This window comes from Temnothorax nylanderi, unplaced genomic scaffold (genome assembly GCF_030848795.1).
Source record: "Temnothorax nylanderi isolate EJ_2023f unplaced genomic scaffold, tnyl_v1.0 TNYL_tig0218_pilon, whole genome shotgun sequence".
Classification (NCBI taxonomy): Eukaryota; Metazoa; Arthropoda; class Insecta; order Hymenoptera; family Formicidae; genus Temnothorax; species Temnothorax nylanderi.
Genome location: NW_027249280.1, coordinates 2,719 through 291,076, shown reverse-complemented (window position 1 = coordinate 291,076; position 288,358 = coordinate 2,719). Strand labels below are relative to the sequence as shown.

Genomic DNA, 288,358 nt, shown 5'->3' with positions numbered 1-288,358 from the left:
GCGTTTCACACAAATAGACGGGAGAGAACGTCATTATCTTCGCCGTCCTTCATGAAGCATTTTAATTGGGATAATTAAAACGAGTCGGTCAGAGCGAGTGTGCGAAATGACTTAAAATTGATTTCTCGCCGTCAGCGAAAAGATGAGGCGCTTTTAATCCGAGAACGGACGTTTGAGGTTATTTAAACACCCCAGCGGCGAAAAAATAAAGCTCACATCACACAGTAATTTTTATGTGCACTTTCGTTTTTAAAATTCTTTCAGTTTCTCCTTAATTTTCTCAGAAAATGTTAAGTAAATCTATATACACATATTGTCCTCAAATACTGATAAATTATAAAACAAACAAACAAAAATATGCAATATGTAATTAATACTCTGGGAAAAATAAAGACGGAAATAACCCACTTCGGGGCCCACGATTACGCGTAACTAAAAATCGTAATTAGCTATTCTATCTATTTCAAAGATTTTTAAGTTATACTAGTCAATTCTCTCAATTAGTTCTGTCGATATTCAGTTACGCAAAACTAATTTTCACTTAAGGGGCACTAACCAAAATGTTAATTAGGGTTACGATATCCAAATAATTTGATTATCTAAAATCGTGGGCCCCAAAGTGGGTTATATTTTTCCCAGAGTAACAATGATTTTTAATTGGGGTGCAATACTAGCCTCGGGTGACCGTTTATGCACAAAAAAATGAGGCGTCCGTTCTCAGATTATAAAAACAGAATGTTCCGAAGCGTCAGGAATAACGTGTGTCAGCGATCGATCTAAATTTCTTCTTATTCGCTTTTGTAAATCGAATCCGTATTTGCGGGGCGCGTCTAACATAAGTGCATACGAATCGACTCGACTCGACGAGACGCGCCGCGCCGCGCCGCGCCGGGAGGATCGCATCTCCGATAAAATCTCCGTTACTCCGTTTCGCGCATCTGAGAGCTTTCTCCGGTACGCATTTTTCCGCACACGAGCGCCCGCGGCACGGGGCCATTAGGCCATTTACATAAGCCGGCAGAAACGGCGCGCGGCGCGCTTGCGAATAGGTATCGGACGATAGAAAATTGAATTCTTGGAACCCTTTTTTCCAAGGAGCCTCGCGCCGAGGCGCGAGTGCGACTTGTCTCTTATGCAAATTCGTGCCCGCGCGCAACGACTTGCGCCGCAACGATGTGTCGCTTCGGTGTCGCACGGCCGGGCCATTTGTCGCGCGGTCGCTCCTCTCCTTGAACAAAAGCGCGCTCGCGCGCGCGTCTCCCCCGCGGGAAAGAGTCGACATAATTCAATTAAAAAGCTCGTCTTCACGCGCGCGGACGCTAATACCACCGTCGCCGTCGGTAGGTCCGACCATTTTCCACATCGGCGGTAAATAGGGTTTCCGACGCTTAAAACGCGATTTATGTCCCACCGGGAAATTCGTTAATTATTCCGCGACACTTCAACCCTCTCTTCAATTGCGCGTTCCACCTCGGCGCTCTCGTAATTTCATCAGGTGCTATATATGATACAGAAATCTTGCTGCGCTATATATTATCATTTTTTCGGTAAAGTTCCTTGGAGCTTTAAAGCCCTTCGTCGCTCGAACAATTAAGTCATTTACTTTCAAAGCATTCCACAAGTCCACATTTTTTAAATACGTATTATGTATACTGTGCAGTTTTTTTTAAGTGCATGATTTTTATTACTTCTCAGAAGTGATTTTGAAATTTTTGAATTAACTTCTTAATTCCAATATCTCGTTATATTATATTTTTACCATATTCAGTCTCTTTAACTAAAACAACTTTACTTATATTAACATAAGTTTGTCTGAAATTCTTTAAAACAAAAATTTATCATTTGCTCTTATAATTTTTATCTTCAGTTACTTATGACTTAAAAGTTATTGATTAAAAGTTCATATCGGAATATCCATCAGAATATTCAAAATCTCTTCATTTATTCTTGACACGTAAATAAAAAGAAATAATTATTTCTTTTTATTTACGTGTCAAGAATACTCTTTCAATATTAGTTTTCAACATCCTTCATCTCGGGTAAATATAGGGCGATCGAGATTAGACAAGTGATTAGAAAGCAGCTCAAGACCCCTCCTTCCCTCCTCTTATTCGCGTCCCATTACTGGTGCGGTTCAACGAGAAAAAGAACGGCTATTCCTCTGACAGAGATTAGACGCGTGGGCAACAGCGACAGAGGAGGAAAAGAGAGATCGATTAAAACGGGCCAAAAAGCGAGAATCGCGGTGATGAAGCTGGCAAGAAAAGCAAAGAAAAAGGAACGATGGCGGGAGGGCGGGACGGAGAAAGGATATTTTCTGAAACCGCGAAAAGAGCAGTGCGATGGCCATTGTTTCAATTTCCGCGTCTTTTAGCTGCGGCTTTATAATCTTCATCTTCGTTTTCATTGAACGAGATGTTGCCACATCACAAAAGATCTCCCGCGCTAGAGAGATAGGTTCTTTATTTTTGTGTTCCTCTCTCTCTCTCCAACTCTCCGATCTTTCGCACAACGTCAAAAGATTGATATGCGTTCCATCTGTTTTTGGCAGTAAGTATATCATTTCATCTCTGTACTCTCGCATTCGTGAAATACGATAAAAAGATAATCTTTAAAACAAATGTAATTAATTTTCCAAGTTGAAGCTTGCCATCGAAATCAAGATTTCGCAATTGTGAAACGTTTGATTTATTTTTGTCAATGGCTAGCAAAAGTTGACTGTGACTCTCTTGTTTCAAATCCAAATCGATTTTACTTTTAATACGTTTGGATAGAAATTCTAATGCGATATCTGGAACTTTTTGAGGAAGAGCCAAAATTCTGTCAATTATATCGAAATTTTGAAAATCGAATGCTATAACTTCACAAAAATCATTCTGATAGTTCTAAAAATGTTGAGTTGTAGGATAATTTTAATTTAGGAATTTTAGTTAAAAATTATTATATAACTTTTAACTAAGAAAATTTGCTTAAATACTTCGATAAGTTAAACGGGAGCGCGAAACGTTGCTAAAACGAAAATATGTAGCACAATTATTAAGATGAAGCTTATTAAACCTTACCTATAATTTAACAGTTTAAGTTAGTAATAACATGAAATTTTTAGAATATTTTAAATAAAATTTGATTCAAATAATAATATCAATAAAAGTGTCAAAATCATTTTAAAACTTCTCTTTATTACAATAATAGACACAAAACAATTAAGAAAAGAACACTATGTTTGCAAGAGAGGTTTGTCATACTTTTCCTTACAATTAGTAATTTAGTAACACCGGGTGAAACAATTTCTTTCCAAATAATTCCTTGCATTAATGTCTCGGTATTAACTCGAAGTATGCAACTGGAAGTTACAATAACATTAATACAAAGGCAAACACGTCTCAGATATCTTCGTCTGAAAACCGATAAAATGATAAGCGTGAACTTGAAAATTGTTGTTCTTTATTGCACGCGACTGTATAGCGAGCATCAATGAGATCGCCAGCACGAGGAAGATAAGAGAAATTGTCAGATTACAGACATTAATCGATCAACGGGGTGCAAGGAAGCCGAAACGGGCGACATAAGCTGGGCTCTAATAGAGCAGGAATTGCAGCCACCGTAATTATCAGGACACAGGGATTACGCTACGGCCATAGTGATTTCACTGCCGTTAAACGGGATAATGCCAGCATCTATCGGAGGACGACGACCCATCAGCGGATTAACATTACGTGGATTGTGAAAATGCATCATTGATGTTGCGCGTATAATCGTGGAAATAATTTGTTCCTAACTATCTTGGATCAATTCAAAGCTAACGAGCCATTTAGAAATTGATATTAAATCCTTTTTTCTAAATCTAGGAAAAACAGATTTAAACAATAAGATTGTAATGTATTTCTCATGTTAATAGTTTTTGTTTAAAATTATTATCTATTTTTAAATCTATTTTTGCATAGCAAAAGGATCTTACAACATTTTTATGTTATTTAACTATATTATTTAGCTATACACAGTAAAAAATTTTGTGTCAATGGAAGTCCACTCTCAATTTTGTGTTAAAATAACTCATTCATCGTGTTATTTTTTACATTTTTTACTAAAAAAATGTCGATATAGACATTTTTTTAGTAAAAAATGTAAAAAATAACACGATGAATGAGTTATTTTAACACAAAATTGAGAGTGGACTTCCATTAACACAAAATTTTTTACTGTGTACTATTTAGCTATACTACAGTTTTTTGCGTGTACTTAGCTTGCATTTCTCTTTTATTTTTTTTTAAAAGTTGTTTTAACAATTAACAATTAACAATTAGCATGAGAAAATGCATGATTAATATTGCACATATAACTATGGTAATCATGAATTCCTATAATTATCTTGAATCAATTCCTAAGAAGTCGTTTAATATTAAATCCTTTTTTTTATTTTACATTTTTTATTAATACGTGCAATATTATAATTCGTTTCATCAATATGACACAATTAATTGTGCTTAAAGAATTACGTGATATCGAATCAACAGAAAGTCAATTAAAGATAACGAATACATTCGTAGAATTGTGCTTATTTACTTGGTTATTTAGACGCTTTGTACAAAGTTTAGTTGAAATGCTAATAATAATTCTTTAACTCAATCCCGACATCTAAATAATTAATAAATATCTTTCGTCCAGAAAAGGACAATTTCGCTAAAACTTTTATTAAAGTTAACTTTTGAAAGAGAACATAATGAAATGCACCATGATGGCATCAAGTCTGGAACTCTCGCGGATTTCCGCTTTGCTCTATTTGCTCCGGAGGGAATCAGGAAATGCAGCTTGTGCAACAACTCTATTTCCTCGTCGGATAAATCTCGCGCGGTCTTCCGCTCCCTGGAGCGAGCCTTTCACAAGCATCGCATTAGGAACAAGTTAGGGTTAGAAGGAAGGAAGGAAGGAAGGAAGAGAGAGAGAGAGAGAGAGAGAGAGAGAGAGAGAGAGAGAGAGAGAGAAAGAGAGAGAGAGAAAGATGCCATTCTTCCTAGAGCGCTGCACGATTGAGAAATTTCTCTCGAGAGCGGTGCGCGAAATTGACGATCGCGATCGACTTTATGATAGTTATGGCGGATAACATAAAGTGCGATAACACGATCGTCGGTTATCGCGAACGAAAAAAGAAAAGACGAACGAAAGAAAATACAGAGATACGAAAGGAAACTACTAAACTTCTTCTCTGTATGAGTTACGTTTTATTTATGTATCATGAGATTTTATGTCGCATATATTTTTATTTTGATCTGTTATTAATCACCATAAATTTGGAGAAGTAAAGAACAAGATAATGAACAAGGCTGTTTGAAATAAAAGTTAAATGTCTTTTGAAATTTCTTCGCGCGAGGGATAACCAAAGAATTAAGCATCTCAATGCGAAACGAAAAGGTTCGCAGATCAGAATTCCGATTATTCGACGCGAGGTGTCCCGGCGGACCTGGACATGGTGGACGCGTGCCGGTCCCGAGACCGCGATCTTTGCATACGCGCTGCTCTAGAATCCTAGCGATGCGCGCACGAGTACCGTCCCGCGTCTCCGAAGTTCCGGGATCGAATGTCCGCGGTCTTTGCGAACTCGCGGCGTCCTTTCCCCGCGAACACGACCCACCGGGGAGAAACTATTTCGCTAACGAGAGTCCGCGAGAGCGCTGGGCTCACTCAACGAAGTAATTGGAATTCACGCTGAAGTGTCTCGCGCCGGGAGATACGCGCGCGCGCGCGCGCTGATAACCGCGGCTGATAACCGAAGCGCCAGTAATAACCGCGGTTAACCCTTATTCCGCCGTTACGATTCCTGTACCTCTGTAAATTCTTTCGAATTCTCAATTCTTTAATTCAATTCTTCGACGAACACTTTTTTACTTGGAATTATGCACGCGAGACCTGTTGATTTTATATTTAAGTCAGTTTAGTATGAAAAAGTGTGTTCTTCAGGCAGAATAACGTATGTAGATTTATCCTAACTTATTTTATTGTAAAAAAATGTAAAACTCTGAGGAAATCACATGATTACCTTCGTAGTCACATAACGGCTTGAAAAAGTACCGTACTAGAGAATTTTAGCTTATGTAACGGGGAAATCGCGCGTCCTTCTCAAAAATTTATCTTCTGCTACGCAACATTTCCTATTCCTCTATTCCACAATCTTCCCTCAAGCTCGATTCGTCTTAACCTCGTCGCAGATATTTAATCGCTTCTCTTTTATAAATCCTCATTTTATATTAATAAATCTTTGTAACCAAAATCTCAAAATCGTTCCAAATCCTCAAGTGTCTCTCTTTGAAGCGACAGCGAGAAGAAACAGTTATGTTACGCTACACGACCGGGAAGGATAACGGATATTTATGCATTCGAGCAAAGGTTACATTCGCTCTCCTTGGCACCTAATCGTCTTGTCCCGGCACTCGATTGCCCCATTGGACTACTCGTGCAAGTGCATCGCCGAGTATACCAGAGCTTAATATGCGCTCAATTAGGACGTTTACTATGCATACAGACGCACTTACCGTGTAGGCAATGGTGTTGATGGGCTGCGAGACACGGCCGTGCTTCTTCTCCTGTGTCGAGGAGCCATCTTTACTCTCGTTATCGGAATCTGTGCAGAAGAAAAAGAGAAACAGGTTTGCAGTCGCGTTACTTTCTTGAACACAGTGCGTTGATAAATAAAACATCTCTGATGTAACGTGCACATTTTATCTCGAGTTGTCTAAGATTACTGCGCAGACATCTCTGTATCGCATAAGTATCTTACGATTATATTTACTTTTATTTGTAAAAATGACTTGGCGAGAAGTCGGAATTCAGATTACTCGCGTCTACTTCCAAGTTCTGAAGAGATATTGCACTCACATTTATCCTATTTTTTCCCCCATTAATTCAGAATTTTTAGATAAATCGCTCGATAGAGATTATGTATTGTTAACATTTTATATACAACATTTATTTAAAAAAAAAAAAAAAAACCGTAGAATGTAGATAGCAACAGAATGTTGTAATATAGAAGCAAATTGGCTCCGGCAAGTTGCATACCATCTTGTAGAAAGAAATATATGCCGTTGTCCTAAATATTTGTTTCGATAAGGACAATGTCGAATCTTCGAGTCTCCGTGAGACAAAGTCGATTGTCGACATCGATCTACGTTCTTGAGGAGGGGAAAAAAGTATTCGCGATGAGGTGTTGAACATTCGCGGAGATAAGTAACGGTTAAATTTAATTTCTGCAGTCCGCCTACCCGACTGCATTACTCACTCGCCTCGCCAGTGTGCAGCCAGCTGCACCGTGGCGAGCGTGACTCGGTGATAAACGAAGCAGCAAACACGTGACGGCTCACGCAAAAGTCATTCCGGGGGTTGAACCTGCTTGCGCTGCGAGACAAACGCGGTTAATCACTGTCAATTTAAACATTCGTTCGGTCGCGAACGGAGGGAGCATCTCGCGAGAATCTCACTTCAGACGATATGGACGACCGAGAGGCGACCGAGAGGCGACGAGGCGCAACGTCGTCGTGACATTGCTTTTAGAATCTATCTCACAAAGAAACTGAAATATTTTCTCTTGATTAGGCAGAATAAAAAAAAGTATATTTATTGTATTAAATGTGTTTATTGTAACAACAACGCGATTTCTCTTAATTGAATTATAAATAATCAATACTTTCTAAATGTAATGCTAATACAACCATGTAAAATCAATACTATTAGCGATAAGTCTACGGTAACACATTTTATTTATTATTATAATGAGTAATTGTCTTTGTGAAAATAAAATACAGAAAGCCTTGAGCATTAGACTGACAATGAGTGATATTATTTCGAAAAGTAAATCCGGGTTGTTTTGGTTATTTTACGAATGCGTATATATACGTATGATTGATATAATTACCGGAGCTATTAAAAGCGCCAGTGTCAGATTACTCATACATATCATAATTGAACGACTGCGTTTCCTATTATTTTCCACAACGGCCAGCTCCCCCCCCCCCCCCCCCCCCCCGAGGGGCTAATAGATTTTCTCTATTGTACTCCATGAGCAAACGTGACAGGAATAACGAAGAATCGCGCGACGAGCAATCTGAAAGGTTTGTTTTTCTTCTCCGTGGCCTTCGATAAATGATTCAGACACTTTGCTCAATTTTAACTGGCATTCAATTCACGCCATTGCGCAATAAGCTCGGGATGACTGCGGAAACTGTTATTTTAGCCGGTATACGATGGCGCGCGACGCGTGGACTTGACACTTCTACCAAATTTGCATACTTCATCGCGTCTCGCACACGTCGCAGCTGGTGCACGTGTGAAATTAATTAATATTTATTGAAGCGATCGATCCCCGAAACGGCTTCTCTTGAATGAGTCTCTCCCAGTCTCTCCTAAAGTTTCCACTCCTCAGTCTACGACATACTCTTATTTTTTTAAATTGAAGAAAAAGCTGCCAATCTAAAAGCATTGTTTAACTTGACCCTATTTAAGTCCATCAAATCAATCTTCGACAAATACACGCTATTGTATCTTTTTTTTAGTAATTTTCAATTATGTCTTCATTTTCGACGTATTGAGATCAGTGAATGTAACGAAAATAATTTTCTATAAATATAGAAGTAAAAATATAATATATATCTATTTCTAATATGAATTTGACGATGAAAAAATTTGTAGTGTACGAATGATTCATCCAGTAGCAGCGAGTGATTCACCAAGTAAACAATTTCTCTCGGACTTGCTAACGAAGTGAAAATGAAACGATTCGCGCATTTCAAAAGTTGAAAGAGATTAAAGCAAACATTGTCGAAGGGCTGCTTTCAAAAACACATCAGGCGATGTTTGCCGAAATCGACGAAGCTCTTACTTCGCGCGGACAAGGCAGAGAAACGCGTAACGCACGGACGATATCTCGTACTGATTTAAACGCATTTTTCGCCACGTTTATCGCCACATTGTCCGAGTACTACCTGTACTTGAGGCGCGCTGCGAGCTGTCTGAGAAGAGCTGCGAGTCCCCTTGCGCCACGTAGTACACGACATAGTCGTGAAATTCCTTCTCGTAGATGTGAATGTTGCTCGCCTCGTAATCGGCGTATTCCCACTGCGAGTCCATCATGACCGGCACGTCAAATTCCATCGCCGCCGTCGACACTTCCAAGTCGGAGCATGGTCGCGTTTCCCGACGCTCTTTTCTTTTCGAAATCGCCAGAAAGCGGACACTCCTCGCTGTCTACGCGAGCGCGTTTAATATATTTCGCATCGACTGATCACAACGGTGGAATAATGTACACTGCTGCACTTTCCGTAATTGATAGGTGTCGAGCTGACGGAGTCAGCGCGAAGTATAATTAGATAAATGGAGAGCGCGCACGGGTGTGAATCGGTTTTTTTCTCCGCTATTGTAATCGGAGCTTTTTACGTAATGCATTAGCTAGATAAACTCGCCACTAACGTTATCACGGTATAAATATATCAACGATTATATATATTTATATCAATATTATATCAACATATTATCAACGAAAAAATCAATCTAACAATAAGCTTCAAGATTGGATATAAAGATAAAAAGTATTTGAGCTGTTCCGATAATAGATAAATAAAAAGCTACGTTAAAAATAAGATAAATAGTGGCGTTGTAAGATAAATAGTGGACACTAGTTACAAGTTCGGCGGAGTTTCAGCAAAGTTTTACATTAACGAATGATTCAGGGAGATACAATAGGTATTGACTTCTTCGGCTTCTCCGTTAATTTTATCTACACTCAAACGGGACGCTCGCTCAGCGCTAAGTAGATAGCTCAACTCACAAAAGAAAAGAAAATACAAAAATAAACCGATACAAAAGCTCTCTGAATTGAAATCTACATATGAATGAAGCAATAGTGCACAGCCGTAGCCTCCTCCGTCACTTTCCGCAAACCCTTTCACTGCCCAGCCGTTTTTTTTTATCGGTTAAACTCGGAGGTTCTCAAAACAAACTTTATGTTGAAATAAATATTGTAGTTTTGTAATGCTAATCTTTCTCGAAAAAACCCTGGAAATGTACGCTGGCCTAAATGCTGTTATATAAAAGTTTTATAAAAGAGATATACGAAATGTAAGTTCTCTCTCTCAGTGCGTCGTATGTACCTATATAATGCACCAGAGTCCCAGAAATAAAACTTTGTATCACATACGATACGGAACAGTGAAAGGGTTAATAAATGGCACGACATATACCTTTAACTTACACGTTTACTTACTTTTATCTTTCAAGACTAAGGATTTTAAATACCAGACCGCTCAAAACGCCCCAGAAATATCTCGTCAATTAGCATATATCACAGAAAATTATCGAAGATTAATCTTATTCCTTCCGAGACAAGGTTTCTTGCGGGTTCGAGCTATCAACGTTGCGCTGAGTGGCTCAATTTCTTCACGCGGACGGAAACGCACGCAGCTCTTCGCCGGGACACTTTCTCCCGTCGCGGCACCGGCGGCGCGGTCGACCTTGTCACTGGCAAGTGGCGATACGTAAAAAGTGCTCGCTCCGCGGGGCGAAACCGGCTTACGCCAAAACTTTCTCGCGTGACAGGCCAAACATGCGCGATAAAGCAATTGGCCCACTCGGAATCGCCGACGAAATCTTGACATTCAATTTACGGCTCGGATTTGTCGAGAAATTTTGATCCCTCACACTTTGAGTGTAGATAAAACGTTTTCCTCTTGCCTAATGATTACTTTCTTTCATGTATACATATATAATGATGTATGATTACATCATATATATTAAAAGACATATATTCTTTATATACATATATTTAAAAAATATGTGTGTGTATATATATATATATATATATATATAAAGATCATGCATATTTTTTAATATATATTTCTCACAAATATAATACATAAAAACATATACATGTATAATTACAGTGTAAAAGTGCGACAACTTCGTGATTTGTAACAATTCCGCTTTAAATACGAAGCACGTAAAATAACTTGGCGCGGAGGTCGAATCGTTATCGAGCCGTTCGCGGAAAAATCTGTGGTCGCGAAGTTACGCGAAACCGACAGCGTTCCGCGGCAGAGACGTACTGCGCGCGAGAATCGGCGCTCGGCCCGCGGCGACGACACTTTATCGCGTAAACGCGATAACGGAGACGGCAGACAAGTCCTGGCGTCGGCTCCGGTCGGCTCACCGTGACTCCCGGTACGATTTTCCGACGCGACGTCGCGGTCGCGAGGCAAACGTCATCCGCGCGCGGCTGAAACTGCGCGAGAAGGTGTTCACGATCACGTGAATGATTAGCGCGCGCCGCGCACCCGCGGACGACCTCCGCGGGTGTCACCGATCGGCGATGGAGAGGAACGATCGCGATTCGCGACGCGAATCCGAGTTCCAGCCCGACACCGACATCGCGCGCCGATCGACGCGGACGACGGACACCTCGGGATTTACGTACACAACGACGACCGACTCCGCGCTACTGACCGTCCACCGATCGCCATGATGGGATCCGATCGACGTCACTCTTGGCGGGACTATTTGACTGTCGTTTTCCTTATCCGCGCCCGATAAATCGCGCGGTAATTCATTGCGAGATTAATCTCCGGATTTTCATGGAACGTCGGATGGGATCGGATGAGATCGGTTTCGCGGAATTCTCGCGAGTCGCGATTCACAATTACGAGTAATTATTATTTTGCACCGTTTATTAACGTTGATAATAAATTGTGTAAATGATAAATAATTTTTGAAGATCAGATATGTAGTAGAAATGTGCGAACTATTCGAATACGAATCGATTCGAATCTGAACTATTCGAAAATTTCAAATCTAGGTGGTTCGAACACGAATCATATTATACAATTGTCAATTTTATAAAATCATATTTCTCGCTAATAAGCAAAGCAATACGGTCGTGTTAATAGGGGTATTCGGAGAGTGCATTCAGTATTACAACCGCTCACAGAGCGACTAACAATAAAGTAGTCAAAAAGTTTATTTCTAATTTTTGACATGCCCTGTGACCCTATCAAATTGTAAGTAAAAGTTTACATATATGTAGAAAAATAGTAGGCTATAAGTATTGATAATAAAATAAACTATATATTATTTTATCTTAATTTCTATGTGTGTAATTGGATGTTATTGGATACTACATTAGAGTATTTTAATAATTTATCTATGATTTTTCGTCTAATTGTTCAGTTACGACATTAAATAAAATATATTTTATTAGTTTTATATTTAATATTTAAATATGTTAGTGCTTTAAAAAGAATTTGCATTATATAATCAATATTATTTTTCCACAAAATATTCTTTTATTATCTACATGTTAAAATTCAATCTAAATCTGAACAATTATATTGCTAATTGAAAATTATATTTTAACGATTCGATTCGATTGCATTCGATTCGCTTCGATTCTAATGAATTTTTACCGATTTAATTCGACTGAAATTCGAAAAAGGAAATGAAATTAGATTCGACATCAAAAATCCTTAATTTGCACATCTCTAATATGTAAACTACTAGTATGAAGTGATATAAAGCCAACGATTCTAGTTTTGTTAGTCGATCAAATCATCGCAATATGCTTCTGGTATCATTACATAACGGCCGTAACGATTTTCGTGTCCCGAGGGATCCTTCAGATAACTGGTCTCAAGCGACAGAGATGTTCGATACGTTTGCCAGTCGCGGCATGCAGTATGAATAAATTATATATTAAGCTATGACAACACTATGAATATATGAATAAGAGACAAATGTAATTTCACACTACTCTCAAACGTGACTTCATATTCAAATTAATAATACCCACATTAATAGTAATTTTACGCGAGTTAAAATATCATAAAGGCTACTTTATATCACATATACATATACATATATAATTATTGTTATTATTACACAAACATTATTATATATATTATATATACATATATTATAATATATTAATAATAATTAATTATACATGTTATTTAAATAAATATATATTGTTTTAATATATATAATTATATAATTATAATGTATATATATAGATTTTTAATTTTATACGTATATTTATCTATATGTGTAATATAAATACATATAGTTTTAAAATATGTGGATATGTCAAGCTTGAACTACTTGTGCCATTTTTGCTGTTGATAAAAACGAAATTATATAGTATCACATTTTTTATTCTATTATTGTATCAAAATAGAAACGTGTCATTGGATGGTATCGATTATAGCCATCTCCGGCGGCATTGTTTTCGAAGCGTGCAGCGTCTCAAAACTACCAGAAGCAATCGGATCTTAGATAAGTATGTGCGCATTTTTCACCCAAAACAGGTTCTGCGTTGGAAGAGACGGAGAACGCAGTAACGAATATTTAAACGCGCCGGGGCTAAGTCTAAGGCTAAGGCTAAGGTTATATGTATGTACATAACGTTTAGGATTTATAAATCACGGCAGATGCTTGTGTTAATGCGAATAAGTTTCCGCCGGTTTATTTTCTTGGCCGTCACGCATGCGGCCCTGCCGCTTTCCGAGAAACTTTTAAACCCTCGCTTGATATTCGTGCATGCATGGCATAATCGGGAATGAACGTTTGCACAGCCTGTGCGCAACTAGTGTCGTTACAATGTAAACAGTCGCATGTATGCATAGATGCGACGACGAGGGAACCCCGATAAAAACGTCAATGCAATCGACGAATGCATCGCGCTTGGAATATATCGCTGCTCTCTCTCTCTCTCTCTCCCGATTTTTTTTACGATTTTTATCGCGAAAAATATAATTGTCCCAAAAAATAAAATAAAATAAATACAGCCAACTGTTCGTATTTAATAATAACATTAAAACGTTAACAAAAATTAAATGACCAATGTAACACGAAATTCTCGACAGATTTATTCGAATTGTTATGCAATTGGTTTAATTTAGTTCCAATAAATAAATAACATTTATTTTAATAGTAAAAAATTTATTTTATAAAAAAAATTACTCCCCAGAATTTGTTTGATTAATAGCACGTAGCGAGCAACGACTATAACTTGAAGCGCGCGGACGGCTAGATTGGCGACCGGATTATTTCTCAGACGTGCAATTCCACAGACGGCTGGCGCGGGCATAATGAGATAAATTTCTAACGATAGTTGGAAACAATTGTCCCTTGGTGAACCCTCCGCTCCCATTAGAGCCACACCCGCGTGCATATGCACCGCGGCAAATGAGTCAAATGCTCGGCGCTGCTATCTGGGTTGCTCGCGAAGCGGATTTAATAAACTGCGCGCGAAGCTGTCGAGACAGAATCTAAATTCTCGTGGCAATTTCGCATTCGCGAAATGGAGCGCGGTACGACGCGGTGCGCGGCGCAGCGACGCCAATAGCGATTTGAGTTTCTGCATTCAAGTTCATTTATTGCGCAATAGGCGTGTAAATATAACGTAAAAGCAGTGAAACTCGTAAATACGCGCGCGCTTATTTTGATAAGCGATGAAAGTAAATTAATAATTTCAATAAATAAATAATTTCAACAGTTAAAAATAAATTATAGGCAACACGATAATAATTATGTTCTAATCTGCATAATCCAATCATTTATCTAATGATAAATTATCGCTTTCTTATACGATAACTGTCTAAAGTCACTTGGCGAATACGATAGAGAGATATCTGCTACAACAAACAATCACTAGGCTCGCCTATAAGATTAAAGTAAGGTAAAAGTATCAATGCCGAGACACTTAAGACCTATGTTTGGACACCTTTATCATTTTAGTTTTTAAATAAGTATAACGCGAACTAAAATCAAAGATAAAAATATATTACAAGAAAAATATTTTTATCTTCGAGTCTTTGATTTTAATTCCCGTTATAATTTATTTAAGGGCTAAAATGATAAAAATTTTCAGACACGTCAGGTACGTGTCCAGGCATTTACCTTAAGTTTCGTTCAGTCACACAAAACGTGCATCTAAATTATATCTTCCGCCTGAACTGTCCATTCCTCATTAAGAATCAATGTCGATTAAGACAATGTATACGATTGCTTGTTCGCAATCCTATCGATCTCTCGCGGCCGGACCTGCGTTCCGTTTATCGAAACGCTGCTCCATTAATTATACCACACCACTTTATCCTTAATCCCGCGCGTCAATTAGTCTTCATTACGCTTCTGGCTACGCTGGTATTGGTTAACGCTGGTATCGCGTCGATTCGAAGTATGCGCGAGATAGGGCGATCGATCACACGTGGCACTTGTGCCACTTTGAGAAAGTAAGTCAATGTAACTCGGCCCGTGTAAGGCTGCGCGCGGCTGATTCGTCGAAACAACCCGGGTCCCCGAGACCTTCGTTCAGTATAGATCGCGCCGTCATCATGGTCAGCCAGCCTCTCCAATTCGCCCGCCCATCGTCCCGGCGACGTCATCATCCGGAACTTCCGCGAGTCGCGGATATTCCGCGGATGATCGAGTGCGCGGTGAATCCGCGCGCGACATCGACGGACATCGCATGTTAAATGATCTTCGATAGTGCGCGACGCAGCGGATCAGATCGATCACTATAGAGAAAGGGCATGTGTGTCGTACAATGACGTATCGGTTCGAAAGTAAAAAAGATAAATTGCCGCGGCCGCTTAATATTAAATCCTTAATATCGTCTGAATGTTTTCGGCTAATGTCAAGTTTAAAATGCGTATGAATTATATGCGTAAAGTGTCTAAAAGAAATAATTAATATTTGCGATTTAAAAAAACATGATTAATTTCGACGTTCTTTCTGAAAATGATTGATTAATGACGCTTGCGAATAAACGGGATCCACGACGTGTCGAATATTTACGCAAAATCCGATGCGATGCCGACCGTTTCAATTATTAATAATGCAATAACGTGTACTCACCTTTCGAGAGTTTATCCACAGATTCGAAGCGTCCTTCGACCTTGTTCCGCAGAGCGTCCAAATCGAAGGGTGCCGTAAATCCATGATCCACGCTACGGCTCTTGCTCCTGTAATAGAGTAAACGCAGTCGTTAATTAGCTTTAATCTCGTTTATATCCCGGGCTCGTTGCGCAACAAATTTGATTAAGCAGAGCGAAATCTGCAAAAATAGATCGGAAGAGATAGAATAAAACGAGAGAATGAGTCGCGATGCGGGCACTCCATTCCGTGCGCTCGTTTTCAAAAATTAATTTTAAATTCCCTGCAATTTTCATTCCAAACTACGAAATATCGATTCGATAAACTTGTTTTAAAAAATCGTTTGAAAAAAAGAAATTAGAATAGCTCGAAATGTAAAGTGAAAATGATACCGAGTAACGAAAACAAACGCGCGCGAGAATATCGGGTAATGAAAAGGTATTTCTATTTGCAGTTTACGTCCCTGGAATGGAATCAAGTCGCCAGCAAATTCGGAAATGGGCTCTCTCTCTCTCTCTCTCTCTCGACTCGAGACAGAGAGAGAGAAAGAGAGAGAGAGAGAGCCCATTTGTCCACTTACTCCCGCAGGAAACGTATTGTGGGACGTTACGCGGTTAGACACTAATAGTTTGGCGCGACACTATTTGTAAAACGCTCAGCTCAGAGGAGGCAATCTTGCTTAGCCATAACAAAACGCAATTTCACGATGCAACGAACCGTGCGCCGTGCAGGTTGCCTCCATAAGTCGTGTCGTCCACGGACGCGTGGCCGACAGAGATAAAGCCCAATGAGATTCCTACGAACTGAATAACGCGACATAGTGCAACGCGTCGTAGGGAGGGAAAAAAAAAGAAAGAAACGTGAATGAAAAAGTCGGTGAATGAACTTGCGTTATGTCATAGCAACACGGCTCATTGCTGTAAGCCGCACATTTCTGCCGATTTCCTATATAGGGTTGTTCCAGGTTTTACTTTTCAGAAACGTATAGAATTCTTTAAGAGATACGTATTCGGAAGAGAGACGTACGCGTTATTACGTAAGTTTCTTTTGCGGTCATCTTACGGCTAGACTTACGATAAAAAAAACGATATGTTTGTTCGAAAAACTTAGAATTCTATTTACAAATCTCTATTTGCATTCCTACATGCTTTTCATGTACAATCTTGCGTGCGTTTCTATAAAGGATGCACAATCATACTACATTCTAAACATCAACGACAATAATGAGATCATAACTATTTATAATACTTAATTCTCGCTGTTGAAGTCCGGAGAAAATAGAGAAGTGACGATGACGAGATATGACGATAGAGCGTAGGTGTTTTGCATACCTGAAATAAGACGCTGAGAGATTTTCCGTCGATTTCGAGGTCGTGACGTCCTGGGACATTCGCCTGGACCTGGGATGCAACAAACAATCCAAAACAAGGATGGTAAAAACACATGCAATCTACGTGCGCAGGAGCTTAAAAAAAAACTAAAATCATAATTAAAATGAAAGAATAAAGTCAACTGCAGTACGCTTGGAAAGTAATTTTTACTCGGAAAACTGTTTTCCACGCGCAGAGTACCTACTCAAAGTATTTTAACCTCTCGTGGAACTTTTAATGAGCGACCTTGCGTGCTTGACATTTTAATTCGTAATATATGAACATGCGATTTATCAAGTACAGCGTGTTTTTCACAGTTTTTTTGTTGAAATAGTACAATATTAATTCATCACGTCTGTTTGCAAAACAATTTTTCTTCTTTTAAATCTCACTGAAATACTCAAGATTCGAGAAATTCTCTCGTTATAATAAATAAAAATATAAAATTAAAGCAATAGTATTACTTCTTCCAAAATATTTATTCATAAAAACGTGTCTTCGATTTAAGTATGAAAATCTCATTCCAAGCGTACCGCAGAAACTGTCAATAAATCAAATTAAAAACAAGCGTAGGTGCAAAAAGCAATTCGGCAAGAGCCAGGATGCTCGCAATCAACAATAAAACGTTCAGAAAATCCAATCGAACTAATCATCAGATAACTATTGATCGTAATGCATCATAGCAGTCTATTGGATGCACATGCAGCTGTGTTATTTGTCGCGATCCGTGCTGCGACAAGTGCTATCTGCGCTATACGTGAGCGTGAATCGCGGAAATGCAGTCGCACGTTCGTGCGGCAGCGCCCGCACTCGATTCGGTCAATTTGAGAAGGTAAAACGTCTGCGTGCACTCGCGCGTACACGGGAGGCCGCATCTCTTCCCGCGCTAATTGCATCCGACGTTTTAATTCGATTACATTCGACGTGGCTCAGCAAGTTCGCGCTCGTTACTGCTTCGAAACGGTGTTCCTCGTTTGCCGAAACGTCGGGAAATTCGCTCTCTTCTCGAAACAACGCGTGCGTGTATTTGTTCGCGCAATAATCTAACTTACAGACATATTTTAATTTGTAAATTTTACACGTTATGTCTGGTGGATTTAACTATTTAACGAGAAGAATTCATTCCTCTTTTCGTTGCAGCTTAAGAGAATTATTTGTAAAGAATAATAGTAAGAAATGCAGTACCTATTATACCGGTCAAAAGTGTAGCATCGCTTATGGAAAGGGAAGTCGTTACTTTAATGAAGAAAGACGTACATAAATGTTACAAAATTTTATTTTAGTACTGTTATTTTATGCTTTGATAGAAATACTTTGAAAAAAAAAAACAAAGATTTTAATGATTTAATTGCGTTAAATCATTAAGATAAATAAATGTTATAAAATTTTATCTTAGTACTGTTATTTAATTACGTTGTTTCAAGTTATCATCAACGATAATTATAAGTCAATTAAATCACTAAGATCTTTGTTCTTTTTCTCAAAGTATTCGTATCACAGCATAAAGTAACAGTACTAAAATAAAATTTTATAACATTTATGTACGAATAAAAAGTAACGACTTCTCTCTCCATATTGTGATGCAATACTTTTAACCGGTACTATATATTCTAGCAGTTCTTAATAAAAAATAATTTTGATTATTCTATGTAATACAAATGTATCACAGGCAAGGAGTTGGAAGATAAATTTATTGGGTGAATATAATCAAATTATATACTGCCGATAAATTAAACTTATTAAACGATGAGATTGGATACTTTCAGGCAGTTTTGTTAACTATTCAAGAAAGTTTTCATAGAACTGTGGTCGTCTCTACGCTGTAACATTTAACAACTCGGTAATAACCAGAAGCAATATGAGCCAAAAGGTGCGCACGTATACACTAAACAAAACTAAGAGAAAACGTTTTATGTTTCGAAAGATATAAATTTGGAACTTTGCAGTCGTACACATCGTACATCTGAATATAGAGGCGGGCGGGAAGTAACAATGCACAAAATATATACAGCGCTCTTTCGGATGTGATTCGTTTTAATCGCGCGGCCGTACGGGCTTCGCAATTTGTGCAAAGCTGGATTTTACTGGTGATTAGGCAGCATAAATTACGTTATTGCGTTAAATCATATACAACGGTATGCCAATAATTAATCCGAAACAGTCTGAACGCCGGTGGAATTAATGTTACCGTGCGACATTCCGGATAGGAAATAAAGTGAATTGTCGAACAATATTTAATTAAGTGACCTAACGCGCGCGCTGTTTTCACCGCGCTCGGGCAAATATAAGCGGATATAGGTATAAATAGCTTTGGCACAATTTCGATGGCTCTTGTTTACGCGACCGTTGCTTTCACGCTCCGGCAATACTTCGCCAAAAAACAAATATTTACGTAACACCTCGCGGGGTCGCGAGTTATACGTCCGCGATTTTTCACTGCGCAGGGCTGAAGCTGAAAGACGGCGCTGAGGTATTTACTGAGAACGTATTTCACGATTGCACGTCGAAACATGCATAGCATTATGTTAACTGTGTATTACGTTAATTATGGAAATCGCGGTATGAGTCGAGAGAACCGCGGTAATTAATAAGTCACTGCGCTGCGAGTTCTCGGCCACCGGAGATATAAATAATAAATTCGTAGCCCGAGCCAATCGACCGGACCTTCAACGAAAACATACAACCGCATTCTGAAATATTTACCCGCTGATACACGCAATATCAAGAATTTATTAATCCCTCCGAGCCCGAACCACAAATTCATATATATATATATTCTTCCTAGAGCTGTTTACTTTGTAACCACCGATTTTACCAATCAATCCCTGAAATTCTCTTTAAGCACCGAGACCGCGTATTTGTTCGAATGTATAACATGCCGACGGAATGGTAATAAAGAAATGATGCGATTACCTACTTCAAAGAATTATACAATAAATAAATTGAAATTTCAGTAACGTAATATGTCAATCGAAAAATGTTTCGGTAATACTTCTTTACTTTTCTTATTTCAATTGTTGCAGTAGCGCCTGGAAGTAGGCAACTGCAAACAGCTGCGTGCAATGTGGACGAGAAGTAATTTTTTTTTCGCAGGCGTTTTCCTTATAGTTTCCCGGTTTCGCATGGTTTCATTCACATACTGGTAAACAGTGACGACTTAAGAAACTGATTGACGTAAGACGTGTTATATTTATCGTATGGAAATTAAAAGATATAAAAGAGAATAGCATGCGTATTCTTTGGCTATTAAAAGAGAATAACATTAGAGTGTTGATATTGCATGTTATATTTGCTGTGAGCTTGGTACTAGGTGTTCCCATGCAGTAGATTAAAAAAGTATTTGCACACCCAGTTTTCTTACAATAACTATACGAATTGTAATTATGTTTTATTCCTTCGAATTGTGTCTATAAGTAATTTATTACATACATCAGTAGGTATATGTAATAAGTTACTTATGAATTCGTAATTATGTATTATTCCTTCGAATAAAATTATTGTAAGAAAACTAACTGGGTGTGCAAGTACTTTTTTGATCCACTGTATTTGTCAAACAAAACTGAAAACGAAATTTCAGCAAAATCGAAGCAGATTTATTGCCACGGGATTCGGTATGCTCTTCTTTTCTTACTTAGGAAGAATTCTTTTCAACTTTTTTTTAAATTTTTGATTTTTCTTTTACTATTAAAAGCTTGAAGAATGATAAATATTTTGCAGCAATCTATCTAATTTAGTTATATTCAAGCTTAATACTTATCAGTTACATTTTCTTAACTACTTCATAATTTTAAATATTATATTTTTGTTTTTACATTTTGAATTTTTATAAATAGTTTTCATAGATAAATACTGTTACGTAAATCAAATCAATAATACCAATTATTAACAAAAAACTTAATCCGGGGACGGGTGTCTGCGATGAATTATACCCCAGTATCGAAAAAATGGAGCTCACGACAAAGCAATTTTATAATGTGCTTATTTATTTTTTTATATTTTTTCGGTTTCTTCTTATTTTTTTCCAGAAAACGTTGAATAAATCTATATACATATTGTCCTCAAATACTAATAAATTATAGAACAATCAAAAATATGCAATATGTAATTAATAACAATAACTTTTAATTGGGGTGCAGACACCCGTTCTCGGGTTAATAGTAATAATAAAGAGAATATTTCATAAAGAGAGTTTCGCGGTAAGATTTCCTAATGGAGTGCACATCAAAAACACGCAAATTGCAAAGATTTTGGAAACGATGAAAGTCAAGTCGCCAAGGAAAAAAGAGAACTGATCCATTTCGGCGCATTTCAATCTATCCGGAAAAAGTTTCACCGTGAAATCTTCTAGCGACGATGCAAAGTAAACAGTTGATTTGCGAGCAATTGACGCAGTTAACAGTTAATAATGGACAGTTTCGGATGACCTCCTTATGCTTGAACGCGACTCAAATGGCTCGAGTTACGTCGTTACGTGTCCGTGCGGTAATCCGCCACCACTGGGCGCAGTATAGTAAAACGGACGGTACGTGCACAGACGGCGCGCAATTTCCCCGGCTATCGGTCGCGCCGGTGAGCTGCGTGACCGAGATCACGCGCGTTGACCGGCGCGCACGAGGCGCTTCTTACACACACGATGGAATTGGGATAGCGCGGCACATCGACGAACCATCGAAAGAGAGAAAGGTAGCACGAGCACGCGCGCGTGCGAACGAGCGGCGCGGCGGCGAGCCATTTCGACATTTCCTGCGATAGGTAACCGGGGAATACGCGTGGCCGCCGTATTCCCCGGAGTTGTTACCTGGGCTGCCCTCCCGATTACTCTCGGTCTCTTCCGACAGCATGCGCGTCAACGGGAAACCTTCGCGGCCTTCTATCTTCTAGCCTCCGTGGCGAAATCGCGGGGACGATTCATTGGCAGCGGATGTTAATTGAGCGACGGTAACCGCGATTAAGATTAAACGAACTGCTTAAGCGGAATCGCCGGAATTGTTTCTCAACATCATGACACAACCAGCGATGGGATTAAGTATCTTGCAAGATTCGAATCTGTTGGCGTAGTTTCGAACTCTCTACGATTACTTCGAAAAATAAAAACAGTACTTTCAATTAGACTCGAACCTGGATCCAATATATTCGAATATTTTATGAGTATTTTATTAGAAATTTTACGTTCCTTCGAATCAAAACGTTTGTTATAAAATTAACATTATTTTACATTATTTTTTTATAATAATAAATGTTAGATTATCAACCGTTGAAGTTAAACATAATAAAAATATGATTAAAAATATGGAGTAAAAATTATTTAAAATCTTTACACATTTATAAATTCTTTAAACTAACAATTTCATTTTTAAAGTTCGAGTACTACCTGTAAAAGATTCGATTTATTAGGAAAGAAACTATTTATAAATGCATTTCAAATCCTGAAAATATTTATTCGAAAATTCGAAATTAACTCAGGATCGACTATTTCGCAAATACAATGTATGAACTATTATTTTTCATGAATATCACTCGATTACCTAGAAAATGAATCTTTATCTTTGGATTTGACTTGGATTTTTAAGTATATATTGAACTTTATCCCATCTTTATAAGTTGCAACGTAACCGCTCTTTTCGATGAGAGATGAACATGCTAAGAGAGAGGGAAAAAAACGAAGAAAGAGCGACTTGAAAAGTGATCAGGAATTCGCGTGCATATTGATTGAAAAATATTGTACATATTTTATTTTTCTTTCCAAAATATTTTATCATTCTTTCGAAAAAATACACGCATTTTAAATGCATATTTGTAACATTAGTAATAATTGTATTTAAAACCTAGAACATCGAAAATTGGACTCGCCAAAATTGCACGTTGCAATTTTGGAATCAGAATGCATGAAATAACGCAACTAGTGTGTCTACTCGCCCAGGAGCGCGTAATAAATACACCGCTCTATCGCGGAAGTTTTACGCGCGAATTGACTTTATTCTCCTATTATCATATATTTCACAAAGCTGCCACCCGCCAAATTGGCAAGATGGGGGCATCGTGCCAAAATGATTTCCTTTCGCGGTACGTCGGGCCGCTTAACGTTACGAATCCGGACTTTACGTTCGATCCGAATAAATTCAGTCGTTTTACGCCGACAAAACTTTATTATGCACGTCTGTTCCGCAAATACATTCGCAGGAAATCTTTTATTATTCTAGACGTGCATTATTATTATTATTATTTCCGGAAAACTTGGAAGATTTACGAGCAATAAACAATATTGCATCGTGGACAGTAACTGCCACTGTCCCGATAGACGCAAGCGATAATCACGCTATTATACGGTTATACTGGGTTTTTTTTTTTTATGATACGCAGCACGATATTGGCTTCGTAAAGTTCCTTTGTGACGCGCAAATCGATCGATATCGTTGTCCGTGTTTCATAGCTCATGAAGTAATCGTCGTATTATATTGCGCATCCGCTATCCGCCGTTTCTTCACTGTGTCTGGAATATATTATATTATCGTACCTTTAATTATTATGATTAGCATTAAAACGATCGTTCATGTTTCAATGATAGGATGGAAAATGCTCTCAGTCGCGCGTCCGTGAGGCTCTAAAACCGTCTCCGGCAGGTACGAAGGAAACTCGATAAAACGAGAGAAGAGGATTCCCCCGCGTTCTCCGTTAACGAGCCGGCAAAGCAAACACGGCCGAGCATCGGTGTTTTCATCGGGCAACAACGCCGGAAGAGGTTCTTCCCCCTCGTTGTCCGACTCGTTTAACGATCGTCCCGGAACCGCAAGGATGAAACTCGTTGTCCTCGACGATGGATCGATATCTACGCTAAACTCCGTCACCGGAAGACAAACTTTACGGAGGAAAGAGAGTACGCGGAATGTGTGTGTGTGTGGGTGTGTGTCCGTATCTGTGTCTGTATATCGGTGTGCGGCAATCAGGTTGTTCGGGAACAACGCTGGCCGCCGAGACGGAAACTCTGCTGGCTGTCGGCGTTGTTTTAACGAGGCGGGGCTCCGAGAATTCGCAAAGGATAAACTCGATTTGTGCCGCCTCGTGTGCCACAAACCGCGTTACTTTATGACGTAAACTTAGCCCGTATAATGTAATCGATGTAATGTACCGTATGGCATTGCCGCGGCAAGATCGAAACCCGTCGTGGAAATGCCGTTTGAAATGTCGATCGCTCTGGGAACGAATCTGATTGAGGTAGGTACTACATGGAATATAAATAGAGTATAATATGACTAATATCCAATCGAAGTCGGATAAAAATAAAATGCGATAAAAAATACCACTGAAGAAAATATTAAGTACAATCATTTGAAGATACTTTCTATGAGAACCGAATAGGGAAACACCTAAAAAGACTGAACTATTTTGTGAATATTTAAATTGAAGACAGCGAGATAATGATCAATTTCGTAACGATAATTGTTACGTTTTCAGGATATAATCTAAATACGAAATAAATAATAAAAAAGTTAATCAAAATTCAATGATTTTAAATCTCTTAAAATGAGATTGGTCAGAAAACGATTTAAAGTTATAGAACTTTGATTAATTTTATCCTAGAACACAATGTGTTCATATATTACTCATACACTTTAACAATTGCTTTTGTCTCTACAATTGACGTTCTAATCGTTTTTAATTCATATCTCGGCGCGGGATTTTTTTCTTTTCCCCGTTTGTTGACGAAAATTTTTTTTCCGCGTTTCGAGTCACCTGCAGCCGTGACTCAAAGCAACGTGGAAATTCCATTGTGCGCGGAGCATCAATCGTGCAATGTACTCTTCGCATTATCGTCCCGCAAATTAAGCGGAAATGTCGACGATCGTAAGCGGGAAAAGAGGAAAGACATAAAGAAGAGACGCGACATGGAATTTCGTTCTCACGGAGATTCTAAGAATTTCGTTACATCGAAAATTTAACTTGCTCTTTACATTTTGTTAAAATTACTTTTATGAAAAATGTTTTATAATGTAGACAAATATAAACAAATATATAAATATTTTGAGATACGTCTTGAAAAATATATACAGTGTGTAAAATAAATGTTTAATAAATTATCTTCTTTTTGTTTCTGGAACAAAATCTCGTACGTGCTAAATATAATGGGATATAAATAAATAAACAGAGGAGGCGAATTTTATTCGGATCGCGTATCCTCGGTGCGTTTCTTGATGGAAAGCTAGATGCTTCCGCTTCGAAAAAACAGCGTGAATCGAGGACATCTAGCTTCCGCCTAATTGATACCTGCGTTCAATTAATTCAAAAAGGAACTGGTAAACGAGGTCGAAACAACACTCCTCTGTTAGTATCAAAGGATTGCGAAGGTCGAAAGAAAATATCATTAACGAAGCTGTTTCGTCACTTTTTGGGCTAACAAAACATTTTTCTTGCTAATATGCTTTCATTTTCAGTTATAACACACAATCACGTTTATATATTTCGTAGAAAACGTATCATGATTGAACAATTAGTTAATTACATTATGGTATAAATAAATAAGGTTCACAATTAGGCAGCTAATTAAAATTCTAAAAGGTGATGTAAACTGCAATTACGCGATATCGGTTATCAACCTTACGGCATCAGATTAATTATTGAATAACAGGAATATTGATTAACAATGATATTGATTGTCGGTGAGTTGAGAAAATAATTAGATAATTTCTAATTTAGGCAACATCAAACTTAATTCTCTTATAAATGTCAAAGGCTTGTTAGATCATTGTCTGCCCTTTCGCAGCCATATCGCGGCCGTAATCGAAGGACAACGTAACTTGAAACAAGAGATATACGATATTCGTAACGCGTACGTCGGCCATCGTTGCAGGAATTTAAACGCATTTATCGTTATACAATCGATGCGCTTTATCGATCCATAGCACCATTTGTGGCGAACAATTCTTTGAGACGATTGCCAATCGAACGGCTTATTCGGCGCGCGTGATTTCCGGCGGACGGCCGTTTCATTTTGTCGTTAATTAAAGCCCACCCGCCGAAATTGTGGCCTTCGCCATGGAAGTCCAGCCGTTAATTCGGAATGGCAATTAGACGCAGGGATTAATTTTCTAGCTACGTTTCGTGGCGCGAGTCAAGCCATATACGGTGATATAATCATCACGGTAATTATGAATTCATAAATCGTAAAGCCGCAAACGATGTACTGCACTGCTGCACGTCGTGTGCGCGTTATAGCATTATGCAAAAAACTGCTACAGCTGTGCGAAAAGATAAAAAAATTTCATATTTTTTCTACGCATTATATATTTCGTATTTCAAAAGGTACAGCTCCTAACGAATCTAATTACGTTCACAAAAAGTTCTTTTATCTCCGATTGTTTTTGACTTGAAAACCATCGACGTCTCGTAAAAAGAAATATATTTTTAGCTATACAATTTACTATTAGGGGAGAGTTGGCAATTACCGCGCGGTTGACAATTCCGCGCCATTGTTTATCTCAATAACTATTTGTATTACGCGCCTACAATGATGTTAATATCATAGAGTAACACGAAATACTCCACCCGCATGCGCCGTCAATGCGTTCCGGCCGTCCATGTAAACACAGTGCGCTCTGGAAGCTTCTCTGCTTGTTCGTTGCAATTTTGCTGGTAGTTTCGATAAGAGGTGAGTAATATAATATTTACATTAGAGAAATAAATTTGACGGATTTGATAGGCTAAAACACTATAAAATTAGGTTGCAAAGTGATTTTAGAAACACGCGTTTCTTTCCTATATATTTTAAGGTTGTAAAGTGAAATGATTGAGTTTGATAATTTCGCGCCCAAGGTATAATACTCATAGGTATAACGATAACTGTGTGTTAAGAGTTACCAAGACTGTTTAGTTTACAATGTAAGGTGCTTACAGAAAAGATCGTTGCTTAAGTTTTGATTTGAATTTATAATGATCGTTATTTGTTAACGCATTCACTTATTTTTATATGTAGGTACCTACTAGACGATATTAATGCATAAATATAAAAAAAACATTTTGTTATTGTGTTCTACTTCATGTCACTGGCTGAAGCCAGAGTAATTTTTATAGGTACGGCTTTATTAAACTGGGCACGATTTTATCAGACCTGATCACGATATTATCAGACCAGTTTGATAATACCGCGTTTTCTCATTTTTTGGAAAATTATTAATATTTCAGTTTGTGTTTAACTTTCAAGATTATTGCTATGATATATGGATAGCCAAATAAATGACCTATCTAAAACTGCACAGTTTGTTTTTTTGAAGCATTTCTGAGCTTAGATATACGCTTCGGTTCTTAGGGGCTCGGTAATTGCCAACTCTCCCCTGATAAATAATTTAACATTAATACATCATTTAACAATTAATAGCTCTCTGTATAATTAATGGATATTATTAAAAAAGTATATCGATTTAAAAATCTATAGTAAAAAAAGACACTAATTTTAGAACATCACGTAGTTGCTTCATACATAAGCATATATCACACATATCTTTATATTCATGCTCTTCATTTATATTCACGCGCGAGTACTCATCGTAGATTAATAAAAATTATCATAAAAAAATCTAAGAGATGCATATAATATAAACTATAATTAAAAAGACATTTAATGTAATTAAATAACGTATAATTTTAACGTCGCGTCTTAAGTTATAATATCCTGTTACGATGATATTACATAATCGATACGAAAGTTCAAAGATCGTCGCTAAATTATCGATATAATAAAAAATTTAATAAGCTTATAAAGATCCTCCGCGTGATATTCGCCACTCCTGAATTATCACATCTCGTGTCGTGTATCGATCGTATTATTCGCGGGGCGACAATCTCTTAATCTTTCCTTTGACGAGCTCGTCCAACGTCATTATTGGACGAATAATCATTATTATTAATTGCTGACTCATTTTCTACACAATTTATCTTGTTAAACGACGGCATTTAACCGTGGCTTCCACGTGAAAAGTAAACGATTTGCCGCGAGTGAAAAGTGAATGTGGTGTATTATGAGATATAATCAAGTTACTATTCCGCTATTCGCTTTCGTTTTTCATATATCACTCCGGATATCCGGAAGAACAAGGTTTCGGTATCCGCGCGTTTGGCATTTGTAAAACTTAATTCTTAGATTTCACTCGATTACTTATTCAGTCGACTATTGGGAAATTTGATGTCACATTTTCATTAAACAAAAGTTGATTTCATATTAAAGTTCAAAAAATTATCAAAAAAAAACAACGCGATAAATTCTGTGACATATACATGTATGATTGATTCAATCATTGATTCAAAGATATTAAAGTTTCAGAGTTTTTAACACAATCACGATTTTACAAATAATGTCTCAAAATATAAATGTTGATGTTAAATGAGATATTTAATTATATTTCTTTATTTTATATCGCGAACTTGTAAAAAAAATTGTATGTAATGCGAGTTCACGAGTATAAAGATCTATTTTTCTCATTCGTCCGGAAAATAGCGGTGAGGCAAATGGAGAACATATTAAGTCCCGGGAATAATTGCATCACGACCCAAAAATGCATGTCGCAGCGGTGATAAACTCATTCGCATCGGAGGTAGCCATATAGCATCGAAAAATCTGGCTATTAAGCAACGGCAACAAGCCAGCTGTTGCGCGTGTTGGCGCCTGGCACTCGACGTGCCGTCTCTCCCGGTTGACATATCGGCTGCCAAGAATTCCCGAGATGCGGAGAAAAGATACAGAGTTGCAGTCGGAGTCGCGGCCAGGTTTAATGAACGCCTTACAAAACAAAGCTGGATGACGGAATGGATGACAAATGCGCATTGTATATAGAACGTAGTAATGTATGCCGTTGCAGTTTTGTCGCGACAATTGCGATTTATAACCTGCGGTAGGCGCGAATGGTCAGTGTTTATCAAATAGCTCTGCATCTTATTATTCAGCTTTGCGATCAAAACGTCGGTCTAAAAAAATTAATTGCGCCAGCATAGAAACATGTAAAACGGCACAATAAATTATCGTTTGCGAAAGCACGTTAATAGAATTTAAATTAATTATCAAAATCAATCATAATTCATTACCGTACGTCGTTTTCTGGTCTCTTTTCCCTCGAGAACAGCAATGCGGTTAAGAATAACTTCCCGTCGTTCTTAACCGCATACATTTACTGCATACGTTTACCGCATTGCGTTTGTTTCATTCGTAAATGGTCAGTGATGTTTATCAAATATCTCTGCATCTTATTATTCGGCTTTGCGATCAAAACGTCGGTCTAAAAAAATTAATTGCTCCGGCATAAAAACACGTAAAACAAAACCATAAATTTTTTAAATACGAGAATCTGAATGTTTATAATTTCAACGAGTTTTTGAAAGTCGCGGAATAAATTAAATAATCCAGGAATTCGTCGGGCGTGCAAAAGTTTGAAAATGTAAAAGATTACAAAAACATAAACCAGAAACACGGTTTTATTTGCGGTTGCATTTCTCATAATTGCCTATTTGTCCTCTTAAAGAAGATAAATTAAGTGCATAAAAATAAAGATAAATTAAGTGCATAAATAAAAGTGCATATTTCTCCCGACGATATATCAACGATTATTGTTATTCTTATTAACGGAACAACGGAGTATATTCGCTCTCGGATATATCCGGTCCAACTTTTATTTAACGTTTTACAAGAATTTACGTAACGACAGAGTATCATGCGAATCCCGTTAACCTCGGCCATTGTTCGAGCAAAGCAAGCGAGAGAGAACCCATTGTTTTCTTGCACGGCAAATATTCAGAAGTAAACTCGTTCTCGCACTTTCTTCCCAAATTCTTTCCGAGCGCGTTGCCGGGAGATAAAAATTTAGCGTCAGACGCGCGACGCGCGGAATTTTGCATTCACGACGAGACACTACGGCTGATATTATCAATTTCGCATTTCATAGAAAAATTCCATCGACGTTCCCATTTATATCCGCATCGATAAGCGCCGAAGTTCGCGAGCTGTCAAGCGATGCGTGCGCCGTTTGTCAATCAGTGACGTCACCCATCGTCATTGTACAATTACAATGCGCCATGTATGCACGCGGTCTCGTTGTTCTCTTTCGAACTCGCGGAACCAATTGTTACGAATGAAACAGTCACGACATTTTGCAAATATTATAGTAGCACCGGTTGTAGTAATAGCGGCACTAATAGGAAGCCTTTATTTCAGTCAAGAAAAGCTATTCGATCATTTAAACGCTAATGATTTCAATTTAACATCAATACAATATTTTCGATTCTAATTTAACGTATTTCTATTTGAAAATTCCTATTTAAAAATCTCACCGTTATATTCACTGAATGTTTATATATAAATATTTATATTAAATTTTAAAATTGATTTTGCAAAATTATTTCATTATCCGCGAGTAAATAACTGGAGAATTAATGTTTTATCTTCTACATCTCGCAGTTTTGTCATTCTCCCCGAAAAATCAATTACGTAACGCGGCAATTTTCAGAAGAACAACGACGACGCATTAAAAAATACACAAGTGGTAGCAAATGAGAAAATAGCGCGGGCATTTTCCGTCGCGTTTTTTTCCCCCTTCTTTTTCACGTAGAGGTGCTTCGTGGATTTCGCGGCAACGGACAGAGATCCCGCTGCTGCTCGTTATGAAATTCGCCGCTCAGCCGTGTTTCGTCGGGACTTGTAACTCGCACAGAGCTCGACTTTCTAATAGTCTCTATGCCGGTGCAGCGGTGCAACGCAGGGCCGAACTCCGACGCAACGCGACCGGCAATCGCTGACGATAATATCATTCGATTGCGTCGATACCGAGTCACGCCGGCAAAGCGTTTTCCCCGCCGCGTTTTAATCTCGAGCAAACCGTTTTCATTGCCATTTCGCGGATATCGGTACCCTATACACCTGAAGATACAATATACACGATAGGACAACAAGATTTAATTAATGATAAAAGCACCACGCAAATATTTCATCATTTCCCTCGAGAATAAAAGAATTAATGATAAGTACTAAAATCTTACATATACAATCGATTAATGAACCTCATTTAATCCGATACGTTTTAATTCCTTCATGACAAAGGCGTTTACAAAGTTGAAAATATGTAGCTCGATTACTAAGGCGGAGTTTGTAAAACTCCAACTAATCTAAGAGTTTAGGACATATTGTAACATGAAATTTTTTAGAATACTTTAAATAAGTTTGATTCTTGGATCAGAATTATATCAATAAAATTCGCATAATTTAAAATCACTTGAAAACTTGTAACATTATTTATTAATGAAAGATGTAGAACAGTTGTGAAAATACCATTACGTTGATGGTATTTGGAGTTTGTAATACTGCTTAGTAAAGCCAAGTTAAAAGAAACTTTTATCTTGTATTACACAAAGGCATTAACCCATAATGCCATGTCACAGATGTCGAGTCTGAAGAGTTCGTAATAAGATAGAAAAGGTAAATAGATGGGAAAAAATAGATGGAAAACCGATTTTGGTAAAGAATAAATAATATAAAAATGTTGCAGCCATCGCCACGCACTGTGACATAATATTTACTGCACCCGCTTTCTATTTGCATTTCCTACCCACGCTTCCTATTTCATTAAATCGGCTGGTCGTTATACAGCATAATCTGCGTTTGTCGTTCCCGTGAAATTGCACGTTGTTACACGTTATCGTGAAAGCACTCTCCGTCCCGACTGTATTTTTCAGATAATAAAGCGCGTGCCGAAACGAATTCGCGTTCCGCGTCTCGCGAGGATGCACCCGCGACGTACAGCACCGTCCCTGAAAGTCGGTGTACGCGCTCAACGTGAGTAAAAATAAGATATCGTAATCTTCGTGCCCGCTCGTTTCGCGTTGCCCCCCCCCCCCCTCGCAGTGCGCGTGAGAGAGCTCGTATATTTCGCTAGCTCGCGTCTTTGGCACCCTTTCAGCCGCGCTCGATGCAAATGCAGCCGTTTCGCGCACTCGCCGCGATTCAAAACTGGTTCCGGACCGTCTCACAACCGGTTGGCGCGCAAAAGGCCCATCGCAAAAAATTCAGGCGGATTATTTATGCGTACAGGAGACGCGATATTGATTTTGACAAATGAGCTAATGTGAACGCATCAAATTATAAACTAGAAATATCGTATATATAATAGATGAATAATGAATAAATAATAACTTATGTAATTAATTAAACAAGAGCTGTGTGTGTAAAACTATAATATATATATGTGTTAAATCACGTGATGTAAAATCATGCTTCAAAGCTGCAATTTGTCAGACTGAAGTATCGGGATTCTATTCTCGATGGCACGTAATATTCCTTTCGCCGACTGAATACGCTCGTTCTAAGATGCGTACGTCATTATGAAGTTTAAACGCGAGTGCGCGAGGAGCTCTTTCTCTCACTGAACGATTAAGCGGCGCGTGGTGCTTAGGAGCGACTTTACTTCCGCGCTCCTGCAACATTGCGGCGCTCTGACCTGAATTTCCAATTCCTCTGAGAAAGATAATTTGTAGTTTATTACGGGCACCGGTAACAATTTTGTCTCGCGTGGATCTATTCTTTCTCCGGTGCGCGCGCGCGCGCGCGTGTTCATCTCGGCACTAACTCGGGGAAAAACCTCCGGAAATTGTCGTCGAAATTGTAGAACTGTTTTACTGTATCGCTACCGACGCTACCTACGATGTATACACAGTGTTTATCTGCCGTTGAAATATTTTAGTTCTGCGAAATGTTTGCAAATGATTTTGCAAAACAAGAGTTATTGCCATAATCATCTGTATTCGAAAACTATTTTGTACCCTGGGAGAAATTTTGACCGGTTTTCTTGCAGTTAAGCAACTTAACATTTTGGTTAGTGCCCCTTAAGTGAAAATTATCTTTGCGTAACTGAATATCGACAGAACTAATTGAGAGAATTGACTAGTGTATAACTTAAAAATCTTTGAAATAGATAGAATAGCTATAATTACGATTTTTAGATACGCGGGGTTTATTAGGGTTACGATCCAAATAATTTGATTACTCTCTAAATCTGAATCAGTGAATAGTCACTGATTCAGATTTAGAGAGTATTAATCATGGGCCCCAAAGTGGGTTGCTTATCCGTCTTTTTTTTCCCCAGAATAGCGTTGTTCCGCGAAATATTATCAAAAATTAAACACTTGAAGATGTGATGAACATATATTAGATTTGATTATCGTAAGGTGATTACTGAAACGTATTGAGATAATACGTGATTCAGTTCATAAAACATCACGAAACGTTTACGGTCGAAATATAACTTCCGTGTGGAAAGTTTAATCTGCTCAGGATGTGTTACGCTTTATAAAGCGTAAATCGCGTATGTGCGATTCGCAACGCTATACGAATAAGAAGAAAAAAACAGAGGTAGATAGCCGGAATGAGAAGCCGCCGCGGTTTAAATCGCTATTGGATGCCTTGTACTTGCTCGGTGCGCCATAAAAGACGTCGGAATGATCAGAAATGGCGGAATCAGAGCGTAACGACGCTGTCCCGTCTCAACTTGTCAGTCGCACGCACTTTACGCAAGCGACCGGCGGATAAGGACACACCTTGCGTGCCTGAAGACGATGGAGTCCCACGGTAGATGGGATAACTGTTTAGATAGTATTGTCAAGTACTTGTCTGTTCGTCAACAGAGAATCATTCAAACTATAAGTTGTAAAGAAATATTAAAAGAAAAAGTTGAGAGAGAGACAGAGAGAGAGAGAGAGAGAGAGAGGGTTTTGTAGGCGTATTTTAATTTGAATTTTAGAATGTACAGTTGTAAATTAACTATTTGTAAAATTGTAATTAAAACCAGAATTCTTTCTCTCTATGATAAATTAAAGTACTAATAACACAAATTTTTCGCATATTTTTACCGGGCTAAATTAGACTAATATCCATCTCAACCAATAAAGATTAACTTGAATCTCTTTTTTTATGTTTTACTTTTTATCTTTTTCTAGTTCTAAGAATTAGAAAAGGATAAAAAGTAAGTTAAATCAAAATTAAAGTTGATCTGCATTGATAGAAATGGATATAAAAAAAAGACAAGTAGATAACAAAATGATCTCCTTCCGTTAATCTGAAATAAACTTTAGCAAGTTTAAGTTGACAAGATCTCATTTCAGTTACATTTTACGTTAAAATTTTCTTATGCAAAGTTGCGTAAAGATGCTTTCCAGTTGCGATTTGAAGAAATATCGTTTTGAAAATGTCATCAGAAAAATTTTCCGTCAAGATTTTACAAAAGTTCCACAAAGCATCACATATTCTTATTCAAGCGTATTCTCATTCTCGCTTCATCAGAAGTGAACAACGATACTTCCAGTGACAATAATCGTTGTCCTAGTTTGCATAATGCGTGGCTAAGGCGCAATAAGGTCGTCGAGTAAAATGCACAACTGTCGCAACACGTCTGAAGATGCTAAAGGAAAGTAATAGCCGTGCAAACACGATTATGCAAAATCTTTCCTATAAATACGGACGGAATATGTCACCCAGTAATTTCGTGTCGGTCGATAAAATGCGGTGGAGGAGGCTCGCGAATTATGTAAGGTCGCCGTGTACTTGAATCCAGATGTAACATCTGCCTTCAAGGTTCTACATATTATATGCGCTTTTGTATACAAATAATTGCTACACGAATAATTGCTATGCGATGCACTTGTAACGCTTTTAACTACACGTGCCGTAGATATTTCTCGAGAAATAATTTACAACCGCGTGTCACAAAATCACATTATTTAATTCTCAAAATAAAATGTCCGATTAAGTTGTTCTTATTACGATGGAATGTTTCGATAGGTTTAATTAAAATACTCTAGGATTGAAATCTAGATAAAATTATATTTTATAATATATATTCCAAAACAAACAGAATATATGTTTATATTACGTAGTCTTTAGCTTCTTCGTTGAAAATAACATAACATCCAAAATATTCTGAAACCAGTTCTGAGGCCATTGTCTCTTGGTATAGCAATCGCATTTTTATTCAAATATATATCAGAAACATGCATATTAGTGAAAAGTATTGATACTTGATAAAACTTGTACCTGAAAGAAGGAGAAAAGTGAAGAGGGGGGGGGGGACCGCGAAAGAAAAAAAACACCGAATGACAGACAGGGCTATTTTAAGATCTCGCGACCGGTTTGCGCGAGTCACAAAGAGGCTCGCCTGTATCTCCGTTCCGAGTAATCTGTCTTGACGAGCCAAAATTTTTCGGAACGCGAAACGCTCGAGTTCCATTCGCGCAAGAAATGACATGAAGAAAGAAAAACGCGTTGAACGATTGCGTCGAGATTAACGTTCCTTTGTTTCCAGGATAATATAGTGATATAAGTACTCAACCCTTCGAGCAATATGTAGGTATATTTTAAATATTCTAGATAATCTTTTAGCTAATTTTTTACATTTTAGTTATTAGTGTATTTGATAAAGAATAATTTTGAAAGATTAAAAAGTTATGTAGATTATTATACTATTAGAAATAAAAATAATTTTTCTATATATAGAGCGATTGTGATTACTTAGCATTAATTGTTTATAAATTACGATTACAAAACAAATTTAATAATATTGAAAAGGCCGATCAACTTTTCGAAGTTCAAGCCAATTTCTTTTGCCATTAATGTTAACAACGATAGCGTTGACAACGAGATTTGTAATGAATCGCACGAGATATATGACATATGACAAAAGTTATCAGCAAGTTACGTTGATTAAATAATGCAAACATCGGTATCAGACGAATGCTAACAACGTAGATGCGTAGTGTTGACAATCTAACAATAAGACACGAGGTGATGGAAGATTCAAACCTAAGTAATATTTCCGGTTTTGATGTACAGAAAGAAAACTATATGTATTAGGAATTGTATATATACATATATATAATTTTCGAAAAAAGTAAAACATTTTGCTTCTAGGCTTTAACGTTTCCTTACAGACGTAAATACACAATTCATAGCATGAGTGTAAATATGCCATGTGCAAAAGTAAAAATGCAAAATATCTATGCTATGAATGCACGATTTCATTAAATAGCAAATTTCCATAACGCCTCTGGACAATAAATTTGTTTTTTAATAATAATAAGTGAAATCAGACCGATATAAATACAATCAATTTAGAGAAAAGACCATTTACGGTCAGTTTGTTTTTTTTAATTAATACATAACTGTGTTATAATTAAAAAAAGATAGAGGATCTTAAGATAATAACAGTTAAATTCCTTTTCCTATAACAGCAGAAAGGTATCGCATGAAATTCAAATTGTAAGAAAAATCAACTCAGATTAATTCCCTGTTTAAAAATAGTGGTTTACACCGCTTGAAAGAAATTTTGTAATTTACTCAACGAACGATACGAAGTCTATTTTTCCAGATAGTATCTATTTTTCGTGATTTTGACAACTCGGGAAATCTCAGTCGTATGTGAATTATGTAACGCAATTAAAGTTGAAACTTTCTATTTTCGATTATTGACTAAGCATGTCCATCGGAATGATCGTCCGGTTCCGCCAGCTTGGGTAGATTTTATGGCAAATTGTGAAGGGGCAAACACGCTGATTTTTCGCGGTGACTTCCGCGAATATAAGTCTTTCGTAGAGAAATCGCGAGATTGCGAGGCAACGAGGAACTTTCATAAAACGTTCCCGGCGACATTGTTCGGGGAAATATTAAAGTATCGAAAATTCCATTTTCTTCGAAATAAAAATGTCACATTACTTCCAGCTGGAATACTGTGAAAACAGGATGACGCCCAGAATTTAATCTTCAACTAAATCGGGCCCTTGATAATTCTATTTATTTTTATTTCCGCATTTAATTTCCCCGTCGTGTCTTCCATTCGAAATACCCGCTGTTTTCACCGACAATATTTTTTCACCCTAAACATAGAACAAATAAGTTCTTTGTCTAGTCTCCTCTGTCAGTGTTTTACGTAAAAAACCGCTTTTAAATATTTGTACTTAAATATCTTAAATAAAGTCTCGGTAAGATTCAACCGTTTGAGCTAAAAAAAGACTTTATGACTCTTTGCCTTCCGGTTAACATTATTTTTATCGATACTTTTGGAATCTCCTTTATACGCGCTTTCTGCGCCGTATCGGTTGCAAATTATCGTTATTTTCGCAAAATGCTGCGACCGTTACAAAGAACTGTTATCTGAAATAATGTTCCCTCGTCTGGTGAACGACAAAAGATTTCCTGATCCCAGATTATGAGACTTCAACGCCGCGTTTATTCGCGATTTTTCACTGAAAATCGAGTTCACGAGTCGGGTGCTTATATATCAACGCACAACGATAAAAGATTGTTGATAACGATATAATTTAATTATATAAACAGCTGCCTTCGCGAGCTATTTATATGCATGCGATGGTAATTTAAAATCATTCATTAAGTGCGATATTATTAACTGCATATTATGGCATCTGAAATTTATACAAATTGATTATAATATCAAAAAGGTTTAAAATTACGCGACATGAAATCGTATTCGTCGAAATTCGTGGAAGGAGTAATTTTCATCGAATTATTGGAAATTATATAAAATTAATTGAACATCCGGACTGCATCGCTATCTTAATCGTCATTTTCGCCCGTGTACATTGGAGGCCAACCAGAAACACACATGTGAATATATCATTGTGAAAGTCACCGTGAATTGGGCATTAATATTTGGGATTATCGCACGTACCGGTCATTATGGCGTTTTAAAGTATCGCTAACTTGTATTTCATCGCGCGAGTTTTTTTCGAACAGTGCGAGACATGTTTTTTACGACTCCGGTCTTTATCGCCAAGCATCGGTCGCTTAATGATTATTAATTGCAATTGATGTGCGAATAAATCGCTCGAAAAGATTAACAGTGAAATTTATTTACCAAATAATTAAGCGACATAAATATAAAACGAATTATATGGAAATTTATGTTCTCCATCGCATCGCGAATTCCTTCTTTCTTTTATTCGACGCTCAATGTTATCGAGGGTACGTTGTATCGAAAGTACAATATATTCATAGCACTTAATTTATAAACGATTCATTCTGCAGTTAGTTGAATTTCGATAAGATTTTTCTAAAAATTTACACGTCTCATTTCTCGCTTACCTTAATTAGTCTTTTAAAATTAAAATTTCACTGGACTCACTCAGAGATTGCTGCAATGGGTACGTGATCATTCGCAAAACAACGGGTAACTCACGTTCGTGCGCGGCATGGCACTCGAATTTGTAAAAACAATCGCAATAAATACCTGACGACCGAGTCCGGTACGAAAATGTTCCACCAGGACGGTCTCTTCTGCCGAGTGTAACTCGGTTGCGAATCAAGTCCCTCCGTGCTGCCGGACTGCGCGGGAATGCCGGACACGCCCTTCCTCCTCTTGCGATCCAGCTTGGGCGGCTTCGCGAGCGGATGCCAGGACTTACGGCGGCCCTTCTTGGCCTCCTGGGCCAAGTAGTCGCGGTCCTCGTTCCCCAATACGTCCCGATTCTCCTCCAGCAGATCCTCGGACACGTAGAACACCGAGCCTCTCCTGCCATTGTTACTGTCGCTGCTGCTCCTCCTCTTGTCCTTCGGCTTCTCCTTCGCGCCGCTATCTTTCACGTCGTTCTTGACGCTATCCTTGGTACTGTCCTTGGTATTGTCCTTGGTATTGTCCTTGGTATTGTCCTTGGTATTGTCCTTGGTATTGTCCTTGGTATTGTCCTTGGTATTGTCCTTGGCGCTATTCTCCTTCTCCTCGAACACGCTGGCCCTACGGACCCTCTGGAAGAGGCTGTCCCGCCGTGCCTTCAGATCCTCCAGTACGCTGTGCCGGCGAGTCTTGTCGCGCAGAATCGCCGCGTTCTCGCGCTGCTTCCCGACGGCGCCGAGGATCCTCGCCAGCGACGACTCCTGATCCATCATCGCCGGGATGGAGTTGGTCGAGGCGTACTTGGTGGTCGTATGACCGTTCTGCGGCTCGCTGATGTACATCTTGGCTGTTTCCATGCTAATCGGAACGGCCACGTCGTCCGTATGACGAACGGTTCACAGTCGGGTATTGCGCATCGCGCCGGAGAGCGTCAGAAAAATGTCGAGTTAGTATCTTATATCGAGGTCACTGGGGGTCAGCTCGCGTCCAGATTAACTTCTCTCTATTTACTCGCTATACCGCCGAGGACACCGTCGTGAAAGATCGTTCGGTTCCCTGCTGGATACCGCTAACGTCGGGTTAACATAACGTCTCACAGCGGCAAGGCCGTTGAAGATCGGAGGATAATTGGATCGGACGGGTCGCTCTCTTCTGCGAAGTCGTTAATGTCTTGGCAGGAAGGATCGTCGAGGGTCGGGCTGGGATACAAAATGTATTCGCTGGTCCTACGAGATAACTGAACGTACACACGACGGAAGGTCGTCTCGAAGGCGTTGACCGAGTAATTTATAGCGGACAAAGCCGTTAGGAATTACGACGTTATTCACGATTAGATATCCACGGTAGATTGAGTATTTACCGAGATTCCAAGTATCCGCGAGCGAAGACGCGCGCCGCGAGAGTCGGCCACGATCTTTCGCCGCTGTCTGTTTAATATTATACACCGGCGCGGCCGTTGAAGGTTACGCTATAGGCTATAGTATTAGTCCGCGTACTCCAAAGCGCCGTAGAGGGAATAGGCTCTCGCGATGCTCGCGGATTTAGCTCGTCGTGTATATCGGACGCTCCAGTTCGTCTACCACGTAAGATCCGCGCGATTTCTCGCCGGTCGCGCCAACCTCGACGGGCTTTTCGCCTCTCGCAGAAGAATCTTGCTCCGGTGATAGTTATCGATGACGAGCGGCCGTCATTTTTCACGAAGATTAGACGGCACGGGCGACGCGACGGAGCGTTAAAGCGCGATCGGCGGCATTATTCCACCGGCGCGGCTCGCCGGTGAAAGCAGCCGAACGGTCGACCGCCTTTTCACTCCTGACGCCGACGACGCCGTCGACGCGGTCAGTCTCGTGAAACCAACGCGTGCTACCACGTAGGAGTAGTACGCCGCGGCGTGTGCGTGTATGTGCTCCGGTCGGCGGATACGCCCGTGGAGAGGAGAACACGTCGGGATCCGCGCGATCGTTGACCCAACTGGAGAGAGATCCGCGTTTATTTATATGTATATTTTTTTTTTATTTACTCCTCTATACGTATACCTGATGCGAAACGCTCCCGTTTTTAAACATTCAGCGATCCGATCGGCCGTCAACGAGTTTCGCTTGGTTTTTCGAAAACAAAGGGCCGCATCGAATTTTTCTATCGAGCGAATTTTCGTTTCTCGATCCGACGCTTCTCAAGATTGCTCCGTCTGTGCTCCGATCAACCCTTGCCTGCCGAGGGCGGCAGGGACGAGACTTGGTTGTTGTCTCGCATCACGCTCGGTGACAACAGCGCGAGGACGATCTTCCTGAGGGCAGGCATAAGATCCCTCGGAAGACCCTTCCCTATCGAACCCCCTTTTCCCTTCTTCTCACCCCGTTAGCTTCTTGATTATATAAATAAATCCCCCTTTCCTTTTACGCTCTTCTCTCCGAACACACGCGCGATTAAAACGCGCCTTCTTCGCGAAGAAGAGCCGCTCTTCTTCGCACGCGTTCTTTTTATCTTCTCCTTCGACTCGCTCTCGTTATCGGAACGGACACACGCACTTACGCTACGCACACGATAACGCGTCGAAAGCGTATACAGAATAACACGGGAGAGCGTCGGGAGACTTTGCGAGCGTGGATCGAGGCGCGCGCTCGATCAACAACAACCGGCACGTGAATCGGATATCGTAGCAACTAAGCGCGAGCGAACGCGACCGCTTGTATTTATACGCGTGCCGCATTGCCCGCCTCGCGCGCGGACTGTCTCTCTCTTTCGCGGCGCATCCCCCACCCCGAGTCGCGACGAACGCGTATACCGAAAGGATACGCACGAGAGATATCTGGCAGATCCTGATTCTCGTCTCGGGACTCGGGACCAGAGAGGAAACCTGTATTACGATCACGGCCGCTCGTTTATGGGATCCTTTGATCCCGAGTCAGACACATTTGCGGCTATTTTTTAAAAATTTCATAAAAACGTCAGAAAGCGCGGTCGTCCAAATTTTATAAACGTTCCTTGGACATCTTTCACGGGTATATGGGGTGAGCGTTTGAAGCGTTGGAGCATTAACACGTCACGTTTTAACGATAAACGTGCCTATTTTAGGATTTATCTCTTTTCTCGCGAAGGCCGCGAGCAACGTTAATTTAAGTTTAGATACATACGGTCATTTAATGCTAAATGTGCGATATAAACAAAGCTTTTAGCTATTGCGCTTTTAGAAAGACACTAGACGCTAAAAAATTCAATTGCTTTGCAAACTTGCTTGTTTTCCGCGCTTATAATGGAACGAGTATGTTATACAAAAATTAGTGGACTCGTCGAGTAATAATAACTTGAGTAAATTAAGTGTGAAATAAACTGCTTAATAAATTCTTTTAAGTTTAAAATAAACTACGACGGCCCAGACAATGCCGTCATGTGTGTAACTCATTATTTGAAAACACGTGGTTAACTTCTGCATAACATCATCTATAAATTAATATAAATTTTAAAACAAAGAAAAAAATATGAGAAATTTTTTTATAGAACAATGTAGGGAGGTATAATTATCGGTCAGAGTCTGTGCTTAATCAAAAATATTTTGAAATACTGTTTATTTTTATGATTAAACATAAAATGAACAAATGAATAGATTAACCAAGTAAATTAATTCCTGATAATATCTACAGATAGATCATCAATCTTTTTTAACGTTTCTAGTGTGGTTATATACGACTCTTACTATTGTGTTTTTTTTTTTTGTAATCTTTTTAAATGGTCTTAAACTTGTATTGAGAGTTTTAAAATCACGTCGCAAACTTTAACGAGGTAATCTATAATTGAGTTAATCAATTTGATAGTAATCCATCTGAGAACGATAAACCGAGATAAAAAGATAACAACGATGATCAACCACTAACAAGGTATATCGATAAGTTCGTTGAAATTATTGTTGCGCGAGAAATATCACTGATTTCTGAAAAAAAAGCGATATGTGATTGCATCATTTACGATATCTTTACAACATAACAACTTTGCAAGTTTAAAGAGACATGCTTTCTCTCGCTTCAGTTTTAAATTGAAGGTACGACGGTTAAATAGATATCACTGAAATAAACATATTTGCTATAATATTTTTACGATAACAACTTAAGATGCGCTGTCATCACATGTTAATATACAAATTTTTATTATCTCCAGGGGATGATAAGAATTGATAACAATGATGATAATTGCAAAACTCACGATGTATCTATATAAAAGTAAGACGAGCAGAGAGATAAACAATAATGTATAACTCATTCGAAAGATAAACAATTAAAGTGAAAAAGATTGTATTAAATGACACATCAGCTAATTGCGACATATACTGCCATTTGAAGGCATAGAAAATCGAGAAGAAAAATAGAAAAATATATTCCAAGAATCTCGATCGCATCCGGGTATCGACGTTCGAGTGCCCCGATATTTCTAGATATCGCGCGCTCAAGCAGCCACTTGAAATTGATTACGCAATTCGCGCGGTATCAGGCTGCCGTTTAATTCACGATCGGCCGCGAGATATTTTTTCCGGTGATCGCCATACATCTTGGCGCCTCGCGTGATCTTGACCCGATTCTGGACCAACAAGAGAATGACCACACCCGCTTGTTTGTCCAATATTTACTTACTTATTGTTAGATTTACTTGGGGCTGCTGCATCCTGCGATGCGACCCACGCCAATAGTTCTCATGAGTTGTAAATAAATGAACGTGCACCTAAGCACGCACACACAAACACACAAATATTATTTTCCATCTTTATTTACACCTCATCAAATGATTTTATTATTTTATTATTTTATGTTTTGATCTTTGTTTTGATATTTAGAGATATGCGATTTTCAAAATTGTGTATCGCTATTGCGATCTTCCTTAAGAATCGCATCAGTGAATGCGATATATATCGCATTTCAATTTTTATCTTATATTTTGAATTGTGCGTAATTTTGTATCATAAACGCAATTTTGAATCACGTGTCATTTTATATGACAAATACTATTTTAAATTTCCCCCGTTATATTATGTAATTTCAAATTTTACGACTTTTGAAAATTTCATTATACATTTTGATCGTTTCAAATCGTGAAATTTAAAATCATATATAACGGGGGGAATTTAAAATAGTGTTTGCAATATAAAATAACACGTGATTCAAAATTACGTTTATGATACAAAATTATGATAAAAACTTTTACGAATTAATAAAGAGGAACAAATTTTAAACAGATTGGTTAAATCATGTCTAGTGTTAAAATTAAGCGTACTTATATTAATCGGAACCAAACATACGTTTATAGTTTATAACATTAAAATTATTTTGTTTTACCATTTTCTTATATAAATATTTAATGAATAAATACTTCATTACAATGCGATTTTGACCTATATTTGCAATTTTAAATCGCAGGCATTTGCATCCCGTGCAATTTTGCGATTAAAAATCAAATTGCATATCCGATGCAAGAAAAAAACGCAGTGCTAGCGATATACCGCAAAATCGCACATCCCTAGTTATATTAAAATCATATTATTTTGTTGATATTGCGCTATATATATTTTTTATTAAATCAATATTTCATTATTAAAAATTTAATGTAAATAAATATCTTAGTGTGTAATGTAAGTAAATATCTTATAATTTCTCTTAAGAAATTACTAACTGTAATATATGTAGATATTAATGTTGGTAGGTTTGGTAGGTTGACTTTACACTCTATACTTTACGCTCGTATCGTCAAGACACAGCATCCCCTTTTGTTTGCTTTTTGTTTTATAACAATTAAATTAAATAGGGCAAGAAAGAGAAATTACGGTAAAAGTACGGTTCCGCAAATTAACTGTTTTCCACTGGACTAATTAAAAAAAACTTTGATGTAACTTCTGTCGGATATCATGAGAAATAAACTTTATATATATATATAAGCAAACAACTTTTATTTATTAGATTAAATTGTCAATTGTACAGTGAAGAAACAATTTGCAAAGATCCTCTCGTGAAACCAAGAGTTCGCTGTACCTCCATTACATCGTATATGCTGTATTTTTTACTCAAGTTTTATAATTACGACTCGAATCTGTTTTCGAGAAAGAATCTAAAAGAGAAACTTTATTAATCGACTTTCGGTAGCAGTTTGCACATGCAGCGCTTCGGAAATGCTTGCCGGGCGCAAGAGGGACATTATCTTGGACGGAACAAAGAGCGACGTTGTTTGCTGCAGAAATTTTCTCGACGAGCGAGAGGCAAGAAGCGTATTCCAGCCATCACAAGAGCGGGACGGCGGAAGGGCTCTAATTGGCTGAATCGAATTAAGAGCCCGGGCTCGGTATTTTCATCGTTGCCAATTTCGTAATTGGATACGCGGCCAAATAGACCAATTGTTTGCACCGATGCTGGACATCCATCCGCCTCCCTCGTTAATCGAAAAGTCTCTTCGTTAGGAAAATGCGCGGACATACGACGGAAACTTCGTCTCGACGAGCGAGCGACAGGGCCGGAAATGTCGTGGAAACGGGTGTAAGCGTCTCTCCTCGTGGCGGCCTTGCAGTTAGACAGCTGATCGCGCAGTGACATTCCCACGCCTGACGATCGATCGCCGCGCGCGCCGTGCGCGTGCGAAAGCGCGAGGTAAACTCGCGACGGCTTGAAAATTATTTTCAAACAAAATTTGCTTGAAAAGTATTTTCAAACAAATCCCTCATGGAGAAGCTCAGTTTATAAGTATAAACCTTATTTAATTTGGTCGAGTTTTCTCCACGTAAAATATTATAATTAGTGTACACAGTATATTAATTAATGTTTTGTACACAAGAAATGCGCAGCGAACGTTAGGTACATAAATATCTTGGACGGTTATAGATGTCTTATTTAAATCTAGGACAAAAATCCTTTCATAATTTATCGTGATTTTTAACGTTTATTATTAAATAGTTTGAAAATTCTTTCTAAGCCTGTAAAGTATCAGAAATTAAAATTCCGTTAAAATAAAATTTTCTTGAGATTAAGTAAATTATACAATTATGTAAAATATTTGATTTATGATAATTGCACAACCATTAAAAGATTATATCAGATTTTAGAAAAATTAGTGATGACTCAAGTTTAATCAGGTCTAGTAAAATCTAATAAAAAACTCAGATGTTATCTTTACTCAATGTACTCACTGAGACACTACTCGGAAAAGTGGTGGAATAATTTCGCACGTTAAAGAGCTGAACCTCATTAACCGAGTATACTTTATCAGACGTGTATTTGTCGTTGGATTTACATGTCGTGAAACAGGTTTACGGCATGGCTACCGAAATCATAAACGGGACTAACTCTCTTCTTTTGCGATATAATGAGAGCAAACCCGGTTCCTTTTCATTTAAACTAAGAACTTTTCATCGATATTATTGATATAAAATCGTTTAGAATCGAAACAATTATTTTGATCCACATTCTTGATAGTTGTACTCTGAAGGTTTTTTAAAAAGAGACAGTTATTGATCTAAATAATATATTTCGATTGTAACAAAGCGCTCTAGCATTTAGAAGAATTATAAGTATCATATTCTACACGAAATAAAATGTTGACAAATTACCCACATTTTCGCATTATAGACCATAAATTGAATAAAATTCCTCTTTCTTTATTCAAACTTTTCTTGTTTAATTACCATATCGGTGCAATCACCATATCGATCAAGAAGCACAAGCAACAGATGCGTCCTTGGTGAAGATTGATATCTGACCGAATTAAAAAGCAATATATAAATCAGGTATGTCAGATTTCCTGGAAGCAACGGCGTCACGTGCCAATTTCAGCCGATTAGTCATGAGAATAATTCGGGCGTCGCGATAAGTCTCTTGTTTTTCCATTCGTAATACATTACGTTCGCGTTCTCCGTTCTACAAATTGGAGCAGCGACTCGGAAAAGGCGAATTGTGCAGCTCTCCTACGTGATCATCTGCGCAACGAACGCTCGAATACAAAAGAAGACGCCGTCAAAATCGTACAAAACGACGAAGACAAATTGATCATTTTGTTAACCCTTCCAACCACGCGAAATACAAACTTGGAAAAGAAGATTTAATTCAATATCTCGGGTAACTCGAATTAAACTCGTTGCACAGTAAAAAATATCGTGTGTACATAGCGGTCCATATGTTAAAATTTTCTTGTGTTACCAAGATTTGATTATTATTTCAATGTAAAATTAACATGCAACAGCTATGTTATTATTTTCTTAACATTTTCATGTGTTACATTTATGTCAACGTGATAACTTAACACTTTATGTATGTCATTTAAAACTTAAATATTATTTTGAATTCTTTTAACACAATTATTTCAAACAATCAACACGTCTTAAAGTTATTTTAACACGTAAATAAAAGTTGAAGTAAATTTTCAAATAATCGTAAACGTTGACATACAAAATAATTAAATTTACTAAAATTAAATATTTCTATTACACATAATTCAAGTAAAATAAACCATTAGTTTGTCATGTTCGCATAATATAAAGTAAAATAATTAATATCATGTGTTAATATAACTTGAAAAATAAAGTCAAAAGAACAAATATAAATGTAAAGTATAGTGTTAATTAACTAACATTTCTAATTTGTCAACAAGTAACACACGATGAATGAATCATTTTAACTTAAAATTTAGAGTGTCGACTTTCTGGGACATGTAAAAAATGTTAAAATTACGTTTTATTTTTTACTGTGTGTACTTAAATTTGTTCAGACTAGACATAAAATTTAATATTTTCCAAAAAAATTGAATTTACGATGAAACTTCCAGCAATCATAGGAATTATCACAGATTTCAATAATAAAAAAAAACATAACTCCTAAGCAAGATCACTAATTTTATCACAAATTTTGGACATAGAATAGTATACAAATTCTTTTTTGGGTAATCATATAAGAAATAAATATTTTTGTGTTATCTGTCGAATTATATCAACAGATTAAAGAAATGCATTCCAGAGATAACGGAAAATGAGAGAAACGTAAAAATCGCGTCCTCCGTTATGATTATGCATATAAAATGTCAGCCTGACGATATTATTGGGAAGACCTTCGTGAACTCAGACAGAATAAAAAAAAGCTCGGCGAAACTCGTAGCGTATCTGTTTGGTGCATCTCGTCGTAAAACGGCGATTTACGACCCGGCGGAATTATAAACTTCCATCTCGAAAATCCGCGCGAGCGTATGGAATCGGATAAAGAGGATGCTTTTCCAACGGTTTTTGTGATTCTGCGAAATCTAGTGTTTGCGATCGGCGCGTTCGAATTTAATTATAATACTGATATAAACTTTATATTGCATTAGTCATCGGGTATCCTTTTTCACCGGTGCATATTCGGCGGAACGTTTTTGGAGATCACGTACCAGCGTTACCGATAATTTAATTCTTTAATTTAACTCTCGCATATCTGCAACATCAAAATGAAAATAAAATTGGAATTGTATATCAATTTTAATCGTTAATATCGATACAGCAGAAGAAAGAGAGAGAGAGAGAGAGAGAGAGAAAAGACGAGATGCGATAGATCAATATACATTCAACAAAGCAATTATATTGATTGCAATCAATTAGAGTCGCGCGATTAAAAAACAGTGTCTATATACACGTTGTACTCTATATACACTAGAAAATCGCCGACCGATAAAAAGCTATCTGAAATTGTTTCGCCGATCAATCACTAAATTATTCGTCGCGCGCGGTATCAATAACTGTGCTTCAGTAATTCGAATAATCGAATATCTAAAATCCACTTTCAAAGCAGTCATGCTCGTACGTATATATGGAGGGGTTAAAGCCATAGTGATGTAAGTCAATTTTTTTGACCACTTTTTTTTTCTTCTTTTTTCAACATATCTGCATGTGTAGACTGCATCTATGAACTTAACTCGATGGGTTTAAAAAAGTGACTTACACCACTATGGCTTTAACCCCTCCATATATATAGTTGTTCAAGAAAAATCATTTACTACCTATACCATCGACTAAGTGTATTAATTACTATTGTACTGGTTGTGTCTCATAGAATAAAGTTACAAAAAATAAGCAATATTATTTTACTCCCCGAGATCTCGTTCTCCCATATATTTAATAGATATCAGGTATATTTTTTGCCTGAAGATTATTGTATAAAAAGAATATTTCAAAGCTTATTACACGATAAAAATTAAAAATTAATAATTCGTAAGATAAAAAATATGGCAAAAACAACGTATTGTGGCCACGACTTCAACACGAACATTCATCTTTAATAGATCGAAACGTTTATTTAGATTCATCACGCAAAATGACGCGTCATTCTGCCATGATATCACTACACATAATGGAAAGCCACTTGTAAATATCGACCGACACTTATTCGAATGTTCCACTATAACAATAAGATGTTCCGCGAGTGACGCGCTCTTTGGAATGCACGAACGACAAAATCGTCGTCTTTACGGCGGCTATTTGTTCACCTTCGCGCGAACGTGATTTGTTGTCTACTTCCCTGAGATTTCGACTCTTCATTCGGATTATCAAGAGTCCTTGCGCAGTCGATAGCGAGATGAAGACAAAGAAGACGCGTCGCGAGCAGCAGCTTGAGAAAGCCTGCACCGAGCAGCGTCGTTTTCCGCCTGACATTCCACGCGACACCTGCTGAGGAATATTAATGGCGACCGGCGTCACAAAAGTATGAAAGGTGTACATTAATGTTGCATAATAAAAACATCCAACAAGACCTTGTAATCGTTCTCAACATGATATTCGTTAGTGAATCTGCGAGCCAAATGATGGACAAATTAGAAAAAAAAGTTCCTACTCGTGATCAATTTTCAGGGTTATTACTTGTTGCTACAATTATATTAGCTATCGCATCGCAGACATTAATAAGTTTAATCTTAATGAAATCGATGTCTTCAAGGGCGGTTTTTTACATATCGATTTATATTTTCAATCATCTTCTATCAGCGATATTTACAATTATATTTTTTAGTAATTTTATTATATATTTATTATATATATTTTAGCAAGATATAGTTGTACATAATCGCAAAGTTTCTTATCATGATAAGTTCTGATAAGTTCTAACATGTTCTTAAAATAGCAGGGACTCACTCAGTGCGTCTTAATATAATATAATTCTTAGTAAATCCCTTTCTTAGAATTTAAAAACTCAATATAGTTATAATCTCAATATAGAATCTAGATGTTATCTTTTAATGATGACTACCTCAGCAATTCTTTTATTGCGCGTATATTACTGATAATTAATCTAACAGGAACAATTGCAAGCTCTCCAGCACGTTTTGCCTGGAGCAATATTTGAAAAGCAATATTTTTTTATTGTGATTTATCACGCGCACTAATCGTAGAAAGTTACTAGACGCCAATAGACTATTTTTACTCGCGTACGCGATTTGTGTCTCCAATTTATCTTACTTGTGTAATGAACCGACAATCCATTGGGGTAATATATTCGGGATTATTGCTGATTTCTCTCATTATGCTTGTCATGCACCAAAGAAAATTGGTATTTTATTTTAAAGTTTAAATTTCACAAAATTGCATTTAAAATTATGAATTTTTTTTTCCAAATATTGAGTGGCGTATTGTACGACATAATGACCTCAAATTTTTATATAAGGAAAAATTTTTTTATTTTTCGCTTCGATGCCATCGCACTCGAGAAAAACATTATTTGACATGCATGTACCTGTCTAGGATTTCAATTTATGTCACCGCCTCTTCAAGCTCCCAATAGTAATATGTATGCTGATCACAGAATATTTCATAAAGTATTCTAACCACAGCCTATACCAGACGAATGCTTGGCGTTCGTACTTTGCGTATAACCACAATCGAATCCTACCACATTATTTATTATTACTTTGCGCAATTGATGAACCGACTGCGTCGATTGTTTCATACGATTTTAATGCCGACATGATTTACTTCCATTGTAAATGCCTCGCTGGTCATTTTGTCTTTCACGGATTTCGATTTCCAGCGCATAATTATACCGATCGGCAATGTGTCTCGTCACAAAATCGTAATTGCGATATCTTACTTTCTAAGCCACGGTGAAATTATCCTCGCGCAAACTTAAAGAACGTTAGAACAGAGATTAGTTAGTAAGGTCGCTCTATATAAAGACCGAGACAGGCAATAAATAAACCTTTCTTTTTAAGCTTTCTAAATACATAAAAGTTGAATGTTTTCAGTTTTCGAGGGATATAATATACAAAAAAGCAATATTATGCTTGTCAAAACTAAAGTAATTCCTCTTTCAAGAATGCCGAGTTATCAGAAGTTTTTCAGTAATCAATGAAAAGAGGTTAATACACAGCAAAAAATTTTGTGTATTTTTGTTAAAAATGGACCTTGTTAAAGTTTTTGTGTTAAAAATGTAACATACTTATGTGTTAATTTAACTAATTTTGATTATGTTATCTGATTTTTTTTGTGTTAAATTTATATTTAAGTAAATCCAAATGTTAAAATAACACATTTTATATTTAATCGTAAGATTAACATAAAAATAATGTAGTTTTGTTAAAAAAATAGCCTTTTTATTTATATTTAACATCATACAAATGTCTGTTGTACATAAAATTTTCGTTCACATATCATCAAACTTTTCTTTATTTTGTGTTAAATTATAAACATAATATTTGTGTCATAATTTGACATATTCACATTATGTTGAATTAACACAAAAATTTGAGTGGACCATTTGGGACATGTGATTTATGTTATATTTAACACAAATTTTTTTACTGTGTATAATTATTTTCCTTTAACTAATTAAATTCTTATATGTTTTAAAAACCAGCAGTTTTCAATTAATTTATCGTTTAAATTACAGATATTTGATCAAATGACAATAAATAACATAATAGGCAAATATTTTTCATTAGGAAAGTTGACACAGTATCCGGCACAAACACTATATCATCAGGAAAACGTAATAAGCGTACCGCATATTGCACATACCATCGCATGAGGTACAATCTAAACTCGAGTTAATTATTGTGCTACGAACTAATTAAAACATAATTCAAATTGACCGTTATAATTACTCGTACCGTACAGTAAACTTTCGCCAACGACTTTTCACGCATGCAGCAAGATAGCCCGACAAGAATACCCAATTTTGGTCCAATTAATGACACGCTGATGGGAATTTGATTAGTAATTAAATGTAATTTGCAACAATTATAAACGCTGGATTTCAAGGAGGAATCACATCTGTCGCAACGATCTTTTTCCCCAACCGCTCTGTTAATTAATTAAACACAAATCGAACGTCGTCGCGCGCTAATTGTTGATTAAAATTTACCTTTATTATATCTTTAACATCCGGATCGAATTAAATAAATATTTGAACTCAACGGCTGCGTAATAATAATCAACAATAGTATCTCGCTGTCGATATCGCTAAGCTATAATCATACAGGGATTATAAAATCCTCATGCACTATAAGCTTTCATAATTTCCTTTTACATACGATAAAATTAATCTGTAATAAATGTTAGAATTTACTGAAGTTTAGTATAAAGAGTGACCTATTTATAAAAATTTTCCTAACAAATGGATAGAAAGAAGTAGACCGATCTCTTGGTTATCGTACTCACCAGATTTGACGTCATTGGCTTTCTTTACTCCTGTAAAGTTGTCCCCCATTATTTAAAAAATTAACTTTTTTTAGAGTTCTGTGTAGATTTCCGATAATTCCAGAGTTCTCGACAGTTGTAAGAAATAGTTCTAGCATTATAAAGGCATGAAAATGCGATTCAAAGTTATAGGGCGGGAGGCTAACTTCACGCAGCCCCCTATTTTCGATAAACAATCATTTTTTATTAGCGTTCTGAATATATTGTATATAGTTCTAGAGTTCTTGATACATTTCAGAAATAGTTCCGCTCGAGAAAGTAAAAAAAACCGAGGTTGAATACCCAAAAGTACTGAAATATACATTTCTCGTTTTAAAATAGTCTATAACATACTTGAAGACGATTAAGGCATGAAATATTAAACTTCAGAGACTAATAGACTGTAACGAATAACGCGAATTGATTCCAATTGCGAGTCGATCGCGGATATCGTTCGATAGAATGGAACTTTACAACTAGCCGATGGCGATGCTCTTTTGCTTTCCTTTCAAGGTTGACGGCAGGTACTTGCCTGAATTGATTATCGCTCGATGCGCTTCGTTGAGTGTGAAGAAGATTGGCAGATAGAATTTGCATTAGTATGCAACGGGAATTCTCTCCTTTCCTCCGACGATAACGGGGAATAGAAGCGATAACGCAAAATTTCGAAATACTCGATTATACAGAGATTGTAGAATTTACGGTCCAAGAGACATGCTATAAGACATTTAAGAAATTCCAAAAAAGGAGCACATGGAAAATGTAATATCTTTGAATTAATTTTTTCCTAAGCAATATAAATCAATAATTAATTATTTATTTTATATATCAATTATTTAGCTATTTGCTAAAGAATATCATAATACTAAAGCAAATTGATCTATTTTATTAGTCGCGCAAAATAAACACATTAGTTCAAGTTTCATAAAATAAAATTTTGTATTTGCATTTTAGATTACGTCGTATGAAAATTAGATGCATTACTATATTATTTCCCAGAATCTCGCGACGTCGCTTGAAAAGTATCTACTTTTCCCGATTAAGACCCTGATTAAAACGCAAAATACAGTATAGTTCATCAGGTCCAATTAGTCGCTAATTGAGAAAATTCTCGAGTAGTCTTGCGCAAGATGTCATTCTGTCGATAACGTACAAAAAAAAGTATTCACAAAACCAGCGAGATGACGTCGAAAGGAAAGTTTGAGATGTCGGCGGATAAGATCCCTTTTAGTGAAATACAGGCGACACTTCACAGCCACTTCTCCGATAACGAGACGTCAAGAGGAGCGTGCATGAATTATGGAGTAATTAAGCATATAAACATCATTTTCGGGTCAAGGCCTTCCTTATCATTCGTTCGGCTCGCGATTTGCAGTGCGTTACTTTTCCACCGTTTGCAAAAAAAAATGCCGCGCGCGGTCTAAAAGCTCCTACGAGAGCCGGGAAATGCACGTACGCAGGAAAATGCATATTAACTATATGTCACATGTTCGTATTATGCATTACTATTCATTTTTTAAAACGACACGCTTAATTCTTTTACTGACTTCATCAGGCTTGCGATTATGACATAATTTGTAATTTAACAGAATAATATGCATGAGTTATACATACGTGACGTAATGTGTATAAACAATTTGTAAGTTAAAATAGATTAATGAATATTGATAAAATCGATTATTCAATGTGAATATAAAAAATTAATGCAGTGGCATAATCATGATCGATGTTGGGTGAAACTTGATGCACGTTAATGCGATATTAATTTCACTTTAGCTTTCATGAAAATAGAAATACGTAATAATATATAACTTCTAATTTTATCCCATTAGCTGAAATCATATTAATGTTTCGCTAGAAATAAACTCGCCAATAAGAAATATACAGAGGATTTGCCTCTCAAATGAATAATAAATTAGCGAACCCAAGGTCGGCGGAACAGAAAGCCGGCGACAAGCGGCGAATTAATCTTGATTCTTAGTCAACTTTACGTTGTCGGATCGAAAGTTTCAATTCCCGTCTGACCCATTTGCCGGGACTCAAGGTGGTCGTTCGGCTGCACCGACCGTTGCAACCGAAATGCCTTTAAAATATCAAGTGCACCTTTCCCGGATATGTTGATAAACATCGACGGTATTACCGCCCGGCTGCAATCGCCGGACCTCTAACCGCGCTCACCCCTACGATCCCCTGCAGTTTTCATAGCGCGCCAATGTCTGAAATCACTGGCGGAACGACGCCGAACCCCGTTCTTCGATTCGCGCGAACGCGTTCCTGCCATTGTGCCAAGGAAATGAGCTATCGGCGAGGAAAGATAAATGCGTGCTCCGCCTTCTTCGCCTTCGTTATTTCGAAGCTTTATGGTTAAGACGACCGTCAGACTTCTTCAACCGTATGCTATCGTTTTCAATGATTTCCTATCAGGATATCAGGTTTCTTTCTCGAGCATCTCGGATTCGGATATACGTTTCAAGTTCAAAGAGTGAACAAAGATATAAAAACAACAATAGACTAAGTCCGTAAATTGTAACAATAATTTGTAATCCTAGATACAACTTCACAATTTCGAACAAACCTGAATCGTCGAATTAGTAAAATTTACACGATAAAAATAAAAGATTCAAAGTAAAAGAGTGGATTAAGTCGAGGAATCGTAGAGATCTATCTTACAATTAGACGCGATTACTTAAAGTGGTTCTTATAAATCGTGAATTTAATTCACTCCAAAAGTTCTATGTTATGTAATACTTCTTCGGATTTTAACGTAATTGTTTAGTCGCTCGTGTGCTCGCAATACTTATGATATCTACAAGAATTGCATATTTATGTTATTTTTTATATCTACAAAAAAGTTCCAGAACTCAGAAGTTACCATCTCTCACAGGCCTTCGTTGAGTTAAAATAACATGATTGTTTTAAATAAATTGCTATTCTCGGCATTTTTCCGCCGGCAGACATGCACGGGGAGAAGAGACGGAAAATTTCAAGCCTCTGATCGTTACGTAGAATGATAAATAATCGATTAACATGCGGCATCCGCCGTTGAATGAAAAAACGTCGAAAAGCAGCGGTGGCGGGGCAAAGGAATATAGAGATCCATGCAGTCCGCGAGAACAGATTTATGAAAATTCGAGCAACTTGCAACTTACTCATGTGTGTGTGTGTGTGTGTGTGTGTGTGTGTGTGTGTATGGCATAACGAAAATACACGAGCGCGAGTTTACGGCCCGACCAGATTTCCTATCGCACCGAAAATATCACCGCGAACGATTTGCAGGAACCGATATCTGCAGTTGCGAAATCGGCAAACAGTTTATCGACGGGAACGTTTGTTCGCGTAAGTTCGCTCGTACGTCTTCTTCAGCTTCATCCGCGCGTGTAAGCGAACCCGCCTATCCGCCCAACGCATTTCGTCAAAAAGACGATCCTCGATCAACACCGTTCGCGTTGCGAACGCGATGGAAGAGAGAATCGGCGCAATATGAAAACGATCAATCTTCGTTCGCGTCCGTCGCTTCCAGCAAGAGTGCAGCGCGATCCTTAACTGGAGCACGGAGCGATTGAATTGAATTGATATTATGAAAACAATGTACATTTTATATAATGCTTCTCGGGAATCGAGATAGCTTACGGAATGCGTAGAAATGTGTTATAAATCTAGAGTACACAAGTGAAAACAAGCATACACAAGCAATCTATATGTAATATAAATTGTTATGCTATCGGAATTTATATCTGCTGCTGTGTGCAAATATTATCTTTCGTTTTCGAAAAGTGATATTTGTGTATCGTAGTTTCAATCGTTGAATAAACACAATCTTAGTTTCTACATCATTTAAAATTACAATCAGAAATACACAAGAATTAGGATTGAAACTCTTATAAATTACGGAGCTTGTTGTTTCTTCAATGCCGAGACCCGTTTTTCCATTCTCGCTGCAATATTTTTATAAATTGCATTTTTACGTTCAAACGTGCTTCGGGCGTAAAATCGAATCTCTAATCACGTGCACCGCGCGTGCTTTTTATCACATCGATTACCTCGGACTGAAGAGAAATCGGTTTTACTATACGTGAAGATACATATCTTTCAATCCAACGAGTACTCACATGCAAAAGGTCGTTCTGTCACGGGTAGATACGAAGTAACGGCATAAAGATTACTCACCTGTAAAAAGAGAGAAATGGATTAAATATTAATAACTATATCCATAAATGAATAATTTCAATTAATTTAAAATTATTAATTAATTTCCGAAGTACATCTATATATATACGTTACAGAAATGCATTATGTATCTAACTAATGTAAGAATGAATTGTAAATAGACGAATCTCGTGAATTTTTCTGTTACTTTTCAATCATCGAAACATCGCCAAAATAAACAGCTCAGATATTAACACCCCCCCTTTTCAATTCTCTTTCCTCTACACGTTTCTCATTCGCACAATTTAATTCCTTTACGTCTTTTCAATATCACCGTGATTTTAATTTTCGTATTTTTCAATCTTACAAGTACGCGGACAAACGCGCACATGTATAAAACGCGTAGCCTATAGATATTTACTATACAGCTTTTGCACATTGCAGAACGCGCGCATGCAAAATACCCAGCGGGAACGCTCGCGCAGCTATTGCAAAATCGATAAATCGCAAATGCAATTGTTTATTGTTCGCGCGATATCCGAGACTAGTACACGTTCCTCAATGCCCGGACGTCTGCCCGGTTTTTCGCGGACACGTGTCTGTCTGGAGTATGCACAACACGAGCGCGGAACGTGAGCCATTGTCTTCTTCGAGCTATCGCGCGTGTCCCGCAAAAGCGTGGCTATCTCGCGCAGCGCACGTTTCCTTTCGTCTCGTCGATGCTTTCGAGAGCTCGAGCTGTATCGCCCGAGAGATATGCAGGAAAGTTATTTGCGCCCGCCATTCAATCTCCCACGCTCGATATACGCGGCGACGTATAACAGGGGAAACCGAACGTGAGGGAAGCAGTTTCCGGAATTCTCCAGATTTTTTAAAAGAGGTACGGTAGTCGATCGTCCTTTCATCACGGGCTCGGCTCTGCGATAAACGCTTCCTATCGCTCGGATAAAAGAAGCAGTAGCCGGCCGTCATTTCGTCTACTTTGTATTCGCAGCACGCCTTCCGCCGTTTTTCGGTCGCTTCCGCTCGGAAACGCAACGGAAGCGCAATGAATTCCAGGCTTCACCGAAAGCATGATTTCACTGGCATAGTAACAGAGGTAGACTTTGTTAATTTAAAATAATAGGAATGTTAATATGATAATGCATTCGCCGAAGCATTCGCCACAGCGATGAGAAGAAATATTTCAAGATTCAAGTCACAATCTTTTTGATTTTCTGATTTTGTATTTCAGATGCTGCCACAAATCTTGAAATAAAATTTCAAGAGGTAAAATCAGATAAAAAAAATCACGTCTCTCTGTAACCGCCTCAACAAAAAAGTTACGTTTTATTCTTTTTTATTTAGAATATAAATAATTTCTTATGTATAACAATTTTTCACCTATATAAATTTTGTGATTTATAATGGAATCGAGTTTTCCGTCGCTGTTATTTGAACTTTGGATGTATTTAACGTATGGTCTATCTAACATATGGACGTTACCAGCTCTAATTAAGTTTTTCCCCATGATATGAATCCTAGTCGCAGTCTGATTTTCTTCCCTTCGGTAAATACAAAAACGCTTATTTTCCTGTCAGAAATTTTAATCTCTTTTACAAATAGCAAAGTGGAAGAAAAATACAGCGAGAAAAGAGAAAGAGAAAAAAAGAAAAGGATCGCAAATTTTAACAATGAAAAAATAGATGATTGCTCCAGTGCTTATAGCGGGAAAAGTTTCGCTGATATTTCCGTGCGGTATAACGACAAATCACAAAGATCCGCTTGGTAGGCTTGTTTGTCGCGAAGTATCCTTGAGCGCGCAAGTCTCACCCGCCGAGCGAAAGGGGCTGTTCGAATACCGGTAACTTGGAGTACTTCGTCAAGATTACGAAGGTCGCGGACTTTTCGCGACTTCTTGCGAGTTTTGCAGATTGTGCTCGACCTTTTACGACTCCGGCATACCTACTATCCGGGACAATTATCGGCTCCGCCGACGGGGAGCAGATGCCGAGCGAATTCCTTGCCGGAGCTGGAAGCCGGCGCAGAGAGCCAGCCGATGACCATGGGCAAAGAAATCCATCGGGGCGAAGCAATGACCGACCGACGAGGCGGAGCTTTCTTGCATGCATGATTAGGCCTACGCCCGTAAAACCTGATGGAACCTGTTTGAAACCCCGTAGACGTGTTCACGCGAATGAGAGAGAGAGAGAGAGAGAGAAAAAGACTCATTCATTCAGGTGTGTTCGACTATAAATAGAATTCCCGGAAGGCGGCCGCGACAGCCGATCTTCTCTTTAAAGCAAAGTGCTTTTCAGACGACATGATATAGTTCGCGTGTAATTCTTAATCGGGCATTGCAATCCTTTAGAAGCGATATAATTTGGATATTTCGATGTTTCAAATGTATATACGGGCCACTTCCGTATATCTTTTGGATATACGGAATTTATGACAATAGGTTGTGACAATAAGTATATCATATTTATGACAATATAGGTATGATGTGTGTATTTATAATATATCAAAATCACATCGAAATTACGCTGATTTCAATTACTTCGTTTAATACTAGGAAAGCTAAATAGATCTTACTAACAAAATTTAATAATTTTTTAATAATTCTCAATTATAATTATTTTCTTTGTGTTTTCTCATTAATATAGATTCTTATAGATATTTAGATCATAAAAAGAATATTTATTAATAGATATTTATTAAGTCGTTGCTAAAAACTACTTGATAAGCTAACCGTTTATCATGTAGTCTAGAACAGATAATAAAAAACCTAAATAGATTCTCACTCCTCTTATAACTTCCTCTAATATTAGACGACACAATAATTTCATTCCGCATTAACCACACATGCGATATAATGTGCGGTAAAACGCATCGTAATTTTGTTTAATTTAGATAGGATTCACGCGGAAACAAAATCAGCGCGCATGCAGCTCCGCACGCGATTATCGCATCAGTGAAAATCGCGTAATACGGCAAATCACCCGAAATGTTCGCACATACGTATCTACGATCTCAAAATGCAATAGGCAGCTTAGACTGCATTCTAATATTTATCGTCAGTGCTGAAAATCTATAGTATACGTGATGTAAAATATAGAAAAATATAGATTTTTAGTACTGGCAGTGAATATCGGAATGCAGCCTAAATAATCAGTTATTGCAGTCCGTTCGAAATTAGAATTCGACGAAAGGATCGGAATGTTCAGATGAAGCAGTGCATGCTTCAGATCAAACAGCTCATAAGCCACATTTATCGGAGCCATGCAGTCTGTGTGCACTCGGAATAAAATTCGCGATCATTAATCGCGGTCAGTTTATTGTACTTGGCCGACGAATCGAGAGAGTCGTCAATGAAAAATCAACTGAGAATCGGAACGAATAAAACGGCGGCGCAGAAAAGTGCCATTTTTCTCGGAAAAATCCATTTCGGAATCGAGATAAAAATGCATTTTCCTTTCAGAGAAACCGCGACGAAACGCGGACGGTGACTTTATTTTATTTTTCCTTGCAAAACGGAACAAAGAAGAGAGTATAAGAAAGAGGGAGGGAGGGAAGGGAAGGAGAAAGGAGGAGAGAAAGAAAAATATAGATTTATTAGAAACAATTCCTCTTAAATGCGAAATAAATACAAAATATATAGTACTACGATAATATAACAAAATTAAAATAATATATGAATAATACGTTCGAATTAAAAAGAGTAATAATAAAATAATACTGAAGGAATATAAACTGCGTAGAACGAAAATAATACAACAATAACGAGAAAAGGGTGTGCCTCAAGTGAACAGTTCATTGTTAGGAAAAGAGATTGATATCCGAGATTGCGCGTGCAAGACATGAAAAGAGAGAGATGACGCAGGTACTGAAGGAGGGAGAAATGTAAAAAAAAAAGCGGAAAATCAAAGGCGTAGGATAGGGAGTACGTCGAACCGGTCCAGCCGTTCAAGAACAACCGCATTCCAGAAGATTTCTACAAGATTGTCGGACAACATCCCCTTTGGAACATCCTGTTGAGATCGCGCGCGACCACGGCACGGCGCGGGCGATTCGTTCTCAAAATCGTCCAGATAACGAGCATCCTTCATGAGAACTATTTTCGGCGGGACTGGCAACGACACACTTGCGACGACGAGAAATTGGAGCACATGTCAGTTTCAAGGATACGTCGCGCTCGTTCAATGGGAGCGAGATCGAACGTCCGCATATGTGCAACACGCGTCCGCATACGTCTGCGTTATTGTTAGAATTGTATTATGACAGGCTGTTATCCACCGACTGATCATCTCTATATTTGACGCGGCCGCGAAAGAAGGAAATTAGATTGTCAGGCAATGTGATCGAATTAATTTATCGGATCATTGATTGGCAGCCTTCTACATTTTTCACGAGCCAATTGGTTCCTGCTGAATCCTCCATTTGTTCGTATATAACTATATAGAGTGTTCCCAAAATCAAATCGTGCGTTCCTAGCTTACTAAGATGCGAGGAGATCAAGATTGTGACACTTCGCTCCGTGATTGTGCGGAGAGAAACCGTCGCGCGTCAGCAATTTCGGCTTCGCGGACTAGACACGTTAGAATGATGTACGTTTTATGAATTTTAATTTTTGCCACACTAAATCTTTGCCGGCCTCTCAACGGGGTCAGCACCGCGACGCGACTCGCCGCGGTTTATATTTTATTTATAGCGCGATTCGGTCCACGTCCGTCGCCGTTTCGCATTTGTATTTTTTGAATGAATAAAGGAACAATCCTTCACCACACTGCTAACTTAACGCAAGACATACGCGATACCTGCACATAGATAAATCATAGTAACGAAGCGCTTAGCCTCGTGCGCGTAATTTCGCAAAAAGATGGCCTGTTTAGATAAGAATTCTAAGTCGTGATATATTTGGATTAGCATTTTTGTGTCTTTTGAAGAAAAACATCTTATATATAAAAAATATCTTATACAAATATCTTGTATTGTAGGGATATCTTTTATCCTTTGTATACTGTATACATTGTATGTATGTAAATTAACGAATGAAAAAAGAATATATATATATATATATATATATATATATATATATATATATATATATATAGGTATATACATACAGTCGCAGAGATTTCGTGTAATTCGTTTTCTCGCAAAATTCCTAGAAAATCCACAAAAACCGTGATATTGCAGAATAAATAAAATTTACTAATAAATATAAATATAAATATAAATATAAAGAATAATTATATTTATAAATATAATTTATAATATATTTTAATATAAAATAAAATATATTAATACAAATATAAATATTAATACAAATTTCAACTTACAATTTCACTGACAGAACCTTTTTGCAAAATCATTAGTGACATTGTAATTTTTATTTATTCCACAATAATCCGATTTTTGTGGATTCTCTAGGGATTTTGGAAAAAAAGAATTACATAAAATCCCTGCGACATATAGATATATCATAATCTATCAACTCTGTTATTAAAAGATAAAGCGCTTTTAAAACATTTCCTGATACTCTAATTTTGAATTAATTTTTTTATTACTCTTATTACGCACGTACATGACATATTTCCGGCTAAAAAGAAAACGATAAATGTGGTACAAGAATTTCAAGGTGCCAGCTGTGGTTTCTCAAATTGCAGTAAACTATCCGGCTATTACACAATCCTGCTTGTTATAATATATGTATTCGCTACGATATCTCTTTGTGCGTTGCATACTTTTCCATCATCCTATCTCTTTTGCTCGCAAGTTCACGGACGTGAACGGATCATGCACGAGGACGCGTTCAATTTGTTTGTGAGCTCGCGACATTTGCGAATTGGCGCGTTCAACAATACCAGCAAATTATGCAGCTGCACGTTCCGCATGTGTGTGTACGCGGGTGTGCGCGCGCGCGCGCGCCTGTGTGCGTGTTATTATATGCGGCATGCGTCGCAGCTCGCGCCGCATGCCATTTGCGCTCGCGTCGCGAACGACATGTGCGTGCCGCGTTAATTGCGTCGGATCGTTAAGTCACGAAGACAGAAGCGAGAGAGAAGTAACGCGAAAAGAATGTCGACTTATCAGTCAGAGGTAATAAATTCGTATCTCAAGAGGAATCATTTCAGTCAAATTCATTTTAATCCCAAGTTTACAGTCCTCTTAGCACTTGATTTTTTGCTACTTGCTTTTAACAGTCCTATCATTTTTTTCTTAATGCCGCGCAAACATGTTTTTGAACAACAATACTGTAAAATTTATATTAATAAAACATTTATTTTAGTCTTCTTGCCTCGCGAGAGAATATTTATTGCGCATCTGAATGTAAACATAAATTATATAAATCATTATAGAGGAAGGTAGGGTAATTCGAATCACCCTAAGCCTTTTTCAAGATATAACTTGAAAACTATTAAAGATAACTAAACTTTGTTTTCGCTGAGTTGTAATGCCAATGTTACAACGTATTCCCAACAAATTTCGTTTATTTATAGTAAGTTTAATGTTATAACAAATTTTTCGAAAGTCGATTTTTGTAGTGCAATTTGAACCATGTTGGGTAAGGTGATACACTTTATTAATCTTTGCAAAAAAATTTTTTTTGTTCGTATTTTAAGACATATTAATAATAAAATAGTCTATAATAATTATTATATTACTTATTTATTATATTCTAATTTATTACATTCTAATTGATTACTCTAATTTTTGTACTCTTTGTAACAATATTACACAAATATATGTAACATGTTTAAAACTTTTACTCACAATAATATATATACTTATAATTATAATGTACACTCATCATAATATTATTACTCCTGAAAGAAAGAAACAATATAGAATATAAAATGCAATATTTTTAAAAAGTATTATCGCTATTTTTACTTTTATATCATACACAATAGAAATGTATACCATATGACACTTGCTAAATAGACTACATTAAAGTTCCATCTTAGTTTTATATGCAACAAAAAGCGACTAAGAAGTTATGAAGATTGACTGCAAAATAAAAGTTTATATACCTACTACCTTTACGCTATAAGCGATACCGCACCAATACTTCAGTTTTAATTTTTAACTGTGTGACACATTGTGCCACACTGCCGCTTTGTACGTTAGATTAGGAGGCCAGCAGCTAGTAATTCCACTGCTGTCCGCTAGGTTGTAACACTTAATAATCTAGATATCGTGATGATTCTAGTTGCCCACGTGGTTATCCCAACTTCCTCTATATTCTTATATATTTTAAGAAGCGCATTTTAATATCCCAGGCATCTTTTCACGTCGATAAAATATCGCGGAAGAAATTCGTGCTCGCCTCTATAAAATCAATCGCACATCACGTGCGACAACAATTCGGACGCGTTTTAACAAGACTAATTACCCTTGTTAAGTGATTAGACCACCATAAAAGAGAGCTTGCATCGTTCGACTCGTAGATAGGATCTAAACGTTTCCGTCACATCAGCAGTGTCGGCCGCGTCCTTAACTCACTTATATAAGAGTTTATTGCGAGTTGCGAGACGTCAACCGAGCGCCGTAACTTGCCCTCGCGCATCCCGATACAACAAAATAGCGCTATTCATGATTGCTACCGAGGTTGAAAGCGATTATTCATCGTCCTTCCGATCATTCTAATAACTCGATAGCATGTAATTAAATGAAAGATTAGTTTTGAATTGCTTATTTCGTTATAATCAATAGGTTCTTATTATATAGATAAAAAAATGTATTATTTCCAAGAAAATAGATTTCTTTGAATTTAGTTTTCTTAATTCAAAGAAGTATTGGGTAGATTTAAGAAAACATTTTTCTGAGTTTAAAATATTTTCTCGAATCTATCTAATACTTCTTTGAATTAAGGACACTAAATTCAAAGAAATCTATTTTCTTGCAAATAATAATTTTTTTTTCAGTGTAACAACATTGATTACATTTTAATATAATATTTGTAAAGACGTAACTAAATATAGCGAAAAAAAAACAAGCAGCGCGATAAAAGACATCAATTTAAGGATTGAAATTAAAAGATGTTAATTATATAAAGAATAAGATAGCGATCCTGACCAACGCGTTCTCAAATCATACATATAATGATATCGATCGTTTTTGTCTAGTTCAATGTTAGGTCGAGTACTCGACCTCAATGAGGCTCAATCGCGACTTAAACGCCGGAGGATCTCATCTGACTTCCGGCCAATCAACGATGAAACAATGTCACTAGAATTCATGAAGGCCTTAAAAGCAGCCCGCGCGTCTATGCTACAAAGCGAGATAAGCGAGTCCATTTACGGCAAAGGTTCCTTTCTATTCGAAAACAGCCTGCCGCCGCGCCGCTCGAAAGCCGCAACCGAATCGGATATTCCGGTATACACGTATACATCTGCATATTTATCGGGCGCGGTAATGCACCAGTTGATAACGACAGATGCGCCCTTGCCGTCGAAGCGAGGCCGAACACATTGAATGAAATTCCTTCGCGCAATTCGAATTATGCAGGAATTCTCGTCAAGTAAACTGCGTGTTTACATTCACATAAATTTAAATTAAAAACGAAACTGTTTTACAGACGCGTATTTCACAGACTTGTTTATTTACCGTAGAGAATATTTACCTATATTCGTAGCGTTATTATATATTCATTATAAATTGTAATGCAACATTAATAAGATATATTCACCATTATACATTTGTGTTATTATGTTGCATTGTTAGTGAAAATTTTAATTGCGGTAGAATTATTCGCGCGAGAATGCCGTTATTATGGCCGACAAATTACGTACAGGTTTGTTAATAAGCCTACAGGAATGCTTTGTCCGCGACGAGAAACAACAATTTTATGCGAACGTATGCGTGATGTAATGTGTCACTGTCCCATATTTCTCACAGTCAGCTGTAGATTCTAGAGATCACGCGCGATCGTATACACACGTACCTATACACACTTTTCCGGCTTCTTCAATTTTCACGCTGTCCAATATAGAAAATTTGAAACATGATCGAACAACGGAAATGTCGACGATAACACGTGACGAAAATTTTATATTTGGACCATGTGGATGTAGGGACAAAATCTTCATACATATATATAAATATTTTACTTAGAAAAGGTATGTAATAAGCCAAACGTGAATTCCAGTCTCGTGTTATCAGTAGCAATTCTGATGTTCGGTCAGGTACCAAATTTTCTGTATTGGATAGCGGATATATATAATATTTATATAATTCGTTCTACTTTAATAAAAGAAAAAGATAACTTCACAATGCATATTTGTTTCTTTCTGATTTCATTTTAAGTAGTTCGCGTGAGATAGAATATAAGAATAAGGAAAAAGCTCGTACAAGATTGCAAATCGTGTACAAAATATAAATGTATATAAAAAGCATTCGCGTCGGTCGATATGTCAATAGGCCAGTAAAAGTGGTTTATCGTAAAAAACAAAGAGGCGCCATTTCCGTGCGTGTTTTCTTTTTAACGCGGGACCATAAAATAACCCACGACCGACGACTGCGGGATTATCCTTCGGGACACGCGCTCTGACATTCTATCGCTTTTTACGATCCCTAGCGAAATTCAGGAGCACGGAGCCGTACTCGATTGGGGCGGGGAAGAAAACTGATAGAAACACGTCCATTGAATGCGAACGTGAACGATCGTGTCTTGACCAGAAATTGAAACCGAGTATAATTAGACCGAGTTTAATTTCCCACGCTGCGAACAGATAAGGAAGAACGCTCTGTTGCTCAACAATGACAAACAGTCCACGTAAGTTTTGCGATAACAATCCATTGACGGTTGGACATAAATAAAAGCTTGTAGATCAGCATGTATTTTAGTACAGTGAAGTCATACGCTGTATTCCCGCGCGACGTCTTCATCTTCACTCCAGTGATTTATAACCTAAAGCCCATTTTAAACAACCTATAACTCACGTCGAATTTCGGAATAAAATTCTACTTATAATTTTATATGCCATGCCTTTTTTATATATTTTGAAACATGCTTATTTTACAATACATAAAGTTATAAGTAGAGTTCTATTCTGAATTCTGACGCGTATTTTAAATCGTCTAAAGTGGGAACAAATGTGATATCATAATATTAATGTCACTTATATGTATATCAATGTTAATTACTACGAGTGAATTATCGTAAGTTACTACAGAAGTAACGCTCGCGTAAACGTAGTAATTGTTTTACAGTAAAGTAATTTTCGCCATCCTTATTCACAATTTATTAAATTATAAGTAACCTTGGCACGCTTCACACACACACACACGCACGAGAGTTATACTTTCGCTCGCGTGAGCTCTCTTTTCCGCGCGCACCAGATTCGCGGCGTGGTCTCCCTGCCTCTCCCCTGACTCGGTACTTGATAAAATACGAGGACATTCGGCGGACATTGCTCTCTCAATAATCTTTTTGCCGAGAGATGAAGTATCACGCCGACGACGGGCGTCGCTCCCGTGTGACAAGAGGAAGGCCGCTGCGACGCGACGCTGCGACGAGGCGCGCTCCGCCGCGTGGAGGCCGAGATGTTTGGAAAGTTAATAATATAACAAAGCACAAGCGAGAGCAGAGCAAGTACGTCCACTCCAAGGGATCCTTGAGCAGAGTCCTCCACTGACCGGCCAAATCGACAGAAACGACCTTTCTTAAGGACCCAGTCGTTCGTCTTCGTTGCGAAATTTTTGATGGTCGCAAATAATGTAATGATTGATATATAATAAGATAATCACGACAAATAAATAATGACGAGTTGTCGACTATCTCTCCTTCTCCCTTAATTATAAACATTTTTGATAATTGCATAATTAATCCATCTATTGCCTGTATTTTTTGTATAAACAAGGTAGGGTGTTTACGCAACGCTAACGAGACCGTTTCGCGAGGACGACGCGCGGCGCAACGGTGAAGCTTACGCGCAGTGCAGCGCGTATACGCACATGTGTGACTTTTACGATTGCAGATTGTGCGCACTAACGGAGAGGCGCGCATGCTTCGCGGCTCTAAACTAGTTTAATACGTCCAATTAATCTAATCGTGCCCGATCGTTATTTGTCCCGTACCGTTTTACGTAATACTGCAGAGCAGGATTTTCAACGAAGCTATCTGTTTGCTTGTAAACACATTCTAAGGAGATTGATTGCCTATACGTATATCGCGAGATAAAAAAGAAATCTCGACAATTTCTTGATCACGTCTACAACAATCTTATTGAAGTGTACAATAATCACATTTTAATTTCAAACTTTCTGTTCTTAATGATCTCGTTATTATCACGCTCACGCTCTCAAGCGAAATAATACATTTCGCTTTCGGCGGAGTAAACACTTTCGAAGAAAAAGTATTCGGATTCGTTTTGTAAATCATTAAAATAATTTTCTTTTTAAATTAAAAATTTAAATTAAAGCAATAACCTCTTTTATATTAACAGGGGGGTGTCTAAAGAAATTAAAAAGTGTAAAATAAATGAAGAAATATTAAAGAGATGAAAATTTAACAGCTATTGGATACTTTTCACTCGCGCTCTGTATATTGATACGTTTCAATGCTCTTGATTGCTTTCAACATTCTGCTGATTTACATTGAATCACATTACATTATACACGTATCTCTTTGGCCCGTATGTTGCCTGCGATAACGTAGGTCGTAGGTCACCATTAGCGGAGTTAAGTAAAGCCAGGCGTAAATTCGTAAATGGACGTAATACAAGCGCGTGTACAGTGATGCTTCACAAACGCGATTGCCTCGTGCAATCTGCATACCTAAGTACACGCGGCGAGTGCTTGTAAACCTACTTGACCCATTTACCCGATGACCTCGTCGCAAGAGATTTCTGAAGAGAGTATCTACCTAATGGCGCGGGCGAACTTGTTCCTCGAGAGTCAAGAACACCGACCGATTATTTCGTGTTTTTTTTTCTCTCTTACGTTTTGAGAAACAATACAGCAACGTGGACTCACGGCGGACGCCTCGGAATTATTTCACGGACGATGCCAGTTGAATGTAAAACGAAAAATTAAACATCTGAGATAGTAACGAGAATTTAGAATCTCTAAAATCTGCAAGAGAGAATTTTTTATAAGAATGTTTAAAGGAAATGTAATATAATATGTACACAAGAAAGTTAGCTTGATAAATATATGGAGAATTACGAATTTTACGAATTACGAATTTTCGATACTAAAAATCACGGCGTGTAAACGTGTCTAAATAAGTTTTCGGCACAAAGTCGATCCAGAAGTTCGTCAGCACCGGGACTTACTAAGTGCAAGTTAGCAGTAACTTTTAAGTACCTACGTGACATCCCCGAAATTTCTTACGTTCGGCGCGCTTAATACCGTTGTAGGTAGGTAGATTCCCGGAGAATTTGTTCGAAATAGGTAAGTAGGGTACGCGACGACGTCATATCCTTCGCTCTGTCCCTCGGTAAATCGATTCCTCGTGCCGAGCACGGCGATTCCAGCTTGGAGAAACGTTCGGGGAAGTACGAAACGAACGCGCGCGCCCGATAATTTAATCAGGAAACTTCCGCCAGCTTACGCAGCTATGCATTTCTTGCCATCTGAGGCTCCCACGTGCGGGAGAAGCTTGCAGGGAATCTTCTAGCTCGCGGGGATCTTGGACACGTGTCCGCATCGTAATTCCGTGGACGTGCTCGGACGCGAATATCTTAGGCTTGATACAAGCGGGATTAATTCATGATGAAAATCCCTAAGCCGAAAATATATGCGATTGAATCAAATTTACGGATATTAAGAAATATACCTAGCTGCTTCTAATTTCTACGGGGAATTATCTAATTCTGTATTTTTTAATTTAAGTATTTTTTGTTAAAACAAAAAGAATCGATTGCTTCGAGGAATTTAATATAAAAGTAGTATTACAAATAATATTTCTAATAAAATTATTTACCTTTGAATAATAACGAGATGATAATGAAGCGAAATGAAAGACTAATTCTAACGAAATAACCACAAAATAGACAATCTATCGTATTGGAATGTGTTAATCGTGTTACCGTTAAAAACTAATGCCTAATTCATTCATACCTTTACCTTCGTTAGAAATAAAAATTGTGCAAAAACTTTATTTAAAAAAAATAAGTAAAGAAGAAACAGGAGAAGTGAGATAACTTTGCGATGAAATTCTGTTTTATAAGTTCCATCTCGTTCTTATCTTAATAATTTCGTAAGGAACAGTCTACGATGACGGAGGTATATCACGGGACGGGGATATTTCCAATTTTCCAGACAGCTCGTCCGAACGTTTTCGAAGGTGAAGACCTGGGGAATGCGATCTAAATTTGCGGTCATCTTGCATACATCTGTGTACAAGTACGTGAATACGTGTGTCGATATGTATGCGCGGTGAGTACATACGCGTGCACATATGTATCCGATAGCAGACGGCAACTCGATAGCATAGATGCGGTGACACAGCACATCCCCAGCCGCTGCTTCTATGCATACATGCGGATGCATCCCCCACATAAAGGGCGGCATATCGGGCTGCTCCTTTGTTTTCCCTCGATATAAGAGCGGCCTACCGGAACAATCGATGGTTCGTTACCGATCCGAACACGATATTGGCCGTGACCTTGGTGGCTACTGTAGTAAGCTTTTTCTACAGGTAGCGAAAAGGGACTTTTTGCCAAAAGCGCATGGCAATATCACGTGTCCATGCGAGAGGATACTTTCAATTCTTTTATATATGCATAAATAATTACACTGTACAACAAAAAATCACTTTTTTTCGAGCACAAGAACGAGCCTTGCAGCATTCGATAGTTTTTTGGACGCAGAAAACGATCCCGTTTGCCAAATTGCTCTATCACGTCACAGTTTTGAGATATTTGGGCTATTTTAGTGTATTTTGACATATTGTAACTACGATATGTGACGTATCGGAGAAGTTTAATCGCAATCAAAATTAAGTATGTTGTTAGGACTTTCAGCCCTTAAAAGGAATTTGTTGTGTCGCTTATGATTAAAAAGATATTGATGATTAACGTAGTCTATTGCGTCAAAGTTGCGACTTACATATTTATTGAGGATCTATGAAATATTTTTTAATCAAACCTAAAGGCTGATCTACAATGTGCTCTTTGCTTCCTGTTTTCTGCTCTTACCCTCTTTGCGACTATCTCGTATTTCGCAATTCCGTCGCGTAACGCGATGTTTTTTGTTCTCTGCCAAGATAAAAATTGACAAACTTCAGAAGAGACAAGAAACATCACGTTACGCGACGGAATTGCGAAATACGAGATAGATGCAAAGAGGTTAAGGGGATCCTATAGCGACGGCCGAACTTCCTCGACGTCGATAATGTCAACATTTCTAATCCTGTTTTCTATGTTATATATCTATATCTGTCCTTGTCTAACGAGAGGCATCTGTCCTTGTTCGATTGCTGCGCCATCTCTCGCTACACGCAATACTGCTTATCCTATCAACCTGAATGTGCTTTTCCACATATAAAAGTTAAAATAACTAATCTTTTTTTCTAGGCATTCAATCTTAGTTCTAATTGCACGATATTGTTCTGAAATGTTTTCCCTAGTTCGTACCGTATCTCATTTTGTATATATAAACTGCAGTATTTTTGTATAAGCAAATATTGTCGTCAGTGACAGCTCTATGTGCTCAAATTTTTAATTTTTTTTTGTTTTTGATATAAAGTCGACCAGCCCGAACTACATTTTTGTGCGTACTTCAATTCTGTAAAAGAATTTTACAATTCCGTAAAGCCAATTAAAAGTTTAACTCATTTAACTAAATGTCGGTAACGACTGCCACTATATGATCCCCTTAAGAGCAGAAAACAGAAAGCAAAGAGCACATTGTAGATCAGCCTTAAGAGTTTTTCAGGTCGCTGAAAACTAAACTTATGTCAAAGTTGATAAATTCAAAATGGCGGAGCCAATATGGCAAAATTAATATAATGGTTGAATTTTTACCTTTAATATCCACTATATTAACTCTGCCATTTTATCAACTTTGACATCAGATTAGTTTTCAGCGACCTAAAAAACCTTTAAATTTGAATAACATAATTAAAAAATACTTCATCTATCCTTTAATAGCTATGTAAGTCGCAATTTTGACGCAATAGACTCTACGTTAATCATCAATATCTTTTTAACCATAAGCGACACAACAAATTCCTTTTAAGGGCTGAAAGTCCTAACAACATACTTAATTTTGATTGCGATTAAACTTCTCTGATACATATCGCAGTTATAATATGGCAAAAGTAAATTAAAATAGCCCATTTTTGCAACTTTAACTGCAAATATCTCAAAATTGTGACGTGATAGAGCAATTTGGCAAACGGGATCGTTTTCTGCGTCCAAAAACCTATCAAATGCTGCAAGGTTTGTTCTTGTGCTTTTTTTTGTTGTACAGTGTTATAGCATAGCTAAGTTTCCTTAAAAGTTAAAATCTTCCATGGCAAAAAGAATGCGAGAAATTAATTCATTTTGCCATTAAGGATTATAACTTCTGAAAAATATATTATAATTATTTAACTATTTTAAAAAAATGAAACTATCAACAGTAAGGTGGTCGAAGTAAATAAATTGCAGCCAAAATTTTTCAAAAGCAATCAAATTTTTCCGCAAGATTCACGCATTTTATAACATATAGGTATGTGCGGTTTGTACATGAATCATTCTGAGCACGAATAATTTAAGTTCATAAATATGGTTCATTTTGAACATAAAATTATAGAACCAAACGAACTTTACATATGAAACCTATACCTACTATTCTTGTCCTGAATGGCTCACATGCGACGTGTGATGTGGCATACGTTGTCAATAAATCGGATTCAAATATTCAAAGATGTCTGATGCAAACATTAAAATCACAGAAGGTGTTGCACAAGTATATAGAAATTCTACTGGAAGTTTTAATATAAATATTGTTATTTTTAAAATTATTAATAAAGATTTATAAATAAAACGTTTAGAAACAAACTAAACTTTTGTATCTGGACACTCCAAGTGTACGATAATCCGCTTTCAGCGCGTGTACACGTCAAAAAGTGAAACTGGGCCATCGGATAATTATTCCGTACTAAACGACGCATCGAATTATTCCCACTCATACATCTATCGAATATCTCAATTTATACTACGACCTATGCGTCACGTCGGTAACGTCTATACAAAGTGGTTGTATCGTTGACCGAAATTATATATATACCGGACACGGAAGTGACGTCTTGGTCGTCTGTTCCCGATGTATCTGTCGCATCCATGACACAATTCGGAAATCCATAACATGTATGATAAATGACTAATGTCGCTATATCTGCAGTTTATTGCACCATATGCGGTGAAATCGATACAGTAACGACAGGGAAGAATGGTAATAAAACACTAGCATTTATAACTTTTAATATGAAAAAGAAATATTTATCATCATCTAATGCCTAATGGTTTTTTTCTAGGAGAATTTTAAACTATCTTTTCATTATGGAAAAATTAGCAATAAATAATACTGTAAAATTACGGTATAAGAATATAATATTGTAAAATTACAGAATAACAAAAGAAACATTTAGGGAGGAAGTTATCAATACTTTTAATACTGTTAGCATTAACCTTTTACAGTCTTTAATTAATTTAAGCTATATTTTTGGAACTTCTATAAATTCCTCCAAACAATTCCTTCAATAATTCTTTGATTCTTATTATTTAGAAGATCAAACTTGCCGATCTGATTCAATTAAGAACGGAAATACTTGCTCTTCGTGAAAAATTAGTAAAAAATAATTGGATCGAGAAGTTAATGCCCGCAACGTGCTATAATGTGAGTCTTAAAAAATGATATTTTAATTTGATGCAAGGTGAATACCCGTAACTTACGAACCGTATAAGCAACAGCCAATACAGAAATAAATGAAGAAAAATACGAGGAATTCCGATCCTTGTAATAATCAATTCACAAAAACGATAAAACGGACCACGCGAGAGCGAATCCTTCGATTCGGTCCACCCACCGTGCGGAATTTCGAAGTGGAAAAATAAATTCGGCGCACCATAAAGTGGAAACCACTGCGGAAGACAGCGGAGGACGAAAAAAAGCGCGCGATGAAGCAAACAAGCACGGAGTCCGGAGAACTTGATTGCTGGGATAATTTATGGTGTCGGACGCGAAGCTGGCCCAACGGCGAGCCGAGAGGTCAGGGTCGTGCGGAGGAACGGGTTAGCGAGTTCGTCGGCCACTATATAGGTGATGGCTATTTAATAACTTTCCCTCTCATTTGTATGGCGAAAAAAAGAGGAAAGAAATTGGATCGCGAGAGATTGAATAACGAGTTGCGCGCGGGTCAGATATATAATCGCAGTCCCAGCGGATAAATCATTGCTCCGAGGCCACGTCGCGTCGCCGCGCCGATACTTGCCCGACTCGAAAACGAGATTGGAGAAATTCCCATGGCACTCCGCCTGGCAATTTCAGGCGAATGTATAATTATTATTGTAATTATTATATAAATCTCCGCAGCTTCGAAATTAAAATTAAGACCAAAAAAATCACTTCATGGTCCTTGCCGACTTTCAATAAAGAATTTTCTGTTACCGTTTAAAACACTTTCACGCCGAACGTCCGCGTCCGTTAGATATCGGCATTTTTTTTTTAACGTTGATATGATAATGTATTATAAAAATGGATAATAATCGGAGTACCCAGGCCCGCCATCTGCTGGGTACACTTTCTACTATACAGTGTCCGGCTTATCCGGTCTTATGGTAATAGCGGTTGCACACCGCTCATTTATTAAAATGATCGATAATCCTTACTTTATAATGTAACACCCGCCATACAGCGAGTCAAACACGACGATATCCGTTTCGGAGAACGTATCGAAAATTTCTGTACAAAAATTAGGCGTTCACCAGTTCGTGAGGCTTTCTGAACAATCGCGCGACGTTAAATATAAATTACAATATATATTGTAATTTATGGTTTGCGTGATACAATACAACGCTGCACTGCGGGGATTGTAAATTAAATGTTGAATGTTTCGCAAAACGTTTTCGTTAAACACGAAATGTGACTTATTAGAACAAAAAAAGGCGCAGAAGTTTTAATCAAGAACGATATGGCACATAGCATATAACGTAGGGATGAGATCAAGTTCAATATGTACCTAAAAATCCGAGTCAAATGCAATAATCAAGTTTCATTTTCTTGGATTCGAGTAATATTCATAAGAAATAATATTTCATACATTGTACTTGCAAAGTAATTGAATTCTGATTAGTTACTATCAAATTTTAGAATAAGTGCCTACAGGATTCGAAATGTATTTATAAGTAGTTACTAACGTAAAGAGTCGAATCTTTTACAAGTAATATTCGAATATGTTATGTTATTATAATATCTAATAATAAGTTGGCATGTAAAATTGTGATAAAGAGATATTTGTGTGTATACACATATATATACACGCGCATTATGTTTCACACGTTAAAGGTTCAAACATATTTGATGCAGATTCGAGTCTATTTGAAAGTAACACTTTTGTTTTTCGAGGTACTCATGGAGTTCGAACCCATTTCGCCCAGGTTCGAGTATACTCCAAGTATTGCTTTTATTTTTCGAAGTAATCACAGAAAGTTTCGAAACTACTACAGCAGATTCTTGTTAGATACTTAATCTCATCACTAATATAGCGCGACCAAGAGTTCTTATTCTCCTTCAGAATAACTTCGTTGCTCTCTCATTGTCAGAAGCCCGTTTCGTAAATCTACAAGACTTACAATACTGAACGAAAACTTAAATTAGGCTAGAAAATAAATTTGTGGTCACGTAATTTCCGAAGGATATTTCTATACGTCTTGCGTCGATTCGTATATAAACGCTTTTGTCAAAATAACCCATTATTTTTAGCATCGCGATTACAAAATAAAGGAGATATATCACTAATATATACTGTTTTCATTGTCTAGCCTGCGTAAGTTTTGTACATGCACGTAGAAAAGCTCGTTTAACGGTGTAATATGCTATCAGTAGCGTTTATTAACATCCTAGGCCGTCCTAGGGCAAATCTTTTAAGAACGTGGGAGAAAATTATGACTGACGAGAGGAGGGTAAAGTAGAAAATAGAGTACAAAATATGCTAAGAGGGGTCGTGTGGATTAAAAATGAATCTTGCCAGCTTCCGTTTCGTAAATCACGCCGACGATACTCACTGCCAAGCGAATCCGCCGGTGATGCCTTCTCGCAGCCGATCCTTAAGGCTCCGTTGCCTGGAAGGGATGGGGTCTTCCGGTTTAATGGGCGGCCCACCGCCGCCACCGCCGGCACCGCTGCCGCCACCGGAGAACAACGCCATTCCTTCCGCGTCCCGATAACGTCGATCGTCGAATCGATAACGCCTGCGCGACACACCTCGCAATCTCCTCGATCTCCCGCAACGATTTCACATCGCGTATCGAACGGGCACGATCGGAGACGCTGTATCAGACGTGCCGATATTTCGGACGGCCGTTGGCAACTCGTTCTACTCCAGATTCAGATATTTAACCGACTCGCGCCGGAAGAATCGATCCGAATTTCGATCGGCCGCGACGATCGAAGTTTTCCTTCTCGAGCGGAAACGCGCGCGCGAGGAAACACTCGCCTGAGATGCTCTGGCGAACTTCGATAGCGGTTATCGCGCGTGCACTCGGGTCACATGCAAACACCGATTCGCCGATTCGCGATGATCAGGCTTCACACCGATCGGGCTTCACACTGACGCTACTCGTCGCGTCCGGCAACGAGCGTATCAGCTGCACAGGCAGACACGAACGAGCCGCGAACGAATAACGGCCGAGACGACAACTGATGATGACCGTTGGCAACGACGTCACTCACCTCTCTTATATTTCCCTCCGCGTCTCACCTCTGACATAGTGCCAATTGTCGCAAATCCCCGGCACACCACGAGTCTACAGGAGGGACCAAACTCGGTTAAACTCTTTGACAAGCGCGTGACAGCAAAATCTTCGATAGAGCAGCGTTCGTTTCGATTATTTTCGGGAATCAATAGAGAAAAGTGAAATTGACACGAATCTAAATTCGTCCGCGTAATAAATATTTAAATTTTTTAAAGCTTAAGCGTACTTAAACGGCAAGTAGTTTAAGATAATATATTATCCCAGAAGTGTTTACGAGACTCGAAATGTAATTGGCAAAGGTCTCAAAATATAAAGATACTAAACCATTGCTAGTTTTGTTAAATATTCAAATAACATCGCGCTAGCATTAACTTAAAACGTTTGATGGTAGGTATTTCATAAATTTAATTATGCTAATCCACCTTGGATAATATTAATAATTTTGGAGCATCGTTTCGTTAATTAAATATCTTAACCAACGAATTACAATCTAAAATATAAATAACGTGCACGCTCTATTTAAACTAGAGAAAAACCTCTTTTATTAAAGTCTCATAAAAGATTTAAGAATTTAATCGCTCCTTCTCCTCTCTCTCTCTCTCTCTCTCTCTCTCTCTCTCTCTCTCTCTCTCTCTCTCTCTCTCTCTCTCTCTCTCTCTCTCTCTCTCTCTTTCTCTTGTAAGATTTAAGGCTGGTTTATGCAGGCCGTGACTGTTGATTTAAGCCGTAAGCCCTAAGAAATTGACCAATCACAATCGATTTTATTCTTCTGTGATTGATCAATTTCTTAGGGCTCACGGCTTGAATCAACGACCTGCATAAACCAGCCTTTATTATCTTGTTCTTATAAAATAAAAAATAATTATGTTGAGAGAAAATCTTCAGTAGTTGAGAAAGAAATTACCGGATAGGATTTATCGAGCAATTTTTTATCTTTACGATTATTTATCCTGATATAATCTCCATGCAGTTGGTGTACCGACTTAATAATTTATAATTAATTACTGGAACAATATTTATAATTAAAAACTGAAAGTAATCGCGAGAGAAACGCATACGTATGATAAATGAATCGGTCTGTAGAAAATAACGTGAGACGATGATGATACCGAAAATACCGGTGTCGTATAATATTTTCACGTGTCTCCACGCGTTCTAATCTTTGCGTTACTTATCTCGCGTCGACGATGCCGCGCGAGAACTGCGCACTCATCAAAATAATAAAGAAACGCGATCGAGAAATGCATTAATCAGCAGCTGAAAACAAATAGGTGTGTGGCGATTACAAAACATGTTTTTCGACAGCCATTGTGTGTGTGTGGTGTTCCCTCGATACCTTTAATCGTCGAGTCATGAGACACTGTTTTATATCGAAAGGGTATTTCCAAATAATAATTGAATAATAATTCATTGCTCATTAGCGTATGAGTAATTTGTAAATTCCAAAGAAGTTGGCCAGGTTTGCAAATGCAATCCATCGTTCGTCGTTAAGACGCATACTTTTTGTCGATTCACCGTAGAAATACACGGGCGCTCGAGGATTGAGAGAAGAAACGGAGGGTAAAAGAGTAATCCGCGAAGAAACTGTCAGAAAAAAAGGAGAAGTACCGTTAGGAATGCCGGAGAGAAACTGATCGCTGAAGATGGATCGAACACTCTTGTAGACGAAACGACATCACGGACGCTCGCGATAATCAATCAATCGATCCTCTCGACAGACAGCTCTACTCGCAGGATAACATAACGATCTACGGATGTTCTTACACCTGCGATATGAGAGGCTTTCGAAGGGAGAATGGATTGAGTTTACGATATACAGTCGATAATATCTTCACGTTAAATATAAAATCGCTTTACACAGCAAGCCGTAATTTATATTACGACTTTATTTTACTCTAGCATTAAACCGAGCATTAAAAACGCTTCATAGGATTGATCATTCCTGTTCTGAACACGCCTCATATAAAAAACAAGAAGATTTTTAATGCATCGACGTGTACACGGCCATCTTGGTTCTACAGGCAGAGCGATCAAATCGAACATAACAACCTCAGTTAAACTTTATTACGTCGAGCTGCGCGCATAGTCAAGGCCGCGACGATGATAACAGCCGATCTTAATTATATGGAAATCGAGCGGAGTCTTATTGCTCAGTTGAGACATAATGATTTCCTTCGGAACAGCTGCGATCGTTCGAGTAGAACACAATGATCAAAGTTAAACGATAGAATAATATTTGGGTAAAACGTTTACCGAAATATAACATTAATTCTGCCATAAAGAACAAATGTTTATCGAAGCGATTGTTATAATAACGTCGCGGTTTCAATATCACGATAATTTGATTATCGTTCCGTTATATTTGTGTGATAACAAACTAAAAAAAAAAGTAGTCAGCCTTTTTAAATATGCAATACTAATGCTTTAAATCTTATTCGGTTGCACTTCGGATTACCTACAATTTATATATAACAGCATGTTGGAAAATTGGATAATTAAGAAAATAGATGATCCGATTCGGAGAATCAACGATCAAAGTGAATATACGGCGCTTTTTTAAAACGTTAATTTCCACCGTGTTACAACCGTTGATATATAAAGAAAGTTTATCAAGCACGCTCGATGAATCAGAACGAAAAGTTTCAAAGTGGCTATCTGCTTTCAGGATCATCGTACGTTTGTCTACCCTATACCCAGAGAGATACCTACGTCAGCGTTTCGAGAGCCGCTTCAATGGCCTTGTAACATATACAAAGGGCGACCTATAAAATCCGCAACACACAGTTCAGCCGACATTACAGCGAAAACTCGACTACAGGGAGTTAAATGTGGCGACGAATTTTCCGGTGCGGAAATTCCCGTCGTTGCCGATAGGACGACGACGACGACGGCGACGGGCTTTTGTACATCTCGTTCAAGGGCGTTATCAAGGTTAAGGTCACAATCAAGGTCGTGCCAGTAGCAGCCGTTAATCCCGGTCCTCGTTCCTCGTGGTGAACACACCGGCCTACGCCTCTCCATGTCGAAAGCCTCCCAGTATTGATCTCCCTTCGCCCACCAAACTCGACCAATCCCAGCTGGCATTGCATGGTAACCAACACGCTCCGCCACGTTTTCCGAAGAACCGACCTACCGCGGGGTGTCCCTACTACCTGGGCATTCGAAAAATTTCGTGATAACCGATACTAATGCCGTGATTTAATCCGTCGGCACGACACGCTTCTCCCTCATGCGTATCCTCGGACGTCGTCGACCTTCGTCAAAATCGCGTGACGATCGTCATCAGGAATAGATATTTTCAATCTGCGACCAGTGTTTAGGCACTGCCTGTTTAATTATTTATCACTTTGTACTAACGGTTGTTTAATCATTTATTTGATTTAGCAATTTAACACTGCGCGGACACCCTTTTAAGGCTCCTTAAGGCACAGTCGATTTTTCGTATTTTACAGTTTTCTCCTGACGTTTCAACACTTAAAAAAAATATTGCAACAGTTTCGGCCTATGTAAGTATAGAAATCACTTTTTGAAACCTTAAAAATGATACATGAATTTGTATAGATTTTTTATAACACAGAAACGCTTTCAAAACGCTTTGGACTTACAAGTCCCAAGGTGTCCGCGCAGTGTTAATGAGAGCTGTCGAATTAATGCAATTGTTATGCGTTAATATTCTACAATAATCGGTTACTCTCTTTTATTTAATTAATCTTTTTTTTTATGTGGAAAAGAAGATAGGAATTAATATACCAAATATTTTTAAGTAATAATTTCAACTAAAAATATAACTTTGACTTCTCTAAAAAGTGATAAACAGATCTTAAATACGCAATGGTTTGTAGAATTTGTATAAAGGTCCCTGGAATATACACATAAAGCTCGACATATAAACAGACGCACATATCATAATTTTAGCTTTTCAAATTATTGCTAAAACAGAATCGGAACTGGATATTCAAACCCCCGACATGTTATCGCAACATTATCTTTTCATACAATTAATAAAATATAAAATTTCTGGTAATATCAGGTGAAACGCGACCTTGACACGTCTAAAGCAACGAAAGCGGGTCATTCTCACGCATATTCCCTTGAAACTCCTACACTTACAATTGGCCCACCAAGATGTTCTAGGTATTGCGCGATTGTTTCGGAAAGTAGGCCATACTTGGCCTACTGCAATCGTACGGACACTGCACCTGCGCGTCGCAGCATCGCGTGGGTCGTTGAGTGTACTCGCGCCCTCACATTTTTTTTTAATCAAAACTTTATGACTTTTATTAATCAATATTTAAAGCATCAATATCACGATTTGCTTTTTTTTGTTAATACTTTCGCTATTATCTCTACTACTTAACTGAATAACAGTAAACGTCAAACTCAAATAAAATTATTAATATACAACAATTTGTGAATTGCGAGATTGTGCTGATTACAATTATTAATCGATAATAAAAATGTCTACCTCGTGTGACGCCCGCAAATTAAATGAGCGATCGAATGAGCGCCACTATACAAAAAAAGCTCGAATAAAAATTCCTAAATCTACACAAGCGGTTCAACTAATATTATCGGAGCGTGATAAATAGAGACTGTATAACTATAAATCAAAGGTCATCTGACAATAAATATTTCGCAATCCGTTGATTGTATTAAAATATAATAGTTATTTTATGAATTTAAATTAATGCGTGACCACTCCTACAGCATTTTGCGTACGCGGAGAGAATTTTTTGTTATATTTTACCCTTAAATTCACTACAAACTTGGGACAACTTGGCAACACCAAGGAATTTTTAAAATATACAAAAGACATTTTACAAACAACGTGATAAAAATTACCAAGCAGATTGGTAAATTTTGAAAAATTATTGAAATTTTCTAGATATATTTTAGTAAAATTAATCAAACATTATATTTTAATGTAATGGATATTAATATTTTTTATTATGGTAGATATTAATCAGAATAGCTCGCATAAAATTCTTGGTGGTACATGTTGTCCCACAACTACCATGAATTCAGGGTAAATTTTAAGAGAAAATTCTCTCCGTGTATGTATGCAATATAAATAATATTTGAATAAAATGTTTATTTTATAGGAAAGAGCGAATAAAAACTGTAGATTTCATAAATCTGCTAAATGCGTCGGAGCTTTTTGTACAGAAAAAAAACATGTAGCTCCATTTTAATTGTGCACAACTATATACATATATATTCATAAACTCGGAAGAATAAATTCAATATGAAATATGCAATATGTACGTTTGCGTCATATTAATACGTATTGCGTATTGAACATCACGAATAATGCTCGTGCATGTATAAAAGTGCAAAAACAGCTGTTAACAATTAAGAGAAGAGATGTCTGTCTTCATATTCATTTATGCAATATTTTTTTTTCTCCCTCGCGGACGTTATGTAATTTTATGCAATCTTCTCCCTGTTACGAACTCATCTATTCCGTTGTGTACGGCATGCCGAAACGCAGCGGAATTGAGCAGACTTTGCTATGACAGTGCAGATAAGAACTTTCCGTAGCCATCATGTAACTATTATATCCCGGTGCCCTATCTCCCGTGTCGCTTCGTATCAAGCTCATACACAAGTATTCCATTCTGCGAGTAAATCACACGCAAAGGCATTCCTAAGGGAAATACCTTACGCACATAAACCCGTCGCAAAATTCAGGGAATTTTGAAACCTTACGAATTAACATTTCAGATTAAAAATCCAAGAAATTCTACATGCGAGTATACATGTAATATCCGAAACTCTTAAATTCAAAATAAAAACAAGTAGAAATATTAATCGACTCTATTGGCCATTATAATCGTCAAGACAATACGACCATGATTTGGTTCGATTATCGTCAAGACGCGCTTTTAACCAAGGAATTGGTCCTTATAAATTGAATGAAATTAAATGAGATGCTTATATATATGTATCAAAGATTACATCAATTTATAAGGACCAATTCCTTGGTTAAAAGTGCGTCTTGACGATAATCAAATCAAATCATGGTCGTATTGTCTTGACGATTATAATGGCCAATAGAGTCGATTAATATTTTTACTTGTTATTATTTGATTGGCGAAGAAAATGTGATTTACTCGGTTTTCAAAATAAAAAGTTAAAACTCCCCCCAAAAAAGAGAAAGTTAAATGCTATTTCTTATTAACTAATAAAATGTTATATATAGAAATTTTTGTGGTAATAATTATTAAAAAGCGCCTGTTAAACCGAAATAATATTTCAACGATAATGTAATTGCCAAAATTACGAATACATATGTATAACAAAACGTTACAAATGACAGAGAAAATAACTTCCGCGATCTATTTTTAATCGCAACAAAAATCTGGAAAAGAAGAAAGACCGAATTTTTTCAAGCATCGAGCGATATTTAAATAAAGAGCCTCTACGATAATCTACTATTGATCAAATTAGAATACGACTGCGGAATAGAATATGCTTGAGAATATGTCGCCAATGTGGGAACGTATCCATATGGAGGAACGTGCTGGTGCCGAGAGCTTGTCCAAGCTTTCGTCAAAATCGAAATGGCAGTTGCCTCGCCCTGGAGGCCGATACGTGAGCCGAATCTCTCGCGCAAAATATCAGAGAGGGAAATAAACGTTTATCGAGGGCGCGAGGGAAACAATAAAAATAACTTGGGAGCTTCCCGAAAGGCCGAGGTGTTCAGCAAACATGTTAACGCAGAGGTTCTCAAACACTCCCCAACGCCCAATTTTGTATCTTTATTCAACCACGTCTAGTACACATGTGACGTATGTATTATGGTAGTGTATATAACGATGTCTATCGACGCGATGCTGTACATTATATTGGGACAAAAGGTTTGTCATGTTTGTCGAATAAAGATGAAAACAAAATTCTCCGACAAAATCGAGGCAGAATTGCCCGCCACGCGCTTTAGTATGATCTTTTTTAATCTAGATAGAAAGCTTTCAATCCCGTTTTCAAAGAACTTCGATTTTCTAACTTTATTTAACACAAAGCTGGATGGAAAAATAACAGACCTTTTACACCAGTCTAATAATATCATAACAATAAGCGTATGTGTAAAATGTAAAAATATGTACCTTTCGTTAAAATCAAATAGGTACGAAAATTGCTATTATATTTGTATGAAGCTACAAAAGAAACGGAAATCGGATGATCCTATTGCAACGAGATGAACTTTGCGAATCTGAATGCGAAAATATATACGAAAACAAAATGGGTCACGTACAGACACGGGTTAAATAATTCGGCCGCCGGCATTAACCTCCATAATACACCGACCTATCATTCTATCTCGCGCCTACATAGCGCGAGCATGTCGCGAACGTTATCCGGCACGGTGCAATGTTTCGTAGCACGTAGCGCATATTGGATTACAATGAATCCTCTTACGCGGCGCAAGGCTCTCAAGGTTGCAGTACGACCTTTGCCATTATTAACAACGAGTCGCGAAAAAGTAAGTCCTCTCTCTCTCTCTATGCAACTCGGTGCGAGAGGTCCTCGGAACTCCAAAAGGATCTCTCACCGTCTTATTCCGCCTCGGTGGATCGCGAACATTCCTGAATGTTGCACTACTGAATTTACCTGCGATCGCACCGATGCATCTTACGCGAGAACAAATATCGCGCGATGCGAGTGATAAATGTTGTACGTTGTATCGCGATTTATTATTGTTACATTATCATTATATCGCACATCTTATTCTATATTATTGTTAAATTTATTATTTATCACGCACTTCATGCCGAGTCCATTAGTATTGTTTGTAGCTCAATTATTAATTACATCTGAATATCGTCTGTGAATGAACAATACCGCCTTTTTTTTTTTACCATTATTACTTGATCAGTAGAACCTTAAAATTTGATTTTTTTTCTTCCTCTATATGTTGTACATCATAATACACTTTTTGGCTCCGATTGTATCATCAGGGTTTGCGCCAACAAGTTTCTTTTGCCACATATTATTTACAGGTGAAGTTTCAATGTTCATTCAAGAAGTTACATAGACAGTTGTTGTATATTTCACTTTTGGCACAGTTCTTTGTTTATTCATTAACGATATATGTATATACATACGCGAATAAGATTCCATAAGTAAAGTTTAATTCAGGGTATAATTTTATTTATTATTCACAATTAAAACTTTGTGCACAATTCGCCCTACATTCTCTGGGAAAAATTTAGGGCCCACGATTATAGTAATCAAATTATTTGGATATCGTAACCCTAATTTTACGTACTTGGACTAGAAATAACACCGCGTAACTAAAAATCGTAATTAGCTATTCTATCTGTTTTAAAGAAGTTATACTAGTCAATTCTCTCAATTAGTTCTTTCGATATTCAGTTACGCAAAGATAATTTTCACTTAAGGGGCACCAACCAAAATGTTAAAGTGCTTAACTGTGGGTCCAAATCGGTAAAAATTTTTCCTAGAGTTATTGGCGTAAATTTTTATTCTCCTTCGTTTCTTTATCCCCGGTGTTTTAGACTCGCCGCATTATTCGCGAGAGCGAAACAATCGGAAACGAGGCGTCTCTTCGTCGCGCAAGTCGGACTTCTAACGAAATATGCAACGAACGTTCCTGCAGCTGCACCTGCTTGCACGCGGACGACTCATATGTAAATGCTCCTCGTTATTATACAAGATGTCGCGACAATATAAAAATGACGCAGCTGCATCCGTAAAATCCTTCCCACCAACGGGAGATGCAATAACAAAGAGGGGAAAAAGAATAAAAAAGATATAAAGCATTTTTAAGGAAAAACACCGCGTCAAATCGGAGATTGTTTTATCACTGTTGCATTAACATCTATATAAAATGTATTTGCATATCGCGGAAAAAATACTGAGAAATCATGCGTTGTTTTTTATGTTTAATATCTTTCTGGTGCAGAAAATGCATTTCGAAAATGAGAACTTGATACCTCTTTTGTGCACAACAATTTGAATACGTAAAAGAATTAATCCTTTAAGCCGGAAAAAGCTCTGTAGTCAGAAGTATATTAGATCTTTTTTTTTAATTAAGGAATTTAATAAAAAATAAGTTTTTGCTACACTGCTATCAAACACATGTATGTATTTAGTTTTTAATCTTATTTTTATTCTTATTATTCTTAAATTAGATGTGATAGAATTAAATCTTGTTTCCACTTCTTCTCAAATGTGCGTTTATCAAATTTACCACTCACAAAAATCTGTGTATGTATGTGTGTACGGTGTATGTGATGTATGAATGAATACATAAGTATCCGCAGCATATTGAGTTTGGATCTATAGATTCGTTAACAATAAGCCTAAATGATTGTGCGGGAAACGACATTAGTATCTTTTTTAAATATTTTTACTATTATTGCTCGATCAGTGGAACCTTAAAACTTGATTTTTTTCCTCCATGTTGTACATCATAATAATATAGTGAATATCGGCTTAAAAGATTAATAACGGATAGATTGTGCGTGAATTGATTACCGTAAAATATAGACATGCATTTCCATTATCAAACTATACACGTATAAGCTGTGTATGTATAAAATATGATGTTCATAGAAGAAAAATGTCATTTTTACTCATTTACGTCACTATTACGTTTGACAATTCATTTTTCATCGACGAAAATCACAAACTTTAATCCAGATGCAACACCCGACAATATCGACGCGCTGTTTGCGGTCGATAAGAAAAAAAAAGAGACAGTGAATGTGAGCAAAGTGGGGCGCGTTAATGAATTTCCTTATCAAATCAGAGCAGCATCGTGCCACGAGTCGCTATTATTATCTCTCTCATCGATCAATACGACGTATAGCTGTAGTGCACGACGACTTGCAAATAACCAAAACAGCTATGCGCAGGGAACCTCACCCGCGGACATTCATTTTATACCGAGGCTCGCTTCGGCAGAAAAAAAATCCCGAGAGATGGAGAAGATACACGTTTCGTTCGGGGAACGCTCGCGTTTTTAATTGGTATCGAAAAGGGGAAAACAACGAGATAAAGCACCGTATACATTCGCACTGCGCATCTCGCGCTAAATGCGGCTGTCAGTTTTTCACTCTGACATTGAATATACATTTTTCACGATAGATAAATCTCGGAGTAACATACACTCCGTGAAAAAAACTCGCAAATTCGAAAGTCACAATTTGTCTCGAAAACAATCCTTTATGTTGCCACACACATGATTATTATTTGTGTGATAACAGATTTATCCTTTCTCCAGATTATATATTCATATGTATATATAAAATTATATTTTTATAGTATATAAATTAAATTAAATTTTCCAAAATATACTTATATTTTTCTATCTCAATTTCTAACATTTTCTAACAAATTCTAACATTTTCGATACAAAATTATATTCATAGAATTAAAAATAATACTGGCATTTTAAGCAATTTTGCCATTAGAACTTTTGACACAATCACAGAAATAAATTCATGTCTGCACACGTATGTTTCCGGCAGATTCTGGAGAGTGGTATGCCACTTAGAATCATCTGGACGTATTAATCACCCGAGCGAGTCGGCTTCATTAATCGCGATAATTTCACAAACGACCGCGCCTACGCCAATTTCCACAGCCGGTGTTTTTCTCATCCGGCGAGAGAATCCCATTAGGAGACACGCGATGTAGACTGCGGGACAAATAGAACGGCGTATCACAAAAATTATAATAGCATCGATTGAAAATTTATATAAATGTGCATCTATATAAATGTACTTTATTAAAGCTAATCAGAAAGATTATTTAATTTTCTGAATATTTCGAACACATTTATTTCACACCTAAATTTCTTCGTTTCTGATATCACAATTCTATCTTGTATTGAATTTTTTTTATAATGACGATCTTTTTCCGGCAAATTTCATTGATTGGACATTGAAACGAACGCGTTAATCTCTGACTTTCGGATATCGGCTAGTCAGGTTATCGTAGTCCAATTTAACAAATTTAATTTAGTTCGACTGGGACGACTCTCGTTACCGAGGAACAAAGGACATAAAGCGACGCGAACAAAAGATATCTACAACAAGAAAAACACTTTGCTGCTGGTAATGAAATATTTTGTAACTTAATATATGGCAGACATATTTTATTTCATCAGTGCAAGAATCGAGGTCAGTACGATGTACGGATTAAAATATACTTAATATACAATATTGTCTCTATGTGCGCTATATAATAATTCCCATCTACGAGAAAAATATTCGCAATTTTGCGGCTTTTTATAGATTCCATTCAGCCTTTTATAATTAAAAGCTATTAAAAGAATCACATATATAATCCATAGTGCGTAAAGATAGTTTGTTTGCATTCCAATTAATGTCGGATTTGTCATTTCGTTTCCTCGAAATTGCGCCGCTAACTCCGCGCAAAACAAATCTGTTTCTAGACAGATTCAAATTAGAAAATTTCAGTAAACGATTTTAATGACTAAACTAATTGAGCATAAGTTTTAAGTATATATTATGTAGAAATACAAATTAGAATTAGAATTAAAGAGAAAGAATTATACATATAAGTCTAAATTAAACATTGAGATACAATATTGTTATAATAAAAAATTAATTCACCCAATATCGATGTGAAATATAAGCCTGCCAAAAGATAAATTCAGAAATAATAAAGTAATTTTGATAGTTGTCATTTTTATCTTTTTATCATAGTATTAATTTCTTATATTAAAATATCGTTTAATGTTTAAAAGGAGAGAGAGAGAGAGAGAGAGAGAGAGAGAGAGAGAATTCAGAAAATATTGAATGTAATGTATTTATAGAATATAGTCTGTGTACGTGAAGGAAAAAAAAACGAAAGCACGCCTCGAATCAATGTCACGCAATACGACGCATCGTTTTAATTCGACGTTAATGCAAAACGTCCGGATGATCTCCGGCAAGGGTGAAGGTTATTATCCTTCGCTGGCAGAATTCCAACAGTCGAGTGCATTCGAGAAGAGTGCTTCCCCGGCGTACTTAACCCTCGGTAGATTGAAAAGCGATAAAGCTCATCTTCCCCCTTCGCCACTCGTCGCGACGATGCGCGCCTCAATGAATCCTGTTATTCGATCTCTTCGAGATCGACTTGTTCCTTTATCTCTCGTACCGTGGCTAGTCTCAATAAAATTTTCCCATAGTGTTACCGCGTGGCGTCTTATCGTTAAGACAAGAAAACAAAAGAGAGAGAGAGAGAGAGAGAGAGAGAGAGAGAGAATAGATCAAGAGAAATGAGAGATTGTCCGAATGCCATACACAAGCATTACTTTATGCCTCGATAAACCAGGCACGTGGCTGAAGCGCATGTTTTCAAGGAATTCACAAGTAGTAATAGAAATAGATAAAATTACTATTACATCTAATTAGTTTTAGACTTATTTTTACTACAATTTTGAATTAATTCCTTTCAATAATTTTATGTCATCCCTTTTCTTTTAGTCTCCATTACTTAATATAAAAAAAATTAAATTTATCTTTTTAGAAAATATATTTTGTCACTGCTATTATATTATTACTATTACATTACATTACTATTAACCCATTGATATTCAAAACTGTCAAAATATGCGACAACAGATGCTCACGAAGTAAGCGCAGTGAGAAAACCAATCAGCATCGCAGAAAAGCGTCAATAATAAAAACCTCTTACACGGCTTTTTTAAGAGTGGATTCTTAAGAAAAAGGAAAAATAGTTATAAATTTGTAGAATTTTTTAACAAGCATTATGTGCATTTTTAGAAAATATTACATAATACTAGTACAATAAATAAACAAACTCATTTAAACTCATTTAAACCATCAATAAATACAAATTATCCTTTAGAGCCGAGTTTAGAGCATAATTATGCGAGCTATATTTCAATGATCTGCATCTCTTTTCACGCGAAATGAGACAAACATACATTTTTTCCAAGTATTCTACCGACGAGGCGTAAAAGTTAACAAAAGTCTACGTGCATGTAATTATGCGTAGTGATCATTATCGCGGTAATTGCCCATGTTTCAGCGTGGAAATAAGTCAAATGACTACATCCCGAAAGGATTAGCCAGCTCCGGTTTCACGATCACGAACGCGGCCTCCGCAAGTCTAGTTCACTCGCCTTCCTTAGCTTCGTCAGCGGTGCATATTTTCTAGCGAGAAGAGACGTAAAAAGTTGACGAACAAAAGTCTGCGCGCGCGGGCGCGTCGCGTAAGTGATTATCACCACCGTAATTGCCCATCGTGTCGACATGGAAATCGTTTTTATCGGTCCAATCATCGCGCGCGCGCGCGCGCGCGCGTAACAGCGTGTTAAATGCTGCCTGTTTAATCAAGAAATATCCCGGTTCTCGACAAGGGCCAGGTTTAGAACGACCGTTTAAGATTTATTCGCATGCACGTCAATAATGCGTCAGTAGTACGTCAATAGCGCATCAACTCGCAGATGCCATTGTTTACCTACAAATAAGAATGCATCGGGACCTTCGCCTTTAACATTTATGTGAACAGTCCCGATATATGTAAATCTCATGCCTAAAAAGCTCGCGATTTCGACTGCAAATAACCAAAAAAGAAATGTCTTTTTATCACACGACAGCTGTTAAATGGCCAAAAATAAAACAAAACGAACAGACATTGTAATATTATGTCTACTATTATAAGCTCGTTCATTATATCCGACAGAAAATTCGCGACTATAAACGCGAGGGTGTTAATTTTAATGATAAATTCTCCGGCCAATTTAAATTTTCAATTAAACTGTCAAAGCCCCCAATATCCACAAAATATTCATTATTCACGAAAATGCAGACTTAATGTAGATAGATTTATCAAACTTAATGTAGACAGATTTTACTCTCGCTTCATAGAGTGAAACAAACAAATCTCGCGCCTCATTCAGAGAAAAACAATGTTAATAATTCATTATCCCCGCAAAAAGAGCAATAAAACGAATACGTCTCATACGTATCCACTGTAGCATTCTCATTTTCTCTACCTTATCTGAAAATCGGCGCTGAAAACGCATACGCATTTAGCAACTCACGCTTTCATTCATCTCTTTCACCTTCACTTCTACTTAACCGTTCGACAAAGTCATCCGAAAGATAATTTCCCGTTTTTTTTTTCTTCAAGATAGCAAAGATTAATGTACGGACAGATAACCGAGGCTGAAAAGAATCATACGCGTTCAGCGCAAGCCCTTCTTCACCTGGTGGTTAACCGTTGAATAAAGCCGGGGAGATAATCGTAAACCGACAACTGACTCTCCGGTCTCTTTCAAGACTTTGCAGCACTGCGAGCCGAGGTTAACTGATCTACGCATAAAGTTAACTGAGGAACTGGTTGCGGAACGAGCGCGACGCAATCTTGAGACAATCGAGAACCATCGAGCGCGATCGGACAAAGTCCTCGCGGAAGGATCGTCGCGAGGTAACTGACGTTTCACCGATGTTCAAACGGAAGCGCGCACCCTCCGCGCTTCGGGGCACCCTCCCGCTCTACCAGCGGGGTAACCTTTCCCACCCCTCGCGGGCCGAACGCGTCACGGCCTAACCCACCCTCGGCGACCCCAGGACCGTAGCCACCCCGCCGGGTGGAGACTCCACCTCCCTTCGCGCTCTACTCGTGTGTCTCGTCCGCCCGTCCCTCACGACGCAGATGGACGGGATCTGTTGTCGAGTTGCCAACGGAATGGACTCCTCCTCGTTTACCCGCCATTGTCTTACCCGTCAGTGTCGTCGCGACGGTGCATTGAGAAATTGCGTCTAATAAAAAAAAAAGATAAGAGACAGACCGTCCCGGTCCTTGTACGAGCATCTTTTTGCGGACCCCTCCGATCATTATTTCGCCGTAAAAACATCGCTACCGCACCGTCGATACATCGTTACGTCAAATCAACGACTGTAAAATGCTATATAAAAACACTCTGCCCCGAGAAGAAGTAAAATTATACGGAATGCTCTCTAGAAACTAGGATCACTGTAAAAGCAATACGTTTAATTCAGAACCGAGAAACGATAAGTGAAAATGTTCTTCACTTATATTTAAAAAAACAAAATTAAATCAAGACGCTTTTAACGTTGTAATAAAAGAATAATATTTTCTCGTATCACACTCTTGCAAAATCCTATACTAAATGCGTGAAATTTCTGTCATTAGCTGTGATAAATGTCCAGATATGATTTCCTGCATTAGCAGATGCATCGAATAATCGATGAAACTTCTCGCACTAATACAAAGATAAACATACGCCCATATGCATCGATGATAAAAATGATACGGCGCAAGTGATGCAATGTGCCTCAACAGAGTGAAGTTAAATCATCTGACGTGAACGGATATTTAATTTGTTCTCGATAACGCGCAAATCGAGTACACGGATCATCACACAACTTTTTCGAAGGCTGAAGGGAGTCAGACAGCCTGGGAGAACGGTAGGAAAAAGGGAAACGAGAGAAAGATAGAGGGCGAGAGAGAATAAAGGGTAAAAGAGACCAAAAGAGAGAGAGAGAGAGAAAGAGAGGGGATGGTAAGAGGGCGTAGTAAACGGAGAAGAACTGTATATAGACTCGAAAAGCCAAGAGAAGAGCGGAGGGTTGGTCGATGCCGCAAGGTCGTTCGGTATCGACGGTCTCCCCGATCCCCCCTTGCCCAGAATGTCCCGATCCAATTGACGTTTCGTTACTCCGCCACGATTCATTGAGGGCCAGCGTGTGACAGACGTTTCTAACCATCGGCATAAATCACACACGGTGCTACCAAAGGTGCGACTCTGCTCGATACTTTGTCACCCATGCCGAGGCCAAGGTATCAATATATTCAATGTTAGGTCAGAGATAATCGATACAACGATATTTTTCAATATACATTATAAACATGATAATCGTTACGGAAATATTAAGATATTATACTCATCTTTTCTTGTAAATATTAAATTAGAAGAAAATGTAATAATCAGATAATGTCGTTAAAAAAAATACCAAATTAACCATCGTCTGCGTAAGGTATCCTTGGAACTCTTACTGAAATATTGTATTCTTTCGATCTACTTTAATTAACGGGAGATTTATGTACTATCAAGATATTTAATTTAAAAAAAAAACAATAAATAGTACTAAGAGATTTATGTACTATCAAGATATTTAATTTAAAAAAACAATAAATAGTACAATAACTAAGCAAAGAAAGTTTAATTGAAATTAATAATTAAGTATGAAAGTTTAATCAAAATCTTCGAGATGCTTCGTTTTAATAAATTAATCCCCATGTCCCTATTACTCTAGTCGTCTAGTTGATCCTACCACAATATTCTGCCAGAATCAATCTGATGTTTCAAGGAATTAACGCTAGAAAGCTCATCAGCTGATCGGCCGATCGATGTCACGCGTGGTTAGATAATCGTGATTAAAAAAATCATATTATCACAACATCGCTCCGATATTATTCACCGTTCGCAACCGACTAACTAACAAAGTCCGTCGCTATCTATAAATAGCGAAATCTATCGCTGGAATTATTATTCGCGCATTATTACCGTACCAGCGTGCATACACCTCTGTCAATGTCAGTTTATCGGTAACCCCTCGCCACGAAGAACGTTATTGATGCTCAACCCAAAAGCATGGCAGCGAATGCAAAATTAGCGATAAATCACGATGATATAGACAAACGTAGTACACAGAGAGAATTTTCTCTTAGAATTTATCCTGAAAATCATGATAGTGCGACATGTACTACGAAGAATTTTATACGAGCTATCTGATAATATCTACCATAATAAAAAATATTAATATCTATTACGATAAAATATAAAATATGTTTGATTAATTTTACTAAAATATATAGTAAAATTTCAATAATTTTTCAAAAATTACCAATGTGCTTGGTAATTTTTATTACGTTGTTTGTAAAATGTCTTTTGTATATTTCAAAAATTCCTATTGTTATCGATAATATTTGATTAATTGCCAAGTTGTCCCACATGTGCAGTGATTTTAACGGTAAAATATAACGAAAAATTATCTCCGTGTAGGTATATATGTATAGAGGCATCTAACCGTACTATATTCATATTATAATATAAATACTATAAAGAGAGCACACTGTCGTGACATATATCAATTATTATATAAATAGCACAAAAAGAGATTTATTAAAAATAAAAATTTAAACAGTTAGAAATAATCTTATTTACCAAAAATTTAATTTTATTGAATCAGCAAATTATTTCGCTAGAATAACAAATTAATTTCTATATCGTTATTAAGGCTATAACGGTTGTGTTGCAATAACTAAATATATATGTATTTGCTAGAGGATTTTGCTTTAGTAGAAAATTTATATTTCTATATATAAATTTATTAAAATCAAATCATTAAATTAATTTCATTTATTTAATTTTAATTTTATTTTATTAACTTTGTCAATTTCATTAATTTAATTAATTAATTTTAATATTAGACAATTAGTTATATAGTATAGCGAAAAAGCTTCCACATTAAATACACAGTATTATAGCAGCAATTTGCTACGTCAGCAACATTCCTTTTTATCGTGTATGTTTTATGCAGTAAATAATCATGTCCAGATATATTTCTCCCTGAAGACCTATATCGGTAAATAAGATATTTATAAAACTAAGCACACATTTTAACATATGTATCCTTTGCGTTATTAGAGTAAAGTCAGTAAAGCAATCTACATATATTTCATCATTCGACATTTCGATTGAAAACAGCTGGGCACCATTATTGATCCTTTATCAGTCTACCATTAACCGTTGACTAATTATAATCATACCATTGAATATGCCTCATGAGTTTTATATAAAAGCGTACCCCGCGTTTTATAGAAGACCTTGGACGTCAGTGCAACGAGAGGATATAATGAAAACGTGAAGCTCGACAAATTGAAAATAGAAAAAAAAAGTGGAGAATATGTTCAAGCGACAAGGCCATCTTTAATGAGAATTCGGGCGATATTTTTCATTCGTTTCACAAAACACTGCGACTAAAATTCGAAAATAAAACTCAATCTGAAAAATCTAATTGACCATTTCCTTGAGCCGTATCCAAATGAGCGCGAACGAACACGAATGAACAACTTCCTTCGATGAGTTACCGCAGTATTCGCAACGCCATTCACAGTCATCGAAGCATATTCTTTATTCGTAGTTGTTCGCACTCGTTTGCTTGTCTGCACTCGGTTTTAAACGTGCTATATACTTGTAGAATCACCGTTATAACAATAGGTTTTAACAATAGATTCTACAACTATTGTACAATATTTTAATAGCGTATTCTGAGATTACAGTCGAAAAATTTTAAATATAAAAATGTTGAGATAATGCAGTTCTACAAGATGTAATTCTTGAATTATAAATCCGCTCACAAAGTTGGCCGTGACATCATATGAAATTCACGCGCTGAGGTCCGAATTGCGCTTACACGTGCACCTATGTTATCTGTTATTGATTTTCATGGTTCGGGTGATATCGGCTTTTATTGCACAGCTGATCTAGTCTATCGGTTTCTCTCGTGCAGTTACGAGAGATATACACGTATACTATCGTGAACAATTAATTCCGTCCAAGTGTCAAAAATAAATAATATTCACCTCCGCGTTACGTTGCCGTTGTCCAATAATTTCCGGATCATTTCCTCCTTCCCCTCTTGTACGCCCGTTATTATTCCATGGCATTCACATAGTACTCGCTCGCGCCAACATGTTTAATTACGATCACGCAAGCATTAATTACCGAAACGATTACGCGGTATTTTTGCACGGCACTCCCGGCGTTAATCGCGCGCGACGCACGTTTTATTGTATCATGATGAAAAAAATAATTATAGTGCACGATATAACTGGTACGTTCAATATTCGCGTTGACTCACAAATAATGCAACGAGCGAACCTTGGGCGGCAAAGGATATTTAAACGAATCATCGACATTACACCGAATTTATGCCGCGCAGTTGACGAATATTAGAATATGGAATTAGTTACGACTGTACGAACTCAAACACCATCTCTTTCGTACTTGTTGACGTTCGAAAAGATTAATAACTAAAAGATTGGAAGCGAATATAATAAAGGGTTAATGTCCAATTAAGCAACTAAGGTACAATCAACCGAAAGTACGCGCTCAAAATTCAGTATTGCACACATACGATACTGAATAATATAAAAAATTTCGTATGTATAAATTTCACGAAGTATACATGTAGGTATTGTTGACAAATGATAAATGATAAATACGTCATAGCTTTGCGTTATCTAAATCAATCAATATGACGATTTACGTGTTATTCCACATTCTCGATACAAAAAAATAATAAAGTGCATTATAATTGAAGCAGCAAAGAGTTCAGAGCGCGATATACATTTTAATCCAAGTATCATCAAAGAAATTATTATCGCACGTAATTACCATGAAATAATAATTTATAATATCCATATTCGCGTATCGATTGCTACTTCGAGTGGGTAAATTACGCAAAATAACTGCTTCGATAGGCAGTCGTCGTCTCAATACGTTTACGACTCGTTAATCGTGAGAATTAATTAAACGCCCGAGCTGATAATCGTTACGTGTTCACAAGGAATAATCGCGTTTCGAGAGATAATAACGATAACGAACCGACTCACGCCGCCTGTCTGCCTGTTCGAAGTTCGCCGTGCGAATGACAGTAGTAAGGTGATCGCGCGTACACAATAATACGCCGTACGTTAATATAAACTATAAACAATGAGTACCGAGCGCCGCGTGTTGTCAACCGAGATACTCGCCGCTTCAATCGCTACAAAATATTTAACGTATTATCATATAATTGAGCGTTGAATATTCCGTTCCTCGTATTTTTCGCATCAATTTTAGCGAATGGGCTATTACCGGCCATGCACTTTAAAATCTAACTTGTTTGAAGAATAAAATTTGCCCTCGTTTCAATCACAAAAGCATTTTATTAGAAGTAAATAAAAAAGTATGATTTATTAAAAACAAGTTGATTTATTATCATTACGCTTCTCTAAATCTATTCTGAACGAAGTGAAATCGTGTCAAAAACAAATTAAATTAAATCACTACAAAAAATGTAACGATTTATTTCTTCTTTATTTATATAAAATCACATAATTTCACTCTTCTCGAAACGTAAAAATTTGGAAAAGAAATAACGATAATAAATTATAAATTCTATGTTTTCTATGAACACAAAATCTTTAGTCTTCAAATTTATAGATTTAACATTAAATTTAATAATTTTTTTTAAATAAAATAATTACTTAATCAACTGAAACTTTTATTTAAAGAAGAAGTTTAAATTATGTGGATGTAATAGTTAAAATTTGCTATTAACAATCAATTTAGCGTTATCAGCTGATTGCTATATATATGTAATACCTACACATTACACGAAACATTACATAAAAGGTAAAATCAGCTGAGCGATAAGTCAATAGCGAATGACAAATCGATAGCGTGTTACAAGTCTGAACTTCATTATGTCAGTATTATAGTTTTTTTTATCACTTACAACTCGAAAATCATTGTAACCTCAACATTTTTACAACATTTTACAACAAATCTTTAATTAATCTCCAGAATACGTTATTAAAATATTGTAAGACATTCTGTATTGTAAGACATTCTATAATAAGATCTTTGATAAGATCTTTTAACAGTTGTTACTTCATACACGATGGCTGAAATCCCACAAACTTCTTATTTAATCAATAATGCACGTTTAAAGTTTCGCGTATATATCCTGAAGATGATGGAAAATTTAAAAACTACGATACTGAGAAAGTAATAATAATTATAGCGCCAGTCTCTGATAATTATATTATCTCTGAAACGAAGTAGACCTGTCGACAGTAATTTATTCCATTCATTCTATGTTCCCGCTTCGTTTATAATACGAAGTGTACAACGCTAGAACGAATGATATTCGTAATTTATGATACACAGTTCCATGTTTGAAGCAGACCTTACACACAAACTGTAAATTTGATCCGCTTTAATTTTAAATGCCTCATACAATGGCGATGAAGCAGTTTCTGCGAATAGTCAGTCGCGACAGAAAATAAACGATATAATGCGTCGCGGTTCGTCGTCATTCTCACGGTACGCTCGCAGCGCGAATTATCGCAGACGCAAATCGCCCGATAAAATCCGCAATAGGAAGAGCCAGTTTACAGAAAAGCGGATGCGGTAGCTTATCCGACTGTGAAAACAACCCCACACATCACACGTGGCTCTCTTACGGCTCTGCATATAATCAGCCATGGGCCGCGCGTGCACATGTACATATCTAAGCAAATGAACTGAGATACACCATCGCAAACATTCGTGCGAAATGGACGCCCGCGAAAGAAGACGCCGTGTCTTATCTCGGCCTTCGACTCCTCTTTTGTCACAGTCTTACAATTAGCGACCACCGCGTTTTCAATAACAAACTTCAAGAAATTTTCCAAAGCGATTGAAAACTTTAAATGAAAATGGGATTGTAAATACCATTAAAAAAGGCATTTAAAAAAAGTAAATAGTTAAGGAAACTTATGTAGGTATATCAATATAAAGATTATACGTATCAAAAGTGCAATTTTATATTATAAAAAATCATTTTACATTGAAATATTATTGTGATACTTAGGCTCATCTCATTACAAAGCTGATATTTTTTTTCTTCGTTGTATGTAATTTATGCAATTCTAATAAAATCCTCTTTTTTTTAGTTTACTTTGATTCCTGATGATTACTATGCACGTTAATGCACTATATGCAATGCATAAATCAAGCTGAATGACGCATAACGAAAAATCGCTTACGCTTTCTCCCATACGTCGATCCACCGTGTCGCTTGGACGCGATAAAAATGTATTTGTCCATCCGACACAACGTCGATAAATTGATGAAATCGGAGACAGCTTGTAGCATGACATAGGAACCAATGAATTTATAAATTGATTTTTTTCGATACCGCAGATGCGGAAAACTGGAGTTTGCGTTAATTGTTGCAATTGTCGCGAATAAAACGTAGATTTATTTCATGCGTTTGTACGAAATTAATTACAGTCTCAGGCTTTAATTATAATAGAATAATAACGTTAATTGTTCCTTGCATAATTGCCCCATGCATGCAACATGCCAACTAGTCAAAAAATTCCAGAAATAAAACGCGCAAACAAACCAATTTTCTCTTTTTCTTTTTTCTTTTGTTTTGTTATAATTACTAGACAAAATATAGGACAATGGAAATTTGTATTCTTAAGTGTAACTTATTTATTTAGAAAAAAATTAACGTAAAAATCCAATTATTTTTCCTTCGATTTACTTTACGAAGGACAGTCTATCTTTTAATATCTTTCGTCTACTTTTGAAATTAATTCGACATAAATCTTAATAACTTCTCCGCAACAACTTTTAGTGAGACTACGGGGAAGGTTATCAAATAGGATCATAATTAAACCATGTGACTTAGTGAAGGCAAAGGAACTATCTTTGCTCTTACCTCATCTTTCTCATTGACGTCAAACGCATAAATGTTACCATGCGCTGAACTTCAACGATGCTTCTAATTAAAAACTACATAATTCAAACAGCACTCCGGATGGTTACTGCGCCAAAACAATCATTTCAATAAGCACGCGGCTAAGCGACAAAATATTCATGAAAATTTTCATTTGTCGGGTGCGTACACTGCACAACACGATTGCATGCTACACGGAGAGAATTTTTTGTTATATTTTACCCTTAAATTCACTACAAACTTGAGACAACTTGGCAACCAAGGAATTTTTAAAATATACAAAAGACATTTTACAAACAACGTGATAAAAATTACCAAGCAGATTGTTAAATTTTGAAAAATTATTGAAATTTCCTAGATATATTTTAGTAAAATTAATCAAACATATTTTATATTTTAATGTAATAGATATTAATATTTTTTATTATGGTAGATATTAATCAGAATAGCTCGCATAAAATTCTTGGTGGAACATGTTGTCCCACAACTACCGTGATTTCAGGGTAAATTTTAAGAGAAAATTCTCTCCGTGTACGAATACATTTAAATGTCAAGTCTACGTCCCCATGTCTTTTACATCGTCGAACCGGAGGGGGAAACCGCTGCACAGTGGTTCAATTTACAAATCTAGCTGGACAAAATTATTTAAGGGAGGAAAGTAAGCCCTGGCGTGAAATTGGCCACTCTCGCCTCTCTCTAGGCATGGAAATCGAACTTTCCGTAAAGATATTGTGAAAAATATCGTGTTCACCTTGGGGCGAAAGCTTTTTCAGACTCGTGTGATTTGCCGCCCGAGCCGAAGGCTCGGGCGGCAAACTTCACACTCGTCTGAAAAACGCTACTTTCGCCCCTTGGTGCACAATATACTATTATTACGAGCACTTGCGTTGAATGGATATTTTGGTTAACCTTAACTTCGAAATAATTATTTTTATGATAAATACTCTTGAGACAGGTACATATTTCACATTTTTATCCTTTGTTTCATTTTGATTAGTTATTAAATTTAGTAAAAAAGATACAGGCAGTTTGTTAATTTTTCTTTACATATTTTCGAGAATATTGTAAGTTTGTGAGAACAGCAAAACTTTTGTATGCATTTGTATATCATGAGTTTGGTTTTATTTGATAAAATTATTCATGTAGATCTGATTGATAGTAGTTTAATGTGCGTATTTTTGCGAATTTAAGAAATATATCCTTTTTTCTTTGAAGGTAGACAATTCCACGTTAATAGGAGAGAGCTATTTGACTGGCTGAAGAGATGTGATTTCAATTTGAGTAATAATATGAATTGTGAAAGGACATTAATAGACTATTTAAAAGCTAAGTTTAATTTAAATGATTGTTCTGAACCCATGTTGAAAGAATTAAGGCGTTTAATGCACTCATATGTGATATCAGTTAGTCAGCGTTGGAAAAAATGTGCTCGCAACAAAACAGTATTTTTAAACAAAAATTCTACTTGGATCGACACCATTATTGTCATCCCGAACATTGACTTAGCCAATAGTAGGGTCATGGAAGTACGACTTATTTCCCCCTTAAATAATTTTGTCCAGCTAGATTTGTAAATTGAACCACTGTGCGCTGAGGGCATTTCGTCGAGGCATTGCTAGGAATTACTAGGAATCAGTGGACATTGGAGGGCATTGGTGAGCATTAGTGGGCATTAATAGGCCTTATGGAGCCCATAAGGCCTATTAATGACCACTAATGCCCACCAATGCCCTCCAATGTCCACTGATTCCTAATAATTCCTAGCCTCAACGAAATGCCCTCAGCGGTTTATCCCTCGGTCGAACCAATACAAACAACGTAATAATTTAGATAAGAAGCGCATCGTTGTTTAACATGTTGTTTAAATTAAAACTTCAAGATAATTCTCAATTTTAAATTCCTTCTACCTAGTATAAACTCGGCGAAAAATTAATATAATTTTCTTTCGTGCAAAATTTTTTTTCAAGACAGACAGAAATACAAAACAAAAACATTACTCCTCTCACCATTCCAATAATTTTATCTATGCTATCGTTTTATTACTTGTACTATACCAGTTTTTTTAAATGGGAATTACTGACTAGAGTAATTCACTGCTCCGACATTTTTTATAGCTTCCCAAATTAGGAACTATTAATCATCTCTGTAATCAGCACGTACGAAAATTTACTGATAAGCAATGACGGAAACAGAACGGTGGTCGTAATTAACGTACGTTAGCTGTACGAGATAAGTAACGAGAACAAAAGAGCAAAATTTACCGACATCTTGACATCTTTTCTCTTCGTGATAGAGCACACGTGTGCAGAGTTTTACAAGAGAGACAATCTCATCTTGTAGGCAGACATCTCTGATAAGACGACGTCTGTATAAATAAATATAGCGCAAATAAAATTTTAAGTAAAAAATTTATTGTAAAAACGAAACCAGTAAGAAGATTCTTATCTAAATTATTATATTGTTCACGCATATTTTATTAATCATTATTAAACAGATATATATAGCTACATATAGTCTAACGCGTTTGTACGAAATTAAATTGTGTTAATATTGATCAACTTTAAAGAAAAAGATTACAAATATGTTAATCTGTATCTAAATAAATAAATAAACTGATGTACAAAGTTAGCCAAACAAATGCATATTTATATTTATATGCATTTGTTTGGCTGGCTTTGCCTATTAATAAAGCAAAATAGATAAAAATATATCAGAAAATAGATATTAATATTGGTTATTAAAATATAAATATAAATATAAATAATAAATTAATTAAATTGCATTTAATTAAATTGCATTACAAAATATAAACATTACAAAAGACAAAAATATTCGGAAGATTTCTTATTAGATTGAATTTATGTTCTTAATTGTATGGTCAAACGCGATCGTATATTCACGACAACGGGCTTCTAGAGCTCGTTCGACCTCTACGACAACGGAATCCAACATGAAACATCCCTTGGTTCTCAATATTTAATCGTGAGACACCCGGTATATACCACATGTCTCGGTATCGTATACATCTGAAGAATCTAGCCCAAATATCGACCGCTGTATAAAGTCACACACTCATATAGCGCGATATGTAATGCAATTTGACATATATATATATATACATATTGTAAGACTTGACAATCACTTCGATTCTCCTCTTTCGAATTCACACGTGTAGAAGCTTGATTTACCTATTCGATATATAATCGTCCGATCTGCACGCTACAAACAGAATTCTACGGAAACGCTTATCGATTACCGTAGACTGGCGTAGACAAAGCATGTCGCTTTAATGTGGCTTTAATAATCTAGTAGCTTAATAATCAAGTCTTAAGTAATCAAAACATCGAGCGATCAATAGATCGAAATTAATCGAGCTGATGAATTATCCGAATTACCCGAACTACGTTGCCAGTTTAAACAACACTTTGAAATATAGTATAATACGTAATATATATGTATCTGAATATATCGAAATATCAGAATTAGGTGACCAATCAATAATAGGAAATACCAAGTTACTTGCATTTGCTCGTAGGAAACCGTCCATCAACGAACGCGATACCGGGTATCACTGTCGCGGGGTGCGATAGAAGTGTTGGAGAATACTCGCAAAATGGTATTCGCAACAAAACATCATTTTAGACGCTACACATTATCGCGCTCGCGTACGCTGTACGGAAAAATGCGCGGAAACGTGTGCACAAGCCGCCTACGGCTGTAGCAAAGGTTGGGTTCGGGGTGTGCCTTGCACACCTATGTACATTACGCCCTTCCAGCACCGAGTCTTGTCATAACTTACCACTATTATCAATAAGAGTAACGAATGGGAAACTTATATACGGAGGTCGAAGAGCAAGAGCTCGATAAGCGCCAAGTCCATATCTTAAATCTAATAAATAAATAAAAATACGAATTGCGTCATTGAAGTAACAAATATAGTACGAAAAGAATAAAAATCTCGAATATACGTGTCGATAATTCCATAATTAAGATATACCGTGCTACTAAAAAAAAACTCGAACATACTCCAATCTGCTTATTCAAAATTCGATTATCGCGCGTCATGGTATCAAATATTAAAATAATAGCACTTATACCCGGTATGATTGTATATTTTTTAACTCCCCTTCGATTTGAGCCTCTCAAAGGCTAAACTGATCAACTGTGTGAAATAAAAAGTATAGAAAAAAATTGATGAGATTCATGAAATTATAAATAATTACGTGCTCTACTAAAATTAAGAAATTTAGAAAAAGTAAGTTGAGTAAGTTGATAAAAATGGAGTTAATCAGTTTAGCTTCTGAGAGGCTCGTTTATTTCTATATATTATCGTACGCTGTTGCTTCGGACCCAGACTTTTTGCGCTAGATCCTGCACGCGCGAGCCACCACCCATAATTTCATGCTCATTACGTGGGCGTAGAAAGACCGTGATCCTTGCAGAGGACGTCTCCAAAAGCAGCTTTCAACAAGAGGCGCCCGTGCGATCTGAAGAGCTTTTCAATTTCGCGACCGCGTTACCCGCGCGGAATTTACACAAATGAAATTATTAGGGCGATTAAGTCACGCGATTGATAATTTTACATTATATATGCAAATTTTTATACGCTTACAAAGCAATTCCGAAAGCATCGATCGAAGTTAATGGACTTTACTCGTTAGATCTCGTTTTAATTTTGTTTCTGATAAGCGACAAAATTGGGACAATCCAAATAAATAAATTCCTGTAAAGTGAATGCGATTAAAATTACTCGTAAACTTTTATGCACATATCCGATATCACTTCTAGGTACTTCCCACGAATTTGATCGCGATATTTAACATTATAAACAAAATATCTCGTTGACTTTAATTTTCATCATTTACTTGTTGAAGAGAATAACAATAGATAATAATTATAATTTGTTTTGCAAATAAAGTGCCGCTTATACATACATCATGTATATTTAAAAATAGATTATAACATCAGTATTTAACGTAATGATAATATTGATTGAAACACATCCCGATTATGAAACCGGACATGACGATACTCCAAACCTCTTTACTGCATATTTTATACGCTATTGTTATTTATGTCCGTAAATATCGAAATACCGATCGGAGCAAGCCGTTTCGGGATCCAATGTGTTTTTCTCGAATCCGTGCGTCACCATTTCAGATACAACGGAATATCGGAGATACCTATTTCGTTAATATTGCGTATAATAGAACTTTACCTGTCTACATTTGCACATCTGCGGCACGCCGCGTAACCGCGTAGCCAATTCGCTGATCCAGTTGTCCTTAGAACAACTTGATGAGCAAAGTGTCAAGTTTCCGATAAAGCGGCGCGGCGCGGAGAGCGCGTGCTAAAGACGTTAAAAGTCGATACGTCTCGAGCTAGACGTCGCCCTCCGACCGCAAATAAATTGAATTTAAAAAGAAAAACTCGATAATGATAAAGCAATTGGATCTTTCGATGCTCAATTGACGAAATCAACTCTAATATCTTGCGCACTGTTTCCAATGTTTCCATTCCATGCATGGTAACGTCGTCGTAATGCTCTTTCAAGAACGATGACGCAGGTCCCGAAGGACACTGAGAGTGCTTGAAAGCTCATTTTCGGATCGGTTTCAACGTCGGTTAAACTTAGCTCTCGTCCCTTCCTACAGCTAAAGTTAAACGAAGACGAGGAACTAGTTAGCCCTTAAGATATTCCTATTTCTCTCCATTAACTGGCAGGGCCAATGATAAGGGCTTTAAATGCCCGTAAACATTCCGGTTTACGGGACCTTTTCAGCAAAGAGGAGCCGCAGCGCATCAATAATGCAAAAACACGTCCCGCAAAAGCCGTTTGATAAAAAAGTATCAAGCTTTTACTCCGTGGAACGTATTAAGAAAAAAAACAACGCGGAGAATCAGGTGGCCGGTTTCTGAAATGTTCAAACCGCGGATCCGCGGATTAATTGATAAACTCAACTATATTTAAATGTTAATATTGATCGACCCTGCTGATACCGATCAGCGTCGATCGAAGGGAGACTCAAATAAATCCGTCTATATCGGGAACAGTTCCCAAGTCGATTTAAATCGCGTCGCGCGCCACACTGGCGCGTTCTGCCTCGCGAAGGGTTCGCCCTTCGCGGCGCAAAAGGACGCAAAAGAGAAAGTAAAGAGAAAAGAACTCGCTCACATTTTGCCCTGGTCCGCCATCCCCGGTTAACCGTATCCGCTGTTGGTCGCCCTCTCAAGCCCTCTCGGTGGAGGTGTCGAGCTTCCTCCTCCTCCCCCTCCCCCTCCCCCTCCTCCTCTTCCTCTCCCTCGGACGGTGCTCCGGCGCCTTTCGACGGACAGCTCCGACGACGACGGGACTTTCCCGGACGGCGTCGGCGACGGTGGATGTCGAGGGGGCCGAGGATCCCGTCCCCGGGGACGCGACGAAGATCCACGACGATCGCACGGTTCACACGGGAGAATCGCGGCGCGGTCGCATAGAGCCGGCCGCGCATACACGCACGACGAGCGACGTAGCGCCGCGCGGACGAATACCGTGGGTGGGAAACGGGCGGGCGAGGGGCAGGGGGAGGGAAGGGAGAGGGACGGGGGGAAGGGAGGAACGACGGACGAAAGGTGACAGGAACGCGCCGCGTGCGGAATTTTTCGCGACTCCGGCGGCTTTCCCGGAGTCGATGATCCTCCCCCGGACGACGCGCGCGCGGCGGCACGCACCAACCCGAGAGGCGCCCGACGGCGCGGCGCCCGGAGTACCCGACGCGAACCTAACAACGGCACACCGCGTCGCGCGATTCCGCGGGAATTCGAGGGGACGCGTTTTACGCACCGGTGAAAACGCCTGATTACGGGACGCCTGTCGTCTCGCGACCGCTCGCGACTCGCGCGGCACCGAACCGTCATCGATTGTTGACGGGCGGCGCGCCTGCAACGCTGCCGCCATCTGCCGGCCGCGCCGCGAACGAGCGGCCCGGCCGGTGCGCCGGTAAAGACGGCGTCCCGCGGAGCGAAATATATTTCGATGCGATGCGTGTGTAAAAAAGCCGAAATAAAAAAGTGAAAAAGAGGCGAGAACTGCGAGAAGCAAGCGAATAACATTAGACATTGTGGTCATGAATAATAAATGATGACTGATATTAATTAATAATGTTATTAATTATTGAATATAAATCGTTCTAATTGTTACTGATATGGTAGCGGATTTTCTCTTAGAAAATATCCCAATCGCCGCTGATTATTACTCGCGCACTTTAATTAGTCGGAAAACATTCGTTATACCGCGTTAAGCTACGATCGCGCGGAATTCACTTGACGGAACTGTCGCGCGTTTGCGCCGTCGACACGATGTATGTACCGTGTCCAGCGATACCATTTGCGCCCTCGCGACGCCGTGCACCGTATTTATGCGGAATATAACGGTCGTTTGAGACTTTTCTCGATATTATACGCTTATTTGTGTATGAAACACATTTATACCCTCAATAACTTCGAATCATGACTCTAATACAGATATACAAAGAGATTCTTACGTTCGGAATGGATCGGTATAGGTATATAGGATCCAGAATATCGTATCGTGACATAGGGTAAACTCGGGTAAGATGGCCATAGAGGAAAGATGGCCAACAGGCCAACCTACGTTCTTTCAATCTAGCTCGCCATGAAACATCGAATGAACATGGGTTGGCCATCTTTCCTGTATGGCCATCTTATCCGAGTTTACCCTAATCACGACCGTAGCGATCACAGATATCGCGACCGACTCGATTTCTTCGATACTCACAATGGTCAATCAAAATCTGCACGATCATGACGCCGCAAATGACCGCGCGCGATGCACCGCAGACGAACACGGAAGTCACGGAACTACTATAAATATCTCAATCGCCGATTCCGTCAAGCCATTGGTCCAACTTCGAAGTTCGCACTACGCAAATCAAATATGATGGCCACCGCGTTATGGCTCCTGCACACAGGACGCGGCAATGCGGCAAAGCAACAAAGCGGTAACCAATCACCGTCTTGCTTTTTCGGAAGTAATAGATATATATAAATTGATTGATATAAAGCGGTGATTGGTCATCGCTTTGCCGTTTTGCCGCGTCCTGGGTGCAAGAGCCATTATACATGAACCGGATGCCCTGCTTTCAAACGCGCGACGCGAATGTATTACGCGACAATTAATTATCACCAATTGCGAACACTTTGCGATAGTCACTAGTCACTAGACAGTTGATTGATGATACCGATGACGCACTCGACACTCGATTATGATGAATTATGCGCTTGACACAGCACGAACGAGGAGCGCGGAGAATTCGGCCGACTCGCGCGACAGCCGAGATGATTCTAAGCGTAAAACTAATTCGAAGAACGCGCGGACGCTGTGTGCCGCGGGGAAAGTGGGGATTCTCGGAACAAGGACGAGCTCAGCGGCTTTGCTTATGTTATTAGAATATACTAACAGGAGCTTGAACGCTACTCCCGCGCTTCCCGCGCTATACCTTTTACATGAGCCATATATGAGTATACAATAATATTGTAAATAATCTCACCGATCTCTGCCCTGTTCCGAGAAGAGAATTCCTATCTTCTCAAGTGGCACTAGAGTGGCGTTCTTTTGAACTAGTTTTACGCTCAGAACAATATCACGACTGTCACCAGATTTTAGATCAAATTCTCCGCGCTTCTCTCTTGTATTATTACGAATATGTTTATATTCATAATCGAATCTCGAATAATCTTATACATAAAGAGGCATTCAAATTAAGTTGCATTTAGAAGCTTTAAGTAAATCGCAGTCATAAAATGTAAATTAATTTTGCTGTAACCCCGAGTATAAAGTATCGATAACATTGTGAAATGTAAAAGTATCTACAGTTGGTAACATTTTCAATGTGCAAATCTGTTTTAACTGAAATTCACTTATCGATGCATAGTAAATGAAACATTTTGCATGCCTCAACAATATTTTGTAAATTTAAAAAAAATTTCTTTTTATTGTTAATTCTATCTAATTTAATTTACATATTTTTCTTTTATTATTCTACATTGAAATTAACTTTTTAGATATTAAACTTTTTCACTTTACAGAGATAATCTGAAAAATTCATGAATGTGTATTAAAAAGTTATTCTGATTTCTATATAGAACTGATTAGCAAATACAAGATTTAGTTACAAATATCAAATGGACGATAAGATAATTAGATATGAGTAACTTTATTAAATGTTTCGAAACTGAACATACTAGAAATTAGTTATACGGATCTCTCGTAGGCGTAAATTCGTTCGAATCGAATTATCTTAATTGATCCAATATTCTATTCCTGAGTGTTATGACAATTGAGCCTCTCAGAAACCAAACCGATTATTTCTATAAAATAAAACATTGATAAAAAAAAGAAAATTTATAAGTTAATCGTGCTACACTACGTGCTAAAATTTTAAAATTTGCAAGAAGGAGGATTTATTAATTTGGCTTCTAATAGGCTTAATTAATTCTCACGCACAAGAATAATATATTCTATCTAGTTACTTATGTATCACGGATTTTGTTGTTATCACAAGACGCACTCGAATCGCGTTTAGAACGATATGCTTATCTGCCTATATCTGTCGATAGTTTAGCAAAACAAAAGAACGTGATGTAAAACGTAATAGACCGTGTCTTATCTTCCTAGCCATTAATACTGTTCCAACAAATCTTACTCATACTTGATAATTACGTGAGTAATTACGATTCTAATGTCTCCAATTTATTCATAGATCATTTGTTAACTTAAGGTAGTTCTCCGGTCCTTGTACTAGAGAAAATCGATTTTCCCTAGTACAAGGACCGGAGAACTACCTTAAACAAAAGAAAAAGATATTTAAAATTGCAAAAGTAATAATGAAGTATTCAGTGCAGCAAGACAAATGTTTGGACGCTTCGAAGCATTTGCATTCAGCGCCGAATAAATGTTTAAATCTTCAGCAGGTGAAATACATACATATATATAATACGTATGTGTGCGTGTGTGTGTGCGTGTGCGTGTGCGCGCGCGCGCGTATTTACATGTATATACCTATGTATCTGCAATTTAGTTAATCTAAACTATTAGAAAAAAATTAATTACTTAGGATTAACAAGGTAAAATTGTGTATTTTGAATCGCTACTCAGTAATTTTTAATTACTTTTTCGTTATACAGAAATGAAAAAATTAAAATTTATTTTTGCATAACATTGTTCATTTTTACATTGCTTGCATGGAAGCCATTAATGCTGTGTTCCAATATACATCATATATATGCATCTAAAATACAGCTGCGCCTTATTTCCATATATACCTCGTAACTATCTTTCAATGATCAAACTTTTTTGCCGCCATGCAAACCGTAGTAAATGGAAAACAAATCTCGATAATGTCCTGGTTTGTAACCGTTGCCAAGGCCGCAGACGGGAGACAATGGAGCTACCGAGTGGTCGACAGAAAAAGGGAACAAAGACATTGTTTTATGCCTGGGAAAATGCTTCCTTCGAAAGTAAAGAGAGGAATGCACAATTTTTCAAGGTTTACGCGATTAATATCAAAGTAATTTCAAAGTGGATATACTCATTTAACGTGGAAAAAATTCTTCTTTCTTGCTTGCAAACTTTAATCAATTTCATAAATATTTTTTTCTAATTGTCTTGATTGCATTATTAGATACTCCTATAAATTCTGCACGCGGAATACGACAACATCCGATAAATTACACACGCCCCCGCATGTGCGAGAAACATATTCCACGGAAGAATTAATAAATTTAAGATGACACGTCCAAAATTTCGTCGGTCCGTTTCATTATTCAGGAGAGGCGAAGCTGAGAAAACAATGAGGATGTGGGTCTTTGTGTGGCCCAGTGCCTAATACAACAACGGGTATGTAAAACCCATTGTATGTAAAATACTTCCCGACAATAATTTAATATTCCCGTCTACGACAAGCAGCGACTTTGTCGCGCGAGCCGTTAATAAAGCGTACACGATGAACGCATTAAACTACGTGTCGACTCATCAGCATCGCTGCGCGTGGGTGCGTAGATTTTGCAGAATTTGAAATGGAACGCTAGCTTTTCCCGTTAACTGCTTGCGGTCGTTAATATTGAGTTATCCGATGCTTTTTGTGTAATTTTCAGTTTATACTGCGCCATATATGTTTTTACTTTGTTTAAATTATTTAATATTGGCTTAGTAATTTATCGCGATCACTTTTTGATTTTTCCATGAAGTACAACATAACTTTATACATCTTCATAGAGCTGTAAAACATAATTCAACGATAATGAAAAAAAAGTTTTAGAATTTATCACATAGTTTCTGAAAATTCTATTTTAATATTACTGCCTTTAACCCTATTCACTCCAACGTTTTTTCCGCCCCTTTAATCCTCCAACCATGCACTTTCGTGTCCCACCGAGATTTTGATTGTTCGCCGTTTCGAGAGTAAATGAGCTAGGACTTTGAAATTTCTACCTGATGTTCCCTACTATAACAACATTTTTTAGGGGGGGGGGGGATTATCTGACGATCATTTGTTTTCCGGAACAAACGACTGTTAGAAACTCGTGGGAGACGAAAGGGCATGGTTGGAGTGAATAGGGTTAATATTACTGCCTTTAAAATTTTCTGTTATACGACTATATGGCGAAATTCGTCAAATTATCACGTCGTACATTTACAAGATTACATTCTTCTTGAAAAAAGAAAAAAGATTTCCAGAAACCATAAATGATAATTGTGTTGCTTAAATTCACTGTTGATTGGTAGACAAACTTTTTGAAAGTCAGACGCGATCAATCTTTTCGCTTGTCCGCAGACTGTTCGACGACTATATAGACGAATAAAAAAAATATAATAAACTTGTCGGGTCCAGCGCGTTCGCCGTACAACGAACCGAACACGCACGTGCGTGTTTTCGGATACCGAGGTAAGGAATGTTCGGTTGAGTCATTTCGCGCAAGTAATTTCCGCGTAAATCGGATACTCGCTCCCGCAGCTGCGAGTGCAGAGTCCGCTCGAGAGTTCGGCTTCGCCCCGATTCCTTCTTTGTCCCGCTTTGTCCGAGAAAATACTGCGAGATCAGCGAGCACGTGACTCGACGTAAACAGTGGGAAAAAATAACGAGTTTCGTTCGACACAGAACGACGCGAGGCACGATCGTGCGCAGCATGAGATGAGCTTGCGCGATGATTTTGCGAGACAAAGAAACAGCAATATTTTTATCGCGCAAGCGGTCGCGTCGACGCGACGCACGCAGCCCGCTAATTGTTTACGTTTCTCATCGAGAGAGAAGCAGAACTTCTCTATTTAATTAAATTGCATATGCTCTGAGAAAAATAAAGACGGAAATAATCCACTTTGGGGCCCATGATTACGCGTAACTAAAAATTGTAATTAGTGATTCTATCTATTTCAAAGATTTTTAAGTTATACTAGTCAATTCTCTCAATTAGTTCTGTCGATATTCAGTTACACAAAAATAATTTTTACTTAAAGGACACTAACCAAAATGTTAATTAGGGTTACGATATTTAAATAATTTGATTATCTAAATAGTAGTAGGCCCCAAAGTGGGTTATATTACTTATATTTTTTCCAGAGTGTGTTTCACTCGATTACGCACAGACATTTGCATTCCACAAATTTAGATCAAAATTAGATTATGTAATAATTAAATTAAAACATTAATATACATGTACAAATAATAAATTTAGAATTAGATAACAAATTAATAAAGCGTTCTTTTTTAGTCGTAAAAAAAATTCCATCGCGGACAAAGGATATAAATATTGTAATAAAAAAGAAAAAACGTTGATTTATATTTTGCTTCGTCGTACTACGCTGTTTCATTATTATTAGATGCAGCGCAGCAGAAACAGCAGAAATTCCTTTATCCAAATCAGGCTGATAAGATAACGTCGGGAGTTGTGTGCGTTACGCCACCGACATCGAGGTTGATGTCGCTAAAAAAAAAAAAAAACATTTCCATGCAGAGTTCTTTGTATCTGGATCGCAGCCGATCGGCGATTCGAGAACGTAGAGAAGATAAGCACACACTCTTGATTATTAGATCGAAACCTTTGTCTCCGAAGAGTGCGGTAAGCAATTACACGTCATTGATATTCACGACAAAGATATATGGAGGGAGTCTATATTGCATCAGAAATAATTCTGTGTTTATCAACGTAACGGAAAATTTTTTAATCGTCAAAACATGGTCAAGACAAATATTTACTTGATCGGCATTTAATTAATTTTTTTTAAATTAATTGCTTGTTTGCTTGTGTCATGTTTATTAATATCTACGACTTTACCAAACTGCGAGTAATAATTCGAATTATATTCACAGAATATTTTATCGCGTGTAAAGTTTCAATTAAAGAATACAAGGTTTGGAGGTAGAACGGGTGCTCTTGCTGGCTTGCGATCGCGATAACACGATTTTTCAGCGCGAGTGCCCAGGTGTGCGCAACTCGGTTGCACCGGGAATTTCCCGCTGAAATTCGTACGTTTCGCAAGTAACGCGTTCGCGCTCTCTATTTTTGCGGCTGACCAACGACACGGCGAAGGCGAGTTTCGCGCGTATTCGCGATTGCATTACGCGTTACTCCGACGTGTACTCCGATGTGTACGACGTGTGCATGCCGGACGACAATGACATTCCGTGGCGTCGCGATTTTTCTAATCGTTTCAGATGTACGGCAGGCGGCTAATACGACGTCGACACGGGGCCTTGGCTGCAAGCAGAGCTAGCACAAGGATGACCGCTGTCTGTCTATTCGAATTTCATCATGGTGCGAAGCTAAGCGGATGAATGTCAGAGCCCCGTGGAGCCTCGCACACATCGCATGTTCGTAATGAGACGTATCTTTGCCGCATAATGTTTCGCCGCCACTTGCTTAGGTAGTCTTTATTTTTAGCTATAGTCGCGCGAGTTCGTCTATCGAGCACGTGTTTGGCGTATTAAGAAGAAATAGAAAGAAGAGGTAGAATTGTTCCTTATGAGGCAATAACTCGAAACCCAGCGTATATTAATAAAACAAGCTATACTCTTTTTATCATAAAAGTAGAGCTATTTTAAAAGTCGTCACATGTGCTCTCCAGAATTACGCGAGACCTTTGGATAGGTTGGCAACCTGTGCCACGTTCTCCTTGACCTATCATTTCCTCTATCTTAATGTTCTCAGGTGATACCTGTGGCTGATTGTGAGAGCTCCGAGATGCGAACACTTTTGTAGGAAACTCGTAATTACGCTTGCGCGAATATTACACGGCTGTTTACATGCTTAAATTATCAAGCGAAATATATAATAAACATATAATAGTCGCTGAGTTGCGGCAGGGGGATGGATTATAAAGTCGCAATTCAAAAATCCAATATACTTATCGTAAAACGGCGCGATAAGCGATTATATTAAAATGTAGTAGGTATATTCTTTTCGAATACCGTCTTTTCCTATTTCGTAGACCTGGACAATATGAAAGAAAACAGTTATTTCATCGCTCTTATTTATGATTGTATAAAGATCGCATGCAGAGCAGAGCCTAAAATGTTCACTGTTAAATGCATAGTGTCAAATTATAGATACTCAATTTGAGTCTTTTTTAACCATTTTTATAGGTCGCTACTGCTCCTACTCAATTAATTTAACTAAAACAATGTTAATTTAACTAACCCAATGGAGTTAAAATAATATCTACTGTTTTGTGTTAAAATAATAAATTTCGACACACATGGTAGTTAATAATAACAAAATGTCATTTAACTCAAAGTATATTGGTTTAAATTTCATCCTTTAATATTTAACAGTGTTAAGTTAATTATAAAATAGCTATTTATATGTAAAAAAAAACTCTGTTTTCCCTCATTCTTTCCTACTCTTATGTTATTCCATATATTTTCTGACGACACATTTCCCTTATATTGGCATCTCCCATCGATGTCTTTTGTTTGTCGATTTATCTTTCGGAACAGGTTGAAGGTATCTAGAAATCGCTCGCAAACAGGTTGGTCACCCATGGTTTAGGCGGCAGGTTACGAGCGTGAATATTCAACATATCAGATCGATGAGTCACGCGTGAAGTCTTGTTCGATATGTTCCGGCTACCCCATTCGCGACGCCCGCGCCCACGCGACCAACATATGACTCATCCGCGCGATTCTCGGAAGCGCGCCGCCGCTCTCGGGGATCTCGCTCTCGGAATTTTCGTCACTCGCCGTGTAGCGGTACCGTTAGTAGGGAAATTCGCGTGTCACACGTACAATTTCACGTGTCACGCACTTCGGTCCACTCGCGGGAGACGCGGGACTCGAGGTCGAGGCGCCGTCCGTCACTTTCAGTCAAGCGTGACAAAACTATTTTTTTTTCTCGATCGCGCGAGAACCATATGTAACTCCGAGTGACACGCCGACGAATGATTACACAATAACTGTGTCGTGTCGTCGAAAATAAACGAGCCGTCATTCCTAATTGTTAATTTATTGAATACGATGGATCTAATCGCGACAATGCGAGATGTCACGTGTCGCGTTAGCCGGGCCTATCTTGGAACGTGTCCACGCGCGCCGTTCCTTCCGATTAAATAAACATCGAGCGAACACGTGGCGATATTATTTTGAACAAGTCGCTCGTGCGCGATGCTGACTTACGAAAAAAAACGGCGACGCAATTGCTGGCTCGTGAGAACGACAATTATTGCGATACTCACGTGTGTGCACTCTCGACGCGCGTCCTTCGCGAGAATGCCGAGATTATCTCACAATATGATACAGGTCTGATAAAGTTGTTGTAAATCCAAGCGTCTCTACACGTCGTTAAAATAAAGATATCGATCGAAAAAACTTCGTCCTTTTTCCATCTGTAGGACGAAGCCCTCCCAGGCAGCACAATGTCCAAAATCGGGACGTAATAAGACGTCTTAAAGATATTATTAAGATATCATTAATTATATTATCATTAAGATTAATTATAATTAATTATCAGATATCCTGCATCGTGACAAAAAGTATTTACTTTTTCTCGCTGTTCGCGGCAAAAAGGATCGGGAACGCGAGAAATCGTGGAGAATAAAATACACTTCAAATGATTTTCTATAATTCAGGTCAAATTTCATGAATCAGAGAATAGAATTCTTTTTATAATTTTGTACCGTGTATTTCGATGTGTATTTTAATTAATAGATATATATTCTACGTGTGTATTTATGGTTTTTTAAAATGCTTTTCGCGTTGCATGATGTGAAAAATTATAAATGGAATTCTATCCTAAATTCTGACGCAAGTTATCTCTCGGTAAGCTCTACAGAAGATCGCGAGATAATGTAATGACGTGAGGTATAAAAATTCCTCGGATTCCAACATTTTCAACTTGCCTCTCCGAGGGAATGTAAAACGCTTGGTCATTATACCGATATCAAATGACGCACTTTCGTCTCTAGATATGTTTACAACACTAAGCTATCGCATGCCAAGTCATAAATATAGTTTAGAAATCCATTTTCAACATTTTATTCGATACACGCGCGAAATCTTTTTTAATTAATCGAATATTTAATACATTTTACATAAATATCCTTCAAAGAAGATTAACGGTACGGCCGCGATTTTTTTATTATGATTAACTTTATCCGTGTATCTCGTTTAAATTGTATGACACTTAAAGACTTTCGACAACCGAATTAATTTACGCGCTATACATTAGCATATCTTCAAGCTTGCGCAGAATTGCAAACCTTGAAACAGTTGAAATACCGAGAAACGATTATGCAGACCAAAGATTAAAGAATAAAGATCGGAGAATAAAGATGAGAGGTAATTAAAACGTTACTAATTCTAATTATAGGCTGATTATGATGCACCCGGGCGCCGCGCCGCGTGGTAGATAAAACTCTCGGGGTTTCGTCCCGATAGCGCCGCGTTATCGAACGCCGTGGCACGGCACTGCCGCGCGTCGGCCGGCAGCTCGGCGGCGATTGGTCGGCCGGGAATAACCCATGACGTCACCCGCGCTCGGAGAGGCCTCGACTCTCTCCGCGGGCCTCGAACGGCTTGCCGAACGCGCGCGCGAGGTATTCCCCCACGGTATGAGTCATCGGGTGCAGTTTCACACAGTTTCGAGCAAAGGGACCTGCGATTCGTGCGTGCCGCCTTCGAGTTCCACGTACGTCCATTAAGATCCACGACGATCTTTCGGCTTCCGCCTCGCTCGCTCTCGCCGCATTATCTTTCGGAGGAGCGTCGGGCGGGCGAGAGAGAGAAAGAGAGGTTAGAACGCGACGTACTCCGGTGTCTCTCAACTCCGACGCGGGTTCGCGAAGGGTGAACGGCAGGATGAAGCTAGACGTCTCCGACGTGCTCTACGACAGCTCGAGCGTGTCCAGCGACAGCGGGGCCTCGCAGAGCTCCCGCGTCAGCCATGATTTTCTCTCCAGCATCGCGAACACGGCCGTGCTGCCGAATAACGTAAGTACCAGCAGGAATATGCCCTCGAGAAACACGGCCCCCTCGGCTCCCGGAAGGTTCTCGTCGCAGGACGCGTCGCCGATCACGTCCCGCTGAAAACGATCGACGGCTCGTCGCGGGTGCACGCGTTACGTAACGCACGCGCGACAATAATGCGTTTAAACGGTTAAAGCGGTTGTCCACGTTTAGGCGTCTCGTACGCCGCGCGAACGTGCCTCGTGATTTGCATCGCGTATAGCGGCGGGCAGATTCGTTCACTCACTTATCTTCCTTCACTCCGATAACTTGCAACAATCGAGCGTTTTTTTTGCCATTACTATGGCTGCGGTCCACTTGACGCTACAAATGCTTCGGAGCGTTCTTCTTCTTCTTCTTTCTTCATTGAAAGAAAAGAGAAGAGAAATGCTTCAAAGCATTTGTAGCGTCAAGTGGACCGCAGCCTATGTTTACGCGAGCGTTACTTCTGTGGTAACTTACGATAATTTCTTCCGCGTAAACGGGGTTTTGTAGTAATTTACGATAATTCACTCCGCGAGTGAATTATCGTAAGTTATTACAGAAGTAACGCTCGCGTAAACGTAGTACATGTAAAATTAAAAAAAAAACACAGAAAAGTTTATATCGGATAAGATAAGAGTTTTAAGTGAGACACGATTTGTATGGAGTACGAGTCGTATAAATATTTGCATTTGCGTTTTCGAAACGCATGAATAAAAGCTATACGATTTTATCTAATTTTACAGACAAAAAATACGAGATATTTTATGCTTTTATTTTTCTTTTGATAAATATATTAATAAATGAACTTGGAAGAATGTCTGAAATATATATAGAATTGCACGCAATTACAGGAACCTCTTATCTTATTTACAAACGGAAAAAAGCAATTCGATGTGTGGAGACACTCTACCAACACATGTTACAGATAGATAAAGCCTGCAATAATTACTCTTGCTTGTACATCGAGATTCGAGTCACCGCGGTAGAAAAATACTCGAGATATCATTAATTTCGCAGTGTAAGCTGAAATTAAATTAGCTCATCGTCGAAAATATATCTTTAAGCTTCCGTGAAGAACTTTCGGGCTTAAGATTCATCAGCTGATCAAAGCGGAGCGATAAAACGCGTTATCGATTCATCGCAATCACAATTATTGGATTTGAACGGGTCTCGTTGGTCTTAATTTATTCAAAAATATTTATTTTTTTAAATAAATTTACGAGAGCTGATGCGGAGCAGTTATGTAAACAGTTATGTAAACAGATTGTATATATACGCGCGTGATGTAACGCTTTTGTTGCTCTTTGTTAAACGTTTAGCGGAATTGTTTGGAATTACGTGGCCTACTGGCTTACAGCTACCGTATGACGCATATCAATCGCGCATCTGGAATTTGCATGCTATTTCACAGGAACATGAATTCTTGAGGCTAGATAATGGACAAGTGCTGCTTGTCTCGCAGTGTCGCTCGCGCGTGATGACTCATTAGTGATTTTACACTGTAAAATGTTCGCAGGATATCCTACTTCGATGATCGATTTCGAGCGCACGCATTGAACGAGTGTGTAAAGAATCGAATGGGTGATTAATATTTATTGTATGTATAATGAAAACATTTATGACAAATATAATCGAAGTATTAAGATTTTGTGCTAGTGACCTGGATTCCATCGATCCTTCTGATTCGATATACAATGTATGTATACATATAACGATTACAAAAGATGTTGTAGAATTAACTACATTGACCATTTTAAAAACCATTAAGCACTTGTAAAATTTAACAACTAGAGAATTTTACTAATTAACATCTAATCTAGTAGAGTAAGAATTTATATTTTCTTTTATTGGTTTTCCAAATAATTTGATTCAATAATTGATAATTTTTCATGAAATTTAACGTGACAACACCGCGTTTGTTAATGCCATTGTACTTCTCGGTGCAAAGAGTTAAATTATCCTTCGACACGATGCACTTGTCAAACCTGCCACTTCGTCGAAGAGCCTTTATCCGGGAATTAGAGACAGAGCGCTGCTAAATTTACAAAGCGCGTGCCGTCATCGCTATAAACCGAACTGCTCGAGTTCGAATGAAAAACATATTTTCGGTCGCGCGAAAATATCACCGGCGCGGCGTTATCAAGCGAACTGCATCTAATTATGCGTCACAATGTGCGATAATAATAACTACACATGTTTTATTATTTAGGCTCTCGCGAAGAACCTGTCATAAAGCGACGGATATTTGTCAAACTTCGATTTTCGAATAATATAACAATTAAAAAAAAAAAGAATCCTGAAAATGCAATAGATGTTAATTAAGTACATTTAGTTATTGAACAATTACTACCCGAACCCTGTATTCTAGTAGAACCTACTTTACTCCACGCGGCGTGGAGCTCACAAATAAATTAAACGCCCCTGCGCACATAGATAAAAGACAACTTTCATTCCGGTCCTCGCATAGGTGTCCTTTTAAGGTGCATACCACGTGCACCGTCAGTAAACCATCGAGTTACTACGGAATTATCCAATCGGACGTTATCTTTCGTATTACCGCGTCCATTCACCGATCGGGAGAGATCAATGATCTCTCGAGATCGCGCCGGGTGTTCGCGCTTGCTAATGAGTCTTCGCGCGAACTTTAAAACGCGAGAGACGCGGTTAATTCTCTCTTTCCCGTCCATTCCGCGGGTCAAACTGCGGCTTATTAAATAACAAGTCAACGACACGGTGCAGTTTGACAATCAATCTTGCCGCTACGAATGAGCGAGCGACTTTGATTTTCAACCGCGGGATAGAATGTTTGCTTTTCGTGATTTTTAGGCACACGAACAGTCGAATCCTTAAAATTTCATTGAGTCGTTTAAATAAGAACATAATAAAACATTTGAAACATATGAGATATTTTTGTTCATATAGAGATAGAGAGATAGGTTTTTAATCATGACAAACACATTTCTTCTCGTTAAATTTGAGAATCCAGTTTAATTACACACAAGAAAGAATTGTCAGTTTATTCTAGGCTGTAGATTGACAAGGATCTTAGTAAGGTCGAAACCGGTCTCTTGCCGAGCCGCCGATCGCTCACGTGACGCGTCATCTCAGGAGCGTCGCGCGTGCTATAAGCATGATGGAACTGTAATCTCCCCCGAATAATATTAAAAAGTTAGTTATATAGAATATATAATTATAATTAGGACAATAGTTTCCGCGCCACCCATAGGGTACTATTGCTGACGCCTTTTTTTTCAAGTGGTTTTCCCAGTAGGCCTATTCCACTAAAAAGAAAAATAATGTGAAATTTATTAATGAACGAAAGAGCTAGCTCGCATTAATAAAGTTAATGATTTATCGTTTAAGTTTAAGGAAGAACGTTTATCGGTTTTTATGATTTCCATTTTCGAAAACAAGCATTCATATAAGAATGTGGATCCAAACATGGAAAAAAAATTCGAAGACCAAAATTTTTAAGATTAGGGTAACTTGAATTATTTAAAATCTTAAAAAAGTCCGCCTCTTTTTCTGGACAAGTCTTGAGGGAAAGATCATTTTGCAAATCGCAAAGTTCCTCTTGAAAGTCTAATTTTGTTCTTTGATTCCCGCATTGAGAGGATATTCGAACAGAATCAAGTCCCTTCTAAGACTTTCGAAGTCAGTAAAATGCGTGTCGAACTGACTTATCAATGAGTCAATTAAGTGAATGTTTTTTAAAATTACAGCTTGTGCCGTATTCTTCGAAGAGAATTTGGCAAGAGAGATAGAAATGGAGAATACCTTTTTCCAAATGATTTTAAATAAAATTAATTTTCTACGAAATGAATCAATATGACTAATTAATTGACATATTGTTTGGTTGGGCTTTTGCAGCTTTAAAAATATTTAAATGATTGGTTACATCTGTGATAAGAGCGAGTTCACAAGAAACCGTATTTACGAAGAGAGATTTAAATTTCCTACGTTAACTATACCGCGTATCTATGCCGCGCATTCGATATGCAATTGTTTTGATTCCTTCTTGTTTTCCAACCGTTATTGTCGCTGGCGGATCACTTCGTGAAACGTGGATATAAAGTGCGTGGATATAAACTCTTATTATTCTTCGTTATTCTTATATTTCTTCGAAAAGTTATAAGGTTTGTTTTTTGTATAGTTTTTCCTTAAGTGTGCGTGCTAATGATTGTGTAATTTTTTTGTCAAACCAGTACGATGGCCAGTGAGCAAAGGTATGAACAACATTTGATAAGAAATGGGAGGATAGTTTTTTTGCACTTATTGGCAATCACACGGTGTGTATTTTATGCAAATATAAACCTGCTGTTGTGAAAAAATTTGTCATTGAGAGACATTATGAAAAAAAACATGCAAGTGAATATTCAAAATATGAAGGTCAAGAAAAATGTAATTTAATAGAGGGTTTAAAATTGATTTATCAGGAAAGTTCCAGTTCTAATGATAATTCTAATAATGCTAATTCTTCGGTAAAAGCTGTTACTGCATCATATGCTATTTCGCTTCTTATTGCCCAACATTCTAAGCCGTTTATGGAAGGTAATTTTATAAAGGAATGTCTCATCGAGGCAGTAAAATCATTCGGCAATTCATTGACGCTTGCTGAAGCTGCTAGCATTCCTTTAAGTAAAAAGACAGTGGCAGCAAGAATTACTGATATTGCTTGTTCGATAGAAGAAAAACTAAAATTTTTGTTAGCCAGTTGTGCTTATTTTTCATTATGTTTAGATGAAAGCACCGATATTGGACATGTGAGTCAATTGAGTATTTTTGCTCGAATTGTACAAAACGATTTTTCACATGTCGAGGAGCTCTTAGATTTTGTTCCATTACATGACACAACAACAGGTCTAGATATTTTTAAAGCCGTGGAAAAAACTCTTCAAAAATTGAATACCGATTTTTCGAAATGTTCAGCCATAGTAACAGATGGCGCAAAAGCGATGGTAGGTCACAAAATTGGTTTCTTCGGTCAAATAAAGCAGCGCAATTTAAAATTCCCCCTTATTCACTGTATTATTCATCAAGAAGCATTATGTGGGAAAGCTATAAAATTGTCTGCAGCCATGAAAACTGTTACAAAAATCATCAATTCAATAAAAGGCGGCCACAAGTTTCTTTCTCATCGAAAATTTCAACACTTTCCTCGAAGAACATAATGCACTTTATACAGATGTACCCCTACATTGTGAAGTCCGATGGCTCAGTGCTGCAAAATGTTTAGAAAAGTTTTTTGCGATAAGAAAAGAGATCTTCCTTTTCTTGCAAGAAATGTCTAGTGGCAAAGATAATGACATTAAATCTCTCTCCGAAGATACGGAGTTTCTTTGTGAACTCGCTCTTATCATCGATGTAACCAATCATTTAAATACTTTAAATTTAAAGCTGCAAAAGCCCGACCAAACAATATGTCAATTAGTTAGTCATATTGACTCATTTCGTAGAAAATTAATTTATTTAAAAATCATTTAGAAAAGATGCTCTTCATTTCTATCCCTCTTGCCAGATTCTCTTCGAAGAATACGGCACAAGCTGTAATTTTAAAAAACATATTCAGTTAATTGACTCATTAATAACTCAGTTCGACAAGCGTTTTACTGACTTCGAAAGTCTTAGAAAGGACTTAGTTTTGTTCGAAAATCCTCTCACTGCGGAAATCGAAAAAACAAAATGTAGAATTTCAAGAGGAACTTTGCGATTTGCAAAATGATCTTTCCCTTAAAACTCGTCCAGAAAAAGGAGCGGACTTTTTTAAGATTTTAAACAATTCAAATTACCCTAATCTTAAAAATTTTGGTCTTCGAATTTTTTCCATGTTTGGATCCACATACTTATGTGAATGCTCGTTTTCGAAAATGAAAATGATAAAAACCGATAAACGTTCTTCCTTAAGCGATAAATCATTAACTTCATTAATGCGAGCTAGTTCTTCTAACATTCCTATAGATATCCCATCTATTGTACAATCATGTAAACGGCCTAGAAAATCGACCAATTAGTAAATGAGAGTAAAATAAAGAGGAACAGAAATGCATTCTGCGATTGGCGCAGTAATTGCAAATAAAATGCATTCTGCGCAGTGCGCAGTGATGAGAGTAAAATAAAGAGGAACAGAAATGCATTCTGCGATTGGCGCAGTAATTGCAAATAAAATGCATTCTGCGCAGTGCGCAGTGATGAGAGTAAAATAAAGAGGAACAGAAATGCATTCTGCGATTGGCGCAGTAATTGCAAATAAAATGCATTCTGCGCAGTGCGCAGTGATGAAAGTAAAATAAAGAGGAACAGAAATGCATTCTGCGATTGGCGCAGTAATTGCAAATAAAATGCATTCTGCGCAGTGCGCAGTGATGAGAGTAAAATAAAGAGGAACAGAAATGCATTCTGCGATTGGCGCAGTAGTTGCAAATAAAATGCATTCTGCGCAGTGCGCAGTGATGAGAGTAAAATAAAGAGGAACAGAAATGCATTCTGCGATAGGTGCAGTAATTGCAAATCAAATGCATTCTGCGCAGTGCGCAGTGATTACTTTATCATTCAAAGGAAAAAAAGAAAAATACATATTATGTAGATTGACAAGGATCTTAGTAATGGTCGAAACCGGTCTCTATAGGAGAAGAGTCTGTCGTGTGCACGGTGAATCAAACTTTAAAAGAACTGTTTAAAGTTCAAAACACTCATTTTATCGCAGTTTATTCTCGTGTTGGCCTTTAAATTAGATTTTTAAAAGGTGTTTATCTATTCGATTGTAATCTTCTTAGTTATGGGGTCTGTTGAACTGGCTGCACTAGTTCAGCAATAGAAAACAGACACATTATATCTTATATTTTAGACAAGTGATTGTTTATTATGTTATGAAAACTCTGTAAATGTGATTTGTGATTTTTCGTGACTCTTTACAAATTATAGCGCATAATGGAACTCGATAAGAGATTAATACCTAGAACTATATTATTACTTACATATTATTCGTAATTATTAGCATGTTGAAATAATCGCTGTTCTTTTTTAATTTATTCCTCAATATCTACGGTGCAGAAAATGTTCGTTTAAACTTTAAAGCATTTTGTATAGAATGGTATTCATTAAATGGTCTGTCAATCGCGTCATTATCACTCCTTTAAACGTATACTTATTTAATAATAACAGTAGTCGAGCCTATTTGTGCTGTAATTTGTTACGTCGGCGTGGCATGTGCACATTTATAGATGCAGACAGGAAGTAGAAAATTCTCTTCGTCGCGACGGATAATATCTCTATGGCATCGACAAGGATTTAGTGCCGGTGCGTCTGTCTCAGCTTTATATAGGATGTCCCAAAATTGACGGGGAGTACACCAATACCGTTATTTCTAGAAATTTTAAAATTATAAGCAAAAGTATCAAAGTGTCGAACTAATCGTTTTCTGTATAACCATAAATCAGGACTGTTTAACTAGACGCTTAGGTTTCTCTTGACGATTTTTTGCTCGTTTATTCACTGGCCCGAGTAGCGTCACACATTTGACAGTTCTGTCATAAATCATCGAAAACGAGGAGCTTTCGTGAGTTAAGTATCAGAAGCAAGCACCGATGGATGCCGCAACATTATCCGCCGTCCAGTTTAAAAATGGACTATTTCAGCTTCAGCAAGAATTCGTTTGAGGCAATTATAGAGGCGGATGTAAGAAATTAGAATAACGATTTTACATTTTGAAAGTTAGGAAAAAGACTTGAAAGTTACGATAAAATCTTCCTCGACATCTTCGATGAGGTAAAACTTGAAATTTCGTAACGAATAATTCCATGCGGTTTCGTTGTATAATTCGAGGACACCCAATGTATTCCCCGAGTGTAAGTAGCATGGCGGTAGAGTATTGATCTAGCTAGCATTTCGTCCGGCGTGGCTTCGGCCGTCTACAACAGCTGTTTTATAAAGTGCCGCCGCCGTGGCCGTCTCGTGACGGCTCGACCATTTAAAAACACGCGTGCAACGAGCACGCACGAACAAATGCATGCACGCACACGCGCGTGGCGCGCGCGACACGAATTACATTCTACCGCTGCGCAGTATAACGCTTACGCTGTCAGATAGGAACTCCCGAGAGAGCCAGCTGTTGTCACCTAATTATCTTTCCCTCTAATAATGGAAGGGTTCGTACGAAGAAACCGACCGATAAAATGCAAATATTACTTATAATGATCAAGAGCGAAAGTACATCTGGCTGTTAGGCCCGCATTAAGTTTTTCTGTTTTTAGCTCTCGCGCTCAAAGTTACATAATTATTTCATAAAATTCGGCAAATCCGCGTAGATGATCTCGCTTCTTCCTGAGAGAAAGTTACAAAAAATTGATGAATCGAATGACGCTCAATAAACGATCGCACGCACGGTCATAAAGAGAACCAGCTGTATGTTTTTCTTCGCGCGGCTCGCGCTTAAAGTGCAGGCACGCTCGTCGTACAAAGAAACCGGATGATTCACGGCCTTTAATTTATTTTCCATTGTCCTCTTGGATATTGAAAATGCCTACAGAACTTTCCCGGGTGATGGCCGATTAAAAACTTCCGCTTTTATTTCTTCGTACGAAATTCGGCGCTTGTCATGCCGCGCACACAATGTCCTACAGCGCGCGTTACAGCTCGGCCGGATAAGCTGCAACCTCCCTCCTCATTAAAATATCTCTTTGTCGCGCGAACAAAGCTGGATCCTCTAGTGCTCGCCGATCTTCTCGTTATTCCGTTACGCTCGTTAGAGATGTCTCTAGACATGTCTCTTATAGTTATCAAGTCGCCTGAAAACAATAAACTCGGCAAAATGATCTAATGATTGAAAATTCGTGCTATGTACATTTTAATGATAAATATGTAATAATATATATGTATAATTAAAATATATATGAATGCTATTAATGCTTGAATGCTATTAAGAAAATTCCAACACATAATATTTCAATTGATTAGATACATGTTTTTGAACATATGATGGACTTGGCCGATACGAACTGTAAATAATTCTAAATTATCGAATAATCAAATAATTGACGAAGACCATTAGTTAACTTAGGCAAACAATGCTTTTTATTTTTTTATACTGATAATTTTTTATACTGTAATAAATCTTCTTTTTCCACTTGTAAAAAATTTCTAACATTTTTGCTTTTAAATGTTGGGTTAAAATACGCCAATGATAGCGTTATAGCAGGCTAGAGAGAACCTTAGATTTCACCCATTGTCAGAGTCATTAAAATACAATCAGAAAAAATTACGCGTATAACTAAGATAATTACTGTAATTGGAAATTTTTCGAGACGCAATTATTTGTTAAAACAATTTATTAAATTAATTAATCACATATTTTTAAATAAAAAACATTTAAATTACTTGACCCAAATAATTAAAAAAAAATAATAGATACTTTAATGTCTTAAAGTATTAAAATGAAAATATTTCAGAATATACGACGTGATTACTTTTCCTTGAGGAAACGTTAGCAAACATAAAGTTTATATTGTTTACCGATTATAAATCTTTCCATCGACGGACATAACGCTTTCTAAACAAATCAAAGGCTTCTTATCGAGTATCTTATCTAGAATCCATTTGAAAAGCATATAAAACAATTCTTTTTCTTTGAAAATTTTTTCTATGAAGATATTTTAAAGATAAGAATTTTCATCTCGATTTGAATGTACTTTTTCAATTTACAAATAAAAAATTTAATTATATTTATATAACTTCCAGTTATAGCAATGTTTTGTGGGAACAGTAATTTTATATACAATTAATTATTGTATAACTTTATAAAATTTAGGGTTTTATCATATATATTTTCAGATAGGCAAGTTGAATCGAATTGGCAAAAAAGAATAGATTTTATACTTTTTTTTTTTTTTTAAGAAAATCCTATGGCTATCACATTTTCATTAAATAGTTATAGAAAGATATATCAGTAAATTAAAGAAGCGTTAATTTTACGACAGTAGGAAAAATTTCGTGTAAGCAAAATATGCGGCGTGCGTACACGTGTAATTTTGTTATTCTGTGTGGTAATCTCACGTTTGTATGTATGTGTCAAGGGAATAATTAAGTTAACAATTCGAGGAATACGTGGAAACATTACGGTTGTTTCCAATCCGTCCCGCTCCGTCGCAAACATTATACTGCTCCTCGCTTACCGCTGCAGCGTAAGAGTATTTGTTGTTGCACAAACAGATCTGGCGGTATATTTTGCGGATAAATAATTTCTTGCCCCTGCCTTTCCCCGCTGTCGTGACTTGTAATTTTAAGAACGAATGTGTATAATTCGCTCGACAAACATTCAGCGAACAGCTTGAATTAAATCGCATTTAATCCCTTGGCTCTTAGGCGATAAAAATGCTTTGGGCCAAAAATACTTTTGACAAAAGAGTTAATAAAATTATAAGAGGATACTTCTGGGGGTTTTTTGAGTCGCTGAATCTAAGTCTGAGGTCAAAATTTCAAAATTAAATATAGCGAACTAAAGATCCAACAATTTTTATAAATCATATTTTATACATTTTTATACCGAGCGATATTTTAAATTTTTTGGCCGTCATATTAAATTCGTTATTTTGAATTAACAAATTTCAATTTTAAAAACGAATTCAACGGCTTCAAAAACTCTTCAAAACTTTTTATGCAGATTGAACCATATTTTAAATTTTTTGCCCTTTATATTAAATTTGCCATTTTGAATTCTTGAATTTTTACTTTGAATTTAATTGCTCCGGTATAAGTATCTTTGTTTGAATGTGCGGATATTCCGTTATGAGCACTGGCCAGTATTATTTTTGCGGATATTTCCGTCATTGACAGTCAAAGGGGTTAATCTGCACCTACGCGCACTTTTTCGCGCTCCCGAGAGTTTGTTGCACACGGAAAGTACTATATATATATGATCGCGGCAGAAAACAGAGAAAAAAAGAGAGAGAAAAAAAGAAAGAGGGGGAGGGTAATCATGTACGTAGCGGATCGTTGTTGTCGAAGACAGTTTTTGCGACACAATGTATTCGTACCGTTACGTTTATTTAAAAAATAGCAATCAACATCAATAGTGAGTCACTGCTGCTCATCGTGTAACGTTATTTAGTGCGACGTTGTGAGCATATTATCGCGCACGTTTGCCGAACGCGAGTGCGAGGATAACACAGTCAAATAATAATCAACAAAGCAAACTTTCGACGGAGAAAAAAGACTGGATTTCTCGACGTTAGAACAGAGAGAAAATTTCAAAAGTTTATGCCAATGCTTGATATTTTTTCTTCCCGTCTCACATCGAGACCTTAAATTTTTTATCACCCTCGGACACATCGATTCAACCAATCTCGCTGACTTCACAGCGCACATCCTGAATATGTCGCGGATCGCAATTTGCACGCTTCCGGCATGCTGACGAAAATCCCCCTCGGTCGTCCTCGCCGCCCGGATCGATTTATCGGATTATGCAAGTTAAGCGCGGAACGATCCGCGCTACCTGGAAAAGGGGATCTGGTTCCCCGTGTGTTCCCCAATTCCGTGAAATCGTCGTCGGAGCGAGCAAACAACGCGCGAGGCTGCGGACCGCGTCGATTGGCCGGGCGCGCTATCGCGCGAATCAGCGATCAAGATGGCGGTGACGTCACGGGGAGCGCGCCCGTACCGCGACGTGGTGGGGGAAGCGGCGACGGCGGCGACGGTCGGCTGGCTTTCTATATAGTTACTTGGTCACGTTGGCGGGCGCTCAGTCGACAAATGTACATAGGCACGTGTGGTACGGAGTAAGTGATTACAAACGCGTCGGTAACCGATAAACTTTTGTGACAGTGTTGAATTATCTGTCGCGTTCAAATCTCTTCTCTTCGCGGCGAGACAATCTTCGACAGCCTTTTCTTTCGAACATTTGAATACTCCGATCTCTCGAAATCCTCGAACGTTCGAAAGTTCAAAGCGCGTTGATTCCGAGTGAAGTTAGCTGAAGCGCAAGATGACGCAACGAGTGCCCAGCGCCGGCTATTACGACAATATCATCGAGGATCACAGCTACACGATGTTCTCCATGTATCCGCCGACCACGAACATCGTGGATTGGCAGCTCATGAAGGAGGAGAATGGCATGGTAAGAGAGTGACATCGATTTCGAAACCGAATCTCGGACAGGAAAATTAGGAAATTAGGGAATTAGCTCGCGGCTGACGCGCGTCTTTTATCAAAACAAACATTGACATTCTTTTATCTCCCACCATTGAGTACATTGGATATAGGTACACATAATATCTGTAATCAGAATTTTTTTAAGTGACAGCATATAGAAAAAAAAATTTGATTTCGACATATTATTTAATAGAATGCCTTAAATATTTAATTAAATATTCTCCTCATAATAACTATGAATTATTTTAATTTTATATGCATTTATGAAGATATGTTATATTATCGACATGGTATATTAAACCCAAAATCTTTAAATAGTTAATATGATAGAACTACGATTGTAAAATTTCGCGGAAATAACTATTCGTGACGAAACGTAAAATTAACATATCGCGCGTGAACACGACACGCAAACGGAAGAGACAATCGACTTTTAACGCACACAAATCGTCAATTACGCGCTCCTTGTGCAGGTGTCACGGTTCAAGGCTGGATCGATAATAATGCTGAAGCTATGGTTGTGTTCCTAAAAACTTCAATCGCTAAACAATTTGCGGTGTCGATCGAGGCTCGCTCTATATATATATTTTTTTTATAAAAAGGAAAAAGAAAGTCCGAAAAATTTCTTAGGCAGAGTTCGTCAAATTCTTAACTCCAAAACCCTTAAATAAGTAGCTTCTAATGCCGAGGTATCTGTTTGTCAACTCCTGCACTGTAAACGAAAGAAGTCGAACAAAAGACATTTTTTTCCCCAAATGTCGCTGCCCGAAATGTCCGTCGGGCGATAAGCGTGTTTGTCGGACGTCGTTTTAAATTTTAAACCATTAACCTGCGCGATTTTCTTTCTGTAGATTTATTAGGCGTGACTGCGAGGCAATCTACGGTGCGTGGCACCGACAAAAATAACATACTGATTAGATAAATGTGGCGTATTGTTAGCGATGATACCGATGGGTGACCGTAAGTGAAAACGCGTGTCTACGTCGGAGATCTATACACTTCGTAAATATATTTTGTAACAGATAAACGCACGGAGAAAGGATCAGATCGTTTGAATAATGATTAGGAGTAAAGATGACGGAACGATTGAGTGCTGCGAATGATAGTCTAAATTAGTACGAAGAAATTCTTAACGTCGTATTTTTAAAAACTTATTTATCTTATTTACTTAACAATTTAATCTCTTGAACTGTTTAAGACACGTAAATTAATAAGCAATATTTCAAAAGATTTGGGCTTTGTATTTTGATCGAGAACACTTCGTCTTTTCGACAATGTATTTTAAACAAGTCACAAACCTTTAGAAAAACCTACGATACCTTATCGCGCGAGTTTTAATTATAATACCTTTATATTATTGTGTTTAAAATATTAATTTTGTATCGTAAAACAATGCACATGTCGTAGAATTAATTCGTAGCAGCTTACAATCAGTCTGATGTTCTTTGAACTCGTTATCTAAATCTGCTTTTCCACGAATAATTCGCTGTTTAGTATGCACGCGTGAACAATGCATAACCAAAAGAATCGGTTAATAATTACATGTCAGTTAGCGTGTCACAAAACCAGGTAGAGAAAGAGAGAGTGGGGGGGGGGAGAGTCTTACATAATGATGGCTTACAATTAAGCTAATAATCGAGGTCGTGCTCGTGATGACGTGTTAGTTTCAAATTTTCCAAGAAGCGACTAAGTTATCGCGCTGGATACTCGACTCGGCGACTCTCACCTGCCGATCCCACCGATTTCGGCTCCGATTTCTACGAATCCCGATTCGGCGTACACATCGTTCGCTCGTTTTATCGCTGAACGGTACTTTCTTATTCGAATAGGCTTGACAAATAAATGTTACTGCGCAAATTTGTACAAATTTTGAAAGGAATTGTCGTGATGTGTGTGGTAAGGATGTATAAACATTGGTATTTCGTGTAATTATGAAAAAAGAAGTATTTCGAATGAAGGGAAAAGCATACAAGAAGTATAGAATGCACTTACAATCTTTCAAAATAATTTTGTATTATTAAACTAATTTATAGAGTAGACTAACTTTAAAATAAATATATTTTATTTTAGTAACGAGAAAAGTGCTTGTTTTAGTAAAACTTGTAAGTATCTATATTAAAATACCAAAATAATTATTTTGCGATGGCTGTATTCATCACGAAAAATTATACTAAAAATGGTAATATAAATAACAAAGATTATTAAAAGAACAAATTTGTATGATTTTATAAAAATTTACATTTTGTGTCTTAGATTTTTCCTCTTTAAGTATAATTTATCAAGGAATTTATTTAATTACTGTTTACCGAAATAATTTTTATAATGGTGTCCTGACTTTCTAGATTATTTCTCATCGCTTTATGTAGTTTTTATCGTACCAACATTTTCCACGGCTGGGCAGAAGTACGCGAAGGTCTTTCTCGAAGCTGATATTTATCGAGGTCTATTATACATATAAGAAGTCTGCCGCAGAAACTTTTGAAAGCAATTTCCGCCTTTTGAGGAAAACATATTCCAACTCTCGTGAGCGCAAGAAAATACGTATTTCTTTTTGAATAGCTTAAAATTGATTATTATTACAATAAATAATTTATTTTATCTTTTGCATAAAGCTAAATTTGGATATCAGAACTTGGATGTTAGATGTTATTCATAATTTAATATATTATAAGGTTTATTTTATACGATGATAAAAAATCGATGAAATTAACGAAGATATTTTGATTGCATTTAATTATAGATCGTTAGGAAAAACAAAGATGAAGAAAAAGAGAAAATATGATTTCCTTAATATGTTATCTGCATAAAACCGAAGAAAAACAGTTAAATCTGACAGGAAGCGAAGAGTTAACGCTCGTTAACCCGCCAATTAGAAGGTTTAGTTGAAGGCAGGGTTAAGTTTAGTGAGAGCAATACGTATGGGTCATAAGACAAGAGGTGTCATCCTGCTCTCAGCACTAAGGAGGGAGGCACTTCTTGTTGTTTCCCCGTTTGCAGTTATTTATCTCTTCCGCAAGAAAGTCCGCGCCAACGTAATTTTCTGAGCGACAATCTAAATCCAAGTAAATAAATTTCCTGTACTTCGAAACACGTTCGCGTTGTATATTATCTGTCGTAAATTCTCCATTAATATATCAGGATTTTCATATATTTAAACAAGCTATTTCTGAAATAGGCCACCAAACTTATTGTGTTTCATCTTGAAAAGTCGCACGGTTTGAGAACTCAGATTTAAAGAATTATAAATACTTCTTGTATCTAAGTACGGCAAAATTTTGCTCATACATCGGGAAATTAAAAATTAATTCGCTTTTACCTCATATTATTTATATAAAATAGCATTTTTCTAATTTATCGCTTTTCTTAGCAGTTTTTTTATTTCATAATCTATTCTTAATACACAAATATCTCCCTCTTCTTCTAATATTTCTTTTATTCCTGAGTGTCTACGTATTCATTGCTATGTCTACGGATTTCTTTTTCTTTTTGATGATATATAAATTATAAATAATTATGCAATTCGACGATGATCAGACAGTATCGCACGCGGAAATTTCCGGCGTTCATAGTCGTTTTTTTTTCTCTTTATTTTTGCCGTGCTTATCTCAGTTTCGCGTCTTGTGAGAGGCGGGGCGCGGGTGAGTCATCGCCGCGTAGTTCGCCGGCGATTTATGAATGAAAATCCACGCACGTGTCGCGTGCACGTTGTCGTCGTCTCGTAGTGACGCCTCGCTACAATTATTCGCGATGGCTCATAAACACATCGATTGTGCCTTGCGCTCATGCGAGATAAATCGATACCAGGAAAAAAGGAGTGCATCGCGGAGTTGTGCGCTTGTAACGTCGAGCCGCGCCGAAGGTTTCGCCTTCGCATTCCGGGAAGTCGACCGCTTCGCTGCGCCATCAAGGAGGAAAACTTGTTCAAGGTTCAAACTAGTTTTGTCTTTCTTTTAAAGTACTGAGAGTAATCTCGATTAAATACAAGTGCTACCTTGAATTCCAAAACTAATCATCTATAACGAAACTCTTAGAAAATTTTTTTAATTACCTATACTTTTCCTTTCTACTTCTTTAAATCGTCCGCGTGGAATCAAGTACAGGGATTTATTTTAAATACAGAGAGTATAAAAAAAAGACAGAAACTACGACCTCTTTTGTATCCGGAGGGAAAGATTTTTTAACGTTTCGCTTCGTTTTATCGAAATCTTCCGTCGTTTTCCTTGTTGCAACACGTTCCTTCGCGCTCGATTTGTTTTATGGCGTCGATTGCGAAAGAGGAAACGACGCGTGTGTTGTGCCCTCTTCTACGGCAAAGCTGTAAGAACTTTTTGCGCGTAGCGAACTGGCGATCCGGTGTAGTCGACCTCGAAAGGAGGTCGATTCCGCAGAAAGATATCTTGCGTATGAATGACGTCAATTGGCTTAAACACTTTCCCCGCGAGAGAATGCGTCGAGTGAGCTGGACCTCTTCGCGTAATCTGGCGAACTTTCTCACATTCTCGAAGAAGTGCTTTGAGAATTTCTTATCTTGCGAACTGTCGTCCGGATATTGAAGTGCCCGCTGCAAATAACGCTTCGCTCTTAATGTACATTTAATGGACTGTTCTACGTAATAAGATTTATTACTACCTGTCTGCATGCTTTGACAAATTGCCATTTAACTGCATTAAGAAAATCTAGGAGCATCAGTAAGTAATAGACATTAGAAGCATTTTTTTTCTGAGCGTATTTATGCACGTACATTACTTACCTAGAATTCATTCTTTTCATATTCCAACATCGTTTAATGATAAGACAATTGAATCTCGAATTAGGTATTGAGTCTACTGATCTCATTCTTCGATGTATACAGATTCTTTTAAGAGAGAGAGTTGTATTCATGTTACTTTGAAATATATCTTTTAATTCTTTCTCTCGGACAGTATCGGTCGTATGAATAAGGTCGGAGAAGAAAGAAGCCGGCGTGTTTCACACGGCGCGCCGACCGAGCTATCGCTCACAGTCTTGCGAGGCAATTTCTGCGCGATGCAAGGTCATAATGTCGTCGATAATACGTCGTCTATAATGTTAAGCGCGTCGCGATAATAACGCCTGCTAACTGCGCCTTGGTTTACCTGCTGGGCCGCCGACGAAGACGGCGGCGCGGCCGATTAACGTAATAATATTATTACCGTACGGCGCGCATACACACGCACATACACACGCCGGATTATGGTAAGCCGCGCTCATGCGTCATACGCTCGGGATTATATCTGCTTATAATAACGTCAACCGAAAGAGCCCGCCGTCTCTCTCTCTCTCTCTCTCTCTCTCTCCTCTCTCTCTCTCTCTCTCTCGCTCTCTCTCTCTCTCTCTCTCTCTCTCTCTCTCTCTCTCTCTCTCTCTCTCTCTCTCTCTCTCTCTCTCTCTCTCTCTCTCTCTCTCTCTCTCTCTCTCTCTCTCTCTCTCTCTCTCTCTCTCTCTCTCTCTCTCTCCTCTCATCTCTCTCTTGTCGTTCCTAGTACGAACGAATACCGCTTTAATACCGCGAGACCACGCGACTCGCGATATTAGCGAGACATTAGGAATATAAGATAGAAATAAAACTCACCGTCGAGATACATGATCTGAAATATTTTCAAGAAAACGCGAAGGTTTTGGATATGCGTGGCTACGTGTAATTTATATGTTTATCACCGAGAAACTTAGAATGCAAATATAATAGTCGCCGCTCACGAAACCAAACATCTGTGATTTTGAATAATTTTGTTTAATCTTAAACATTGTTTAGATAGGGAAAATCAAGGAATGTGTAGTAAAATTATTTCACTAATGTTAGTTATTTAAGTGAATTGACTTTTTGTCGACGATAAATGGCAATGTTAATTTAAAATTAACTAACATAACCGACGCATACGTATTTCATACATATTCCTACATTATCATTCACATTGTAGCGTTCTAAATTTTCCAACGTCAGGTTTCCTGCTCCGGCGGCGATTTACTAATGAATATCTAATGCGGTCGTTTCCACATAATAATCCGTCGCGTTGGAACGACCGGCCATATTATTCGCTCTCTAATGGATTTCCCTTTGTACGTCACGAAAAACGCGATATAGAAGGAGATAAGATCTGGATCCTTTTGAAAGATCTGACGTTGCCGGATCGGGAGAGTAACACTCTCGCAGGGAAGAGAAATAGGTGAATCGAGGGGGGAGTCGGGGACCGCGGTATGGCCCGCGGGCCCATAATTCAAAGCAAGCAGCTCTCTCGGGCATGATGGCATGATAAACTGGCCCGGCTATTGGGGGCGATGCGCTCGCGAGTTCGGGAGGTCATAGAACCCTGCGGGCCCCTTTTTAAAGAGTGCGTTATGACGCGTGGGATAAACGTATCCAATTTCGTGGAACCATTGTCCACGCTCGAGACGGACATGAAGGTCACAAAAACTACGAAGGCGACACAAAGGGCCGACCTGTCCGAATATCATTAAATAGATTAATGTTGAAAGCCGAACACACACGCGACGTGAGATGGGATTATAATACGGCGGAGATCTAATTATTCTATTGTGTCGCAGATGTGATCTAGAAATTACAAATGTTGAGCATTCTAATATTAGAACAATAAACTTGATCAAAGTAAAAATAATTCGTAAAATTTTAAAAAAGGTTGCTTATTCTTTCAATTTTTTTAAGCCTTTTGTAATATTATATCTGTAATAATTAATAATGACTGTAAATGTAATAATTAATAATAACTCTAAATAACTATAAATGTAATCAATTTTAGAATTGAAAATTTTATAACAGGATGAGATAAAAAATATGAGTTCCGATTATAGTATATTGGATTAAAAGTATATTAAAAATAAAACATGAAATAATATATTAAAAAATGTTACGATAAATGCAATTGTTAAAGTTGCATTTTCCAAGAGTAATCGTGAACCATTAACCAAGAGCGGCCGTTTCTGAGAGACAAAGGAGATAAAGCTGACACGCGTGACTGGAGATAAAAGAGCAAAGTAGGTTCCTAAGAAATCCGGGGTAGAGAGAGATTCGATAAGAGGAAATAATAAACATGTATCTACCATTGAGAGTTTGAAATTGGAAAGATTGACATTAAAGAATTCGAAAATGCAGAAATAAAGAAACGTAAAAATAGGTATTTATACGTTCATATTTAGCGTTAAATGCGACCGTTTCGCGAGTCATATGACTTTTCGAGATAACTGATACGCGAATTTCATACGGAGGTAGATAAAATCAGATCGCCACTTAATTAAAACATTTTTCACATTACTGTATAGAAAGAAAAAGGATGGCTAGTCGCGTCTTGAGATCTAGCTCGCATTATGTATGCGATTATGTAGGTATTCCTCTCCGAAGTGAGGCTGTCGAAGAGTGCAACCCGTCGGAAATGCCTTCGTGCTTGCGTCATTGGTCAGGAATTCATGGACCGTTGTGCCCTCAAAGTGTTTTCTCCTTCTACGTTGGAGGTCCTTTTTTCATTCCATCTCCTTCGTCCTTAGGATATTTTCAAGAGCCTTTCAAATACGGAAGATCGATGAGATTCCTCCGAAACAGTAACGAAATAATTTTCCTTATACGCATAATTGTCGCGATAATTACTTTGTTTTCCAAATTTTGCTAAATTATTTTCTACAGATGTCTCATATAGAAATTAAAATCAATGTAATCTTGGTAAACGCAGTTTTTGACGTAGAAAAGTGATATTTGGCTATCTCTGTCTTATTTAAAATTAATCTTATTAAAATTATATCGGTTTTAATCGTTTATTTACTGTTGCCACACCGATAATATCATCGATAGCTTTTAATCTCGGTATTATATTACGATCATGTAGCACGGGAAATAAGATCGCGGAATCAAGAATGTCATGGAAAATAGTAGACTCACCGTAAAATAATCTTGACAGATATTACGATAATTATAGTGTGATTTACTAACTAGCCAATTACTCTACATTAGCGCCGTTGGCGTCGGCGAATCCAATCGATCATCCTTGATGAAAAGTGAGTGATCGCGCAGCCTTGAACTAAAGCATTGGTTTCAACAGATTTCTGTATCCTTTATATTGAAGGCTCGATTACACGCGTATTATTCGCGACAATAGGACGGAGGATCGTCGCCAGAAGAATAATGTGCGCTAGATTTATTATGCTAGATTTTTTGAATTTCGAGCAGCATTCTACACCGTGAAAATATCTTATTCATATGGTTAGCTGACATATAGGTGTAGCTATAGTTAGCACTCGTATAGATACATCGTTCCTAGAAGCACGACGATCAAGTTTGATTGTCACGTGTGGAAGGCGATTATATTCTTTGCGGACCATAAACTATCTAAGCAAAAAACTAAATATTTGCGACTTTTTTTTAGCTAAAATTAAAATTAGTTAATACAAGTATTATTCAAAGTTGATTTGGTTTAACAACTTGATTATTTTAGTAATGAGTGAAATGAGAGGTATATATATAGATGAAATAAAAATAACGCCTGGATTTTTCACAGTCGTATTTAAATTGCAAATGCAAAATTGAGAAATATTTTCTAGCAATTTTCTATCAGTTGCATTTCCCAAAATCTCTTGAGGGACGTCTGTTTTGCGAACTTGTGACAGCTTTGAGCTTAGGCGACACGACGAAATCTTGGCACGAGATTTCATCGGGATACAGACAAGGCCGTGGCATGCCGTGCGGAATTTCCAAAATTACGCCGAACATGCGACTCACTCTACAGTGTCGTTCACCTCCGATCGTGACTCTGCAGCATCGCGCACTCGACCAAGCCTTTGTTCTCAGGCTTTAGTGCTAAAAACAGTTGGACCGAACCACTCCAGTCTTATCTCGATGTTTATTGAGTACCCGCGGGCCAGTTCGGAGTTACCGTGTTCGGCGTTACATGATTGCTGCGTAGAACCGGCTCTGGGAGCTAATCAGAAAGACATTGATTGTTCCAGTTTTGACATTTCTATATATAACTTGCAATTATAACTTTTATAGTAAGAAGGCTTATCATCTATTTTTGTACAATTTTTCCGAAGTTTCTTGCTCTTTCTGTTTCCGACGATCTCGCTAAAAATAACTTAATTACTCGCGTTTTTTGAGCGAAATCGTAGAATATGTACATGTCTACAGAAGCTTGCGAGAGTTGCGAGTCGCATCGCTACGACGCAAGGGCGGCGTGTGACCGACAACGAGTTACTGTTCTCAATGATAATCGTTAATCGAGGCTCAGGAAAGGCCAGACTTCAATTAAGCACCCTAGAATCAGTCTCAAGAACTCGTTGCGTTGAAATGATTCAAATGAGATTCAGAAAAGGGTTGGCAGGATGAAATTCTATTATCCGTTCATTCTAATATACATATTATGCAACGTTTTCTTTAATTTATAGTTTTTTTTATTAGTTTCTGTCATAAATTATTCGTATTAGTTACAATTGTTCTGCGTAGTGTTAGTGAATCTATTTGTTAATCAGTTAATGCAATCCCGGGTACAGTCTTTTTAAATATAAACACGGCGACATAGAAGACACAAAAATTAGTTGTATGACAAAACATGTATTTTACATCCGGTGACTATCGTCGAAATGTATTCGCGGAATGTTCCCCGGTCGATACTACACAGGAAGTAGTCGGTGTATGTGACGCAACGATCTCGCGTTCAATTTTGCATTTCTCGGTAAGATGATTCGTCGTGTAACGACGAACTGTGAATCATATCGCGCCGCTGGCGCCAATCAGATGCCGGATATAACCGGGGACCGTCGGCCCGATTGCGGGAAGCGCGCGTTTTTTCACGCTTAATGCCAAAGCGGATCGGCAAATAGCTCTATCGCGTTTGGTAGCGGTTTGAGCGCGCGACAACGAGAGGCCCCAATGAAGTCATCCCTCGGTATCCCCCTATTGGTGCCGTGCCGGTCGGCGCGGCGCGCGGCGCGCAGCGGTGCGCACGGTCCGGTCCCCTCGCGTCCCGCCGCGCCGCCCGCCACGCTGCACGGCCGAGGACTCTCTGGCGGCTCCGACGCGCCAAGTCCTCTCGAGACAAAGCCGAACGCGGCCGAGTGCGGCCGAAGCGGCGCGGCCGCGCGCGCGCGACCATGTGGCGGCGACGCGATGACAGAAGCGCTGTCAGTGTCACTGCGACTGTCGTCCGGCGTGGTGGTGCAGCGGGCCTCTCGGTCGCGTTCGCGGTTGGGATTTTTGATCTCTCTCTCTCTCTCTCTCTCTCTCTCTCTCTCTCTCTCTCTCTCTCTCTCTCTCTCTCTCTCTCTCTCTCCTCTCTCTCTCTCTCTCTCTCTCTCTCTCTCTCTCTCTCTCCTCTCTCTCTCTCTCTCTCTCTCTCCTCTCTCACTTTTTTTCCTCCTATATTTTTTCCTCTCTCTCTATCTCTCTATCTCTTCATCTCGCCTCGCTCTGCCGTGCGCGGCCTATCGAATTCACCGCAAGGTCGGCGACGGTGGCGCGACGTTTCCCCGCGCACGCTCTCGCGCGTGACGTCAAGACGATTGTCAGAAACGCACGCGTACGAAACGTGCCACGCTTCGTTTTCTGTGAAAGGAAACGCGAGTTCAGTTCAGGTTAGGCCCCGTTGGGACAGACCGCGGTTTCACGAACAGGCACGAGGTCGTCCGTCGAGCTCTCCGTTTCGAGGTGAGTCGAAAAATCATTCCCATTTTAGGCTGTTGCGAAAAAAGATAGCTGGTTAGGCCGTAACGCCGCGCGCGTCCTTGCGCGGCTCCGCCGTTAATTGCGCTCTTAGCAGCGCGCTGATAATGATTTTCGTTCGAGAGACGGACTCTGCTGGTTTAACGAGCGGCTCTCGATCCCGCGGCGAGTTCAATCCGTTCGTAATCTGGCTGTGCAGATTACGAATTGCGCGCGAGCCGTTTCGCGCAGGTGGCGATTCCACCTTTAATCGCCGCCATCATTTTGCGCTTCGACCGTAGAAAATTATTGCAGATGTTATTCTGTTGGAAAACCCCTCGAACGCGCGCGCGCGCGCGCGCGCATGTCGATCCTCGTCGGTGAAAAGAAATATAATTATTGCGCGCTTTTTAAGAGCGCTTATCGTCCCACGCTGTTTTTTCGCGCACATATTTTCTCCGCCGTTTGCACTTTAGACCCGGTTCGATTTCGTGCGCGTAACGTCGCTTTTTAGAGTAATTAAACAGCACGTATCTCCGCCTTGACCGTTCTTCACGCACAACTACCTCGTAAAGGCTTTGCGATCGTAGCTGAATAACAGCAATGTCGGTCATTGTGAAAAAGGAGCAATTTATGCAAACAAAATACATTCCATTGATTAATACCGAAGTATGCGTAACGTATACACCAGCGTTACATATCTATAAGCAGCGACTGTCCTGCGCGTTTTTGACGTTTCACATCGGTTTTGAGCCATTGCGCTTTGCAGTTTTTTCGAGAGCAGATAAATTATATTAAATCGCATGCGGTCGCAATATTTATTAAACGATTTGCGATTCCGCGATATCGTTTGTTATCGATTTGAAGAAGAAAAGAAAATAACCCGAGTGACGACATCGCCGCGCTGATTGACGTCACATAATGCCAGATAATCGCAGCGCATAATGGCATATCTCGCATGCATCTGCTCGGCGAATCAAACGTTGCGTTTTAGTAAGTGGCACGATGCGAAATTGTCGCGCAACGACTTAATGAACTTGAGAAAACTGTCTCGGCAGTAGATTTTCCGTCGTTTCGAATCTCGGCGACGGTTGCGGCAGATCTCGAAATCACATACCTACTGATCAAACCAGCGATCTTCCCGGGAAAATCCCAATCGCGTTGCACGCTCCGTGTTTTTCCGAATATCGCGCCAACACAGCGCTCGCGCGGAGTTCCTTCCTGCGCGCTGGACTCGATAAAACAAAAATAAATAGTCATCGCATTCGTTGCGCAATCTAATATTAGCCTCTCGTTTCTTCTCGTTTTATAATGTTGCATTTTTCTCAGTTTCTTACTCGTTAAAAGTGAGAACCTACTATACCTACTATCCTTTTTCTCTATTCATATCTCATCCAATTGTATTTCAGTTTCCGTCGTTTCAGTTTGCGTGAGGTCGTGGATTTTCCTCTAATTGTAAGTGCAATATACTCCTCTATCTGCATACGCTATGCACTTTTACGCGCGCACGCAATATATGTATAGACGGCCGCCGCGTCGCGTTGCGATGCATTCGAGACGCACACTACTCGCGCATACGCCCGTTATCATGTTTACATTCTTTGTTCTCGGCGTACCACTGGCATCGACACGTTCGCATCGTGGAAAGAAAAACCGTCCTTTCAACTCACGGAAACTCGCTATAAACTTGCAACATATGCGCAAGTGGACGTTATGCGATGGAAATGATTTATTTCTCGTTAACTCCTCGAATTCTTCTTCCATTGAGCACTATCAACGGAAAGTTTAATGAATTCACGAGAAGAGTTATGATATCCCAGTACTAAGAATGTCCTTACGCGAGGTGAATTGAAAGTACGTGTATAATACAACAAAGTAAAATGGAAAATGACGTATTCATGCTCCGTTTGTCATTATCTCGTTTGTCATTATCCCCCATCGGTAGCTTTCGCGAGCGAGTTGCGAAATCGGGTATTAAGAAGGCATCGGGTCTCTCGCGAGCGGAAGCGTTAAAAACAGCAAAAATGGAAATAAAGATAGAGGTTCCTTTGTTATCCAAGGTTGCGCTCTCGCGGCCGCAGCGCGGCGGTTGCGGCTTTCAACCGCGCTTTTTCCGGCGCTCACATAGAACACGCTACTCTGACGTAGTTGCGTTATTATTTACCGCGTAATATCCAGCGGTATAATTATCCAAGTGTGCGAAGGGCAGTAAAAAGAGAAAGAAAGAGAGAGAGAGAGAATGCGATAGACGCACAAGTAAATATTGCGCGGTGCTCGGTCGACGTCAATTTACTTGTTTACTGTGTTCATTGCGTAATCGCACGTTGCATTACATTAAAATAAATATAATCTTCGGCCACGAACGTGATCGATAAAAAGAAGTGATCCAATAAGAGGACTGGTTTACGCCTGGGATAATTCCAATCTTTGTTTGTTACTACTTATTTACTACTACTTACTACTTACTTATTTACTACTATTTACTACTTAGTTACTACTTAAAAAGAATATTGCGATATTTTGTACGTAATAATAAGAGAAATAGAACCGTTATGATATACGATCAAATTAGAATCAAAAGCCATACGGTCCAAGCTTAGATCTTTGACAGCCTTATATTAATTTTCATGTGTATATATATAGTATATATATATACATATATTTTTTCCAACTTATTTAAAATATATACATGAAAATTAATATAAGGCTGTCAAAGATCTAAGCTTGGACCGTATGACTTTTGATTCTAATTTGATTGTATTTTATACATAGCAATTTCGTGTAGAGGAGAACGAAATAAAATATTTGAAAATGAGAATTAGGAATAATGCAAAAATTAAAAATAATAAAATATTAATCTTAGAAATCATGAAAGTGAAACGTATCGGAATATTGTTTTGAAGAGTCGTAAAAAAGTGTTGAGAGCTCGTTTTCTTTTCCTCCGGAAAAATCTGAGTGCCTCTGGAAATTTACTGATATACATATACTTCGTTAAGTTTTTCTAGTAGCGTCATGAGTATGGTAATCTTTTCACGAACAACGGTCATTACAGGCGATATGTGTTTAGTGTTGGCGAAACCTGTGACAGGCTCGGCTGGTCAAACACGCGGATTGTTTATCACAACCTGGTTGCCACGTGTTTTCATATCAAGGCGAGATAAGCCTGGTTTTGAATGTCCATACCGTGTTCATAGAGCCTTCCGTCTGAATGGCACAAAAGCGAACAGCTAGGTTTTAACAAGATATTGTTGACTTCCCGATAAGAGAAATGCAAACTATATGCGTGTAAAAAAAGATTCCATATAATTTAATTTGCAATATCGATATATATTGATTTTTGTAGTTTATCGCATAATAAAATAAATCTTGAATTTATTGTCCGAGCAGGCTTGATCTTTTAACTTTATGTTTTTAACAGTTTAATTATATCTAAATAATTATATTGATTTGGTTTTATCGAGGCTATTTTTCGGCATTTACATTAAAGATGTTTGTCGTTGTCGCACAGCAGTATGAAATATCTCTAAAATAAAACCAGCTATCGTCGTGGCGCCACATCAGGCTTCTTAACGACGCGATACGAGGAAGCCGCATCCTGGAAATGTCCAGCGAGATAGACAAACAACTCCATCCAGCATGACGCGACCATTTTAAGCTTTCGCTTCTCTGCCAGTTTCTCCGATATATTAAAAACAACGCATAAATTACAACGGAGGAGAGTGCGCAGAAAGAAAATATATTTTATATTTTAAAAGATAAATTTATATATTTTTTAGATACATATTGTTTATGGAATATAAATTCTCTAAGAATATTAAAGATATTGTTGTGTGCATTAAAGATCTTATTAAAATTGCTCTATTTTTTTAAATCAACTTGATAATTATTTAAACGAGACAGCCAATCTGAGTTATATAAGCAATTTTTTACTGTATGTGTCAATTCAATGCAAAAGTATGCGAATGATCGGTCATTAATTCACGCCTCTTTCTGATATCTCGAAATTGAAGCGTTACACGCTTGAAATCGTCAGCGGGAGATCTCTTGGCTCCGGTCCAAGTCGACGAATCCGCGAGTAACGGCGTCGACGACAAACGATCCTACACAGGTGTTAAACTTAGAACTCGAACTAATTAAGGCCCTCCAGACGGCGAGCGGCCGCGTAACAGGGAATTTCGCGCCTACTGGGAAAACCACTGATCGGGAGCAAAGTCACCGTCTCACTGATTCATTTTTTTTTTTTTTTTTTTTTTTAAGGGAGATTTAAAACTCCAGATTACATAAATAATCGAAACTTCTTCTGTTATCTGTTGTGAATATCAAATGACCGATTGTGTATCATTAAAAAAATGCATATACAATTCTAAACATAAATATAACAGTCATATAATCACGTGAAATTAATTAGTAATTTTTATAATTAAACATATTTATTTTTAAATAATTTTTACATCAATATCTTATTCTTTATTCGTAATCTAACCCAAATTGCGATCGATTATCTTTTGGAAACGATTCACGAGTTCGTAAGCGCGAGGATTTTTTTAGCGGTCAATGGTCCATGCACGTGAGATGCTAACGAAGCTGCAAAATGTTATTTCTCCCCCATCCCTGCTTTTCTCTCTCTCCCTCGTCGCGTTCATCGCGGAGCGCACATACTCGAAATTCGAAGGTTATTTTTAGGATGAGTTTCGTCGTCGCGTAAGGCCAGCGACGAGCGGCGTCGGCGTCGCTTGCTCAGTATTAAAGAGGCGTCGGTGGAGGACGCAGTGGTTGACGACAAACTCTTCGACGAGTGAAAAGAAACGGGCGCACGAGGGTGGTGCGGTTACAAAGGAGGGGGTGCGAAGCGAGATAGGAGGAACGAAGCGCACACCGACGCCCGAACGATCTTCCTACGAACGAACGATCGACTGAGATATCATTTATTCATTTATTTATTTCCGCTTTCCCAATCCCCGCTCTGTTATCCAATCCCTCTTTCCCCGCTCCCCCTCCCTCGACTTCCCGTGTTCCCGTATACGACGCATTATCTCTCACTATCTCACCGTCATACTTTCGACGACACGAACAAACGAAACATTGAACGAATAACCGATCCCTCGAGCTATGGCAGCCACCGCCATGGACCCAGTCGACATTGCGAATATACTCGCGCAGGAATTGCTTTATCAGCAGGTAATCGTGAAAACCGATCTCCCGACCGCGATCTCCGGAATATCTTCACAAAGTAAAGCGTTATCGTAATTCTTTGTGCAAGTGTCCGAAAGATAAGCAGCGGAACGCATTGTTTCAGTATAAATACATTAGCCTGTTCGCCGTTAACACATTGAATCTAATTTCATAAAACACTTCGCCTAAACTCGATATAATATCTTAACTTTTCGCGCAATAAGTCAAAGATACTTTTAAACAAATCAATTTTAAACAAATACAAGATAAACTATACAATTTTTATTTATTCTGAACTTCTTGGAATAAACAAATTAGAAGCTAATTATTTTACTTTTTTAAGAAAAAATTCCGCACATTTTCATTACTTAACTTATAAATACCTTTCTCATTATCTAATATCATTTTGATCGACTCGTTACGGGTGATGAGAGAGAACTTGAAAAATATTTACCGCGCGCGTTGCCCATGTAAACTCCGAACTCCGATGTGGATACATTTTGACGGGGGGCGATATTCGATCTCATTGTGATCGCGTAGCGCGAATAAAGTGGCTCTTTGTCGACTTGAAAAGGGCTCCGAAGAGGCGAGGAAGTTCTTCGGAGAGACGATCGTTTCTGATCTGAAAATAAACGCGAGACGGCTGGCGCGCGCTTTGGAAGCGGGATGAGAAGAGAGCGCTCTTCATTCACGGCGCTCGATTAATTGTAATCGCGAATTGTCGGTCTCGCACGGCGAAGAAGCTTTCGCCGAAAGATCCAGCCGATCCGTCACGGTTCGTTCGATCGCGAATAACGTGGCGGCAATTCTAATCGCGCAATTCCTGTGAACTTGAAGGAGAGAAAGCTCGCCTTGGAGCGAGCGAGCGAGCGAACGGTTCGGCTTATGCGGGATGATGATTGCGATGCGAACGAGCGGGGAATTGTGCAACATTGTGCAATATCGTTGGAAGTTCCACCCGCCACGGTGAAACTATCGCAAGTGTACCGAGAACCGTTTATGCCGACCGTTTGATTAATGAGCTTGGCGGGGATCATCATAAAACACGAATCGGATCTAATTTGTGATTTATTGTCGGGTTCTGAGACGAAATTAATACGTTCAGACTTTATATTCGGAATCAGTCCGACATCTACGATCTCAGCTATTCTCGTCATATGGAAAAGTGAAAACCTATTTCGTGCTATCAGTCAATAATTTCCGAGATAATTTTTATCATTTTTGAGTGAAGAGAAATTGTTGAATATTTACAACGCTCATACTTGAGATTAGAAATATCGTTATATCGAATATATCATTAGACTCGTGAAAATGTCAACAAATTAATAGACGGCGATACGAGTCTAATGATATATTTGAATTGACGCAGGCTGAAACATGCGTTTGTTAAACTTATTAACCGGTTATTGCGATAAATATTACCACATGCCTCGGTAGTCGAATTGGTACGACGCCCTTCACGGAATGAGGGAGGTTCCAGGTTCGAATCCTGGCTGAGGTAATATTTTTCGCAATAATTTCTTTACAGTTTTTTAAATAATTAAATCGTGTAGATTTAATTCCGGGGAGGGAAGGGTATTAATTTTCCAACGATAGCTGTGTTTCAAGTCCGACAAATAATCGGCGCGCAGTTTATTAAGTTGGCATATATGTATGTATAGAGTATATACATTGTAATTCGTTACTTCTGTAACTATTAATTTCTTTACTTGCGCACCACGTACCGCGCCTGACTCGTATCGCCGTCTATTAATTTGTTATCGTTATATCGACTTTTCGCTTGAATTGTCTCTCGATTTATTTAAATTACAAGACATATTACGCTAAATTTCTAACGTGCGGGGATTTTCTAAAAGCCTAGCTAAAAAGATAACATGCTAAGGACTCAACAAAATTGCAAAATGTTTCAACCATTATTAGATCTATGCACGCGAAGGTTATTAATCTGCACATTGCGACGTTTCCAACAAATATCGCCAATTAATCCGACGTTGGCACAGCTGCAAATTATAGTAGTAATTGTTATTCGAACAGATTTAGTCCTCATATTATCAAAAAACTAGGTATATAATAGCGGTATGATAGGATCAATCTTAATATACTGAATTTTCAACATACAATGCATATATACATAATAGTGCATCTACAACCGAAATTTGTATTCTGATAAGCGAGCAGTTGTAAGATCTATATATCGCGTCTCGGTTGATTTATATCTCGACCGCCGTATAAGCGCACGGTATCTCGGTCGCGATAGCATTGCGAGTGGTCACGAGCGTGCTTTCTGGGTTCGATCGCGTAATTAGTCTATCGTCCTCGCTCTGGAAGCGACGTTCTAGGCGAGGATCTATTTTCCCGCGGTGTAGAATTACATGATCGTGTCGATGCAATGCGATGTGATGCGACGCGATATGATACGACATGATACGATACGATGCGATGCGATGTGGACACGCTCGCTAACTCGCTTCCTCGCTTCCTCGCTTTTACGCGCTTCTCGCCGCGTTTCGGGGCGAATCGAGCGGGAACGGCCGCGGCTATTATCTGGACACTCGTTTCGCAATGATTTCTGGTGACTGATATCGCCCTTTGTTCGTAGACTCCGCAACGCGCGCTCAGGACAGATTAGAGAGAGAGAAAGAACAGCGAACACACATTTATTTATAGAATCGCGGACCGCGTGCGCGCGCCCGCCGTACGTGTCCGGCATACGTGTGCGTGCGTGCGTGTATGTCCGTCGTGTCGTCGCACGTGTGCGCATTGCACATGTGTGGACGAGAACGAGCGTGCGAGCGAGCAACCGCATCGCAAAACGGAAGACGCGTGTGCATGCCAACATTGCCAACAGCCGTCGGCTTTGTGAAAAAAAGCGCGACGCGCGCTCGTTCTTGCTCCATCTCGCAGAAGGGAATTCCGTTGAAACGCGGGATAGCTAGCGATTCGCGAAATCCTGCGTAATTCGAATAAATCAGTGTTTTTTTCTTCGTTTATATGCCCGCGGCAAGATTAGTTGATTAGTATAATAACGAATATTAGCGTTATCGTACATCGATCTACATTAGCCGCCGCAAAACAAGTTTTTGCGGTATTCGCGATCAATTTGAAGCAGAGTCCTTCGTAGATGGAATTAGATTAGACGGAATTTTTTCCATTTTGTTTTAACACGTCTAATGGCTTTCTAATTAAATTTTATTAATTAAAGTATCATCCGCGTAAGATTTATTCGTATCCCTAATTCGTGAAAGTCGCTAGTTTTTTACGAATTTAATTTAATAGTTTGAAGAACCTTTGCCTTATTGACGCGTCTTTTCAATTTTGTATTTGGATATTATAAAAAAGGCACAAATACCCTTTTTTCTCTACTCGGGTATATGCAGTATTTGTCGCGTGATGTGCAGTGCGCGGAGTATTGAAACACGCTCGAACAAAGCTGCCAAAGGGGGGGTCGTCGCGCGTGGTGTGCGAATGTGATTCACGTTCGGACGAGGGAAGACTTGTCGACGCTGTATGATGCACGCGCATATAATGACTCGTTCGAACGAGCGATGTTCGAGTGATCCCGCGACAAACAATGCGGAGTAAGGTGAACGGCCCGGAGGCCGTCGAGAATGGCCGGAAGCCGTCAGTTCGGCGATATAAGTCATAAATAAAACGCCATTTCTCCCTGCCGATAAATATCTTTTTATCAATTCTTTCTTTTTTTTTCTACAAATTTCTTTTTCACTTAAATTTCATTTCGAGTAGAAAACTAGATGATTCTCAGTTTGTCCCGCTATTGCTCTCCGGTCGCGTTAAAAGTTAGGTCCGGTCTACAGTACGTGGAGTAAGCCTGGAGTAAGGAGTAAGAGTAGGCGGGATTAAGCATTATAGCCTGTTGGGTCTTGATTGGCCGAGCGTAAGTGTAAGAGTAAGAGTAAAAGTAAGAAATAAAATTAATTTATTTCGCTTACGCCCTTACGCCAGCTCTCTTAAACCGAAAATAGCCCTCTTATGCCTACTCTTACTCCTTATTCCACGCTTACTTCGTGTATTGCAGATGACGCTTTACGGTTATCTTGTCGACGCCGCACCTATCGATCTCGTTGCGTGACATTTCACCGTTTCCGTTTTCAGCGGAAAGCAAACAGCGCCCGATAAGTCGGGTTCGCTCTCGAGGATTCTCGAAATTCAACTTCCGATAATAACTCGGTCATTGCGATCATAACAGAATCCATTCCTGCGATCGTAAATTCTCCGCCGTGCCAAAACCGCAAGGTGCCCACGCCGAAAGATGCCGCAATAAATTTAAGATCGTGACCCGCGGAGAGATCGAGGCAATAATTGATCGAGATCTGAAAAAGCTTGGCTAGCGAATCAAAAAAATGATTGACGATTTTGATTGGCAAGGATGGTTTTGTCATGACAATTAACATCTTCGATGATTCGCAACGTCGAACAATATTAACATAAATTATAAATCGTACACGAAAATCGTGAAAGAATATAATTATTCAAATTATTATACTGCATCTTATCGATCGCAAAACCGATAAAAGTTGATCTTTAAAAAGCAAAGTTGCGCGGTTCGATTAAGCACAAAAAATTACAATTAACGGACAATATATTATCTACCGTAATCGCATAAGATTTGCAATTTCCACTTTTTTGCTACGGTCTTAACCCTTTGTAACTCATGTTATCAAAAATAAAAAATATGACAACTATTTTAAATTGATTTACAACAGATAAATTCATGATTTAGAATGTTGATGGAAACTTTGCCGGTTTGTATTGTTACCAGTATTGTTACCAGGAGTTACAAAGGGTTAAACGTTCGTTTGAATTGTAATATTTCAATTCGCGGCGCGATATCGTTTCGAATAAGCGCGCTAATGATCTAATAAATAATGGAATGTCGCCGATACCGAGAGAAAGAAACGGACACCGCGATCTCTGAGGATCGTTCGATCGACCGATCGCCCCGGGCAGTTTCTATAAATTTCTAGGATCCACCGTCGGCACTTTCTCGCACAGGATCGGAATTCCAGTGACCGTGACGCCGCTACGCGCACGGACACGATTCGGTAACGCCTAAGTTTAACGCTCCGGACATTCCTGAGGTTCCCCGCGCGATGGGTGAGAGAGAAGCACGGTCGGTGGGTGGCCAAACACGACGACGGCCGAAATCGGCGAAGCCGTTGCCGAGCTGCGCTAAGTAATTTTAGCGATGACACTTAAAGACCGCCTGTGCCTACGATATTTCCCTCGTCTCGCGGCGTGATCTCGTCGAAAGGAGATGCACATCAATCGATAATATATATGCAAAATAATATTTCTCTAACATGGTTGGTTTTGCCTCGCGTTTGAAACACGCGAGAAAACGTGATTACGAAAGTTTATAGGTATCAGAATACAAATTAAAAATTGTTAATTGTTTCACGTGCTGCTTGACTAGAATATTGATTAGATACTTAGAAATAGGAGACAGTTAAGCCAATTGCTTTTCGTCAATTAAAATCAAATCTGCAAATGGAAGAGATACATTGGAATTTGAGGTTGAGCTTTCATTGCAGATATATCGTTATAAATTTCAGTCCCGCGTGCTCGTTTAACGCGGCGCGGCGATTCGACGTCTCTCATCGAGAGAGGCGAAGACGACGACGGCCGACGGCGACGGCGGCGGCGGCGGCGACGGCCTTCGTTAAACGGAGATTCGTAATTTTAGAAATGATAGCGAGAGCCGCGCGCGCGGGCACGTCTTCTCTCAAGCGCGCGCGCGCGAGAAAGAGCGAAGGACGCCGCGGGGCTTCTCTTTTCCTTCCTCGCGTCCTTTTGTGTTTTTCTGGGAAACGCGCAGCGCGTATAGATTACGTCCCCGACGACTGGCGATTGGCGGCGCGATAATGGCGCGCGAGGTTGTCGCTACGTGAGCTGCGATTCGAGGTGCTCGTTAATACCGTCGCAGTTAGGGAGAACGGCGGGCTCGTAAAGTCCGTCTCTCTTCCCCCTCCGTCTCTCCCCCTCTTCTCCTCCCTCCCCCCCTCTCTCTCTCTCTCTCTCTCTCGCTCTCTCGGTGAAATCGCGTTCGACTGACCGCGAATCTTTTTCATCGTCTAGCCACCGCTGCCGCATGGAAACGACGTTTTTATTTCGATGCGAATTACAGTATTACGCAATAACGTTATAACGCACGTGCGCCGGCGCGGCGTTTGTAAATTGCCGCCGAGGAGACGCGAGGGAGAGAGACACGCGGATATTTTCGCGAATTAAATCGCAAGACGTGCGATCCGTCGTAATTTCAATAACGATCGTACGCGAAATCGTAACTCTCGCGAACGGATCTATCTATCTGACTGACGCGACGATACGTTATCGGCTATTGGATCACGGATATTTTTATCGAGCCATCTCGGCGAGATTACCTGGCTGATATCGGACCTGGAAACTCGAAGATAACGCGATATACACACCGCGCCTACGTTGGCGGCAGTTTCTTTCCTGCGAAAGAACACGCCGCAGAAGATTTTACGGTCACGAAGTCGAGTTGTTGGTCGTTTGCTGCATTTCCAGACGCAGCTGGGAACGGCGGAGAGAAAGAAGTAAACAGCTAACTTTTATTAGTACTCGTACAAGCCGCTCGTACAATTTTTCATTAATCTCGCCACTGATACCTTGGTATAAACTCAGAGATTCTGTTGTTCCTCATTTAACATTGTAGAGATAAGCGCGTTTTTCGAAGAGTGATTCTGTGGACACCGCTTTCAACTAACACGGTCCATTGTCTTTGTGTTGCAGCTGGTATCTCTGGACGGATTGCACAGCGGAGTGCCGACCAGGACGACGCCGACGCTGACGCCGACCACCCTCCGCAGCATCGAGCAGACGTTCCTGGAGCTGACGAGCGAGTCGGCGTCGCACAGCCGCGAGGCCGGCTTCGTGCCGCCGCTGGTCGAACCGTCGCAGCCGACCCCGGCACAGACGCAAAACACAACGGCGATACATCTTCCGGCGCCGACGACCACCCTCATCGAGACCCAGCAGCAGCAAACACAGCCGCAGCAGCAACAACAGCAGCAGCAGCAGCAACCAGTTAGACGCAATATGGGTGGCAGGCGGCCCACCAGAACGATCGGGATGAGCCCCGAGGAGGAGGAGAGGCGACAGATCCGGCGCGAAAGGAACAAGATGGCAGCGGCGAGATGCCGCAAGCGAAGAATGGATCACACCAATGCCCTACTCGAAGTAAGTGCGCGAATTATAAATACAATATATTGCGTGGCTTACTAGAATTAGCATTATATATCGCATATAATGATTTAATGAATAAAAATCTCAGTCTCGTTCGTAGAGGTAGCTTCACAAATTATAGATCCCCAATCTTTGAAAAGTCACGACTGCGTCATCGCAAAGAAAAGAATACGTTACTATATGACATATTGTTTTTTTTTTTTTTTTTTTTAGGAAACCGAGGGCTTGGAACAGAAGAAACAGCACTTGCAGGACGAGATCGAGCAGCTGAAACACGCCAGAGATGAGTTGGAATTTATTTTGGACGCTCACAGAGCGGTCTGTCGCCGTTCCCTACGCCCCTCGTCCCCGCTGGACATAAAACCCGTGATAAAGACCGATCTTGCGGTCGAGGATCAATATGCCGCCGAACCTGTGAAGGGCGACACAACGGTGGCCGCGGCAATGAGACCGAATAGACCTAATTCATTACCGGTCGGATTGGACAACAATAATAGACTGAATTCCCTGACGATGTTCGCGGAACCGAAAGGGAGACCGGACACCCTCGCTTTCAAGACGGTGGAGACACCGTCCTTTATGAAGCCGTCGATGGATGTGGCCGGTATGCCGATCACCACTCCGACCAGCGGCATACCGTTTAATTTTGAGTCTCTAATGGAAGGCGGTACCGGTCTCACGCCGGTCTCGACGCCCCTGATACCGTCGTGCTCGACGCAACAGAGAAGCAATCTGTCCGCCGTGGATCTCAGCTCCCCGGATGCGAATCCCCCGAAGCTCGTGAGTTTATGACGCCACGATGACACGGTGGAGCACGGGTCCAACGAGGAGAACGATCCCGAATGAGAACGGGAGTACCATGACGCGAAGAATTTCTACAAGCGGGAGCAGAAGTATTATGCGCGTGCTCTTTACAACGAAATTTTTAATCGTTCTTAAAAGCTCTTTCACGCGATTTTGCTTATTAACAGCTGGCGCTTTTTCCTCTTCAAGCGTATCTCTTTTTCAAAGTTTCAACGCGTGCTACACGTAGAAAAGATGAATTGTATTTAGATTTTGATGGTCTGCGAATACGTATTTGATTCTCAGTATTTTCCTATTCATAGATGAATCTTGTCAATCTGAAATTGTAACTTTGTACATATAAATGAATAATGTTCTTGTTACAAATATACATCGTAAGAGAAGGAGAGATATGTTTGAAGAGGAAAAGCGACAGCTGTTTGCGCCTTAAAGGAAATTGTCGCAGATATGAGCAATAATGTCTGCACAGTGATATAAGTATATTTAACGTTTAAAATAACGAATTAGGAATAATGAATGTAAGATTTCGTCATTTTGTAAGCGATCCAATGAGACAAGTGGAATTTTATACTATAATTCTATTCTATATTGTAAAAATAAAAATTTTAAGACAAAACAAGATTAAGCTCAAACTTTTAAGTACATTAGGTACGCTAAGTCTTAAGAGCTCTTTGAATTGCGCTAAGATTAATCAACAACCGTTTGCATAATTCAAATATTTAATATTATAATATTAAATATGGGCGGATAAATAAAATTACACGAATGCGAGAATTCCTCAATTTTATCCAACATTTTCTTTACGACGTTAAAAAGAAAATCTCGCTTTCGTCCTATCCGCATTTGGCATAAATTTTTATACGCGGCTGTCGTTTTTCCAGTCTCACGCGACATTATAACATTTAATCCCTCCATACGATATAATATATATATATATATTTTACGACGTATGACATTTTTGCATGATCTTAAGCAATATTAATATATTTATGCGCGACTGCTAGTTATGATGCGTGGAAGCTGTAATGATTTTCTGATTGAGCCCGTTAGCAATTTTTCTGCTCCGGCTGATTACCAAGAGCTTTCCGTATCATACTTGGTGGTCGCTATTGAGAATTGTATATGGAGATTGTAACGCACCAATGATAATGTTGCAATATATTTTGATTAGATTGAGTCAATAAAACGAAGTGAAATTGTACTTTCGGTAATATTATCTCTTTGTTCGTACTATTCATTTCAGAATCCTCTAATTTTTTCGATAGCTTCTTCTTCGTTGATAGGGGTCATTAATTGATAGTGACTAAATTCCAATGAGAACGTCGCGTTGCCCGATGTGATGATTCTCAGCGCTGTTGAATATCCCAATAATTCCGATAATGGCGCGAGAGTTCGGATCACCTACGAAATTAAACGCAAATCTATCGTAATTCATCAAACGGTAAAATAGTTACAATTTATTACAAATAAGAAAACATAATTTGTTCACCTTATTATTGCCACGCATATCAACTTGTTGTATTACCGCTCGTCTACGAGTAAGATCAGCATTGATTTTCGGTGAATATTCCTCTGGTGCAACGATTTCCAGTTGCATCATAGGCTCCAGCAACACGCTATTTCCTTCTTGGAGTAACTGTGCACATGTGAAGCATACGCCATTTAAACACCGTATTGAACATTGAAATCGGTATTTTACTATTTTCTAATAAACAGGCAAAAAAATAATTTCTGTATTTATGGTAAATATGATATAATGAATTCGCAATAATCAGAATTGTAAATATCAAATATTATTTTAACTAATAGAATTTATTTAAGATGTATACATACCTACCTTTCGAATGCATTGCAAGGCAGCAGCAGAAACAATGGTATCCGAGGTACCGCGCGCTACCTCCAGCCAGTGGAGTTTGACGCCAACATTAATCACCGGACAACTTAATTTCACACCGTGTAACAATGCAGCGTTCACGCTGTTTTTAATCGCGCTCATCACCCGCGGGTGAATACTGTCGATATTCGAAGCAGTTTCTGAAGACCTGTCCAGAAGCAGTTTCGTCTTGCCCTCGTAATTAGGTATTAAGGACATAGTGATGGTAACTTTGTGCGTCGTTTGGCCCACCCTGTGCTCCACGGATAGCGTATCTTTGACGGCATCTTGAATCGTTTCCTTATAAGCGATTTGCAAGGGACCTAGATCCACGTCGATCTTATATTCAGTCCTAATTCTTTGCTTAATGATATCTATGTGCAGCTCTCCCATCCCGCCGAGAACGATCTGTTCCGTCTCTAGATCGTTCTTCACGTGCAAGCTAGGATCCTCTCTCTGCAGTTCCTGAAGAGCGGTCTCCAGGGCAGACTGCGCCGAGAGAGAGGGCGGTTCTATAGAACAGAAGAAAACGGGATCGAGCAAGTTCACTCCGGATGCAAAGAAATTGTCCACGTAGTTCAGCCGGTTCGGATTCTCCTCCAGCATGGACTGTTTAGCGCGGTTGGCTACAGATGCGCTCGCCGTCACCAAGTCGCCGGTGATAGTACTCTTCAGCCCACTTACAGCCGCGATATTGCCGTAACTGACTTCGGCCATCTCTTTATAATCGTCGGCGCAAGCGACGTACAGGCGAGTACACTGCTCGCTTTGCTCGCGCGTCACATTGTATAGCTTCTGGCCCTTCTTCATGTTACCGGAATAGATTCTGAAAAATGTAATTGGTCCTCTCTGCTTATCGTGAACAATCTTGAAGACTCTGGCTGCCAGATTGTTTTCGAAATATCGATACGGATTTAGTTGATCTAAATTCGTCGGCGACGGCAGATAGAGAATGACGCTGTCCATTAAAGGCTGCACTCCGATGTTCTTATAGGAACTTCCCAACGTTACGGGCACACCTTTCCTACCTACAGTGACTCTGCGTATGGAATCGACCAACATTTGTGGCTGCACATTATCCAGAGACTCTTGCTCTATAATAATGTCTGCCAGTTTGTCGTCTAAGCCTGACAGCTTGTCGGTCAATAGCCGTCGCTTCTCACTGGCAACGTCCCATAGTCTTCCGTCGTCGCTTTCAGTTATTTTTGCTTTTATTAAATTCATACCTTGATGTTTCTTATCGAATGTTAACTTTTCCATGGTTATCACATCTACGATACCTTCTAAGACTCCTGCATTCACCACGGGGATCTGTACAGGTAATGTTTCTACATTTAATTTAGATTCGACAGACCGTAAACTCATATCAAAGTCAGCGTCCGCTCTGTCCATTTTGTTAACATAGATTATCCGAGGGATATTATATCTGTCCACTTGTCTGGAAACTGTTAGCGTCTGGGCCTCCACGCCGGCGGAACCGTCCAGGACCACAATCGCGCCGTCTAATATCTGCAAAGTCTGCTCGACTTCCATGGTAAAATCGATATGACCAGGGGTATCTATTAAATTGAAGCGATAGTCCTTCCAATTGAACGTAACGGCAGCCGAGGTGATCGTTATCCCGCGCTGACGCTCCTGCTCCATATAATCGGTCACTGTGTTGCCGTGATGAACCTCGCCCATATTTCTGATGAGGCCCGAATAGTACAACATCCTCTCAGTTGTGGTCGTTTTTCCTGAAGAAAAATATATTTAAATGGAAATATATACCTTGTACGGTGTCAGACTGGATCTTTGTACCTAATAATATTTTTGCGTGAATTTGTATACATTTTTCAGCTCAACAACTACGCGCCGAGTAATGTCAGTCTTGAAACGCAGTCTCAAGTTTTAATAGTACAATCATATAAATTGATAATCAATTTAATAATAATGATGCTAATAAGCATCCCCTGGTGAAAAAATTACTTTTTTTTTTATTTTTTAAGAATTTCTCATGTTTTAGATTTATAAAAAATTGTGAAAAAATATGTCAAAATTTTCAGATACTTTCAGTAATAATTGGATGAGAATTTTCAGAATATTTCAGTATCTATATGTATGAAAATTTCTGATAAGTTGCGTGGATTTTCTCATTTATTCAGATTTTTATGAAAATATATTGGTAGGAAAAATTTGAAATATTTTTTTATTATTTTGTATGAGTTTTTCTAAAAAAACGTTTCAATTTTGTATAAAAAAATCTGAAAAATCCTGACATTCTGAGAAAGTCTGAAAATTTTTATAGAAGTTCTGATTAATATGAAAAATTCTGAAACATTTTTCCATCAAGGTCTTTAGAACTGCAAAGGACTTATTGCGAAAAATATCACCCCAGCCAGCTAGGGTTCAAACTTGGACCCCTCTACTATCTAATAGTGTACAAAAATATATTTCTGTATTTTGGAGGTAAAGAATCGCATCTCCATTATTATGAATTCAGAGAAAACAAGGTTCAAAGTTTTAAATAGGGAAATTATATATATATATTTTAGATATAAAATAAAAATAGCGCCTTGATTTATTATAAGATTTTAATAAAGTAATTTAACTGGCACGTTTAATAGTACAACTGCCAATAACACGCTGTACCTTTAAAAATTAGGCATTATAAAAATTTTCAATACAACTTTTTCTAAACATTGTACTTTAGGAAGAACTAGTAATAATAGATATAAGACGCTTTACACTATACAATACAATTTAAGCTCCTGCTATATTGAAAAATGTATTAACTCCATTTTGACAAAAACTGGAGGTACGATTCTTTACCTCTAAAGTACAGATTTGTATCCAAAGGTATCATCAATCAGATGAATCAAACAGAAATACTAACCAGCGTCAATATGCGCCAGTATGCCGATGTTACGTATCCTTGAAATTGCACATTCTTTACTTTTAGATGCCTCTGTGAGAGAGGCATTTTTATGCATATATCGCGCGCGCAATTTACACCATGATGTCTTTAAGAAATTGTGCTTCAGCATCCTCTCAATGTTTGCCAAATCTGGCAGTGTTTTCCAAACAGTCCTGTATCTTTCCACTGCCTGTTCCTATTTAGACAAAGTGGTATCACTCTTTTTCATCTTTTTCTTTTCTTCCAAACCATTTTATATACTTGTGTTTTACTTTTTGATCTAATCAGGAAAAATTCTATATAAATTAAACATTATTATAAAATATTTTAACGCTTTCTCACTACTGAGTATTAAACAACTAAATGTAATTCTTTTTTATCCATAAAAATATTCCTTTTTTCGTTAAAAACACTTTATTAATTATAAACAATTGCCGTTTTACACTTAAGAACTTATTGTCAATCTTATAACCATTATTATGTAAAGAAAAAGTGCATGGTAGTTGCACCTAACCTAAAAGTGCTTACTATTTCATTTAGGAAAAAGACGCTTATATCACGCTAAATCGAACGTGGAACAAATGATGGATCTGTCAGATAATTAAAGAGACATCGTACTCTTTTCGTTTCGCAAGATACTTTTTATTCGACGAATATACAATTACACAAAAATCTGATACACTCGCGGCGAGGTAGACACTTCCTTCTCGATGAGTTTCGGAACGCACCGCGCAATCGCGCACGGCCTGCTGTTGAGTTTCGCTCCGCTCAGCGATCATCTGTTCGCGCTCCGATCCGGGATTGACAAGAGGTCTTCTTGCCGCTCCAACAATCAGCGTTTACCTGTTTCATCAGCGGCCGAATACCCGGGAGGCAAGTTTCTCGCTCGTGTTCAGATCGCACGTTCGTTTACGCAGCGCACGTCGCCGAAGAGCGCGCGGTAGAATTGTTTATTGGCCGTGTGATCGCGATCAGTCAGTCGCGCACGTGAGTCAGAGTCACCGAGGGAGTTTGTTAAAAAAGGAAAGAACGCGTGGCAGAGCCCGAGTCCGCTTGATTATGTGCGCGAAAATGGCCTTTCAGCATCAGCCGGGTACCGCGATGGAGTGCCTAAGCGTATGTATCTTTCGAATCTGTCATGTACTTATTGTTGTCCCCACGATACACGCCCTTTACTTTACCGCTAGAACATACCGGGTTGTCCCTTTCACTTGTATCTTGCAATAGTACGTTTAGAATTTTTCTTCATATTTATACAGTACCTATTAATAAATATTAATAAATATTATATTAGAAATTAAATAGTCGATATTAATATGATAGTAATAAATATTCACGGTAGTGAAGGGTTTGTGTCGCAATAATAACCGAAATCTATGAATTAACAAACAAAACAAAAAATCTATAAGTAGAACTCGGTCTACGTTGTATTTCCTTGTTGCATGTTCTTTGAAATACTGCGCTTTAAGAGGAACGGAGCACTGCAGAAAAGATTACTGCAAAATTTATAACAAGTCCTTTTTATACATTTGTATTTGTGCGTCATACTGCATTATGTATGTTATACATATATATATATATATATATTTATTGATTTGCTATAGATACCAATTACATTACACAAAGAGACAGAGATCAATGAAAATGGCGAGGAGGTGATGAAATGCGGATTTAAAATCGGTGGTGGCATTGATCAGGATTTTACAAAAAGTCCACAGGGTTATACAGACAACGTAAGATATCGTATTAGGCTTTAAAACATATCGTTCTTATACGTATAATCTATACAATTTTAAGATAACATAAAAAAGTACTCATAGACATGAATCTCTTTTTCCAGGGGATATATGTAACGGAGGTACACGACGGATCGCCAGCGGCGAAAAGTGGTCTTAGAATGCATGACAAAATTTTACAATGTAATGGATATGACTTTACGATGGTGACTCACAAGAAGGCGGTTTCTTATATAAGAAAGCATCCAGTATTAAATCTTTTAGTAGCCCGTAAAGGTGTTACTAGTACTTAAAAATAATGCCAAAAGAGATTTTTATTGACAGATATTTATTTCATATTATACTCTGACGAGGTTTGCGTATCCGTTGTATTTTTCTGCCAAATATTACAGTAGGTATTAGCAACCTCTATTAATTAATACGTAGAAGTTAGTTCAGAATATATAAGACGACGTTAAATCATGGGACTGAAAAAGGTTTAGATTTCTCTGTTTACTTTAAAGCTGAGACAAACAGATGTTACGCTAACTTGATACTATTAATATCTTTGTAAAGAAGTTAAAAAGAGAAATGCCAAAGTACAATAATGTTGCATTAAGTTATATCTTCGAATATAATGATATTTTTTCTCCATTAAGAATCCTGCCAAGAATTTGTATTAGACGTATCTTCCTTGATGCATTTCAGTCATCAAATCTAAATATAATCAACAATGATAAGTGAAATTGGACCGATATGAATCTTACAATTAAATAGAGAAGAAGCCATCTTTCGTCGGGCTGGAGCTTGGTAACTTAATTATAATATTTGTGCGAATTTTGTATACTTTTTCCAACTTAGCAAACTGCGCGCCAATTATTTGTCGGTGTTGAAACACAGGTTTTTATTGGAACAGTAAATCCACATATTTAAATCGATAATCGATTTTGATATGTTAATAACTAATAAGTACCTTTTAAATCACTGTAAAGAATTTATTGCGAAAAATATCACTCCAGCCAGGGTTCGAACCTGGATTTTGTTCCAATCCACGACGAGTGTCTTTCCAATCCGATCACTGAGGCATGTATAAATAATCGACAAATAATCGGCGCGCAGTTTGCTAAGTTAAAAAACAGTATACAAAATTCATACAGAAATATTATTATTAGATTACAAAGTTCTAGCTCGACCGAAGATGACATCTTCTCTATTTAATTGTAAATATAATCACTTTATGATTTTAGTAAAAACATACGTAATAGCCACAATATCAATTTTTTATACGCTTTATTTGATATACTCTAAGTTCAATTGCAGCGAAAGCAGAATTGATATTTATGAGAAAAGATATTGGGAAATTTCAAAGCTTCCATTCACAATCATATTATTCTGCATGAGTTATTTTCTTTAAAATATGATATTTTTTTAAGTACAATTCACACATAATTGTCAATTATTTTGATACACTTATATTTTCAAATTATTGTGATACATTAATCTATCTTTTTTAACCCTTATGTAAGTGACGAGGTACCAGGGTACCTTTTGCGTTTTAACAACATAAAAAAAACTAAAATTCTTTTACGTTCTATTCGCATTAGAGGGCTAAAACTTTGTGAGAACTCCTAAATCGAGTTTCTTACTCCCCGAGTACCCGGTTACTCACATAAGAGTTAATATGGATATAATTTCAACATACCTAAAATAAATTGGAGATGTAACAAATGGAAAAAAAAACATTCCAAACTATTTGCCTAATATTTACATTTGTATGTAACATTACATTATTGGATATATTACTAATCTATCAATTAGAAACTAAATTTGTAAGGTGTTTCTACATATCTTACATTTAACATAGTGTTTATTAACAGATATTACAAATATAAAATCTCATGAAAAGAAATTGAGCTATATATTTGTATGGGTTTTTTATTTTAATTGAAAATGAAAGAAAGGTATAATTTATTATAATAATATATAATTATGTATACATTGTTTACATTTCCAAGTATTTCAGTTATTCAGGATCGTATTAGATATGGAAAATATATCGAGAAAAATTCCAAACAAAGACTTTCTGAATCACAAATGAATATATCTATTTATATACATAGCCTATTGTATTGCATTTTTAATATTTTTAAACAAATAGTCATATTGCAAAAAGACGTAATTGCAAGAAAAGTACGTAAATAGAAATACGATTTTTGTACAATTTTTATACTTCGCCTCTTTGTTTTTATGCAAAGAGCGAATTTTTTATGTATTTAATAACATTTAATAATTTTATATTTTATCTCTTCTTAAGATGGATTGAAAAGTATAAGAGAGTTCCTGCATGACATATGTAAGGATATATAGCTCTGGGAATATATACTACATGTGTATATGTATATCCTAGTCTAGTATAATGTCGAAATATTTCATACATATGTTACTCTGTATACAATGGATGCATAAATGGTTGCGAGCATATATACTCCTCACAGATTCCGTATGAATTATAGAAGTGTTATAAAAAAAACCAAAAAGAAATTGTTAGAACTATTCTGAGTGTTATTTTATTTATCCTAATCTGGGAAGATTCTCCAAGATGTATCACATTTATTTACGGCTTATAAATATTAAAATTTGAAAGCAGGTTTTTTATGCTCAATAATAATCCTTGAATATATCCGTTTGAACTTTATTGCCAACGTTTTATGTGATGACAATAGAAAAGAAACGATATTACTAGTTATGTCGCTACATTACTTACATGACACTTCAAATCAGTGATATATACATAATTTTCCTATTACTTTGAGACAATATCGTAATTTCTTAATTGCTACACTTCTGTTTCTAGTCGCAAAGAAGCAAATTGCATACTATGGGATAGTAATTAATTCTACAAATTTCTCCTTTCTATTATTCAAACGATAAATGCATTAATATTTATACGCATTTTACTTCTTCACGTAATATAATAATCTGTTACACATTTTCGGTATACTAGTTATATAACTATATTTTAAAATAGCTAATTGTATCCTAGTGATGACTGATAAATGTAATATTTTTATCTAACTATTTAACAAACATTGGCCGGCCATACAATTTCATTTCGCGATACTATCCTAGTATAAATACGTTTGTTCTGTGTTCGTTCTAAAAATCTGTACTTGAAAAATATGTTGTTTCCTCATTTGAACTGTTTATTACAATCAGTAATCATCAAGACGAAATTTATTAAGATAGGAAGATGTTTCTATTCATTGATATAATTAATTGATAAGTAGAGTTTATGTTCTCACAAATTATGTCTTGATGATTAATTTCTTATATGAAAGCTTTCTCTCGGCGTACAATATTCCATTGAAAGTATGAGCATTTTTAACGTTTGTTTTATATTATGCACTGTAATTGACTATAATTATTTATATAATATTTCGAGTATCCTGCATCTTAGAATTAATCTTTATTAGTTTACATATCGTTAATTGTTGCCATTAGAAACTTTATAATGTTATATCTAAAATTGATGGACTCTTGTAGGCTACCAGAAAATTAACAATAACAGATATTAAAATATCCTGTTGCCAAAATATTCATTTAGTAAATAAATGATAAATTATATATATTCTACAATATATATAGTTATATTGTTACATCTCAAAATTATTTTTCTTTCCCTTTCATTTGTGGTAAGATTCGTCCCACTTGTACTGAAAATATTTTCCATAGTTCTCACATTTGTTTTGGCACACATAATAAATTATTAAATATATTACATGTTCTTATTAATTTTTAGGTAGCTCGATTGAAACTATAGTTACCATAATGTTTAACTTAATTTAAATAAGACCAATAATAAATTTATATTTATTTACATATTTTAAACTAGATTAACATATTTTAAACTATATTTTTTTATTGATTCTCTAATTATAGAACTTGTGATTCTATAATTCTATAGTTATTAATCTTCCTGTATAGTGTGTTTTGTGGAAGTATGTCAGAAATGATCTAAATGTAGTATAATGTGTTCTATCATTCAGCAATGGAATGGAATGGAATGGAATGGAATGGATATGGAGTTTCACTATAATATATAAAACTACTATATACTATAAAAATTAGTTTGTTTATGCATCCTTTAAGATGAAATTTTAGTAAAATGTAATGTTTATGAGGGAAGAACGTTTGTTTTCCACGCGCGCGCGCATGCGGCGTGCGTTACCCGTGTTCTTTATGTAAATATATGTATATAAATTAATATTAAATCACAATTCACTTGCACAATTTGGATTACCGTTCACTTCGGGAAACTATAATGTGCTCTTGCAGTGAGGTATCTACTGCTTATATTGCAATATGATCTATAAAATGTACATGACTTTATTCTGAGTATTAAATTTCATCTAATTTATCTTTATATGAAAAAATAAAGTTTAAATATTAGACAACATTATTATATATTGTATTATTGTTTAACAGCTATATATATATATATATATATATGTATATGTATATAACATGATAAAATTGGTTATGTAGTTGTCGAGATGAGTACTTTAGGCTTAAGATTTGGAGCATTATTTGGATTGTTGATGTGTAGAAGCTCTCTATCGCGTCAACAAAATTAAAATATTAGACTAAAATATGAATTGTATTTTAGCCCCGTTAAACATAAATGAGATTTGTGTTTTCATAACACATATTGCTAAAATATTATGAATGAAATAAAATTTCATGTCTCCTGCAAGTCGTCGTTCATACTCATCGTTTTTCATCTGGATAAAGATGAACTAGCCTCTGACCTTCCACTTACTGACTGCAAGCTCATCATTGAACCTCTAAAGGAAGCCAATGAAAATATCATTATAAGATTATTCTACGTAAAATTGAAAAATATGCACTGTATGTACGTTATATAAATACCTGTAATGTGCAGATGGTAATGTTTCATAAAAGTACATAAGTTGAGCCTTATGAGAACTAATAGATGGAAGAAATTCGGCTTGATCTTCTTGATTTTGCCATTGTAACACGTAAGTACCTGTATCCTGCATGATATGAGTCCCCTATAATGCAAAAAGAATTAATAATTTCGTGTGTAATTGTACACTATCCATGTATGAAATAACTACATATAACTGTTCACAAAAATATCTCGACAAATAACGCGAAAAAATATGTATTTATTACCATAAATATATTTGTATGCAAATTCTTTAACACAGAGGAAACAATAAATTATAGTTTGAATCTCGTTTAATACAATAGAATTAATCAAATTATACTGGAAATATACTTTTATATATCTATTTTTGTGCCTCATTCGAATACTTGTGACTGAGTATGTGATATATATATATCCAATGACTTCATCCGACATCAATACATAAAATTATGTGAGTACGTACTTGGATGCTTTCACCATCGTGACAAATTATATTGTGTTCGACTTTAATATAATTATCTTTTAATTCTTTTGCAGCAACAATTTCATGATCACCGCCTATTGCAAGCTCTGGAAGTTCTATAAAATAATCATTGTATATTATATTGCTACTCCGAATTGTAAAAAAATGTTACGTACATTTCATGACAAATCTGTTTCTAATATTAAAGTGTACCTGAGATAACACCGTTTCCACTGTTTCGAGATTTGTGAAGCACTGTAAATATGACATTGTGCCGCATTACATCGAAATCCCATGTCAGAACAGCACCCGGATCATCGGATTCTATGAACACATGATGAGTTTGACCACGGCTCAAGCTGATGGAGTGATACAGACTGTGCTCGTGTTCACCAGAGGTACCCTCCAAATCCACTCTGTACAAGTTTTTCGGCACTACCCCACCTTCCATTACGTACGTCTGATATTTATAATAAAAATAAAAACGTTTTCGATGTATACTTAATTATACTTATTTAGGTTGCTTATATAATCTTGAAAATATTTAAATAAGATTTTACGAGAATTAATAGAGCTGATCAAATTTCAGATATTTAATGGATTGTGTGAATTGTTCCAAGTCTAAGTATGTAATTTAATACGTCATTTACGATAGATGTTTTTAAGCTTAACTTGTGTAAAATACTCTGAAATTTAACTAGCGAGAGCACACAAAATTACTTCACTTTTTGTGCGCGCAGTGTTAATCTATATTTTTGAATTAGTGCTAGAACTTGTGTGCATTACATAAGTGTACATGATCTTGATTGTATCAAAACTATATATTCATATTTCACAATACACATAAATAATATTTTAACGTAGACTATCGATAAAATTCCTGTATTTTACAAATGAATAAAAAGTTGTAACAGATGATTTGTATAAAATGATTTTGCCTCAGATATGGATGATATATCACAGAGATAAGGACATACGAACACGACAGACAATGCCTATGTATCTAGCAACTGCTGATGTTACACGTGACAATTTTCTGACAATTTTCTTTGGTATTTCTAATATATATGTATGATACACAATGTGCATTTTTAATAACGATAAAAACGTCACATTTTTTCCACTAAAGCCAGTTAGCGGCAGAAAAAAACTTCTACAACATATTTAACATGAATTTTGTATCGTTTTCTTACGCTGGTCGCAGTTGCGTCGAAAATGTAAAATCTCCGAGGTACCATATTATAGACTTCGCATATATTCATTTCCTAGTATTCAACACGTGTACAAAAAATATATTACTCCAATGTAAATAAAAAAAATGACTATCACTTTTTTCCAAAAAGAGAACATTTTTTAGGTCATAAAATATTCAATAATCATCAATTATTAAAAAGTAGAAACGCATAAAAAAACACTTTGGCATTCATGAACGTCATAATATACATTATATTCATTCAAGAAAAAACGGATAAAATAAATTATTAATATATATAAAAAAATACATTATATGTAACCTATGTATTCTTATATAATATACTGATATAAAATGTCATAAATATGTAATTGTGTATTAAATATTCATGTTAATAAGTGTGACATTTATACAATATTTAATTGTTATTAATGTTACTAAATCTCACCTCTGAGGAACCACCAAGGAAATCAGGAATAAATTCTTGATTAATGTATTCGCTAAGACCTCCAGGTCCCTGTTCATGGTAGTCTGTACCACAATAAAAAATAAACTTCTTCCTAGTATTTTCGTCTGCAATTTTAATACATAACACGATTAGAAAAGTGTTATTTTATACAATTAAAGTAACTGTTAAAATTCTTACTAATAAAAGTGCTGATAAGTGTCCACAAAATAGGGAAACATCTAGGGGCACGCATGATTAGAACTCTTCCCATTGTTTCTGGATAATTTGCTTCAACTATTTCTATTATTCGCAATAATGCCTGAAGCAAATTAAGCAAATACGAATTATTAGACCTCGCGATATAATAAGTTATAACACCATATCGAGAAATTAATTATAAGTAATTTATTTCATTTAAGATGATCATACTTTTATTCCTGGTCTCCATAGATGCCGCATATTTAAACCTTCTAAATCTATCAACAGTGTCCATTGGGAGACTGGATGATCCCAAACATTAGTAGCTTCTTCCATCAAGTGCAGACCTTCTTCACAGATATGTAAAGCCTGTAAAAAAAAGTAAAATATTGAATCATATCGAAAAGTTTTCGATTTTAAAATATTTTAAAATAAACCTAACTTACTAGTAATAACAATTCATCTTCTCCAATCGATTTAAGTAGACCTTTAACATCCATCTGACCCAACCGCAAGATATATAAAGGTCGTCCGTCTACATCAAAGAATATATAAATAGAATCTGATATTACGTCCGATATTTCTTTTTATGTTGACTCATTATTTTTCATAGCATAACTTAGGATAGCGTGACATTTGCAGCAAATTTATTATTGACTGATTACCTTTATCGAAGTGATGCCAGCCGCCAGGGAAGTAATCTTTAATTACTTGTGGCATTTCGTATTCGTCAAGAAGTTTATCGATCTGATGCTTCTTCCTCCAATGTAAGGATTGCGTTAACATTTCTCTGGCCTTTTCGACTGAGAATTCCGTAGCCCGTAGGAACCGTAGGAGCGTTGCATAACCCGGTACAGAACTACCCCTCAATTCTTCAATGCTATGTCTAAGCTGCACTAATTTGCTTTCCTGTATCATATCTAGTTTTCCTAAGTATCTCTCTATATAATCCGACGACAGTTGCATCTCTGAGATTAAAGGAAACAAAAATAAAGTAAGTCACTTGTTAAATGACACTATTATATTTATCAAAATAATATATACTATATTAAAGAAGATAATTTATTACCTCTGTTGCTGGGCAGTTTGCTGTCGGTAATACATAATTCTTTGTCACTATTTTCGTCCACATTTTTCCTACATAAAAAAAGTAACCATTGCAGACCGAAAACATTGCTCAATATAAATTGTTAGTATGAATTTAGGTAAAATGTGTTAAATGTTTACTGCACTGGAAATTAAAATTGTAAGATGTTACAATTAAGATTTTAAATATTATTTTACAGAAACAATCACTTCTATACGCGTGTGTGTGTGTATATGTGCTCTTGATGTCCGAAATGCTCGTCCATCATGATGTTCCCTTACAAGCAACGTGAAATTTATGCAATTAAGATGTTCAGCCAGACACTCTAACGTATTGTATATAATTGAATTAAATGTACCATACTTACTTTTCTTCTTCAGAAGATCTTTCCCGTGGATCTTCCCAAGGAGCAACATAGGTAATGCCGTCTTCTTTCAATTGGTTTACGAAATATTCGATAATTTCCTTACCCTGTAATTAAACATGATGTGATTACATTTTATGAAATAAAAAACATTGTAACATGTATTATCATTTTATTATAACTATCATATTTGTTGTTCCAATAATAGATTGTTATTACCTTAGCAATATTTTGTGCATATTGCTTCATTGCTAACTTTTCCATTGAGTTTTCAAAACCGAAGAAGTTTTTAATATCTAAACTTGCTGTTTGTTCAAAGCAAGTCCATTCTGGATTTTCAGGATGAATCTAAATGTGCAATTAATATATACTATATAATTAGAAAATATTCTAGATATCATACGCCTAACGTAAAGTAAAAGTTTATAAAAATATATCATATAAAATATCTTTTTTATATAATAAATAATTATATGCAATACTTACGAAATATTTACATTTTTCAATAACAGTTACTCTAGTGGCAAAGCTTTCGTTGTACGCTTCTATTTCTAAAACACTATTGCGCCTATTTAAAACATTCCTTTGAATAAAGTATACAAAATCCACACCAATTATCTGAAATATGGGATTTATACTAAATTTATCGAAAATTGTTAGTAGTAATCTAAGAAAGATTTTTTGCAGCTATTGTTTCCTAAAAAAAAAAACTATAAAATCTAGTATTGGAAATACAGGCTGTTTCAGATCTACCGTGACACTTAATTATCGATAGTAGACTTTTGTAGTAAAAGAAGGAATAGATAAGTGTAAAAGAACTTGAATGTCTTTTACATATACATGTAAACGAACCTTTTTCAAGATATAGGGTGCCTCAACATTCAATTTACATCGCCTTTCCGTGGTTCTAACAGCACCATCCTCACTCTCTTCGTCCAGCATAACTTCACATCCGATAAAAACTGGTATCTGTGGACACGTTGGAAACCTACGCTCGTACGCCTGTAAGAGAATGACACTTCAAATATCTCTTTGTTTGCTCAGTGCATCGTGTCGTAACACTTATGTTTACCGAATATATAGCTCAAGGAATACGTCTCGCGAGCCAAAAGATTAAGGAAAAAAAAATTACATACTGGTTAAGAAAAAAAAATATTTAAAATGCTTGCAGGGAAAAAAGGAAAAGAGGACATTTAAAAAAGATAGCTGCTTGTTTTCGTCCAGTGCGATACAAGTGTTTCATATCGAGGAATCGTTTATTGGATTTTCTGGGATATGGCATATGTGCCCCGCGAAGGCCGCGAAGGACATAGGAGGCACGAAATGCAATAAATATTTTATGACGGCCAAGTTTGAAGGCTGCATAGTGCATAGTATTAAAACACACCATCATGACGAGAGCGAAAGGATGCTTGTAAACTCGAACGGGCGACTGGTATTGTTGTACCATGGTTGCTGGTTCCCTTCACGTGTTTGCGTTATCAAATCCGACACTGATGATCACGCAACGACGAGACCTATGATAATTCGATCACCGTATATACAGTATAGTCATTACAGATAATCAATTGGCAGACGGAAGCGGAGTGCAGACGGAACGGAACTCACGCTCATGCCGCTCTCTCCAATTGGAGTACAGAAAGCACTGTCATGTCTGTCACTACTCAGCGAGAACTAGAATGGAAACAGAAGCGCGCAAACTCGATACATTTCGTGGCTGTGATTTTCAGTGCCACCTTGAATCCAGTACCGCAACTCGCGTATACAGTACGTGAACGAGAAGACTCGCAGCGTTATTTATTTCGATGAGTTTTGCAACGCGCGCGCATAAAAAGAAACAATTAATCGTACGACTATTATTAATAAACTTCATTAATTTAATCGGCAATTAAATTTATCAGGCAGAATTGCTTAACCTTTTCATTCCCATCATATTGCCTTAACGTATTAATCTCAGACAGCATGTCTAAAAAACATTGTAACTTTATTTAGATATACGTGTTTAAGAGGAATCTTAAAGACGTACGTCTTTACGACGTCACGTCTTTTAGATATGCGTGTTGTCTGAGTTGAAATAAAATATTATTGTAGTCTATTGCCTTACAATTTAGATAATTGCATGTATGTATATAAATATTTTACGCTTGTATAGATAACATGTATTTTGATATGTGTTTAAAAACTTCTCGATAACATTTAGAATATCATCGTCTTTTATTATTTGTTGCCATTACAAAATTAAAGCGATATAAAAATTATTGTAATTACCAAAGATAAAGAACAATCCGGGAAAACAATTTTTTTATATATGCAATAAAGAAAATACGTATAGGAAAAAGTCTTTAATAAATGTTTTCAAAATGTCAAAGTGTTTTTATGAATTAAAATTTAATTTGTCAAACAATACAAAAAATATAAATATTTTTTTCCAGCTGTTAAATAATTCGAGAATAAAAAGATTAAAAACTAAATATCTATATATTTCGTTGTCCCTGATTTAATCTTCTTTCCCTATATATTAAACAATAAAAAAATTTAATCTAATCTAATCTACATCTTACATCTATTTGATTAATTTGATATCTGTTCCCGTTGATCAAATTCGCGCGTTCCAAGAATCATCAAGAAAGGCGCGGCCTCCGAATTATGGCATATATCGGGGTGATGACTGGAAACTTGTGGCTTTCCATAGATTTAATATTTCGTGAATCGTGAGCTGCTCCGGTGGTCCGGTTGCTGCGACAGGACCTCGATAAGCGCCGAGATTGGCTCGGAGTGCAAGTGAAATATAATTTCTCTCCCAAGAATCACTTCCTCATGTGATGAGCAGCGCATGTGAGGATTCGTGTCCTTGGACGAACTATTTGTCGGAGGCGATCAATAAATGCGTGCTCAACTTGTTATCGTTGCTGTCGACGACATTCGGTCTAACCTTTAATTTCGGCGACATCGTCGTCTTCGATGACGAGACGTCGTTGAAGCTCCGCGAATTCTTTCACGAGCTGATAGCACTGCTCTCGTTCGACGATTTTCAGCTGCAGCTGCTCAAAGTCTTCCTGCTGACCCTCGTGAGCAGCGTGGCGTTGATATTCGTTGCCTGGCACGTTTATGGCTCCAGAATTACGGAGCAATTCATGAAGACAGGTAAGATCATTTTCGTTTTGTGCGCAATAGCGTAAAAATTAATAATATATCTGCACCTTTTTATCTTATCTAAATATTACACTTGAGAAATATATAAATTGATAAAAGTATAATATTGTAAGTTAATGGTGATTACTTTTAATTTTTTAAACGGATCAATAACAGTTTTTAAATATTTTATTTTTTTAGGCGCTTCTGAAGATTGTAATTCATCGACTGAGTAATATACTAGATACTTGACTACCGGCTGGACAGGAATCTTATATCTAACAAATATAAAATATGGCTGATAAAATCAAGTCTTTCTTTCAAAAGAAGAAAACAAGCGCAAAATTTATGAAAGCGGGAAAGGGATACAAGTAATTGCGATAATAATATAAATTGTCGATATAGATTTAGCGATGATGTCGATCGACAGATTAATTAATGACAATTCTACTATTTTGAATTTATTTTTATACATAGATTGACTGAGTCCACCAGTACTATATGTACTCCAACAGAGTCTAAAGGACCAATTAAGAGAGCGGAACCTACAGAGGAAGCTAAGACAGCGGGCCAAGCTGCTTTAGCAAGATTGGAAGCGAAGAAAACTGACAAACCAAGATTTAATACGTGCGTAACATTTAAAATTATTTTTACTTACTATGCATGTTTATACAAGATGTCAGGTAATAAGCAGATCACTTCTCGTGGGCAGATAGAGCGGATTAAACTGTACCAAAAAAAGTCCTTAGTTTTAGTTTCTTAATAATTAATTTCTTATTAATTATTTAGAAACTTACAAAAACGGTAAAGGACTTTTTTATTCAGTTCAATCTGCTCTACTTGTCCACTACAAGGGTCCGCTTATTATCTCACATCCCGTATGTTATTATTAGCAATATCATTAGAGTTTTTGGCCGGTATTCATAGTCCGTTCTTATTTCAAGAGCATCTTAAGTAATGTCTTAAGGAGACTATCTGGTTTGGAGCGCTAAAAAATAACAATTTTTATATATTTGTTTTAAATAAACGGTTAGTGCTATCAATTTTATGTTTGTACATATTTTATTTATACTTTATAGAATATCCATGAATTTTTATATACAAAAAGAATATAAAATTGTCGAGATATCTACATGGGCAGTAGATGTCTCCACACTGATTTTGTCAAATCGTCCACTGCCCGTGTAGATAATTTTATATTATTTTTGTACATATATCAAAATTCATGGATATTCTATAAAATATAAATAAAATATATGTACAAAACATGAAGTGGATAGCACTAACTGTTAGAAAAAATGTATGAAAATCGTTTTTTAGCGCTCTAACCAGGTGGTCCCCTTGAGATGTTAATATGACTCTGTGATTGATTTATGACATCTTAAAATTGTACTTAAGACCTAGATTGTTTTAAATATAAGAACCGACTATGTATACCATCCTTTGTCCTGTCAATCTGATTAATATCGTGACTATTTACAGATCGTATGCTGCTATTCAAGCACGTGTTAAGCGTGAACTGGAATTGGAAAGAAAAGCACAGCAGAGTTTACAACAGACGGAAGATACGACGTTGAAAGAGAAGAAAGATAAAGTTGTAGATCCATCTATTTTTGCAGTCACTGATGTGTTCTTCCGTTGCCCGTATTTATCCGATGAGATACTGTTGCGGGATGAGTGGAAAAAGAAAATAAGAGAATTTCTGTATGAGCAGTTAATGGGCGAGGAAGCAGGATTAACAGCATGTCTAATTATTCAAAGCTGCAATTTCGGAAAAGAGAAAATTGAAGGCTGTGTAGAAACACTTGGCAAATATTTGGACAATATTATTAACAATCCTGACGTCGAGAAGTATTGGAAAATCAGAATGTGTAACAGAATATTCCAAGTAATACTGCATTTTTAATTGTTTGTTTAAAATAGTTTCAATAAATGTTAAAGTAGCTTATATACATTATTATTTCAGGAAAAAGTTTTGCCTGTCGAAGGAGCATTAGATTTTTTAAAAGCAGCTGGTTTTGAACAGAAAAATATGCTGCACAACGAGAACGAAGAAGATTTCTTAGTGTGGAGTCCTGATAATTGTAACATTGAAAATCTCATGATGTTGGATGAAGCATTAAGGTCTGCTGAGCCCATTCCTCTTGAGTTAGACAGGAATTTACAAGTATTGATGCCTAGTCAAGCTCGTGTGAGAAATGAATTGCCACCTAGCTTCTTCACAATAACTCCGGAAGAAATAAAAAAGGAACAACAGTTGCGGTAAGTTTATAACGTAATATATTTGATGGTAGGATTTTTCGGAATATCTAGATAATGTAATTAAATGGAAGCGTTGATTATTATTAGGACGGAAGCTGTAGAAAGAAACCAAATGTTAAGAACAAAGGCTATGAGGGAGAAGGAGGAGCAGCGTGTACTTAGGAGATATAAATTCGCCGTACTTCGCATTAAATTTCCAGACGGAATAATATTGCAAGGTACTTTCTCGGTACACGAGAAGTTCCAGAATGTAATCGAATTCGTTACTGAAAATTTAGTCGATGATAAAGTGCCCTTTTTGCTGATAACACCGGATGGGATTAAGCTAGTAGAAGAATGCCATACAAAGACACTTTTAGAATTACGATTAATTCCTACAGCTATATTGGAGTTCTCTTGGAATGTATCTGATAAAGAAATTATGCCTAAGAGATATTTGAAAGAAGATGTTCTTTGTTTTATACAACCAGTTTGAAAATAATATATTCTGGTACAGATAATATGATATATAATTCAAAACATTTTTTTAAAATACTTTGTTGACACTTTTAGCATCATTGTCATAATTTTCTGGTCATTCCAGTGTTTTTGGAGAATTTTTTTCTGATATATTGCGTCCATTTATTATATGTTACTATATATGTCAAAACCCCAATTGTGTAAGAAAAGTGAAGTATGCTGATTCAATTTTTAATGAATAAATTTATTATTGAAGTATGTACACTTATTGCATTATCTATAACATAAATAAATGTAAAGAAAATCCATTTATCATGTAATTTTACTATATGTTACAATTTTATTGATATAATATACATATGTAAATAAGCATTAATATCTGTCTAATCCTATACATATCTTAATTGCGATATATGTTTTTTTGCGATTATATTTATTTAAAATAATCCTGCTGTATATATTTAATTGGAGGACATATAGTATTAGTATAAATAGCGAATGTACATTTTTTGGTTCATATATGGAGCAAATATAATTATGCATGCATATTGGCATATCAGGAATAGGATTTTACATTCAACTTTTGTAATCGTTATATTTATTTCTTATCGCATCCATATCCCATCCGCATTTTGGCATGTTATTATTGCGCCTTCAGATTTGTACGCGACATTGCACCAAGTACGAAAGAGTTGCCTGCTCTCAGGGAAACCGGTTATTTATGATGAAGCGTAGACAGTTCTGTGTCTCTCAGTAATTACCTAAAACCAGTTTGGGCATCACTTACACCGCCCTCAATAGTATCTTTTATAGGTGTGTATGTATGTGTGTTTGGAATGATGATTTCTCTCTCATAACGGTACCGTGACAAAGTAAGTGTTGCGTACAAACGGTAATGTGCGTACGCTTCGATTTGTAGAGAGAAATCTCCTTATGTACCCATAAGCGAGCCTGTAGCAAATAATCTTATCTGGAAAATACTTTTATTAAGATGTATTACAAAAACAATTCAATAAGTAAACGCGCTTAATAACGGTGTATCCTACGTTATAGATTTTCGATTCACAATCAGTTGGTCGGTTCACGTGCGATTATTCACGAAATTTTATTCGCATATCGCGTGCAATATCGGCCGGCACTCCCAAATGCGTGTGTAAAACACAATACGTACCGGCTGTCGCGGCTGTACCGTATTGTTGTATGTCATACGCTTTTTCAGGCACATTGTTCGAACCGGACCACTCTGGTGTTTCCTGTTGCGTGCCAGGATAGGGCTTTACGCTGCATTTAGGCGCGTGCGACTCGGCACGAGGAATTTTTATCTTTCACGCGCATATGTGGTACGCGAGGAAATCGAGACACATTTTGGAAAGAGATAAAACTATTGCGTGGAAAAAGATAAACCGATTGTATTGCTAATGGATTTTACTCTTTAGGATATGAACAAATATATTTTTCTGTATTATGGAGAATTTCTGGGTTTTTCTCTTCCTTTCTCGCTCTGCAGTTTTATTATATTTTGATTGATATTTGTTACATATAGCATCAAGTATCAAAATACTTTTTATTCAATCAGATATTCAGTTATAAGAAGAAAAATTTCTTGCAGGATAGACCAGCAAACTGAATATCATTACTGTTTCTACTTTTTGTAAACTGTTATATTTCCATTTTAAAACTTATTGTTACTAATATATGCATGTACGATTATTAATAATTTATATTATATTTTGCAATTTCTAAAAATATAATAAAATCTACATTAATAATTTGAAACATTTGTATAAATATATGATCATCCATACTTATTTCTATACGGGCCGATTTCACTGTCTCCGGTTAACTTGATCCTCCGATTAAATTCGTACTTCATCTCTTTCTAACTGTCTCTCTTAGGCCCAGTTTCACCAACGTCGATTAACTGTAACCTTCGATTAAACTCACTCTTCATCTCTTTCTAACTGTCCCCCTTAGAAAGAGACGAAGAGTGAGTTTAATCGAAGGTTACAGTTAATCGGAGATGGTGAAACCGGCCCTTAGAAAGAGACGAAAAAGTGAGGGATCAAGTTAATCACAGACGGTGAAATCGGTCCTAAACTAACGAAATTTTAAGAAACGCAATTCCTAGAATTTCAAGATTGGCAAGATTGAAGATTTCAAGTAATCATTTAAATTCATGAAAATCGATAAAGAGATTAGAAGAATATAATAAGAAATGTACTACCTAAATGTTCTAAGAATTTTCTGAATTTTTCAAGATTTTTCTATATTTTAAAAATTATAATAGGGATTTTGAATTACGGAAATCAAGGATACCGAAAATTGCAAAGGTATGTGGAGAATATAATAATCATACGAAAGAAGCTACATTATCTAAAATTCCAAGAATTTTAAGAATCACAACTTTGAAAATTTTTAGAATTTTAGGTTCAATTAGCTTTCGATTCGTGAAAATATAAATTCTTGAAAATCGACGAGGTATTAGAATGTAATTAAGAACATGGTGAGGCAAATTATAACTCCAAGTAGGTATTTTATTCCAAAAGTAGAACTTTTTCTTTTATCTATCATTTACATGTTTTACATTATAAGCGCGGCGGTTGTGGACACATACATTATTTTATCGACGTAAAATATCGACAGGCAGTATAAATTATAGCGAAGAAGATATTATTAAAATAAATACGATGATGTGCGCAAATTGTCTGTGAGAAATTCATCACTTTAGAAATTCAGATTTTTGGATAGTGTAAGTATAAACACATTTGTATCATGTTGAAAAAAATATATTGCATTTGCTCTCTTTATTTTAGACAAAGTTACAGTTTGATATATTTTTCACTAATGGTTTTCTACTGCAATTTTCTGTCCACGATAATGGACTTTCTTGCAGCCGCTTTGCATTGTCCTCCGATTTACCGCAGCCTCGTGGTTGGTTTGTCATCCCGTCAGCGCATTACATGTTGTGGTTAAATACATCGATAGTTATATTCTCCGACCTGCTTTCTTTATGCTACAAAGGACGGCTGTCAATACCTGCTTTGAGTACGACGAATTTATTGCAACGTGTAAACGCGTCAGAAATATTTAGATATTCCTGCTGAATAGGCGGAGTTTAGCACGAGAAGAGCCGTTTCGACGTTTTAAATTCTCTTAACAATTTGTACTTTGTTGTATGCGTTTTTTTCCTATTTTTAATAATATAATCATCGCGGAGCAGACACAATGCGTTTTATCTACGTAGATCGCGAAAACCAAAAAGACTGAAAAATACAAGGATGCAAATATTTGACACGAATCCAAATTCTTTACACCATTTATACTCTAAGACGGGCGTGCATGGCTCGCCACGGTCTTCTCAGTGCACGCCGACTGTCGCGGCCGACTGGGTGTTCGGGGATGGAGATGGATATGATTTTCACCGCGGTCAAGTCTCATCCCGTTTGTCAAAATTGAAAGAAAAACAAAAAGCGAGAGAAAAGAGACCGGGCCGAAATTCGAGAGTTGATCAAACGGCGATGACGCTCGACGTGCGCGTTATCGGGATTTTTGACCAAGCGCGTTTATTCGCTGTCGGCGATCAGTGTGTGACGTCAATCAGTGACACTATCCTCGTTTATACTTCGCGCGTCGCGAGGATCACGACGGGCGCGTTCAGAAGACCAAGCCGCTGAGTAGCAGTCGAACGTGATTGGCTCATACTTTTAGAACCAACCAATCAACGCAAAGTGTTGATAAGACGAACACAACAGTTGGGTCTGCTGAACGCGGCCGACGTTGCGCTCGTAGATCGCGCGGCGTTTTTTTTTCGACTTGTATGCGAACGCGCGCGCAACGTGTTCTCATCGACGATCGCCGCGGACGTTTCCGAATTAAATCCTGGATTACATCGGCGAAACGATACTGCAATTGTGGTCCGACCAGTTTGGTCGAGCGCGACAGCCGCGACAATCAACGAATCAACCGCTCTCTGCCCAACCAGCCCAACGGCGATTCGGGCGATTGTGGATGCCGATGTGAGCTCTGGTGACGAGGGCTGTTTCTTCGAACCTCGCGAGAGAAACATCCGCGGATGCGGCAGAGGTAAGTGCGAAGTCTTGTTTCAACGTAAAATAAAACATACATCGAAGCATGAGGAATTTCGCACACACGGGATGCAATTTGAGAAATTGCCTAACCTAACCACGCGAACTTTGCATTGTATCGATTGTATTCCCGTTTGAATCTCGAAGTAATTTCCCAGACCAGCGTTATGTCCAAAATCGAGACATAAGACATCTTTAAGGTGGTCCTTTCGCCGACACAGCTAGTCAAGTAACAGTCCGTCATGAGGTAATTGAAAACAAACATATTGACAAACATTACACAACATCCCAATAATTATAATAATATAACATGATTTTACACGCACGATTTAATCGTATTTAATTATTTACTAATTAAAAAAATATCACAATAGTAGTGCGGTTGGACTCGTTTTAGGTTAGGTCAGGCATGACAGTACGGACTGCGTCGGAAGCATCTCAAGCATCACTCGGGTGTGCTCCCTTCTCCTTCTAATTTGCTGAGATAGAAGGAGAGGGGAGTGTGCTCGTGTGCGCTCGGGTGACGTTTCCGAACGCAGCCGTCGCAGCCACGAGTAAAGCAATATGCGATTGGATCCACTACTTATTTAACCTCATATATCAGAGCAAAACATTCGGCAAGCCCTTATTTTCAAGGTACGTACGAAATCCGGAAACTTCAGGGAATATTTTAAGACATGAATAATGTATTCATCTGATCGCTAAGTATATGTATTATTCGTTGAAAACCTCGGCCGTGGCGATTTGCATCATTCTATCTTTCTCGTTCATTAGATGTAAACAAGGATAGAATGACAATAGCACGCTTCGCGAACGCACATTTAGATTGACTTATTTCTTGTAAAGTGTCGGTAACCTCACCTGATTTTTCGTACACATGCCCCTTATTACTGTATATTTAACATATATCAAATTTAGGTACCTATCTTAAGCCTTGTGTACACGATACTAGAAATCGGTCCGAGTTTCGGTTTAAGCCAATCAAGTTGCAGCTCTTACAGAAAAGCAGCAGTTTCATTGGCTTAAGGGGATCCTGGAGTGACAGCGACAAGGCATAATCGGTCTAAGCAATATCTTTGAATTGGCTGAACAGAATGGAAAATCCTTTTACACGATTAAAGTACGCACAAAAATGTAGAGGGCTGTATATGATTTTTTCTGATAAACTAAAAAAAATTTTATTTTTATAAATATTGTCTTCACCTGACGACAATATTTGCTTTATACAAAATTCTGCAGTTTTTCTAAAGAAAATAGTGATGCAGCCCTCTACAAAAAACTGTCAGGAATAATATCGTGCAATTAGAAGTAAGATTTGAAGCCTAAAAAAAAAGATATTACTTAGACCAGTGGAAGATGCAAGGTTAGGTGCTATCCTTGTCTATATCCTTGTCTATACAAGGACAGATATAGTCGGTGAGCACTTCTTTATCGACGCTGATCGAGTTCGCCTGCGGCTCCAGCATCCCCTTAAACCGAAACTCGGACCGATTTCTAGTATCGTGTACACAAGGCTTAATACTTGTTTTCACGAAAGGACCACCTTAAAGCCTTGTGTACACGATACAAGAAATCGGTCCGAGTTTCGGTTTAAGCCAATGAAACTGCTGCTTTTACAGAAAAGCAGCAGTTTTATTGGCTTAAACCGAAACTCGGACCGATTTCTAGTATCGTGTACACAAGGCTTTAGGCCCAGTTTCACAGTGGCCAGTTAGCTTAACTAGTAGTTAATTCTCACTCTCCGTCTCTTTCTAACCTTTGAGGTTAGAAAGAGACAGAGAGTGAGAGTTAACTACTAGTTAAGCTAACTGGCCACTGTGAAACTGGGCCTTAGAGCCAATTTCATTAACCACGGTTAGCTTAACCGACGGTTAAAGTTAGCAGGGTGGATTCATTTCTATTGGTCAATCCTGTTAACTTTAACCGTCGGTTAAGCTAACCGTAGTTGGTGAAATTGGCCCTTACAAGTGTCGGTTAACTTTTAACCTTAGATTAACTCACTCTTTGTCTCTTTCTAATGTCTCCCTTAGAAAGAGACGAAGAGTGAGTTAATCTAACAATAAGATTAAAAGTTAACCGACACTTGTGAAACTAGACCTTAAAGATGTCTTATGTCTCGATTTTGGAGCTTGGTCAAAATGGCCAAGCTCCAAAATCTCCATATTTTTATCTTCTTTTAGAGAGAAAATATGACATCTCATTGTCAAACTTTATATTGCGAGAGTTGTAGTCGATATCCCTATGTGGGCAAAGTATCCGTAGGCGAGAAGGAACATGTTGACTTCATCTATCAATTTGTGAAGAAAAGATTTTTTCCTAAGCCTGACTACGATCGGAGTCTTAGCACGTTTTATACTGCTCCTGACATAATTGGACCACCCAAGTTTCCAAACTATGGAGTACTATTTCATCTACCATGTTTTATTAGAATGTTAGAATTAGGAAGCAATGTATGTGTATTTCTTGGTATTATCTGTTATTTTCCTTTACAATGTAATCGCAATCTTTTGTGCTATAAGATTTTCGACTATTTGACACATTTGGATTTTTTAATATAGAGGAAAAAGATCGATATCTCACTATCTCCGTGGCAAAAGAAAGATGATTTCATCAGACGGTATATTGGTAAATTTGGATTCTGGCAGTATCACAAAAATACATATATTGGTATGTAATACTTGAATTGATAAATAAGATATTGTTAAAGAAGATATGTTTTTATTGAGAAGAGAGTATAATTATATTTTCTATTTTGAAGATATCAAGTTTCATGAAGCTGTATATCCAATCAGAGTCTCTATATACGAAATATACAATCCTGGAAGCGTAATTCAAATTTTGGCTCAAGATTCTAATAATCAGTGGTTTAAGTTGTGGGATGAATCGTCTCAGATTGTGCCGCCGACATCAAGATTATTTTCCCCACCCCTATCGCACCCATGTAACTTTAAAACCAAAATGCTCAGACTAGTATTTAAAAAGAGTCTACCTGAATCTCACACAAAGCTGGACGCTGTTATGCTTATCGGTTCATCAAATTTGATCCTTTCTAGAAATGCTAATGAGAGTTTAACTAATCTGTTAAAAAGAATTAACTGCATGTACTCTTCACATCATGAGGAAGTTTATAATTTAACAGCAGATTTAAAAAGTGCACACTTGGATATAGTTCATCTGCAACAGAATTTTCACGAATATTGCGTTCTTCATAAAAGGTATTATAATCGTTGATATTAAGTAATATTCAATATTTTTTTATTTTTTTAATAAAAAAAATTTATTTGTTTGGATGTTATTTGCAGCAATATAAAAAGGAAGACTTTTTATAAGAATAATTTAAAACACAAAGAAGTATCGCAGGAAGTAATTTCTGGTTATGAGCAACCTCATGGAGAGAAAAACTCACCTTATATTTTATTAAAAAGTCATTCGAATTGTGTAAAGAGTATGAAACTCTCTTCGGATGAATCCAAGGAGCTACCATGCAGTTTGTCTGAACTTCCTGTAAAGTATCCTAAAAAATCTATTTCTCATAATAGTATTTATTGCAATGTCATCTCGTGTATTAAAGTTTTATATTTTATTTTTGCAGGATGAAATACTAATAATAATATTAAAAAACTTGGATTTGATGACGTTATGTCGCTTGAATTATGTAAATAGACGCTTCAATGATTTGATACGGGACCCTCGAATCTATACACGTTTGAACATAGATCAGATATGTACTGTATCTGACAAATATATACGCGATATATTTTGTTATTTTACACCTAGATGTAAATATTTGCGACAGTTAGATCTTGCAGCGAGCAACTTTGATGTTAAGGATTTCGTAAAATTTATTGATAATTGCGGCAGGCATTTAACGCACTTAAGATTAAGTAGGTGCCAGTTAATTGGCAGTCATGCTCTACTTAAAATTTCAGAGATATGCAAAAATTTGAAAGGTATGTATATATACATATAGTATATATGATTGTCAAGGTTATGGATAAATTGCATATAACATATAACTAATACATATTTTTATCAGAAATGTCTTTAAGTCATTGTCGCGTAGACGACGAAGAATTTTCGTATCTCGAGAGGCTAAATGGTTTGGAGTATCTAAACCTTCTTGATACACGTATAGAAACGCAACGTCTTTGCAAAATACTGCAAAAAAATCAACGGATGCGTGAGTTACATTTAAACGTGGATTTTGAAAGAGACTTAATAAACCATGACGCAGTCCTAATAGAGTTGGCAAATTCGTGTCCTGACTTGGAAGTAATAAGTACACTGGAAGGACGTGATTTTACATCTCGGGGTATTAATGCCCTCGCTGACTTAAAGAATTTACGTGAAGTGGAAATTTCCCATTGCCTGTAAATATGTCTTTTAATATTCTTTTAAAATACATATCTATTATTGTATTCTTTATTGAAATTTGTGTGTTTGCTTCTCTTGCAAGCATCTTGAAAAATTTACATGAATTTTCTGTTTGCAATTGAAATACTGTACTAATTATATGATTTTTGTTACAGATACAATTTCCAAAATACTGATGACAGCTTATATAGATTACTTTCCTCCTATCAAAACTTGCAAGAAGTTTATTTGACCGGCGATAATAGAGTTGGTACTCTCCTCAATGATCACACGTTGAAATTACTGGCGCAGTGTAAAAAGTTGAAAAAGTTATGTCTTTATTACGTGAGACTTTATACACCTGATAAATATTTCGTTATTTTGGAACAATGTCCAAAACTGCAAGAGTTTTATCTCATACACTGTAATATTAGTGATCGCTTAGTTAATCAATGGAAGAAAAGATATCCTCATGTGTCCGTCTATACTGATAATTGCTATTTTAGGACATATTAATTTACTTCTTACTCATGTTTACTTTTTATATTTTTAGTCTTACAAATTTACTTTGTAAAAATTGTCTGGTACTTAAATTAGATTGCGTAAAAGAAGTTAATGTCTAATAAAAACGAAATATTGTGGTATAACAACGCATGCTATAATTTGTCGACAACATGCCAACAACAATTAATGCAAACTACACGTTGCTATCTGGGTAAACATTAATTTTTTCAGAAACATATGAATATGTACAAAATCGAAGGAAATTGAAAATGGTTGCGTTCAGCAGAGAAAGCTGCTTTGCTGCTGTTGTAAAATTCGTGAATTTGATTAGTGTATACTTTTAGCTCCGGTAAAAACTAAAAGCATAGATTAATCAGATTCCTAAATTTTGCAACAGTTGCAGAACAGTTTCCTTTGCTGAACGCAGCCAGTGACTACTAACGGAGCTACAAACGGATTATCTCGCAAGCACAATAAAACTGAATAAAACAGTTTTTACTTTTTTGATCGACATATATATTGAGTTTTGATTAATATGAATATAAAATAATAATATAAAATAATATTGTAAAATAATAATTATTTTTGATTGGTCGGAAAAATTTATTTTAGACAAAGTTACAGTTTTTGATATATTTTTCACTAATGGTTTTCTGCTGCAATTTTCTATCCGCGATAATGGACTTTCTTGCAGCCGCTTTGCATTGTCCTCCAATATTTATCCCAGCCTCGTGGTTGGTCTGTCATCCCGTCAGCGCATTACATGTTGTGGTTAAATACATCGATAGTTATTCTCCAATCTGCTTTCTTTATGCTACAAAGGACGGCTGTCAATACCTGCTTCGAGTACGACGAATTTATTGCAACGTGTAAACGCGTCAGATATATTTAGATATTCCTGCTGAACAGGGAGTTTAGCACGAGAAGAGCCGTTTCGACGTTTTAAATTCTCTTAACAATTCGTACTTTGTTGTATGCGTTTTTTCCCTATTTTTAATAACAATCATCGCGGAGCAGACACAATGCGTTTTATCTACGTAGATCGCGAAAACCAAAAAGACTGAAAGATACAAAGATGCAAATATTTGACACGAATCCAAATTCTTTACACCATTTATACTCTAAGACGGGCGTGGCTCGCCACGGTCTTCTCAGTGCACACTGCACGCCGACTATCGCGGCCGACGTTCGGGGATGGATATGATTTTCACCGCGGTCAAGTCTCCCGTTTGTCAAAATAGAAAGAAAAACAAAAAGCGAGAGAAAAGAGACCGGGCCGAAATTCGAGAGTTGATCGAACGGCGATGACGCTCGACGTGCGCGTTATCGGGATTTTTGACCAAGCGCGTTTATTCGCTGTCGGCGATCAGTGTGTGACGTCAATCAGTGACACTATCCTCGTTTATACTTCGCGCGTTGCGAGGATCACGACGGGCGCGTTCAGAAGCATGCCGTTGAGTAGCAGTCGAACGTGATTGGCTCATACTTTTAGAACCAACCAATCAACGCAAAGTGTTGATAAGACGAACTCAACAGTTGTGTTTACTGAACGCGACGTTGCGCTCGTGCTCGTAGATCGCGCGGCGTTTTTTTTTTTCGACTTGTATGCGAACGCGTGCGCAACGTGTTCTCATCGACGATCGTCGCGGACGTTTCCGAATAAATCCCTGATTACATCGGCGAAACGATACTGCGATTGTGGTCCGACCAGTTTGGTCGAGCGTGACAATCAACCGCTCTTTGCCCAACCAGCCCAACGGCGATTCGGGCGTCGGGCGATTGTGGATGCCGTCGTGAGCTTCGGTGATGAGGGCTGCTTCGAACCTCGCGAGAGAAACATCCGCGGATGCGGCAGAGGTAAGTGCGATATATGTCTTGTTTTAACGTAAAATAAAACATACATCGAAGCATGGTGAATTAATTTTGCACACACGGGAGCAATTTGAGAAATTGCCTAACCTAACCACGCGAATTTTGCATTGTGGGTGCGTTCGGGAAGACGCTATTAGCGCTATTGCATCATTCTATCCTTGTTTTACACCTGATGAGCGATAAAGATATAATGATACAATAGCGCTAATAGCGCGCTTCCCGAACGCAGCCTGTATCGATTGTATTCCCGTTTGAATCTCGAAGTAATTTCCCAGACCAGCGTTATGTCCAAAATTGAGACATAAGACATCTTCAAGAGCCACTTCGGCCCAGTTTCACAACTGTCGGTTAACTTTTAACCTTAGATTAACTCACTCTTTGTCTCTTTCTAATGTCTCCCTAGGCCCAGTTCAACAGTGGCTAGTTAGCTTAACTAGTAGTTAACTCTCACTCTCCTTCTCTTTCTAATCTCAAAGGTTAGAAAGAGACAGAGAGTGAGAGTTAACTACTAGTTAAGCTAACTGGCCACTGTTGAACTGGGCCTTAGAAAGAGACGAAAAGTGAGTTAATCTAAGATTAAAAGTTAACCGTGACACTTGTGAAACTAGGCCTTAAAGATGTCTTATATCTCGATTTTGGAGCTTGGTCAAAATGGCCAAGCTCTAAAATCTCCATATTTTTATCTTTTTTTAGAGAGAAAATATGACATCTCATTGTCAAACTTTATATTGCGAGAGTTGTAGTCGATATCCCTATGTGGGCAGAGTATCCGTAGGCGAAAAGGAACATGTTGACTTCATCTATCAATTTGTGAAGAAAAGATTTTTTCCTAAGTCTTACTCCGATCAGGGTCTTAGCACGTTTTATACTGCTTCTGACATAATTGGACCACCCAAGTTTCCAAACTATGGAGTACTATTTCATCTACCACGTTTTATTAGAATGTTAGAATTAGGAAGCAATGTATGTGTATTTCTTAGTATTATCTTTTATTTTCCTTTACAATGTAATCCCAATCTTTTGTGCTACAAGATTTTCGACTATTTGACACATTTGGATTTTTTAATATAGGGGAAACAGATCGATATCTCACTATCTCCATGGCAAAAGAAAGATGATTTCATCAGACGGTATCCTTTCTATATTGGTAAAGGATTCTGGCAGTATCACAAAAATACATATATTGGTATGTAATACTTGAATTGATAAATAAGATATTGTTAAAGAAAATATGTTTTTATTGAGAAGAGAGTATAATTATATTTTCTATTTTGAAGATATCGAGTTTCATGAAGCTGTATATCCAATCAGAGTCTCTATATACGAAATATACAATCCTGGAAGCGTAATTCAAATTTTGGCTCAAGATTCTAATAATAATCAGTGGTTTAAGTTGTGGGATGAATCGTCTCAGATTGTGCCGCCGACATCAAGATTATTTTCCCCACCCCTATCGCACCCGTGTAACTTTAAAACCAAAATGCTCAGACTAGTATTTAAAAAGAGTCTACCTGAATCTCACACAAAGCTGGACGCTGTTATGCTTATCGGTTCATCAAATTTGATCCTTTCTAGAAATGCTAATGAGAGTTTAACTAATCTGTTAAAAAGAATTAACTGCATGTACTCTTCACACCATGAGGAAGTTTATAATTTAACAGCAGATTTAAAAAGTGCAAACTTGGATATAGTTCATCTGCAACAGAATTTTCACGAATATTGCGTTCTTCGTAAAAGGTATTATAATCGTTGATATTAAGTAATATTCAATATTTTTTTATTTTTTTAATAAAAAAAATTTATTTGTTTGGATGTTATTTGCAGCAATATAAAAAGGAAGACTTCTTATAAGAATAATTTAAAACACAAAGAAGTATCGCAGGAAGTATTTCCTGGTTATGAGCAACCTCATGGAGAGAAAAACTCACCTCATATTTTATTAAAAAGTCATTCGAATTGTGTAAAAAGTATGAAACTCTCTTCGGATGAATCCAAGGAGCTACCACGCAGTTTGTCTGAGCTTTCTGTAAAGTATCCTAAAAAATCTATTTCTCATAATAATATTTATTGCAATGTCATCTCGTGTATTAAAGTTTTATATTTTATTTTTGCAGGATGAAATACTACTAATAATATTAATAAACTTGGATTTGATGACGTTATGTCGCTTGAATTATGTAAATAGACATTTCAATGATTTGATACGGGACCCTCGACTTTATACACGTTTGAACATAGATCAGATACGTACTGTATCTGACAAATATATACGCGATATATTTTGTTATTTTACACCTAGATGTAAATATTTGCGACAGTTAGATCTTGCAGCAAGCAACTTTGATGTTAAGGATTTCGTAAAGTTTATTGATAATTGCGGCAGGCATTTAACGCACTTAAGATTAAGTAGGTGCCAATTAATTGACAGTCGTGCTCTACTTAAAATTTCAGAGATATGCAAAAATTTGAAAGGTATGTATACATACATATAGTATATATGATTGTCAAGGTTATGGATAAATTGCATATAACATATAACTAATACATATTTTTATCAGAAATGTCTTTAAGTCATTGTCGCGTAGACGACGAAGAATTTTCGTATCTCGAGAGGCTAAATGGTTTGGAGTATCTAAACCTTCTTGATACACGTATAGAAACGCAACGTCTTTGCAAAATACTGCAAAAAAATCAACGGATGCGTGAGTTACATTTAAACGTGGATTTTGAAAGAGACTTAATAAACCATGACGCAGTCCTAATAGAGTTGGCAAATTCGTGTCCTGACTTGGAAGTAATAAGTCCACTGGAAGTACGTCATCTTACATCTCGGGGTATTAATGCCCTCGCTGACTTAAAGAATTTACGTGAAGTGGAAATTTCCCTTTCCCTGTAAATATGTCTTTTAATTTTCTTTTAAAATACATATCTATTATTGTATTCTTTATTGAAATTTGTGTGTTTGCTTCTCTTGCAAGCATCTTGAAAAAATTACATGAATTTTCTCTTTGCAATTAAAACACTGTACTAATTATATGATTTTTGTTACAGATGCGAATACCCAGTTATTGATGACAGCTTATTTAGATTACTTTCCTCCTATCAAAACTTGCAAGAAGTTTATTTGACCGGCAATAATACAGTTGGTACTTTCTTCAATGATCACACGTTATTGGAATTACTGGCGCAGTGTAAAAACTTAAAGAAGTTATGCATTTATTACGTGACACTTTATACACCTGATAAATATTTCGTTATTTTGAAACAATGTCCAAAACTGCAAGAGTTTTATCTCATACAGTGTAATATTAGTGATCGCTTAGTTAATCGATGGAAGAAAAGATATCCTCATGTGTCCGTCTATACTGATCATTTTCGGAGTAACAGGGATTTTGATAAAAACAGTCATTTTAGGACATATTATTAATTTACTTCTTACTCATGTTTACTTTTTATATTTTTATGCTTACAAATTTACTTTGTAAAAATTGTCTGGTACTTAAATTAGATTGCGTAAAAGAAGTTAATGTCTAATAAAAACGAAATATTCTGGTATAACAACGCATGGTATAATTTGCCGACAACATGCCAACAACAATTAATGCAAACTACACGTTGCTATCTGGGTAAACATTAATTTTTTCAGAAACATTTATATGTATGTACAAAATCGGAGGAAATTGAAAATGGCTGCGTTCAGCAGAGAAAGCTGCTTTGCTGCTGTTGTAAAATTCGTGAATTTGATTAGTGTATACTTTTAGCTCCGGTAAAAACTAAAAGCATACATCAATCAGATTCCTAAATTTTACAACAGTTGCAGAACAGTTTCCTTTGCTGAACGCAGCCAATGACTACTAACGGAGCTACAAACGGATTATCTCGCAAGCACAATAAAACTGAATAAAACAGTTTTTATTTTTTCGATCGACATATATATTGAGTTTTGATGTTTAATATGAATATAAAATAATAATATAAAATAATATTGTAAAATAATAACTATTTTTGATTGGTTGGAAAAATATTTTTGACGAGTCTTTTTGTCTTTATTTCAAGAAACATGGTAGTGTCTTGGGCCAAGTACACACGCGAAGCGAGATATTGAAAGACATCATAAAAAAGATGACGAAAAGTTATATTTTTTATAATGGCTTTTTCAACAAGATCAGAAGGTGTCTTTCACACATCTTTTCGCTTTGTCAAAAATATAACTTAAGAAAGACATCTTTTTCGTTATCTTATAGTGTTATGTGCTGTGTCTGGGTAGATTTTCTAGTAGAAAATGTTCTATGTACATAGGTATACCTATCTACTTGCGTTCTTCCATACCCCTACCCTTTAGGTAGTCTTTTAATTCTTTGCTTTCCAGTAATTTACCTGAATCTCTGGGTTTGGATGTAACACTTTTCAGGTCCATTGTGAGAGTTGGCAGTCTAGTATATGATATAGATGTGACTTACACAGAAGTAGCATGCGCTCACTAACCATGCACGTGTTCTAACATTTCTTCTCTTTCATGATTTTTTCATTTTATACGGAAAAAATCAAATCTGCCTTGTTGATAAACAGAGTAAGTAGTATAAAAAACGATAGAAATTAGTTTTCTGATTAATTTTTTTATTTAGTTCCGAGTTAAATTTCCGATAATTCTCTATATTCACTGTGATTCTTTTGATTTATTGTTAGTTCGCTATAACCTGTATCAAACAATGGGATAAAAGATACATTAGATAAATGAAAAAATACATTTTGAAAAATTTTAGTTATAGTTAGAAGCATAAGCATATGTGCAGCGAACGTAAGCAATTTAAATTTTGCAATTTCCTTTTTTTTTATTCGTGCACGCGATTGTGATATATGTTCTTCTACCACGTGATGAAACACACTGTAACGTGATGTACGGAAAATGAGGATACATTAAGTAAGATAAAAAGTACATTTTGGAAAATTTTAAGCCCATTCTACAATAGCCGTAAAAGTATTCCTCTCTTTTTCAAAAGAATCATATTCAATGGAAACTTCTCTTTTTATAAATTTAGGCATTTCTAAAGTTTCACTTAAATTTTGCACATTTTGAGTCTCGTTACTTGACGTTTGGTTTTCGTTAATAATTCTCTCTACAAATGGATCCTGCTTTTCAATCTTTTAACAAAGTGACCCTCTGATTCCGAATCTAACATTTCCATAGATGCCTTTTTGTGTTTGCGTTTTTTTTGGATTCGCTATCTTCTAAATTACTTGGAGAAAGATCGGCATTTGATATAATATGCTTCTTATCCATATGTTGGTCTTTTTTTTTTAGATTTAATAGTTCTGGAAATAGTTCTCCGTATCATTAATTACTTTTTCTTCGTTCTCTGAGTCAAGTTCTCTAGATTTCTTCGCGTGTTTCTTTCTCTTTTTCGTCTCTGTTTCAGAAACACTAGTTAAATGCTCTACTCTTTCAGATTTAATACATCTAAAAGTGATGTTCTCTGTATTAATTAATTTTTCTTTGTTCTCTGAATCAAATTTTCTAGATTTCTTTGCATGTTTCTTTCTCTTCTTCGTCTCTCTGTTTCAGTAATGCTATCTAATGGAATGGCATTTTCTCTCTTCACAGCTTTACGTGACTGTGCAGCTTCATCCAAAATTTTATCATCATTAAGCAGTAACTTGGACGTTTTCTTACTTTTCTTATGTTTTTTAGAGCTATTATCAATTTCGGTAAAGATCGTAGAAACGTAATGGTATCATTTATATGATTGCGTTTAGTTTAAAGGTAATGCAAAATTATGATGCAACCACTTCTCGCGCGATCGACGTACGCATTTGATTATGCTACGCGGTTATTTGCGGCAAATCAGCAGTTTAGCGCAGCCCGTAATGACAGGATCGTGATATATTAGCGATTTTCAGCATCCGTTCGACTGCGCACACCTAATAGCCGCGTCGTGTTAGAATGCATGTAGGTACATGCATGGCCGCGGGATCCATTCGCAAATGCTCTCGCGTGTGCATAAGCACGAGCGCGAGCGCGCGCTTCGTAATTCTCGTATACCGCGAATCGTCGCTCTTTTGCAATTCGCTTAACGACCCCGGCACACCTGTTGCAGAAACAGGTAGCAATGATCGCGTCGTGCCAGTTTCTTTTCTCCGCACTAGGGAGAAGTGATATCGGAATATCTGTCAGAAAGGTTGACGTTCCGAGCTGCCGATGGAACCATTAAATCCGCGCTATTTTACACAAGTTTCTTGCGCAAAGTTCATAAAATAAAATTGCACGATAATTACGCTTATTTACATTCTTAAAGCTATGGATTTACATCTTTTCAGGACAAGGGGGGATACATAAAGAGGGGAGAAAACAATCTTTTCAGCTCTGTCGAAATTTGAAAATAATGCGACCTAATATCAAATAAAAATTAATCAAAATCAAGGACTCGAAATCTCTTTGATGTAACGGAATAATTTGGACCCCGTGTTTACACGCGTCGACGCGTTAAGACGTGCGGATTGCGGAATGACAAGATCCGAAGGGAGACGATAACTGGTTTACGCCACGCAAAGAAAGCCCGACGAGATAGGACGATGCCGCGCAAAGGCGGCGGGCGGCGGCGCAAGGCGCAATTGCGATCGGGGCGATGAGGTAAAAAAGGGAAGAGCCGCGCGCGGAGAGCATCATCGGAAGCGAACGGCGCCCGAGGTTATTGCCGGAGCGAGAAGGACGGGCGGAATGAGTTCGAACGAAGTGCTACACGCCCATTCCCGCTTAGAATCTAGTCTACCGGAAATTTGCAGTTACCTTGCATTCCACGCAGGGTCGAACGCCCCGGGGGAGGGAGACGCCTAGCTCCGATCCCGCCGCGGGGATCGTTAATTGCTCGTGGCTGAAACGGGATTTCCAATTTCTGCATTCGTCGCGCGGGGATGACTTTCATCCGCCGGATGAAAAAATAGATTTAACGGCGGAAAGTGTTGTCGGACAGTGTATACTTACGTTATTATATCAATAAAAGCGCGCGCGCGCCTAAAATTCCGCGAGGTTGAGACACGAAGGTGACAACGGCGTTGTCTTCGTTTGAATTTATTTCGCGACATTTGATTTTTCATCACGTCGATATTGGTCATATTATCGCATTGCGGTAATATTTTTGTTAAGAAAATCAAATACTTTGTAATTGTTAATGTTTTTCTGAAGTAAAACGCTTTTTATTTATATGTTAAAGATATTTTCGATTAATTGTACTATTATTCACAGAATCGATCAAGAATATACATGTATATTTGTAACAATTGAAAATATGAATGTAAGCAATAGTGAAATGCTTTTATTTTAGATCTAATATAGAGAACTTGCGCATTTTCATTTATATGAATTAATATTCTCATATTGCTGTCAGAAAGTTACCTGACCTTTTACTGAAACACACCGTGCGATCAATAGTAATATTATAAACTTGTTCGACAAGTAAAGTTCAACAATTTGAATTTATTTCATTTACTCGCTTAAACGCGAGGGGTCTGAAGTATAGGGCTGGCGATTTGCGTCGAAGAGTCAAAATTATACAATTATTAATCTAATATAACAGTATCGCGATAGGCATACATCTATAAAATGATATGACAAAATCCGAATCAAATTTCTAATGTAACTATGTCGCAAATATATTTTTCGAAGCTTCGAAGCTGTCGAAGAGTAACAGCCCTGAATAAGTTGCGCGCGAGTCACATCTGACCGGCTGACAGGTCGGCCAGCCGCTCTCCCCTCGCGACGACAATAATCGCATTCGGTATCGCTCGGTGTCAATTGCACCTTTGTGCCGGGACAATGAGGAATCGCAGCGCGGCTCCCTTATCGTCGCGATTCCTTCATGCCAGCGATCGCGCCGTGCGCGCGATAACGCGCGCGTCGCGCACCTGACAAGGCGCTGCCGACCAATGCGAGCGCGCGCTCGCCGGCGGCCATCTTGCGCGGCCTCGCTTTCGCGTCGGAGTCGCGTGGCTCGCCACGGTCTTCTCAGTGCACGCCGACTATCGCGGCCGACTGGGTGTTCGGGGATGGATGATTTTCACCGCGGTCGAGTCTCCCGTTCGTCAAAATTGAAAGAAAAACAAAAAGCGAGAGAAAAGAGACCGGGCCGAAATTCGAGAGTTGATCGAACGGCGATGACGCTCGACGTGCGTTATCGGGATTTTTGACCGAGCGCGTTTATTCGCTGTCGGCGATCAGTGTGCGACATCAGTCAGTGACACTATCCTCGTTTATATTTCGCGCGTCACGAGGATCACGGCGTTGCGCTCGTAGAGAGATCGCGCGGCGTTTTTTTTTTCGACTTGTGTGCGCGCAACGCGTTCTCATCGACGATCGACGCGGACGTTTCCGAATTGATCCTGGATTACATCGGCGAAACGGTACTGCGATTGTGGTCCGACCAGTTTGGTCGAGCGCGACAAACAACCGCTCTCTGCCCACCGGCGATTGTCGATGCCGACGTGAGCTCCGGTGACGAGGGCTGCTTCTTCGAACCTCGCGAGAGAAACATCCGCGGATGCGGCAGAGGTAAGTGCGATACGTCTTGTTTCAACGTAAAATAAAACATACATATCGAAGCATGGAGAATTTCGCACACACGGGATGCAATTTGAGAAATTGCCTAACCTAACCACGCAAACTTTGCATTGTATCGATTGTATTCCCGTTTGAATCTTGAAGTAATTTCCCAGACCAGCGTTACGTCCAAAATCGAGACGTAAGACAACTTTAAGGGCCACTTCGGCAAACTTAATCGTTGATTAGTCCATTAGAAATGACCAATCGCATTTGTCAATCTGCTTAAATGAGCAATGGACTAATCAACGATTTAAGTTAATCAGTGCTGGGTCAAAATGGCCCTAAGTCCCAGTCTATAATAGGTGTTTTAAGCCCTAAGCCCTAAGAAATTGACCAATCACAATCAATTATTCTCCTCAAATTCAACTGTGATTGAACAATTTCTTAAGGCTTATGGCTTAAAACACCTATTGTAGATGCGGGGACTAAGACATCTTTAAGACGTCTTACGTCCCCGATTTTGCATGCGTGCTGTCTGGGTTCGCACGCAAGGAAAACACCGATTTACATTCCTCGAAGATATATTAAGTTAAAAGTGATTTCATCCTTCTACTTCTGTTCAGTCTTTCTATCTAATTATATATTAGTATAGATGCGCGGCAAGGAAAGTCATTGACCCACATAAATCCGATGGCCACAACGCGGGATGTGTCGTTGCGTTTACATAACAAGCGGCGTTAATAAGGACACGACCGCGTAAACACGCGGGGACCACCTGCACGCGCGTAAATGATAGGAATTTAAATTGCGCGATCCCATCGCGATAAGCGACCTTGATTATGTGGTGCGGCAATGGCATCCTTGCCGAGCAGAAAGCGTGTCGCGTAAACGGCATAATCGCGTCGTGCATTCGGCGTAGGAGATCCTAGCTTAGCCTTGCACTTTCGTCAGGATTAGCGTTTATTTGCCGAGTTTAACGAACGTCTCGCTTCGATTTGCGAAACTGTTGGAAGAAAGCGTTAGAGCTGTACGTATATGTCGAGCCGGAAATCGAAAAGTACGCTTGACGAATTTAGGAGGGACTGACAATTTATTTATTTGTGTCGGAAAATTATTTTATAACGTAGATATTAATCTGCGTTAATGAAAAAACCGTTTTGATGTTTTAATCGCGCAGAGAGTTTATTCAGTTGATTATTATAGGTAATATTTTGAATGTTTCACTACTTATCTTTAATATTCTCTTCTTTACATAATCTAGAAAGTTACATCTCGAAAGTGATGTCGCGTTTAAGCTCTAAGCTTCAATCTTCCAGCTTTAAGATTGTCGCAGATAGTAACGCGTTCATAACCGGTTTATTATGCGGAACTTCGTTAGTCCACGATCTACGCAATTAGTGCCATAATTGTTTTATTCGACTGCGGCGGTGTAATCGTAATTTAAAAAGCAGATATTGATCATCTGCTTAATTGCATACGACAAGTAGAAGCAGAAAGTCAACTCTCGATATCGTCCAATGTTTAAAAATATAACGATAATCTGGATAATGCAGTCTTTTTTCACCTTATTTCATTTTATGATACTTCATACAGTGTGCACAACTTGATATATCAATAGTAAGATAAGCGAACTTGGAAACGTGCAATTAAAAACGCATTCTAAGCGCTAACGAGAAGGTAGATACGATATTGCGAATAACAGTACTTTATTTCTGCGGTATAAGCGGTACGAGACGGAGCCGCGTCTCGCAAATCGATTTCTTTTTTTTGCGGTATAAGCCTCTCTTCAGTTTGTCGATTCATTGTTATCCGGAAAATTTTGCCGATAATTTGCCCATACGTCATTGTTTCTTCTCAAGAACAATAAGCCGTTTAGCGTGTTCCACTATGTACTTTTGTTCGCCGTTCGCATTCTAAATGCGAAAGCGAACCGGAGTTTACTTCGCATATAGACACAATGACTGTTTCTTAAATCAGGCAAATTACCTGTTCTGTTCAGTTATGTGGTTTTGTTCAATTTTATTTTATTTTAATGCCAGATATTTTAGACAAGTCAGTACACGCGATTTATCTTGTCAAAACTTTTCGTTGCAATTATTGCGAGAGTAAAAATCGAATTTTATTTTTTTATTGTTTTTTAAATATTTTTTTTATTCACAATGTAAATGTTTGATAGGGACCTCACTATTCGCATAAGCACAATATATTTCTCATCGTCTCTCCTACTTTCCTTATATTTCGCGATGTATCGCAAAAGCGATATTTCCAACAATATATATAAGGAAGTTTGACTTCCGATCGAATCACCACGAAAGTTTATTATTGCGAAAGTTCTTGAAAAATAATGATATATGTTTTATATACATTCTTTCATGAAACAGTGGAAAAATTTTAACCATATATTGAGTCAAATCAATTGCGAGTAGATAATTCAATTTTAAGCGACATTATTGTTACTTCTTTACTCTATCTATTGTTTATTGTAAAAATATCGCTGTAGTACTATTTTTACGTCTATTTTCTTTGCTCCTTTGTCTCTTGCTTTCTTTTGAAACACAGTTTAGGATAATTAATCGCATTTTAAAGAATGCATGCCAGATTTTGGAATGGCAGAGTTTGATAGAGATTGAATTTGTTTTTTTAATTTATCATGACGTTGCACTTTATGTGCATTGCAATATTTCGTTGAATCATAATAAATGACGAAAAAACTCGTTATTTTTTATTTCGCTTGCTGTCGCAGTGTAAAAATATGATCTTTCTATTGGCTGGAAAAAAGTTTTTATCGTTAGTATATGGCCAGAGAGAAAGAATTATTAGGTCTTAATGCGATCGCTGCCACCTACCGTTCTTCATCTTTCACTCCTCGTTCTTTAATGCGAGATTGTATTGAGCAGAAATTTTACGAGGACGTCATAACATCGGAGCGTTTCAGGGCAGGGAATAAACGGAGTCGTTCCGCTGCATCGGCGGTGCCAGACATCTCCTTCATTAAAATCTAATTAAATCAAGCGAACGTGTGTGTGGCGCGCCTTTGTCGCTCTTATCGCGGTTCGATGTTTACCGTTAGACGCCGATAAGCTCGGCGATGCCTCCAATCATTTTACGCGAGGCAAGCAATTATGCTCGATTATTGATAATTACGAGAAGTCACAAGCGAGATTAGATAGTCAGAGTGTTATGATTTAAAGTTATTACTTAAGTTTTCTTTATCTTAAATGAATACTTACTTTTCATTTGACCATTTTTATACAACTAAACGCGCGATAAGTTTTTAAAAACGCATTAATTAAATCCTGGTCAGAATTATTCGGTTTTAATCAAGTATCTCTGAAAGATTAAAATTAATTTATTCGTTAGTGATGATAAGTGAAATTTGGAGTCAGCTGCATATGACTATAGCGTGGCGCATGTATAAATAGACACGTGTGTGTCGAAATATTCGCGCAGCATCCTTTCCGTTCGCCACAGCGGAGTCTGACTCATGCTGGACATTTTTTTAAAGCGAAGAATTTGTACTGGGCGCTCCATTCTGTACCTATCCTGTGTTTGCACAGAGATGCTGACGTTCCGCGGTCCTGTGTTGCTGCGTCGCAAAACGCCCACCCACGCATTGCCTCAGGCAGTAGGTATATATATACATGGGATGTCACATGATAGTACATTGATCGTCGAGCATGGTTCTTAGATGAGAGTGAAGCTGCCGGTTTACGAGATGCGCGACTTAAAAAATTTCACCACTCGTTAACGCCTCGATTTTCTTCAGCGCAATCCCGCAAAAGCGAGAGACTTTAATTGGAATGAAATTACTTAAATTGAGAGAAACATACGCGATGTGTCTTTTCTCTTTTGTGACTTTATTATCCACGTTTTCGTTTTTTTTGCGGTACTTGCTGAGATATCGCGAAGTTCTTTTGTTACACATTTACTTTGTTTCGCGTTTGCACAGTGGCACATAACCAGAAACTTCAAAAGATTCTTCGTTAACAAAGCCCCTATCTTACTCATCTTATTATAGAGAAAGACTCCTTTTGCGGTTCCAACACACGGCGAAGACATACATCGACTTCTTAGTCGTGATAGCGACGAAAGAGAGTGAGAGAAATCCATTCATTTCTTCGTGTAAGTTCCCACTGAATGCACACTGAAGCGCTTCTTGATTCTGTTGTTTCGTCGGGAAGCGCGCTTGTACTGCGCACACGCATTTAATATATAAATATAATATAAATATTCTGCGATTTAATTTAATGGTGCGTTATGCACGGTAGAGATTTAAATTTTAACCAGATTGGAAGAAATAGTAAGAGATAGAGGAAAGTCCCCTATTATGAGATAGGCTCCTAATATGCGACAGCAAGGTTTCTACTAAACTAATAGGCCCTATCTGTTGGTTCCACCATGAACTTATTACTCTTGGGATAAAACCTATTTAGTGGAAAATTCATTGTTTGATCGTGCGTGTAGTCGTTGCAGAGAAAGAAATTGTGAAATTGGATGTTGTCAAGTGCCATGGATATGAGTCTTTAAACCTTGTTTATTATATAATTAATAAATATTTGTCAATAAGTTCTGCATGCAGCGATAGAGTAAGGTCGTATTAATAGGAAAATACGGGATATGTTGAGTTGTTCAATTGTAGAGATTAGATTTGGTGATCGCGAAACCGCAAGGCGTGGTGCTCGTAACATGAGATACTCAGGGTACTCCTGGGTTGCTGGAGTATGAAAGTTATTGTATAGTAATAAAAGAAGAGAAAATACTATATTAACGTTAAGGGAAGGTTTATACGAATTTATAAGACTGTGCTGACCTTGATTTGAGGGGGAAGGGTGGAGGGGGAAGATTAGGTACAATATTGAGTATAAGTGGGTTTACGATTGTTGCAAATATGCTTCTCCATTATATTTGTCTTTCAAAAATTTTAAATAAAGTTTTTTAATTGCAATATGATGTATTTTGCACTTTATTAGCGATTTCCCGGGGTCTCTCATATTAGGAGCACACTTTTTCGATTTTTTTGAAAGCTTATTTTTTACATTTTTCTAATTTTCAGAAAAATCAATATTTAAATTAAATTTTACATTTCAGCATCTTAAAACTTATTAAATTCCCTTCATAATGACCTACTATATTTTTCAATTCTGCCCATAGACTTCCGGCAATCACACAAAATAGATGTGGTATCTCATAATCGGGGTCTTTCCTCTAATTAAAATATTAATAGTAATAATAAAATAAAAACATAAACTGAAATATATATATAATGATTTTTTAAACAAAATGACAGAATAATTTGTATAGCGAATATAAATTTCCCCTAATTCCATAAATCATACCGTCTTTCAAATTATGTTAACGTGGCTGAATAAATAATAACATACATAATGTAAAGCTATTTTATATGACATTCAATCACGCTTTAACCTTTATCGCTGTACCGCGAAATCGTACGAGGAATGGAAAAAAATAATCATGCCCGGAGGAACCGACTTTTAATCATCTTCGCTGCGTGATGGGCATGCGAAATGTCAACGATGAAAATCGATGGTGTATTCTGTAGGTATTCGTTCGGACGGGAATTCATAAATAATTTATTTGCGATTGCTCGATCGATATGAACGGCAGAAAACCGAGCGAACATACACACATACACACATACGTAACATGAATACAATTATGAGAACACGTGTGACGAAATTAACAACGGTATAAGACAGAGTCAGCCAGTTTCATCGAGTTAGCTGTTAACATATTTCAAGCCATGTTTTGATGATCATAATAATTTAATTGTTATCGCGATGATCGTGTGATAATTTTTAATTCACGTGTTATTTTTACCGATTTCTCGTTACAATTATGAGAACACGTGTGACGAAATTAACAACGGTATAAGACAGAGTCAGCCAGTTTCATCGAGTTAGCTGTTAACATATTTCAAGCTATGTTTTGATGATCATAATAATTTAATTGTTATCGCGATGATCGTGTGATAATTTTTAATCCACGTGTTATTTTTACCGATTTCTCGTTAACTAATGTTAGGAGTCAGAAAGACTTCTCTACTCTTTAATTTCGTATTGCTATTGTATATCTTTATTATGGTAGAATTAATATAATCAACATTGTGCTCTTGCCATCTTTTCATGAAAGCTTCAATATAATTATTTTCATAAAGAATATTGACGGATTTTGTATAAAGTTATGATTTTGTCTGTGGCTGCGCGTAAGCACCAAAAGGAGCAATATGTCGAAGAGAGCATAACTTCGCGCGGGATCTCTCAGTTATGATTTCATTAAAACTTCGTGAGACTTTACTCAACAGAAACGATTCCGGAACCTATAACGGTTACTAAACTTAACTTGGACGAAGGCTATAAAGCTTGAATATGATAATGTACAATTCTTTCTCTCTCTTCTTTTTAGATTTGCACCTGAATATTACTTTAAAATGTTTTTCAATCCTGAAAACTCATGTTTATCGTTTTCTGAATATATTCATTTCACTTACCTATTTATTCCACCAAATACTCGTGAATATGTATTATTTTATTTATAAAACATACATAAATTTGTACTATAATTAACTTTTATAATATAAAGTTCTGCGTTAATTATTTTTAGCGACTGCAGCTATTTAACTTTCTTGAGGTAAAATATACAACGCGGACTGCAATCTGTTATCATGCGGGTCAAGACGAGAGTTTCGCGCGAGGCTTGCACACCGTATATTTCCAAACTCATTATTCGGGGCAGCTGCACCCGCTAGAAATTTCTCGAGGCTTTTCAGGCACCCGCACTTGATAAAACATTTCCCTACGATGGATGCAGGAGCGCGGGGTCTATCGGTGTTTGGATAAGCTAGCGTGAAAATAAAGGTCGCGTTAATTTATGTCGAGAGAGGGAGGATGTTTCATAAATTCCGCACGATACGTTTGGTGAAGCATCCGGTACTGGATTCTTTTTATTTTACACGTTGATCACAGTGATAGTGCAAAATAATGCTGATATAATCGTTGTCATTTGCCTCGAAGAAAAAGGCTGTTTTTAAAAAGATTTATGTTATACTGTATGCCTGCTGCCAAAATTATCTTTGACGACTTTTTTATCGCACTATTGTCGTCGCGCGTATCTGCAATAAAGAAGCACACACTCGTCTCGCGCTGGAAAGTTAATAATTAAGACTGCGAGCGTATATTTCGGGTACACAAGGGTGCAAGCGAGCGGTCGGACAAAGCTTCGGGTGTTCGTCGGTCCCCTACGTCAAACTCGGTGTTGATCGCAATCGATACAGTCGCGCTGCTTTTTCCAGTAGCGAGCCTGAATGGAGTTTCTATCCGCGTTAGGTACTCGGTCGCTTCATTCACACGTCGCGTCGGGTGAATGTTACGTTCGATTCGCATTCATCCGTTCCGCTGATGGCTACCGCAAACAGCGTGGCGTCTATCGCCTTTCCCATGTCCCCCCTGCACGGTGCAGCGATGCGTTTATGCATATGCATACACCTGTAACACCGGTCTCCGCCTAGTTCGATTTTCGCTGCGAGCTAGAACACGCTTTGCCATTCGCCCGTTTACTTTACAATTCTTTACATCTTTCCGAGCTTTTAAGACAACGAGATGGCTAAAAATATTTTAATGCGGCTGCAAGACAGCGCTGGCTGCGTTACTGTCACTGCATTTTTAAATCGCCCGTGGTATGTATTTATAGAACGCCAACCACGCAGAGCCATGTAAGCTGATGCATCGTCGTGAGCAAACCGCTCGTAACAGTGTTGCGAAATTTGGACCGCAAGGACGCGAGCACGTGCTTATAATTTAAACTCCCTACACTAACATTTTTATCGCACAAAACGATGTTTTCGATACCGTATGTTTTTAGGAGTAAATTAGACGCGAGGCCTAAGAAAAGATTAATGTAAATCAAATTCTAGCGTGGTGCAAACCGATGAAGAAAGTTAGAGGCTGGTCTGTATATACTATCTATAAATAGTTTTCAATTCTATTACAAAAATAACAACGATGAATGATTTTAAGCTTGTGCAAGGCTCTGTATCGTTCTAGTTTTTTGCTGCAATCTGTTTTTTAAATAACAGTATTTTAAATAATAACAGATGACGTTAGAATTTTTATCAATATTTTATTTATAAATATATTACATAAAAGTTAGGTACACAAAATGAATATACCCTCTTTACAGTACATATGCATCAAGATACATTAATGTTACAAAATGAAAAATTGCTGAAAATAAGAAGCAAAATCACTTTTTAATATCCTAAAGTTGAAAAAAATAAATACAGATACGTGATTGGCAGTTTTAAGTCGTATTTAAAATATGGAAAACAACAAGAATCTGTTACTGTCATAACTTTTGTAAGAAGTTCGTTGTACAGCGTAATAATTTATCGTAACATTATCGTATATTTTTGGTTTAATTATATTTTTTAAGCAATTTTTTTTTAAGTGCTAATGAGATACAAATTTTTCTTTTTAACAGTGAACTTAACTTAAACCTTATGAAACTCAATTGAGAAATATACGTATTTGGAAAGGTAAACGTAGTTCGTTCTTCGAACCGGAAGTTTGTGTCTGAGCGTTCTGCTTCACCGATTTCCTGGTTCTTCGTGATTTTCCTTTTCTCCGCACCGACAACACATAGGATATATCTCGCGTATTTTACAGAGATTATTTATGTAGGGAGAGAAAACTACATTGTTTCAAATATTTTTCTTGCAACTTTTCGTAAGAAACTTGTTTATACAAAATTATCCTGCTTTTTAGTTTGGCGTTTTCTAGAAAGTAGAATAGCTAAAAGTAAGAAAGAGTAATTAAAAGTTTTACCAATTCGCGAGTTTTTACAGTTTCTCAGGATAATTCCGTGAGATTACAAGATATAGTTAGATCTAGACGCTTTTTTTTTTTAGGACGTTCTCCGGTCCTTATACTAGAGAAAATCGATTTGCTTTAGATTTTCTTGAAACTGTGAATATACGTTAATTTAGGTGTGCTTTATGCGTGGTATAAATTTCAGTACCTCTTCCGGTATAAAAAATAAAGATACTGAGCCTCAAAGTTTCAACTTTTACTAATGAAAAGGTTTTCCAGGCCAAACGGTAAGAGATACGAGGTTGGTCAAAAGGACCAAAGTTGCTCCTCTCGTCGAGTTCTATAAGGAAAAAATGCCAAAATTAAAAAAAAATTAAATTAAAAAATTTTTTTGGGTAAAAATTGAAACTTTGAGGCTCAGTATCTTGATTTTTTATACCGGAAGAGGTACTGAAATTTATACCACGCATAAAGCACACCTAAATTAACGTATATTCACAGTTTCAAGAAAATCTAAAGAAAATCGATTTTCTCTAGTATAAGGACCGGAGAACGTCCTTAAGACGTTAATTATAAAGGATGATTAAAATTCAAAATACTATAAATACTTAAGTGTGAACGGATCTTTATCAGCAATCTTGCATTATTTGTTTTAATATACACGTGCTCAATCTTTATAACCGTCGCGTCGTTGGCATACCTTCTTGTTAGATCTTGTCGTGAAATTGCGAGGGAAGGAATACGAAACGAGTCGCGAGAGGAATTCCTAATCGCGAAGGGACAGGCAGGCTGCTTGGTAGTTGTAAACTCAGTTTTATCCTCGATTTGATAAACACCGACTTCTCGTTAGAAAGGAAGTGCCGCGTTACAGCTGAATGGCTTGGAGGAAATACCTTTTACCCGAATGTAATCTTAATTCAACGAGCTGGTCGATGATATATAAACCGTATAAGTTATGTTTTAACTTTTTAACAAAAGTTTCTAAAAATTAACTTATTATCATTGTTTTAAATGAAACATATATTTATAATTTTATATAATACTTAAAAATTTTAATGTTACATGAAAATGTGATAGTATTGCATACATAATTAGATGGCAAAAACTTTTTATTTAAATAATATCAACAATCCTTTGTAATGATTTTAAAGATGCTTATTTTCGGTTTTATTAAATTGATTATTAATTTAATTATGTGATTATATTATTTCAGCTACAGTTTGAGATTGCGTTTTACGACCGACAGTAATCGGCGCGTAATCTGCTGAGTTGAAAAATGTATATAAATTTCAAGTAATAATATTATTAGGCACAAAGATCCAGTCCGACCATATAAGGCTTACTTATGTATCTACTAAAATAATATCTGTTATGATTCGTGCAAAACAAAATACGATATTTTCTTATCTTATAATTAAGTACACAGTTTATAAGTACATACTTGATTTTTTAAGAAGAAGCTTATTTTAATGGAAACTAATTTGCATACAGAGAGCTCAGTGAATTTAAAAATTTGTGTGCAGATTGCACATCGCGTTTTTTCCTCTCTCATGAGAGCGGATGTGCTTGGTTATCGCATGCGCGAATTTTAAGTTCTTCTCAGAGATAATAAAGTATCTAAAAACGTGACGTGTATGCGCGGGTAAACCTTGCCGAGTAAATGTAATGAGATAGACAATTAAGAATTCTAATCTACTTACTATCATCATGACACGATGATAGCCAGTTGAGTCGATTAAAATTCTTAATTGTTTATCATTCTCTGACGAAGTAAACTTATTCGTAACAAGATAGATTAGATTATCAAAAGATTAGATAGATTACTTGGAATTGCATAACTTTGATATCTTGTTTTGTCTCAATAGCTTTTATGTTATGGCGGAAGTTTTATGCCGTTGACAGTGTAGCCTTATCTGAAATACCAGAATTATTAATTTTATATTAATTAATTTTCTTAATTTTTCTTAATTTGATTAATTTTTGTGAATTAATATATTTGTAGATATATTACAAACCTTAAGTGTTTGATGGAACTCTTTTGATGTTGCGAAACATATTATTGGTAGGATTATCGGGTATACTTTAACCATCGTATAAGTTATCTCTATCACTGTGTCGTTATGGTAAGATTTCGATAGGAACGCCATGGATCTCGTAATCCGATATGGTATCATAGTTAGAAAAAATCCCATACTAACACCAACTGCGTAACATAGAAGTTGTTTTAGTATAAAGAAAAAAGTATAAGAAATCTGTAGATTAACGTTGACATAATTGTCACCTTTGCATTAAATATTAAAGTGAAATTTTCACTTACCCAGAAAAATAAAATGCTCGATATCTTTGCTTGGCCACATTCCATTTATTGATTTCGATATTATCAGGTCATACATGATAAAGTAATCGAGCATAATAAAAATGAAACACGGGAATACGAGAAACATAACGGTGGATGAAACGTAGATGTCGTGCATGACATCTCTCTCGAAATGGTCGTACAAATGTAATTCCATGGCTACCGCCATAATACACGTTGTCCATATGAATAAGAGTCCTTTTATGGCTGTCGAAATTTTTAAGAACGACTTGCGAAGGGGCGAATTTTTCTGACAAATGACAATGTACGCCTCGATATTCAGCAGAATTATCGTCAGGATGGACGTGGCGAAGCTGATCAGAAATACGTAGTCGAGGTTCATCTCTAAGCGTATATCGAAGATCCATTCAATTATTCGCTGAAGTGGTTCGAGCAGGATTACGACGTTCGAAAACACCAGGCCCACTACGTAGCAGTTAGTGGAACTGTACATGGTGGAATTTAACGCGATGAAGAGACCGAGGAAGGCATTTAGGCTAACGCCTGTCACTAGCAGTACGAGGTCCATGATATTGCGCATGGATTCGGGGATGACTGGTATAATGATGTTCATTTTGGTAGGATTAGTTGTTACGATAGGCACCGTACTTTGAACTGGGAATGGATTCTCTATGTACGATGCTTTCATATCGTGTTCGTTGAACATCGTGCGACGTTTGTGCAGAAGATTTATCGGTTAGCGATTTGCCGTGATCTGCGTATCCAAGTCTCTTATTAACACGTCGAAAAATTCTTACGTACGGAATTCCTGCTTCCACACTTTCCTTGAATCTCGGTGTTTGTGTCATAACAACCGTTCGTCGCCTCGATCGGACTACGTTTCACATCGCAGGAAGAGGTATGAAAGAAGTTAACGACAAATTATGGTGCGGCACATGTTGCTTCGACGATCCACATGTATATTACTGACGGCGACTGGACGATAGTTTGCAGGAGCACCGCCTATTTACCTTCCCCTATGGGAGCGTGACGCCCTGTAATATCATAGGTGGACATCGCCAAGTAACTAACAATGTTATACAATTTGCCGACACGCAAATGTTTCATTTAGCAGAGTGGATCCCCTTAACGAAGTACAAGTTGGACATTGAAACTTTAACGGTGCTTATGCAATCATTTATGACTTTGGGATAAATCTATTGTTCAAAACAACAAAATTAATGAAAATTCACGCGTTACCAAGATTAAATCAAACTTCGTTGGTAATATAAATAAAATTTATTAAAATTTACTCAATTAATGAAATTTGCTCCACGCAAATACGCGCATATATAATTTTTTAATTTTTCTGCGTTAATAATGGATCGCTGTAGAATTCAGCCATTTGCATAATGAGATATGAGTGTAAATATGAAAGCGCGCGTCGAATATCTCGCGGAGAATTTATGGACTTTTTTATGTAGGAAGCGCCCGTCCTTGAAGATTCGCTCGAAGGGCTTCGCTTTCTGGCCGCAAATAACGACCAAGTAGCAAATAGAAAAAATAATGTCGCTGAAATAAATCGTTTCTTACGACTCGCTCATTCGCGAAAGAGGAGAGACGAGCTGGACCGTGGCAGTTGGCAGGGTACGTATAGCTATGCGAAATAGAGGAGGAAAGAGAATGTCCTGCGTGCGACTGTATAATACAAGATTTGCGGGATGGCTCTGGCAACCAGCCATAAGCACGATATCGGTCAGCTTTTGCCGGTGATAGATTTATCGTCGGATTTATAAGTCCAGCCCCCTTTGGCGCAGCTGGGAGGGTGTTGTATCTTCCTGAAAATGGAGCGCGCGACTATCTGGCGGTATTGTGCGCCGGAGATGCTCACAATCGACGCGTTATCGAGAGGAAGGAGTTTTGGGAACGTCGTGCAGCCGTCGTCCATTGTCGTCGGAGTAATGGAACGAATTAAAAATTGCGGGGGCGGATCGACACGAATATTTATCGCATTGTATTCGCGACGTTAACGTTAATTTAAACACCGAGTGCTGTGCGAGCAGTTGTATTGAGCAGTGATTGATGTTATTAGTTTTTTAAGCGAAATTTACATGCAGCACGTTGAATTATTTATAACGCTGTATTTATAACGCATCAATATTTGCTCGCGCCTATCTTTGCAATGACGATTATTTTATTTATAGATCTTTCTTTCGTGTAGATAAATTATTCTGTAGAAGTAGCATCTATAAGAGTTGTCGAGGTCTCTCCTTGCGGTGAAGGGTTTTGAGCCAGTTTGACTACGTGTTTTCATCTTCGGACCAGGTGCGAGCGAGCGCGTGGTTAATTTTTGTGGGTTCCTTCGCGCCCTTTTCTTTTTATTTTCGTCTGCTCCGGGATCGGTTTAGTGATGGAGGGCGGTCCCGGGGCCAAATAAGTGCAGTGGCAGGGCCTTAGGGTCCGGGGGCCGGCCGTAACCGGTTCGCCGTCTGGGCATCATTACGACGTAATCTTAAGCGACCCTGGAGGAGGCTTCGAGCTCCACGATAATCAGCAAGCTGTATTATCATCGCTGAGTAACAACATTCCATTGGTGGCCTCGAAGGTGTAAAGTAGTCACCGTATAGTCGAGTGTGTACGAGTGGTCTAATAAAAAACATTGTATCACGACACTCTATTGTGACAGGCACCTCAAAACTCAAATGACACAAGTCAAATATGTATTAGATATTAGATTACTTTTATTTGATTGTTTTTATTGTAATTCTATTTATTTTATTATTGAAATTTTAAATGTTTTAAAAAATATATATCTAATATATATTTATTATATAACATATATGTATATGATTTGTATGTATAAACTACCTTACACAAACAATATTAAAGAACACGTCTCGTTGCTTATAACTTATTTGTTTAAAAAACATATTTTTTTCTTGGCAATTATTTCTATATTTTTAAGTTAATAAGTTTACATCAGAAATATTGTGTCGAATGTAAAAAGATATTTTTAATTATCTTTATTTTATTTGAGTTTATCGAGATATACATATATGTAATAACATACGTATATAATAATCATACTGCAATGTGAATATGTAAGGAAATAATTTACACTCTATCGTGAGTGCGTACACGCATAGAAAAAATACGTGTCGGGTTAGTCTGCCGTCGAACTGTCAACTCGCATGAAAGTTTATCTTGGGACTGGTTAGATATTTATTTAAATGTAGCATACACTCACCAGGCCTTCTGTCGCACCTGTTTGACCTGTTTCGCACGAAGTTGAGCGGCCAGCCATCAGTCGGAGCCAACTATGCCGTGACAGCGTTCCCTTTCCGTGTTTATCATATAATTAGTCGTAATTAGTTTGTCGTGGCATACTACTATGCATTCTTTCCACATCTATATTATTGCGGCACCGCATAACACGCGAATTAAATCACCGTGTTGCATTATATGATCTTATGAATGAATATTAACTCGCGAACTAATACATAAGCCTTGTTTAGCAGATATTTCATGCATTACTTATAAATATACAAAACCTGAACCTGTTTTTTTTATTAGAACAGGAAGCTGTAAGGAGACGTGTAGTTCATGTTATGTAAATTCCGCGCTGCAATGATATCAGAAAAAGATAATTTATTAAGGGTTTGTACGTTTCACCGCAATCTCGTGCTCTTCCAAGTGCTTCGCTCTTGTTGGTCCTCGTGTCAATAGACTGGATGTATTTTATGCATGACCAGTCAGACAAGTTTTTCCCCGATGACCGCAAGCGCAATGCCTGAAGCTCGGTAACATTCGATACTTTATATGCAGGTCTCTTTGTGAAAAAATGTGCGGGTTGATGCCTGGAGCTTTAATAGCATAATATAAAACGTAAAAATAAACTTTTAAACTCTTTGAAAAAAAATGTATATATATTTCAATAATTTACTGTCTAGAACAAACAGCGAAACGCTTCTCCAAATGCATATATATGACGTAATAAGTTTTTATTTTAAGTTTTGAATATTTTTTTTAGTGAATTCTTTTAATGTGTTTATGTAAGCACAGTATTTTAGCATTTTTAATTTTTCCGATATTTATGAAAAAAAAACTTTAAAATATAAAAGTTATGTAATTTGGCATACTACCTACTCTTTATAATTGAATAACTATAACCTTTTTGATAAAAATATGTATAAAATATGTGTCTGCTCTGCTTTTTTAATCAAAACACAAAGCAATAAAGGAAAGAATAATCTGATATATAAGAATGTAGAATTTATGACAATTCTCAAACATATGTGCGTCACGCGATCATGTGTGATTTAATGTGTTAACGATGATCGCGTGTTACGATCAGCAATCACATATCGAGCACAAAAGTAGCCTTCCAAGAAATTCGGCTGTAGATTACGCTAAAGCAGTTTCTAAAAAAGGAGAAGCACCAACAAAAGCGCACCTGTGGATTGCCAAGTAAATTACAGTAATCGGCGCTTTGAACTAGGAATCTTCAGAAGCGAGGAAAGACGATAGAGAGAGCAGGAAGAGAGAGAGAAGAAGGCTATGAGAGAGAGAGAGAGAGAGAGAGAGAGAGGAGAGAGAGAGAGAGAGAGAGAGAGAGAGAAAGGTTCAAGTCTTTTTGCTTGTGAGAGACTAATAATACTACGACTGAACCGGCTTCGAAGGTTATCGTTTAATAGGGCAGAAAAATCAATATATCGTATAAAACCGTGGAATACTGAAATTTTAATAATATGTTTGCAAATTTTGACAGTAATCCCGTATAAATTAAGTCTTTTAGATAGATAAGTTAGATGATTAAATAATTTTATTTAAACTGATTTAGAATTCCTTTCGATTTGAACTTCTAAAGTTCTAAATTCAGATTTTGATAGACGTGTTGATATACGATTTGATAGATAGTTTGCAGCTTATTGATCACTCTGCGTGTTATTGGCACGGAAAATTTCGATAATACAGTTATCGAGCCCGAAAATCCACGGATTTTTGAGGTGAAAAATGGCCGGTGAAGTCCATGATTACTACGTCAATCTCCGAATATAATAAAAACGCTCAGCTTCTTCCATTGTCTAAACTCCAAGCAATTTTTCTAATATACACAATACAATTCTGTGTTCTGTAAGAATTTTTTATTGCAATTTTTTACGAAAAAAGGATCTTTGAAACGATTCTTTGTTTTATGTTTGCTTCTCTCGTCCTACATTCCGTATATGGAGCTTTGTACTCGTTTCAGGGTACGTTCGTTCTTCTGTTTGATTGTAAGAAAATCATTCCGCTGTCTTTCGATTAGCGCACCAGTATAATTTTTCTTGCCGTATCCTTTTACCTCTTACCTTATTGTTTCCACATAAACTCGCATGCCATGTTATGAAGTCATAAAATTGTCTTGCGGTTATTTACGTTTCTTTGAAATTATTCACTTGCTCCATTATCATTATCATGGTTTCAGTCATGGACATTCTCCGCTGTAAGGTGTATCTTCTCGTCGTGCTACTTCGTCATGTTCGCACATACGTAAATATGGAGCTATAAAAATCGCCGCTTTACAGGAAAACCGTGCAGATAAACCTGGAACTAACTCACGTTAAATTTGCTTCGCACGGTCGGGAAGTACAATGCGATTCATAATTAATTAGTAGGCGTTTACCAACGAAAATATACGTGCGGGATTCATTCGCGGTGCTAATGTAACTGCAAAAGCTCCGTCGAAAAGAAGAGTAGCGAAGTTACACGTTAGGTATTTCTGCGCGTGACGTTTTCAGCAAATAAACCGACATTTCTGTTGCGCGTGCCGTGGATTTGAAATCTTATTAGGCAAATCTCTTTCTATGTATACAATTATCTTACACAATGCTTTAATTATTCTAAACAGTTGCCGAAAGAGAAGTATAAATTCTATGATTCTTAATTCGAAATTATAGTAATCCAACGAATCTTCCGTTCAATAAAGCCTTTAGATTAATGTCCAGTTTCTGCATAAAGCCATTTTCTTCCTCATCATTTCGCATCTGCATCTGCCGCATAAACCGCGAACCGCACGGTCGAAAAGCGAATTACTTCTGCGAGAATGAAGAACGTCCGGTTTTTTTTCCCCGTCGTCGTGACCAACATCGGCCAAGGCTTTCCTTCGCCGCGGCGGATTCTGCCAACTTTCTTCTTCCGCAATGTTCATATGTATTGTTGTTTGCGTCGACTGGCGGTTGTTACAGCGGCGACAAGTTTCATTGCGCCACACTCGCGAAACGTTGCAAACGCGACGCGCTGTGATAATATGCTGAAAAATCCCTCTCTCAGCGAAATTAAACACAGACACGCATACCTATAGTTTTATATAGAAAAATTTTACTGCGTAACGTGACGAGAGAATCGTTTGATGTGCGAAAAATCGTTGCGTAAAAATTCTCGGTGGAATTGGTCGATCCAGAACTCCAGAGAGTCCTCTCGTCTTTTAATTCATTCACCAACTTTTATTACACGTGCTGTACTTTTACAACCGTCTGACATCCGCCAAACGGCCTTACGCGTCAAAATCTTCAGACTTGGATCGGCAGTGTCGTTTAATTTGCATGTTTTTCTTACGAGGGAATGGCCATCGCGGCGCCTCCGACTGTTCCCTCTCCTCGACATCTCGCGCGAACAGTGTCGCGAAACGCCAACGAAAATAACCGCGTGATAGCACCGCGTTTAAACTTTATGTTGTAATTCACGACGTTCTTCCTTCAGTTTCCATCCTCCTCGCGTCATCAAGCGTGAGCTTCCGTGCGTCTCTTTTTCTTTCGTCGTTTATTCGTAGATACGAGTTATTCCCTCTCTTCGTTTATTTCCTCCTGTTTTTTTCAGAAAAATTACGTACCGTTATCACCGTTGCTGAATGTTTGGGAAAAGAATTAAGAAGTTGCGTGTCTAGGGCGTAAGCATCGCGCAGCATCGTCTATAAATATACACTTTCGTGCTTATTATACGAGAGGAACGGTATCATTAGTATTCACGACACGTACGTGGGGCAGACGACTGTCGTTGTTCAGGAAATTTCTTCGTATTTCAGAACCTGCAAAGCATCGAATAACACTCATTATAGACAAATTTTAACTTATGCGATTAACAAAGATTACGATATTAATTACTAATATAAAACAATACAAATACAACATTTTCATAGATAAAGCAATCTTTATTCTTATTATACCGTTTTTATGATATGATATTCTTAGAATTTATTATTACATGTTTTTGATTATCAGGCAGCAAATATTTTATTATAAATTTTTTATTTTTCTTTGTAGTAGTTTTTGTTATTTATTAAATATTTTTACTGTTTTACGAGCGCGCAGAGAAAATAATATTCTAGTGCAGATATATTTAAAATACCTAATTCGTCAAGTCGTCAACGTTAAAAAAACAAGAGAAAGAGTATAAAATTGATTTAAATATTATGATAAATTTTCACAAAAAAAAAAAAGTAATTCCGGTACCGGGAATCGAACCCGAGCCTCCTGGGTGAGAGCCAGGTATCCTAGCCACTAGACCATACCGGATTACGATGGGACTTCTTCTCTCACAGTTTGACAATGTTCCAGATGCAACATCCCTCTCGAACAATGTCAAACTCGTGAGATGAAATGTCATTCGTAATCCGGTATGGTCTAGTGGCTAGGATACCTGGCTCTCACCCAGGAGGCTCGGGTTCGATTCCCGGTACCGGAATATATATTTTGCTCTTGTTTATTATAAAATTTAGAGAAATTTTATATTTTAAAAGTTTATTAAAAATATTATTTGTTATTATTACAATACAGGGATTTGACGAATTAATTGATATATCTGTTAATCATGATTGTTATATTTTACTTTTTCATTATGTCATTAGCTTTTTGATAGAATGAAATAATGTTTTGCACAAATAGTAGGAAATTATAAAGCTTGTCACATTTAAATATAAAATGCGGCGTAAGTAGTAATTAGAATAATAAAATTAATTAGTGATTATAGATGATATAAATAGGTATTTTTTGTATCATTACGCATTGATATTACGAGATGAAAATATCAGAAGAATAATTAACGTTAAATTATTAATAGTGCAATATATTTTATACTCGGCGCTTTCATCGAGTGTGAAAAATTAGCGTACGACGTCATCATTGATGTCTGCTGTTCGGGTGGTGTTATCTAAAATTAGATCCGTGCATGACAATAGTCTGTTTTGGTTTTTGGTACGCGGTATCATGTAGCAACTTCGAAAGGCGTGAAATCGGGTATTCTTGGTTACCGCGACTCATGCCGTGTAAATGGAAATTCCTTTTGCATGCCGTGCCAAGGACAGCAAACGCGGGACGACACATCAGGAGGCCAACTAGTCCAGCTTACTCGCAGTTTGCACATGGTCAACTGGGAGATATATATATAAATGCCATTTGCCGTAAACCCGCAATTTTATAATGGGTGTGTATATATAAGGAAAGTCGCGAGAGCGTGTGTTTATGCTTCATTTGTGCTCGTCGTGCAGTTTGTGAAGAGCGACGGATCAATGCAATTGTCAGTCATCATTGTGCTCTATTTCCCGGTTCTCGATGGCTTCTATTCTACAGTACGACGTTCTCGTAACGTACCGTGTCCCTCGATTTCATGCTAATAAATATTCAGAATTATCTCGTCCGATTATGCCTTTGATAGTTTAGCGTTGTGTTCTCTATGATTTTTTTTATACAATCGAATGGTCTAAGAGCGTGTAATATTGTTTTTACGTTTATAGATTTTATTCAAATTAGAAACTAACACCGTAGCGTTAATTAAACAGTTTATTTAGGCAAACAAAATTATTTCAATCAATATAATAAAAATACATAACTTATTGTTAAATGATTACTTTCGAAAAATCCCAGTTGTTAACAGCTTTACCAAGTTACTAAGAATATTACACCGACGATTTCCGTTACTGAGTTGGAAAACGTAAACGTAGCCGACCCACGTCTGGTTTTCTTCGTCGACCTCGTGATAAGTGCAACACCGAGCGGGACTTCGATGTCTGCAGAAGAATGTGACTAGAGTATTGTATCCGAAGCCTGAAAGCCAAGACGGCGGAGACTGGCGCCAGGCCTGCTCTCAAGCACGTTCGCTCCGACCACTTTTCTCTCGGCTCCTCGAAATTAACCGCCGTCCACTCGGTCGTAATAGCATTTAGCATGGCGGTTCTCTCTCCTTTTGCCTCCTTTTTTTACCCTTCATATACGACTCTTTATGATGATTTCGCCTTTTTGAAGGCGACACACTCGAGGTAATACTCCCCTACTCCACTTGTGTGAGCCGATTCCCGAGAGGTCACCGTCTTCCGCAAAAATGCAAGAAAATCATTTTAGTTTTTAATTAGGAGAATTGAAACTGAAACCAACGAACGTACATGCCATGCGTAATCGGTTTTCTCTGGAGGTTACGAATCATAAAAATCTTACATTGCATTTCCGTATACTCGTAAACTGATTTTTCTGATCTTCCCCTGTAATTATATACTCTGTAGTTTCCTCGTTAACTTGGTTTTATGAGTTCCCGCGAATGCTATGACTTGAATTCATTGCCATAGCTTAAAGCATAATAAGGTCTTTCTTTCGAGTGCACGATACCGCAACTTAATAAAATTTTGTACAATATTAAAATCAATTTCTACATAATGATAACACACTTTATTATTGAAATTACCAGGAAAATATTATATGTATGCTTATTTATATATCTTATTAAAATATGCTTATCTCTTAAAAGGGTTGTGCGAATTTTTTTATAAAAGTTTCTCAAGAGATGAGATATTATTATAAATAAATGTGTTTATCGATGACTGCTTACAGATGACTCTACTTTGATTTACTGAGCATGGCATCTACAATGGGATTGCAGCAGCAGGCTGCATCCCAAGACACAGTGGATTTTGCCGGTTACTTGCAATCTACACAATGCCATCAGACAGAAGGACAGGTGCAGGGTTGTCAAAAATCGCCGCATCAGGAGCACAACAGCAGCTTTACCAGCACGAAAGGCTTGCTCAATGGACCCGGGCAGAACAATTGTTTCCTCAACAGCGCCGTACAGGTAAGAGATATTGCATATCGTCGAATCGTATTTCGCTAAATATTATTAGTGAATTCCATAAATGTATTTTATTTGATTATGGTAGAAAAAGGTATCTGCAGAAAAATGCATATAAAGTCTAATTAAATACAAAAAAACACATTGGATTATGGTAGAAAAAGGTATCTGCAGAAAAATGCATATAAAAAGTCTAATTAAATACAAAAAACATATATAAATCACACATGTGCACGCACACACGTGCATATACGTATACAATTCTGCGATATCGTATACGAGTATTTCCAGAAGGTAAACAAGCGCCTTAAGTATATGCAACCCGCTGAACGATCCTGCTGTTCGGACTTTCTCGGCGCGAGTAGGCGCAAACAAGCGTGTTACACGTTAAGCTATATAATCGGATCAGTTATAAATAATTTAATTAATTAAATAGAAATTTGCAGAGAACCAATATTAAAACAGTCCCGGCAAATAAGAGAACTTGTTTATAATATTTGGTTCTTTCTATTATAAAGTTTTCAAAACTACGTGCGTATAAGAAAATTATCGCGAAATGTATCTCAAGTTTAAATGCGTAAAAATAATGTGTGCAATAAGGCCAACCTATACATATATCTATAAATAGAAATGCAAAAGTTTGTGGTCCTTGGCATTCGAAAGACGTCGCGCATCGATTCTCGCTTGCCATTTTCTCGAAGACTTTTACGAGTCTTGTGTCGTCCGCGATTTATGAACATAATCCATCGCCAAATCTTTAAGCGTGCGTTGTCCTAAGAGGTCTTTCGAAGCGTGCGTAAATATTCATGACCGGCGGTAAGTGACGGGACACATGGGGGACTTCTTTCCAACCGGATCGTGAGACTGCTTTTAACTCACTCTCGTGTGAGTATTGGTGTCTCTCGGCCTCACTGTAAACTTCTCGCCTTTTAATGGCAAATTTTACAACGCATTTATTGCAATCGGGCTACTTCCTCAGTTAGGGACATCGACCACCGGTTCCAAAGTCCAGAGGAAGAGAGGGGTCGCGTTTATTCATATATTACGCTTAAGAGGCGGCCGAGAGTGCCGTATTAAATATGATTTATTGCCTGGACAAATTTGAGGAGGTAACCACCTCTGAGAATTAAACGCTATGATGAGGCACCAGAGAAAACATCTTCGTCTTCACTTGTGTTAGGTTCACCTGCGATATTTTAAACTTTTTATTTTGCTTTCTAAAGAAATAAGTAGTCCTTTGCACACTTATATGCGCACGTATGTAAATTTCATTCGTTTTCTCTTAAAACAATGGATATCGTATGGTCGATTTTTTTTTAAACGCAAATGCTAATTCGAGAGAAGTTACATTCTGTAAGTTGTCGAGGCCTGGTCGTGAGGCACGCGTACAAATACTGCGTCTTACGTGACATGTGATACAAGTGTTTTAAGCGCAAACCGCGCACGCAGCCAGGGTGTGGTAACTGCTTTGTCTCGCGTGTTACGAATGGAAAACAAACGGCGTGACAGTGTCGGTTTTCCTTCGTGGCCGTATAGTAATAGTTTCGCGACAGATATTTGCGCCTAGCACTTATTAATTTCGCGACGGTGCATCATGCGCAAAGATATATGTCGTTATTGATATAATTACATGACCGATGAACAGATATCGTACAGACATTGAGATGAATTGTTTATGAAGGTTTAATTGCGTTTTCAGGTTGCAATTTTCCTCCGCGTAATACCGCCAGGCCGTTTTAATCGGCTTGCAAAGTTCCGAAACGGATCGATGCGGAAGCTGGGGTGTATACCCAACGGTCCCTGGTGCAGCATCATCGGTGCGAGCTTACTGACGAAGCGACGATACGAAACTTGTTTTGGTCGGCTATCGCGATGCTGTATAACAGCCTGCAGAGTGTTTTTGATTTCGTTAAAGTGTCTGATGATCGTTAAACGGCCGCGTTATCGTTTACGGGCTGCCACGCTGGCGCTGCCAGCCATGGTGAATAACGGCTTTAAACGCTCGCGATAAAAATGCATACGTATCTGCGTTCCCATCCCTCTCTGGTGATAGTCACCGGCGAGAATAGCGGCGTAACAGCACGAAGCGTGCATCGATAACGTCACCAGCGTGCCAGCGGAGAACTACATACATTTCTGACGTGTGTTTTTACGCTGATCATGTTAAACAAGCGACTTCGAGAGTGCTATCAATCTGTCGACGATGTCAGCAGAATTTGAATTAGATAATTATAATCCATGGACGCGATAAGCAGACTAGCAGACAATCGATTGGAATTTTCGTTACAAATTCGCTATAATTTTAATAGATTTAACATTTTGACACAAAGCTAATATTGTTATGATGAAAGACCTAATTTTTTAGATTTTGTTTGCCGTGTATGCCCTTTTTCATGTAGATTTTTCGAATCGTTTCCAATCGTGCGTCGCAAGATGTTTAATGTTTTGCGGTGCACGTCCATAAAAATCTTCGACATCTCGAAGAAGCGGGGAAGCGTTTCATCGTCGGACGCGCGATCACGATCGGTTCGTTCGACGGAATGCGCATAAAGCATTCACAATTACCAGAAGCAAATTGCAGGTTACGAGTACGGCGTATTCAAGGAGCTTCAAGGAGTAGGTTTAAAGTTCTTACGGACTACAAAGTTTCAGGTCGCGAGGCATTGATCCACGCTTCTTTGTTGATATTCCATTTTGTGCGAATCGAAATATTGCTCAGCCGTATTTTTTTATTTTCTTTTTAATAGCGTGTAAAGTTTAATGATATATTATCGCTATAAAATGTTGCACATTATTCTTGCATATAAACAGAATCTGCGGATGAATAGAATTAATTTCGATTGAAGTTTTGATATACGCAATCGAAATGATGTTTAATTCCGTAATGTAATATTAGAATCGCAAGTAAACAAAATGATGACAGCTCGCTTGTTCGAGAGAGTTGCGAGAAAATACTTTTTTCTTCTTGCTGTTAATTTGGTGACAAGCCTTTGTCCTGCCTTTCGTTACGAATGCGTTACGAAGAGAAGCGGTATATGAGTAGTTCTTTCTAGCTGTTTAGCTAGACTACCGTACATAACGGTGCTGCAATGTCCAAGCTGTTAACGCTATTTTGTCACTGCTTTGCATTCTCGTGTGATTTATGCTTGTTATTATTCGCATATTTGCCGAAAAGTTTGAGAGATTTTTTAAAAGAGATTGTTTGCCGTATTTAACTTAAATATTTTATATCCCTAAAAAATTTGCAAGAGTTCGAAATATGATGCATATGCAACGTGACTGAGAGTTAATACTGATCGTATATTGTACGCGTGCAATAGTAATGGCATATGTAACCTGTTATTATTTTCGTAACATCTGTCATGGAACAACTTGTCGATCCGAACGAAACTTCCGGAAGCAATTAGGCTATTCGTGTGTTTGGGGCTGCACTCGTTCGTGCGGATGAATCGATTAATGCCATCTGTCTTGGTATATAAAATATATGTTGGGAAATATATACTATTTCTCATTTAAATTTATTATTGTCGAGTTTTTTTTATAGATATTTTTATATTTTTATATTTTTATATTTCTATATTTTGCTGAGAAACTATTTCTTTTAATCCAACCAAATTTTATTTTTCAATTTTAGCTAGTTTAAGGGGGGCACCTGGTTTAGGAGGCTTAAGGGGATATAAAAAATTTTTTTACCTCTTCAAATAAGCAGTTAAATATTGTAAAAGGTTTAGAAACCTCAACTGCATTATTGTCAATAAAAAAAAATTCATAAAAATCTCCTTCTTTTTAGCCTCCTAAACCAGGTGCTCCCCTTAAGTTAAAGATATTATTTAAGGTGATTTTCGCTAATGCAATTAGATGCAGTGGTGGGAATTGTAACACGTCACGGTGATTAATACGTAGCATTTTTTGTTTTGCTTCTGTTTCCGGACGATCCTGTGCCATCGTCCTCGCGTTCGTGCTTTCTGCACCCACGCCAGCGCAGCCGAGGTTCAAGGTTTCTCTCGCGGTCGCGCTCATAAAGAGGCGTAGCTTTCATTCTCACCGTCAACAATAATCGCAAGAAAGCGGGATCTCTCAATACGTCCGCCGTTTATCGACACTCCCACCTCTGACGCATTAATGCGAAAAATAAATGTACCCCCGCTCATATTCGTATCGCACATCATCGCGTTAATTAGCTCTTATCCAATTAAATAAGTGCCCCATTCTTCGCAAGCGTAAAAGGATGGAAAGCAAGCCGCAATGTCTTTCAAACGCACACGAATTTAATGCATTTTACACTGCATGTTACAAATGTTCCCATAGTGCAAGACAAAACGCAGCTTTCTCCTTTACTATTTTCTCCCTCGGTGTCACCGGCTGTACAGCGCTTCTGTTTTACGCGATTTCCGTATTCGATGATCTGGTTTCTCCATTATAACTGTATACAGCGCTTCTGTTTTACGCGATTTTCGTATTTGATGATCTAGTGTTCTTCGTTATAATCCGTTATAAGGATATAACGTTATTATATGTTACGATCTAAATTCACATCTTGTACATAATTGAAGATTACGTTGTCGTAGATTCCCATGTAAAAAAACTCGTGGATAAAATATTTGCTAATTGTATGAGTCATTTATATTATTTGGAATCTTAACTTGACTTTTCTTGGCTGCGTGAGCGGGACTTCCTGTTTGAGCTCCGTCGAAAAAGGAAGCGCCGAAACTCAGTGCTGATGTAATTGTTGAAATCCTGTAACGGTATGAATTATCGTTCAATGTTTTTAAACTCTTTATTCACATCTTACGTTTTGGAGGCTCATATTTCATGATATGCTCTAAATAGCGTGATGATTTGACCACAAAATACCACTTGAGAAGGCACGTCTCTTTGGGGCAAAAACGGTGTTGCTCAGGATAAAAAAAAAGCCGTATCTTCCAGCTGCCGGTACGTGATCGCGATGTACACCTGACCCGATCTTTCCTTAGGATTTATTGTAGCTTTGCGATTGGCGGAGCGAGGATATAGGATACCAACACGTGCCATCTCGGGGACACAGCTGTTTCGCGATTCACGTAATACAGATGCACGCCTCGTGGTGTCAATCCAGGGAAATTACTCAAAGAGAACGGTCAACAGGAATTTAGCAACCCTCGATAATTTGCGCCAATTATCTTATACTTGACAATTTTGTGTTATCTTCGCCGACTTTGTGCCTCTGCGTGTTTTTTTATCTTGATCGATGTAGATTTGAGTGATACGATTTTAGCAAGATTTCGTCTTTGTTCCTTTTTTTGCGGTAAAAAGAAGTTAAACTTAATTGCGTCCGCGGAGCAAAGCGTCGTAACGAAGAAACAGGAGTGCCCGAAGGTCCCGTGATGTCACAAGTCGCTGGCCCATGAATCCGGGACTCGTTTCGGTGACAATAGGAGTAAGACGCGGCGCATGTTTGTATCGAAGGCGCACACAAGTAGCGCCCGGACCCTTGAGGGAGAGCACACGCGTGGCTAATGGCGGATGGGGAACCTGCTACGCGATTCTGACAGCAGGTGTCTGGGAAGCGACTTTTCTGACTCATCGCCAGGTGATATTCCTGCCCCGATGCAGGAAGGAAGGAACCGGAAACTCGCCCGCAGAAGGCACAAACCGCCTCTCTCTCTCTCTCGCTTTCTTCACGAACGAAAGCAAAGCTCCGTCCGTTGCTCGTCTCCAGCTTTGATTTCGTGATCAAGAGACCGTGTCGTTACTTCGCGCATCCTTCAAACTTCATCCGTTTCGCCACGGCTTATTAACTTTACCTTGCCGTAGCTGATGTCGCGCTGCAGACGGATCTAATACTCGATTACTCGGTGTATTTTATGGTTATTCGATGTTTACTATTATTATTACACAGCTTGCTAGTCATGTAGACAAACGAGAGTAAAAGTTAAATCGATACTACTATTTATAAAACGATCGAAATAATGTATCGTATAAAATATTAAAACAATCTTTAGTAATATTTTTACTTGAAGGATTTAATCTAATTTAGTTGTTTTTTTTGTAATTACGTATTTACATGCAAAATTTGACTGGTTTGAAAAAGTAATATCTGTTTTATTAATTTTTGACATGTCCATAAATTTTCTGTTTACTGATGTTATTAACAACTTTATTTTCGAAATCATGTTATCGATATGGGCCTCATGAATTTCTCAAGATAGCTTCCAATCGCGAGTGAGCCTACGCAAAGGCATAATGTCGTACATGGCGAACCACGGTTGCACAACGGTTGCTCGTTCGAGGAAGACGAAAAGGAATAACGAGAGGAAGAAATGGAGAAGCGAGAAGAGTATATACGAGGCGGGCGATGGTAGGGATTATGACGGAGGCAAAGTCGGCCTAGAAGGAGAACACAGAAAAGGGAGCCGTGTCTAAGAACCACGTGTGGGAAAAGTCTGCGATGCGAGACTGAGAAACGCGTGCGTTCGATCGTAAGTTCGCACGTGCATGCATGTGTTGTCTTACTCCCACACGCACGCACGCACGTGTACAGGTACGCGCAAATGTGTCTCGACCACCTATACGCGTGTTAGCGTACGCGTGACTTTTCTTTTCGCTCGTGAAACTCGCGCTCCACGACACATCGTCGTGTTCGTCAGATAGCATATGGAAATTGGCACTTAGTTGCAGGAAGCGCGAATAAATTAACTGCTGATTTTTTAAATTTCCACGAAAGAAATTACGTTTTCCTTGAACTGACGCTTGCAGAAGAAAAATATTTGAAAGTAAAGTCTAAATAATTTATAAAAAAAGACATACATTATTATTTTATTTATAAACTTATAAATATATTAATTTATTAATTCTACTGATATTTTTATTATTATTAACTTTTGAAATTGCTAAATAAAAATATAAAAAATTTACTTTGTAATTGTCAATTGGAATAATTTCGGTCAGTTTTGAGTCATAACTCACGGTTGGTCTACTTTGTTAATTTGGGCCATCTTCTGGCAGGACTTATCCAAGTTCCTATCTTTATACTCGAGTGACTACTTTAATGTGGATCAGCCTGTGAAATCTAACGCTTTCGATGCTTCGAAACGCTCGCCTGTTATAGTGCGTCTGTAACACGAAGGGTTTTAGTGGACCAGAACCGTCTCGCTCATCTCAAGTTCTGGGAACTGAATCTTGTCTGCGGGATAGAAGTCGCAGCGCTTGCGCACGTTTCACCTAACACCAGTGATAAACTTTCTCGTGATAAACCTTCCACGCTTGATATGCTTCCATTGCAGTTTATAATAACCGGGGTCATCTCGCTAAGTATAAGAACGTTAATAACATATATTTTTTTAAGCTTTTTACTATATACAGATAGTTTATTTTATGTGAATGACAGTTGCATTTTCTTTTTATTGTCCGGATATATGAGTCGTTCCGAGAAGACCGGTTACGTTTACACTTTTAACATGGATTTAATTAATGATTTGCACGACGTAAGAGAGTAGTATAATAAGTTTCGCTTTTTAGTGTCCCGTTTAATGATGACGAAAGGCGCAAGCGTTTGCGACATGTTCATTTCACGCGACCCAGTTCCGTTGTTGAACGTTTAAGTATTGGGATCATAATCGGGCTTGCTCTCGGACAACAAATGACGTGACGGAACACGCCGAGATCATGACACATCGCCGTACATAACAGACACTTGAAAGATTGCCGTTTAACGTACTCGCGATTTGTGTAATCTCGAGAAATTCGCTCTAGCGTAACACACTGCTTTTTACCTCTGGCGCTATCAATGACATCACCGCGTACTCCCACATCGTCCCGATCTCGATCACCATGATTCCATGAGTGGTCGTCTAGAAGGAACTGCCGCGATACTTGCGTGCGTGATGTGACTCACGATTTCGAATATCCTTAAAGGGTACGTCGAACCGCCTTTCGACATCATCGATAGATCGGAAGTCCGCTTTAAACGGATGTACCGGAAAACCAGTGGTGATTTTTATGGCGGAGAAAACAATTTGCCTACGAAGAACTGTTATCGTTTCTCTAACAGTAAACCAACGACGTCCGTGCGGCGAAACTGCGTTTACACGGAATTTTAACGCTTTAAACGGGAGCATTGTGGGCGCGGTCGCGTATTACACAGTGCAGGAGCGCTGCAGAAGCGAGGTGAAAAAAAAAAAAACGGGGGGAAAAAGAAAAGAGCAGGAGTGCAACCGGCACGGCGCGGCGGTTAACTACCGCTGATAGGCGCCCGGTTATCCGTTCTTGCGGTTCTTCTAGCTGCACGGCCATTCGACGCATTCCTACGTTCTATGGCATCGATGGCTAGGCACGCAAATGGAAGACATTTCCTTCTATTTTCCATTGAGCATCATATTTTTTCCCCGCGTCTTTTCAACAGCAGGACGATTAAGTAATTTTCTCCTCGCCTGGAATTTCGTTACGTACGTTAGACGCATCCTGCGCGCACGATCATTTCCCGATTCTCAGTCGTAATGGATTACCGTGATGAAATCGCCACCAATTATCGTGCCGTCGAAATTGTTCCGTGTTTAGTTTCGCCAATGAAGATGTCATACAGATGCTACATAGCGTAGTGAATATTGATGATATTCGTGGTGTAGTATATAATTGCCTTAAATACTATTTAATATTAAATAATAATGATAATAATATTGATGATATTCATGATATAATTGTATTAAATACTATTTAATATTAAATAATAACGATAATAATAATATTAATATGTTAAATAATAATAACATCTTGTATTGTTAAATTTTGACGAGAGGGAATATAATATTTATATATAGCCAATATCAATTTTTAGGATTTCAAGCTTTATTAGAAAATTATAGGTATTTGCCTTATAATTTTGAGATATATGCATATTAAACCTATGCGAAATGTTTTAAACATATAAAATGGTTCAGAAATGGTCGAAGAGTAATGTATCGAAGAGTAAGATATCAATTCACGAATAATAATAATTCTTTGACGCTTTGGCGCAGCAATTATATAAATAAACATGCATTGCGCAAAAAAGATGACGCCTCCGGAGAACGCTAAGAATGTTGCAGAAAATTACCGATGTCTTTTCGATGTTTTCCTACGGTGGAACGTAACGTACTAATGATAATGATTCGGAAAGCTCTTCTTATCCCGAGCTCGTGCCGGTCATTTCGCGCGAGTAACTCGCCACGATGGGGTACGGGAGAGGGCCCGTTTTCGAAGAAACCCCACGGAAGACGCTGCTCGTAACGTCGTAAAATATGCAATTAATGTGCGCAAAGTGCCTCCCAACTTCTTTGTGGCTAAACTAAATGTCCAGGCTTCCCCCCCAGGTTCTTCTTTGCACCGGAGTGTTACCTTTGTCTTTCTATAAAACGCGCAGGCAACTTAAATCTGGCCGGTCTCTGAGAGCAGTGACGACTTAAAGAGGATTAAAACTTAAAACATGATCAAAATACAATCCGCACTTAACACAAACCAATATTTAATTTTTTATGTGTATTAAAAAAGAATGTTCTTTTATATTTATTAAATTTAAATTTTGTGCTTTAGCAATTAATCTGATTTAGCTTGTAACACCGGTAACAAGTTTCATCGTAGCAGCTTTTAAGAGAGAGGATCATTTATTTCAAATTTCTTTCGCGTATTTTTGTTCCAGATCTCTTAAAACAGTTCTCCGTCAGTATAATACCGATCACTTATCGATAATACGAATTGTCTTACAAAAACAAATTATACATTCGAATTTTCTTAATTACCAATAACTTCCGTTATGGGTAATTACTTTTTTTTTTAAAATAGATAATATCCATCTTTATGTGAATTATTATTGTTACAATTATTGAATTATTGCTCAAGTTTTGTTCGGACCGTTGCTTAAAATCAAGATTTTACTATCTATTGTAAGATACGTACATTACACACGAAAAGAACGGTATTGCTGAAGTATCTAAAAATTTAGCGAGATACAGATCTGAAAATAATTTTGTTGCACCATCAAAATAATTATGTAGAACAGTCAAACTGATTGCTAAAATGTCAAAATTTTTTTACAGCCTTATCATCATACTTCAGCGACCTACTATAATTATTTTAATGGTGCGACAAAATTACTTTCAAATCTGTATAAGCTAAATTTGTAGATACTTCAGCAAAACCGTTCTTTCCGTGCACTGATGCTTAATTAAAAATGAAAGTATACTACATTAGAGCGTTAACTCCTCCGCACGCAGGAGATGCGCATTAAAAGGAAGAAAAGGAAGTAGCCAACGGCAGCAAATACAGAGGAGCGAGTTTTGTTCTTAGCCTACTCGGAGAGGCTCGTGGGCAAGTAAACACGCGTTCGTACGAGACATTCTCATGGGAATCCTCATGCTGAGAATCGTTAGTGCTTGAATTAACGGCGGGCAGGTAATCATCATCGTTGTAATTTTGTTGCTCTCTCACGACTCGACGCAACACGCCGCCGCGCCGCGCCGCCGTCGCCTCACTATATTACTGACGATTTGGTAAGGTAATGTAACGCGATGATGCACCGTGATAATATCGTCGCTAACAAGGTTTGCGCTGGATTATCATCATTTTTATACGTTCTATCATTAATGCGCTATCGGTGACGGAAATCAAGACGCCTACATCTCTAATTGTCGTACAAAAAGTAGGATCACAGGTATATAACGATCGGTTATAATCGCTCGATGTTTTAATGTAAATTTTATTGCTCGATCCCGTAACAATGGGGATCACGATTGAAAATTTTATTAAAAGATTTACAGCGTGTACTCCATTTGTAAAGATACGTTACGCTATTATCCACACAGGCGAGACAGGCGATACGCTGTTATCAATTAATCAACTTCAGAAATAAAGCTAGTGTCTGGACACGGTAGCTGCCTCACGTGGGAGTAATCGTCTCGAACAAGTCTGGCGTCTTTAACTCGATCCCTGAGAATTGCTTCCTTCGATTCAGCAATGACTCATTGCAGTAACACAGTGATCCCTGGTTTTCCGCCTACTTTGTATAACTACTTTTGATTATAATGCACTTAAATTGGGAAATTAGGGATTTAAAAAATCAAAATTTTTTTCAGATATTTTTTATTGATACAATCGATAGAAGTGGGACACGCTATATAATACGTGAAAGACCATAACAATTATAATAGAAGAATAGGAAGCTTTCTTTTTTAATCTCTTAGGCGATATCTATCTACTTACGAAAAATTTGCACTTTTTGATTAAAGAGAGGATAGATAATAGCTTGTAAACGAGATAACCTCGCTCTTAATTGAGGCTAGAAGGGAGATTTCCTTGCGCGACGAGATAACTGAAGAGAATGCAAAAGCGAGAACGTAAACGTACGAAGGAAGAGGCAAAATAAAAAAGTGGCGCCGCAGACTTTTTATGATGAATAATTCAATTAAAGTGCAGAATAAACATCCATTAACGTAAGCACAAAAATGAAGTCTCACGTTCTCTAATCATAATCATTTATCAAATTTTGATAAGTTTTTTAGTGCGTTTTACAACCAGTAGGTATACTGGCGTTATATTAATTACGGATATAATAATTATTAAAATTTAAAAAGATGAAATTATTGGTATACAATCTTTTCGTAACCGTATGATTAAACGACGCGAAGCGGTGTGTGTTGCGCCAGACGAAAGAAAAATCAAAGTATCCAGTGGGGTATTATGATGCCACGGGAGTACATCACACTTTATATACCGTCTAGTATCAGGGCCAATCGGAGTACACGTCGGGGACCCCGATATTATTAAGGCACACTTGGGACGCCAGGTCCCACGTGGTTCAGCCACCGTGACCACGTGGTAGGCAATGGTATAGTAAAATGCCCACGAGATAGGAAAGATGGTGGCTGAATGGGAGACTAAGTCGAAAGGGGCAGGAGAGTGTGGAGGTCAGGTTAAACCGGAAGCCGTCACCGGAACAGCTTCTACTTCGTAGATTCACATGGCCGACGTTCACCCGCAGAGGTCAAGATAATTTTCCCGTGTCAGTGCGAATGCTTGCATCAGATAAAAAAACGGTTTCGCGTCGATGCCTATTGTTTCTCTTTCTCAAGCCCCAAATTTGCTCTTGTCATTTGTGATGTTCGATTTGCTTCATTAGTTTGTTAAATTATTACTAGTTTCTAGTGTGTCCTAATTTAAATTAAAATTCTCTTAATGTTCTTAATCATTGGAACTAACAATAAGAAATAACATTTAAACAATTTTTGTTTTACAAAAAGGAGGATTAATTCGGCTACATTCATGACATAATATCCTTTGAAAGCATCTTCAAACGTGACATTTTGTTGCGCTGAAAATATATCTACGTAAAAATCAGAAAACAAAATTCGAAAGATATAAATCCAAGCTTAAGATAGAAACGTGAGTATCTTTTAGCATTTACGAATAAATCTTTCTCGCGATTTATCGGATGAAGAACCGTACGCCGTATGAATATGTAAGAGATAGTAGATGTAGAGATGAATACATGCTAACAAGTTACATACTGAAAGCGATGCCTATGTGTACGCATTAGAACTCAAGACTTTATTTAATTGGTAATCAAAATTGGTTATCAAAATAAATTAAGCTATATTAATTGAATTTGATTTTATTGCAAAAGATAACTGTTGTAATATGATTGTATGAGATACATTTTTTTAAATTTGTTTTGCATAACCTTATAGTGAATTATTATAGCGTATTAAGATTTGTTATTAATGATTATAAGAACATTAAGTTAATACGTTATAACAATAAAATAATAACAAGTTATAATAACAAGTTATAAAGTTTGACAAGCAGTAAACGTAATTTACTATAGAATTAGTCTACATTAGTTATTTAACTATATTTTTACATGTTTAAGTAATTATCATGTTTCTTAATTAGTTGTTTATTATTCTGAATATCTGATAGAGTCTAGTATAATCTGAATATCTAATAGAGTCTATAGTATAGAGTCTAGTATCGATTTGTTTGATTCAGCCTTCTTCTGACAGTTAAGTGCGATATACCGTGAGAAATACCTGTAGTTTCCAAGGGTAATGATCTGTGGAGAATTGTTTACGACTGAAATGTCGTAACGAATGGAAATGTTATCCACATTGCTCTTGTGAGAATAATACAGACAGAGAATCTTAAGACATTCATAAACAATTTACATGTATAAAATATTTCGACGATAATTTTATCAAATTTTATCTTAATCTTCTTCATGTTTACTAAAAATATTAACCCAGCCTTGCACAATGCCTGTTAAGTTAATTAAAATTTCCAAAACATTAAAGCAATATCTTATCTCGTGTTAGAGTAAATTAATTAATTCACGTAACAGTAAACGACATTTTGTCACTGGGACTTTCGGAGACGTGTACTTCTAAATATTTAAAATAGCCTGGAGTGGAGAAAATGAATTGTCCGGATGGAGCTATCTAGGACTCGGTGATGTTGATTTAAATGCCCGGTGGCGTGTCGACAGGTGTACGTATTTGAAGGTTTTATAGCTGATGCTAGCAGGTACATTCTGTATTAGTAAGTAGTTCGAAGGAGAGAATCTCAATATCGATAAGCGAATACCAGTGATAGAACGTACAGGTATGCATAGCCACACCTCGTAGATACGTGTAAGCAATGCGTGATAATCGCAAATCGTTGCAACTCAGATACCATATTCTTTACTCTACTGTTGCTTTTCTTTCCTCAACAACAGGTGTTCTTAAACAAACGTTATAAAACCAAATCAGAAACTTTTGCTTCGCATTCAGTAAATATAATTTACAATAAAGATGTTTTTACCAATTGGCTACCTTTATTAATTATAATTGTCACGACGTTTTCGACCAGGTAATCAATCAAGTCGAGTAAAAAAAAATCTTTATTGGTAGTTATTTACTGGCAAAGCAAAAGTTTCTGATTTGGTTTAATTATACACCGTTGATCTAAAAAAACGGTGTTTTATCAATCTTATTATTGTTTATTTACCTTAATATTTACCGGTTATTGCGATAAATATTACATGCTTGAGTCAAATTAGTAAAGATCCCCGTCACGAATTGTAGAGAGATCCAGGTTTGAATTCTGGCTGGAGTGATATATTTCGCAATAAATTCTTTACGGTGATTTAAAAAGGATGCTTGTTAATATCAAAGTTAAATCGATTAAGAAGGACCAAAACCAATGGTCAAAACGTCATGACGATTATAATTAATAAAGATATAAGTCAGTTGGGTCGGCTAAAAAATCTTTATTGTTAAAACATTATAAATTCCAGCTATTAATTAAGTTTATCTTTCTATGGTTGTACTAAATTAAATAAATGTTCTATATTATATGCATCTCTATAGTTGATATAATTTAGATTTCTCAGTAACTTTTCTATCTCTCTTGAAGGAGAAATTGAATCGCCCTTATCGAAGAAGAAATAGTAGAATAGTAAGTGTTAGTGCTTATCGGTATCTAGCAATGTTTACAAGTATAAATTGAGATACATCTTACATATTATAACATATATACATGTAGATATAATCTCAATAAAAACAATCTCCTGTGATACGTGACTCGATATCGAGACGTGCACGTGCTCCCTGCGCTCGTATATACGTCGTGCATGAGTAATATTGAGGTACCAGCTGTGAGTAGTACTACGATCACGTAGACCGTGATTCAAAATGGCGACGGCGGGTCAACATCCTCCCGCCCTGGAGAACGCGGTCCTGCGGCGGAAGGCGCGCTTGCTTGCAGCCATCGTATAGTGGCGCCGCCGAGCAGATCTTTTTAACGAAAACTGGTTTGTGGAAGCTGCGAGCTGCGACCGTGGACCACTCTCGCTCACGATTCGTTTGACCTCGGTCCGCGCGTCCACAGAGAGGAACAAAGAACCGCTCACTCTATCCAGGAGAGAGCTCCTTCGAATATACGCGTTGTCCCAAATCTTATGCACGAATGATAGAAGATTATGAATTTATCTTGAGGTTGTTTTAATAAAATCGAGAATATATCTTTGGATAATATAAAACAATTCTGGTTATACGGAAAATATAAATTAGTTGATATTTGTTGTAAAGTAGTAATGTTTGTAATAATTGTAATATGGAAATGTTAAAACTTATGACCTGGTATAATTATATTCAAAAAGAAACGTTCGCGAACAGCGCATTCCTTAGCGACGTGGGAGATTTTAATTTTTAAGAGTAAATGGATGGTAATAACATCTTGCGCAGCATGGCGGGGTCCATCAGATCATCTTCCCGCCACGATGGCCGGCGTTGAAATCACCCTTGGTATAAATTCGCGGGAACCGTGCACCAATAGGGACCTTTCCCGCGCTGATGCCTTTTGTCCTTGGATGCTTTTTTTGAAAAGCAGAAGCGATGGTAAAGGTCATCCTAATGGACTTACGGAGATGTTCGTTTCTTTCACAATTCATGCTTACGATGCAGTGTGCAATAATGTTTTTTACGATATGTAGGTGTAAGAATATTATCTTTGTAATTTAGTAAAAAAATTATTTAATATAGGGAAACTGTGTACCTAATATCGCCCTTGTTCCTAATTCCGCACTCTATTATGATATTGAGATTGTTATGTGTGTTGCATTCTGTCACTGAGCAGTGGAAGCTGTTGAACAACGCTACTTTGGACAATCTTTTGTTTTATTTCAGTCAGAACTGTGATATAAAGCGTAGCGTGGCAGTTCATAGTTTCAACGACGTTTCGAAATTTCGCAAGAGGTGTCTTCCGTTATATATTAATACAGCATAAAAGATATGTACCAAGAACGAATTTCTGTTATAAAAACATGTAATATTGTGTCTAATTTTATTCCTAAATTAGAGATATTTGTTGCTAGCCATTGTTGTAATTCTTTAATCGGTTATGTTTCTTTCTTGTGGTATTCCTAATCCCGCCCTCTGGGAATGTTCATTATACCGCCCATTTTTTCTAATTGGTCTACCTTTATAGAATACCTGTGAAGCTCCCACAGCCTCCTATCCAATGAGTAACAGGATTTTTTCCGAGAGTAAATCGGCCAGGCGGGATGCTGACCACATCATTTCATCCTACAGTCCGTGAAACCCCATGAGCTTTCTTAATCGTTAAAAGGGGATATCTTTAGCTTATGTGCCCTTTTTTGAGTTGGGTCTATTTTCAGCATGTATTGCGTGTCCTAATTGTATTTTTAATAAAAATATGTAAGGGTGCGATATTAGGAACACTTTTTTTCGATATTGTCAAATGCCACTTTTTTTGTTTTCCTTCAGAAAAGATAGTTAAAGTAAACTTTGAACATATTCATGCCATGGAGACCACATCACGACAATCCTAGAATAAATTAATAAAATATGGTTTAGTTATATTCCTATAGGATTTTTTAGTCAAAATTTTAGTTTTATAAAATAGGGTGCGATGTTAGGTACAGTTCCTCTGTTATTTATTTTTTTGCAAATTATTTTTATCTCTATATGTCGTTTTACTTAATTTCACCTATAATGCACTACTTAACAAAATAAAATATGGCGATTATAATTAATTAGAAACTTTCTTGGATGAGATTAATTAAATCTTACAAGCGAATATTAAATCCTGATGATGCCGTGCTATCTGCGTTCGTGGATACCGTTGTAACTTTACAACAGCATATTCGTTATCGATCTTTTGTTACGCAAAATCAACCGCGAGTACACTTTCGATCGCTTGATCTGACGAACAATGAATACGAACAATGGAATATCTGATGTCTACTGTGAAAGAAGAGAACGCGCAGAGTCAGATAACGAACTAAAGATAAACTTATTTAAGCTTAATATTTATGACGTTTTGAAACAAAACTTTGAACAGCGTACTATGGATGATAATTAATACTCGATATCCGTTCATTTGATCTCCCATATATCGTACAAGACCTATTCCTGTTTAGTTTTTTACAATCGATAAAAGGAAAGGGGTCTCTTAGTAAGGAGTGGTGATAATCGTTTTAAATCGAAAGAGGATAATGATTCTAGTCCGGAAACTTGTTCGCCTTCGGCGGAGGAAAGGCACTTATACATACGGCGACTCATAGAAGACGCAGCTTCAATATTTGTACCAAGGAAAATGTCAAGTAATCGCGCAATTAAAATATAATTGATAAAATGATAAATTGATTTCAATTTATTCTACATGCGAGCTTCCTTTATCCGTCAAGAAACATATTTGTATCTGTGGCTTTGCATCAAATGATACGCTATCTTTTATCGAGAAATCGTATTTATTTATCTCTGGGCCACCTACGGCGTGCGCCGAATTGTAAACATGGAAGTGCGCGGGACAATTTGGCGACGACCGTCGCCACGACGACGACGACGATACAATACACTTTTACTCCAGTTTGTATCGTGGAACCGGTTCTCTCTCTCGTAACAGGCCACGCTAGCCTCCTTTACTACTCATATACACAACTCCGTCGCTTCTTGGCCTCTTGGAAAACCGGTTCTCCGTTGATCCTCCTCTCGCATATCGTCCCTCCTTCTCTGCCTCTCCCTCTCTTTCTCTCCCTCTTTCTTTTTCTCCTGGTAGTACGGCCTCCTGCAGGCTATACGAAAACAACGGGTTTTCTCCTCTCGCGCCGGAGACTCGCGATGCGATCGTGGTTCCTCTCGCGCGCGCGGTTAAAATGCATGTCAGCTGCATTAACCTATCTACCGAGTGCATGAAACTCGTCCTCCTTCTGTCGTTGCAAAATAACCCACTTCTGCTATCAGCCAATTTTTTCTTTACTATCCCGCGATGATAACGAGAAATGATTAATTTTTCTAGGAATAAAAAGACAATTGTAGGATTGGTTGAAGATAGTTAAGGCTCTTGGAATCTCGCGCCGCGATCATGTGAGATCGTGACGTCAGAGGCGAGAAATGACACGCTGAGAATTCTAAATAAAAAGATATTTGGATGAAAAAACATTTCAGTTCGCTTTAACACACTTATAAAATATTCCGAAAACCGTCTTTTTCCCTTGACAGTTAGTAAACAGCCATACAATGAATGTAATACGAAGCCTAGTCATGCAGGCTTGCGCAGACGCATGACTAGACTTTGCACATTCATTTTACGGCTGTTTAAACTGTCAAGGGAAAAGGATAGTTTTCGGAAGTAGATCTAACATGGCCGCGGCGAGTACCTACTCAGGAGCCTTAAACCAAAAGTATCAATCGATTAAATATTTCAAATATTTCTCATGCGTTTAATCTGATTTCTTATGGACGCCGCAGAATGGCTTAGTGCTTCTCAAAAGTCGATTTAATTTACGTCACATTAATATACGACGAATATTTGTTACGTGCCCGGGATTGACGAGCAAATACTGGAGCGGATACGTTCACCGGGAATTCCACGTGAACCGCGCACGGTTGCGCGCATTGCAAAACCGTTTTTGCGCAAGTTCCGCTCTTTCGCGCGTTTCAATTCAGACATTTTCTCGATATATCGTCTTGCTCGGGCTAGGGCATTAAATCAAATGATGATTCCGCTTTAATCTCGACATCCCGCCACGTGCGTATAAACGTCGCCTCGTTGATGCCGCCTCGTGGACGGCATTCGCCATCGTAACAGCGTAGAGGAAACCAGTTTTACCCTCGCGCGCTGCCGCTCTCCTCGCCTGCTCTTCGTGGCATTTCGTATTTTTTTTTCTTCTGCGCCGTAGTCGTCGTCGTCGTCGTTTTCTTCTTCTTCTTATCGCGGTGAACGGCGCACGTGCGGGTAGCACCTTGGAAAGTCGAGAGACTCGGCTAACACTTCGCACGAAAGAGGGGGAAAACAATAGTGGATGTCATTGAAGTCTCCGAAAACCGACTGGCGATAGAATTGTATAATTCTTGCTCATATTGCTTTTCGAATTTCTTTGAGAAAAAATCTGCTGGTCTTACATGGTCATTATGAGATAAATGTTATTAAATATTGTTAGAAGACGGTCAAATCAGAATTTTCTTGTTTTTTATTGTATAACTGTACTTATGAATGACTTATAACACTTTCCCGCTATTTTAGTAATTTATATTTCAAATTGGACCACATTCCGCTGCGGGATTCAATCTTGCTAGTCACAATCTTTTTAGATTTAAATTTTCAATCAGAGCGTTTGATCGTAATGATTGAGTACTTGTCGGCTTGATGTAATCAATGAGTTTGTCCTTTTTCTCGGTGATAATTATGCTGATTGCCTTGGGCTCGTGGTCGGAATTCGCCTACTAAACCTTGTAGGAAGCGATCGAGCTGCAGGTGCACGCTGATGCAGTGATTGCACTTTCCCCTCACCTTTATACTGTATACAATTCGACATCAACATACTCTTCTTAGTACTTATTTTCATTCACAGTTAAAGCACGTGCGTGTCACTTCGATGTGGTGTAATAAACGACATCGGTATGGTATACACGTACGCATTTTAAATTATCACAATGTTTTCTTAATTTGCGGTACAATTACACGATCACTGTGTTAATTATTGAATTATAATGCAAATATTTTGACCAGAATATGTCTACGAGAAGATTACATTAGAGAATTGTCTCGTGATTAAGAGGACAAAATTTGTAGAAATAACGAATAAAGAGCGAAACTAATAGAGAAAGTATTGTTATGAAATAAATTTTTCATAAATAAATCGTAGACAAATGTGTAAATAACATAATTTTATTTATAGAAAAATAATGATATGTCGAATCTTATTTACGGTGAGAGAACATATCGGATGCTAGCGGTTTCTTTTCAGGTTGTTACCTTCTTGTGGGAAGTGCCCGTGCATTCATTTGCTTAACAACTTTCCGGAAACGACCAAACCAGGCGAGCTATGCAATCTCCCGGGTCTACAGTTATAGCAAACCTCTCGCATATGTATTTCGTAAGAATCTGGTCATTTAATCTATCTCGCGATGTTTGTGTTTTCTTATCAAACAGCAAGAGATTCCATCAATTCTCACAAGCCGAGTGTTTTCCTATATGAAAAGTGGATTTACATTTTCCAAAGATACGTATATATCTTTTATTATTACTATCCTAATATGTGCAAAACAAATTTATTCCCGATCCATTACACGTATGTTGAGAGAATTCTTCAATGAAATAATCATATCACTTCTATTTGAAAGATTCATGAGTTGCGTTTTGTAGCTAGTAAGATTATGTATTTCTCTCTTGCGATATTATCGGCGAAATTTAAATGCAAAACTAAGAGTTTACTCATGACACGCTTGATTGCAAAATATATTTTTATCATGATTCTCAACAGGAGGGGAGGGGGCATTTATTTTCTCTTTTTATTATCTTCGAGCAATTAATTCAAATGCTCTAAAGTGCCCCATAATTTTGCAAGTTATTTTTTAAGAAAATACAGTTTTTGCAAAATTCTTCTTAAAACAGGACGTACGATATTATCGTCGTTCTTCTGTTGGGAGCCTTCTTTCACGCGACAACGAGGCAGCTCCGATCTTTGTTTCAACTTTTGGATTCGCCTTTTACGATCTAGATTCTGTTGGATGCTGTAACGACACGATGGCGGAACGAATACGGATCGTCGACGGGGATAGCATCGTCTTCAATGAGGTTGCATAAATCATGCAATCATGGGAGATGAGCGGTCTACTGCCGTGCTGGCATTCTGCGCTCGGCGCGTTTCACGAGAAACCCTTTCCTTTCACCGTCCGATTCGATCACGAAGATCGAGAATGCGTGGCTCATCTGCTCCGAGGTTGACATTTATTCGCCGCTTCGTAGCTCGACTCACTCTCTCTGCAGCTCGTCTTCATAATTTCAAATTGGTCAAATTCAAAATTCAGACGAATATCCGTGTTAAAGCACAGATTTTTCAGGAAAATAAGACAGTTAATTATTACATAAATAATTTTATTCTTCTAATCAGTTTTCACATGTATCTTAAATCTGAAATTAAAAAAAGCGTGTTACGTTAATAATGATTTCATTCATAGCGCATTAATAATTATTATACTACACGTAGCATAGCCTTGAGAATCAGGATTGAAAAGTCACTGACTAAGAGTTTTTATCGTAATTTTGCGATAAAAAAACCAGCCTAAGATTTCTCTAAGCTGTCTCTCGTGTCGCGCACTCGAAATTGAACACCCGGGTGCAATTGGAGCTCGTCACTTGCGCCACCAGCATCATCTCGCCGGATGTGTAAATAGTTTCTCGCATGTGGGGTTAAAAGCGGGTCTTCAGCTACGAAAGTCACACATCGCTGAATACGAATGGATGATCGTTGGCGCTTCCTTGATCGTTGGCGCGCACCTGAGACTCCGCTTGATCCACCCCGGCTTTAACAATTTAGGCGGGACACCGACTTCAGGTTGTTTAAAATGGCAGCAGGTAGTCTCCGCCGACCCTCACGTCGAGCTCGAACACTTTTATACCTGTCCCTTTGTACCAATCGGTTTGGGGTAGCCTTCCCTTCGGTATAGTGTCCTTTAAGTCGTCACGAACGCAGCCGAATCTTCGTTACACCTGCGCTCTGTAGTTAGTGCATTTGAAAAAAAGCGGAAAAGGTTCCCTTATTCCAATACGTAGAGTTTGCGAATGCAGTCGTTGGATTTTGGGTTGATTTTAAATTTGTATGTTTAAAGATGGCAGAATTATAAATTTATTATTAAGAAAATATTCTTTTAGAATGGCAAACAGGCTGCCACCTGCACTGCTTTAAAAGATGCCAGATGCAATGGAATCGTGAAACCCTTACAGGATATGGAAATATCATGTTCTATTAAAACATATGAAAAATATGATAAATGCGTTCCAACGAAAATATTGTGTAATTGTGTATATCTAACAATAAGAATTAAATTCCTCAATTTGACATTTGGAATCAATCGTGATGAATAGAAATCAATCAACGATGAATAGATTTTATTCGCACTTCAAGTACTCCGGCGTTTTTTTCTCGCGCTTTCACGCCTACGTGAACATTTTTCCGGTGGGAAATTAACGTCCACCGTGAAGTCGTTTCATGCCTCGCCTCGAACAATAGGATCTTATGCGATGCGTTTGGAGGGGTCCGTTTACCGATGCAAAGTGCGATGATTTAAGAACATCTTCAAATAATGAACTGCTGACATTTTAACGAGTAATACTCTTTGAAAAGCTCTTTTCGGAATAACCTCTGTTTGTTATGGAATTGGTTTACTTTATCGTAATGCGTAATAATTTCTGTTAAATATGAAATAAGAAAAAAAATATTTCTTCGTGTTTACGCGGAGAAGAGAATATGTGTTTCTTTATATTTATAGAACTCAACATAAAAATTTTTCTGAAGCCGCAAAAATTGTGGATAACATTTTGCTGCACTTTCAGATATTATTCTTAACTCTCTTAAATTCGAAAACGCAGGCAGCAGTACCTAATAGTAAAACGTAGCAGAATGTTTCTTCAAGGATCAAAGAGTGTGTTGTTTCTGAAAATGTTCAAATTGGAGAAACCTTCTCTTAAATTGGAGAAAATACATACTGCGAATGAGATTTACAACGGTCGTCTTTGTCCTTAAGTTTCGTTTTTCCATGAAGAAAGTTCCGTATTGTCATTGCCATGATCCTCAAGTGGAGTCTGGAAATCTTCAAACGCCTCTTCGCGAGCCGCTTTTGTGTAGAATGTTTTACGCTGATTAAAGTAAACCAATACCATGCACACGTACAGACCCAATACAGTACCAGTGCAGAACTAACACACACACGGAACTTTGAATACTGGCATCTTTTCACTAATATTATTATGAACTTTGTGAAGGTGTTTGCTTAAAGAGATAAATATACATTTTTTTACAGATTATAGTTTTGTTTTTACTATATACAAAATTATGTTATTACATCTCTCTTTTATTTATCCCAATAAAACTCCTTTCTTATAAGAGAAATGTAATTAAAGTATTGTGATGCTTTAGTAAAACTTGCTATCTCTTGTTAAGTCTTTAGCAAATAGCGGTTGAATTACAATGATTTTACTGAATACACAATTAGTTTCTTATTAATCTAGCTCTTACGAGATAGAGCATCCGTATACGTTGTATGATTAACAAAGAACATCGGCGTTCGGCTCTTTTATCTGTATATGTGTTGGGTGTTATTAAGTAAGAATCTGGCGCCATGCAAATACAATCCGTTCGCGTGGGTGTTAAATAAATCAACCGATGATCGTACTTATACGATCAATTTGCGGGTAAAATGTTTCAACTGAAGGATCATAATCGGTCTGTTTATTTGACATGCTGCCAATGATTTACATCGCAACATAAATAATACTGATTGCGGCTCGACCAGAATATCGTCCTTTTTCAATCCTTACCGAACAAAGAGCTTGACATTTTTACACGCGATGCTGTATCACGCGTTCACTGTGCTCGCGGTTATCACGTATCCAGCGTTCCCTATGGGACAGTTTAAGGTATCCATGTGCGCAATACAACTGCGCTACCGTGGGCCTATATGCACTCTGTTGCAATAACTGGTATCGTAATAACTGCCTTTCTTGCTATTGTGTAGGCACTCGAAAAAATTCGCACGCGCACGTATCGATTGCTATCGAAGGCATATGCAAGCGCGTTATTCTGTACTGCAAAAAGAGATTCTCGTGCTGCACTCCGCTATTGTGTGGCAGCGCGCAACTCGTCTGCCAACAGCTGCTCGCGCAGCATTGCAGCTAAAAGACAGTATTTTTGGACGAATATTGTAATCGTCTCGATAATTATTGTAGCGGATCATACTTTTATGCTAAAAGAACGTACCCTTTCTTTTTTTCTCCGTGTATGAAATAAACGTTCTTAAATATATGTGGAATGTCAGAAAAATATACGTTACGTTTATTATATCTAATTAATAAGGCAAATGGTAATCTACTATATCTCCGTGAGAATATATTCTTTTAAATTCATTTAGGCCGTCCATCATACGTCGGACATCGGACTTACGAGTGCCACTAGACCTGAGGGGAAAGAGAGACTTCCCAAATCGCTCGTTCATTCTTTCCCGAATCAAATTGCGTAACGATCTCTCGTAGCAGTGTAGCGTAACGTAAAACGTTGTCAGTCCCATGACTCCCTCTCCTCTATCCGTCTCATTCGCCATTTCCCACTCTTTATTTTTTTCTTCGTCCCTTTCCCCCATACCGATCCTCTTCCGCGGCACTTTGTGTTCGTGCTAGCTCCCCTTTCCGCTCCTCTGGAAACCTGGTCGCCTCCCCCACTCTCTAAAGCCGCTTATCCTCTCCGCGTCCCTCGCTCGGGGCCGACTGACCCCGGGCCTCGGAGCCTCTCACCCACGCTGCAGCCTCGTAGTAAAAATGGTCAACTCTTGTGTAGACTGTAGTAAATGTGTTAGGGTCGGATCGTCATGGTGTTCTATTCAAACATAAATTATATTAGATGATAATATTTTTACAATAACTTACGTTTAGAATGTATCTATTTATTCATTATTGGTACTTTTTTGTTATTGTTTTGTCGCTCATGTAATATGTTAATACGTATTTATATTACAAAGATAGAATATATTAAAATTGATACATTATGCATAATTTCTTTATAATTTACATAATTATACATATTTTTAAAATATAAAAGATTGAAAGTTAACATTTATTTTTTGTGTCGATTTATACGATCTTTTGGTGATAATTTGTAAAAGCAGCTTAAGACTACAGATACGATACACACTCATTTTAATGAACTAACTAATAAAAATTCACGCTGTGCATTATATATTTATTAAAAAAATTGAAATCAGTACTTTTGAACAAATTCACGCGAACAGTTTTCAATAGTTTTTCAATACGCGCTGAGAAGAGATGCGTCCCTGTGAGGCCCCGAGCATCGTACGCTGTTACTACAGCGTACTATACTATACTACAGCGTACTATACATCGTACTATAGTAGGTACCTGCGGGCCCACGACCGCGTTCACCGGGGCCCGGTCGTTTTCTTACCTGCCCACAAGAGTCCCGCGTAGCGCTGCCATCGCTGTTGAAGTCCCCCGGCTCCGCTTGGGCATTGTTGCATCGACGCCCGCTTAAGAGAGTATCCTGCGCGATCGCATCGCGCGTCTTGCGTTTCCTCTATTATTCGGGATCTAGTGTGTAATGTACAGTGTAATTCCATAATCGACGCGATCGTCAATGATTTTGCGAGTGTTCCGCCACGGATTTTCATGAGGAAGTAACGGTGACCGCAAATTGGAGCAAACCAACCAGCCGCTATGAAGCAGGATCAGAGGCCGCGGAGGCAGGCCCTCTTCCAGATTGCCAAGGTTTGGTCTCACGGTTTCTCTTTTCTCTCCTGGTATTTTATTTATTATTTATTGCTCTCGGTTTATCATCATTGGAATCGGCAAATGTCGTTAAATCGTTGCGGGTAGATACGCGTGCGATAATGTGTGTACCGTTATATCTATCCTACCCCGCGCCGGAGTACCTGTTGATTCCCAAAGCATCCGCGACGTATAGATCATCTTACGTCGATATTCTTGCATTGTGGGGAAGAAACGTGACAATTGACTAATAATTCATTATGTTTTTAGTGCTTTAACGATTTAAATTGATGTGTTTATATGATATGTTGACAGATGACATTTTGACAGGACGATGGTGCGATATATAATGTTGAATTTATTTTTAATGTTATATTAAACTGTAAATTATTGTTTATATAAAACAATTAAAAATACTTACAAAACGCTTTGTAATAAAAATAATAATATTGCAATTAAAATATTATCTAATTTAAAAGCGCTCTGCAGTTACGTTCTATACTGAATTAAATGAGTTTCTTTAATTCTCCTACTTATTTAACAAATATTATTTTAATTTCTCGATATCTTTTTTTCAATTTGAAATATTGCAAGATAACATAAATATCTGTACCTGTACATTCCCATTGCAGGAAGGTATAAGGTCGATCTGAGGGCGTGGTTGTATAAAACGGTGGATAATTTATTTACGCAATTTTCCGACGATAGCGGTTTCTGTTTGTTGTGCTGTATATAGAAAATCCCGTGGAATGCACAATGCGCTTTTTTTCTGCCATTAATTAACTCGACCCAGCGCGAACCGTGCGATTTTATACAGCGGTCTAAAGTACGATACCGATTTTTTAAGTTCATTGCCAAAACGAAGAATGACAATTTAACTCTTTGATGAAGTAGACATATCATAAATTGGCCGAAAAGTTTTAAATGTGGCCAATCATTTGAAATTAAACATTATTTATCGAGCATATCGTATAGCCAATGATTTTTAATTGGATACAATGGAATCTCATATAATTATAAAAATTGTTTAAATATAAAAATGTGTAATAATTAAATTTTCGATATTTTTATATCCATATTCTTTTATGTAATAAGTTTTGCGGTTGCAGAAAACGCGGTGAAACGATGTCCGCGTAGCAGCCTGTTTCTTGTTATATATGATGGATGCAATAATGGATCACTTATAAAGTTATAAATAATCACTTATAAAGTTTTAAATTATCGGAGCGCGGAGCAAGATGAGTACCAATATTGAAAAAACATCTTGCGCTATGTGCAGAAGTAGCCCGTATAAGCTTCGTAATAGTAGCACCATGGAAAATATCTCGCACGATCGTCACGCAGCGGTAACTAGGTATTTGGAGCACTTTGAAATTCTCATCAGACACAATTCATGCGATCGTTCTTGAATTTTTTTCTTAACACGCCTGGGTGAACAGTAAATTATGCGAAGAATGGTGACGCATATTTCAGTTTTAGTTACATGTTAATTACATCTAATTATTATTGCTTTATCTTTATAACATATTATCAATAGATAGAAAGTGATTAAAAATTTTACGTTAGTATTATGATTATTAGTATATTACAATGAATTTCGATTTTCTTATATCTTTTTTTATATTATATATACAAAAATATTTATATTATGGCGATACCTAGAAGAATATAGATATAAAAATATTGAAAATTTAATTAGAGGTATATTTTTATATTTTTTTAATGTTTTCATATAATTACATGAAGTTAAACCATATCCAATTACAAATCACTAGCTATACGATATGTTAGATAAATAATCGCTGGATTAATAAGCATTAACAACCGTTATATTTGAGTCGTTCGCAGGCTTCTGCCGCTAATTGGTTTGTGCATTGAGTAGCAAACCAATTAACAGGTATCGAGTACACTTGAGACGAGTGTGCTTTATGAAATTATAACCTTGTTGAAGGGAAAAAAGTGTAATGCATAATCATTATTTACGGTATAACTAATAACAACAATGAGATGGAAGAATAGTATGCCTGCGTTAATTTACTTACAATTAGAAATTAAGTTTATTAGAAGGGAGGGGGGAGGGAGAGAGAGAGAGAGAGAGTGAGAAGTGGAATTTGATTTCATAATTTTATGTCAAAAATAATAAAAATACAATTATATCATTATATTATATACATATACCTAAATAATATAATTATTAGACAAAATAGGATTACAACTTTTATAAACATTTATACAATTTTTCTCAAATTTTTTTGCAAGTACCACTGTCAGATATTGTAAACGATGACACACTTCTTTCCCACTTATTGTTAGTTTCAAGAATTACATCCGTTTTCCAAAAGGATTGCTTTTGCTTTTCCATTCTCACGATTCTTTCGACATACCACAAAAATATTTCCTGCAGGGATATCGGTCTTTCATGATGAGTATATTTTATTTCGCGATGCGATAATAAAGATTACTATGATAAATAATCGCATGTTATAATAATCTTGATTAAAAAATTATTGAAGTTATAACAAAATTAGTTTTTTCTTATTAGGGGAGGACGGGGGAATAGAGGAACCACGGGGTAATAAGAATCATCTTAAAATAAATTGACTATCGCGCGTTACAAATCCGAACTCGCGTGTGAGTAACTCTTATGGAACACTGCTTCCTCCGCCATTCGAACATTTCATCAAGCTCGCTTTGTTTGCCTGGGAAAGTGCATGTCGTGTTTCCGGTCGCTCTGTTACAATTTTTATCGATTTTTTCTTAGCAAAAAGTAATTTTATTTTCCATTAATTGAATTTATTTTTTCTTTATTGTTATTGTTTACTTTACTGAAAAACATTTCAAATTAAAAAACCTATTCAATAGTTTTTCTTTTAAATCAACGACAAAAAATTAGACCAATGGGGTAATTCGAACTAACTCCAATGGTGTAATTAGAACTGGCTCTAATTACTTCGGGTATACAAATTTTAAACAAAGCGGTAGATATGTGTAACACATTCGTAGAACATGTATTATTTTATACGAAAAAATGCTCACGTTCTTATTCTAATACTAATGTTATAAACATTAATATTATTCTCTAATTTATAGAAATCTCTCTCATACGATTATTAAAATGTTAAAGCGGGAAGTTTTTTAAAAAGGTATAAATTTATTCTAAAAAGTGTCGAATATCGTTTCGCATCGTGACACAAGAAAAGAGGAAATCATGTTCCGCTATGCAGGACATGGGCACGGAAATTGTGATTTACTTTCCCCTAGTATAATAATGCGCTCGCATTGGGTTATTGTCGTATATGGCTATAGATCGATGCCATATAAGGTTTCGACACACTTACATTTTTGTTTGTGTTACGTGTACACCCACGTGCTACCTTTCTCGACTCGGTACTGTACGCTAATACAAAGGATACGATAAATTCATTCAAAACTGATGTCAAAATTTGTAGTCATGTCCCTGCGCGGGCTGGTAATATAATAAAACCTGTAATATAATGTTAAAAAAATACGTTCAATAACATTACAATCGTCAGATATAAGCGCATACAATTATGTTGGCTTATGTAAGTTAAAAAAATTTAGATGGTAAATATCATACAAATAGATATAAGATTTCGAATATAATTTTTGTTAATACTTGATATTTATACTGTTTCCGGAGAACATTTTTACTTGGAAAAGTATAATTTAAAAAACTATGTTACGATATTTTTTATATTTATTTTTCAGGTCTTGTGGCATCTCGACATTTTTCGCCGAAGCTTCAGAGAGCTCTCCGGACATGCATGCATGCGAGAATCCTGCATTTTCTGCGCACTTAAGGTAAGCAAATCAAAATTGCGGAAGAAGGTAATTCCCTTAATGTAATCTTTTATTCTTTTATATGTGATTTGACAAATTCAAAGAATCTTTGATGAATACGCAGAGAAGATGTTTATGAAACATGCTCATCAACAGCATCTCTCTTTGTTTCCCCCTTAATTACAATTACGATTGATAACTGTAGTTGCGTGCAACGACAGATGTTTTAAGCTGTTGTTTTTATAATATGCTACCTTGACACTTTTACGTATCGATGAGCTCTGGCGGCTTAGTGTTCTAGCAAAAGGAAACAGTACTTATAGGACAATTTTTATACAAAGAAGAGATTGTGTGCGAGTATTTTTTCAGATAAGTTTTACGCTATATGAAATTCAATGAGAATCATCTTTCGAAATAATCCCACGGTAACAGCGAAAATGGGGTGTGCCCAACAGATAAAATGTCTTGATATTTTACGCGTGAGGGAGCTTATTATTTTCCATTCAACGCGCAAGCTATTCCCTTCGCACGTATATATTAACCTGTGATGCAAACGAAATTTATTCAACCAATAATCACAACAGAGGTGTTAATTTTGCATCGATGTGCTTATTATATACTGTAATTTTTCTAGTTTGCTATATTATTTAGCTTATATGCATATTTTTAAATTATTATTATTATTAAAGTATTTTAAATTATTATTTTTAAAGTATTATTATATTTTACATAATTCATATAATAAATATGCAAAATATTAACAAACTTTGCGAGTTTTATGTAATAAGCCTTCTATGTAATTGAGCCTCGTTAATGCCTTTTAATCCACGAATATTCATACACAATACGATCGAGAAATGTTTAAATTGGAAGGGGAAGGCATATACATTTTTAATATAAAATAACAGCGCGGATTTATTTCTCTGCTGTTGCGCGGATCGATAATAAAAGCCTTATTTGACTTTATTTGCTATTATATCATTTTCTCTGTCACGTTCTTCGCAATCATGTAGAGATACGACTAACCATTGTAACGGGATCGACGCTCCACGGACAACGAGAGGTTTTCGTTCGTGATTGGCGAGGAGCGCCGCCACGACTATAATCGCGCGTTGGTCCATCATCGCAAGCGTTGTCTGCTTTTATCGTGGAAGGTCAACTGTTTCATCTAGCACAAGAAGGAAACTAGCTTCAAGCTGCGATGGTAGACGTCGCGCATTCGAGGCTACTCGAGAAGTAGGTGGAAACGCAAGTTCCTCACCGATCTTCTCACGGGGTTAATTAGCAATCTTGAGAGTTAATTGCTTCAGGCGTATAGGGGTACCGGGCGCGATTCGCAGGAACAATTACCGGTCGGAAGAACGTGTACGCTTTGTTGTTACCAGAGATTCGTCTTTCAACCGGCGCAATTTTGCCCAAAATTACCGCAATTCGAGAGCAATTCAGCAAAGCTCATTTTCTTACTGTAGAGAGGGCACGTTACGGCACGAGATATAAACGTTGCGCAATTTTCAGAGAATATATTCATGTGACAATAATTATGCGATTTAAATGCAAATAACATTTTTGCAAGCGTTACATTGTTTTAATTTTTACGTCAGGTGTAAATTGCGCGCATCATTATTTATAATTGGACAATTTAATATTAGGTAACATTATTTCAACTTGGAAACAAAGAAGAATTTGATGATATTTGAGATAATAGCTTTGCCGAGTGAATTTGGGTTTTAATATGCCTCTCGTGTCAGAAGCTATCGTACGGGTAACTTTTGGGATCCACCCTTATACGCGGAACGATCCAAACTAGAAATTATATCTCCCATGGACGATCTACCTGTTAGTGGTAGGGGAGAAACAGGTTTTCATGGTACATTATTCACTGAACATTTTTCAAAATAAATGTCAGTGATATCTTTGCAAAATGCTTTTAGACGGTTTGTTATCTCACTGATAACAGGTTTAAGATTTCCGGATAATTATGTCTACAACGTGCAAAAAGATTATAAGTAAATTTGTCTGTAAATAAATTTTAATCCTGAATATATTCTTTAAAATCACAATAAGTTTATTCTGATTATTATAAGCGCTTAATATTAAATTCTAAAGATTAATTATTTTTAGATTGGACAGACTTTCTACAAATAAAGTTCTGAAAAAAAGGTTACGTTATTGCATACCAATATGATGATTAATATATCACCCTACGAAGAATTTAATCCAAATGAAATACCTAAGATGATTCATCAGGAATGCGTTTTGGAGGAAGGGAGGATGGGAGTGAAAGTCCTTCGATGTTACGACAGGACCCTTTGCCTCTCGCGATACTATCTTTCCTGCTTGTCAGTTTTTAAGAAATGTGTATGTTAAGAATATTTTTTCTAGCAATGTATAAATATCTTGCAATTTTTGTTAAATGTGTTTCCTTAAATTAATTTATAAATATTTTAACTTATTTGAACAAGTACAATACTTTAAACGTTACATTATCGGCGAACGGAACCAAGTTACTCTGTCTGAGTTAATCAGGAAGGGAACAGAATTTTTAATGTTGCGCAAACAATATGACTTAGCTTTATGGTTATTCAAGAGGCGATAGTTCCCCGTAAAGGATTTCCTGTTTATCTATTTGCATTTTCTGAAAAGCCGGAATGATGTTAAAAATTTATATAATCGTTGCATTATGAGAATTCAATTCCGATGCAGCTGTGTGATATGAACCGTACAATAGCTCTAATGGCACAGATCATATCGACAGTGCTCAAGCATAATTCTTGTATCTTTGCATGTTTCTGAATACAGTTAGTTGTTAGATGGCGATGATAATAGGTGACTGTGGGCATAATTAGGAGAGTGCCCAATTAAGAGTATTCGCTGGTAGTGTCGTCAAACAACAACCGTTATCTTTAAAAAAACATGCGATAGATCTTGCAATCTTGCCGAAGACGCGATTTGTAACACTTTTTTTGCGCGCCGCGCGACAATTTGTGGTAGAGACACATTTACAGATTACCACTTCGGTTACGGACACCTGACATAATTTCCTGCTATTATCGGATCATTTCCGGCCGCCGCTAATAGTTCCTTTGAACTCGCGTGTCGAAGCACTCAAAGTCGAATCGAACTACTAGTTTTCGATTTTCTCCTTTAACTGCATTTTTTAATATTTATATTTAATAATATGTTTTTCGTTGGTTCTTTTGTTATTTAAAATTAAAGCGGTTTGGCTATTCTCCCAAAGAATATTTTGAGGAAACTCGATTGCTGAGATTTTCCATACGACAAGATTGAAAGTGTATAGGCAGATAGATTATCGTTTAATACTCGTTAAGAGTCGAGTATTTTACAAGCAAACTTAACTAGATTTACATCCTGTCTCGTAAACGAGGGAGGAAATGTTCCAAGTCCTTGTACGTAAGTAGCCACGTTACTTCTTTTACGCGACAGTGCCCACACTTCTTGATTAAATAGTATCGCCTGGATTTAATAGATACAATTTCCTGTTTGGTGCGTGTGTATGCGTGCGTGTGTGTGTGCATGTGAAATGAAATCCTTCGCAATATGCTATGCATATTAAATAAAATATCTTAGTCCAAGGATATTATTTAATTCGTTTGTCTTCTATATTTTACTGTTAAATCTCTTGAGAATGTTCTGTATTTTAGTGATCTGACTTTGACAAGAGGGGCAACAGTCATCTTTAGCTCTGTGCATTGTAGAACACCTGAACGCGCGAATTTTGGACGATTTAACTCGCTAACTCTAAATGCTTTTGATAAAAAAACTATTGTGATCTCGATATTTTGGTAATAAAATTTTTGTCTTAAAATGATCTCAAGAATTTACCCTTAAGCGTTGTACTATTTTTATGAGACATCCTTTATAGTGAAGTATTCGTTTATACTCTTTCTCTCTCTTATCAATATTTTATATATATATTGATATAAGCAATATCCTCATACTCACGTAAGCTCAGCTAAGTGAGCGTCGGGAGTGGAATGCGGATGCTGGTTGTCCACGAAGATGACGAACTTGTTCATTCGACTAACAATATTTATTTTATGATTGTATAAAAAACATCAATTTTTTCTTATTCTTAACAGAAAAGAACTAGCGCAATGCATAAATATTATGAATGCTTGTTGTGCTTCCATATGAATAACATCGTATCGTTTACGACTGAACCCTTTTGAGTACGCGTCACTATAGTGGCTTCTCTCTAAACGGTCTTTTAGGATAAACGCCACTATAGTTTTTCTGTGTCTTAATACCTGTGTTTTTTTTAGACGAAATTTCGCGGTTGAACTGTGCGTGTAGCTCTGTAACCAGTTTAATCGTAGTCAAAGGGTTGATGCATGCTATAACTCACGAAATGACACAATAAATCACAAAATGAAAATTACAGCAATACGATACGCTGTACATGGAAAAGTAAACTTCCCCTGAGTATCAAATCGTCGCACCGTTGCAATTTTCTGCAATGGCAATAAAAGAAATCAATATCTTTGCAAAAACAATGATCGGATAATTTTTCCGATTTATCTTCTTCTGAAGATCTGAAAGAGATAAATCTAAAGAACGAAGGTTGTCCAAATCTTCAACGAGCTACGGTCCTGGCTGGGCTGCTGTGTGGTTCAGGTTGTTCAGGTAGATAGGTGAGCGTAGAACAGCTAAACGGGTGACGTCATGGATTTCTTGGATCTATCGAAAGGTGGGATGGAGCAAGAAAGTGGATACTGTATGGCCCCTTAGAAAGAAGAGGAAGACGAAGAGAACCAGACGAGAGGGGTGGGGGTGTCCGCCAGCATACTGCGAGTCGCTGGCTTCAGGTACGGGTGCACGGCGTGCACGGCGCCGCGTTCAGGTAGTTCCGTGCTCCTTCTCCACGTTTCTCCGCGTGCGATCGTGTGCTGTGAAACTGCCGCGAAGCTGTGCGAAGGAAAACGTTTTCATTCTCGCGCTTCTTGATGATCCGGAGTGTAAAGTGGTTCGCAAGGAAAGAACGTGCGCGACGGGATTGTCTACTTCCGTGACGGTGTTGTAAATATCCTTTTACGGCAGATGGATATAAGTGTTGCATAGTTAAGCAATAACGGTAGACGGCGGTAGTAGCTATGTTGGAATCTTCATTGGATATCGAGATACGAAGATATGGAACAGTGATGGTTGCGAAGGAAGAGAGTTGCTTCTCGTCTTTCTGAGAAGCGGCGGAAGGAGAGGAGCACGTGGTATGTCGAGACGCGGAGCAAAAAAGTGGTCCACGCTAACATTTGATTCAAACATTAACATCCGATGGAGTAACTTCGTCATCATTTTGGAAAACTGTACATTTATGCAAAGCTATTCTGCGTTTGATCTAAAGAAATGACATAAAGGGATCTTTATGTTCATCAATATCTTGAAGATCTTCCAAAAAGATTTTTTATCGCACAATTATTTTGAAACTAATCTTCCCAGACGTTGCTCTTTGACGAATAGGCGAGTTCTCAGAGAATATTCTTCGAGATCGCCGAGAACTTGCCACTTTGGAGTCGAGATGATATTGAAACCGCGAGCTTATCACAATAATGCCAAGTTTGCGAATCGGAAAGGCGACATTGCCGGCTAAACGAGTTTACGTTTTTAATCGAGCCTACGATTCATCTGGCAACGGGTTCTGCCGGCATATCCGGTATGCAATTGCTATTAGATACGATTCTACCTCCGTTCTTTACGAAGAAAAGCATCTGCCTCTCTGACTCTCGCCTGGCTTGCTCATCGTCAACCTTCGCATCTCCTTTCTTCGTGTTCTTAAACGTTCTCTCGTTTATCTGATCCGCCGCGATTGTAGCGTTATTACTCAAAGTTACGTCGCAAAATAACGCTTGCGGCATTTATCGCATTACGATAACGTTCAGCAGTCTCGAAAATAAAGAAGAAAGGACATTTTGAAGATATGATAAGAATTGTACAGTAAAAAGCGATCGTCGACCCTAATTTATCTTTAATAAAACACAGCTATCGTAGTTTAAGGAACTACACGAGGGCGCAAACAGGAAAGCTAACGGTGTGCATTATCGCCTAAAAAAGAAAGAAGATCGACAAAGGGAAAATACAGCGTAAAGTTACAAGACAAATATACGAAATGATATTATCAGAGGAGCAAGTAAAGTGTCGCGTGTAGACACGGCAAACAACGCTATCGTACCAGAAATCCGTCACGAGAAGTTTTCTGTCGAGTGGGAGTTAAGCATTTATCCTTATCCGGCACGGAAGATACGTCATTTTGCACGCGCAATGTTTTTATTTTAATTTCGGAGCGTATCGACGTTCGAAAGAATTAATAAATCTTTTTGCCGCCTAATTTTTAACGTTTGAAGATGACTATCATGAATCATAGTGTGCAATAAATTAAGAGACGATGACATTTACGTCTCCAACTTCGAGCGTACGGAAGATGTAAAGATGTTGAAGTGGATAAAGGTTCGTCAGAATGCGTCGACGACGACGACATCCACGTCGACGGCGACCCCGCTGTCACTCAAGCCTCATCAGAAGATAAAAAACGATGAGGCGAGAGTTAAAATTGAAGATAAAATCGAAGAGGAAGGGGAGGATAGCGGTATGGAGAAAGAAGACTCGGTTTGCAACGTTGAGCTGACCAATCTGAAAAAAGTACGCTTATACCTCATTGATCTCTTCATTAGTTTAGAGAGCTGTGTTAGAACACGTTTGTGGCTCGTACTCTTAATAGCAAGAGTGCTAATTAATTTAGTTTTAATGAATAACCGATAATGAATTTAGTCATTAAACTAATTACCTTAAGACAATCCACACGTATGGTTTCTCTCAAATTACTATAGACCGTGGCTTGAGAATGCTTGATCGTGTGAAGGCGCCTATAGAGACACGTGTAGTTATAATTTTTACTCTCTCTTCTCTCTACACAAAAGCAGATGAACGTCGAAGATTATTAATTCTGAAAGTTATTTGCTATTTTTTTTTAACAGCCTTTTCTGCGCGATAGATATTATGTCTTGAGATACTCTCTATTAAGTTTCGAGAAACGCGCGGCCAGCATTAATGACCGATAAGGCACCGCTTTCGTTCGATGAACACACTCGATCTAACGCAATATCTGATACGTAAACGCTGAAACCGGCTGGTTTCTTCTGCACCAGGCGCCAAACCTGTCTCGAACAGGTGCCACGTTCTCTTCTTCACAGATGCACATGGACATGCCGTTACCATCATCGCTTTTACGCCGACCGGGGGACTCGTACCACATCTGTCACTACTGTCATTACCGGTAGACAGTTAGTACGCGACACGCGGTAACTTTCATTGAGGAATTTCACTTTAGGCGCGAATTGACGTAGTAGCGTACTAGATTGCCGCTCAGACGTAACAGAATGACTAGCGCGAATTCCGATTGAATCATTGAAATTCATCGGAAAATCTCAGAAATCGATTCTGCCTTATTATTCTATTATCCTATCGATTTTTACTTATCATTTGGCACATTTATCAAACACTCTCTTTTGCGAATCGTGAAAACAAGTTCACAACTCGCATCGTGATTCGCATGGTGCACTTTGAGTCGTTTCTTCTTCCTTTTGCATCCGACATTTTTGTCGAAATGCTGCGTTAGGCAAGCACCTTGAAGCGCAGCGCGCCGACTTTCTACATGTAATCGCTACTTACTAATCGCGGGAGGGTGGGATTAGTTACGAAACCTACTGGTAGAACCCGGCTGCTGGCGATAGGTCGCAAATTACGACCGGTCCGGTACTCCTACTTGACCTCTGCCATGTGTCACAGCGGCATACGGCGACCGATGTATAGTAAAAATCAAGATAATACATGGTCGATGTCCCATCTCGCGTATCTCACCGATTCCAAGAACTTCGCTCACCGTCTTCTCATTGCAAAATCGCTTGCGTTAAAATTATCTATGCACCGTGATTATCCGGTAGATATGTTGATTAGGGAAATGAAAGAAGCAGAGCAATGCGGTAGGTTTAGCGTTACAATGCGATTTTATCACAAAACCAACGGTTTTATCGGCGGTGATGTAATAAGGATTAACGTAACTTCGTGCAAGAAAATTTAGATTTATTCCTCTCTCTCTCTTTTACGTTTATTTGCGAAATGTTTACAGAAAATCTGTCTGCAATATTATTTAACATTTATATCAATGAAGTTCACATTTATTTCCATAGTGATTTACGGCTTTAGCTATAAATTTGTTTATAGCTATATTATTTTATTAAAAAATTTCTATGTAATGCAGCTAGAATTTAAAAAGTTTCCATATTGAATAAAGATTATTTTGCTATCTAAATATATCGCGATACCAAAACATCTTGGATATTAGTTGTTATAATTTATAATAGAATTAAGATGCAGCGTTCTCTCGACGCTCGCTAGACTAAAGCCGACCTCTTCATTTTCCATAATATGATGAAAATTTATTCCACCTGTTGATTCCGCTACATTTTCATGTTCTATATCTTGCTCGTCGCTCAACTTACACCAGGATGACAAGGCTAATAGATACGTACGAGAAAATATCGAGTTCAATGAATGCAATACCAATGAGAATCAAGTCTTTATTTGAGCCAAAAGGGAGCTTTATGCGAAATATTATATTAATATCAGAATATGTTTTACATCATTTACTTGTGTTATACATACACAAAAATAAAATTATATATTTATAATGTTAAAATTTAATATTTGTAACCGTGACATGTCTTCGTTTATATCAAATCGGCATTTATTATTTGTTTCGCGAACTCTCGTCGGCGCGGCGCGTTCACGACGCTCGGCGGCGAGATCTCGTTTGGTAGCTCGCGCATTAAATCCTCGTCACATTGTCTTGTTTCAGGACCTGTTCTCGCAGCTGCAGTTTTCGCAAGAGAGTGCTCTGCCTCCCGATACGTTGCGCCGTGCGTTGGCCGAGAGCTTTCTCGATCAGCAGAGGTTTCAACTCGGTTTTATGGACGACGCGGCGGAATGTTTCGTAAGTGCCAATTATTTTGGTTTTTCCAGATGCCTTTACTGATTGAAACAGCGAGATATTGATATACGCGTAATTGCAATCTGCCAATTGGCAATCGATCGAAAAGCGCTGAAACACTCTTTTTATACATCACTTGCGATAGATTGCGTTTTCGATTGCTGAATCGATTTTTATATGCTTCTCTTTCCGCATTAATTTAATTTTTAAATTTGCGCTACGTGAAAAAAACGGAGGGTAAATAATATATATCTTTCTCTGCAATTAAGAAAAAATTATATGTCATGTATATTTAGAATAGAAGGAGAAGAAGAACTTTCCTGCTAATAACATAGAAAGTTTTATGGCGTAGAAGGCTCAGATTACTAAATGCAATAGAATTAAGTCAAATCAAGGTCTTTCTCTCAGGATTTTCTCTCGCTCTCTGGCGCAGGTAGAATCACGCTATTTTCATTATTGAATATTTCGAGGCTGATCGAATGTTCCTAATGATGCCTAGTTATGTACGAGATTGGACTAGCAATAATGATCTTAGCTGAGCCTTGCAAATACCGACAGCATACTACTTTCTCGTTTGCACAACAGTCACGTTGGACACTAGTATGCTCGTATCTCGTATGTATGTCAACACTGGTCGGCTGAATAATATCAATGCAACTTGGGTACTTACACAACGAAAACGTACAATAGATGCAAGGACAGTAACGTAATCGTGGCGGCGTACCGTTATTCTGCATATTCTCAAACGCAGGATTTTTATCGGCATTTGTTAGCGGACGTACCTTTTTTGCGTATTAAGTTAAATATGGGAGGTTGATGACCCCATAAATTACTTTGTAATGAAATTATATGCTTAATTTTTATGAGAAAATATCGGAGATGGATATATCTGCTTTATGTACGTTTAATTTGACCTTGTAAAGACAGGAATTGCAATAGAAAACATGAAGAAATGCGCGTTCCTAAGCTAACATACAATTTCTTTTTTCAACTTTCAGGAAAACATTCTCTTACGTATACACCTTCACATTGCAAGCGGCGAGGCTGAAGACATGTGTAGCGCGAGGCATTGTGTACCGCATCAGAAATTCGCCATGACGCTCGTCGAGCAAAGCGTCTGCGGAGTTTGCGGTGCAACGTCGGAGCCACTGCCTTTTACACAGGTTCGTGTAATTAATATATCATGCTTTTCACATTGCATGTGCTTATCATATATTGCTACATTATTATATAAAAAATCACTCAAGAAGTATCGCGTTCGAAAAATGCAAACACGGGGCGTCTTTCAGTTTATTGATGACTGGCTCATTACAAAGTCACAAAATTGAGATCGTGATTTTAGAGAGAATATATAAAAATGAAACGTAAAGATACCATTTTCGTTTCTGAAGTGAAACGCGCCAAATTGACATTCGATCGCGTCTTCGAACGACCTTTCCGCTTTTTCTTCCGTTTACGTTTTCGTACGTTTACGTTTTACGTGGGATCGGTGCGTATAGTATTCATCTTAGATTTTACCTGAGGCATATAGAACCTTTTTATGTTTTTCCTCTTCTTATGAACATCTGCTCCTTTAAGATGTGTCACGGTTTTCTTACCTTTTACCTACCTAAGTATTTAGTATCTTTTTTTCTCACGTTTTATTTTCATTTCAGGAAAGAAATTTAGAAAAACAGAATTTGTTAGTGATATTATTAATAAAATTAATGAAAAACCCAGTATAAAGATATTCTACTCGTAATCAAGTAGACAAACAACTTTTAAGTATTTTATTTCGATTAAGAGATCCTTTTTCTATTTTTATTTTTTAAGAATTTTGGTTATTTTTTATTTTTACTTATCTAATCGTGACAATAAAGTTTCCTTCCAAATGATGCTTTGTTTAAAGCATCATCAATTATGCCAGAAAATCTAAATTTACAACTATGAAAATAAAGAGATATTTCGTTTTTTTTTAAATATTGTCTATGCTTGTTAAAATTTTATTTTGTAATCTCGTTGCACAGTAGTTATATAACGGATAGTTATAAAACAAGTGTGTTTTATCAAGTATATATATATTTCGTTGATTTATTTTTATTTGATTTGCAACTGCGAATCGTTGAAAGTGGACTGAAATTTGATTTCACATATTGACATGTTTGCGCACTAACATCTGCTGCATGATTCCTTTTATTGGCCCTTGTTTTAATAAAATATCAGTATTCTATCACTGATAGTATAGCTTTAGTAAAATAATACATTCTTGCAACTTTACTTTATGCCATGAGTATTTCTTTGCAATCCTTTTGCAACTTGAACAACTTGAATCGCGCAAACGGAAGAGAGCAGCGTAATGCCACATATAGTGCTCAGCATCTCGTGGGTGGAGTTGGTTTTCCTTGGCGTGTTCACATCGGGCATCGTTGACCAGCGAACCGTAAAAAGCATGAAACTAGTTGCTGTTATCCACTAAGCATGCAGAATGTTAGCAGTATGCCGGCGGTTCAATAACAGATTCGATCAGGATATTGAAACAGATAGGCATTAATTGCATCCGTATTAAATTTGTGCAGATATGATATAATGATCAGGATAACGAAATCGAGATTAATTGTTCCTTTTAATTATTTAAATTTGCATCAAGTTATTAATATAATATTTTCGTTTGATTTGTATTTATTAAAGTATAGTGAATGGTTTTATTACTCTATTATGGTAATTTATTTAAAATTATTTAAACGCGAAACAGCAAATTTTATTATAAATCTTATCAAAATCTATTAGTTTTATGCGATTCTTATCGCAATTCTGCCGATATTAAATACGATAGATCATACATCAAATTTGTTGCTTTTCTGTTAGCAAAATTTTATAGAAGATATTTTACAGTCTGCTTTCGATGATTTTGGCTTGACAATCTGAGTATATGGCTTTTATTGCTTCTCGTTTACTAAAAATTCTTAGTTTCCAACTTTTTGGTCTTTGGTTATTATTATATGACATATAGGAAAATTGTCCTTCCTTTGCCAATCTATATTTTATAAATCTTGACTTTTTTGAAATTTTGAATTTATTAAATAAAAAAGAAAACATATACCATCGTCTCCATTCTTTTTGCAGATGGTTCATTATGTGTCTGCGTCAGCGTTAACGTCTCAAGCTCATCAAACGCCACTAAATTCTAGAAATAATCCGGATCTCTTCGGGCAACTTCTCCGAAGAGCTGGCGGCATGGGGGACATCCGTGATTGTCCGGTAAGCTAACCGAGCGTATTTTATAAATCTTTGGTCAAATTTGTGACGAACGCTTCAAGCCTCGCGCGTTCTGCCGCGTTTTGTCATCAATTTCGTGGTAGCCCACTCATAACACGTTGTATTTTAAATAAGGTTACGTAGAACTGACTCATTTGAATACGAGTTTTATGAATACATTCTATCCACGAATTTACATCCGGTTCTATACTTTCTCTCGAAAATGGAACGCCAACGCAGGAAAGAAGAATATTCTTGATTTAAAAATATCTTTAGTTTCAACGTGGAAATTACAGATTATATTGCGTTAAACGAAGAAAATTCACTTGAATGAAGTCATTTATATAGTTCAATCAAGAAAAAAATTGAAATTCTTATAAGAAGATTATAGATTGCATATATATAAGTTTTGATTTGACATTTCTTTTTTTTTTTCTAAAGTCGATCAAAATGTGATCATGAAATTATTATCATTGTTTCAAGATTTGATAATAATATTACAATAGAAATATATTTCTCTTTGTTTGTTATTCTCAGAGTTCTTGCGGTGCGAAAATTCAAATCTGTCGGACCTTGATGAATCGACCGGAAATAGTTTCCGTCGGCGTCGTCTGGGACAGCGAACGACCGTCGTTGGAGCATATCATGGACGTTTTTGCGACCGTGGGCACGTCCCTTCGACTAAGTGACGTCTTCCATAGCGTGGTAGACTCACGATGGGGCGCCTCCACCGTGCATAATCTCGTAGGAGTTGTTACCTATTACGGGAAACATTATTCTACGTTCTTCTTCCATACGAAATTGAAGGTCAGTGTTACCTTCGTATCACCAAGGTAGTTTTGCTACAGCGACTCCAGCTTTGTAGCACGACTTAACATGGCGATAAAACAAATCCTTAGGTGTGGATCTATTTCGACGATGCCACCGTCAAGGAAATTGGACCCCGGTGGGAGCAAGTCGTGGAAAAGTGTAGGAGAGGTCGTTATCAGCCTTTGCTACTCCTGTACGCGACGCCCGCCGGTACTCCGGTTAATACCGAGAACGCCCCAAAGACTATTATCCCTTTTCCGAATAATAATGGCCTAAAGACATCCCCAAAGAATAGCGTTCGCCGTTCCATTACTCCTAGTCCTGAGAAGCCATCCATCAATAGCACTGCCAGACGTGCCATCACACCTAATCCTGACAGTCCGCCACATCTCTACACTCAACGAACCGTTTACAGTGATTACCAGAATCTCACAGACATCCAGAATAATATATTCGGCAATCAGGTATGTCGTGTTTGATTAATATTTATAAATTATTTTTTACATCTTTCTTTTACTGCAGCAAACGTGTTGACTTCGCATTTAATTTTTTGACATGAAAATAATATGACACAGGGCGTAGACGCGGTCGATGGTGAAATAGAATCGAAGTACATTAGCCGTCGCGCCGTGGAAAATGTAATGCAGCAACAGAAGAAGCAGCAGATGCAATTGACGCGTAGCTTAAGCGTGGGATCGGCGCCGCAAGACGGTATCAGCATCCCTGACCATATGAACGTGCCTCGAAGACGAGATTCCGGTAATTGGTCCGGCGATCGAAACAGCGCGTCGTCGAGTTCGTCAACCACGATGGACAATACGTATCTGTATATTGTTAATAAAATGCAGAGGACCTCGGGCGTACCTAAAAGCCCCATCAGCAAATCTGGGGAACTCTCGAGCAGCAGCAGCGGTCATTACGACGCTGGTTATGACTCGTATTCTTTGTCTTCCACTGACAGTCTTCCACTTCAGCAGGGTTTAAAGCACAACTTACAGGTAAATAAGAAAATATTAACAAAATTAAGAGAATAACGACAAGGATTTTGATTGTAAACTTCTAAATATCTAAATTTCTCAATCGTTACCACAAGATGTTTGTGCGTACTCTTTTGTAATTTGGATATCATTTCTTACTAGCTTGCTCAAATACCGGAGGGTTACCAACCTTCTTCCGGCGACGATTGCGAACGATTATGTAAAGAAACGGACGCGTTGTTGGATAAATCTCGTGCCGCCGAAGATGCTGGCGATCTTAACACAGCCGTCGCATTGTGTAGTGCGGCCAGCAACAAAGCCAGAGCTGCGATGGACGCTCCGTATAATAATCCTCACACAATCACGATAGCAAGAATGAAACACAATACTTGCGTCATGAGAACGAGGAGTTTACATAGGAGAATGCTGCAGGAACAAGTTACTGTTAACGGTGACAAAGAGGGTAAGGAATCGAGATATCGATTACTCTGACACATGCAGAATAAATAAAAATACATATTTTACACATTGCGTTCTTTTTCTTTATAGATGGGGCACCTGAAGGAAGACACTCGCGAGAGAATAGTAAATCGAGCCAACATTCAAGGCAAAGTTCGCGAGATAAAGGCAATCACTCTCGACAAAATAGTCGGGAACTTCTCGTGAACGCACCAACAGCGGTGGTAGATAAACCTACCACGAAGAGTATCGAGATCTACGCTACTTTGCCGAAGAAGAAGACTCTACGTAGTAAAGCGACAGCGGTGAACGTCATCGAGGACGAGGAATACATGCTGTATGATCGCCCAACGCAAAGAACCGGCTTGTTTAGCCGTACGAAACGTTGCGAGGACGATAAGAAAGATAAGAAACGCGCGAGGAGCGAAGAGAGGAACAAGAATGTGTCAAAGGATTTTTCGATAGCACCATCTAGATTGTCACCGTCTCCAAAAGGGGTAAAGATCGAGAAGCCAAAAGAAACCGAGATTAACGCAACTGTCGTCAGAAATACACAGCTCAACAATACGGCTACGGTCGAGCAGAAGCAGGGCAAGAAGCAGCACAAGATTCGCAGAAAGTTGCTCATGGGCGGATTGATCAAGAGGAAGAACAGAAGTATGCCAGATTTGCGAGAAGGGCAGGATGGCCAGGCAAATGTGAATACGGAAAGATCATCCGCCTTACCGAAACAGTCGGTAGACGATTCCAGCGTTGGTCTAAAAGGCAATGATGTAAGTCAAACACTGAGTGGTTACTTATCGGAGGGACACCTGGAGTTCGCCGGCAACAATGGATCTGGAAATACTAGCAATCCAAATCTCGAAAGAAGCCGGTTGATGAGAAAGAGCTTCCACGGCAGCGCCGGCAAAGTGTTACACGTGGCAAAAGTGCCTCCGCCCCCTCCGCTCAGGACCACTTCTCAGCTTAGCAAGTCTAAGTGTTCGGGCGAAGTGCACAATGAGCAGCAATCCGACAAAGCTGCATACCCTTTGCCGGATAATAGGTGCGTGCCGAATTCGTCGCAGGAACAAAACAACGTTTATTGGAATCACATGAACACGAGCAACTCGACTAACGTGACGAACAGGAACTCAGATTATGCTGATTACTCCTCGGAATCGCATTCGCTCCCTTTTCTACCGTCTTACAATGAACAGAATACCAATATTTCTGGAGCGTGTCAAATAAATTACAACAACAAGCCTAGGATTCAAGATGACGTCATACAATACGCTAACGGTATACTCTACGAGCCGACCTTCGTTGTCACTCGCGCAGACGTGCACAATGAGCAGAGTCCGCCTAAACAACAATTTCAGCCGGATTCCTTACCACCTTATCCCGAAAACGGCAATATTTCGCATTCGCGGCAACCGAGCGAGGAGTTTCCACCACCGCCGTATCCATCAATCCATTCGGTGTCGCATTCAAGACAAACCAGTGAGGATTTCCCACCGCCGCCGCCACCGATCGATGAGCCGACTCCTCTTCAAGAGACTCAACAGCATCAAGCTTCCATTCAACCGCAACAGCAACGCGCACAGCAATTCGAAGCGCAGCAAATTGGCAGCCTGTTGGCGCAGTTGCAAAATAAGAGGGGGCAGATCTTAATTGACGATTCGAATAAAGAGAAACGAGCGCAAGAGCACGAGGACGAGGAGAAATCCTCGAGCGAAACGTGGTTGAGAGAGCTACAAGCTAAACAGGCCGAGAGGAAAATGAAGAGGCAAGCACCTTCAAATCAAGACATTCCAAAAGTTAGAACTCCGTCGATGCCGACGATTCCAGGACCGACTATCGCCAGAAGAACCAGTGATTTAATGATGAATAATCTTGGACAGAATTACGATCAAGGTCGCGACGTCACGGACTGCCCGAGAGTCGCTTCTTCGGTAAAAGACATGGCTGCTAGATTTGAACAGATCAAGCTGCAACCAGCCTCGAAGTCGGACGCAGACGTGAAACCTCAAACGAAGCAAAATGTGAATTGCGTTTCGCCGATGTTAATATCTTCAGGAAACGATATGCCTCAGGAAACGTCATCGATGGAGAGCGCGAAGTCGGCAAAATTACCTTCCGAGAATACCGTAGTTTTTACGAAGACAGAAACTTCAAATTCTCAGACCGTTTCGAACTCCAGTTTCGATTCGAGTTCCAGCCAGAACAGCTTTATCGCGATGGTGCCATCAAACGAATCCGTTCAACAGAGCGAATTAAATGCCGCGATGTTATCTATGTCCTTGACGCTCCCGCACGAGAATGGTTTGCCTGTTGATTATCCGGAAGATGACATCAGCGAGGTGGCGATGCAGAACACTATACAAAACACAACGATACTGCCGAACGAGGAGGACATTGCTCCGCGAAAGGTGAAACGGCGGATTGGGAAGAAGAAAAGCGTATCATTCTGTGACCAAGTGGTGCTCGTTGCAACAGCGGAGGACGACGAAAAGGATTCGTATATACCCAATCCTATTTTGGAGAGAGTCCTGCGTTCCGCGATGAACAAGCCTGAAACTGCTCAAGTACTGCGAGAAATCAGAAGTCTTCAGGAGGCAGAGACGATTCGCGAGAACACCGCCGCGAAATTCCAACAACAGACCCTTCCTTTAAAGAGCGAAGCTGATAGCGTGCCGGCGACACCTTTCCAGGACCAACTGAGGAGCGTTAATCCAATTCCAGACACCATTAAGCCCACATTTGGACGGCAAAATTCAGGCGATTCGATTGGATCGTTAACGGATAAGAAGTCTTGCGGGTCTTGTGGGAACGAAGGGAAAGACGTGGTCGATCGTCCTATGAGAGAGACCTATGCTGGTATTCCCGTGAACACTTCGAAACCGACGTCCTATTCACCGCAGCTGCAACAGCAGATCAGATACACTCAAAATGGATACACTCAATATGTGCAGTCGGTGTACCCGCAGACGCAATCGTCCCATCCAAGAAATCAAATAATTCCTTTGTCGCAAACCCAGAAGCCAGCTAGTCCTTACCCGACGCAAATGAACGGGCAATACATTCAGAATGGAATGCAGCAAACGAAAATACTGCCTCAGAAAAACGGCTACGGACCGTATTATCAGCAGCAATTGCACAACCAGTTGGAGCAGCAGCACAATCAAATGAACAAGCAGGCGACCGTTCAGCCGCAGCAGAATACTCTGAATCAAAGAATCCCGTCTCACAATGCCAGCCCGATAACTGTCCAGCATTCGCAGCAGCAATTTTATCCGCCTAATCAGTCGCCGAGTCCATATCAAAGTCAATACTCTCAAAGTTCCTATCAGGGTCATCCCTATCAAACTGTTCTTCCGCAAGGCAGAGCGGGCCAACCATTGCCGCAGTATCAGCCACCGTCTAATTCACTAGCCTATCAACAGCAGCAGCAGCAGCAGCAGCAACAAAACGCGCAGAACTATCAGCAGAGACATGACAACTACCAGCGACAATTATCATCTCAGAAGGTAGAGCAACAAGGTTCCATGGTGTCCAATCAAACGTATCCCAAGACTCTGCAGAACGGCCAGATACAGCCGAATGTGAAATATCCGGCCTATCAACATCCTCCGCTTTCCAAACAGATGCACTTCGCGATGTCCACTGCGAAGGTCGTTCCGATGGTGATGCAGCCACCTCTGCAAACGCCAACAGGCATCGCGACTACCGTGAGAGCACACGTTACACCCTGCAATCTCTGTCGGAAGAGAAATGTACTTGAGCCAACGCTGTATTGCACGGATTGCGATTTTTACATGTCGCGTTTCCGACCAACTAACAAAACCACTTGAGTTGGTCCGTGTGAATACAATTAAAAGATTTGCCGGTTTCATCGAATGTTGATCCTCTCCGACGAAGAAATAGTGTCGTCCTCTTCGTGATGAATCAATTAATTACCGTATCCAAAAAGTAACAACTATAGTTATTGATGTTCACAAAAATCCAAAATGTTTGTATTTTCTATAACCGCGTTATATTACAATTTAAGCGATTTGCGATGCGTGCAGTCGTAAGAATAATGCAACACCGAAATCTATTTAGCCATGTCTCGGAAAATTAGGTATAAAATTAAATATACAGTATATTAAATATACAGTATTAATAACTTTTTAGATGACATTCGATGAAGTACCGAAATATATATATGATTTATATTATTTTGTATAAATATTAGATGACTTTCGATTAAAGACCCTCATTGTGCAGCTACTAGTTATGCTCGTGTATAATTGTATCGATAGCCGTATTTTCTATAATTTATATTATTTGTAGAAAAATTGTACTTAATCCCATCATTAGACATATTTCGACGTGCTTAATGAATTATGTTATTATTGTAACAGGCGTGAGACTCTAACATAACATTAAACCATCCGCTAAACATTTGTATTTTATAAAATATTTCATCAATGTATTTAAATTGCGGCGTTATATTCATACCTGCGGTACATATTTTTATTTGTATATAGGTAAATGTCATCACGCTTCTCTCTTAAGATCAGCACAACCAATAATTCATTTTGTCAATTATAGTTGAGTTGAGCGAACTACATTTTCCGTTTTTGTGTAACTGCATAATCTATTTTATTGCAGAGATGAGAAGTTAGAATTGTGATACTAGCCATGCTACATAGAATTTTAGAAACTCGTTAGGATATAGAAACTGTATTGCAAATTATGAGAGAAGAATTAAGTAGGAAAGAGGTGAAACTTGATCTCTGAGAATGCGTGGAGTTTATTTTATGTTAACAATCTTTAAAGTTACGTTTTATGTATTAACATGTGTATCAAATGTATCGCGTTACATTGTATTACTTTACTTACTTTTAAGCGCTAGATCAATGTACAAATATTCGATTTTATACTTTTTGTATGAGTATTTTGTTTTAAAAATACTTACTTTTACTGTGACATTAATAAAGTCCCCTTGAGATATATTATCGAGTTGACTTTTTTTCAATCACTGAATCAAATTGATAATGAAAGAATGTACTACGAGTATCAGCAAAGCATAGTTACAAAATTAAACTGACCATATAAAGCGCAAGATTTAAATACTACATACATAAATATAAAAATAAAAAAGATAGATTGATAAGACAGAGAAAGAGAAGATGGATAGATAGACGTTTTTTGGTGCGCGTCCGTGCTACATCTGCAAATGTAGTAGTGTTATATGTATAACAATTTAATTTTATTTAATCTGGTACTAATATAATTTCAGTTTGTCAAAAATGCATAAGACATGAATCTCAATCTAAACGTTGGACGGGGGTCGAATAATTAGAAATAGAGCGACACGGCTTAAAATTACCAAGGTTCAAATTATACGTTATTTATCATATTATATATAATACTATGCAGTACATACACACGGTACCATAATTACCTTCTCACGTGAAGATAGCCGCGTCCGAGTCAAACAACAAAATAGCTGGTGTTATTAACTATTATTTGTGTCTACAATATTTACATTTAGGAAAGATTCGTATGTTTCTCTTCAACCTTCATCGTTTCGAATATTTTATTCCTTGGCGTAGTCAGTACATGTCACATTTAGTAAGACATTCTCCGTGATATAGTGCGGATATAATGGCAGCTCAAATACGTTATATTAATAAAATTTCGGAAGTTTGCAGTGAATTACACAATAGTATATATTGCAATTGTTGTAATAAATTTTTTAATAAAGGTGTAGTATATTTAGAAGCACACTTGTTCCATATACATAAAATATTTACCATGGAAGGCAACTTTATATGGAAAGACGAAACTGATGGCTCGCCATGGAGACATTTCACACACGAATGGAAGTATATTGCAAATTGCAAAATTTGTAGAAGAGATATTTGTGTCTATTATAAGGGCCGTTTACAGAAGCATCTGAATGGACATATAAAAATGATGGATAAAATACGAGAAGAAATTAATAGGTGTAGCGGACTATCGCAACACTTCACAGTCGACACGGAAAATTTTAAAACAAACTGCAAACATTGCAGTTGGTTTATTAACACATTTGATGGAAGAATGCAATTTCAGACAAAAACAGAGCAATTAAAATTTCATCAGGCTAAGTGTCGTAATATAAACGAGCACTCTGAATCTGATGGAGGAACTGGTCATTATAACGTAGATGCAACGATACAACAACCTGTAACTGCAGAAAATTATGCGTCCACAAGTTTTCATAATGATAGACATGAGCGAGGTTCTGAAAATCAAGAAGATCAGCAGAGGTAAATGTCAACTAACAAATATTAGTATTTTTCCTTAGTAATTAAGGCAAAACTTCGAAGACATCCATGCTCCAATTTAGGTCAAACTTTGTAAATAGGTTCCTTTTAGATAAATAAAAAAGATATATACCAAAAATATTTAAAAAGTTGCTTAACTTTTGAGTCGCGAAAAATTCTTTTGGTATATGTCTTTTCTTATCTAAAAGGAACCTATTCACAAAGTTTCACCTAAATCGGAGCACGGACGTTTTCGGAAGAATAGCCGTAATTAATATATTTTATTACATATTTCAGTATAACTAACATTAGAAAATTACATATTTAACATTTAGAAATAACAAATTATATATAATTTGAATGCAATATTTAACGTATTATTTTATAAATTATTATAATTACTTGAGTTAAATAAAATTATAACAATTCTAAACAATTTTACATCAATTTCTGTTAACTCAGATATGCTGTTATTTATATATTATTTACATATTCAGTAATCGGTATAAATACTTTCATAAACGAGTAACTGCGCAAGTATTAGAATCTAAATAGTAATTCTATAGATATTCCATTTTAAGAAATATAAATAATATAAGTCACAATTTGGTTTAATAATCAAATAATGTACATGAGAGCAATATCATTGTAATTCTAATGACATTCGTACTCTTTCGATTTTTAATTACTCTGTGTATAAATAATATAAATATACAGATCTAATCATAGCGGACAACAAGGATCTAGGATGCCTTATGAAATCTGGAAGCCATATGAATGATTAATGTAACATCAGCAACTGTTGTGATTTGGATAATAGAATATATCAAACAAGCGCATTTGACGAATAATTAGTAATATCGCTTTACGTTACGTAACAACAAAATGCGATCTCTTATTAATTAGACATTAACTTATTTATAAATGTATAATTTATTAATCGTTTTAATAATTACTTACTAGTAAATCTGATATCGCCGTGTAACTGAGCTCTCATTACATGCTCTTTTATAGTCTTTATATTAATATGTAAATTTATTCATGTGCTGTATAACGTCGTATGTAATGTACACATTTGTATTAGAGTTATAATTTGTACACACAAAGTAGAATTGTAAAACATATCCGGATACTAAAATATAGAAATTATTCGAAATAGTTATTTTTGCTTATTGTTAGTCAAATTCTAGCGTTCAAATTATTTGAATAATTTTAGTATTAGTAATCTAATTTTATAATCCCGATTGTATTTATAATTCTAATCGACATATAGTATTGATTCTATGCAAAATAAATTACTTTAAAATTTTTATAAATAATTTTTCCGGTTATATTAAATATTATTGAAATGTAATTATTACAAAGTTGACACACGGTTAGATATTTTGTTTGTATTTGTTCAGAAATTGATAAATGGAAATAAACACCGTAAGATAGATAATGTAAAATGACACATTTTTGTTAATAAAGTGATAGATATTTGAGAAAAAATAACGGCTTACAAACCTGTTTGATCCACAATTAGTCAAAGATTATATTAATTGATTATAATATATGATATACCTACATATTCTCCTTATCTCTAGCTGTTATCCATTACCTTCATTTTTTGTATTAATCGACGAAGAATCAATCGTTCTAAACAAATAATACTTTATGAATAATTAAAAATGTTAATGTGCGGGTCTATTCTAACATTAGCAATCGCTCTTTATAATTGATACCTCATAATTTTGAGAAATTTGGGTCTTACAAACGTTTATGCGAAATTCTCAGTTGTATTTGAACTCAGAATTAAATTTGCTAATATTAATCATAAAATTTACAAAATTAATTTATTCATATATACCCTACTGATGACCAGTCATTGCGATAGTAATCCTGCTCAGTACGAGAGGAACCGCAGGTTCGGACATTTGGTTCACGCACTCGGTCGAGCGGCCGGTGGTGCGAAGCTACCATCCGTAGGATTAAGCCTGAACGCCTCTAAGGCCGTATCTTCTCTAGTTAAAGGTGGCAATGATATCTCTAGGAGTCTCGTATACATTCTATACATGCAATTAACAAACTAATAATTTTGTAAAAATTATGGCGATTAATAAGTGATGTAACAACATAATTTGTACGATATTGTAAAGTGAATGTACGAAATAAATACGAAATTGTGTATCAGAGATCGTTATTAAATTTGCTGCAAGTAATAATTAATTAATTTGTTTTGTTACTCATTTTCTCACTCTAATTATCTTCTCAGATCTTACAATAGTTTTCTGCTTCCATATACAATTACGGATTCATATTCCTGTTGCATGTATATCACTGAGAAATTATTATTCCTTTTTTTTAATAAAAAAAATGCTAAATGCTAAACTTAGGTTAAATATGTTTTACATTAAATAAAGAAATATACAACATAATTATAACGGAACATTTAAATATTTAAATACTATTTTTTTATTTTATAACATTGTAACAAATGTAGATAAAAACAATTGTCAGTATGAAGTAATTCTTAGCAGTAAGTGTTCGGATAAGCTTGCATACATTAAAATTGTCTTTTGCCTTTTTGTCAGTACAATGTTATTACAATAATTATGATAAAAATTATTATAGTAAATATTGATGCTTTTTAATTTGAGTTGGAAATATTGATTTGATAACACATAAGCTGTTAACATTATTGGTATCCGCATATGTGTGTATGAGTCTCAGGGTGGAACTTACTCAGTGTCAGTGTTTAGCTCTGATTCTGTATGCGTGTGTCAGCAGAGATAAGGACCCCACGGTTTGTCACTTCTGCAGTATTTTTCTGCTTTTTCTTCTTTTGTGTAAAATATGGCTGAAATAGTGGCCCAAACGGCCACATCTCTACTTACATACACATATATATTCACACGATAAGCAAAATCCGATCAGTAATCTGCCCGTGGTGTTCATCGAGTAAAGCTAATGCAGGCGGTAACTGAACTAGAATGTATATAAACAATTTTGACACGCCGTAACTCTGTGAAGATAAATAGTACGGACCTCATTTTCCTTAATTTGCTAGTCCGTATTTTATGATGGTTAGCATGACATTTGTGAAAAAAAATTATTCCACTCTGTTGAATGCGTCAAATTATGTAATTTTTTTCAGAAACAAAGTACGTCCACTACCAAAGTACTTTGGAAGAGATGGCAGGAGAAGGAAAAAGTAAATTCAAAATCTAACAAATGCTATTTAAAGTACAGACTTATCTTTTAAAATAAAATACAATTTTTTTTCAAATACGACATTTTTCCCGGAATTATATGCTTATTAGCAGTTGCGCAACATTTTGATATGAATTGAAGTTTGCGATAATTTTGTTGACTATTGTATTTAGCAATAATATTACAATTATTTAAAGTAAATAAACAAATAAATCTAATTTATGTCAAATTCTGATTATTTAAATTCGGTGTTTCAAAGTTAGAATCAATTAAAGTTAACCAAGAAAATGCGTAAATTTCACGCACTTATATTAGTACTTACATCAATATCAATCGCTTTCATATTACAAATTCTATATTTTTAAATTACATAGATATATATTATATGTTTGCAATACTAATTCTTATATAATCTACGATACATTGATTATTGCAGAGGAAAAGTAAAAAAAAGTTATTTAATTCATACAATTTTATACCAATCTTTACTACTAACTATAACTGTAACATTTCAGTTTGTCAAAAATGCATAAAACATGAATCTCGATCTAAACGTTGAACAAGGGTCGAATAATTAGAAATAGAGCAACACGGCTTAAAATTACCAAGATTCAAATTATACGCCATTTATCTATATAATACTATGCAGTACATATACACGGTACCATAAATACCTTCCCACGTGAAGATAGCCGCGTCCGAGTCAAACAACAAAATAGCTGATGTTATTAACTATTATTTGTGTCTACAATATTTACATTTAGGAAAGATTCGCATGTTTCTCTTCAACCTTCATCAAACGGTTGTTTCGAATATTTTCCTTGGCGTAGTCAGTACATGTCACATTTAGTAAGACATTCTCCGTGATATAGTGCGGATATAATGGCATCTCAAATACGTTATATTAATAAAATTTGGGAAGTTTGCGAAAAATTACCCAAAAAGAATGGTATATATTGCAATCATTGTGACAAATTTCTTGAAAAGAGAAGTGTACTATATTTAGAAGCACACTTGTTCCATATACATAATACATTTACCAAGGAAGGCAACTTTATATGGAAAGACGAAACCAGTGGCTCGCCATGGCGATATTTCACACATGAAAAGAAGTATATTGCGAATTGCATAATTTGTGGAGAAGATGTTTGTGTATATTATAAGAGCCATTTACGGAATCATCTGAATAGACATATAAAAGTGATGGATAAAATACGAGAAAAAATTAATGGGTGTAGCGGACTATCGCAACACTTCACAGTCGACACGGAAAATTTTAAAACAAACTGCAAACATTGCAGTTGGTCTATTGACACATTTGATGGAAGAATGCAATGTGAAGAGCAATTAAAATATCATCAGGCTAAGTGTCGTAATATAAACGAGCACTCTGAATCTGATGGAGGAACTGGTCATTATAACGCATATGCAACGATACAACAACCTGTAACTGCAGAAAATTATGCGTCCATAAGTTTTCATAATGATAGACATGAGCGAGGTTCTGAAAATCAAGAAGATCAGCAGAGGTAAATGTCACAAATATTAGTATTTTTCCTTAGTAATTAAGGCAAAACTTCCGAAAACGTTCGTGCTCCAATTTAGGTCAAACTTTGTAAATAGGTTCCTTTTAGATAAATAAAAAAGATATATACCAAAAATATTTAAAAATTTGCTTAACTTTTGAGTCGCGAAAAATCCTTTTGGTATATGTCTTTTTTATCTAAAAAGAACCTATTCACAAAATTTCACTAAATCGGAGCACGGACGTTTTCGGAAGAATAGCCGTAATTAATATATTTTATTATGTATTCTAGTATAACTAACATTAGAAAATTACATATTTAACATTTAAAAATAATAAATTATATAAAATTTGAATATAATATTTAACGTATTATTTTATAATTTATTATAATTACTTGAGTTAAATAAAATTATAACAATTCTAAACAATTTTACATCAGTTTCTGTTAGCTCAGATATGCTGTTATTTATATACTAGCTGGTTACCCGGGCTTCGCCCCGGAGGACATATGAAATAAGACACGCAAATAGTCTCTCTCTCTCTCTCTCTCTCTCTCTCTCTCTCTCTCTCTCTCTCTCTCTGTGTGCGCCTGAGGGGATGATATCCCAGGGCGCTTATAATAAATGTACGCTTTCTCTCTCTCTCCCTCTTCCTCTCCCTCTCTCCCTCTCCCTCTTTATTTATATATTATCTACATTCTACATAATCAGTAATCGGTATAAATACTTTCATAAACGAGTAACTGCGCAAGTATTATGGAATCTAAATAGTAATTTTATAGATATTCCATTTTAAGAAATATAAATAATATAAGTCACAGTTTTGGTTTAATAATCAAATAATATACATGAGAGCAATATCATTGTAATTCTAATGACATTCGTACTCTTTCGATTTTTAATTACTCTGTGTATAAATAATATAAATATACAGATCTAATCATAGCGGACAACAAGGATCTAGGATGCCTTACCATATCTGGAACCAATGTAGCAAGTAGCACCAGCAACTGTTTTGATTTGGATAATAGAATATATCAAACAAGCGCATTTGACGAATAATTAGTAAGATCGCTTTACGTTACGTAACAACAAAATGCGATCTCTTATTAATTAGACATTAACTTCTTTATAAATGTATAATTTACTAATCGTTTTAATAATTACTTACTAGTAAATCTGATATCGCCGTGTAACTGAGCTTTCTTTATATGCTCTCTTATATTCTTTATATTAATATGTAAATTTATTCATGTGCTGTATAACGTCGTATGTAATGTACACATTTGTATTAGAGTTATAATTTGTACACACAAAGTAGAATTGTAAAACATATCCGGAAACTAAAATATAGAAATTATTCGAAATAGTTATTTTTGCTTATTGTTAGTCAAATTCTAGCGTTCAAATTATTTGAATAATTCTAGTATTAGTAATCTAATTTTATAATCCCGATTGTATTTATAATTCTAATCAACATATAGTATTGATTCTATGTAAAATAAATTACTATAAAATTTTTATAAATAATTTTTCCGGTTATATTAAATATTATTGAAATGTAATTATTACAAAGTTGACACACGGTTAGATATTTTGTTTGTATTTGTTCAGAAATTGATAAATGGAAATAAACACCGTAAGATAGATAATGTAAAATAACACATTTTTGTTAATAAAGTGATAGACATTTGAGAAAAAATAACGGCTTACAAACCTGTTTGATCCACAATTAGTCAAAGATTATATTAATTGATAATAATATATGATATATCTACATATTCTCCTTATCCCTGTTATCAATTACTTTCATTTCTTGTGTTAATCGACGAAGAATCAATCGTTCTAAACAAATAATACTTTATGAATAATTAAAAATTTTAATATGCGGATCTATTCTAACATTAGCAATCGCTCTTTATAATTTATACTAAATTTGGGTATTACAAACATTTATGCGAAATTCTCCGTTGTATTTGAATTCAGAATTGAATTTGCTAATATTAATAATAAAATTTATAAAATTAATTTATTTATATATACATTCTCTACATGCAATTAACAAACTAATAATTTTGTAATAATTATGGCGATTAATAATAAGTGATGTAACAACATAATTTGTACGATATTGTAAAGTGAATGTACGAAATAAATACAAAATTGTGTATCAGAGATCGTTATCAAATTTGCTGCAAGTAATCATAATTAATTTGTTTTGTTACTGATTTTCTTACTCTAATTATCTTCTCAGATCTTACAATAGTTTTCTGCTTCCATATACAATTACGGATTCATATTTCTGTTGTATGTATATCATGGAAAAATTATTTCTTTTTTTTTTATAAAAAGAATGCTAAATATTAAACTTAGATTAAATATGTTTTACATTAAATAAGAAAATATACAACATAATTATAACGGAACATTTAAATTTTTAAATACTATTTTTTCATTTTATAACATTGTAACAAATGTAGATAAACACAATTGTCAATATGAAGTAATTCTTAGTAGTAAGTTTTATCATAAGCTTGCATACATTAAAATTGTCTTTTGCCTTTTTGTCAGTACAATCTTATTACAATAATTATAATAACAATTATTATAGTAAATATTAATGCTTTTTAATTTGTGTTGGAAATATATTGATTTGATAACACATAAGCTGTTAACATTATTGGTATCCGTATATATGTATATGAGTCTCAGCGCGTGAAGCTTACTCAGTGTCAATGTTTAGCTCTGATTCTGTATGCGTGTGTCAGCAGAGATAAGGACCCCACGGTTTGTCACTTCTGCAGTATTTTTCTGCTTCTTCTTCTTTGTGTAAAATATGGCGTCGAGTGGCTGGAATAGTCGCCCATATGGTTATATCTCTGCTGTCACTCACATACGCACATACACACACACACACACGATGAGCAAAATCCGATCAGCAACTGCTCCTCGGGTAAGGCTAATGCAGGCGGTGATTGAACAAGAATGCATAGGTAACTTTGACACGCCGTAACTCCGCGAAAATAAATAGTACAGACCTCATCTTTCTTAATTTGCAAGTAAACGTCCGTATTTTATGATGATTAATATGACATTTGAGAAAAAGATTTCCTCCACCCCGCAGAGTGTCAAATGACGTAATATTTTGGAAACAAAGCACGTCATTCTTACTTTTGAAGAGAAGGCAGGGGGGAAGAATAAATTCAAAATCTGACGAATGCTACTAAAGACATTACCCTTCAAAATAAAAAAAACAATTTTATACAATTTTATATAAATCTCTACTGCTAACTATAAGTAATGTTTTAGTTTGTCATAAATGCATTAAACATGAACCTCAATCTAAATATCAAACTGGGGATCAAATAATTAGAAATAGAACGACACGGCTTAAAATTACCAAGATTTAAATTTTGCGTTTTATTTATTATACTGTACATAATATTATACAGTACATACACACGGTGCCATAAATGCCTTCCCACTTGCAGATAGCCGCGTTCGAGTCAAACAATAAATAGGTTTTATTAGCAATTGTTCGTGTGTACAATATTTACATTTAGAAAAGATTCACATGTTTCTTTTCAACCTTCATCAAACAGATTTTTTGAATATTTTTCTTAGCGTAGTCAGTATATCACATTTAGAAAGATGTGCTTTGTGATATAGTGCGGATATAATGGCAGCGGAAGAATGGAAACGGAAGCAAGAAAAGAGAACAATTTGACATTTTCTTATAATTTGGTCCGCCCAATGCATCTACGAAGTACCTTGTGGGTATGTCTGATTTGATTAATCGTAGTTTCAATTAAAGTTGGCTCAATGTACTCACGCAGAATGTGTACCAAGGCATTATCTGTGACAATATTTTCATATTTCAAAAATAGCTCTCAGAAATATATGGAGAAATAACAATATTCCAATCGTTCGAATGTTATTTAAATAGTGAATATTAAAAACAATTTTTGCGATAGCGGGACATTACGTATATTCTGTGAAGCAAAAAATCACAATTTTGTGTTTTATTTTATTATACGATCAAGTTTTGAAGAACTTCCTGAACTGGTGCACATCAGTAATGCAATTAAGTTAGAGTGAGGTAAGTAAAAATTTTTGTTTCATTTTAACTAATTGCACGAATGTGCACCAGTTCAGGGATTTCTTCGAAAAAGAATAGACGTCATAGATGGTATATGCATAAAGCTTCTAGAACATTCTCACGCATGTCTCAAAGACGTCATAAACACGGTCAAAAGACGTGAAAAGTAGGAATTTTAAATGTCTTTATCTAAAATGTCTTTATCATTAAAATAAAACGTTCCTATAATAGTTTTTTAAACGTTATTTTATCGGAAAAGAAACGTACCATCGAACGTTTTTCGAATGGACATTTTTACTCATGAGAAACGTTTCTAGAAAGCGGTTATAAAACGTTTCGGAAAAACGCTCATAAAACATTTCTGAAACGTTAATGTGCTACCTGGGATATTTACATAGTAACGAAGAAATAAAAGTGACTGTTACAGGCTGAACACCCATTGTAACAATGGTGCAACGGCAATTTGCGTTTATTCTCTGCATCTGTACGAACTTAGCTGCGTTATTCTGCGTCTCTGCACATACTCAAGAATTTAATAGTGCTCGTATTCAGGCATTGCCTGCTTATGCCATTGCTTCGAAAGCTGATCTTCTCAACTCAACGTCATGCGGAAAGGAGTTGAGAAATTTTCGAGACGCTGTCAATCAACGAATACTGTGGAGCTTGAAAGGTACGTAAAATTTTAAATTATAACTGAATCGCTATTAACTCCATTTACTCCAATCTAAAATCTAGAAAGCTAGTAAAAAAGACATACCACCCATCTTTAGCCTGTATAGCATATTTATATTGATCAATTATACAATTCCATTTAAATTAAATATATTAATATCGTTTAATCTTAAATAAATAATAATATTTATGAAAATATTAGTGTAATAAATTAAGATATCGCATTTGTGCTTATTGTATTGTATATTCATTATTTAAGGTGTTATTAAAACCGAATATCTTCTATTATATATATGTATACAAAAATGAATTTTGATCTTACAATCTGGAAAATTTCTCGAAAAATCGTTTTACAAGCTTCAGTTATTCAAGTGTCCCTACAAAAAATCTAATCTATTATCATTCTTTATTCTCTCCCTCTCAATCCCTCTCTCATTCTTTCTCACACAAACACACGCAAGCATACACGTTCACACATGATTAAACATATAAAGATTACGAGGGGAGTTTGATATGTCAGTGATTTTGACAAGATATGGCGCTCAAATCACGGTTTATTTTTATTTTTGAAATTTGCCATCTTATTTAAGTATACACACAAAATTTCAAGTAGCTCTGTCAAATAGAAATTTGACCGTGTTTGAAAGCAGATAAGTTTGTGTTTCTTTGCTACAATGGAAAAAAGTGAATTTTGCGTGCTGATGAAACACTACTTTTTACGGGGAAAAACCTTTAAGGGAGCTGAAGCAAAGCTAAAAAATAATTATGGGGACTACGCTCCGTCGCATGGAACGGTTCACATCAAGTGAACGAGGAGACAAACGCTGAAACAAACGCCTATTTTGCAGAGTTTGAGAAATCGTATTTTTTTGAAGGCTTAAAGAAGTTGGAAAACCGTTGGGCAAAGTGTATCGAGCTAAAAGGAGACTATGTTAAAAAGTAAATTAAATTTTGTGTAAAAAGAAAATCCTTTTATTTCAAAGTCACTGACTTATCGAACTACCCTCGTATATTCTTATATTGTTTTACATAATTAATGTAAACAATGAATGATTAATTAATAGATAATAAGTAAAAATTAGTCATTTATTGTCTTTGCATAAGTAGTAACATTGTAATTTTCATTTTATTTTTAGTATTAGATTCCAGTGGTGGCTTTAAACCGGGTTTCCTTTACGGAAATAATTATTGGCTGGGCAGTCGTAGTCAGTGTCTTGATACGATAAATACGGTTCCTTTACAGATGTCACAGCAGAAAATACTAAATAACATGCATTATCGCGATCCGCGAAAGGAATTTCCACCTTTCCAAATGAATTATTTTGTAGTTTATTTTAGACACAACAGTACTATTCATTATCACATAAATATGTTTAACGAGGTAAGTATATAAAATCTTTATGTGATAAAGGATGCGTTCGACATTTAAATATATACAGAAAGTTATATCTTAATTAGAATGTGATTACGCTCGGACTCTGTTTACCAGCATCGTGCACTATAAATAATTTGAGCTTTATTTTGGAAAGAATATTTCGTGACAGAGTTATCTTCGATGATCTCTACTCCGCGGATTTTCAGCTAATCGAGGTTAAAGATCTAAATGATAACAATATGCAACCCAATAGTGTGTTACGTTTTATCTGGTACGTCTCAAGAAATATATAAATTGTAATTACTCGACAATATACATGCACAACAATAATATATTATAACAGAAAAGATTAATCTATTATTATAAGTAATTTTAATCTTAATCCTCCGAAAGAATATAAAAATAGAATCAACCAAGAAATATTCTATTTGCAGTGTTGGCTTAGGGTTTTCGTTTCTCATGACATCAATCGGAACAATATATGATATATTTACATATCAAAAACGTGAAAAGAAAAATGAGATAAATAAAACTGGTAATGGTAAGTGTCATATCTAAAACTTATAGAAATAATTTCCATTACAACAGATTATTTACTGTTTTTATTAGCTACAATTTTCTACAAATCAAGTCTTCGACTTCAGTGTTAAAATTATTAACAATTCGCAATCAGCTATTACTTTAAGTAATTAATAATTAATTATAAAATATTTTGTAGCTACATCTTGTGCTACATATGGCTTATTCGTGTGTATAGAATTCCCTCTTGTTTAATATTGATCTTACTTAATTAAAGCATTTTGATTTTTGTATTATTACTATAAAGACATCGAATTATGATTTAGGTGTGGAAAACGTGTCCAAAGAAATAGGAATGAAAATAAATTTGTCTTCATATCGGAAAAGTAAAATTGGAGAAATATTAATATGTTTCTCCGCTTACACAAATACGGGAAAAATATTTAGCACAAAATTAGACGCCGGCACAATACCCGTCATTCACGGCTTAAAATTTCTAAGCATGTGTTCGATAATCATAATACATAGTCTACATTTTACATTGAATTCTCTTGGCAAGTAATTTATAATAAATTTGTAAAATAAATATTTTTGGCTTTGTTTTTTTATTGTTTAATACGCATAACTAAAATTTCTTTGTTCACAGACAATAAAGTATGGTTGCGGAGATACATTGAGAGTTATATTTACTTATTTGACATTGGATTAATAGCAGTTGATATTTTTTTTCTTTCAAGCGGATGTTTAGTGACTTATATGTATTTGCGAGATAAGACGAACCAAGTACCAAAACCGATTTTTTGCGGAGAAAAATTAATTGAATTCTTTATTCATCTGATAAAAAGATTTATTCGGTAAGTATATATTATTGTGATGTGTTTCAAGAACATAGAAAACAATACAAACGACAAAATAAAATTATTGCAGTAATAAACAAAATAAGAGAATACTTATGTTACAAAGAAATTTGAATATTGATTTTGATGTAAACTAAATAATAACTTTCCTTTTTTACACGCGGCTGTAATAAAAATTTTTTTTTTAAGGCTGACACCGGCTTACATGATTATGTTAGGAATAGCGCAATTAAGCTCGGCTTGGTTCGTTAAAACATCGCAATTTTACATGTACGAAAAGTCACACGAAACTTGTGCGAAATATTGGTGGAGAAATCTTCTGTACATAAATAATTTCTTTGGAATGGATACAATGGTACAAACACGTTTGATAAGATCAATTTAAAATTATACTTGGAGACGCATAAAACATTTCTAAAATTTGTATTGCATTACAGTGCATAAGTTGGAGTTGGTATCTAGCTAATGATATGCAATTCTATGTAATTACTACGGCGCTGTTGATATTGTCGACTACGTATGTTAACCAACTATTACACAGTAAAAAATTTTGTGTCAATGGAAGTCCACTCTCAATTTTGTGTTAAAATAACTCATTTATTGTGTTATTTTTGACATTTAGAAATGTTATAAATGTCGATATAACATTTCTAAATGTCAAAAATAACACGATAAATGAGTTATTTTAACACAAAATTGAGAGTGGACTTCCATTGACACAAAATTTTTTACTGTGTATAGTTAATGTCTTCTTCGAGTATACTTGAATAAATATATTATAAATTTCAGATACTTCTATGCCGCTGTTACGATATTGAGTGCACTTTTAATAGGCTCAGTTATTCTTAACGGTTATATTTCACACGTTTACGAACATGTCGCGACGTAAGTTACTAAAGTATTTTACTTATTGAGAAATCAAGTTAAGAGGATGCTCTTTCTTATTGTTACAGACGTGATAAACCGTATAATCTTGTAGATATCTTCTATATCCCACCATGGATGAGAATAGGTCCATTTATTATTGGGATAATTACGGGTTACATTTTGGCAAAATTAAAGAATAATTTTGCCTTAAAAGATGTAAAGTATATTTCTTTTGTTTTATATAACATATTAAAAATAAATAGTTATTGAAAAACTTATGGAATATATAAACTTATTCTATATAAACTAACTAGTTCCATGTAAATTAATTATATAGTATCGCATAAATGAAAATGTATCATATTAATTTGACATACATTTCAGAAACATATAATTTTGTGTTGGTGCCTGGCTATTTTTTGCAAAGTATCCGTACTCTTTTTGTCTTACAATCGATTTACATCCGTTCTAGCTACTTCTATTTATGTAGCATTGCACAGAATACTTTGGGCCATATGTATTGCATGTGTTGTAATAGCATGTTCCACTAAACACGGAGGTTCGTTTATTCATTAATACATAAATACATCTTATAAAAATCGGAATATTCTTAATATATTAGTGATATATTTTAAATATTGTCATAGTTTAAAAACATTATTTTTATCATTGTATGCTTACTTTGCTTTAGGCATCGTTAATCAGTTACTCTCATTCAAAGGCTGGATTCCTCTTAGCAGGCTCACATACTGCGCTTATCTTTTAAATCCGGTTATCATACAATCGATTCATTTATACAGTGAAACGTCGATTCATTTTGAACCTCTGCCCTTTGTAAGTATACAAATATTTGAAATTCCAAAATTAATAGAGAAATACGGTAAAAAATGTATTATTTATTTTTTACTTTTGGTTCCAGGTTGTTATGAATGTGGGATACATTACTATCAGTTATCTTTGTTCTTATGCATTGTCTTTGATGGTCGAGATGCCCTATATTTTGTTAATGAAAATGTTTATCAAGTACCGCAATAAGCCATATAAAAAGAAAATGTAATCTTGCATACAAACATGTAACATCACGTACATGTAATGTCATACAATACGTGCCAATAGTTCCCGAACCGTTGAATAATATGGGTATCTAAAAAATCCGAGATAAAATAAAATCGATTGTTAAATCGCAGTTTGTATTGAACTTATATTTATGAAAATTTATATTTGATTTTGATAAAGCTTTCGAACAAATTAAATATTATTTGCATTGACATAAACTGTGTAGAAGAAACGATGGTACAGCGAAGATGAATCATAGTTTAAAAGTGCATAAAAATTCGGTCGAATTCATCAAATATATATATATATATATCTAAATTATATATATATATATATATATATATATATATATAAGAGCTTTAATAGCCTTTTTTAAACATTTAAAATTATATTGCACAAAATAAATCGTTTTATCCATGCACATATGTCCACTTATTTACTTAAATTAATTTTGTCCTACCGGTCTTAATCTATTTGTCATCGGACAAATTTGAGCTTAGAAAACTTCCAACAGTTGCAAAATAAACGTTCTGTCGAACGTGGACTTGAAAGAACATTTATACGTGTGTTCCGTTTTGAAGAACTTCTTGATAAACTGGTGCACATCAGTAATGCATTTAAGTTAGAGTGAGACAAGTATATTTTGTTTCACTTTAACTTACTGCACGAATGTGCACCAGTTCAAGAATATCTTCGAAAAAGAATAAACGTCATAGATGGTATATGCATAAAGCTTCTAGAACATTCTCACGCATGTCTCAAAGACGTCATAAATACGTTCAAACGACGTGAAAAGTAGGAATTTTAAATGTCTTTATCTAAAATGTCTTTATCATTAAAACAAAAAGTTTCTATAATAGTTTTTTAAACGTTATTTTAAATGTCTTTATCTAAAATGTCTTTATCATTAAAACAAAAAGTTTCTATAATAGTTTTTTAAACGTTATTTTATCGGGAAAGGAACGTTCCATCGAACGTTTTTCGAGTGGACATTTTTACTCATGAGAAACATTTCTAGGAATCGGTTATAAAACGTTTCGGAAAAACACTCATAAAACATTTCTGAAACGTGTATGTGTTACCTGGGTTACATCGACGGATATACTTTTTTATTAAAATCTTAATTAAATTGAAATCAGAGTAGAAAAGTTATTTTATAAAAGAAACTCTTTATCGTTACCGTTACTTAAAATTTATTTGGCTAAATAACTGAAAGATCGATTTTTAGCAACATTGATACAAGTTCTTTATACATTAGTTATTATTTATAATTTTACTGTCTGTCAGGAAATGTGGAAATCTTGCAAATAAATTGGAATGTATAAAGTAAAGTTGAATAACGTTAAAAAACAATTTTCTAAATTTTTATTCTTATGTAATAATCAAGCGCGTAACTACGTTATCGTTAACGTTATGAGAGAAACTTACCGTTAACAGTTTGTTACTGAAAAGTAATAACTGTACCCACAACAGCGTTCGAAAGTAATGCGTTACTTCTCCTTTTCGGTTAAAAAACATTAAAAGATAATATTTTTATCAATTGTTTCTATCTTTAATAATTATAAGATTTAATTTTATTACGAAGAAATTAGTTAAATTCAAGGATGCAATTATAAAGACCTTATACACTTATATACTAATCATACTTTATTGTTTCAAGAGATGCTTGATTTGTTAATAAGTTTATCTATATTCTTATCACCGAATTATTAAATGACATTTTTTTGATAGGAATGATCATCCAAATATGATCATTGGCCAAGCCACTTTAAGCATAGAAATTTTGGAAAACGTGACAAATGTTGGTGCAGTTTTCGGTACTACCAACGTCGATCAAAGGTTGCGGACTTACAGCGGGTATTGCGTTGGCTATCAGAGGATTGAATCCAAATGTAGAAGTTATTGTAAGTGAACAGGTGCATTTGTATAACAGTAAATTGTAAAATTATTTTCCATTTTGATCCAATAAATCATAATTTATCTTAAGAAGAAGATTGCACTTTGGATTATAGAAACAGAAATTTGTGAAAACTTTACATGTAATAAATCTTCAGGAAGTCCAGTCTGCACTATATGATCCTCTAATCAAAAATCCATTAGAAAAGAAACAATTTCCAATAAAGAATTGGATTCTCCAGTGCATATGAGTATCCGTGGTATAAAAATTTGAAAGGAATTGTGGGAGGTTTTTTTCACACGATTATTGAGGTACATCAGAATACGTCTGTTGCTACCGAACTTCTACTAAGAAAAGAAAAGATCTGCGATTTAGGGGCAGCAATTGGTTTATCTGCGATATTATCCAATAAATTCAATAAGCTAAAGGGAAAAAGGTGACTCGTGTTATATAAATTTAATAGCTTTAATAGCTTTCTTTAAAATTCATTAACTCCGCGTAAAGGCCACGTTTTATGTGTTTTGTGATCAATAAAGTACGCACTATATCCTAGCTGTTTGTATTTAATAAAATTGCAATTTAGTATTAAAATATACATATAATAATAATATTATTTAATAATATCATAATTTTTGTGTGCACTCCAGGGTGGTAATCCCTATATTCGGCAAAATGGACTTGTCTGAAGAACGCAGGACAAAGAGGACGAATAATCCAAATTTGGAGCCTTGTGCTGGCCCCTCTTACGCTTGAATAGACATTTATACATTTCTAAATAGATTGACAAAGAGAAATTTTAAGAAGACTCGCACACATTTAAGAATTCAAGTAATCTACAAAATCTGGAACATTAGAACAAATCGCACAACTCAAGAAAGATAGTACTTGGGATAAAGTTATGAAGAAGATAGCAAGAAAGGTGTTTCAACGACGATGTTTTCCAACCACAATATTGAAAAAATTTTATTAACATTTTATTATCTGTATGGCAAATATCTGTATCCACTTTTAAAAAAGGCGTGTTAACTGAGTGAATTTCGTTTGTATCGAAAAATTGAAGCCTCTTTTCCGCGATGCCGATTGGTTATCTCGATGCGTTGTGCGAGTTATTTGCAGCTGTCATTGTATATTTTGACAGTTGTGTGTATCAAGGGTTAATAGTGTAATAGTAATAGCATAATGTTAAAGCTAAATGGCGCGCGCGAAGCGCGCGCGTCTGTAATGTCTAGTTTTTATAAAAAGGAATGGTATAAACTTAATTTATGTCGGTAATAAACGACAAATATACAAATATACATATGTATAATTTCATATTCTGTTAGAAATTATTCGCAACTTTTATAGCAAGTAATACATACCATAGATTCTCACGCAGCGTCGAATAGGGTTAAATTATCGTTATGGTTACGGTCCATCTTATGATAGTCTTCGTGAAAAAGATGATTTCATAGGTTCTAGTGCAGAACATCGGATTGACAACACAGACGAAAAACCAACGAGAGTACAGAGAATCTTTTTAAATCTAGATGATGTTAGGAATTAAAACTTAGTTCTATCTGACTATTATTACTACTACTTTATACTACTAATGCCTACTCACATGCCATTTACATTTATTTTTCATTACATTTCTATTCAAAAGCGCAGATTACTTCTCTTATCTCTAAAGGAGGTGCGTGTTCGTAATCGGCGAGATCGATTGGGATCTACCTTAATAGCTCTGCCGTTTCGTTCATTGAATTTGAAAGTAAGAATTTTATTGTATTTACAGGTTGCCGTTTTACAGATTTTACATTTAATTTCGCAAGGCGGAGCCTGCGTCTCCGTTCATCCATAGATATCGTTTCCCATGCTTCAGACACCGTTGAAACCGACCGGAGAGATCGGTTGTCCAACATGCCAAAAATCATGTTGGATATTTCAAGAGGCAGCTGTTTAATGATATCTGATTGGCTGCCCCCTCCCTTACACTGATAAAAATAGGGGAGAGTTGCCGAATGCATACCAGTCTCCTAAATAATACCTCATCAATATTTCATATTATTAATTAATATAAGCAATATTTAGTAATAAGAAAATGGAATAAATGAAAAATGAGTAATATCAGAGAGAAGTGTGAGAGAGGCCATCCCGGCCTTTTTCGTGGGACTGTCGAAAGTCCCTGTACACTATCGCCAGTACATCCATTTTCGAAATTGGTACTATGTAGCCACGTTTATTTTCCGATAAAACATCATTTTGGTGCGCGTCCGTACTACATCTGCAAATGTAGTAATGTTATATGTATAACAATTTAATTTTATTTAATCTGGTACTAGTATCAAGGAAAAGGTATAAGCAATATTTTTAAAGGCCGTCCTGCTTGTACCGAATGTCATTGCGATTAAATGCATTTTGGACTTTGCATTTTCTTAGTTATAAATTAAATATTAGTTCTTATCTTAGGTTTTAACTAACATCCGCTAGAAACAGTTCTAACTTCTAAAGTTTTTAAGCAAAGTTTTAAAAAATTCACTAAACACGTGTCATAATTTCCGTCTTATTATAATCACTTAGGAATACATGCTGCACTTGTTTTTTATATTTATTGTTTTATGTAGAAATGGAATTAATACTTTATATCACAAATTGTGGTCATTTTTATTTTTGTCTCGTTGTTTTAATTTTAAAGGTGTAGAAAAGGTTAAATAGCCAAAATTGAAGGTTATAATGACTATATGATTATTCGATGTAAAGTTACACATTGGCATATGTATGTTTTTTGCTTACTGGGATATATCGCAGGAACAATAGTATAAAATGCTATCGTTTTGAAAGCGTCCATACGTGACGCATCGATCGTTTTATCGTGCACTATTAACCGCTGCGATTTTGTGTATGTATTGATATTTTTAAAATGTCTATAATCTTTTGCTCTACCTTCTCTCTCTTCGAAGTAGTTTTCTGACAAAAGTGCATCGTTCTCATCTGCTTATTTTTATCGAAGGGCAGTTTCAAAATGCGCGCGTAATACAAGAGTTATCTGTTCATAATTTTACGCGATTATATAATTCACTTATAGGAGCGTCTTAAAAAAACATTTATATAACTAATTCACGCACACTCGTGTGTCATTTTGAAAGTGCACTTTGAATCATATAATTCTTATTGGACTTTCAAATCATGTTACTATGACCTTACTACCATGAAGAACACGCATTGCAACAATATTACCGCAGAACATTTTAAGATGTTGGTCTTAGCGTAATATTTAAAATAAAAGAATTAAAATTCAAAATGAAAAGATATGTTGTTGGTCATAACATATTAAACAAATTAAATTTAAAATTCGAAATAAAGAAAGGGCTATTGTGGGCACAGTGTAATGTGACGCTTGACGGCAATCGACAGTCACTATGTTTACGCGAGCGTTACTTCTGTAGTAACTTCGGATAATTCACTCGTTTACGCGGAGTAAATTATTGTAAGTTATTACAAAATCCCGTTTACGCGAAGGAATTATCGTAAGTTACTACAGAAGTAACGCTCGCGTAAACGTAGTAAGTGTAGCAAATGTGCTAGTTATCGTCCATTTATCGCAACTTATAAAAAACGAGAAAACAGCAATCTGCGGCGTAGCAGGTCTGTAGAATATAATTGCTGTTATGAACGTTTTAATTGATAAAAGACGGCCACTTACACGTGCCATGTGAAGAGCGGTCAGCTATGTTCGATAATGTTCTCGGCCGTTGTCAAGTTAGCCGTCAATAAATATGTTATGCTACTCAATATCGATGTCAAAGATTATTTAAAGAAACTTTTGATTTTTATTTATATTTTAATAAGAAAAACGTATACCGTAATAAGAAAAGTGTTATTAATAATTAATTATTATTAAAGGGGGATTATCGTTTCGAGGGCTAAAAAAGAGACTATCTTTCTCATTTTTTTTTAACTATACGGCCGATTTATTCTAGATTTTACATATATATTAACGTATATTTTATATATAATTCAGAATTTTTTCAAGCAGAAGTAATAACAGTTACAAAAGTTAAAGAAATATTTGAGCGACGCGTCCAAGCGCGCAAGGTCTCATGGTTCCCATAAAATCTGGACACTCAGTAATCTGACAGAAAAATGAAACAGATTCTTAATCTACACATTCGGTTATCGTTGAAACTAGAATTATTAAAAACAAACTACTATTTTAATTATTTTAATAGATATATAGATATTATTATTTTTTATTATGGTAGATATTAATCAGAATAGCTCGCATAAAATTTTTTGTAATACATCGATCATTTTTCATTTATAATAAATAAATCATGATTGACGCATAAAGCATCTTCAGACCTAAAGAAAATATGTATGACGTGCTGCTTTTCATCTCGTTGTTTTGCCGTGCGAGTAAACGGTGCCACCAATATCGCAGTCTCTTTCTCTCTTTAAGCATCGCCAATAATATTTAAGTATCACGCATATAGTGTCGATCTTTCAGTTTTTTTCCAACAACGCCGATAGTTATCCAACTGCTGACAGTAAAGCATACCAACTTTCTGAGAAGGCATAATAGTCGCACGAGAGACTCATTACATCCTTTTGTCTTTCACATTTGTCATCCCGACGAGAGAAATAATCCACCGCCGCGCCGTCTCCAGGACGAAATCAGTTGCAAAAGCTTACGAAGAGGTGATCGATGTTCTTTATTCACGATTAAATTAAACTTTATTCACCCTCAACTACCTTAGGGACAATCGCTTTCGGTTTTCGCCTCCCTCTCCAATGTGACTTGCCCCAATGAAACTTGCAGGAGTTGTCGGAGATACTATGTAGTGAATACCTGTAAAGCCGATATTATAAAGCCGATTATATATATATATATATAAATTGTTTTAAAAAATAAATTTGTTAATTATAATTGTTGATCTAATCACTAGTAGAGTAGAACTATGAATCAATTGGTTTATATATATAATAAATAAGTGGAAAAGTAGCAAAATTGCACTCAGCCGCTGCTATAGTCACTGCAAACAAGGACAATTTTGTGAAAACATTCAGAACATTATCGATAAAAATACATGTAAATGCAATTATTTTTTAGTTGAGTGGCAGACCTCACCAAGTTATCAATGCAGATTCTGAATACTGCCCGGAAAAAAAAATATTATATATAATTATATATAATATATATGATTATATGTGATTATATATAATATTTGGTACTTTATATAAAATTATGTATGGATCCATATATCATTATATATGGACATATATAATTCAAAATATAACTAGATATGAACAAGAGATCATATATGCACTCATGGATACATAATATAAGATTCATATAAAAGTATATATAATCGTATATATGATTATATATAATTTCATCTAGCGTTATATATATAAAAAGCAAAATTTCCGTGTATAGCAGAATAAAAGACAAAATAAATTATGGTGAATAATTACTCAAATTACTAAAGAGTATATATACTGTCCAATAACATACTATACCTTAAAAAACAATATAAAAATCAAACTTACAAGTTTACAATAAATTTGTGTTTTGTACTTGTGTTACAGTTGCGTTATCCATAAAATATGATGAATACCAATAATATTCAGCACGATATAGAATATATTTTTTCAATTCTTTTAAGTATTTAGTCTTCAATTTACCACTCCACCCATCATTTCTGTATGATTAAAAATAGAAATTAATATAAATTAATACAAATGTTGTTTGAATTTAAAAAATGTGCTTTTATCACACAAAAATATAGGTTAAAGAGAATAATGTGGAAAAAATTAATTTTAAGTAAAAAACTATCGTACAAATGTAATTTATACATACATGCATACATTACCCGGGAAAAATGATTAGATATAATCATATATAATTATATCTGGTATATATATAATTATATATAATTATATATGTTTTTATATGGGGTCATATCTAATTATACATGGCCACATGTGCAATCAGTGGTCCCATATACAACAGATATAGCACCATATCTACTTGTATATAATGTATATAATTTTATGTGAAGCCAGATATAATGATATGTGAGTAGTGCACTCTACATATAATTAGATATAGTATTATATACAACTATATATGCAGTCATATATTGCCAGATATATTAATATGACTAATCTGGCGCTATATACAACCAGATATAGCACCATATCTAATCGTATATGAATGTATGTGAAGTCAGATATGTTGATATGTGAGTACTGCACCCGACATATAACTAGATATAGTATTATATACAACTATATATGCAGTCATATATAGCCGGATATATTAATATGACTATCTTGTCCTATGTACAACCAGATATAGCACCATATCTAATCGTATATAAATGTATGTGAAGCCAGATAAAATGATATATGAGTAGTGCACCCTACATATAACTAGATATAGCATTATATACAACTATATATGCAGTCATATATAGCCAGATATATTAATGTGACTAATTTGGCGCTATATACAACCAGATATAGCACCATATCTAATCGTATATAAATGTATGTAAAGCCAGATATAATGATATATAATGATATATGAGTAGTGCACCCTACATATAACTAGATATAGCATTATATACAACTATATATGAAGTCATATATAGCCAGATATATTATGTGACTAATCTTGTCCTATGTACAACCAGATATAGCACTATATCTGTATAGATATAGATTCGCAAGTCATCATATATGCTGCAGATATTTAATCCTAAATTTAAAAATTTATTTGAATCGTTTTTATATATATTATAGATATTAAATTCAAAAATTCGTTACATAATATTATATAATTCAGTATTATAAAATAATATTTGCAGGGTCATGTGTGCGTATGGAACTTGCCCGGGAAAAAAAAATTATATATAATTATATATAAATATATGATTATATATAATGCAATTATATATGAATTTTGTCTCTATATGATTATATATAATTATATATAATCATATATAATCATATATGACCATATATAGTCAATATATATTGGAAAAGAACTGTTAACTTCGATAATAAAGCATTGATAAATTAAGATGTATATTTTTTCAAAGGCTATAGAATCAAAAGTAAAATAATTTATTCCATATATTACAACTTGGCACTGCTTGACATGAGACAGTGCCGTGTCTCTTGATACCGTTTTTTATACCACTGTCCGTCAAATTTTAAATACGAGAAACGAATCCTATCGAATATATATATTATATAAAAGTTTCACATACATTTTGACATGATTATATATAAGTTCATATAATTTATATATAAAGTATATATATAAGAATTAAGCATTTATCCATGTAGATTATATATGATTATATATAACCATATATAAACTTAAATTCGGATTATCCGATAGATGGCATCCGATAGGATTTATTTCTCGTATTTAAAATTTGACAAACAATGGTATAAGAATGATATCAAGAGACACGGCAGTATCTCACGCCAAGCAGCGCCAAGTTATATGTAAATCATTTCACTTTTGATTCTAGCTTTTGAAAAAATATACACTAAATTTATCAATGTTTTATTCCTTAATCGAAGTTAACAAAATTCTTTTTTAATATATATAAAATATTTATTATGTTAGATATAATCACATCTGATTATATATAAAATCGACATTAGATATAATTAGATATAAAAAATGGCCCGATATAATTGTATATAATTACATATAACCACATACAATTATATATAACCATATATGGTTATATAATTATATGTGGTTATATATAATTATATACAATTATATACAATTATATCGGGCCATTTTTTATATCTAATTATATCTAATGTCGATTTTATATAATCATATGTGATTATATCTAATCATTTTTTCTCGGGTATACATATGCAAATATATATTATAACATATGTACCTATATATACACACACAGTATATGTATCTGGATGACTCTTGTATTATGTATGAGAAATTAAAAAATATGTACCTATATTTTAACAGTACAACCTATTGACGGAATGAGCATATTCAATAGCGAACAAATTTAGCAGTAGTTAAATAATAATCGTCTAATGTCCATTTCTCTACCAATGTAGATTAACTTTAATAGCGGTTTAACTTGCTCTTTTCATCTTTTTCCAGTTCTTAAAATTAGAGAAAGATAAAAGGTAAGTTAAACCAAGATCAAAGTTAATCTGCATTGGTAAAAAAGGATTAAACATGAAAAATAAACCGCGACCCAGTTAGACAGTCGGTACCAAAACAGAATCCGACCGAAGTAAACGCACCTGGATTCTACTAAGATTCGATACTTAAGAGCCACTTCGACCAAACTCCGATTAACTTAATTGTTGATTGGAATTGAGTCCATTGGAAATGACCAATCGCATTTGCTCATTAAGCAGATTGACAAATGCGATTGGTCATTTCCAATGGACTAATCAACGATTAAGTTAATCGGAGTTTGGTCGAAGTGGACCTATATAATAAGAACGCTTACAACCGATTCAGTATCAGGACATCGAGCCCGCCAAATAAATAGAGAAGAAAAGACGAAGCGGCGGGCAGTCTTTTCTTCAGAATAGACGAGTTATATTCAAGTTAACAAGCTATTAGTCTAAAGTTCCATTCGCGTAAATGTTCCACTGTCAATGCGCGCTAAATAATTAAAACCATTGTACTTTTAAATTTGGAGTTTATTTGAAATAAAGTGATTAATTTAAAAGAGATTCGCGAG

General features: G+C 36.9%; 11 protein-coding genes, 2 long non-coding RNA genes and 2 other non-coding genes across 32 annotated transcripts in view; 9 read left to right on the top strand and 6 right to left on the bottom strand.

Moving 5' to 3' along the window:
- Positions 1–90,542, bottom strand: part of LOC139779301 (uncharacterized) — a 100,178-nt gene extending 9,636 nt beyond the window's left edge. For 2 of the 10 annotated variants that reach the window (XM_071717625.1, XM_071717621.1), the window contains exons 1-4: positions 38,537–41,073; positions 17,238–17,306; positions 15,889–15,995; positions 6,528–6,616 (exon numbers count right to left, since the gene is read on the bottom strand). In XM_071717625.1, the coding sequence (XP_071573726.1) occupies positions 6,528–6,616; positions 15,889–15,995; positions 17,238–17,306; positions 38,537–39,276 (1,005 nt within the window). In that variant the 5' untranslated portion in view covers positions 39,277–41,073. Of the gene's footprint in view, positions 1–6,527; positions 6,617–15,888; positions 15,996–17,237; positions 17,307–38,536; positions 41,074–75,418; positions 76,160–90,158 lie in introns of those variants that run through there. The other 8 variants (XM_071717627.1, XM_071717628.1, XM_071717618.1 and 5 more) reach the window with 8 other exon arrangements.
- Positions 90,543–115,740: 25,198 nt separating this feature from the next.
- Kay (transcription factor kayak) lies at positions 115,741–153,337 on the top strand. Of its 3 annotated transcripts, none has more exons than XM_071717613.1 (3): positions 115,741–116,123; positions 150,865–151,311; positions 151,531–153,337. In XM_071717613.1, exons 1-3 carry the CDS (start codon positions 115,992–115,994, stop codon positions 152,107–152,109), a joined length of 1,158 nt encoding a protein of 385 aa, XP_071573714.1. In that variant the 5' UTR covers positions 115,741–115,991; the 3' UTR covers positions 152,110–153,337. The 3 variants fall into 3 exon arrangements, with proteins under 3 accessions (XP_071573714.1, XP_071573716.1, XP_071573717.1); XM_071717615.1 differs by lacking the exon at positions 115,741–116,123 and adding an exon at positions 127,859–128,229; XM_071717616.1 differs by lacking the exon at positions 115,741–116,123 and adding an exon at positions 143,654–144,096.
- Mrrf2 (mitochondrial ribosome recycling factor 2) lies at positions 153,265–157,633 on the bottom strand. Of its 3 annotated transcripts, none has more exons than XM_071717609.1 (5): positions 157,419–157,633; positions 156,870–157,170; positions 153,959–155,730; positions 153,611–153,757; positions 153,265–153,522 (listed from the first exon to the last, which is right to left on the bottom strand). In XM_071717609.1, exons 2-5 carry the CDS (start codon positions 157,018–157,020, stop codon positions 153,361–153,363), a joined length of 2,232 nt encoding a protein of 743 aa, XP_071573710.1. In that variant the 5' UTR covers positions 157,021–157,170; positions 157,419–157,633; the 3' UTR covers positions 153,265–153,360. The 3 variants fall into 3 exon arrangements, with proteins under 3 accessions (XP_071573710.1, XP_071573709.1, XP_071573711.1); XM_071717608.1 differs by having other exon boundaries at positions 156,870–157,086; XM_071717610.1 differs by lacking the exons at positions 153,265–153,522; positions 157,419–157,633 and having other exon boundaries at positions 153,613–153,757; positions 153,955–155,730; positions 156,870–157,405.
- A 31-nt stretch (positions 157,634–157,664) lies between these two features.
- Positions 157,665–161,158, top strand: LOC139779298 (tax1-binding protein 3 homolog). Its single transcript, XM_071717617.1, has 3 exons — positions 157,665–158,006; positions 158,495–158,623; positions 158,731–161,158. Exons 1-3 carry the CDS (start codon positions 157,950–157,952, stop codon positions 158,917–158,919), a joined length of 375 nt encoding a protein of 124 aa, XP_071573718.1. The 5' UTR covers positions 157,665–157,949; the 3' UTR covers positions 158,920–161,158.
- A 123-nt stretch (positions 161,159–161,281) lies between these two features.
- Positions 161,282–169,048, bottom strand: Retm (real-time). The gene is made up of 16 exons (XM_071717611.1): positions 168,917–169,048; positions 168,696–168,825; positions 168,161–168,310; positions 167,795–167,926; positions 167,528–167,656; positions 167,312–167,415; positions 166,927–166,994; positions 166,523–166,825; positions 166,304–166,392; positions 166,089–166,226; positions 165,858–165,978; positions 165,660–165,784; positions 164,233–164,479; positions 164,020–164,135; positions 163,535–163,677; positions 161,282–163,449 (listed from the first exon to the last, which is right to left on the bottom strand). The coding sequence occupies exons 2-16, from the start codon at positions 168,756–168,758 to the stop codon at positions 163,383–163,385; spliced, it is 1,995 nt and encodes a 664-aa protein (XP_071573712.1). The 5' UTR covers positions 168,759–168,825; positions 168,917–169,048; the 3' UTR covers positions 161,282–163,382.
- Positions 169,049–170,311: 1,263 nt separating this feature from the next.
- Gint3 (GDI interacting protein 3) lies at positions 170,312–173,423 on the top strand. Its single transcript, XM_071717612.1, has 6 exons — positions 170,312–170,452; positions 170,642–170,811; positions 170,918–171,067; positions 171,923–172,328; positions 172,407–172,702; positions 172,790–173,423. The coding sequence occupies exons 2-6, from the start codon at positions 170,735–170,737 to the stop codon at positions 173,175–173,177; spliced, it is 1,317 nt and encodes a 438-aa protein (XP_071573713.1). The 5' UTR covers positions 170,312–170,452; positions 170,642–170,734; the 3' UTR covers positions 173,178–173,423.
- A 3,503-nt stretch (positions 173,424–176,926) lies between these two features.
- Positions 176,927–182,249, top strand: LOC139779292 (F-box/LRR-repeat protein 4-like). 3 transcript variants are annotated; one of them, XM_071717603.1, is made up of 8 exons: positions 176,927–177,244; positions 179,427–179,696; positions 179,805–179,913; positions 180,005–180,461; positions 180,549–180,750; positions 180,839–181,196; positions 181,283–181,616; positions 181,776–182,249. In XM_071717603.1, exons 2-8 carry the CDS (start codon positions 179,436–179,438, stop codon positions 182,113–182,115), a joined length of 2,061 nt encoding a protein of 686 aa, XP_071573704.1. In that variant the 5' UTR covers positions 176,927–177,244; positions 179,427–179,435; the 3' UTR covers positions 182,116–182,249. The 3 variants fall into 3 exon arrangements, with proteins under 3 accessions (XP_071573704.1, XP_071573705.1, XP_071573706.1); XM_071717604.1 differs by lacking the exon at positions 176,927–177,244 and adding an exon at positions 177,261–177,882; XM_071717605.1 differs by lacking the exon at positions 176,927–177,244 and adding an exon at positions 178,985–179,289.
- Positions 182,250–183,426: 1,177 nt separating this feature from the next.
- LOC139779291 (F-box/LRR-repeat protein 4-like) lies at positions 183,427–188,010 on the top strand. Of its 2 annotated transcripts, none has more exons than XM_071717602.1 (8): positions 183,427–183,960; positions 184,669–184,938; positions 185,047–185,161; positions 185,253–185,712; positions 185,800–186,001; positions 186,090–186,447; positions 186,534–186,787; positions 187,027–187,188. In XM_071717602.1, exons 1-8 carry the CDS (start codon positions 183,910–183,912, stop codon positions 187,045–187,047), a joined length of 1,731 nt encoding a protein of 576 aa, XP_071573703.1. In that variant the 5' UTR covers positions 183,427–183,909; the 3' UTR covers positions 187,048–187,188. The 2 variants fall into 2 exon arrangements, with proteins under 2 accessions (XP_071573703.1, XP_071573702.1); XM_071717601.1 differs by having other exon boundaries at positions 183,428–183,960; positions 186,534–186,867; positions 187,027–188,010.
- A 3,987-nt stretch (positions 188,011–191,997) lies between these two features.
- On the top strand, positions 191,998–262,263 carry LOC139779289 (uncharacterized). 2 transcript variants are annotated; one of them, XM_071717594.1, is made up of 11 exons: positions 191,998–192,517; positions 213,484–213,724; positions 242,735–242,827; positions 251,673–251,807; positions 252,803–252,967; positions 254,907–255,041; positions 255,576–255,845; positions 255,938–256,312; positions 256,424–256,846; positions 256,988–257,288; positions 257,375–262,263. In XM_071717594.1, exons 2-11 carry the CDS (start codon positions 213,509–213,511, stop codon positions 261,115–261,117), a joined length of 5,856 nt encoding a protein of 1,951 aa, XP_071573695.1. In that variant the 5' UTR covers positions 191,998–192,517; positions 213,484–213,508; the 3' UTR covers positions 261,118–262,263. The 2 variants fall into 2 exon arrangements, with proteins under 2 accessions (XP_071573695.1, XP_071573696.1); XM_071717595.1 differs by lacking the exons at positions 191,998–192,517; positions 213,484–213,724; positions 242,735–242,827 and adding an exon at positions 247,611–249,457.
- On the bottom strand, positions 200,625–204,589 carry LOC139779303 (uncharacterized). Its single transcript, XM_071717629.1, has 3 exons — positions 203,651–204,589; positions 203,349–203,536; positions 200,625–203,246 (listed from the first exon to the last, which is right to left on the bottom strand). Exons 1-3 carry the CDS (start codon positions 204,354–204,356, stop codon positions 203,202–203,204), a joined length of 939 nt encoding a protein of 312 aa, XP_071573730.1. The 5' UTR covers positions 204,357–204,589; the 3' UTR covers positions 200,625–203,201.
- On the bottom strand, positions 211,108–211,179 carry Trnae-cuc (transfer RNA glutamic acid (anticodon CUC)). Its single transcript has one exon. It is a non-coding gene; the product is annotated as a tRNA-Glu (tRNA).
- Trnae-cuc (transfer RNA glutamic acid (anticodon CUC)) lies at positions 211,277–211,348 on the top strand. The gene has a single exon. It is a non-coding gene; the product is annotated as a tRNA-Glu (tRNA).
- A 10,403-nt stretch (positions 262,264–272,666) lies between the features above and the next one.
- LOC139779293 (nose resistant to fluoxetine protein 6-like) lies at positions 272,667–280,654 on the top strand. Its single transcript, XM_071717607.1, has 15 exons — positions 272,667–273,050; positions 274,189–274,433; positions 274,511–274,698; positions 274,862–274,968; positions 275,273–275,500; positions 275,593–275,800; positions 275,993–276,158; positions 276,241–276,320; positions 276,593–276,688; positions 276,757–276,886; positions 277,055–277,229; positions 277,362–277,504; positions 277,590–279,630; positions 279,781–280,059; positions 280,271–280,654. Exons 1-13 carry the CDS (start codon positions 272,828–272,830, stop codon positions 277,725–277,727), a joined length of 2,127 nt encoding a protein of 708 aa, XP_071573708.1. The 5' UTR covers positions 272,667–272,827; the 3' UTR covers positions 277,728–279,630; positions 279,781–280,059; positions 280,271–280,654.
- Positions 280,655–283,543: 2,889 nt separating this feature from the next.
- LOC139779300 (uncharacterized) lies at positions 283,544–284,127 on the bottom strand. The gene is made up of 2 exons (XR_011719852.1): positions 283,962–284,127; positions 283,544–283,731 (listed from the first exon to the last, which is right to left on the bottom strand). It is a non-coding gene; the product is annotated as an uncharacterized lncRNA (long non-coding RNA).
- A 34-nt stretch (positions 284,128–284,161) lies between these two features.
- The window catches only part of LOC139779299 (uncharacterized), a 6,832-nt gene continuing 2,635 nt past the window's right edge, over positions 284,162–288,358 (top strand). Inside the window, exon 1 of the long non-coding RNA XR_011719851.1 lies at positions 284,162–284,297. This is a non-coding gene — a long non-coding RNA (uncharacterized lncRNA). The remainder of the gene's footprint in view (positions 284,298–288,358) is intronic.

Coding starts and splice junctions, on each gene's coding strand:
- Kay (XM_071717613.1), top strand. CDS start 115,992: ATGAAGCTAGACGTCTCCGACGTGCTCTACGACAGCTCGAGCGTGTCC. Junction 116,124..150,864: donor CGGCCGTGCTGCCGAATAAC/GTAAGTACCAGC, acceptor TTTGTGTTGCAG/CTGGTATCTCTGGACGGATT. Junction 151,312..151,530: donor ACACCAATGCCCTACTCGAA/GTAAGTGCGCGA, acceptor TTTTTTTTTTAG/GAAACCGAGGGCTTGGAACA.
- Mrrf2 (XM_071717609.1), bottom strand. CDS start 157,020: ATGCTGAAGCACAATTTCTTAAAGACATCATGGTGTAAATTGCGCGCG. Junction 153,758..153,958: donor CCTTGCAATGCATTCGAAAG/GTAGGTATGTAT, acceptor ACATGTGCACAG/TTACTCCAAGAAGGAAATAG. Junction 153,523..153,610: donor ATATGCGTGGCAATAATAAG/GTGAACAAATTA, acceptor TTAATTTCGTAG/GTGATCCGAACTCTCGCGCC.
- LOC139779298 (XM_071717617.1), top strand. CDS start 157,950: ATGTGCGCGAAAATGGCCTTTCAGCATCAGCCGGGTACCGCGATGGAG. Junction 158,007..158,494: donor CCGCGATGGAGTGCCTAAGC/GTATGTATCTTT, acceptor GATTTGCTATAG/ATACCAATTACATTACACAA. Junction 158,624..158,730: donor CACAGGGTTATACAGACAAC/GTAAGATATCGT, acceptor CTCTTTTTCCAG/GGGATATATGTAACGGAGGT.
- Retm (XM_071717611.1), bottom strand. CDS start 168,758: ATGGTACAACAATACCAGTCGCCCGTTCGAGTTTACAAGCATCCTTTC. Junction 167,416..167,527: donor ATGCACAAAATATTGCTAAG/GTAATAACAATC, acceptor GTTTAATTACAG/GGTAAGGAAATTATCGAATA. Junction 164,480..165,659: donor TCCTTGGTGGTTCCTCAGAG/GTGAGATTTAGT, acceptor TATAAATATCAG/ACGTACGTAATGGAAGGTGG.
- Gint3 (XM_071717612.1), top strand. CDS start 170,735: ATGGCTGATAAAATCAAGTCTTTCTTTCAAAAGAAGAAAACAAGCGCA. Junction 172,329..172,406: donor TGTGTAACAGAATATTCCAA/GTAATACTGCAT, acceptor TTATTATTTCAG/GAAAAAGTTTTGCCTGTCGA. Junction 172,703..172,789: donor AAAAAGGAACAACAGTTGCG/GTAAGTTTATAA, acceptor GATTATTATTAG/GACGGAAGCTGTAGAAAGAA.
- LOC139779292 (XM_071717603.1), top strand. CDS start 179,436: ATGACATCTCATTGTCAAACTTTATATTGCGAGAGTTGTAGTCGATAT. Junction 179,914..180,004: donor TCACAAAAATACATATATTG/GTATGTAATACT, acceptor TCTATTTTGAAG/ATATCAAGTTTCATGAAGCT. Junction 180,751..180,838: donor GCAGTTTGTCTGAACTTCCT/GTAAAGTATCCT, acceptor TTATTTTTGCAG/GATGAAATACTAATAATAAT.
- LOC139779291 (XM_071717601.1), top strand. CDS start 183,910: ATGAGGGCTGCTTCGAACCTCGCGAGAGAAACATCCGCGGATGCGGCA. Junction 183,961..184,668: donor CATCCGCGGATGCGGCAGAG/GTAAGTGCGATA, acceptor ATCTTTTTTTAG/AGAGAAAATATGACATCTCA. Junction 186,002..186,089: donor GCAGTTTGTCTGAGCTTTCT/GTAAAGTATCCT, acceptor TTATTTTTGCAG/GATGAAATACTACTAATAAT.
- LOC139779303 (XM_071717629.1), bottom strand. CDS start 204,356: ATGTTCAACGAACACGATATGAAAGCATCGTACATAGAGAATCCATTC. Junction 203,537..203,650: donor CGAGCATTTTATTTTTCTGG/GTAAGTGAAAAT, acceptor TATGTTACGCAG/TTGGTGTTAGTATGGGATTT. Junction 203,247..203,348: donor AGTTCCATCAAACACTTAAG/GTTTGTAATATA, acceptor CTGGTATTTCAG/ATAAGGCTACACTGTCAACG.
- LOC139779289 (XM_071717594.1), top strand. CDS start 213,509: ATGGCATCTACAATGGGATTGCAGCAGCAGGCTGCATCCCAAGACACA. Junction 213,725..242,734: donor TCCTCAACAGCGCCGTACAG/GTAAGAGATATT, acceptor TTTATTTTTCAG/GTCTTGTGGCATCTCGACAT. Junction 257,289..257,374: donor TGTTAACGGTGACAAAGAGG/GTAAGGAATCGA, acceptor TTTTCTTTATAG/ATGGGGCACCTGAAGGAAGA.
- LOC139779293 (XM_071717607.1), top strand. CDS start 272,828: ATGGTGCAACGGCAATTTGCGTTTATTCTCTGCATCTGTACGAACTTA. Junction 274,434..274,510: donor ACATAAATATGTTTAACGAG/GTAAGTATATAA, acceptor TATCTTAATTAG/AATGTGATTACGCTCGGACT. Junction 275,501..275,592: donor TTTTACATTGAATTCTCTTG/GCAAGTAATTTA, acceptor CTTTGTTCACAG/ACAATAAAGTATGGTTGCGG.